Here is a 268703-nt window from a genome sequence, read left to right on the forward strand (position 1 = left end):
TATGAAAAATCTAAATGTATGGGGTAAGAGGGAATGTAGCAGCATGGGTAAAAAAATGGTTCAGAATTAGGATAAATGGGGTTTGCTTGAGTTGGACATGGGCTGGAAGTGATGTACCCCAGGGATCAAAGTCAAACAGGGAAGAAAACAGACATAGGCCAGAAGCAATAGAGAGGTTGGTGAAGATGAAATTTAATGCATTTAAGTGTGAGGTAATACATCTAGGGAGACAAAGCAAGGAATGAGAGTATATTTTAGAGAAGCGTGTACCAAGGGTGTGTTTGAACAGAGAGATCAAAAACACAGGGGGTAAAATTGATCTTCATCGGTGACGCAAAACAAGATCATGGCAGATCAGCAAAGTGAGTGGAATAAAACAGAGAATAGGATTTGTGGTCGCTTCATAGCCTCTTCCCTCCCTCGCTCTGTAAAGTCGTCCAGCTCTACAACCCATTTTCCCAGCATCTAGCCCCCTCCCTTTGCTCCACCAGTCTTCAGCTTCCTCGGCCCTGTTACTCGGATCCACGCTGATTGGTGAAGTTAAAACTAAGACACAGCTGCTTTCTCTGCTGGAGGGAGTTTATTGTCTTGGTTCACAGTCAACACAACTCCAACCCTGCAACAGACACCCTTTCAAAACACAACAAATCAGTAAAATAAACTAGCTAACAAGGTAAACAGCCCCTTAAAGGGGTGCTGTAACAAAAGGATAAAGGTTTAAAGGAATCTTAACAAACTAAATCAAAATGTCATTATGGGGGCCAATGGCTCATTCCAGTCCCCACTGTGCCTGCTAGTCAATGAAGGCTTTAAGTGTACCAGCAGACACCACGTGCTCCCTCTCCACGGACTCCTGGTCGCAAACATAGTCAAGGAAGAGGGGCAGAGAGTCGGGCTGGACGATCCCTTCAGCCACCCACTGCTTAGACCGCCGACCCCCAGTGTCCCAGCTATCCCCATTTATTTTCTATTGAACATATCAAATAAACAGGAAGCAAATTAACAAGTTAACTAATTGTTAAACTATACAAATTAATGAACAAGGGGATCGTCCCTTAAGGGAACACTGCACCTAAAGACAGAATCTCAAACGAACCTTACAAAACTCTAAAGCAAAATGTGGTTGTGGGGGTTAACAATGCAAAGCCAGCCCAAGAATTAACAAACTCATATCAAAATATGTCTCTGGGGAGTAATGATGCACCCCAGCCCCCGCGGTACCCGCTGATCATGGAGGACCCCTGGGTGCCGGTGGACACCATCTGCTCCCTCTCCAGGGACACCTGACCGTGAACATAACTGCGGAAGAGAGGCAGACATTTGGGCTGGAGGACCCCCTCAACCTGTACCTCCAACCCCAGTGTCCCAGCTACCCCCCATTTAAATTCTTTTGCAAAAACCAATTAACAAAAAAGGAGACAAATTAAAAAATTAACAAAAGGTCAAACAAACTAATTAAAGTGGAAAACCCCTTAAAGGGGCACTGTAACGGAACGACAAAATGACAAAAGGAAATTTAATGAATTCAAATCAAAATATGGTTCTGGGGAGTAATGGTGCGCCCCAGCCCCAGCGGTGCCCACTGATCATGGAGCACCTCCAGCCTGTTACCACATGTTCCCTCTCCAGGGACACCTGACTGCAAACATAGTGGCGGAAGAGGGGCAGACGGGCGGGCTGGAGGACTCCCTCAACCAAGCGCTGGCTGGACCTCCAAACCCTAGTGTCCCAGGCATCCCCATTTATTGGTGTACAAATACCCCTCACCTGTTTAACAATGTAAGTGCCACTAAACCATAACAATGTAATTACTAAGGCATTGACAGGCCCCACACTCTGAGATTCCTTCTAAACCTCTTCACTTCTCCATCTCCTCCTTCAAAACAACCTTCTTTTGTAATCCCTTCTTATATCTCTTCTCCGTCTCAGTCCACAACCTGTTTACTCACTTCTCCATGAAATGCCTTGGGGCATTTGTATACAAAAACAAGTTATATAAATGCAGATTGTGTTGTAAGGGCCAAGGATTGGTGTCCTGAAAACATTTCAGTTTTTTTTCTTCATTCATGGAGTGTGGTCTTTGCTGGCTAGGCCTGAATTTATTGCCCATCCCTGGCTGTCTTTGAGAAGGTGGTGGTGAGCTGCCTTCTTGAACCGCTGCAGTCCATGTGGCGTGGGTACACCCACAGTGCTGTTAGGGAGGGATTTGCAGAGTTTTGTCCCAGTGACAGTGAAGGAACAATGATATAGTTCCAAGTCAGGATGGTGAGTGGCTTGGAGACGAACTTGCAACTAGTGGTGTTCCCATGTGTCTGCTGCCCTTGTCCTTCTAGATGGTAGCGCTTGTGGGTTTGGAATGATATGTGCACATATACACACCGTCCCTCTGCTCCTGTACACCCTTAAGAATTGTACCCTTTGTCTTATATTGTCCCTTAATATTCTTCCTACTAAAATGCATTACCTCACACTTGTCCGCATTGAACTTCATCTACCGCTTATCTGCCACTCCACCAACTTGTCAATGTCTTTTTGAAATTCTATACTGTCCTCCTCACAGTTTTCAATGCTTCCAAGTTTCGTATCATTCGCAAATTTTGAAATTGTCCCCTGCAAGATCTAGATCCTTAATATATATCAGGAAAAGTACGGGTCCCAATACCAACCCCTGGGGAACTCCACTACAAACCTTCCTCCAGCCCGAAAAATATCCATTGACCATTACCCTCTGTTTCCTATTACTCAGCCAATTTTGTACCTACGTTGTTAGTGTCCCTTTTATTCCTAAAGATATAACTTTTCTCACAAGTCTCCTGTGTGGCACCATATCAAATTCCTTTTGAAAGTCCATGACACCACATCAATATACAAGCATACGAACAAGGAGCAGGAGTAGTCCATTCAGCCCCTTGAGCCTGCTTCGCCATTTAGTAAGATCATAGCTGATCTGATAGTAACCTCAAATCTGCATCCCACCTACCCCCGATAACCTATCAGCCCCTTGCTTATCAAGAATCTATCCACCTCTGCCTTAAAAACATTCAAAGACTCTGCTTCCACCGCCTTTTCAGGAAGAGAGTTCCAAAGACTCATAACCTCTGAGTGAAAAAAATTTACTTCAAGTCTGTTTTAAAGGGGCGACCCTTTATTTTTAAACAGTGACCCATAGTTCTAGATTCTTCCACAAGAGGAAACGTCCTTTCCACATCTGCTCTGTCAAGACCCCTCAGGATCTTATATGTTTCAATCAAGTCACCTCTTACTCTTTTAAACTCCAGTGGATACAAGGCTAGTCTGTCCAACCCTTCCTCATAAGACAACCCCACCCAATCCTGGTTATTAGTCTGGTAAACCTTCTCTGAACTGCTTCAAATGCACTTACACCCTCCCTTAAATAAGGTGAATAATACTGTACACAGTATTCCAAATGTGGCCTCACGAGCGCTCTGTATAACTGAAGCATAACCTCCCTACTTTTGTATTCAATTCCCCTCACAATAAATGATAACATTCTATTAGCTTTCCTAACTACCTGCTGTGCCTATATACTAGCCTTTTGTCATTCATACTTTACGACACCCAGATCCGTCTGCCAGTCAGAGCTCTGTAATCTCTCACCATGCTCCTCTTTTATTCTTCCTGCCAGAATGGACAATTTCACACCGTTCCACACAATACTTTATTCAAATATTTGCCCGCTCACTTAACCTATCTATATCCCTTTGTAGCCTCAACAGCATTACCCTCATCAATCCTTGCTGTTACCTCTTCAAAAAATTCCAGCAAGTTAGTTAAACATGATTTCCTCTTTAGAAATCCATGCTGGCTCTTCCTAATCAACCCACATTTTTCCATGTGACCACTAATTCCATCCCAAGTAATTGTCTCTAGAAGTTTCCCCACTACTGGAGTGAACAGACTGGCCTTTAATTGCTGGGTTTATCTTTGCAACCTTTTTTGAACAGTATATGCTTTGGTATTAATTTTCAAAAATTTACCTTCCTCAATAACCTTTGATGTGGCACCTCATCAAATGCCTTCTGGAAATACAAGTACAGCACGTTTACAGGTTCCCCTTTATCCACAGGGCATGATACTCCTTCAAAGCACTGCATTAAATTGGTTAAACGTGAGTTCCCTTTCACAAAACCATGCTGACTCTTCCCAGTTACCTTGGGTTTCTCTAAGTGCCCAGCTTTAACCTCCTTAACGATCAATTCTAACACCTTCCCCACGACAGACCTCAAGCTAACTAGCCCATGGTTTCCTGTTTTCTGCCTCCCTCCCTTCTTGAATAAAAGGGTCATATTTGCTACTTTCCAGTCTGATTGAACTTTTCCAGGATCTAGCAAATTTTGGAAAATTAATTCCAACAGATCTACTCCCTCCTTAGCCACCTCTTTTAAGACCCTAGGATGAAGTCCATTAGGATCCATCAGTTTGCTTAGTACCGCTTCCCTGGTGATTGTAATTTTGCCAATTCCCCTTTCCCTACCACATCTTGATTTGCAGCTATTACTGGAATGTTTCTTATATCCTTGTAGATGGTGGACAGGCTTTGGGGAGTCAGGAGGTGAGATATTCACGGCAGGATTCCTAGCCTCTGACCTGCTTTTTGGCCACAGCATTTATATAGCTAGGCCAGTTCAGCTTCTGGTCCATGGTAACCCCCAGGATGTTGATAGTGAGGGATTCAGTGATGGTAATGCCATTCAATGTCAAAGGAAAATTGTTAGATTCTCTCTTGTTGAAGATGGTCATTGCCTGGCACTTGTGTGGTGCGAATGTCAGCCCAAGCCTGGATATTGTCCAGGTCTTGCTGCATTTGGACATAGACTGCTTCACTATCTGAGGAGTCACGAATGGTGCTGAACATCATGCAATCTTCAGTGAATATCCCCAGGTAGATGCCAGTGTTGTAGTTGTACTGGAACAGCTTGGCTGGGGGCGCAGCAAGTTCTGGAGCACAAGTCTTCAGTACTATTGCTGGAGTACTGTCAGGGCCCATAGCCTTTGCAGTATCCAGTGCCTTCAGCCATTTCGTGATATCACGTGAAGTGAATCGAACTGGCTGAAGACTGGCATCTGTGATGCAGGGGATCTCTGGAGGAGGCCAAGATGGATCATCCACTCGGCACTTCTGGCTGAAGATTGTTGCAAATGCTTCAGCCTTATTTTTTGCATTGATGTGCTGGGCTTCTCCATCATTGAGGATGGGAATTTTTGTGGAGCCTCCTCCTCCAATGAGTTGTTTAATTGTCCATCAACATTCATGACTGGGTGTGACAGGACTGCAGAGCTTAGTTCTGATCCATTGGTTGTGGGATCGCTTAGCTCTGTCTATCACTTGCTGCTTATGCTTTTTGGCATGCAAGTAGTCCTGTGTTGTAGCTTCACCAGGGTGACACCTCATTTTTAGGTATGCCTGGCATGCCCTCCTGCACTCTTCACTGAATCAGGGTTGATCCCCTGGCTTGATGGTGATGGTAGAGTCAGGGATGTGCCGGGCCATGAGGTTACAGATTGTGGCTGAGTACAATTCTGATGTTGTTGTTGGACCACATCGCCTCATGGGTCTTGAGTTGCTAGATTTGTTCGAAATCTATCCCATTTAGCACAGTGTTAGTACCACACAACATGATGGAGGGTATCCTCAATGTGAAGGAGGAGCTTCATCTCCACAAGGACTGTACGGTGCTCACTCCTACCAATACTGTCATGGACAGGTACAACTGCAGCAAGCAGATTAGTGAGAAGAATGTTAAGTGTGTTTTTCCCTCTTGTTGGTTCCCTCATCATCTGCCACAAACCCAGTCTAGCAGCTATGTGCTTTAGGACTCAGCCAACTCATTCTGTGCTGGTTCTACTAAACCACTTTTGGTGATGGGCATTGAAGTCCCCCACCCAGAGTACATTCTGTGCCCTTGCCTCCCTCAGTGCTACCTCCAAGTGGTGTTCAATATGGAGGAGCACTGATTCATCAGTTGAGGGAGGGGGTGGTACATGATGATTAGCAGGCGATTTCCCTGCCCTTGTTTGACCTGATACCATGAGCATTCATAGGGCCCAGAGTAAATGTTGAGGACTCCCAGGGCTACTCCCTCCCAACTGTATACCACTGTGCTGCCACCTCTGCTGCGTCTGTCCTGCCGGTGGGACAGGACATACCCAGGGATGGTGATGGTAGAGTCCGTCACATTGTCTGTAAGGTATGATTCCGTGTGTATGACAATGTCAGGCGTGTCTGGTCAGGTTTGACTAGTCTGTGAGACAGCTCTCCCAATTTTGGCACAAGACCCCATATGTTAGTAAGGAGGACTTTGCAGGTCGACAGGGTTGATTTTGCCGGTGCCTAGGTTGATGCCGGGTGGTCCGTCAAGTTCCATTCCTTTTAGTCTTTTTAGCAGTTTGATTACAACTGAGTGGAGGAAATGAATGTCTCACAAAGTACTTGAGGCTCCAACCAATTGAGTGACCAGATGGGCCATTTCAGAGGGCAGTTAAGAGGAAACCACATTGTGTGGATCTGGCAACAAGAATTCACTTTGTGCTGCAGTTAACATTTATTGGTAAGTAGCAGTTTACTGGAACTCTAGCAGGGAGTATGGATTACACACTGGCAGGTGCTTAACTCTTTCAAGCATGCATCTGCATGTTGTATATGTCTGAGATATCTGTTCCAGTCCTGTAACTTTCATAAAGTGAGATAATGACATAAATATCACCACCATCCACTCACAGTTTAACCCATTGTTTCTATTTTGATCCTAACCTGTCCCCTTGGAAGCTAGTTGGTTGGAGCCTCAAGTACTTCGTGAGATATTCATTTCCTCCATACCTGTCTGTACAGGGCACAACATTATACTCCAGTAGAGTATGTTAGAACCATATCTTCTAGGACAATATTTTCTTTTAAAAATTTTGAAGGTCATAAGTTCACCTTTAGACTGGCAGCAAGCATGCCTATTCCAAGGAATCACCTGACCAACATGGTACTTGAAAGGGGGAAGAGCTGTGTGCTTGTTTGCACTGCCATTACTTTAATTGATGGAAAGAAACTGTTTAAAGGCAAAGGCCTAGTGATTTACTGGAAGTCTCCTGACAGAGGAGCTTTATGTTTTGAACTTGTTTTTTTGTGAACTCATTTGGGACTGAATTGGGAAGGGAAAAGGATGCCTATCTCGCACCCTCTTTGCCTTGCCTGAAACCATATGATTGTCAGTATCCAGCCAAGAAACCTCATCTCAGTGGAACTTGTCTGTCTTTGGAAACCCAAGAGGCTGAGATGAGAAGGATTGATCCGACTTTATTTCCTCCATGCCAAAGCACCATTAGTGAGAAACTCTAGGTCTCTACTGGGATTAACGATCTGTCTTCACATGAGGGTGCTCCAGATCGACAGCATCAAACCCCTGTGAACTTTATCCTCTTTTTATAAAGTCTACTCTTCAACTGGCCATTCCTTCAGAGACCCCTATGTGTTTGTCCTTTGTTTGTGTGGGTGCGCTTGTGTGTGTGCGCGTGTGTGTGTGCGCGTGTGTGTGTGCACGCGTGTGTGTGTGCACGCTGGGGAAATTTACAAGGGGTAGATAGTTATCCTCCCAGATTACAATCGTATGTTAACCCAGTCCTGCAACTTGTTTTAAAAAAATAATTTTTGTTTTGCAATAAATCAATTGCTCTGAGTTTATTGAAAGAAGCCTGGTTAAAGTCTCTTTTATTCTGGGTCTAACAGTAGTGAAGATAAATCATTGGCCATTTTGGTGAGTGAATTAAACTTTTAAACTAACGGTGCGACTTGTGGAGTAGTGGGGCTAGGTCAACTGTGCACTCCTCCCATCCCGGTTATAACAATTATTGTCCACATGTCTCACATTCAGCAAGACAGGAACAGACTCTTCCCATGTCCAGGTTGTTTCTGTAAGTAAAGGTACTCTTTCATGTACAGGTTGTCATTCTGATGTTGGTAAGTCTTTAGAATTCTCTACCCTGGGGGCATACTACTGAGTATGTTCAAGACAGAGAGTGATACATTTCTACAAATTAAAGGCATCGCGGGATACGGGGATAGTGTGGGAAAATGGTGTTGAGGTAGAAGATCTGCCATAATCCAATTGAATTGTTTAGCAGCCTCGAGAGGCCAAATGGCCTACTGCTGGTCCTGTTTCCTATGTTCTTATGTCAAGATCTTGGGGATACCATTGACTAGAAACTGAACTAGACCAACCATATAAACAGTTAACATTTCGAGTTCAATATAGCTCTTCTTCAGCTCCAAAGAGGAGTGATATTGGGCTCAAAACATTAACTCTGTTTTTCTCTCCATAGATCACAGAATCACACAGTGCAGAAGAGGCCCTTCGGCCCATCGAGTCTACACCAATATATGAGAAACACCTGACCTGCCTACCTAATCCCATTTACCAGCACTTGGCTCATAATCTTCAATGTTATGATGTGCCAAGTGCTCATCCAGATACTTTTTAAAGGATGTGAGGCAACCCACCTCCACAATGCTGTCAGATGCTGCCAGACCTGCCGGGTTTTCCAGTACTTCCTGTTTCTATTTCGGAGTGTGGGAATTCTGCGATGAGTAACTCAACTCTTGGCACTCCAAAGCCTGTCCACCATCTGCAAGGCACAAGTCAGGAGTGTGATGGAATTCTCTCCACTTGCCTGGGTGACTGCTGCTGCAACAAAACTCAAGAAACTCGACACCACCTAGGACAAAGCAGCCCTCTTGATTGGCACTCCACCTTTAACATAAACTCCCTCCACCACCGATGCACAGTAGCAGCAGTGTGTACCATCCACAAGATGCACTGCAGGAACTCACCAAGTCTCCTTCAACAGCACCTTCCAAACCTTGAAATTTCTATCGCCTAAAAAGACAAGGTCACCAGACGCATGGGAACACCACCACCTACAGGTTCCCCTTGCCATTCCTTCACTGTCGCTGGGTCATAATCACAATTCAGCACCTGCCTCCATGATGATTTTTCTATAAACCAATTATCTATCTATTGAAGTGTGATGACTGTCACTTTAAGACCAGTTCAACTGAGTAGTGGTCATGTGATTTATTCAACCAATGTGTGGCTAGTGCGGGGGAATAAATTCTGGGAAGGAGTTTCCTAGGAAATAAATAGCTGAATGAGGAGCTGGCTGCATATGAGCAGCCACGGAAGCTCTCATGTAAATAAGGTTTGTTTTGTTTGAATAAGAAGCCTCCCAGAGCATGTTTCTACACTAAAGTCATATCCTTTGTTCTGGTCTCCACCTATTGGAGTAAATAGTTTCTCTTTATGTACTCTATCGAATTCCTTCAACATGTTAAACATCTCAATCAAATCAGCCCTCAGTCTTCTAAACTCAAGGGAATACAAGCATGTGGTACATTAATCTCATAATATTACATAAAGCTCTTCATCAAACATTCTTTATCTGTTAACTAAACTGAACGGTACCAGGGATGAGGGACTTCAGTTACATGAAAGTGCAAACGTTGGAGCTGTTCTCCTTGTAGCGGAGAAGGTGAAAAGGCGATTTACTGGCATTGCTGAAAAGAAGCTACATATATCTGTATGCGGGGACCTGACCTCTGCAGGCAAAAGGAATATGTCCAGACATTGCACCTTTTTTGAATAAACACAAGCCTGGGGGCACAATAGTTCCCCCGTGCATTTGCCATGGCAACATCTCGATCAATCAGAGCTGACTTACCAACCAATCAGCACCCTGTTCTCATGCAGGATAAATTGTTGCTCCCTTTGAAATTTGGTATTCTTGCATCTGTCCTGATGAGTGCAAGATGAAAAGCTTTGACAGCATGTCTCTTTTTTTCAGAAATACTCAATTCTGCACTACCAAGCGATTAGATTTACTAGTGTGCAAAGTGAGTGGTTTTGTTAGTGTAAGTAAGAAGAAATTGTTACCAGTGGGAGAAGGGCCAGTAATCAGTGGGATGCAGATTTAAGATAATTGGCACAAACACACAAAAAAGAGGGGAGATGAGGAGAATTTTTTTTGGCTGTCAATGCGGTGAGTGCACATTTTACGTTATGATGTCATTCCCTGCAGCCTTTCTTACACTGTAACCATGGCTACGCTCCCCAAATTCATTTTACTGATGACCTGATTGTGGACTGGTTCCACCCCTCCTCCCCCCCAACACCCCATTTCCCAATGGAAATCATTGATAAATATAAAATATGGCGTCATTATTTAAAACGGTAAGACAGAAACTTTTCAGAGTGCATTTCAATCAAGATTAATCCTCAGATAGTTAGATAGAGAAAAAGAGCAGAGATAGCATCAGGTTATCAAGAGAAGGAGGGAGTGATAAGCAGAGTTGTGGGACTAGATAGATACAGAGAGAGTGGGAGAGAAACAGAGGGTGAGTGAGAGAGAGGTGGCTGCACAAGAAGTGGAAGGTTTAATGTTAACATTTAATGTTCATACAGTGCCAGTCCCGGACTGAGCTCCACAGAAGTAATTTTTAGAGAAAGGTTTTGCTGGTATTGTGAGTCTGACCAATGACGTTGTTGGTTTTCTACGCTTGTGCAGAGAGGTATTGGCAGCCATCTTGCGTTGGCAGGAGGTCCAGTGTTATTTTTTTACATAGTGAGTTGCTATGATCTGGGAATGTGCCGCCTGAAAGGGCAGTGGAGGCAGGTTCAATAATATCTTTCAAAAGGGAATTAGACAAATACTTGAAAAGTCCATCAGAAGTGTGGGGAATGAGCCAGAGGGGAGTGCGATGAATTGGTGGCCCTTGAAAAGAGCTGTCACAGGCACAATGGGCCCAATGTCCTCCTTCGTAATGTATGATTGATATTTACCCAATCAAGGAGATACCCGCCATAATTTGTCTTACCTTAAATATAACTCCCGACTTTATACTCTGATAGTGCAGACTCCACCCTGCTGCCAACTACCTCTCTGGGCCTCAAAGCCACTGCCAAGGTGACACTTGCCAATTAAACCAACATGCTGAAAGGATGTTATAAAACAAACAACCTCACGTGGTAATATTAATGGACAAATAAAAGTCGTCTATATAATTGAAAGAATGTCCACTGGACTGACCTGATTTTATGATTCCATTTTCACTCTAACCCTAATTTACAAGCGTCAGGCACATAGAACCCCTACAGGTCATGGCTTATACTGCAGTGCCAGTCCGTTCATCCTCCACACACATCATACCACATTCTTCTTTGCATGTCAGTGTATCCTGTGCTATCCAGATCATAACAAGCCCAACAAATCTCCCTGACACTCAAAAATAAAGAAGACAACTCATTTTCCACATATGCCTGCAGCAGAATCACCAAATCACCGAATTTTACTGGCTCAGAAGGAAGCCATTCGGCCCATCGTGTCTGCATCAGCTCTCCAAATGAGCATTATGTCCTCGTGCCATCGCCCTGCCTTTTCCCTGTACCTCTGCACATTGTTTCTATTCAAATAATCATCTAATGTCCTCTTGAATGCCTCGGTTGAACCTACCTCCAGACTGTGCATTCCAGACCCGAACCACTCATTGTGTGAAAAAGTTTTTCTCACGTCACATTTGCTTCTGTTGCAAATCACTTTAAATCTGTGCCTTCTCGTTCTTGATCACACACGGCACACATACTGCAGCAGTTCAACAAATGTTGGACATGCCGGGGACAACCGTATCCCGAGAATTTTTTTAATATAAATCTGTGCAATGCTGTTGACCACAAAGCAAAATTTCAAAGTTCAGCAAGATTGTTTTTTCTGTTAAAAGCATCCCCTCTCTTCAATCCATTTCTTTGAGGTTTTTAAGGTACTGTGCAGGGACCTTTCCCCTCTGCTAGATGGCTGCAGTACTGGAGCAGTAACTCACTTAGCAAACTGTGGGAAGGGGTCCACGACTTTAGACCATGCTGTTAACCTCTGGGCTCAGTCGCAGCAATTACACCTTTGAATCCAGCAGAGGGCTGTGGCTCCAATGCTGGCGCAGGGATTGACACTGTAATCTCGGCTGTTCTTTCTGTGCACAGCAATGGATTTACGAACATACAAGTTAGGAGCAGGAGTAGGCCACTTGGCCCCTTGAGCCTGCTCTGTCATTCAATAAGATCATGGCTGACCTGAGTGTAACCTCAACCCCACATTCCTGCCTACCCACCGATAACCTCTCGTCCCCTTGTTAATCAAGAATCTATCTCGCTCTGCCTTAAAAATATTCAAAGACTCTGCTACCACTGCCTTTTGAGCAAGAGAGTTCCAAAGACTCTCAGCCCTCAGATAAAAATTTTTTTTCCCTCATCTCTGTCTTAAATGAGCGACCCCTTATTTTTAAACAGTGACCCCTAGTTCTAGATTCTCCCACAAGAGGAAACATCCTCTCCGCATCCACCCTGTCAAGACCTCTCAGGATCTTAAAAGGTTTCAATTAAGTCACTTCTCATTTTTCTAAACTCCAGTGGATACAAGCCTAACCTGTCCAATCTTTCGTCATTAGACAACCCACCCATTCCTGGTATTAGTCTGGTAAACCTTCTCTGAACTGCTTCCGACTCATTTACATCTTTCCTTAAATAAAGAGACCCAATACTGTACACAGTACTCCAGATGGGGAAATAAAGATCAGCTTTCATCTCTCATGTGAGATGTGAAATCAAGACTCCTTAAAAAGAAGAGAGATTTGCATTTATATAGTGTCTTTTACAACTTGGGCTGTCCCAGACTGCTTTACAGCCAATGAAGTACTTTTTGAATGTGTAGTCACCGATGCAAAGCAGGAAACGTGGCAACATTTTTGTGCACAGCAAGCTCCCACAAGCAGCAATATCATAATGACTGGTTGATGCATCTTGCAATGTTGATGAAGGGATAAATATCAGTCAGAACAGCACGGAAAATTCCCCTTGCTCTTCTTCAGGGGAATTTGTGGGTTCACCTGAGAGGGCAGGCGGGGCACCGGTTTGACGCCTCATCTGAAAGACAGCACCTCCAACGGTGCAGCACTCCCTCAGCGGAGTGTCCGACAAGATGTTAAGTGCTCGAGTCTCTGACGTGGGACTTGAATGCACAACCTCCTGGCCCAGAGGTGAGAACACTATCCACTAAAGCACAGCTGATGCTGAAAGATGAAGAGCTAAGAATGGCATCTTAGCCAACATTCCACCTACACAATCTATACCATTAAAAACAGGGATTAACTGTTCAGTCATTCGCTTGCTGTTGGTGGGATCTTACAGTGTGCAAATCAGCTGTTGCATTCATCTATAAAATACTTGGGACGATGCTTTTAAAAGTATTCTGTTGGCTGTGAAGCACTTAGGTGTCCTGAGGGTGCAAAAGACATTTTATGATATAAATCTCTTCACTCTGGAGCAACTTTACTATCCAATCTGTGAAGTGTATCTGCTGCTGGTGAAGGTGGAAGTTCTAGTCAGCCATGGCTCATTGGGTAGCTCTCTTGTCTCTGAATCAGAAGGTTGTGGGTTTGTGCCCCACTCCCAGACCCGAGACTAAAAATCAAGGCTGCCACTATGGTACTGAGGGAGTGCTGCACTGTTGGAGATTGCTGTCAGCTCTTCCACATGATCATAAAAAATCCCCGCTGTGCAATTTTGACAAAGAATGCTGTGACATTCTTACAAGTGTACTGGCCAATACTTATCGCTCAATTAATATCATAAAAAACACATTTTCTGATCACTGTTACATTGCTGTTTCTGGGATCTTGCTGTGTGCAATTAGATTGCCACATTTCCTGCATTTACAACAGTGACCACACCTCAAAAGTACTTCATTGGCTGCAACACAGTTTGGACGTTCTTTGATCTTGTGAGGTGCTTTGTAAATGCATGTTTTTCTTTTTTTTTTAGATAAATTTAAGCCAACTCTGGTATTTCTTTATATGAGAATCAACAATATTTTAAACAAATGTACTCCCTTCTTTACCTTTTAAAAATTAATAGTCATTTGGCAGCACAAAACTTTAGTATTGCTGAAAAAGAGACTTTTTTTGTTGAAGCTTTTCGTCTTGCACTCATCAGGACAATTTGCAGGAATACTGAATGTGAAGGGAACAATTTAAACTGTATGAGAAGATAGTGCTGATTGGTTGGCGAGCGGACTCTGATTGGTTGCCATGGAGAATGCACTGGTTGACGGTAACTGGCAGTTAACTACCAAACATTATTTGAAATTTAAATCAGGTAGCTGGACTCTGATTGGCCAAGGCATTGCCCTGGAGAATGAACCAGCTGTCACTTATTTTGTTTATTTGAAGCAGGTGCAATGTGTGTACATGTGCTTTCTGTTTGCAGAAAAACATAGTCCTGTGTATTAACATATGTAGCTACGCACACATGAGTGCAGTACAAACAAAATAATGTCGTAATTGTTTCTTGGTTATAAAACATTTTCAGATGTTTAATATCAGTTGTGCACACATTGTGAAATGCTTTGGAGTATTTTTGTGCTGCTGTACATAGATGGGGCTTATTACTGATTGCCTACATAAACTATTTTATTTACTTCACAATTATTCACAAAAATCATGACTGATATTTTAGAGCATTACTGAAGGAGTGCTGCACTGTCAGAGATGCTGTCTTTCAAATGAAATGTTAAACTGAGACCATGTCTGCCCACTCAGCTGGATGCCAAAGACCCCATTATATGAATTTGAAGAAGAGCAGGGGAGTTCTCCCGGTGCAAAAACAAAAGTACTTGGAAAAACACAGCAGGTCTGGCAGCATCTGTGGAGAGGAACACAGTTAAAATGATAATTTTAGATCATGAACTCTCTCCTCCATCCCCACCCCCATTCCAATATCCCCCCCTTTTTGTTCCAATAATTTATATAGATTTTTCTTTTCCCACCTATTTCCATTATTTTTAAATGTATTTCCATCCATTGTTTTATCTTTACCTTTTAGCCTTTTTTGATTCTTTCCCCCCCACCCCACCCCCACTAGAGCTATCTGTACCTTGCTCGTCCTGCTTTCTACCCTTAATTATCACATTCCTTAGCTAATATCACCACCTTCAACACCTCTTTGTCTTTTTGTCTGTGACATCTTTTGGTTATCTCCACTTATCACTGGCCCTCTATCCAGCTCTACTAGTCCCACCCCCCACCTTAAACCAGCTTATATTTCACCTCTTTTCTATTTTTACTTAGTTCTGTTGAAGGGTCATTTGGACTCGAAATGTTAACTGTGTTCCCCTCCGCAGATGCTGCCAGACCTGCTGAGTTTTTCCAGATATTTTTGTTTTTGATTTGGATTTCCAGCAGTTTTTTGCCTTTATCTTAAGCGTTCTCCCGGTGTCCTGGCTAATGTTTACCCCTCAATCAACATCACAAAACAGATTACCTGGTCATTATTATATTGCTGTTTGTGGGAGCTTGCTGTGCACAAATTGCCTGCCGTGTTTCCTACATCACAGCAGTGACTACACTTCAAAAGTACTTCTTTGGCTGTGAAGCACTTTGGGATGTGAAAGGTGCTACATAAATGCAAGTCTTTCCTTCCTTACCTGTTCATTCAGATAATTTTTAGAAAGTCTTCCAGTATTATGAAGTCTCATTTCAGTAATAGTACGTGCATGTTCATTTGCTCCTTGCCTTTAGGTGACTCAGTACATAGATGAATCACAGTCCAAAACAATGTTAGTGCTGCTCATTTACTGGTGAGGCTGCTTGTTGTCTTATTGCTGCATTGTCATGTTAATATTCACTGACTGGTGAAGCTGCATATGCAGTTGGTGCAGCCCTGCAGCAGTATGTTGTTTTACACTCAAAATCAAACTGAACTTGGAGAAATTCAAGATAAACAGAATTTCTGTTTGCCTCATACAAGGTGGATCTCTCGCTCTCTCTCTCTCTCTCTCTCTCTCCCAGTAAGGAGACACCCCGCTCTTTTCAAGTGAAGAAGCTCAGACTGGCACAGAGCCAAGAATCAGGGATTTCCCACAATGTTTATTCATTTACAGGATGTGGACCAGACAAGCATTTATTGCCCCATCCTTAACTGCCCTCCAGAAGGTGGTGGAGAGCTGTTCTGCTGGGCCATTTCAGATTCAACCGCATTGCTGTGGGTCTAGAGCCACATAGAGACAAGACTGTGTAAGGACTGGACAGCAGGTTTCCTTCCTCAAAGCGAACCAGATTGTTTTTTGAAGGCAAATCATTAGTTTAATGGTCACCATTACTGATATGAACTTTTTCATTCCAGATTTACTTAATGAACTAAAATTCTCCGGTGGCTGTGGTGGGGTTTAACCTCATGTCTGCCTGATCATTAGCTCGGCTCTCTAGGTTACCAGTCTCGTAATACAACCATTATACCACAGCACCATGTGTGTAAATCACTAGACAACCGAAGTTGGGTAGCTCACTCAACTTCCTGCAGGTTATCCATATAAGGGTATTGTAGTGTTGGTTACTGTATGGCAATAACATGGTTATTCTGTGGGGGGGGGGCGTGGGGGGGGGTGTGGTGAGTCTCACATGCATTGACAGATATATTGAGTTGACGTTTCGAGTCCTCATGACCCTTCAACAGAACCCAGGTTCTGTTGAAGGGTCACGAGGACTTGAAACGTCAACTCTTTTCTTCTCCGCCGATGCTGCCAAACCTGCTGAGTTTTTCCAGGTAATTCTGTTTTTGTTTTGGATTTCCAGCATCCGCAGTTTTTTGTTTTTATATATATTTATATATCGACAGACATTTTGTTTTATTGATTTAAAAACAAAAATAATGTTTTAAAATACTATTTTGAAGAAAAAGATCACCCAAGAATATTTTAAAACCATTTTGCCTTGAAATTTTTCCTAACGAGTGTAAAATACATTGGAATGTGTTTTACCAGGTGAACTTTTAAAACTCTCTAGTAAAACTTAGTTACAAATCTGGGGCTGACATCCCCAATTCATACCGAGGGAGTGCTGCACTGTCGGAGGTGCAGCTTTCCAGCCGCGATGGGGAGCTCCCCCCCCCACCCCCTCCCCTCAGTGTCTTGGCCACTATTTACTCCTTATAGTCAGCCACAAGGATAAATAATGAATGCCAGTCTTTCTACATTTAAAGCCTCCGTCTCCAGGGGGCGCAGGGAGTCGTGGAAGCAAAGCTGTCACACTAACAATGGGCCGAGCGGCGGCGAGTACGGGCTGGGAAGACTGGGAGGACCTGAGGTATTTGCGGTGTCGCCTCTTGCCCCCGCCCCCGGGGGTCCGGTTCTTTGACGCCTGCCGCCGGAAGCGCGACGGCAGCGGTTGACCTGATTGTGGCGCACTTCCGGTTGTTTTGTTTTGAACCGGATGCGGCCGGAAAGGAGGGGGGGAGGGGGTGGTCGCGCGAGCGACTTCCGCCGGAAGTGGAGGCGCTAAACGGTAACGGACGATGGAGGGCGGCAAACCCGCCGCTTTCGACCGGACGCCGGGAGCGGGTCGCGGCCGAGGCCGGGGATTCGGCGGCGGTGGCGCTGCTGCCCCCGCCCCGCAGGCCCCGGGCCCCGGCGGGAGGACCCAGGGACACGGAGACGGAGCGCAGGAGAACGGGCTGTGCGTGGGCCCGGGGCCTGGGCCTGGCCTTGGCCTGGGGCCGGGAGCCGGGGCCGGCACCGCTAACGGGGCGGCCATCGTGCAGGGCAACGGGGTCCATGTGAAGAGCGGCATCCAGCAGCAGGAACCCCTGAGGCAACCACGGAGCAGCCCGCCCGCCGCCGAGTATTCAGGTAAATGGGTCAGACACACATATATGTATTTTATATATATATACCTATGCAGCCAGGTAATGTATAGAATCTATAGGGAATTCAGAGGCATTAAAAACCCAGGCAGTGTAGAGAACCTATAGATACTCCAGGAGGTTCGGGTACATTTATCCCCATGGAATGTATAGAATCTATAGAGGATGTGGGGGTTTCGGGTACATTGGTATATGGCTAATGTATAGAATCTATATAGGCTGTAAGGGGCAATGGTACATTAAATCCAGGTAATCGAGAGATTGCAAGGGGTTCGGGTACGTTAATATCTGGCTAATGTACAGAATCTATAGCGATTCCACGTGGTTCAGATACATTTACATCCAGAGAATGTATAGCGATTGCGAAGTATTCAGGTACATTGACATTTGGATAATGTGTAGAATCTATTGAGGCTGCAGGGGTTTCGGATACATTAATGTCTAGTTAATGTATGGAATCTATAGAGACTACAGGGGGCTAAGGTACATTGATATCTGGGTAATGTATCAAATCTACCGAGGCTGCAAGTGTTTCAGGTTCATTAATATCCATGGAACTTTCACAGTCTAAGGGGATGAGCGGGGGGCGGGGGGGGGGGGGGGTGTGGGGAGACGGGACAGGTAGAAACAATAAGATTTTGGGGGAATCAAGTACATTAATATCCAGGTGAGGATTAGAATCTATAGGAAGTTCAGGTACATTCAGACCTGGGTAATGTATAAAACAAAAACAGAATTATCTGGAAAAACTCAGCAGCGTCTGGCAGCATCGGCGGAGAAGAAAAGAGTTGACGTTTCCAGACCTGCTGACTTTTTCCAGGTAATTCTGTTTTTGTTTTGGATTTCCAGCATCTGCAGTTTTTTTGTTTTTATCTCTGGGTAATGTATAGTGGTTTCAGGAGCATTAATTTTCCAACTTATCTATGTTCTCCTCAAGTAAGTTGCTACCCTCACTGTTTATTACATGTTTGAGCTTTGTGTTGCCCCAAATTTTGAAATGATGCTCTGTATGCCCAAGTGCAGGTTATTAATATATATTAAAAAGAGCACTGATCCAAATGTCAATTGCGAGGGGGCACACAATTCCAGTCTGAAAAACAGCCCCTTCACCAGTATGCTTTTCTTTCTGTCCCTCAGCTAATTTAATTCCACACTGCTACTGTCTTTTTAATTCAATGCACTTTAATTTTTTCTGACAAGTCTATGATCTTTTTCAAAGGGCTTTTTGAAGTCTTTATGCACATCAACATACTGCCCCTTTCCACCCTTCTATTACTTCATCAAAGAGCTCGATCAAATTCGCCAGACAGCTTACCTTTAATAAGTGCATACTCGCAGTCATATATTAACCCATGTTTTTCCAAGTGACAGTTGTTGTGTCCTACATCATTGTGTCTTGAAGGTTTTCCTACCACTGACATTAAGCTGACTTAAGCTATCCAGGGCATATTGCAAGGTATTCAGCTGAATGATTTAATATCTGCAGGTAATGTATTCAGATAGGCTACTCATTGCAGTGTGTTTGGGTAAATTAATGTGAATATGCACCAATAATAAATACAATAGCACTATATAGGTCAAACACATTGTCAGCTGTCACTGAAATAACATTTCATGAATGAATCGCGAATGTACTCTGTAGTTTATTAATACACAAAGTTTGAAGCAGGTGAATGTCAATTATTTGCTTTCTCTCGAATCTTTTTGCTTCAAATGCTTTTTAAACTTAAAGCTTTTAAAAGTTGTATTCTAGCTTTTTCTTCAATTATGTGAAAAAGCCTTTGAACATAAACAGCTAGACGGTGTATAAACTGTTCTTTAGCATAGCTGACTGACTGGTGCCTTTGGGCAAAAATATTTACTTCAAGCCCCAAACTTTTGGGAGATGCTGAGATAGGTAAAATGGCTGTCGAGGGCATTGATAAGAACAAACAATGATTAAATGGATGAGTACAGTTACTCATTCAAAATAAGTAAATTTTGTTTTGTTTTAATTTTGATAACATATTTATTTTCAACAGTAAATTAGTCAATATGGGGGAAAAAGGCAGGAACAAAAAAAACAGGTTGGCCCTTTGGGAGAATGATGGAGGCTGGGCCTTTTTCATGCACAATTTGTAATGGTGAATTATTGTGACAAATGGGACAAAATGAAGCCAGTTGGCACCGTCAGGAAGTGCATGCCAATGTAAGATTTTTAATGTGGATGTAAAAGTGTACAAGTGACGAATATAACATTTTGCTGTAGGGTCTTCAGTGTAAGAATAATTTTATGTTATGGGGTGATACACATGGGAGAGTGGGGGGCCCAAATTACAAATAGGAAAGAGGGAATTTGCATTTATATAGCACCTGAAGTGACCTCAGGACATCACAAAGTGCTTTACATCCAGTGAAGCATCACTTGAATTTGTACACAGCAAGCCCTCACAAACGGCAGCATTTGGGGAAGAACTCTTCTCAGATATATGGGATCTTTATCAGCCACTTGAGAGGGCAGCATGAGCTTTGGCTTAATGTCTCCTCTGAAAGATAGTGAGAGTGCCAGCCTAGATTTTGTGCTTGGGTCTCTCTATTGGGACTTGAACCCATGGTCTTCTAAATTAAAGGGGAAAGTGGTACCCACTGAGCCATGGCTGAGACCATTAGCTACTATTATGGTGAAGCAATGTTGGAGACTAGGAGATATTTTGGACTGGAGAATGCATCCGTTCAGTCCTATATTTCCGTTATTCACTGCTGTGTCCACATTTACAGTGGGAGCTCACTATGTAAACTTGCCATGTAATGGTAGCTGCCACTGGGCATTCTGCTGCATCTTCAGGGTGTAGTTGCATAGGAACAGTTGTCATTGGCAATTTTCATTGTAAATGTGGAAAGGAATTCAGGATGGAAAAAGTTGACAGGAATTAGGTGGAGACAGAACTCTTCATCTGCACAGTAGGCAGGTGCATCTTACAAAGCTTGGTGTTTATTGTTAAAAATCTTACCTATGTTGTGCACTTCCTGTTATATGTAACATCAATGTCAACATTTGTAGTCAGATTTCCTATGTAAACATTTCCATGTTATTGATGTAAATTTCACGTGGCCATGTGCCAATAATTTATGAAAAAACAAATTTCTCCGAACACCTTTTGGCTAAAGCTTCTGCCTTGTCATTTTTGCACTAACTGAAATTTCTAAAGTTCAAAGTAAGTTTGGAAAATAAAGTAATACATTTTACAATATAAATACATTTGCACATTCAAATGGTCTTTTGTGACCTTTAATGCCTTCATTAAAATGTTCATTTCAAGGCCACAAAGCCTGGATCCAGCTGGTGCTTGCTTCTTCCTCTGTTGGATTGAGCTTGCAAATCTGTCGGAGAATGTGCAGTTTGCAGACGTTCCCAGCCTGTAGTCAGTGCACGCACAGGACTGTAAGGATGGCTGTGAAAGGAACTGGGTGACTGATTTCTCGAAGCTTTATTTCAACAACCTGCAATTATATGGCCTCTTTACATTTTAGGAGGAGTGAACAAAGGCTTGGTCAAAGAGTTGGTTTTTAAGGAAGGTCTTAAAGGAGGAGAGGTGTATGGAGAGGCAGTGTGGTTAAGGGAGAGAATTCCAGAGCTTGGAGCCTACACAGCTGAAGGCGTGGATGCTAATGGGGTGCAGATATGTTCAAGAGTCAATAGTTGGGTGATTTGGAGGGTCTGGGAGTGGTAGATATGGTATGAGTTTTTATTTTCTTTATTCTTTCATGGGCTGTGGGCTTCGCTGGCAAGGCCAGCATTTGTTGCCCATCCCTAATTACCCATGAACTGAGTGGCATGCTAGGTTATTTCAAAGGACAGTTAAGAGTCAGCCACATTGCTGTGGGTTTGGAGTCACATGTAGGCCAGACCATGTAAGGATGGTAGATTTCCTTCCCTAAAGTCTTTTAGTGAACCAGAAGTTTTTTTTTTTGAGAATTAATGTTAGCTCCATGGTGAGCATTATTGAGGCTAGCTTTCAATTCCAGAATTTATTTTAGTAAATTCCACCAACTGCCATTTTGGGATTTGAACCTAAGCCTGGGGGTCTCGATTACTAGCCGAGTGACATTACCACTCTGCCACCATCCCCTGAAGATTAAGATATAAAGATGTTTAATATTAGATTGTGAAATTTAAATTGGAGGGCTAGGAGCAGATGTATGTCAGTGAGGATTTGAGCGATAGGTGGGACATATTGTGGGATAGGGTACAGGCAGAGGAATTTTAAAGTTTACAGAGGGGGTGGATGGCACAAGAACATTGCAGTAGTTGAGTCTAGAAGGTTTCCATGGAAAATACATTGTTTGATAAAGTACCACATAATAGGCTTGTCAGCAAAGTTAAAACCCATAGAATAAAAGGGACAGTGGCAGCAGGGATACAAAGTTGGCTGAGTGACAGGAAACAGAAAGTAATGGTGAATGGTTGTTTTTCGGATTGGAAGAAGGGATCAATATGAGGACTGCAGCTTTTCTTGATCGGTGTTGATGAACTAGATTTAAGAGTGCAGGGCACAATTTCAAAATTTGCAAGTGGCTCAAAACCTGGAAGTATTGTGGACTGAGAGGAGAATAATGATCGACTTCAAGAGAATATCAGCTGGTGGAATGGTTGGGCACGTGGCAGATGAAATTTAATGCAGAGAAATGTGAAATGAAACATTTTGGTAGGAAGAATGTGGAAAGGCAATATAAAACAAAGGACACAGTTCTAAAGGGGATGCAGGAGCAGAGGGACCCAGGGTATATGTGCACAATTATTTGAAGGTGGCAAGGCAGGTCGAGAAAGCGGTTCATAAGGCATAGGGGGTCCCATGCTTTCTAAGTAGTGGCACAGAGTACAAAAGCTAGAAAGTCATGATGAACTTTTACAGAACTGCTTTGGGATCAATTAGTGTATTGGGTCTAATTTTGGGCACCAAACTTCAGAAGGGATGCAGAGTCATCGGAGTGGATGCAGAAAAGATTTACGAGAATGGTTCCAGGGATGAAAAGCTTCAGTTATATGGGGAGATTTGTGAAATTGAGGCTGTTCTCTTCAGGGAGACTGCAGAGAGGTGTTTTAAGATGATCTAGGGCCTGGACAGGGAAAATTGTTCCTGTTGGTGGAAGGGTGAAGAATCAGAGGACACCAATTTTAAAGTTGGCAAAAGAACCAAAGAGAGATGAAGAAAATCTCTTTGTGCAACTAGTGGTTAGGATTGAGAGTTCACCACCTGCCCGCCTGATGGAGGCAGAATCACTTGAGGCTTTCAAAGGGGAATTGGATAATTATCTGAAGAGAAGATTTGCAGGGCTACAGAAGAGTGGGGCTAGCTGAGTAGCTCTTAGAGAGAGCCGGCCCGGACACGATGGCCCAAATGATCTCTTTCTAATCTGTAACGGTTCTATGATTCCACGCTAGGGTGTAGGGTGACGTTGCACCCATGCTCTTTCTGCTCGGGCCATACTTACAGCTCAGGGTCAAATAGCACACCAAGGTTGCTCACAAACTGATTCAACCTTGGCTAGAAGAACAGAGCCAGTTTCATGTTGTGGAATTTGTGGCAGGGACCCAAGATGATGGCTTCATTCTTCCCACTGCTTAACTGAAGGAAACTAGCTCACCCAAGAGTGGAATGTCAGACAAGCAATCCGATTACGCTGAGCCGTGGAGTGCGGAGGTGGTGCACGGTGGAGCTGGATGTTGTATGGATATCTGGAGAGAATGTCAGTTAAGAATAGAATCTAGAGGAAGAGAAGTTTGAGCGATGTTCCTCCGTGGGCTGGGGGTAGATAGGATTGTTGGGGGTGCAACCTGAGGAGCTAATGGTGCAGCATTGGAAAGCATTGTTGGAATATTTTGAGTTTTTTTTGTTTATGAAATCTATGTGACTGATTATGTAAGTTGGCAAGCTGACGAGTAGCGCACTAAAAGAGAGTAAATTTGCAAGCTCTGTGCCCCTGGAACAAATGAATAAGGAGCAGTCTAAAGCACTTCTAAATTGGAAGAGGGCTAACTTCAAAGGGATGAGAGGGATGTAGCCAAGGTAAAATGGAACCAAAGACTGACAGGAAAAGCTAATGAACAATGGGAAGAGATGCTTCAGGGTCAGTACATTCCCACAAGAGGAAAGGGTAGGGAACCAAAGCCAAGGTTCCTTTGATAATGATGGCGATAGAGAATATGATGAAATGGAACAAAAGGAGAGTATGCACTGCACGTCCGTTGAATTCCTCAAGTGACAACTAGGCAAAATACAGTAAGTTGAGAGGGGAAGTAAAGAGAAAAATAAGACTGGCAAGAAGGGAATATGAGAATGGAATGGCAATTAACATAAGTTGTCTTCTGGCATGTAAATAGCAAGCGATGGGTGAGGCCAATTGAGGACAGAGAAAGTGATTTATGCTTAGAGGTGCAGGACAAGGCTAGAATACCTAATGAGCACTTTGTATTGATGTTTACTAAGGAAGAGTTGCTGACAAAATATTTATTGAGGTAATGAATGGGGTGAAAATTGCGAGGCAAGATGTTCTAAAAAGGGCTGCTTATGCTTCTAGAGTAGTTGCCTGGACTGGATGGCTTGCATCCCAGGATGCTAAAGGAAGTGGAAATAGTGGAAGGACTTGGCATACTTTTCCAGACTTCACTAGATATGAGGGAGGTGCCAAAGGATTTGAAAGTGGCAAATGCGACACCCTTTTCCAAGGGTATAAGCCAGGAGAGTCCTAGTAGCTACAGGCCAGTCAGTTTTACATCAGTGGTGAATAAATTTTAGAAGCAATAAACAGGGAAATAATTAACAGGCACCTGGAGAGGTTTGAGTTAAGGAAAGCCAGCAGGAATTTGTGAAAGGTAGATTGTGTTTGATTAACTTAATTTTTGATGAAGTAACAAGGAAAGCTAAAAACAAAAAACTGCGGATGCTGGAAATCCAAAACAAAAACAGAATTACCTGGAAAAACTCAGCAGCTCTGGCAGCATTGGCGGAGAAGAAAAGAGTTGAGGTTTCGAGTCCTCATGACCCTTCAACAGAACAGAGTGATTATTAGGAGAGGGGTGAAATATAAGCTGTTTTAGGGTGGGGGGAGAGAAGTGGGGGTGGCGGCTGTGGTTGTAGGGACAAGCAAGCAGTGATAGGAGCAGATAATCAAAAGATGTCACAGACAGAAGAACAAAGAGGTGTTGAAGGTGGTGATATTATCTAAACGAATGTGCTAATTAAGAATGGATGGCAGGACACTCAAAGTACAGCTCTAGTGGGGGTGGGGTGGAAAGGCTAACAGGACATAAAAGATATAGATTTAAAAATAATGGAAATAGGTGGGAAAAGTAAAATCTATATAAATTATTGGAAAAAACAAAAGGAAGGGGAAAGAAACGGAAAGGGGGTGGGGATGGAGGAGGGAGTTCAAGATCTAAAGTTGTTGAATTCAATATTCAGTCCGGAAGGCTGTAAAGTGCCTACTCGGAAGATGAGGTGCTGTTCCTCCAGTTTGCGTTGGGCTTCGCTGGAACAATGCAGCAAGCCAAGGACAGACATGTGGGCAAGAGAGCAGGGTGGAGTATTAAAATGGCTTGGGTCTTTCTTGCAGACAGACCAAAGGTGTTCTGCAAAGCGGTCGCCCAGTTTACGTTTGGTCTCTCCAATGTAGAGGAGACTGCATTGGGAGCAATGAATGCAGTAGACTAAGTTAGGGGAAATGCAAGTGAAATGCTGCTTCACTTGAAAGGAGTGTTTGGGCCCTTGGACGGTGAGGAGAGAGGAAGTGAAGGGGCAGGTGTTGCATCTTTTGCGTGGGCATGGGGTTGTGCCATAGGAGGGGGTTGAGGAGTAGGGGGTGATGGAGGAGTGGACCAGGGTGTCCTGGAGGGAGCGATCCCTACGGAATGCCGATAGGGGGGGTGAAGGGAAGATGTGTTTGGTGCTGGCATCATGCTGGAGTTGGCAGAAATGACGGAGGATGATCCTTTGAATGCGGAGGCTGGTGGAGTGATAAGTAAGGACAAGGGGGACCCTATCATGTTTCTGGGAGGGAGGAGAAGGCGTGAGGGCGGATGCGCGGGAGATGGGCCGGACACGGTTGAGGGAAAGCTGACTGGGATGTGGTGCATGTTGTCTCTGTAGATTTTAAGAACTATTTAACAACGTAACACATAACAGGCTGGTTAACAAAATTGACACTTATGAAATCGGAGGGTCAGTCTCCTCTTGGACCAAATATTGTCGTGGTAAATGATTGTTATTCAGACTGGAGGATGATAGACAGTGGTGTTCCTTAATAGTCAGTGCTAGGACCATAGATATTTACTTGAATATTGGAATGCAGAGTAAAATACCCAATTTGCCCATGATACCAAACTTGGAGGAATGGCAAACAGTCGGATGACACCAATGAACTACAACAGGACATAGGCTAACAGAATGGGCAGACAATTGGCAGATTGAATTCAATGCGAAGAAGTTGTGAAGTGATGCCCTTCGGCAGAAGGTAAGGGGAGAGGCAACATAAATTTAATAGCACAATTCTAATAGTGTATAGCGACGAGGGACCTGGGGATTCATGTCCATCGATCTTTGAAGGTGGCAGGACATGTTGAGAGAATAGTTAGCAGAAAACATGGGATCTTGTGCTTCATAAATAGGCATTGAGTATAAAAGCAGGGAAGTTCTTCACAAAAGCTCTGTTTAGGCCCAGCTGGAGTATTGTGTCTAGTTTTGGTCGCCACACTTTAGAAAAGATGAGGGTCTCTGAGAGGGCACAGAGGGAATTTACCAGAATGGTTCCAGAGATGAGAGATTCTATATACAAGGTTAAGTTGGAAAAGCTTGGGTTGTTTTTCTTGGGGCGAAGGAGATTGAGGAGAGGTTTGATAGAGGTATACAAAATAATAGCAGCTTTAGATAAAGAAAAGCTGATGTTAGAAGGACTAGGAGCTGAGTGGCCTTGGTAGAAACCAAACTGAGCAGGTGAGCCAGTTATTGCTGTGTAAGTGCTGCTTGATAGCACTGTCAATGACACCTTTCATCACTTGGATGATCAAGAGAGTGCTGATGGGCAATAATTGACCAGATTAGATTTGTCCTGCTTTTTGTGGGCAGGCTATACCTGGGCAGTTTTCTAAATTGTCAGGTGGATGCCAGTGTTGCGGCTGTCCTGGAATAGCTTGGCTAGGGAGCACAATTGTTGGAATTTTGTCAGGGCCCATAGCCTTTGCAGTATCCAGTTTCTTCAGCCATTTCTTCATATCACGTGGAGTGAATTGTATTGGCTGGAGTTTGGCACCCTTGATGCTTGGGACCTCAGAAGGAGGCCAAGATGGATCAACCATTTAGCACTTCTGGCTGAAGATGGCTGCAAATGCTTCAAACTTGTCTTTGCACTGATGTGCTGGGTTCTCCCATCTTTGAGGGTGGGGATATTGGTGGAGGCCCCTCCTCCTGTTGTTTAATTGCCCACCACCATTCGTGACTGATTGTGGCTGGACTGCAGAACTTTGATCTGATCCATTGGTTGTGGGATTGCTTAGCTCTGCCTATCACTTGCTGCTTTTGCTGTTTGGCACGCAAGTAGCCCTGTGTTGTAGCTTTAAGTGCTTCACCAGGTTGACACCTCATTTTTAGGCATGCCCTCCTGCACTTTTCATTGAACCAGGGTTGATTCCTGGCTTGATGGTAATAATAGAATGAGGAATATGCTGGGCCATGATATTGCCAATTGTTATATACAATTATGCTGCAGCTGATGGCCTGTGGTGTCTCATGAATGCCTTGTTTTGAGCTTCTAGGACTGTTCCGAATCTATCCCATTTAGTGCAGTGGTGGTGCAACAACACAATGGAGGGTATGCTCTGTGAAGATAGGACTTTGCCTTCACAAGGGGTGTGTGCTCATCACTTGTACCTATGCTGTCATGAACGGATGCATCTGCAGCATGTAGATTGGTGAGGACAAGACCTCGTCAGTTTTTCCTTCATGTTGGGTCCCTCACCACCTACCACAAGCCCAGTCTGGCAGCTATGCCCTTAAGAACTTGGCCAAGAGTGGTGCTACCGAGCCACCCTTGGTAATGGACATTAAAGTCCCCCCTCCCAGAGTACACTCTGTCACCCTTAGTGCTTCCTCCAAGTGGCGGTCAACACAGAGGAGTACTGATTCATCAGCTGAGGAAGGGAGGTAGGTGGTAATCAGTAGAAGGTTTCCTTGCCTGTTTTTGACCTGATGCCATGAGACTTCATGGGGTCCAAAGTCAATGTTGAGGATTCCCAGGGCATTTCCCTCCTGACTGTTTTCCATTGTGCCACCACTTCAGCTGGCTCTGTCCCACTTGCAGGACATGTTGATGGTGATGTTGGTGACTGGGACATTGGTTTTAAGGTATGATGCTGTGAGTATGACTATGCTCGGCTGTTGCTTGACTAGCCTTTGGGATGTTCTGAAGAAAGGCCCTTGATCAGAAACTTTTTCTCTCTCCACAGATGTTGCTCAACTTGCTGAGTATTTCCAGCACTTTCTGTTTTTAGTGCAATGTTACGGCTTCCTTTTGGGACAACCACTGCAAAGCGCCATAGGGATATGGGTTTTACCTGCTCTGCCACTATTACTCAGTTTCTAGTTTAAGGAGCTGCTGATTTGGAAGCCAGGCATCTTCCTATAGGATGGAGGGAGGATTGACACCAGCTTTAAGTGCATCTCCCTTCATCCCACCTCACCCACCAAAGTAACTGAGAGGAGGGTTGCATTGGCAGAGAAATGAGGACAGGTCACCTTTAGCCTCAGAAGATACATGGTCCAAGATCTTTGAGAGGAATACAAAACAAGGAAAAGTTTCCTCCAGAAGTATGCTTTGTGTTAGAGTGAGGGGATAACTGTTCCAGAGTAAGTGAATTAATCTGAGAAATTACATTCCCTCATGCCAGAGGTTAAAGTTTGACTGTTTCTGATCACATTCGATCAACTTCATTGGGTGGAACTGGGAACTTTGGACTAATTGATAGAGATTGATTGTGATTAGTCAGTAACTCTATTGCGTTCTTCAACTGACTACCAGCATGGTAGAAGGAGAACTGGATGGACTTGATCTATTTCTGTCCAGCAATTCCTATGTTCTTTCCTACACTTGCCTCGGAACATATTGACAATTCCTGTATGCCAGAATCTTTACCCATTGGCTGTGAAGCCTAAGCAAAGGAAAATCAGATGCTTGTACTCACCTTTCACTCTGGAGCTGTCATCTCGTTCAAAATGCTCCATGTGAGGGGTTTAGTTGTACTGTGTGGAGCTTTTCAAGTGTGGTTGAAATGGCTCCTGTATTATTTAACATTTAGTCTTGGAAGCCTGTCTCTCATAGTCCAGGCCCCTCCTTTGCCCCTGGTTGCACTTTTCCCCTCTCATTGCCTATTTTGTCCTGATCAATCTTTTTATTCAGAGTTGGGGAGGGGGGGTGGTTTCGAAGGATCCTTCATTGGCTCTCCTGCCCCCTTTCATGGCCCTGTGTTGCATTTTGTTTTATAATGTTCTTGTGAAGCACCCTTGGGTCATTTTATTATGTTATAGGGGGTTTTAGATACAGGTTATTGTTGGGTAAATCCTGAATCAGAACACCAGGATATGTTAGCGTCAGCCAGTTGAGATATTTGCAGGTGACCAGGAACACTGAAGCTTTCTAGCTGTCCCTTGAGCCTTCATGTGCACAGCCAGTTAGCTCACAGGCTAAAGATCAGACATACGTGAACTGGACCCTGGTGGAGAATCCTCTGTCCGTTGAGTGGAAGTGAGAAATTTTGGTGGAGAATTATTTTTGGGATGCTGGAGGTGGAGGAAGGAAGGAGGAGCGGAAAAAAATCAAGACAGATTTTTCTTTTTGTAATTTTCCAGATAGCAACAGCCGAGGGCAGACGGCTTTGGGATCTCACGACCAGTATCTGCCTCACAGCACAAACACTGCCATGGTTAAACCACAGAGGGTGGAAGTAGTCACCATCCAATCGAAACTATCAGCAAGTGCACCAGAGTTCTACCCACCAGGCTTTGTGCCGTCGGTGAGTATGGAGAGAAGGTATAGTTTAGTAAAATTTCTCCTGCTGAAAGCATTACAAGATTAAATATTGTTCAGTTGCTTCTAACTTTGTTTTATTTGTTGCTCCTGGTTGGTCCTAGGCTGGAGTGTTAAGTTCACTGAGTGACATGTCATGGACAGGCAAGGTCTCTTGACCTGTGGCAAAAATGACTTGGTGATCTTGCCCATCCCTGGCAATATGGTCCCTGATCCAGCCAACAGGCTCTCAGAATCAGCTGAAGGCTAATTCGGCTCATGCTATTAGTACTTACCTTTCTAATTCATCAGGTTGTTTTATTGAAATGTCAAAAGTAATAGTGGGGAATGGTGAAGAATTTGTCCAGACCTTAGATCTCCTGTGATCTGTGTTGAATTGTGTCCAGTCTGATTGCTGTGAAGGTCCATTGTGTATCCTGTATCTAACCCTGTGCTGTACCTGTCCTGGGAGTGTTTGATGGGAACAGTATAGAAGGAGCTTTACTCTGTATCTAACCCTGTGCTGTACCTGTCCTGGGAGTGTTTGATGAGGACAATGTAGAAGGAGCTTTACTCTGTATCTAACCCTGTGCTGTACCTGTCCTGGGAGTGTTTAATGGGGACAGTGTAGAGGGAGCTTTACGCTCTATCTAACCCCGTGCTGTGCCTGTCCTGGGAGTGTTTGATGGGGACAGTGTAGAGGGAGCTTTACTCTGTATCAACCTCCGTGCTGTGCCTGTCCTGGGAGTGTTTGATGGGGACAGTGTAGAGGGAGCTTTACTCTGTATCTAACCCCGTGCTGTACCTGTCCTGGGAGTGTTTGATGGGGATAGTGTAGAGGGAGCTTTACTCTGTATCTAACCCCGTGCTGTACCTGTCCTGGGAGTGTTTGATGGGCACAGTGTAGAGGGAGCTTTACTCTGTATCTAAACCCCTGCTGGACCTTCCCTGGGAATATTTGATGAGATAGTGTTTTTTAATCCTTTCATGGGATGTGGGTGTCGCTGGCAAGAGCAGCATTTGTTGGCCATCCCTAATAGCCCTGAGGGACATTTCAGAGGGCAGTTAAGAGTTGACCGCATTGCTCTTGGCCTCGAGTCAAATGTAGGTCAGATCGAGAAAGCATGGCAGATTTCTCTCCCTTAAGGACATTCGTGAACCAGATGAGTTTTTACAGCAATCAGTAGTTTAATGGTCATTACTGAGACTAGTTTTATATTCCATTTTTAAAAAATTAATTGCATTTAAATTCCACCAGCTGCTACTGTGGGATTTGAACCTATGCCCCCAGAGCATTAGACTAAATTTGGATTGATAGTCCAGTGGTGTAACTTCTTTTGAACCTAAATTCCAATTTTGTTCATTTGAGACTTTAACCATTCAGGCAACAGGAGACAGTTTAGTGAAGTAATTCAGGAAACTTTAATAAGTGATAAGCTAATACTTATCACAGCAGGGCAACGACTTTACAGGCATACTTTTATGGTTCTTGCTTTCCGGTTCAGCTTTGGGCGCAGGTCAACGCTCAGTCTTCTCTCTTTCCCTCTCTCCCTGGCTTCTGATCTTCTGCTTTCAGCTGACAAGCAGTCCTCAGTTTCAAATTCATTGCGCGCTGGTCAGTGAAAGCTGTTGCTTATTAACTCTTGCAAGCCACAACCCACAGCGTGATCAATGATATTGTATTCTGATTGGCCTAAGGGGTGCGTGCTCAGTCTGTTATTGGCCCCAAGGGTGATGGTCGTCAATTGCTATCACTTCTAACTAGAGTTTATTTCTGTGATTTTAATAACTTCTTGCTAAGACATAAGGGTGTTTTATATCTTCCTTTGACCATTTGTTTAGGATAGGGGAGGCATGCCATCATGTCCTCCTGAGCTCATCGTCTCAGACTTTGCTTAATTGCTACAGGTTCCTCAGTAAATCAGAACTCTTATCAATAATGTCTTTGCAGGCCATCTGCTAGGTGATGTTTTTCACTCTGTGGTTGTTGGTAATCGGAATGAGTTACTTTACTTTTTAAACAAAAGGATGATTTGGAAAAGTTGCTTATAACCTTAAACTATGTAGGCCTAATACAAAAGATTGCAAAGTACTAATATTTAAAAGTTATGCAGTATGTTTGTAAAATATAAGCGCATAGCAGTAATCAATTTTTAAAATGTAAGGTAGTAATGTCTCTTTATACATTCAATTAATACATAGTCTTGAATAATAAAGTCTAAAAAGATTATACAGTTACAAAACTAGTCTCACCTTGTTACAAAAGTTAGTTCTTAATACAAAGAATACATTGTGTCCAACATAATTGCTTTTTCTAAAACTCTCAGCATTTAGATAATATGTTCTTTTATTCTTCCTGCCAAAATGGACAATTTCACATTTTCCCACATTATACCCCATTTGCCTGATCTCTGCCCATTCACTTAACCTACCTACATCTTTTTGTAGCCTCTTTATGCCCTCTTCACAGCTTACTTTCCTACCTATCTTCATGTCATCAGCAAATTTGGCAACCATCCCATCATCCAAGTAATTTATATAAATTGTAAACAATTGAGGTCCCAGCACTGATCTCTGTGGCACTCCACTCATTACATATTGCCAACCTGAAATAGACCCCATTTTGCTTACTCTCTGCTTCTTGTTAGCAAGCCAATCTATCCATGCCAATGAGCTTTAATGTGGCACTTTTACAAATGCCTTCTGGAAATCTAAGTACAGTACATTCACTAGTTCCCCTTTATCCACAGCATATGTTACTTCTTCAAAGAACTCCAATAAGTTGGTTAAACACAATTTCCCTTTCACAAAATCATGTTGACTCTACCTGATGACCTTGAGCTTATCCAAGTGCCTTGCTATAATTTCTTTAATAATAGCTCTAACATTTTCCTTATGACAGATGTTAAGCTAACTAGCCTGTGGTTTCCTGTTTTCTGCCTCCCTTTTTGAATAATGGAGTTCCATTTGCTATCTTCCAATCTATTGGGACCTTACCCAAAGCTAGGGAATTTTGGAAAATTAAAACCAATGCATCAACTACCTCACTAGACACTTCTTTTAAGACCCTAGGATGAAGTCCATCAGGACCCAGGCTCTTGTCAGCCCACAGCTCCAACAATTTACTCAGTACCACTTCTCTGGTGACTGTAATTTTCCTGACTTCCTCCCCCACTTCCATTTCCTGGTTTATCGCTGCTTCTCAGATGAATTCTCTGCCGTTCTTTATATTCTGACCAATAATCTGACCTGCCACTCATCTTTGTGCAGTTATATGCTTTTGCTTTAAGTTTGATGCTTTCCTTAACTTCTTTAGTTAACCATGGGTGGTGGGTCCTCCCTTAGAATTTTTCTTTATACTAGGAATATATTTATTTTGAAATAGTCCCTGAAGGTCTGCCACTGCTTCTCTGTTGATCTATCCCCTAGCCTTGTATCCCAGTTCACTTTAGCTAGCTCAGCTTTCATGCCCACATAGTTGCCCTTATTTAAGTTTAAAGTACTAATCTTAGACCCACTCTTCTCCCTTTCAAAATGGATGAAAAGTTCAGTCATGTTGTGGGCATTGTTTCCCTTTACCCTGAGGTCATAATCCTGTCATATTACACAGTACCACAATTACACAATATAACTTGCTCACTGGTTGCTTCCAGAATGTGCTGCTCTCAGAAACTATCTCAAAAGCATTCTATGAACTCCTCATCCAGGCTACTACTGCCAAACTGATTTTTTCAGTTTATATGTAGATTAAAATAACCCATGATTATTGCCGTCCATTTATCTCTCTCACCCAATATTTCTCCTTGTATACTTTGACCTACATTATGATTACTGTTAAGGGGCGTGTAGACCACTTCCACTAGTGACTTCTTTCCCCATCTCCACCCAAACCGATTCTACATTCTGATTTCCTGAACCAAGGTCATCTCTATTGCACCAATTCCATCCTTGATCAACAGTGCTACCCTCCCACCTTTATGTAGCTTCCTATTCTTCTTGAATGTCATATACCTCTCAATATTCAGGACCCAATCCTTGTCATCTTGCAGCAATGTCTCTAATGGCCATCAGATCATATTTATTTACTTCAATGTGCACCATCATTTCATTTACTTTGAGCGCTGTGCGCATTCAGATATAGAGCCTTTAGTTTTGTCTTTTTGTTATCTTTGTAACATCTAGTCATGACCACTGGTGTATTCTTAGGTTTTATCTCTGTTCCTTCCTGCTATTCTATGACCCTCATATCCCATATTGCTGTTATGCTCTCCTGCCTTGAATCTACACCTTAATTTGCTCTATCTACTGAAGCTTGATCTCTCAGCCCCCTTGTTTAGTTTAAAGCCCTCTCTCCTTCCCTAGTTATATGATTTGCAAGAACACTCGTCCAGAAATTATTACCTTTGAAGTTCTGCTTAATTTAGTACCTAGGTCCTCATACTGACTATGCAGAACCTCTTTCCTTGTCCAGCCCATGTCGTTGGTACCTACATGGATCACGATGACTGGATCCTCCCCTTCCCACTGCAAGTTCCTCCAATGATGTGTGAGATTGAGAAATAGGCACTTGGAGCATCATGGTGAGAATTGAAGTTCTGTTTTTGCTTGGTACTGCACCATGCTTCTCTCTGATGCCAGAGACCTTAATTGTTTTTCTAAATTCCGTGTGATAAGTTTCTGGTTTAAAAAAAAGAAAGAATCTTTCTCCCTTTTTCGAGTTCCTTACTTCCTGTTTTGAGATTGATCCCTGTGCTTTGCTTTGCTGCCTCCAACCCTGACTTCCTAAGGCATGCCTGGCTTTGCTGTGGAATGCAGAGACCCAGAGTGCCTTCACCTCCTCTATATTTGCTTTATTTGGAGCTGCAGAGGTTCATTCAACAGCAGACACAGAGCCCACATCTTTTGTGTTTTGCCAGATGATAGTTCCTGTTTATACTTGGGAGAACCTTCATACCCAATTGCTTTCACTGACTGAAAGAAAACAAAGCAGAAGGAATCCCTATATTCGTACGCTTATGACTTCCTCAGAAAGCAGCGTCCCAAGTGTCTCAGCTTATCACCTTTAACTTTCCCCTCTCTCTGCTTTATCTGATATGTGTCTCTGCCCCGGTCTCTCAACAGAAAGCAGTGCCAGACGAGACATTTGTGGAATTTGAAATACCCTCTGACCTCTCACTTGCTGATTATCTCCATGATTTTCTGAGTCTCCTAACCTCTCATCCTGGTAGCTTTGAGCTGGAGATTGTGCAATTCACGGAGATGATGAATGGCTGGGTCAACACTGACGAAGCACTACAAGAAGTGGTGGAAATAATCTACCAGCAGGTGAGATTTACCAATGTGTGTTTGAGTGAGCGATACTTGTTTTTGGGGGGGGGGGGGGGGGGGTGCGTGCGGATAGGGGATGAAGATACACGTATGAAATATTGTGGATGTTATAGTGTGTATGTGTATGTCAATTCACTGTGCACAGGTGACGTTGTGAGACTATATTTGTGCAATTTCTAAAAAGTTTTTGAAGCCATGACTAGCCTCTGGCAAGATGGTTGTGGTCGTTGTTTAGATAAAGTCAGGTTTTCAAGCTGCTCCACTGAGCTATTCGCACCTCTTTATGGTGCGATTACTTTAGTTATGAGATTCTTGGCATTTTTTTAATGTTGATTCAAATGCAAAGTGCTAACAATGTAATCACGTTCAGTGATGAAGTTGCTCCCCCTATTGGTAAGGTTGCTTGCTTTTTGCGGCCAATGTCCTGAGCTGGGTAACAGGACCCAGGAGTGTAACAGTGGGAACTCCCTTGTGATGGGGACAATCTCAGTCTTACTCTGTACTCCTTCAATCTCTCCAAAAGTGTACTAAGTTAATGGTAGGCAAGATATTGGGTTTGATTTGTAAACTGCTTTATTCCACACCCTTCCTGCATTAGTTTATGAAGTAGAATTATAGGACAATAGTGACTCGAAACACAAACAAAAGGTGAGGACCTTTTTGGTGGGTGTACAACCCATCCACTCGATTGTTGAACCTTAGGCATCTCCCTCAACTACTTCCACCCTCTCTGAGTACTAATTGTTGGGAGATGTGAAAAGGTAAAAGCTTTTCAGCAAATAAACTCCTCAACTCCCAAAGGCAGCCGAGTGAGCTCCAGGAGAGCATGCCCAGGCCACGCTCCAAAATTCAATGACATTGAATCCAGTGCTGGACTTGAGCCAGATTGTCTGCCAAGGCTCCACATTTACTCCAATGATAAATAAGAGGCCCAGTCATATCATTAAATGTGATGAGTCCTGAACCGTTCGTGCCTTCCCACTGCAAATTGTGCAACTTACTCCCACTAGGAGCAAAGAACATACTTTCTCCTGTCTGTGACTGCATGCCAAAGTCAATGCTAGATAACTTGTCTGGTTGTATTCCCTTTTGACTTTTCTGTAGCAGTTTTGTATAACTGAGGGCTTAGTAGGCCATTTCATTGGGCAGTTAAGAGCCACACACATTCTTGAATTCTTTATTGGATTTGTAAATCATGTTTATATTTATGAACCCTTGTTTTGGATTCCTCCACAAAAATTTATGTCAAAGTAACAGTGAGGCTAATCATGCAAATGACATGGCCACTTAGTGGTGGGATAGATGCAAGATTAAATGGGGAAATCCAAAGTTTGTTGTTAGGGATGCTCTGCTCTACTGTTAGGTTTATCTCAGTGGTCAGCTAGCCATTCAAATGCATTCTCTGCCGCGCTCTTACCTTTCTGTCCTTGACCTCCTATGCTGTTGTAATGAAGTTCAACAGAAGCTTGAGGAACAGCACTACATGTTTTGTTTAGTCACTACACAGTCTTCTGCACTTCAAGGTCAAGTTTAGCAATTTCAAATCGAAAACTGCTGCTCCAATTCTTTCAGGTTGCAGGTGCTGGTTATGAATCTGCTGTTGTCATTTACACCTCCTCTGGACCCATCTTTTGTTTCTTGTTCCATTATCAGCACTTTTGCCTTGCCCCAACATCCCTTATGTCATATAGTATCTCCTGCCTTCTACCCCTATCACAGACCTTCCCCCCCACTTCTCTCCCCTGCCTTCACCTCATCGTTCCCTACCTCTGTAAGTGTTTAAATCCTTACATCTCTACCTTTTACCAGTCTGATGAAAGGCCACAGACCTGAACATGAACTCTTGTTCCTCCCTCCACAGATGCTGTCTGACCAGTTGAGTATTTTCAGTATTTTCTATTTTTACAGTAAATGTGCTACATTGATCATGATCGCTGTATTTTCCAAGGCTACCTCTTCTGTGAGGACCCTGGTTCAGTCCACTTTGTTTTCTGTCCTTTAGGCGACCACAGTGCCCAACTTCACATACACAGGGGCTCGACTGTGTAACTACCTTTCCCAGAACCTAACTATCAACCCTAGAAACAGCAACTTCCGGCAGCTGCTATTACAAAGGTAGGTGCTGCGTCACGCATTTGCCATGAAGTTAATTTGCTATCTGTATTGTCCAATGTTCTGTTCTCTTTCCCCTTCAGAATGTGTTATATTTGTCATGCAACAAAGCAAGGAACTTAGAAGGAAGTTGTGCAAGACAGCGGGTTAGTGCACAGCTAGAAGATTTGCATTTATACAGTGCCTTTCAGGACCTCAGTACATCTCAGAGTACTTCATACTTGATGAAGTACTTTTACTATGTAGTCACTGTCGTAATGTAGGAAATGTGACAGCCAATTTGCACACAGCAAGCTCCCACAAACAACAATGCGGTAATAACCAGCTTTTTTTTTAAAGAGATGTTGATTGTGGGATAGATATAGTCCAGGGCACTGAGGAGAATTCCTCTACCCCTTACTAAGTACAGTCAGAGGATCTTTTGTGTCTACCTAAAAGGGTAGACAGGACCTCAGTTTCATGATAAATCTGAAAGCTGGTTCCTCCAGCAGTGTAGCACTCCTTAAGCCCTGTATTGGAGTGTCAGTCTAGGTTATGTGCTCAAGTCTCTGGAGTGGAGCTTGAACCCACAGCCTTCTGATTCAGAGGTGAGAGGTGTGTTGCCCACACAGCTGTGGCTGACACCTGTGGGTTTGGCACTGCGGCTCCAGAAAGCAGGCAGCTACACTTGTATATCTGAATGGCACTGCTCTGTCCTTTTCCCCTAGGTGTCAGACGGAATATGTAAAGAGAGACGAAGCGGTGAAAGGTGATGAGAAAACTAGGAAGACGTTCCATTCATTTGTGCTGTTCCTGGGTGAGCTGTATCTCAACCTGGAGGTGAGGACTCAAGTGTTTTAAACTGTCCTTTCCCCGCCCTCCTTTGTTATTTGTTAAATACCTGTGCAAAGCTGACTGGAAAGTAATTCACAGGAAAACAGTCATTGTTCCCATTCATTTCTAATTTAACTTGTAGCAGAAATCAGCAGCCACTTAATAATCTGTGTTGTGACAGCAAATTCAGCCGCTGTGATTTTTTTGGTGAACTGGAGATATTTCTCTGGACCTTTTCTTTTGGAAGTCCAGCGAACCATTGTGATCTTGTCCGGCCCTGCAAGCATCAGTCTGATGTTTAGCTATGTCCACCAGCATGACCTTGGAAGGTTGGACCCAGTCAACTGACTGAGAAGGAACAAGATCACTGGCTAGTGGTCAGTGGAGTCATGAAGAATGACTTTTTATATCCTCAGGCGTTTCAAAGCTATTCACAGCCAGTGAATTACTTTTGAAGTGTAGTCAGTGATATTTTGTAGGAAAATCTGGCAGCCAATTTTTATAGCAAGATCACTCAACGGTATAATTGGTCAGTTAACTTGTTTTCTTGGTGGTGTTGACAGAGAGATGAATGTTGGCTAGGCGAATTCCCCTGCTCTTCAAATAGCGAAGCTACCTGAACAGGTAGACAAGGCCTCAGTTTAATGTCTCTGATTCAATCTTAACTTTCAAAAGGGAATTGAAAATATACTTGAAGGATCAAATTTGCAGGGCTATGGGGAAAGACCAGGGGTGAGTGAGCCCACAGTATCACAGTATGGAAGGAGGCCATTAGGCCCATCGAGTGTGTACTGACTCTCTGAAAGAGCATTCCACCTTGTCCCACTCCCTTTCTTATCCCCATAACCTTGCACTCTCTCTCTCTCTCTCTCCGGGTAGTAATCCAATTCCCTTTTGAATACCTCGATCAAACCTGCCTCCACTTTTGTTTGTTCCAGACTCCAACCACCCTCTCAGTTCTCACTATTTACCCTGCTCATATCCCTCAGGATCTTGAATACCTCTATCAAGACTCCTCTCAGCTGCCTTTTCTCCAAGGAAAAGAGTCCCAACCTCTCCAATCTATCCTCATAGCTACAGTTCTTTATCCCGGGAATCATTCTAGTGAGCCTCCTCTGTACTCTCTCCAATATTATGCCTTCACATCCTTCCTCAAGTATGGCATCCAGGACTGAATGCAGTACTCCAGATGAGGCCTAACTAGTGCTTTACACAAGTTTAATATGACCTCCTTATTCTTGTCCTCAATGCCCCTAAGATACTATATGCTTTAATAACTCTTCTCTCAACATGCCCTGACATCTTCAATGACCTATGAACGTATACACCGAGGTCCCTCTGTTTCTGCACCTCCTTTAGAGCCTCTCCCTTTATTTTATACAGTCTCACTATATCTTTCCTGCCAAAACAAATCAGCTCACTCTTCTCTGCATTGAACTTCATCTGCCACCTGTCTGTCCAATCCACGGGCATGCCTATGTCCTTTTGAAGTTCAGGACTATCCCCAACACAGCTGCCAACATTTCCAATCTTTGTATCATCTGCACATTTTGAAGTCATGCCCTGCACACCGCAGTCTAGGTCATTAATACATATCAGGAAGAGCAAGGGTCCTAACACTGACCCCTGGGGAACTCGACTACAAACCTATCTCCAATCAAAAAAGCAACCATTTATCACTACTTTCTTTTCCTGGGACTCAGCCAACTTCTCATCCAAGTGCCTACTTTCCCTTTTATTCCATGACCTAGAATTGTGCTCGCAAATCTGTTGTGTGGCGCTGTATCAAATGCCTTTTGAAAGCCCATTTACACAAAATCAGCATTTCCTTTATTAACCTTCTCTGTTACCTCCTCAAAAAAGTTAGTTAAACCAATTGGATCGAACCTTCAAAAAGCTGACAGGCCTTGCCAAATGGCTTCCTCCTGTGCTGTATGATTCTTTAAATTTAATGATCTGAAGATGTGAGACTGTCCATTCATTTAGGTTGAGTCATACTGAAACTATGTTAGGACCACCAAATAAAAACAAAGTTCTAAAAAAAAACTCAGCAGGCCTGGAAGCATCTGTGGAGAGAGAAACATAGTTCATGTTTCAAGTCCAAAATGACTCCAAAGCGGTATGGTTCCGAACAAAGCTTAGTCAGACTGCTGACTTTTCCAGCATTTTCTCTCTTTATTTCAGATCTCCAGTATTTCGCTTCTGCATTAGGAGCATATTTGATTGTGGCAGAACCAATTAATTCATTATTTAAAGGGGTTTTTTTGAAGGTCTAATTTTCTTTTTGCTGCGGATTGGCAGGTTAAAGGTCCAAATGGAGCACCGACACGAGCTGAGATTTTGCAGACAGGTCTTTGTGAATTATTGAATTCACTGCTTTCTCAACCCGTGGATGATAACCTCATCTGTGCTGTAAAATTACTGAAGGTATGGTGTCATTCATGCTTTTAAGTTTCCTATTTTGCCTGGCGCATTTCCTGCCTGCTTCATTTACACCATCCTCCTCCTATGTGCTCTATATGGAGAATTTAGGGTTGCCTGTGTCCAGCATTATGTGCATATGTGAACGCCTGTACATGAATAAGCAGTATGGCCAATGCACCCAACTTTTTATGCCTGGAGGTATCATTCTTGTTTTCTCACATGCATGAGCATTGTCATTTTCTCTAATTCTTCTTCCTTTCTTTGTAGCTGACGGGATCAGTGTTAGAAGATGCCTGGAAGGGACAAGGGAAGCCAGACATGAATGAAATAATTCAGCGAATTGAGAATGTTGTTCTAGATTCTAACTGTAGCAGGTAAGTATTTGTCGCCTGGAGCCTGGAGCATTGTTTTAGCAGACTGCTGGACTGTGTAGTTGTAATTGTTCTGAAGATTTCTGCCTTGGTAATTACTGGGCTGAGTTAGATAGGTGAATGCTCCAGGGAAGGTTTCCTCTCTTAGTCACTATTAATTCCCTAAAGAAAAAGTGAAAGCATGCACCAGTAAGTCAGAACAGAAAAATGGGATAACAATGAGAACTTGCCCACACCCCATGGAAGATTGTGTAGCCCAAGCCCCACAGAGTGGGCAAAGCTACGTTTAAAATATTCAGAGTAAATGAAACTCTCAAATTATACAATGTCCCAGTGATTCATCTCCAGTTTTAGGAATCTGTGTGGCTGCAAAATTTTGTATTTAAATGGAATCAAATGCAGTTGTTTCTTAGGATGCCTAAGAGGACTTCTGTCTCCAGGAACCAGTGAAACCCATCACATGCATCTTGGCTACTCATTGCTCTCTGATCTTAATTATTCTCAGGGATGTAAAGCAGATGTTGCTGAAGCTGGTGGAGCTACGGTCAAGTAACTGGGGTCGTGTTCACACAGCAGCAACATATAATGAAGCTACACCTGAAAATGATCCCAACTATTATATGGTAAGATTATATAGATTTTTATATATATATATGCACACATTTGTTTATATAGCAGTTTCATAACCTCAGTCCCAAAGCGCTCTGCAGCCAATAAAGTACTTTTGAAGTTTACTCATTGTTGTAATTTAGGAAATTTAGCATCCAATTTGCGCACAGCAAGCTCCCACAAACACCAGTGCTCTAATGATTAGATAATATTTTAGTGATCTTGGCTAAGTGATTAATATTGACCAACATGGATGGGAGATTTCTTCTGCTCTTTAGAATAATGCCGTGGGACTTTTATATCATGAAGGCGCTGATGGGGTCTCGGTTCAGCATCTCATCTGATGGATGACACCTCTGACAGTACGGCACTCCTTCGGTGCTGTTACTGGAGTGGAATTGAACCCCAGACTTTCGGACTCTGAATCAAGGATGCTTCCCATGGAGTCATGGTTAACACGGTACTTTAAAGCATCCAGAACTATTGCCTCCTGTTCTTGGGATTGAAAACTGTAAGGCAAAGGGAACTTGGTCCATGGGATATAAGTGTCATGGAATCATTTACGGTACAGAAGGAGGCCATTCGGCCCATTGAGTCCAAGCTGGAGCAGGTCAGTCAGTATCATTCTCCCCACTGGATCCCTATTGTCCTGCAAGTTTATTTCCTTCCAGTTCCCATCCAGTTTCCTTTTGAAATCATTGTTTCCGCTTTCACCACCCCCATTGGCAGTGAATTCCAGGTCATTACTGCTCACTGCTTAAAAAATCCTTCCTCACATTTCCCCTGCAACTCTTGCCCAAAACCTTAAATCTGTATCCCCCAATCCTAGTACTATCAGCTAAAGGGAAGAGTTTTTCTATGGGTACCTTATCTAAGTAGGTGTTGACCATAGCTCAGTGGATAGCACTCTCAACTCTGAATCAGAAGATTGTAGGTTAAAACTGCATTGCAGAGACTTGAGCACAAACTAGGCTGACAATCCAGTGCAAGACATGTGAGGGAGTGCTGCACTGCTGGAAGCGCTAGTTTTCAGATGAGTCGTTAAGCAGTTATAATCTTGTACACCTCTATCAAATCTTCCCATATTTTCTTTTGCTCCAAGAAGAACAACTCCAGCCTTTCCAACCTAACCTTGTAACTTAAAAATTGACATCCCTGGAACTATTCTGGTAAATTAATTTCTGCATCCTTTCAAGGAACTTCACATCTTTCCTAAAGTGTAGTGAACGGAACTGGACTCAAGACTCTGCTTGGGGCCAAACCAGAGCTTTATAAAGGTTCAGCAAAACTTCCCTACTTTTGTACTCAATGCCTCTATTTACGAAGCCCAAGATCCCATATGCTTTGCCAACCACTTCCTTAATGTGTCATGTCACTGCATGTGCACCCCCAAGCCTCTCTGTTCCTGCACAGTTTTTAAAATTAAATCATTAATTCTATATTGCCTCTCCCCCATCCCATCTGCATCACCTCACTCCTCTCTATTACGTTCCATTGCAACCCATTCTGCTAGCCTATCTTCCTCTTGTTCCCCCTGCATCTGTTGCTCAAAATTTAAAGTCTGCAAGCCCTTGTACAATCAGCTAATCAGAAGAGTTTTTCCATGTCTATCTCACTGTTTGCCACACCTCCAAGTTTGGTATCATTGGCAAATTTTGAAATGTTACTCTGTATTCCAAGATCCAGATCATTTATATACATATCAAACAAGCAGTGACCTTAGCACTAACCCTTGGGGGTGGGGGGGGGACACCATTGTCTACCATCCTCCTGTCTAAAAAACAAACATTTACCACATTGCTTTTTGTCCTTAAGTCAAGTTTTTTTATCCAATTGCACTCTGGCCCTACTATTCACTAAGTCGCAATTTTGTTAACCAGCCTTTTAAGTTCTTCTTTGTCAAATGCTTTCTTAAAATCCATATAGACAACATCCACCACATTCCCTTCATCAATCTTCTCTGTTATTTCATCAAAAATTCAGTTAGCTTAGTCCAGCACGATCTGCTTTTTAAAAATCCATGCTTGTTCTCCCTCATTAACTCAAATCTCTCCAAGTGCCTGTTAATTTTTTTTCCCCTGATTATGGTTTCCAAAACCTTACCCACCACTGATAAACTAAGTAGCCTATAGTTGCTGGGACTGTCCTTGCACCCTCCTTGTCACATTTGCTACTCCTGAATCTTCTGGAACCTCACCCATTACTAGGGAAACTTAGAAAATTCAGGCAACCCCTTCCATTATCTCCACCCAATTCCCTTAGCAATCTGGGATGCCAGCCATCTGGACAGTGATACCCTCAGCATTGCCAGTTTTTCCAGAACCATCTCCCATACGATTTTCATTCTATCAATTGCCTTCTCTATCTCCATTTCTACTGATATTGTGTCAGATTCCTCTCCCTTAGTAAACACCAATACAAAGAACTCTTTAAGTATTCTCGCCTTGACCTGTGTCTCTAAGTATGGTGGAATTTGAATTTAATATAAGTCTGGAATTTTAAAGTCTAATGATGACCGTGAAACCATTGTCAATTGATGTAAAAACCCATCTGGTTCACTCATGTCCTTTAGGGAAGGAAATCTGCTGTCCTTGCCTGGCCTACATGTGACTCCAGATCCACAGTAATGTGGTTGACTCTTAAATGCCCTCTGAACAAGGGCAGTTAGGGATGGGCAATAAATGCTGGCCTAGCCAGCAATACCTATATCCCATGAACGAATGAAAAAAAAAAATTGCCCCCTCTTTGTCCCTAATAGGACCCACTCCATTTCTTATTCCTTGCTTACTATTTACATGCTGGTAGAAGATTTTTTGGGTCCCTTTTATGTTGACCACCATTCTATTCTTGTATAAATAAAAGCAAAATACTGCAGATGCTGGGAATCTGAAATAAAAACAGAAAATGCTGGAAAAATTCGGCACGTCAGCAACATCTGTGGAGAGAGAAACAGAGTTAACATTTCGAGCCCATATGATTCTTCCAAGTGCTATTCTTGTACTCTCTCTTTGCCAGTCTTATTTTTCTCTCCACCTCCCCTCTCAACCTAATGCATTTAACTTGATTCTTACTTGAGGATCTCATCTGGCATACATCATACACCCTCCTTGATTGTTTCACCATAACCTCTATCTCCCTTGTCATCCAAGGAGCCCTGTTTGTGGCTCCCTTACCTTTTGCCCTTGTTGGAATGTACCTGGGCTGTACCAGGAGCTTCTTCCTAAAGATTACTCAATGTTTCAATACAATTTTTCTTGCCCCTTTCTTGTTCCATTTTAACCCTGGCTGGATACCTTGTCATCGCATTGAAATTAGCCCTCTTCCAATTTAGAAGTTCTAATATAGATTGTTCCTTGCTCTTCTCTATTACTAATCTAAACCATATGATATATTTTTAAAAATTTATTCACAGTATGTGGGCTTCGCTGGCTGGGCCAGCATTTATTGCCTATCCCCATTTGCCCCTGAGAAGGTGGTGGTGAGCTGCCTTCTTGAACCATCCACAGTGCTGCTAGGAAGTGAGTTCCCAGATTTTGACCCAGCGACAGTGAAGGAACGGCGATATATTTCCAAGTCAGGATGATGAGTGACTTGGAGGGAACTTCCAGGTGGTGGTGGTCCCATCTATCTGCTGCGCTTGTCCTTCTAGATGGTAGTGGTGGTGGGTTTGGAAGATGCTGTCTAAGGAGCCTTGGTGAATTCCTGCAGTGCACCTTGTAGATGGTACGGACTGCTGCTACTGTACATCGGTGGTGGAGACAGTGAATGGTCGTGGATGTGGTGCCAATCAAACAGGCTGCTTTGTCCTGGATGGTATCCAGCTTCTTCAGTGTTGTAGGAGCTGGACTCATCCAGGTAAGTGGGGAGTATTCCATCACACTTCTGACTTGTGTCTTGTAGATGGTGGACAGGCTTTGGGAGTCAGGAGGTGAGTTACTCATTGCACGATTCCTAGCCTCTGACCAGCTCTTGTAGCCACAGTATTTATATGGCTAGTCTAGTTCAGTTTCTGGTCAGTGGTAACCCCCAGGATGTTGATAGTGGGGGATTCAGTGATGGTAATGCCATTGAACATCAAGAGGCAATGGTTGGATTCTCTCTTGTTGGAGATGATCATTCCCTGACACTTGTGCGGCGTGAATGTTGCTTGCCACTTGTCAACCCAAGCCTGGATATTGTCCAGGTCTTGCTGCATTTCGACATGGACTGCTTCAATATCTGAGGAATTACGAATGGTGCTGAACATTGTGCAATCATCAGCGAACATCCCCACTTCTGACCTTATGATGGAAGGAAGGTCATTGATGAAGCAGCTGAAAATGGGGGCCTAGGACACTATCCTGAGAAACTCCTGCAGTGATGTCCTGGAGCTGACATGACTGACCTCCAACAACTACAACACCTTTTGTACTAGGTATGACTCCAACCAGCGGAGAGTTTTCCCCCGATTCCTACTGACTCCAGTTTTGCTAGGGCTCCTTGATGCCACACTCGGTCAAATGCTGCCTTGATGTCATGATCACCCTTATCCAAATGTTCTCCCACAGACACTTGGCCCACTTCATTCTCAGCAGTGCCTCCTTTCTAGTTGGATGAGAACATTTTTTTTTTTTGTTCATGGGATGTGGGCATCGCTGCCTCAGCCAGCATTTATAGTCCATCCCTAATTGCCCTTGTTCAGAGGGCATTTAAGAGTTAATCACATGCTGTGGATGTGGAGTCACATGTAGGCCAGACCAGGTAAGGGTGGCAGATTTCCTTCCCTAAAGGACATCAGTGAACCAGATGGGTTTTTGCGACAACCGGTTTTGGTTTTTCATGGTCGTCATCAGACCTTTAATTCCAGATTTTCATTGAATTCAAGTTTCACCATCGATGGGGTTCAAACCTGGGTCTCCAGAGCATTACCCTGGCTCTCTGGAATACTAGCCCAGTGACAATACCACTATGCCTGTTCAAGGAAGTTCAGAAATTCTTCCCCCCTGCTTGCCCTTTATCTAACATTATCCCAGTCAATATTTTGGTAATTAAGTTCCCCAGTATCGTCACTCTGTTGTTCTTGCACCTCTCTGATTTCCCTGCAAATGTGTTCCTCTATCTCTCTCATAAGAGGCCTATGCAATACCTCAATTAGTAGAATCTTACACTTTTTGCTTCCCAACTCTAACCAAATGGATTTTGTCCTTGCCCCATCAAGGACATCCTCTCTTTCCAATACAACAGTGCCTTTCCTAATCAGTACTCCCAGCCAACCTCCCTTTTCCCATCTCTATCTTTTCTGAACACTTTATACCCTTGTATATTAAGTGCCCAGTCCTCATCATTTTTAAGCCACCTTTCCATTATTGCCACAACATCATATGCCCACAGAGCTATTTGTGTTTGTAACTCACCAACATTATTCACCACCTTTGTGTATTTACATACATGAATTGTAATCCTCTCTTTACATTCCTAGGAGTCCTCCTTAGTCCTCTCTTGTCTAATATGGTACTAGTCCAATCTCTAAGACCATCCACCACTCTCACTTGATGCACCTTATTCTTTTCTATTTCTATATACCGGTGCCCATCTCCCTGCCAGTTTAGTTTCACCCTTCGCTAACAACCTAACAATCTCCACACGAGTGCATTGGTCCCAGTTCTGTTGAGGTGCAATGCAGTCCTGTGTTGCTGGCATCATGGATGTTTCGCCAGTGAAATGCAATTGGCCAAAGCTGCAGAGTGAGACTGGAATACTGGAACTTGGTGGGTTACCTTTGCAGGCTAGCAGTGTCTCTGTTGAGGTTTGCTTGGACTTGAAGCTGGCTTCAGGAGACCAGGTATGTAGGTTAGTCTGAGATGTGACATGTTATAAATGGGTTAAAAATTACCCCAGTGGGTAATTGTTTGATGTTCTAAATAACTTTCTTACCTCTCCAAATATTCCACCTGAGCTCACGTCCACTGCTGGTATATAAAAAAAGAGTTAAAGAGTGAGAAAGTGGACAGCCACCTCTAGATCTCTGTATTGGGGCTTCAATCCTTGAACTTTGTCATATTGAAAATGTTGTTATACTTTGCCTCGCATTTGTATACGTCTGTTAAGCTACATTTTGCCTCGCATTTGTATACGTCTGTTAAGCTACATTTTGCTCAGATATTTCATTTCCTTTGGAAAGTGCTCCTTGGATCATGATAGACATCTTCACTGGGCTTGGTGTATCTGCTCATTGAATTAGAAAACTTTGCAGGTGTCTTCAGACATTAATTTTCAGGGGCACAACAGTATTGGGGGATGGAGTAACACAGTTCAATAGAGCACCAACAGGGGGTGCACGAACAACTGTGATAACAAGTTTGTCCACCAAAATATTTTGGTCATAAATAGTGGATAATTGAGGAGGGAAGATTTCCTAACCTGCAAACTTCAAAATAAGAGTTGCAGCGCTATCTTTGTAAACGCAGTGATAGCAAGGTGGTGTTGCTCAATAGGTAAGTACATCACCTTTTCACGGACAGAATGGATACAAGTTTCCCCTCACACACCATCAAGAGGCATCAGTATCAGAGGAGTATCATAGCTCACTTTCTCACCCCCTTAATGCTCTGAGGTCAGTGGGATGGCCAAGTGTCCCCTGTTGGCTGTATCCCACTACTATAAACGTGTCACCTTCGACTGTGTAGCCACCAAGGCCATTGTATGCAGAAGTTTAATTGCAGATATAGCTAACATTTACTGATTGAGGAGTTGCATGAATACATATGGGTGGTGTCATGTATTAATAACCAATCACAATCTCTGTAAAGTACTTGCTCCTGATCTATAGGTAACCAGAACAAAATATCCAATGAAAATGGTACCACTAAATTAACCTGCTAAAATAACAAATGTTGAATTCGTGTGAATCATGTATACTACAGGAGTAATGTGTAACATTTTACTATGTTTTAATTTTCAGAATGAGCCTGTATTTTATTCAGCAGAGGGTATCCCTCTCACTCCAGCAGACCCAGGTTAGTCCTTTAGGGTCAGAATGAGTCTGTTATTTTTCACGTACTGACCCCTTCCCTCCTCTTTAAATGACAAATGAAATGGGCTTGAGGAGGGGTTTCCCTTATTCCTGGGCCAGAACAAACGGCCCCGCAGGGTACCAGATAGCTGTTGCTATGTTTTGTTGGTTCCACAGGACTGTTTGATTTGCACAGAATAGATATGACAGGAGTGGAAATCAATTAAACAAATTGGTGGATAGATTAAGATTGGATCTTTCCTCTCACTGGGGAATCTGAAGCAAGGGGAGATGATACCACTTGTTAAGAGCCAATCTAGAAAAACCTTGTTCCGCAAAGGATTGTGAAGATATATGCAACTGAAGTTAATTGAACCATTTAAAAGGGAGCTTGATAGTTTCTTGGGAAGGAAGGCGACGACATTTGGGGAAAGGCAGGGAATTAGGACTAACATAGGAACAAGAAGAGGCCATTATTTCCCTCGAGCCTGTTCCACCATTCAGTCAGATCTTTACCTTAACTGCCTAGAAGCCATATCCTTTCATATTCTTGTCTAGTAAAAATCTGTGGATCTCAGATTTAAAATTATTAATTGATCTAGCATCTACTCCTTTCTCATCCTTTGTGTGAAGAATCATTTCCTAACTTCTTTGGCTTGGCTCTGATTTTATGGTTATGTCCCCTTGTACAGAACCTCCCCCCCCCCCCCCCCCCCCCCCCCCCTTTTTCTTTTTAATCATCATGATCACCTTGAGCTCCTTGGCGATTATTTTCTGAACCACAGCGAAGTGCCATGATTTTTGCGATGGGTAGGATGAGGAGACAGGCCCAAATCTACTCAGCCGGAATGGGAATCAAACCTCATGCTGTTGGCACTCGTCTGATCTGCGCACTCGTCTATCTGCACACTAGCCATCTAGCTAACTGGCTCCCCCCCATCTGTTTAATCACCGTATCGTTATATAAAGTACTGTTAACAGATTGTGCAGGCTTGATGGGTTAAACAGTCAGCTCCTGTTCCTGGGGAGTTCAATTCCTGTACCGGCTGAGGTCATGCATGAAGGCCCTGCCTTCTCAACCTCGCCCATCACCTGAACTGCGGCGACCCTCAGGTTAAACTCATCACCAGTCATCTCTGTAATGAGAGAGCAACCTATGGTCCTCTGGGACTACGGCAACTTTCATTTCATTCCTGTTCCCGGGTGATTTGATGGAGAAATCCTGACCTTGAGCCCACCTCTTCCATTCTGCTTTTTGCATTGCCTAGGCCTCAAAGCCAGTTTCAGGAATTGAAAGGATACTCAGTGGCTGAAGGATAATTGCCTGGATCAGAAATGGACCCTGGTTGATCTTGGTGGTGTTGTGCTGTTGGCCAATCCCAGCTGTGTCGGTAGTACGGCATGACGGTTGAACCAGGAAGGAGGGTTAGGAATTATCCAGGGTTCTTGATCCTTATGATTGCCTGGTGGCCTGTGGTGCAAGTGCACTTGTGTGGGCATTGCATGATGAGGCTCAGCTGTGATGCAGTACACCTAGGTGAGATGGAAAAGAACTGCCAATCACAAACATGAACCATTCCTTTCAAGGGAGGAAGGTAGAAATTCTCCCAAATCAGTAAAGTGTTCTTCACTTCTTTGTTATTCATTCACGGGATGTGGGCTTCGTTGCCCATTCTAATTGCTGTTGAGAAGATGATGACGAGCCATCGACTTGAATGCAACTGAGTAGGTTCTTTCAATTGACCTCTTCACTATGGGCCTGCAGTTACCATATAAGCCAGACTAGGTAAGGATAGATTTCCTTCCGTAAAGGGTAATAATGAACCAAGTGGGTTTTTACAGCAATCTGATAGCTTCATTAAGGACACTGGCTGTTTGTTATGTTCCAGATTTATTTACTTAATTGGTTTTACATTCCACAGCTGCCATGGTAGATTTTGAACTCGTGCCTCTGGACCATTTAGCCAGTAGTAATATAACCACTGTGCTGCTGCACACCTTGCCCTATCTAACTTCGTTCTCTCTAAATTCGAAGGCTGCTTGGAGGTGTGTGTAAGAGATGGTAGACAGTGGCAGTCACTAAGAGTTGCAAGTTGAGCATTATTTTGTAACACTCCTGAAGAGAGCCAAAAATGTTGCAACGGCTGTGTAAACCTACTGCTCTAAACACCTAACAGACACTAACAGATTATTGCTCTGATTATGAGCAGTGCAAGGAGCTTCTTCATCTCTCCTACTCTATCTCATTCTAACCGTTTACTTGCCTTTCTTTTGTCCTTTTTGTCTGCATCAACTCTAAATGAAAGGGCACAAAGAAGCATATGTAACCTGCTTCCTGCAAAGTTTGTTCGCTGAATGCTAAATGTTTGATTAAACTGCTCTTGAACTTTCCCAACTTGATGCTTTAACAGTCTTTTGGAGTGGTGAAACATGTTACTCTTGAGGGGGGAAATTGGCCAGTGTTGTTTGATTTTGTCAATAAAAATAAAATTCTCATTAAATATGTATCCATGTTTTGTGAACTTTTGATAGTTTCAAGCATTACATTCGACCAATTAATTTTAGTGATGATAAGATGAGTTTTGTATGGTGAATTTTAATGTACGGGTGCGACGAATATAAATTATACAATGTATAAAGTTTGCTGCTGTTCACACGTGTAATATAGAAATTCCTAGACCTTAAAAGGCTAAGGTCCATCTAGTTCACCTCCTGGTAGTCGAGTGATTGATCACAGCAATCAATTTTTATCATTAGTCTACAACAGACCTCGACATGAAGTGAGGAAAACTGCCAATATTGAAGAGCTTTGGCAATCATATGTCTAACTTGTCCAAGCATGCTGCACTTACCACAAATAATGTCTCAAATTACTCATACTGTGCCTTCATGGTGAGAACTTTTCAAATGCATAGTCTGTTAAAATATTCTCATTGTAGTTATTGCAAAACTTTTAAACACATAGTAGAGATCACACAGTTCTGAGTTTCCCATAGGAGTGTGTGCAGCATGCCCCTTTGAAACAGTTTCCCAGTTATGTTTTCTGTTTGGGTTTCAGATTACCTGGAAAAGTACCAGGAGATGATTGATCGAGAAGAGCTGTTTCAAGGTTATTCTGATGAAGATGGAGATGCGTAAGTTGGATTTTTTTTTTCCCCTCTATCTTTGCTCCTCTGAGCTTTCAAGACTGAAATTGGTAGATTTTCCTGAGGTAGGGACATCATGGAATATGGAGCAAAAAGCAGGAAGATTCAGTTGAGGTACAGACCTGCCCATGACATGAATGAGGCCAGAGCAGGCTCGAGGGGCTGAATGATTTTGAACAACTGTCAGATTTCTTCGATGATGGGTGAGCCCAGCACATCAGTGCAAAAGAGAAGGCTGAAATATTGCAACCATGTTCAATCAGTAGTGCCAAGTGGATGACCCACCTTGGCCTCCTCCTGAAGTCCGAGCATCACAGATGCAAGTCTTCAGCCAATTCGATTCACTCCACTTGATGTCAAGAAATGGCTGAAGGCACTGGATACCGCTCAGGCTTTGGGCACAGATAACATAATGTTCAATAGTACGGAAGACTTGTGTTCCAGTACAGCTACAAAACTGGCATCTATTCAGTAATGGGGAAAATTGCTCAACTATGTCCTGTCCACAAAAAGCAGGACAAATCCAACCCAGCCAATTACTGCCCCATCAGTCTCAATAATCAGCAAAGTGATGGAAAATGTTGTTGACAGTGCTATCAAGTGGCACTTAGCAGTAACCTGCTCACGGACATTCAGTTGGGTTTCGCCAGGGCGATTCAGCTCCTGATCTCATTGCAGCCCTGGTCCATATATGGGCAAAAGAGCTGAAATGAAGGGAGGCGAGAATGACTGCCCTTGACATAACGGCAGCATTTGACCTAGTGTGGTATCATGAAGCCCTGGCAAAATTGGGAATTGGGGAGGAAAACTCTCCCTTGGTTAATCATATCTAGCACAAAGGAACATTATTGTGGTGTAGGAGGCCAATCATCTCAGCCCCAGGACATCGCTGCAGGAGTTCCTCAGGGTAGTGTCCTCGGCCCAACCATCTTTAGCTGCTTCATAAATGACCAACCCTCCATCATAAGGTCAGAAGTGGGGATGTTCGCTGATGATTATACAATATTCACCATTCACAACTCCTCAAATACTGAAGCAGTCCATGCCCATATGCAGCATGACCTGGACAATCAGACATGGGCTGATAAGTGGCAAGTAACATGAGTGCAATACAAGTGCGAGGCAATGACCATCTCCAAGAAGAGAAAATCCAACAATCTTCCCTTGACATTCAGTAGTTTTTTCATTCATTCACATAATGTGGTCTTCATTGGCTGGGCCAGCATTTATTGCCCAAGCCTAGTAGTCCATGAAAAGGAGCTGCCTTCTTGAACTTCTGCAGTCCACATGGTATAGGTACACCCACAGTGCTGCTCGGAAGCGAGTTCCAGGATTTTGACCCAGCAATAGTCAAGGAACGGCGATATATTTCCAAGTCAGGATGATGAGTGGCTTGGAGGGGAACTTCCAGGTGATGGTGTTCCCATGTGCCTGCTCCCTTGTCCTTCTAGACAGTAGTAGTAGTGGGTTTGGAAGGTGCTGTCGAAGGAGCCTTGGTGAATTCCTGCAGTGCATCTTGTAGATGGTACACACTACTGCCACGATGCGTCAGTGGTGGAGGGAGTGAATGTTTGTGGATGAGATGTCAATCAAGCGGCTGCTTTGTCCTGGACAGTACCAAGTTTCTTGAGTGCTGTGGGAGCTGCACTCTTCCAGGTAAGTGGGGACTATTCCATCACACTCCTGACTTGTGCCTTATAGATGGTGGACAGGCTTTGGGGAGTCAGGAGGTGAGTTACTCATCGCAGGATTCCTAGCCTCTGACCTGCTCTTGTAGCCACAGTATTTATATGGCTAGTCTGGTTCAGTTTCTGGTCAATGGTAGCCCCCAGCATGTTGATAGTGGAGGATTCAGTGATGGTAATGCCATTGAAAGTCAGGGGCAATGGTTAAACTCTCTCTTGTTGGAGATGGTCATTGCCTGGCACTTGTGTGGCATGAATGTTACTTGCCACTTTTCAGCCCAAGCCTGGATGTTGTCCAGGCCTTGCTGCATTTGGACATGGACTGCTTCTGAGGAGTCGCAAATGATGCTGAACGTTGTGCAATCATCAGCGAACATCTCCACTTCTGACCTTATGATGGAAGGAAGGTCATTGATGAAGCAGCTGAAGATGGTTGGGTCGAGGACACTACTCTGAGGAGCTCTGGCAGTGATGTCCTGGAGTTGAGGTGACTGACCTCCAATTACCACAACCATTTTCCTTTGTGCTAGGTATGACTCCAACCAGTGGAGAGCTTTTCCCCGATTCCCATTAACTGCAGTTTTGCTAGGGCCCCTTGATGCCGCTCTCTGTCAAATGCAACCTTAATGTCAAAGGCAGTCACTCTCAGCCCACCTCGGGAGTTCAGCTCTTTTGTCCTTGTTTGAACCAAGGCTGTAATGAGGTCAGGAGCTGAGTGGCCCTGGTAGAACTGGACGTCAGTGAGCAGGTTATTGCTAAACAAGTGCCGTGGACTGTAGCGGTTCGAGACGGTGGCTCATGACCATCTTCTCGAGAGCAATTAGGGATGGGCAATAAATACTAGCCTAGCCGGTGATACCCCAATCCCATGAGCGAATATAGGAAACAAAGCACCTTCCAAACCTTTGACCTCTACCATCTAGAAGGAAGGACAAGGGCAGCAGATGAATGGGAACACCACCATCTGGAAGTTCTCCTCCAAGCCACTTACCAGCCTGACTTGGAAATATATCGCCGTTCCTTCACTGTCACGGTCAAAATCCTGGAACTCCCTCCCTAACGGCACTGTGGGTGTACCTACACCACATGGACCGCAGTGGTTCAAGAAGGCAGCTCACCACCCGCTTCTAAAGGGCGACTATGGATGCGCAATAAATGCTGGCCCAGCCAGCAATACCCACAACATGAAATAATATTTTAAAATTCCCTATTCATGTGGCACTTCAATTCAAAATATGGCGTAAATTATAATTGCATGAACTCCAAACTCTTGGTGGCGTTAAGCTTCTTAAGTTGGTAGTTACTCTTGGCTTTCTGAAATGAACAGATCGGGTATTTTGACTTAACTCGCTTTTATAATATTTCATTGTCGAGGTCAGAGTACTCAGAGTTCAAAATTGAGGAGAGACTCCAAATTATTTAATTGTACAAAGGATGATCAACTGGAAAAGTGACAAAGGCCAAGGTTCCTTGAGAAAAGACTGGGTGCTTTAATGAGATGAGAGGTTGGCTTTCTGCAAAAATGAGACCAAATGGACCGAAAGGACTTTTCATCCAAATTTTTGTCATGATTGTCAAATTGTATTCAGGATAATGCACTGTTGATAATGCCAAAATTGTGGTTCTGTAATTCATATTTTGAATCCCCAGGTAGTTTCTGGGGACCGTTTAATGAGTAACTCAACAGGTTTAGGGTTCAAAATTTGGCTGTTTGGGGAAATAAAGAATTCTTACTTAATACCTAAATTAAAGAAACAATTTGGAGGGTTTGGGGAAGGAGCATGGAAAATGGGATCAGAGTAGATATCTCTGATATAGAGCTAGCATCAACGCTGACAAGATGGGCTGATTGGTCACCGTCTGTGCTGAACACTCAGATTGATACATGCAACAGATATTTTAACTTCCATCACAAAGTTACATCTAGTACAGAGCTATGTCTGTGACAGTGAAAATGGATAAGCTGCAGTTCCCGTAACATCATTCTCGTTGCCCTTGGTCTGTTGGAGGGATAGAGGGACCTAGAGGCCAGGAGAGTGAAAGAGGAAGGGTGAACCAGTGAAACGAGCAAGAAATCATAGAATCATAAAGCATTGAAGCTCGTCGTTCGGCCCATCACTATGTCAGTGCTTTTAAAGAGCTATCCAGTTAATTCCACTTGCCTGGTCTACAGAATTCTTTGCTTCAAGAATCTATCCAATTCTCTTTTTAAAGTTGCTATCGAATCTGCTTCCACCATCCTTTCAGGCAGTGCATTCCAGATCATAACTTGCTGTGTTTAAAAAGAAAACAAATTTCTCCTCTTGATCTTTTGTCAATTACGGTCTACATCTGAACCAGAGCGGGACTAACATTCTTGTGGGTGGGTTTGCTAATGCTTTTGGGAGGAGTTTAAACTAATTCAGCAGCGGGAAGGGACACAAAGTTAGCAGAATAGGGACACTTCATAATACAGTAAAACAATAAAGTCAGAGGGAGTACAGCTGCATTAAGTTTCAAGGGAGTAAGGCAAGGATGGATGGCCTCTACTTTAATGCCAAGAGTGTTACAGGTAAAACGGATGAGTTAAGGGTGAGGATTGACACGTGGAATTGAGATATAGTAGCCATCACTGAGACGTGGTTGAGAGAGGGGCAGGATTGGCAGCTCAACATTCCGGGATATAGAATCTTCAGGGGAGGGGGTAAAAGAGGAGGAGGCATTGCATTATTAGTTAAGGAATCAGTGACAGCAGTAAGGAGAGATGATATCTTGATGGGGGCATCGAATGAAGCTTTGTGGGTAGAGCTTAAGAATAAAAAAGCGGCAGCCACATTGTTAGGTGTTTATTATAGACCCCCAGATAGTCAGCGGGAAATTGAGGAGCAAATATGTGCACAATTCACGGAGGTGTGTAAAAACAATAACAATAGGGTAATTATATTAGGTGATTTCAACTTTCCCAATATTAATTGGGATAGACATGGTGTTAAGGGCTTGGATGGAGTGGATTTCTTGAAATGTATACAGAACTTTTCAGGTCAATATGTAGAGGGTTCAACAAGGGACAGAGCATTGCTGGACCTAATTCTGGGGAATGAAGCCAGACAGGTGGCTGAGGTGGTGGTGGGGGAGCATTTTCATGATAGCGACCACAACATGGTAAAATTTAAGTTTGTTATGGACAAAGAAATGGACAAGTTGCAAAAAAATGTTTTGGATTGGGGGAGAGCAGATTTTAGTAAAATAAGGCAGGATATGGCCAACGTAGACTGGGAACAGTTACTTGTGGGGAAATCTACAGAGGTACAGTAGGGGCATTCAAAAAAGAAATGGGAAGGGTTACAGGCTCAATATGTTCCCTCTAGGGTGATAGGAAGGAGTAACAAGCCCAGAGAACCATGTGTGACCAGAGATATTTAGGATACCATGAGAAGGAAAAGAGGCTTTTAGCAGGTACAAGGGGAGCAGATCAGTGGGAGCATTAGTGGAGTACAGAAAGTGCAGGGTGGAGCTTAAGAAAGCAATTAGGAGAGCAAAGAGGGGATATGAGAAAACTCTGGCTGGTAAAAGTAGGGAAAATCCCAAGATATTTTATAAGTATATCAATGGGAAGAGGATAACTAGGGAAAGAGTAGGGCCCGTTGGGGACCAAGGGGGCAATCTATGGGTGGAGCCAGAGGACACCGCTAGAGTGTTGAATGAATACTTCACATCCGTCATTACTCAAGAGAATGAGGATGAAGGTAGGGAACTCAGAAAGAGAGAGAGACTGTGAGGTTCTTAAGCAAATTGATACAGGGAGTGACAAGGTATTGGAGGTGTTGGCAGGCTTGAAAGTGGACAGATCTCCAGGTCTGGATGATTTGTGTCCCAGACTCCTGAGGGAGGCAAGGGAGGAGATCGCGGGGGCTCTGACCCAAGTTTTTGATTCCTCTCTGGCAATGGGGGAGGTGCCAGAAGACTGGAGAACAGCTAATGTGGTTCCGCTATTTAAGAAGGGTTGTAGAGATAAGCCAGGGAACTACAGGCCAGTGAGTCTCACGTCAGTGGTAGGGAAACTTGGAGAAAATTCTGAAGGAGAGACAAGGTTTGATCGGGGATAGTCAGCATGGCTTTGTCAGAGGGAGGTCATGCCTAACAAATTTGATTGAATTTTTTGAGGAGGTGACCAGATGTGTAGATGAGGGTAGTGTAGTTGATGTAGTTTTTATGGATTTCAGCAAAGCCTTTGACAAGGTCCCACCTGAGAGACTTCTAAAGAAGGCAAATGTACATGGGATACAGGTTAATTTGATAAGGTGGATTCAAAATTGGCTTAGTTTTAGGAGACAGAGGGTGATGACAGAAGGATGCTTTAGTGACTGGAAGCCAGTGTCCAGTGGCGTACCCACAGGGATCTGTGCTGGGTCCCCTATTATTCATCATTTATATAAACGACATAAATGACTGTGGGGGGTAGGATTAGTAAGTTTGCGGATGACACAAAGTTTGGTCGGGTGGTTAACAGTGAGGTTGTGTCTTGGGCTACAGGAAAATATAGATGGATGGTCAAATGGGCATTTAAGTGGCAGATGGAATTTAACCCTGAAAAGTGTGAGGTGATACACTTTGGAAGGAGTAATTTCACAAGGAAGTATTCAATGAACGGCATGACACTTGGAAGTTCTGAGGAACAAAGGGACCTTGGTGTGTGTGTCCATAGATCTCTGAAGGCGGAGGAGCATGTTAGTGGGGTGGTGAAAACGGCGTATGGGACACTTGCGTTTATCAATCGAAGCATAGATTACAAAAGTAGGGAGAGGTTGGATAGACTTGGGTTGTTTTCATTGGAGCAGAGAAGACTGAGGGGTGACCTGATCGAGGTGTACAAGATTGAGGGGCATGGACAGGTTGCATAGGAAGCAGCTATTCCCCTTAGTTGAAGGGTCAGTCACGAGGGGACATAAGTTCAGGTTGGGGGAGGCAGGAGGTTTCGGGGAGATGTGAGGAAAAACTTTTTTACCCAGAAGGTGGTGACGGTCTGGAATGCGCTGCCTGGGAGGGTGGTGTAGGGCGGGTTGGCATGTCATAACTTTCAAGGCTATGGGCCAAATGCTGGTAAATGGGATTAGGTAGACAGGTCAAATGTTTCTCACGTGTCGGTGCAGGCTCAATGGACCAAAGGGCCTCTTCACTGTGTGATTCTGTGAATTATCTTGAATTTCTGTTCTTTGGTTGCTATCCCTCCTGTCAGTGGAAACAGATTCTCCAAATTTACTCTGATCTTTTGAATATTTCTGCTCTCAAAAGAACAACCCCAGTTTCTCTCGTGTCTCCACACAGCTGAAATTCTTCATCTCTGCTATCATTCTGGTAAATCTTTTCTGCATCCTCTCAAATGCTTTAACATTCTTCATAAAGTGTGATGCCCAGAATTGGGCAATACTCAGCTGAGGCCTAACTGGTGGTTCCACCAGAGATTGAGTATTTTAACAGAACAAAAAGAGTTAAAAAGCCAGGTAGAATGAGTGAGAAGGAAGAACATTAAGAAATAGTTACCTTGTTTAATGTCACAGAAGTGCTTCAGGAAAAAACTTGGAATGAGAGTAAATGAAGGAAATTAATAGAGAAGCACTTTGTCACTGGAACGGTGGGAAACATTAAATGGTGGATGGGCAGTACAGCTTGTTGGTTTGACAGTGTTGTTTGTGCTGATGGATGGAGTGAATTGGTGCTTGAAGCTTCCCCTTTGGCACTGCTCTCTTGCTTCTCTGTGATCGTTTTGGGCAGAGTCCTAGAAGCAACCATAGGTGGTGGATCTAGGAAAAGTACCTGGACCTGGGACAAAAGTTCCCAAAACAACCTTCTACCAAAAATGGAGAAACTGAGGCAGTGAACAAGTAACAAAAAAGTGGAAAGGCTTCGAAAGAGAATGTGTGTTTTAGAGCTATGGCCCATCTTATTCAACTTTGAATCAAGAACTCGCACTTATATAGTGCCTTTAACGTAAAATGTCCAGGGGTGCTTCACAGGGGAATTATGAAACAATAGAAACTAGGAGCAGGAGTAGGCCATTCAGCCCTCTGAGCCTGCTCCGCCATTCATTATGATCATGGCTGATCATCCAACTCGATAGGCTGCTCTCACTTTCTCCCCATACCCTTTAATCCCTTTCTCCCCAAGAGCTATATCTAACTCCTTCTTGAAAACATACAATGTTTTGGTCTCAACTACTTTCTGTTCCACAGAATTCCACAGGCTCACCACTCTCATGGTGAAGAAATTTCTCATCATCTCAGTCCTAAATGCTCTACCCCATATCCTACCCCATATAGCAAGAACATCCTTCTTCAGATAAAGAGACCAAAACTGCACACAATATTCCAGGTGTGGTCTCACCAAGGCCCTGTATAATTGCAGCAAGACATCCCTGCTCCTATACTCTCGAATCCTCTGGCTATGAAGGCCAAAATACCATTACCTGCTGCACCTACATGCTTACCTTCAGCAACTGGTGTACAAGGACACCCAGGTCTTATTGCACATTCCCTTCTCTCAATTTATAGCCATTCAGATAATAATTTGCCTTCCTGTTTTTGCTACCAAAATGGATAACCTCACATTTATCCACATTATACTGCATCTGCCATGCATTTGCCCACTCACTCAGCTTGTCCAAATCACACTGAAGCATCTATGCATCCTCCTCACAGCTCACCCTCCCACCCAGCTTTGTCTCATCTGCAAATTTGGAGATATTACATTTAATTCCCTCATCTAAATCATTAATATATATTGTGAATAGCTGGGGTCCCAGCACCGATCCCTGCGGTGCCCCACTAGTCATTGCCTGCCTTCGGAAAAAGACCCGTTTATTCCTACTCTTTGTTTCCTGTCTGCCAACCAGTTTTCTGTCCATCTCAATACACTACCCCCAATCCCAAGCGCTTTAATTTTACATGCCAATCTCTTATGTGGGACTTTGTCAAAAGCCTTCTGAAAGTCCAAATAAACCACATCCAATGGCTCCTCCTCATTAACTCTACTAGTTACATCCTCGAAAAATTCCAGTAGATTTGTCCAGCATGATTTCCCTTTCATAAATCCACGCTGACTCTGTCTGATTCTGCCACTGTTTTCCAAGTGCTCGGCTGTTAAATCTTTTATAATGGACTCTAGAATTTTCCTCACTACTGACGTTAGGCTGACTGGTCTATAATTCCCTGTTTTCTTTTGACCTCCCTTTTTAAATAGTGGGGTTACATTAGCTACCCTCCAATCTGTAGGAACTGTTTGAGTCTATAGAATCTCGGAAGACGACCACCAATGCATCCACTGTATCTAGGGCCACTTCCTTAAGTACTCTGGGATGTAGATTATCAGGCCCTGAGGACTTATTGGCCTTCAATCCCATCAATTTCTCCAACACCATTTCCCTATTAATATTGATTTCTTTCAGTTCCTCCCTCTCACTAAACCCTGTGTTCCCCAACATTTCTGGTATGTTATTTGTGTCCTCCTTTGTGAAGACAGAACCAAAGTATGTATTTAGTTGGTCAGCCATTTCTTTGTTCCCCATTATAAATTCCCCTGTTTCTGACTGTAAGGGACCTACATTTGTCTTCACCAATCTTTTTCTCTTCACATACCTATAGAAAGTTTTACAGTCAGTTTTTATGTTCCCCACAAGCTTACTCTCGAACTCTATTTTCCCCTTCTTAATTAATCCCTTGGTCCTCCTTTGCTGAATTCTAAACTGCTCCCAATCCTCAGGTCTGTTGTTTACATGACACCAAGGCATATAAGGAGATATTAGGTCAGACGACCAAAGGCTTGGTCAAAGAGGTGGGATTTCAGGAGCTTCTTGAAGGTGGAAAGAGGGGCAGAGTGGTTTGGGGAGGGGATATTCCAGAGCTTAGGAACAAAGCAACTGATGGCACGGCCACCAATGATGAAGCGATTAAGATTGGGGATGCTCAAGAGGCCAGAACTAGAGGAGCGCAGCTATTTCTGAGGGTTGTGGGGCTGGAGGAGATTACAGGGATAGGGAGGGACAAGGAACAAATCCAGCTGACACATCACCACTCCATTGGTTGAAAAAGTCCTGTGTGAAATGAGTTTGGTTGGCCTTGGCCGAATTGCCTCTGGGCATGGATTTGCATTATAACACCGCCCTAAACTAGCAATCCCAATCAGGCCATGATAATTTTTATTTGTTCAAGGGATGTGGGCATTGCTGATCCCTAATTGTCCTCAAAGGTGGTATTGAGCCAGCTTCTTGAACTGCTGCAGTTCATCTGAGGTAGGTACGTCCACAACGCTGTCTAGGAGGTGGTTTCAGGATTTTGGCCCAGCGACAGTGAAGGGATGATGATGTAGTTCCAATTCAGGGTGGTGAGTGACTTGGAGATGGTGATGCATTCTGTACAGTTATGTGACGTTCCCCCATCCTTCTCTCAACAGGTACCTGGATGATTCGGAAAACGAGATGGATCCAGAGATGGAGGAAGCGTTTGAAAAGTTCTGCGCTGAAACAGAGAAAAAGAGGAAATAGTGCAGAGAGGCGAGCAAAAGATTCGTTAGAAATCAAAAAAAGACAAAAAAATTTGCGTTTTGAGTGTTTATTTGAAAAAAAAGAACAAAAAAAACTTTTGAATTTCAAAAGATGTGCAGGTAATTTAAAGACAAACCGAAGAAACATTTTCATTTTTCTTGTGCCATTGAAAGCATTGCAGGAAAAATTCTGTTGGAATCCACCTAAAACTGTTGATGGCGAATGCACCACAAAAATGCCCAAGCAGAATCTGCCGATTAACATATGCTGTACTTTTAATGAGACTCTTTTGTAATATAGTTTGTTATAGTTTTATTTTTATGTAAAAGTTGCAAGTTCAAAACTAAAATAAAACGATTCTTTGTAATGGGCTGCATTGCTTTGTGAAGCACACTAAAGACTTCTACTTGCCTAACCAGTACGTAACTTGAAGAAGAAAAGAGGCTCACAGACCGAGTTATATACATTAACAGGGAGACAGGGAGATACATGCCCCACACAAGCTGATTAGGCTAAAGAGATGTACACGTGTACACAAACCGATAGTTACAGGTCAAGAGAGGAAATGAGAATTACAGCGCACCACAATGATGAGGGTGTGGGGAGGGAGATATGCTTGCATTCACACACAGCAATTGACAAAGGACATGTATACAGATTGGCAGTTTGCCAACAATAAAGTGCACTTTAATCACCCATGCTAAATTTCTAACAAATTAGGAACTAGTAGGTGAATGAATGTGTCATATGCTTAAAGATATTTGTATATTGTAATGTTTTGGTTATCCCTTTCTGTATTACCTGAAGATCCGTCAGTTCCAAAACCTGCTTATTAGTTACCATGGCCTTGCACTGCCAGACACCTGTTGTTTCCATGTCTGTTGTTTCCTATTGCAAAGTGAGCCGTGCTTGACCAGGCAAAAATGGTAGGCAGGCAAAGACCATCAAATCCTTGCCTCACCTCACTTAACCTTAACTAGTCACTTCATCAGAATGTGGTGCTGCCAGTTTTCTTCAGGATGATTTGAGAGGGAGGAGTTGGGGAAGAAGAAAGAGTGAGTAAGACATGTATATATTATATAGAGTAACAGATTTCTAAGGGATGCTTCAGGTGCAGCGAGGGTTCTTTGCCATTTTGGGACTCTTAAGTAGGCTCTTAAATCCAGGTTGGTAGCACAGGAATTTTCAATTGTCCTTCTGCGTCAGTTGTGTCTCTTTCTCTGTTTCTCAGGAATTTGTTTATACAGTATCTGGTTTGTGTATGTGTGTACTTTCTGTTTTAACTGGAGCAAAACCTGGTTGTAAATAAAGAATAAATGTTTTAATTTGTCTCAAATCGGCTCTTTGAGAGCAAAGCGCAAGGCGTCTTTTCTCACAAGGTTTAAAGTCGGTGGCGATGAACTGCTCCACTGACTTGCACGCCCCAATACAAGCTACCCCTGATAGGAGTTTTAAAGTATCCCCACTCCCTCACAGCAAGGAGCATACCCAGCCTCTGAATAGCACCATCCACCAATAACTTGCTGCCTGGGGAAATAGGTAGATTCAGTACACCAGGAGGGCTAGCCTTCAAAGCGTAGTCACTGCTTGTAGTCAGAGTTACTATTATGTTCAAAACCCAGAGCCCAAACAGCATCTGCACTCGGCAGCAGTTCCAAGCAGGGTTGTACCCTCAGCTACGATAAGACCGTCGCCTTCAAGCAGCAGGCCCAGCAACAGAGCAGTGCCTTCGTTTTTCAGTCGTATTTACTTGAATTGTAGATGTTTACACTGTTCCTAATTTGTATATAACAATGCATGAGAGAACCTTGTGGTCTTTTTTTCCTTCCCTACTGCTGGTAAATAAATTTTGATGTGTTTGTAACCGTTGGCTTGTGTTTTCATGTTATGAGATATTTAAAAAATCTACATTTATTGAGCCAAGTGAACCCCAGTGGCTCAGTTGCAGCACTCTGCTCCTGAGCTGGAGGGCTTCGATTTAAGTCCCACTTGGCCACAGATGGAGTATTTACATGGCTTGAAGTAAGTTGTTAATCAGCCTGCAGAATCCCACAAACACTCCACACCATTCTCAAAGGGAGAAGATAGAAAAACAAACAATGGTTCAAGTGGCTGGAAGGAAATGTGGCTCAAATGAATCTGAAATGTTATGTTTGCACATTTGTGATGTCGACCATAGCACTGAACAGTGATTCATGGATGAACTGAAATTTATGAATAGGAGGCCAGTGTGGGAAGCGTTGGAAAAGTCCAGTCTTGAGTATAGAAAAGCGAGGGTGAAGGTTTCAGCAGCAGATAGGCTGACATAGGGATGGGAAGGAGATGGGTGATATGGAAGGCGGAAGCAGTCTTAGTGGTGGAGAGGGCATGGTATCCGAAGCTTAGCTTGGGGCCAAATAGCATGCTGATTCCTTAAGTGCTTGGTGTCAACATGAGATGGTGGCTAGTGAGGGGGGACAGAATGAATGGCAAAGTTTGAGTGTGAAGGGGACAGAAGACAAGGCTTCAACTTTCCCAATGTGTAACTGGAGGAAATTCTGGATCATCAAATTCAAAAGCAAATTTAGGGATAATTGGTTTTCACACAAAAAATGGCCAAACATAAAATGCATTTCAGAAACTCTGAAGTCGTTTAAGAAATAATTAAATTGTTGTTGAAGCTTTTTATCTTGCATTGATCAAGACATTATACCCCATGTTGTTCCCTTCATAATTGGTATCCTTGTGAACTGTCCTTGAGTGCAAGATGAAAAGCTTCAACACCATGTCTTTTTTTCCGCAATACTCACGTTCTGTACTACTAAATGACTAGATAATTAGATGCATCACGGGGATGGGTGTGGTGGTGAGAGACAGAATCTGTTCAGATGGATGAATTAAGATGGGCTAAATGGCTTTTCTTATTTCATAGAAATTGAATCATACAGTACAGGAGGAAGCCATTTGGCTCATCATGTCTATATTGGCTCTTTGAAAGAGCTATGGAATTTGTCCCACTCCCCTACTCTTTCCCCATAGCCCTGAAAAATTATCCCTTTCAAGTATTTCTCCAATTCCCTTTTGAAAATTAGACTTGAATGTGCTTCCATCACCCTTTCAAGGTGCTCTGGTTACACACCCTTTTGCCACCTAACACAAATCTCAGAATGTGTCTCTGTGGTAAATTTATTACCCATCTCTTAACTGCAGGTATCTAATCTCCATATGCGCAAGACCTGGACAACATAGGGCTGAAAAATGGCAAGTAGCATTCACCCTACACAACTGCCAGGCAATGAAAATCTAATCATCTTCCCTTTGACATTCAATGGCATTACATCCCTCACCATCAACATTCCGGGGATTACCATTGACCAGAAACTGAACTTGACCAGCCATATAAATACTGTGGCTATAAGGGCATGTCAGAGGCTGGGAATTCTGTGGAGTGTAACTCACCTCCTGACTCCAACACACTCAAGAAGCTTGGCACCATCAAGGAAAAAGCAACCCGCTTGATTGGCACCTCATCCACCAATTTAAACATTCAGTCTCTCCACCACTGCCACACAATGGCAGCCACATGTACTATTCACACGATACAATGTGGCTACTAATCAAGCCTCCTTCAACAGCACCTTCCAAACCTGCAACATCTATGTTCTAGAAGGAAACGGGCAGCAGATGCATGGGAACACTACTACTTGCAAGTTCACCTCCAAGCACACACCCAGTCCACATCCTGTGAAAGAATAAATTAACAAAAAATTGCCCTTGAGAAGGTATTGAGTTGCCTTCTTGAACTGCTGCAATCTGGTGAATTCACGAGGATCTTGTTAACATCTGAAGGGTGCCAAGCAATAAAATAAGGAGGTAAAAACATGGTAGAAGGGATTGGAAGTGGAATCTCCTTGGCTTAGTATCAAGCCAGTGATATATTACAATGCTCAAATGTCCGCCTTGTGTTTGAGCAACTAGAACCCAATGGAGCACTCAAGATGTGGTCTGAGTAGAGCACTAACAATTTGATCAATGCCTTTTCTGACTGGTATCCTTCTATTTTGGCTGTGTAGTTCATTTTTATTGACATGGTTGATTGCAACTGTACATTGACTATTCTAAAATGCCTATGTCAACTTCAACTTCACCCTTATCTAATTCAACATTATATATAGCATCTAGTTTACATTTTAGAAACTTTTGGATAGGCATATATCTCCAACAAAAATGTTCACCGGCTTCTTAACATTTACTGCCATGAGTAGTATTTTATATCAAGTTTGAAGTTGGACAGGACAGGAAGAATGCAGGTGTTTGTATTCTCTCTTGAGTTTTCATGTTTACTTTCTGCAGAAGAAAATTAATTGCAAACTTCAGAGAAGTCAATTCTTGGGGGAATCTTGCTGTAAATTTCTTTAAAACATTTTAAAAACATCAATTTTACAGCCAACATGTAAGGTCAGGCACTCTCAGTGCTAGATTGGTCTGGTCATAAAAACAAAAGTATAAGAAATAGCATCAAGGGTAGCCATTCTGCCTGTTGAGCCTGCTCCACCATTGAATAAGATCCTGGGTAAAATGAAGTGGCCTTAACTCCACATTCCTGACTGTCCCCCAAAACCCTTGACTCTTTTGTCAATTAAAAATCTGTCTAACACAGCCTTGAATATATTCAATGACACAGCTTCCATTGCTCTTTAAGGAAGAGAATTCCAATGACTAATGACCTTCCAAGAGAAGAAATCCCACCTCTTCTCTGTTTTAAATGGGAGACCCCATATTTTTAAACTGTGTCCCTTAGTTTGAGATTCCCCCACAAGGGGAAACATCCTCTCAGCCTCCATCCTGTCAAGCTCGCTCCAAGAATCATATATGTTTCAATAGATCACCACTCATTCTTCTATACTCCAATGAGTATAGGCCCAACCTGCTCAACCTTTCCTCATAAGACAATCATTTCATCCCAGGAATCAGCCTACTGAACCTTCTCTGAACTGCCTCCAATGCATGTATGTCTCTCCTTAAGTAAGTGACCAAAACTTCACTCTGTACTCTAGGTGTGGTCTGACCAATAACCTGTACAGTTGTAGCAAGACCTCCCTACTTTTATACTCCATCCCCCTTGTAATAAAGGCCAACATTCTGTTTGCCTTCTTCATTACTGCACTCCCTGCAGCACTCCACTACTTACAGTTTGCCAGCCTGAAAATGACACATTTATCCCAACTCTCTGTTTTCTGTTCGTTAACCATGCGAATACATCACTCTCAACATGATATGCTCTTATCTTATTTAGTAACTTTTTATGTGACACCTTATGAAATGCTTTTTGGAAATCCAAATGCATTTGATCTACTGGTTCCCTTTATCATTTGCTATATCCTTGAAAAACTAATAAATTTGTCAAGAAGGACAGGGGGAGAGAGAACGGAGTCAAGATTGGAAGAAATGAGTTCCATGGGGCAGGAACAGGCTGACACGATCGGTCTACCAGGCAGTCCTGTTTGTGGATTTTGGGGAGGAGGTAGAAGTGGGCTTGTCTTGAAGTGGGCCTACCTTGAACAAGTACTGCTCTTCTTTCTGACAGGATTTCAGTTTGTCTCTTTTGCCCTGTTCACCTTCATTGCTTTCCATTTCCCTCCTGGTGTTTGACAAGGTATTTACCAAAACCCGCTTTCACAGTCATATTCCTTCCTCAGTGACTGTCTCCATCTCCGACTTACCCCACATGGATTTCAACTGAAGTTCCATCCCTTATGTGTTGAATCCAACCAGAATTACAGATATCTCTGGGACTCGGACTGCTGTTCTCGCCACATTCTGAGATCCACACTCAGTGCCATGTGCCGCCATATGAACACACTCAACTTCTCCCTCCAGCAGCACCCATCCACCCTATCTCAAAGCAGTCCTTGTCCCCAGTTTAATTTTATTCTTCGTTTCATCCGATGCCTTAACAAGAAACTTTGTCTCTTCTTTTCAGGTGCTAAGGAACACAAGATCCAACAACTTATTGATACCAATACTCACCCAGGACCCTCCACCCCTTCCCGTCCCTCTGCCCCATCCAGTCTTCTAATCCCAGCCCTTGTCATATATTCATCATACCCTCTGACCTTCCCCTCTCTGATGCTGAACGTTCAGTACTGAACAGTGGACTCCGTTTCACATCCTTACGTCCGCACCTCAATGAATTCTGAGGTCGTCACGCTGCTGAAATCTTCTTCCACCACCTTCGTCTCCGTGCTCACTTCTTTGGGCAGGAGTCCTCCACCCATTCAACCGATCCTTTTACCCACCTCCAGTATTCTCCCTCCACCTGGAGCCCTCCCTCTGGCCTCTTATCTGCTCTTGATCTTTTAATTGAGAACTGTTGGCGTGACATTGGTCGTCTCAATATTTCTGCTGCTCTCACCCACTCTAACCCATCTCCTTCTGAACTTGCCGCACTCTGTTCTCTCAGGTCCAACTCTGACTTTGTTATCAAATCTGCTGACAAGGGTGGTGCTGTTGTTGTCTGGCGCACTGACCTCTACCTCGCGGAGGCTGAGCCTCAACTCTCAGACACTTCCTCCTACCTCCCCCTGGACCATGACCCCACAACTGAACATCAAGCCATTGTTTCCAGGACTGTCACTGACCTCATCTCCTCTGGAGATCTTCCTTCCACAGCTTCGAACCTCATAGTATCCCAACCTCGGACAGTCCACTTCTACCTCCTATCCAAAATCCACAAACAGGACTGTCTCAGTAGACCGATTATGTTAGCCTGTTCCTGCCCCACCGATCTCATTTCTTGCTATCTTGACTCCATTCTCTCTCCCTTTATCCAGTTTCTTTCCACCTACATCTGCAATTCCTCTGATGCCCTACATCATATCAACAATTTTCAATTCCCTGGCCCCAACCACCTCCTCTTCACCATGGATGTCCAATCCCTCTACACCTCCATCCCCCACCAGGATGTCTGAGGGCTCTCCACTTCTTCCTCGAACAGAGGCCCGAACAATGGTCATCCACCATCGCTCTCCTCTGAACTGGCTGAATTTCTCCTTAAACTTGTCTCACTTCCTCCAAGTAAAAGGTGTGGCTATGGGTACCCGCATGGGCCCCAGCTATGCCTGTCTCTTTATGGGGTATGTGGAACATTCCTTGTTCCAGTCCTACTCCGGCCCCCTCCCACAACTCTTTCTCCAGTACATCGATGATTACTTCAGTGCTGCTTCATGCTCTCGTCAGGACTTGGAAAAATTTATTAATTTTGCTTTTAATTTCCACCCCTCCATCATTTTCACATGGTCCATCTGTGACATTTCCCTTTCCTTCCTTGACCTCTCTGTCTCAATTTTTGGTGATAGACAGTCCTCCAATATTTACTCTAAGCCTACCGACTCCCACAGCTACCTTGACTATAGCTCCTCTCACCCCGCTTCCTGTAAGGACTCCATCCCATTCTCTCGTTCCTTCGCCTCCTTTGTATCTGCTCCGATGATGCTACTTTCCAAAATGGTGCCTCTGACAGGTCTTCCTTCTTCCTGAACTGAGGTTTTCCATCCACGGTGGTTGACAGGGCCCTCAACCGTGTCCGACCCATCTCCTGCGCATCTGCCCTCACACCTTCCTCTCCCTCCCAGAACCATGATAGGGTCCCCCTTGTCCTCACTTATCACCCCACCAGCCTCGACATTCAAACAATCATCCTCTGCCATCTTCAGCATGATGCCACCACCAAACACATCTGCCCTTCGTCCCCCCCGCCTTCAGTATTCCATAGGGACCGTTCCCTCTGAGATACCCTGGTCCACTTCTCCATCAACCCCAACACCTCATCCCCCTTCCACGGTACCTTCCCATGCAATCTCAGAAGGTGCAACACCTGCCCCTTTACTTCCCCTCTCCTCACCACCCAAGGGCCCAAACATTCCTTTCAAGTGAAGCAGCATTTCACTTGCACTTCCCTCAATTTAAACTACTGCATTCGTTGCTCCCAATGCGGTTTCCTCTACATTGGAGAGACCAAACGCAGACTGCTTTGCGGAACACCTTCGGTCTGTCCGCAAGCATTACACAGACCTCCCTGTCGCTTGCCATTTCAACACTCCACCCTGCTCTCATGCCCACATGTCCGTCCTTGGCCTGCTGCATTGTTCCAGTGAAGCTCAACGCAAACTGGAGGAACAGCACCTCATCTTCTGACTAGACACTTTACAGCCTTCTGGGCTAAACAGTGAGTTTAACAACCTCCGACCACGAACACTTGCCTCCATCCTCATCCCTTTTTTATCCCCTTTTTTCAATATTTATTTTTATCCGCATATTAATTTTCATCTTTATTCATTGCTTTATCCTATTTTCTTTTTTTTCCCACTACCGTTCCCTCCCCCCACCCAACCCACGCAAGAACCATATATCACTTGTTCATGTTCCTTTCAGAGGGCTTACCTTTATCCTGCTATTACCACATTCTGCTTTCTGACCTTAATGCCACCATCAGCACCTCCCTTAGCCCTTACCACTACCATTAACACCCCTTTGTTCTTTTGTTCATGACGTCTTTGTCAATTTCTCTTTTGCCTCCACCAATCGCTGGCCTTCTATCCAGCTTCACCTGCTCCACCCCCTTTAAACAGTATAAATTTCATCACAGTTTTACTTCCCTTTAGCTCTAAAGATGTCATACGGACTTGAAACATTTACTCTGTCTTTCTCTCCACAGATGCTGTTGGACCTGTTTAGCTTTTCCATCATTTTCTGTATTTGTTTCAGATCTCCAGCATCAGCAGTATTTTGCTTTTATTCACTTCTTTTAAGCCCTTAGGATGCAGGCCATCAGGTCCAGGGGATTTGTCAGCCTTTAGTCCTAATAGAATACCTATTATTTTTTTCTCTAGTGATAGTGATGGTTCAAAGTTCCTCCCTCCCTTTAGTCTCTTGATTTTCTCAACATGCACATCGAGGAAAGGGAGTGTGTTAGGCTGCCCCATCTCAAAAGTGAATTTGAGCATGGGATGGAACATGTTAAGGCGTGTAAGGAAATGCTTCCATGTGGCTGCAGATTCAAAAATCGTGCATCTACGTATTGGAAATATGCATGGGGTGGGAGGTGAGGACAAAATGTCTGCTGTTAGATGTGATTCATTGATTAGGCAGTACTTGCTGAACAATCCTGAGTGCGCTAATAGCTACACTAACAACCAATTTCAGATAATAGTTGAGCTCGTAATGTGGCTTATTTACGCTTGCTAGGAATGACATACATTCATACACAGGGACCCATTCTCTGCAAACAAAAGGAATATGCTTAGGCCTTCACCTTTTTTGAATTAAAACAGAAAATGTTAGAGAAACTCAGCAGGTATGCAGGATCAGTGGACAGAGAAACAGAGTTAACGTTTTGAGTCTGTATGACTCTTCTTCACCCAGTTTCCAGGTGAGAGGCAGGGAAACTACCCACTGCACCACAATACCTCCAATGCAGTTGTTGACCTGTTAAAAGTAATTGAATGTAATCCTGTTAACGGAGGGTTGCCAATCTTCCAGGATTTACCCGGTGTCTCCAGGATGTGAAGATCAATCTCCAGGACACTGCTGTGTGCAACCCTGGAGAAAAGTCATCAGGTCATGTAAAAAGATTTTTCTTTGTCATTTACCAGAAAGTATCACACAATTGGGTAGTGAGTCTTTTTGCTTTCCATTAGGACAGTAGGTCACAAGGATGGGCGTATTGGAGACTAAAGGCTGGAGGGCAGAGGCAAATCAAGTGATGAAACCTTCAGGAATACATTTAATCACAACTGGCAACCCAATAACCAGTGGTGTTTACTATAGTGTTAACTCTTAATTTTGGAATAGTTTTACACATGCATATATATATAAACATTTTTTTTTCTTTTTTGAAAAATATACTTTATTCATAAAATATCTGGAAGGAATTCCAAAACATTTCAAAATCACCTTCACAAAAGTACAATCAGATTCAACTTTTACACATGGATCAATACAATCAATGAATATTACAATCATTTCAATATGGTCATTACAGACAGTCATACAATGGTTTTGGAGTTATCAACATACTTCAAGTTGCACTCTGAGGTGCTTCAATACAACTATAATACAATCAGTATTCAATGCAGACATTCATTTTGAGCTGTACAGACCAAGGGGCTCTCAACAGTTTGCAGCCCCTCAGTGCTCTGTGGCAGAAAGGTCTTAGACAGCGACTTTCCCCAATGGGCCTTTGCGGCGGCTGCCCCAAGCTTTAGTGCGTCCCTCAGCACGTAGTCCTGGACCTTGGAATGTGCCAGTCTGCAACACTCGGTTGGGGACAACTCTTTGCGCTGGAAGACCAACAAGTTTCGGGCAGACCAAAGAGCGTCTTTCACTGAGTTGATGATCATCCAGCTGCAGTTGATGTTTGTCTCGGTGTGTGTCCATATATATATATATATATATACATATACATATATACACACATATATACATTTTTGGAACTTTGCAAAAGGTTTTAATTGCAAATAAAAGCCAGTCTGGGCAAAGCCATCACACATTATATCAACATGAATGGATCCGCAGCTCTGGAACCATTCCAGTGAATATGTTCTACATTAATATAAAGGCAAAAAAACTGCAGATGCTGGAAATCCAAAACAAAAACAAAAATACCTGGAAAAACTCAGCAGGTCTGACAGCATCTGCGGAGAGGAACACAGTTAATGTTTTGAGGCTCAAAGACCCTTCAACAGAACTAAGTAAAAATAGAAAAGAGGTGAATTATAAGCTGGTTTAAGGGGGTTGGGACAAGAAGAGCTGGATAGAGGGCCAGTGACAGGTGGAGATATCCAAAAGATGTCACAGATAAAAGGACAAAGAGGTGTTGAAGGTGGTGATATTATCTATGGAATGTGCTAATTAAGGGAAGAAAGCAGGACAAGCAAGGTACAAAAAAACCAAAAAAACTGCGGATGCTGGAAATCCAAAACAAAAACAGAATTACCTGGAAAAACTCAGCAGGTCTGGCAGCATCGGCGGAGAAGGAAAAACGTCAACTCTTTTCTTCTCCGCCGATGCTGCCAGACCTGCTGAGTTTTTCCAGGTAATTCTGTTTTTGTCAAGCAAGGTACAGTTAGATCTACTGGGGGTGGGTAGGGGGGGGGGGGAAAGGAATTAGAAAAGGCTAAAAGGTAGAGATAAAACAATGGATGGAAATACATTTAAAAATAATGGAAATAGGAGGGAAAACAAAAATCTATATAAATTATTGGGAAAAGGGGGATCGGAAAGGGTGTGGGGATGATTTAAAATTGTTGAACTCAATATTCAGTCCGGAAGGCTGTAAAGTGCCTAGTTGGAAGATGAGGTGCTGTTCCTCCAGTTTGCATTGAGCTTCACTGGAACAATGCAGCGGGTCAAGGACAGACATGTGGGCATGAGAGCAGGGTGGTGTGTTGAAATGGCAAGCGACAGGGAGGTCTGGGTCATGCTTGAGGTCAGATTCTCCAAATATTTTCTACACTATGTTTAGTTTTAGATTACAGCTCCAGATAATCAGCTAATTGGACGAGTTTCCTTTCTCCCCTGTTTCACTGAAAGAGGAGTTGGTTTTGCCCCATTTACCAGGGGTGGGATCAGTGGCAGCCCCGCAGGGACTGGCCCACCCCGAGGCCTGAGGAGGGGTAAAAAACTCAACTAGGCCACGACCCAGTCGCCTCGGCAACTGGTAGGCAAGGGCGCCGGAGAGGGAGAGGGAGAGGAGGCGGGGTCAGGGACCGACCAATCGCAGGAGGCGTTAGACAGGGGTGACAGGAATGGCGACCAATGGTGACCGCGCTTCCGGGGAATGGACGGGAAGGGACCGGCGGTGAATTTGATTTCTGTTCGGGAGGCGCCGAGAAACCGAAGAAGCGAAATGGACATAAAATGACGGAGAGACGGTTGGCGCCGCTTCTATACCGTATCCTATATAAACCCGGGATAAACTCAGAGACAGGGTCTGGCTGCTCTGCTCAGTTTTCATGTTCAATAGGAAATGTCCATTTCCTCTGGTTAGAGATTGGGGAATCGTCAGTTTAAATATTGTCCATTTCCTCTGGTTAGAGATTGGGGAATCGTCAGTTTAAATATTGTCCATTTCTCCTGGTTAGAGATTGGGGAATCGTCAGTTTAAATATTGTCCATTTCCTCTGGTTAGAGATTGGGGAATCGTCAGTTTAAATATTGTCCATTTCCTCTGGTTAGAGATTGGGGAATCGTCAGTTTAAATATTGTCCATTTCCTCTGGTTAGAGATTGGGGAATCGTCAGTTTAAATATTGTCCATTTCCTCTGGTTAGAGATTGGGGAATCGTCAGTTTAAATATTGTCCATTTCCTTGGGTTAGATATTGGGGAATCGTCAGTTTAAATATTGTCCATTTCCTTTGGTTAGAGATTGGGGAATCGTCAGTTTAAATATTGTCCATTTCCCCTGGTTAGAGATTGGGGAATCGTCAGTTTAAATATTGTCCATTTCCTTTGGTTAGAGATTGGGGAATCGTCAGTTTAAATATTGTCCATTTCCTCTGGTTAGAGATTGTGGAACCGTCAGTTTAAATATTGTCCATTTCCTCTGGTTAGAGATTGGGGAATCGTCAGTTTAAATATTGTCCATTTCCTCTGGTTAGAGATTGGGGAATCGTCAGTTTAAATATTGTCCATTTCCTTTGGTTAGAGATTGGGGAATCGTCAGTTTAAATATTGTCCATTTCCCCTGGTTAGAGATTGGGGAATCGTCAGTTTAAATATTGTCCATTTCTCCTGGTTAGAGATTGGGGAATCGTCAGTTTAAATATTGTCCATTTCCTCTGGTTAGAGATTGGGGAATCGTCAGTTTAAATATTGTCCATTTCCTCTGGTTAGAGATTGGGGAATCGTCAGTTTAAATATTGTCCATTTCCTTTGGTTAGAGATTGGGGAATCGTCAGTTTAAATATTGTCCATTTCCTCTGGTTAGAGATTGGGGAATCGTCAGTTTAAATATTGTCCATTTCCTTTGGTTAGAGATTGGGGATTCCTCAGTTTAAATATTGTCCATTTCCCCTGGTTAGAGATTGGGAAATCGTCAGTTTAAATATTGTCCATTTCCTCTGGTTAGAGATTGGGGAATCGTCAGTTTAAATATTGTCCATTTCCTCTGGTTAGAGATTGGGGAATCGTCAGTTTAAATATTGTCCATTTCCTCTGGTTAGAGATTGGGGAATCGTCAGTTTAAATATTGTCCATTTCCCCTGGTTAGAGATTGTGGAATCGTCAGTTTAAATATTGTCCATTTCCCCTGGTTAGAGATTGTGGAATCGTCAGTTTAAATATTGTCCATTTCCTCTGGTTAGAGATTGGGAAATCGTCAGTTTAAATATTGTCCATTTCCTCTGGTTAGAGATTGGGGAATCGTCAGTTTAAATATTGTCCATTTCCTCTGGTTAGAGATTGGGGAATCGTCAGTTTAAATATTGTCCATTTCCTTTGGTTAGAGATTGGGGAATCGTCAGTTTAAATATTGTCCATTTCTCCTGGTTAGAGATTGGGGATTCCTCAGTTTAAATATTGTCCATTTCCTTTGGTTAGAGATTGGGGAATCGTCAGTTTAAATATTGTCCATTTCCTCTGGTTAGAGATTGGGGAATCGTCAGTTTAAATATTGTCCATTTCCTTTGGTTAGAGATTGGGGAATCGTCAGTTTAAATATTGTCCATTTCCTCTGGTTAGAGATTGGGGAATCGTCAGTTTAAATATTGTCCATTTCCTTTGGTTAGAGATTGGGGAATCGTCAGTTTGAATATTGTCCATTTCGTCTGGTTAGAGATTGGGGAATCGTCAGTTTAAATATTGTCCATTTCCTTTGGTTAGAGATTGGGGAATCGTCAGTTTAAATATTGTCCATTTCCTCTGGTTAGAGATTGGGGAATCGTCAGTTTAAATATTGTCCATTTCCTTTGGTTAGAGATTGGGGAATCGTCAGTTTAAATATTGTCCATTTCTCCTGGTTAGAGATTGGGGAATCGTCAGTTTAAATATTGTCCATTTCCTTTGGTTAGAGATTGGGGAATCGTCAGTTTAAATATTGTCCATTTCTCCTGGTTAGAGATTGGGGAATCGTCAGTTTAAATATTGTCCATTTCCCCTGGTTAGAGATTGGGGAATCGTCAGTTTAAATATTGTCCATTTCCTCTGGTTAGAGATTGGGGAATCGTCAGTTTAAATATTGTCCATTTCCCCTGGTTAGAGATTGGGGAATCGTCAGTTTAAATATTGTCCATTTCCCCTGGTTAGAGATTGGGGAATCGTCAGTTTAAATATTGGCCATTTCCTTTGGTTAGAGATTGGGGAATCGTCAGTTTAAATATTGTCCATTTCCCCTGGTTAGAGATTGGGGAATCGTTAGTTGAAATATTGTCCATTTCCTCTGGTTAGAGATTGGGGAATCGTCAGTTTAAATATTGTCCATTTCTCCTGGTTATTGATTGGGGAATCGTCAGTTTAAATATTGTCCATTTCCTCTGGTTATTGATTGGGGAATCGTCAGTTTAAATATTGTCCATTTCTCCTGGTTAGAGATTGTGAAATCATCAGTTTAAATATTGTCCATTTCCTCTAGTTAGAGATTGGGGAATCGTCAGTTTAAATATTGTCCATTTCCCCTGGTTAGAGATTGGGGAATCGTCAGTTTAAATATTGTCCATTTCCTTTGGTTAGAGATTGGGGAATCGTCAGTTTAAATATTGTCCATTTCCTTTGGTTAGAGATTGGGGAATCGTCAGTTTAAATATTGTCCATTTCCTTTGGTTAGAGATTGGGGAATCGTCAGTTTAAATATTGTCCATTTCCCCTGGTTAGAGATTGGGGAATCGTCAGTTTAAATATTGTCCATTTCCTTTGGTTAGAGATTGGGGAATCGTCAGTTTAAATATTGTCCATTTCCTTTGGTTAGAGATTGGGGAATCGTCAGTTTAAATATTGTCCATTTCCCCTGGTTAGAGATTGGGGAATCGTCAGTTTAAATATTGTCCATTTCCCCTGGTTAGAGATTGGGGAATCGTCAGTTTAAATATTGTCCATTTCCTCTGGTTAGAGATTGGGGAATCGTCAGTTTAAATATTGTCCATTTCCCCTGGTTAGAGATTGGGGATTCCTCAGTTTAAATATTGTCCATTTCCTCTGGTTAGAGATTGGGGAATCGTCAGTTTAAATATTGTCCATTTCCCCTGGTTAGAGATTGGGGAATCGTCAGTTTAAATATTGTCCATTTCCCCTGGTTAGAGATTGGGGAATCGTCAGTTTAAATATTGTCCATTTCCTTTGGTTAGAGATTGGGGAATCGTCAGTTTAAATATTGTCCATTTCTCCTGGTTAGAGATTGGGGAATCGTCAGTTTAAATATTGTCCATTTCCTCTGGTTAGAGATTGGGGAATCGTCAGTTTAAATATTGTCCATTTCCTCTGGTTAGAGATTGGGGAATCGTCAGTTTAAATATTGTCCATTTCCTCTGGTTAGAGATTGGGGAATCGTCAGTTTAAATATTGTCCATTTCTCCTGGTTATTGATTGGGGAATCGTCAGTTTAAATATTGTCCATTTCTCCTGGTTAGAGATTGTGGAATCATCAGTTTAAATATTGTCCATTTCTCCTGGTTAGAGATTGTGGAATCGTCAGTTTAAATATTGTCCATTTCCTCTGGTTAGAGATTGGGGAATCGTCAGTTTAAATATTGTCCATTTCTCCTGGTTAGAGATTGGGGACTCGTCAGTTTAAATATTGTCCATTTCCTCTGGTTTGAGATTGGGGAATCGTCAGTTTAAATATTGTCCATTTCCTTTGGTTAGAGATTGGGGAATCGTCAGTTTAAATATTGTCCATTTCCTTTGGTTAGAGATTGGGGAATCGTCAGTTTAAATATTGCCCATTTCCTTTGGTTAGAGATTGGGGAATCGTCAGTTTAAATATTGTCCATTTCCTCTGGTTAGAGATTGGGGAATTGTCAGTTTAAATATTGTCCATTTCTCCTGGTTATTGATTGGGGAATCATCAGTTTAAATGTTGTCCATTTCTCCTGGTTATTGATTGGGGAATCGTCAGTTTAAATATTGTCCATTTCTCCTGGTTAGAGATTGGGGAATCGTCAGTTTAAATATTGTCCATTTCTCCTGGTTAGAGATTGGGGAATCGTCAGTTTAAATATTGTCCATTTGCTCTGGTTAGAGATTGGGGAATTGTCAGTTTAAATATTGTCCATTTCTCCTGGTTATTGATTGGGGAATCATCAGTTTAAATATTGTCCATTTCTCCTGGTTAGAGATTGTGGAATCGTCAGTTTAAATATTGTCCATTTCCTCTGGTTAGAGATTGGGGAATCGTCAGTTTAAATATTGTCCATTTCTCCTGGTTAGAGATTGGGGAATCGTCAGTTTAAATATTGTCCATTTCCTCTGGTTATTGATTGGGGAATCGTCAGTTTAAATATTGTCCATTTCTCCTGGTTAGAGATTGTGGAATCATCAGTTTAAATATTGTCCATTTCCTCTGGTTAGAGATTGGGGAATCGTCAGTTTAAATATTGTCCATTTCTCCTGGTTATTGATTGGGGAATCATCAGTTTAAATATTGTCCATTTCTCCTGGTTAGAGATTGTGGAATCGTCAGTTTAAATATTGTCCATTTCCTCTGGTTAGAGATTGGGGAATCGTCAGTTTCAATATTGTCCATTTCTCCTGGTTAGAGATTGGGGAATCGTGAGTTTAAATATTGTCCATTTCCTCTGGTTAGAGATTGTGGAATCGTCAGTTTAAATATTGTCCATTTCCTCTGGTTAGAGATTGGGGAATCGTCAGTTTAAATATTGTCCATTTCTCCTGGTTAGAGATTGTGGAATCGTCAGTTTAAATATTGTCCATTTCCTCTGGTTAGAGATTGGGGAATCGTCAGTTTAAATATTGTCCATTTCCTCTGGTTAGAGATTGGGGAATCGTCAGTTTAAATATTGTCCATTTCTCCTGGTTAGAGATTGTGGAATCGTCAGTTTAAATATTGTCCATTTCCTCTGGTTATTGATTGGGGAATCGTCAGTTTAAATATTGTCCATTTCCCCTGGTTAGAGATTGGGGATTCGTCAGTTTAAATATTGTCCATTTCCTCTGGTTAGAGATTGGGGAATCGTCAGTTTAAATATGGTCTATTTCCCCTGGTTAGAGATTGGGGATTCCTCAGTTTAAATATTGTCCATTTCCCCTGTTTAGAGATTGGGGAATCGTCAGTTTAAATATTGTCCATTTTTCCTGGTTAGAGATTGGGGACTCGTCAGTTTAAATATTGTCCATTTCCTCTGGTTTGAGATTGGGGAATCGTCAGTTTAAATATTGTCCATTTCCTTTGGTTAGAGATTGGGGAATCGTCAGTTTAAATATTGTCCATTTGCTCTGGTTAGAGATTGGGGAATCGTCAGTTTAAATATTGTCCATTTCCTCTGGTTAGAGATTGGGGAATCGTCAGTTTAAATATTGTCCATTTCCTTTCGTTAGAGATTGGGGAATCGTCAGTTTAAATATTATCCATTTCTCCTGGTTAGAGATTGGGGAATCATCAGTTTAAATATTGTCCATTTCCTTTGGTTAGAGATTGGGGAATCGTCAGTTTAAATATTGTCTATTTCCTCTGGTTAGAGATTGTGGAATCGTCAGTTTAAATATTGTCCATTACCTCTGATTAGAGATTGGGGAATCGTCAGTTTAAATATTGTCCATTTGCTCTGGTTAGAGATTGGGAAATTGTCAGTTTAAATATTGTCCATTTCTCCTGGTTATTGATTGGGGAATCATCAGTTTAAATATTGTCCATTTCTCCTGGTTAGAGATTGTGGAATCGTCAGTTTAAATATTGTCCATTTCCTCTGGTTAGAGATTGGGGAATCGTCAGTTTAAATATTGTCCATTTCTCCTGGTTAGAGATTGGGGAATCGTCAGTTTAAATATTGTCCATTTCCTCTGGTTATTGATTGGGGAATCGTCAGTTTAAATATTGTCCATTTCTCCTGGTTAGAGATTGTGGAATCATCAGTTTAAATATTGTCCATTTCCTCTGGTTAGAGATTGGGGAATCGTCAGTTTAAATATTGTCCATTTCTCCTGGTTATTGATTGGGGAATCATCAGTTTAAATATTGTCCATTTCTCCTGGTTAGAGATTGTGGAATCGTCAGTTTAAATATTGTCCATTTCCTCTGGTTAGAGATTGGGGAATCGTCAGTTTAAATATTGTCCATTTCTCCTGGTTAGAGATTGGGGAATCGTGAGTTTAAATATTGTCCATTTCCTCTGGTTAGAGATTGTGGAATCGTCAGTTTAAATATTGTCCATTTCCTCTGGTTAGAGATTGGGGAATCGTCAGTTTAAATATTGTCCATTTCTCCTGGTTAGAGATTGTGGAATCGTCAGTTTAAATATTGTCCATTTCCTCTGGTTAGAGATTGGGGAATCGTCAGTTTAAATATTGTCCATTTCCTCTGGTTAGAGATTGGGGAATCGTCAGTTTAAATATTGTCCATTTCTCCTGGTTAGAGATTGTGGAATCGTCAGTTTAAATATTGTCCATTTCCTCTGGTTATTGATTGGGGAATCGTCAGTTTAAATATTGTCCATTTCCCCTGGTTAGAGATTGGGGATTCGTCAGTTTAAATATTGTCCATTTCCTCTGGTTAGAGATTGGGGAATCGTCAGTTTAAATATGGTCTATTTCCCCTGGTTAGAGATTGGGGATTCCTCAGTTTAAATATTGTCCATTTCCCCTGTTTAGAGATTGGGGAATCGTCAGTTTAAATATTGTCCATTTTTCCTGGTTAGAGATTGGGGACTCGTCAGTTTAAATATTGTCCATTTCCTCTGGTTTGAGATTGGGGAATCGTCAGTTTAAATATTGTCCATTTCCTTTGGTTAGAGATTGGGGAATCGTCAGTTTAAATATTGTCCATTTGCTCTGGTTAGAGATTGGGGAATCGTCAGTTTAAATATTGTCCATTTCCTCTGGTTAGAGATTGGGGAATCGTCAGTTTAAATATTGTCCATTTCCTTTCGTTAGAGATTGGGGAATCGTCAGTTTAAATATTATCCATTTCTCCTGGTTAGAGATTGGGGAATCATCAGTTTAAATATTGTCCATTTCCTTTGGTTAGAGATTGGGGAATCGTCAGTTTAAATATTGTCTATTTCCTCTGGTTAGAGATTGTGGAATCGTCAGTTTAAATATTGTCCATTACCTCTGATTAGAGATTGGGGAATCGTCAGTTTAAATATTGTCCATTTCCTTTGGTTAGAGATTGGGAAATCGTCAGTTTAAATATTGTCCATTTCTCCTGGTTAGAGATTGGGTAATCGTCAGTTTAACTATTGTCCATTTCCTCTGGTTAGAGATTGGGGAACCGTCAGTTTAATTATTGTCCATTTCCTTTGGTTAGAGATTGGGGAATCGTCAGTTTAAATATTGTCCATTTGTTCTGGTTAGAGATTTGTTAATCGTCAGTTTAAATATTGTCCATTTCCTCTGGTTAGAGATTGGGGAATCGTCAGTTTAAATATTGTCCGTTTCCTTTCGTTTGGGATTGGGGAATCGTCAGTTTAAATATTATCCATTTCTCCTGGTTAGAGATTGGGGAATCATCAGTTTAAATATTGTCCATTTCCTTTGGTTAGAGATTGTGGAATTGTCAGTTTAAATATTGTCCATTTCCTTTGGTTAGAGATTGGGAAATCGTCAGTTTAAATATTGTCCATTTCTCCTGGTTAGAGATTGTGGAATCGTCAGTTTAAATATTGTCCATTTCCTTGGGTTAGATATTGGGGAATCGTCAGTTTAAATGTTGTCCATTTCTACTGGTTCGAGATTAGGGAATTGTCAGTTTAAATATTGTCCATTGACTCTGGTTAGAGATTGGGGAACGGTCAGTTTAAATATTGTCCATTTCCCCTGGTCAGAGCATGGGGAATCGTCAGTTTAAATATTGTCCATTTCCTTTGGTTAGAGATTGGGGAATCGTCAGTTTAAATATTGTCCATTTCCTTGGGTTAGGTATTGGGGAATCGTCAGTTTAAATATTGTCGATTTCCCCTGGTTAGAGATTGGGGAATCGTCAGTTTAAATATTGTCCATTTCCTCTGGTTACAGATTGGGGAATCGTCAGTTTAAATATTGTCCATTTTTCCTGGTTAGAGATTGGGGACTCGTCAGTTTAAATATTGTCCATTTCCTCTGGTTTGAGATTGGGGAATCGTCAGTTTAAATATTGACCATTTCCTGTGGTTAGAGATTGGGGAATCGTCAGTTTAAATATTGTCCATTTCCTTTCGTTAGAGATTGGGGAATCGTCAGTTTAAATATTATCCATTTCTCCTGGTTAGAGATTGGGGAATCATCAGTTTAAATATTGTCCATTTCCTTTGGTTAGAGATTGGGGAATCGTCAGTTTAAATATTGTCCATTTCCTTTGGTTAGAGATTGGGGAATCGTCAGTTTAAATATTGTCCATTTCCTCTGGTTAGAGATTGGGGAATCGTCAGTTTAAATATTGTCCATTTCCTTTGGTTAGAGATTGGGAAATCGTCAGTTTAAATATTGTCCATTTCTCCTGGTTAGAGATTGGGTAATCTTCAGTTTAACTATTGTCCATTTCCTCTGGTTAGAGATTGGGGAATCGTCAGTTTAAATATTGTCCATTTCCTTTGGTTAGAGATTGGGGAATCGTCAGTTTAAATATTGTCCATTTGCTCTGGTTAGAGATTGGGAAATCGTCAGTTTAAATATTGTCCATTTCCTCTGGTTAGAGATTGGTGAATCGTCAGTTTAAATATTGTCCATTTCCTTTCGTTTGGGATTGGGGAATCGTCAGTTTAAATATTATCCATTTCTCCTGGTTAGAGATTAGGGAATCATCAGTTTAAATATTGTCCATTTCCTTTGGTTAGAGATTGGGGAATCGTCAGTTTAAATATTGTCCATTTCCTTTGGTTAGAGATTGGGGAATCGTCAGTTTAAATATTGTCCATTTCCTTTGGTTAGAGATTGGGAAATCGTCAGTTTAAATATTGTCCATTTCTCCTGGTTAGAGATTGGGTAATCGTCAGTTTAAATATTGTCCTTTTCTCCTGGTTAGAGATTGGGTAATCGTCAGTTCAAATATTGTCCATTTCTCCTGGTTAGACATTGTGGAATCGTCAGTTTAAATATCGTCCATTTCTCCTGGTTAGATATTGGGGAATCGTCAGTTTAAATGTTGTCCATTTCTAGTGGTTCGAGATTAGGTAATTGTCAGTTTAAATATTGTCCATTGACTCTGGTTAGAGATTGGGGAACGGTCAGTTTAAATATTGTCCATTTCTCCTGGTCAGAGCTTGGGGAATCGGCAGTTTAAATATTGTCCATTTCCTTTGGTTAGAGATTGGGGAATCGTCTGTTTAAATATTCTCCATTTCCTTTGGTTAGAGATTGGGGAATCGTCAGTTTAAATATTGTCCATTTCCTTGGGTTAGATATTGGGGAATCGTCAGTTTAAATATTGTCCATTTCCCCTGGTTAGAGATTGGGGAATCGTCAGTTTAAATATTGTCCATTTCCTCTGGTTAGTGATCGGGGAATCGTCAGTTTAAATATTGTCCATTTCTCCTGTTTAGAAATTGTGCAATCGTCAGTTTAAGTATTGTCCATTTCCTCTGGTTAGAGATTGGGGAATCGTCAGTTTAAATGTTGTCCATTTCTCCTGCTTAGAGATTGGGGATTCGTCCGTTTAAACATTGTCTATTTCCTCTGGTTAGAGATTGGGTAATCGTCAATTTAAATATTGTCCATTTGCTCTGGTTAGAGATTTGGGAATCGTCAGTTTAAATATCGTCCATTTCCCCGGTTAGAGATTGGGGAATCGTCAGTTTAAATGTTGTCCATTTCTCCTGGTTAGAGATTGGGGAATCGTCAGTTTAAATATTGTCCATTTCCTCTGGTTAGAGATTGGGGAACGGTCACTTTAAATATTGTCCATTTCACCTGGTCAGAGCTTGGGGAATCGTCAGTTTAAATATTGTCCATTTCCTTTGGTTAGAGATTGGGGAATCGTCAGTTTAAATATTCTCCATTTCCTTTGGTTAGAGATTGGGGAATCGTCAGTTGAAATATTGTCCATTTCCTTTGGTTAGAGGTTGGGGAATCATCAGTTTAAATATTGTCCGTTTCCTTTGGTTAGAGATTGGGGAATCGTCAGTTTAAACATTGTCTATATCCTCTGGTTAGAGATTGGGGAATTGTCAGTTTAAATATTGTCCATTTCCTCTGGTTAGAGATTGGGGAATCGTCAGTTTAAATATCGTCCATTTCTCCTGGTTAGAGATTGGGGAATCGTCAGTTTAAATGTTGTACATTTCTCCTGGTTTGAGATTGGGGAATCGTCAGTTTAAATATTGTCCATTTCCTCTGGTTAGAGATTGGGGAACGGTCAGTGTAAATATTGTCCATTTCTCCTCGTCAGAGATTGGGTAATCGTCAGTTTAAATATTGTCCATTTCCTTTGGTTAGGGATTGGGGAATCGTCAGTTTAAATATTCTCCATTTCCTTTGGTTAGAGATTGGGGAATCGTCAGTTTAAATATTGTCCATTTCCTTTGGTTAGAGATTGGGGAATCGTCAGTTTAAATATTGTCCATTTCCCCTGGTTAGAGATTGGGGAATCGTTAGTTGAAATATTGTCCATTTCCTCTGGTTGGTGATTGGGGAATTGTCAATTTAAATATTGTCCATTTCTCCTGGTTGGAGATTGCGTAATCGTCAGTTTAAATATTGTCCATTTCTCCTGGTTAGAGATTGGGGAATCGTCAGTTTAAGTATTGTCCATTTCCTCTGGTTAGAGATTGGGGAATCGTCAGTTTAAGTATTGTCCATTTCCTCTGGTTAGAGATTGGGGAATCGTCAGTTTAAGTATTGTCCATTTCCTCTGGTTAGAGATTGGGGAATCGTCAGTTCAAATATTGTCCATTTGCTCTGGTTAGAGATTGGGGAATCGTCCGTTTAAATATTGTCCATTTCTCCTGGTTAGAGATTGGGGATTCGTCAGTTTAAATATTGTCCATTTCCCCTGGTTAGAGATTTGGGATTCGTCAGTTTAAATATTGTCCATTTCCCCTGGTTAGAGATTGGGGAATCGTCAGTTTAAATATTGTCCATTTCCCCTGGTTAGAGATTTAGGAATCGTCAGTTTAAATATGGTCAATTTTCCCTGGTTAGAGATTGGGGATTCGTCAGTTTAAATATTGTCCATTTCCTCTGGTTAGTGATTGGGGAATCGTCAGTTTAAATATTGTCCATTTCTCCTGGTTAGAAATTGCGTAATCGTCAGTTTAAATATTGTCCATTTCTCCTGGTTCGAGATTGGGGAATCGTCAGTTTAAGTATTGTCCATTTCCTCTGGTTAGAGATTGGGGAATCGTCATTTTAAGTATTGTCCATTTCCTCTGGTTAGAGATTTTGGAATCGTCAGTTTAACTATTGTCCATTTCTCCTGGTTAGAGATTGGGGATTCGTCAGTTCAAATATTCTCCTTTTGCTCTGTTTAGAGATTGGGGAATCGTCAGTTTAAATATTGTCCATTTCCTCTGGTTAGAGATTGGGGAATCGTCAGTTTAAATATTGTCCATTTCCTTTGGTTAGAGATTGGGGAATCGTCAGTTTAAATATTGTCCATTTCCTCTGGTTAGAGATTGGGGAATCGTCAGTTTAAATATTGTCCATTTCCTCTGGTTAGAGATTGGTGAATCATCAGTTTAAATATTTTATATATCTCTTGGTTGTAGAGCTATTCTTCTTGAGTTCTCTGCCTAAAGTCAGATCTGACCCTGAGCTCTGCAACATCCTTCAGGTTGGGCAAGGCCGCAGTTCCCGAATCTGCCCCAGCCAGAACAAGGATCTGACTACACCGGCTGTGCAGCCAACTGTTCCCTGCCCCCCCACCCCCACCAATGGAGGCTGAGTTGCTGTGGCAACATACAGTTTTACATACATGTTGTAGCCTGGCGCTTTTGGTAGTGATAGGGGTTGGAACTTTCCATTGCATGACTGACCACGAATGTTTCCTTGCTGTTTTTGCCACCTGCCATTGGTGTGTGTTAGAATGATTTACAAGTTGATACTCCACCTGTTTGGCCGTGCTATGAATGCTTCTTCGTTGGCCATTAAATCCTGGAGTGGGACTTGAATCTGGAGCTTCTGGTTCAGAGGCAGGGACGCTACTCACTGCGTCAAGCAGACCTCCGTTCTGCTCTTATTGCCTGTCCTTGCCATATATTGGAAGGATTTACAGGTTGATACTCTACCTGTTTGGCTGCGCTTTGAACACACCTTCCTTGGCCACCAAACCCAGACAGGGTATTAAGTAGCAGATGAGCTGAAGTAAATGGGTCCAGCTGTCTCTGTTTGATTGATCCCCTGTTGTTACACCACTTACTGTAAACTTAGACATTATTCTGCCTACTGGATTCTCCCAGTCCCAATATTTTAGACTTTGAGAGCCCAATTTTAACATTGTGCAAGTGAATGGATTTTGAGTGGTTTAGAATTCTGCCCTGTTTATGTTCATGCAACACCAATACATTGATTAATTTTTTTTTTCAGTGGAGTGTTTTAGAGTTGGGTACAAAAGAGCTTCTTTCTGAGCAAGACAGTTATTTCTCTGGTAAGGTGTACTGCGAGACAGGGGGTGTTGCGCTATTGGAGGTGCTGTCTTTCAGACAAGAGGTAAAACCAAAGGACCTGTCTGCCCTCTCAGGTGGACGTGAAAGATCCCATGGCAATTATCCAGAGAAGAGCAGGGGAGTTCTTCTCTCTTAATCATAGTCATTAGAATAGGTTACCTGGTCATTACCTCATTGCTGTTTGTGATCTTGCTGTTGGCTGTGTGTATCCTGCAGTAGAACAATGACTACACTTCAAACAGACTCCATTGTCTGTGAAGCACTTTAATATGGCCTGAAGTTGTCAAAGGCGTTATGTAAATGCAAATAATTTAATTTTTCTTTATAAACCATGTTAATAGACCTAATTTACATTATGTTAGATTACTTGTACTGTGGGTTCTGGTTTGTAGATATATACCTGACCTTGTATGTCATTCTTCAACAGACTTCCCTGTTGCTGTGCATTTGCTGGAACTGGCCACCATGGCTTTGGTGAGCCTAATGGTCCTGTATGAGGATGATTCAGTGGAAATGCAATTTACAGATAGCTCCAGTCTCCAGCTCTCCCCATGTGGATCAGAATTCTTGTTCCAGAAGGCCCCTACACCATCCATGCACCCCTTGCAGAGCTCCTGCCGAGTTCGTCAGCGAACACCATTTGTCATCAGCACCTATAAGGTGGGTGAGCCTGGATTGCTTGCACAAGTGCTTTTGAAGTATTTTAATGTGGCAGCCAATTTGCGCACAGTAAGGGCCCACACACAGTGTTAATAACTAAATAATCTGTTTAAGATTTTGGTTGAAGGATTAATATTGGTCAGGACACTGAGGAAAGCTCTTTGCACTTTGTTAAATAGTGCCATGGGATCTTTTATGTCCACCTTAGAGAGCTGATGGGACCTCAGTTTAACATCTCATCTGAGAGATGGCGGCTGTAACAGTACAGCACTCCCTTCAGTACTGCACTTGAGTCATCGTCATCCTTCCATCTATGAAAGATGATGGATACACAGCAAATAAATCCATTTCAGATGGGGGGGGTCTTCACTTGGTGCACCTTTGCTGATGGCTGAAGAGGCCAATGCTTGAGAGGCAGGTTCTGCACAAGTGTTGCACATGGAGCTACCGAGTGTTATTGTGGGTTGTTGTTTTCGGTCTTGGCCACTGTTGCCAAGCTGCTGGAGTGAGCGTCTGGATTTTGTACTCCAGTTTCTGGAGTGTCACTTCAGCCTCCTCAATCAGAGGTGGAAGTGTTACCCACTGAACCACAGCTGCCACCTATTACTCTCCCTTCACACAGTTCCTCTAGAAGTGTATTTAACTGCCTGTAAGTTTATCCACTCCATATCCCTTTTATTTGTGCTTTCACTGGTAGCAGTTCTGCAACGTAATGTTGTTTCCTGTCTTCTACTTTCATCATATTAATGTTAAGAAAGATTGAGATCAACAGCCAGACACATGAAGTGTGATAGTCTAGTGATTTTAGCGTCCAAATAGTACCAGAAGTTGAGTTATAAGTAAAAAATCCAATAGCACTATTTCAAAGATGAGCAGGAGAGTTCTCCCTAGTGTCCTGGGCAGTCTTTATCCCTCAGTCAACATCACAGAAACATTATTTGATCATTATCGCACTGCTGTTTGTGGGAGCTTGCTGTGTACAATCTGATAGTCATGTTTCCCACATTACAAGTAACTACTCTTCAGAAGGTCTTCATTGGCTGTGAAGTGCTTTGGGCCGTCCTCTGATAATGAAAGGCACTATATAAATGCACATCTTTTTTCTGTGCCGTAAATGGTTCTATGATCTGCCCTCCTTATTTCTCCACACTTCACAGTCTTGCATTTTCTTCTTCAGTTGCTCACAGGAGCCTCCCATTTTCAATTTCAAGTTGTCTAACGTCATCATTCTCTATCTCTCTGTTGGTGTCCATCCCTCTAATCTTCCTTCAGTCACCTCATTCAGCTAGTTCTTCTGCTTTAGGATGTGGCCAATCAAACCTTGTTGCCTTTTCTTGATGATATTCACTAACTATCTTTCCTTCTTCATCATCCTGAGAACTTCTTCGTTGTTCTTGTGTTCTCTCCAACTGATCCCTTCATCCTTCTCCAGAACAACGGTTCACAACTTTCGACTCTTTGGATGTCCACTTTTCTCAAGGTCCACATTTCTGCCCCATTATTATGATATGGCAGGCGGTATTTGGCAGGCGTTATTTGCCAGGCTGACCAAACCCACAAGGGAAACTTGTCCATGTAATCCCAATGGCTTTGCGTATTTATTACAAGAAGGCTTGTGTACTGAATTCAGAAGTAATGAGTCCACTAACACCTTTAGAGATTTTGAAATTTAAATGAAAACATTTATGAACAAAAGAAAAGAATAAAACCATATACAAGATTACAGTTACACAGTTACTCGTTATTATAACAATTCCCAAAATTCCTGCTTAACCAGACTCCCAACTACACACCCACTTTAAGGCAACAGTCTAAAATAGATTTTAAATAATAGAGACAATCCAGCAAGGTTACCACCAGCACCCACTTGACAGTGGAATTCCCAAGGCTTTTAACACAACTTTGGTTTCTGGAACAGCAGGCTTCTGCAAAGTGGCTTGAGGCTTTTCCCCAAGTCTGTTTCATATGGTGCACCTTTCAGATCTCACACAGCCACACCTCATACAGCCTTCCATCTTTTAAATATATTTCTCCTTCTTTCATTTGTAAATCCCATTGTTCCCCCATGTCTTTGGAATTTGCTTTTCCCATAGTATAAAAATCTTTTATGTTGTCATGGCCACAACTTTTGAGAAAAATCAACGTAATAACCTTGCCCTATTTATCTTGCCAGTCGTAAAAACCTTATCAGGTCTCTTTGAAAATCCAACAACTTTTCCCCTTATCTAAAAATGCAAATTCCCTTTTACGTAGCTCATCCATTAGCATTTCAAATGCCTTTTTACACCTAACTCTTTTGATAATTTAAACCTTGCAGTCTATCCATTTCTAATTTAGTTAAATCGGCCACACAGATAGAACCATCCACACACATCTACTTTACAATATTCCCCAATAATGTGATGAAAAATATGATAGTTTCATGACAGCTATACAACAAGACAATCCAAACCACAACCTTACTGATTTGTCATAAGATATTAAGAAAATAATTATTAAGACTGTGATTTGAGTAGAGATCATAAGAAAAAGATTTGCAGATTTCTGGGGAAAGAGTGTGGACGAGGGGGATTAATTGGATGGCTCTTTCAGAGCCAGGACAGGCACCATTGACTTAATGGAGACCTTTCTGTGCTGTGATTCTAGTGCAAAAACATAACAAATACATTATCAAATCCCATTTTAATCTCTTGAGTAATTAATTGTAAAAGGTGCACTGAGGTGTCTTGCTGTGAAAGCCCAATATAGTTACTGTGTGAGTGTTTTGTACTGTTTGTATTTCTCCTACAGGAGCAGTTACTGCAAGCTCTGGAGTTCAGGAACCGGTTTGCCTCTCGGCCCTACCTTTCAGCAGATCTGATTGCTGCAGACAAGCTATCGGTGAGTCCTAACTCACAGCAACTCTCAGTGGCAGCTCTATCCTTTCCACTCCCATCCAACTGGCTATATTACTGATGCACAGCTTCTAATGAGCACCTGCCTTTTGACTTTAAAAATGTGTACATCTATATTTGTTAACATGGAAACATAAGAAATAGGAGCAGGAATAGGTCATTCGGCCTTTCGAGCCTGCTCTGCCATTCAATATGATCATGGCTGATCCTCTATCTCAGCACCGTTCCCCCCCTCTCTCCCCATAATGCCTTTTAAGAAATCTATTTCCTTCCTAAATATATTCAGTGACTTGGCCTCCACAGCCTTCTGTGGTAGTGAATTCCACAGGTTCACCACCCTCTGAGTGAAGAAGTTTCTCCTCATCTCAGTCCCAAATGGTTTACCCTGTATCTTCAGACTGTGACCCCTTGTTCTAGACGCCCCAATCAGAAGAAACGTCATCCCTGCATCCAGCCTTCCCACCCCTGTCAGAATTTTATACGTTTTGATGAGGTCCCCTTTCGTTCTTCTAAACACCAGTGAATACAGACCTAGTTGGACCAATCTCTCCTCGTACGACAATCCTGCCACCCCAGGAATCAGTCTGGTGAACCTTCGCTGCACTTCCTGTATGGCGAGTATAACCTTTTTTTGATAAGGAGACCAAAACTGCACACAATACTCCAGGTGTGGTCTCACCAAGACCCTGTACAGCTGCAGTAAGATATCCTTGCTCCTGTACTCAAGTCCCCTCGCAATGAAGGTTTGCCTTCTTAACAGATTGCTGCTGCTGCCTTTTTAACTGCTTGATCTTTTTTCTTATTCCTCCCCACTGCCTCCCTGCCCTGGCCCTCCACTGCAGAAGGAAATGTGAGATCTTTAAGAACATAAGAACTAGCAGCAGTAGGCCCCTCAAGCCTGCTCCACTATTCAATAAGATCATGGTTGAACTCCATTTTCCTGCCTGTTCCCCATAATCCTCCCACTATGGTTCAAGAATTTTGCTAAGGCAATTAAGGGTGACAAAGCAAAGGTGGACCTATGCAGTTAAGATTCAGATCAGCCATGATCTAATTGAATGGTGGCGGACCAGACTTGAGGCTGAATAGCCCCTCTCTAGCCTAGGAGTTAGCTGAAAGAGCTGAACTGAAATGCGTAATGTTAAACCTGCAAAGCCACCCCTTTCACTCTGAAGCAAGCCTGACTCAACTGTCCCTCGGGTTTTCTAGTTGTGTGGCCTTTAGAACCGGTTGGTGAACCCCTGCTAATGCTGCTCATCATCTCATACCACTGATAGGAACACAGCAGTGATTCCTTGCTATTGTTAGCTATAGGGAAGTGGATACCAGCTGTCTCCTCTCTGGTAGAGGCAGAAACTCTAAACTCTTTTAAAAAAATACCTGGATCTGCACCTTAAGTGCTGTAAGCTGCAGGGCTATGGGCCGGGTGCAGGAAGGTGGGATTAGAAAGGGCACCTGGGTGTCCTAGGGCTGGCATGGACAAGATGGGTTGAATGGCCTCCTTCTGTGCTGTAAGGTTTCTATGGTTCCATGAAGTGGGGAGCTTGACAAAGGAATGTGGAGACCATCAAGCCTGCAACTCTTGTGGTATTCCCAACTAAATCATTTATTTCCTTGGTTTCCTGCCAAGAAGTCAGAAGCCCCACTCCAGAGACTTGAACCCAAAACTCCGGGATGTGGCTCCCAGTGCAGTACTGAGGGAGGGCTGCACTGTCAGAGATGCCATATTTCAGATTAGACCTTAAACTGAGGCCCTATCCACCTCTCAGGTGGACGAAAAGAACCCCATTGCCACTATTTTGAAGAAGAGCAGATGAGGTTATCCCCATGTCCTGGCCAATATTTATCCCTCAATTAACGTCACAAAAAATACATGGTCTCTTCGTTATCACGTTGTAGTTTGTGGAAGCTTGTGTGCAAATCGGCTGCCACATTTCCTACAAAATAACAGTGATGGCACTTCATTGGCTGCAATGTGCTTTGGAAGGCCCTGAGGTAAAAGCAATTTTTTTTTTATTTGTTCATGGGATGCAGGCGTCGCTGGCTAGGCCAACATTTATTGCCCATCCCTAATTGCCCTTGTTCAGAGGGCATTTAAGAGTCAACCACATTGCTGTGGGTCTGGAGTCACATGTAGGCCAGACCAGATGAGGACGGCAGATTTTCTTCCCTAAAGGACATTAGTGACCCAGATGGGTTTTTTTGACAATTGGCAATGGTTTTGTGGTCATCATTAGACTTTTAATTCCAGATTTTTATTGAATTCACATTTCGCCATCTTTCGTGGTGGCACTCAAATCCAGGTCCCCGGAGCATTACCCTGCATCTCTGAAATGCTAGTCCAGTGACAATACCATTATTCAGTATGTCTGTTTAAATTTGTGCCTTTTTTCCACTGCCCCTTTAGAACCTGTTCCTTGACATCTCCGAAGTGAAGTGGCCTGGAGCTGACGTGGAAGGCGCAGTGAAGATTGCCGACAGTGGACGGGTGACGGTCTCCTCTCTGGGAGGTTACGCCTTCCTTTACCTGGCTCCGTCTCGATTGGAGTTCACTGTGGAGTTTCTGGCATGCGTCAGCCAGTCTGCTGCCAGCAAGCCGCTCATTAAAGCAGGCAGGGAGAGGAACAGTGGGCCCCAACAACCAGCCCGCCACAGCCTGGGCAAGGTTAAGCCTGTAGGATTCGGCGTAGGCCAAAACAAGTTGGGGAGAAAAGCCCAGAGTTGTTGGAGTGAAGCAAATGGAGCTTTAAATCCCCTAATGATGGAACAAAAGGATGGAGGCTTAAGTGAGATCCGTTGCAAGTACATGTACCAGTATACCTGGGTGGTTCAGCACCACACTGTGTCCTTGTGTCCACCAGAGTGGCATTGTCCTCTGAGACTCGCTCTTCACCATAACCGCAAGAAGAAGAAATCACCGGGACTCGATGGGACAGATAACCATCTGCGGAGTGCTGATGAACCTCTGGCACCAGGAGTTGCTGCAGTGCCAGGAACAGCCACTGCTCTTCCCAAAGTGCTGCCACTGAACTGCCCAGCCCCGCACCTTCACAGGTAAACATTAGGCTATTGTTTATAACATGGTAGAGGCGATATAACTATCACTGGGACTTGTATCACGCCCTGTCTGTAATGGGATGCAGTGTATCACACCCCTGTCTGTAATGGGACGGAGTGTATCACACCCTGTTTGTAATGGGACGCAGTGTATCACACCCTGCCTGTAATGGGATGCAGTGTATCACACCCTGCCTGTAATGTGATGCAGTGTATCACACCCCTGTCTGTAATGGGACACAGTGTATCACACCCTGTCTGTAATGGGATGCAGTGTATCACACCCTTGTCTGTAATGGGACGCAGTGTATCACACCCCTGTCTGTAATGGGATGCAGTGTATCATACCCTTGTCTATAATGGGACGCAGTGTGTCACACTCCTGCTTGTAATGGGACGCAGTGTGTCACACCCCTGCCTGTAATGGGACGCAGTGTAACTTGGACTCCACCATGCCCACTGTAATGGGGTGCAGTGGATCACACCTGGTGTAATAGGGTACAATGCATCACACCCAGTGTAATGAGTAGTGTATCGCACCCATTTTAATGGGGTACAGTATACCACAGGCAGCGTAATGGGACGCAGTTGTTTTTTTTTATCCATTCATGGGATGTGGACTTCACTGGCTGGGCCAGCATTTATTGCCCATCCCTAGTTGCCCTTGAGAAGGTGGTGGTGAGCTGCCTTCTTGAACCGCTGCAGTCCATGTGGTGTAGGTACACCCACACTGCTGTTAGGAAGGGAGTTCCAGGATTTTGACCCAGCGACAGTGAAGGAACGGCCGATATATTTCCAAGTCAGGATGCTGAGTGGCTTGGAGGGGAACTTCCAGGTGGTGGTATTCCCACCTTGTCTTTCTAGGTGATAGTGGTCGTGGGTTTGGAAGGTGCTGTCGAAGGAGCCTTGGTGAATTCCTGCAGTGCATCTTGTAGATGGTACACACACTGCTGCTGCTGTTGTAAATGTGGTGCCAGTCAAATGGGCTGCTTTGACCTGGATGGTGTCAAGTATCTTTAGTGTTGTGGGAGCTGCACTCATCCAGGCAAGTGAAGAGTATTCCATCACACTCCTGACTTGTGCCTTGTAGATGGTGAACAGTTTTTGGGGAATCAGGAGGTGAGTTACCCATCGCAGGATTCCTAGCCTCTGACCTGCTCTTGTAGCCACAGTATTTATGTGGTTAGTCCAGTTCAGTTTCTGGTCAATGGTAACCCCCAGGATGTTGACAGTAGGAGATTCAGTGATGGTAATGCCATTTGAATGTCAAGGGGCGATGGTTAAATTTTCCCTTGTTGGAGATGGTCATTGCCTGGCACTTGTGTGGCGCGAATGTTACTTGTCAGTTTTCAGCTCAAGCCTGGATATTGTCCAGGTCTTGCTACATTTGGACATGGACTGCTTCAGTATCTGAAGAGTCACGAATGGTGCTGAACATTGTGCAATCATCAGCGAACATCCCCACTTCTGACCTTATGATGGAAGGAAGGTCATTTACATAGCAGCTGAAGATTGTTGGGCTTCAGAGTAGTGAGGAACTGAGTGTAGCGCACCCAGTGTAATGGGGTACATTGTATCACAGGGGCAGGTGATGGCATTGTGGTATTGTTGCTGGACTAGAAATCCAGAGACCCAGAGTAATGCTCTGGGGACCTGGGTGCAAATCCCATCACGGCAGACAGTGGAATTTGAATTCAATAAAAATCTGGAATCAAAAGCTGAAAGAACCACTGTTCACGAATGTCCTTAGAAAAGGAATTCTGTCGTCCTTACATGTGACTCCAGTCTCACAGCAATGACTCTTAAATGCCCTCTGAAATGATCTAGCAAGCCACTCAGTTGTATCAAAATCACAAAAAAGGATGGCATCGACCTTGGCACCAGAAACAACAATGGCAAACTCAGCCCTGCTGACCCTGCAAAGTCCTCCTTACTAATATCTGGGGGCTACTGTCAAAATTGGGGGAGCTGTCTCACAGACTAGTCAAGCAACATAGTCACCCTCACAAAATCATATCTTACAGGTAATATCCCAGACACCACCATCACCATCCCTGGGTATATCCTATGCCACCGGCAGAACAGGCGCAGCAGAGCTCAGTAGTGTACAGTTGGGAGGGAGTTGCCCTGGGAGTCCTCAACATTGACTCCATGAAGTCTCATGGCATCAGGTCAAACATGGGCAAGGGAAACCTCCTGCTGATTACCACATAATGCCCTCCCTCAGCTGATGAATTGGTGCTCCTCCATGTTGAACACCACTGAAGGAAGCACTGAGGATGGCAAGTGGGGTCTTCAATGTCCATCACCAAGAGTGGCTCAGTAGCACCACTACTGACCGAGCTGGCCGAATCCTAAAGGACCTAGCTGCTAGTCTGGGTCTGCGGCAGGTGGTGAGGAACCAACAAGAGGGAAAAACTTATTTGACCTCATCCTCATCAACCTGCCTGCCGCAGATGCATCTGTCCATGACAGTATCGGTAGGAGTGACTCATTGTGGAGACAAAAGTCCTTTCTTCACATCTTCACATACCCTCCATCATGTTGTGTGGCACTACCACCATGCTAAATGGGATAGATTTCGAACAGATCTAGCAACTCAAGACTGGGCACCCATGAGGTGCTGTGGGCCATCAGCGACAGCAAAATTGTACTCGAACACAATCTGTAACCTCATTGCCAGGAATATCCCCCACTCTACCATTACCATCAAGCCAGGGGATCAACCCTGGTTCAATGAAGAGTACAGGAGGGCATGCCGGGAACAGCACCAGGCACACCTAAAAATGAGGTGTCAACCTGGTGGGCTATAATACAGGATTATTTGTGTGCCAAACTAGCATAAGCAGCAAGTGATAGACAGAGCTAAGTGATCCCACAACCATCAGATCAGATCTAAGCTCTGCAGTCCTGCCACATCCAGTCGTGATGGTGGTGGACAATTAAACAACTCACTGGAGGAGGAGACTCCACAAATATCCCCATCCTCAGTGATGGAGGAGCCCAGCACATCAGTGCAAAAGATGAGGCTGAAGCATTTGCTACAATCTTCAGCCTGAAGTGTTGAGTGGATGATCCATCTCTGTCTTTTCTGGAAGTCTCCAGCGACACAGATGCCAGTCTTCAGCCAATTCTATTCACTCCATGTGATATCAAGAAATGGCTGAAGGCACTGGATACTGCAAAGGCTATCGGCCCTGACAACATTCCGGCAATAGTACTGAAGGCTTGTGCTCCAGAACTTGCTGCACCCCTAGTCAAGCTGTTCCAGTACAACTACAACACTGGCATCCACCCAGCTATGTGGAAAATTGCCCAGGTATGTCCTGTACACAAAAAGCAGGACAAGTTCAACCAGGCCAATTCCTGTCCTATTAGTCTACTCTTGATCATCAGTAAAGTGATGGAAAGGGTCATCAACAATGCTATCAAGCAGCACTTGCTTAGCAGTAACCTGCTCACTGACACCCAGTTTGTTGTCTGCCAGGGTCACTCAGCCCCTGACCTCATTACAGTCTTGGTTCAAACATGGACAAAAGAGCTGAACTCCCGACGTGAGGTGAGAGTGACTGCCCTTGACCAGGTGTGGCATCAGGGAGCTCCAGCAAAACTGGAGTCAATGGGAATCAGGGGGAAAGCTCTCCGCTGGTTGCAGTCATACCTAGCACAAAGTAAGGTGTTTGTGGTTGTTGGAGGTCAGTCATCTCAACTCCAGGATATCATTGCAGGAATTCCTCAGGTTAGCATCCTGGGCCAAACCATTTTCAGCTGCTTCATCAATGACCTTCCTTCCATCATAAGGTCAGAAGTGGGGATGTTCGCTGATGGTTGCACGATGTTCAGCACCATTCCTAACTCCTCAGATGCTGAAGCAGTCCATGTCCAAATGCAGCAAGACCTGGACAATATTCAGGCTTGGGCTGACAAAGTGGCAAGTAACATTCGTGCCACATAAGTGCCAGGCAATGACCATCTCCAACAAGAGAGAATCTAACCATCACCCTTTGACGTTCAATGGCATTACCATCACTGAATCCCCTACTGTCAACATCTGAAACTGAACGGGATTAGCCATACAAAAACTGTGGCTACAAGAGCAGGTCAGAGGCTAGGAATCCTGCGATGCGTAACTCGCCTCCTGACTCCCCAGAGCCTCTCCACTATCTACAACGCACAAGTCAGGAGTGTGATGGAATACTCTCCACTTGCAGCTCCCACAACACTCAAGAAGCTTGACATAGTCCAGGACAAAGCAGTCTGCTTGATTGGCACCACATCTACAAACTTTCACTCCCTCCACCACCAATGCACAGTAGCAGCAGTGTGTACACCATCTACAAGTTGCACAGCAGGAATTCACCAAGGCTCCTTCGACAACACCTTCCAAACACACGACCACTACCACCTAGAAGGACAAGGGCAGCAGATAGATGGTACCACCAGCTGGAAGTTCCCCTCCTGACTTGGAAATATATCGGCCGTTCCTTCACTGTCGCTGGGTCAAAATCCTGGAACTCCCTTCCTAACAACACTGTGGGTGTATCTGCACCACATGGACTACAGGGATTCAAGAAGGCAGCTCACCACCACCACCTCATGGGCAACTAGGGATGGGCAATAATTGCTGACCCAGCCAATGAAGCCCACATCCCGTGAATTAATAAAAGGTTTGTGTCATATATTGCCCGTATGAGTATACAACTGGACCATAATTCGATTAAAACTTAATTAATTAGGCAAAATATTTTTTGTATATTGGCCTGACCTTTCTCAGCATTTTCCCAGTTTGAATCTTGATGATATAGCATACTGATTGTTCTGATGCAGCTTGTGGATCAGATGGGCCTTGTTCAGATAGGACATATAGTGCTGATTTTTGGAGTTATCCGACACTACTGTGATTTCTGTACCCAGGTGGCGACACAGGGATGTGCTGGGTCAGGGTAAGCTGGATCTGGAGAACTGTCTGTATTCACAGCAGGTGAAAGTAGTCTGGTGCCAAGGTGTGCTGTACAGGTAAGAGGTGCTAGGGATGCACTAACTTTAGCTTATCTTTGTAATCTTTTAAATCTTATTCTTACACCTTTGATTCCTAAGAGTAAACATCTTTTTAAACAGAGCCCCCTGCTTTCTAAATGGTGCAGCCTGTTTGCTGGTGTGGCGAATGCAGAATGTGTGACTGTGCAGGGGAAGAGGGTGTGTTCTTTTGCAGGATGGGGATGAAGTGGCTGTGAGGGGAGGAAATTCTATTTCTTACAAAGGGTTTACATCAGACACATTAATCTGCTAGCTTCTGAATCTACTGCTCACAGGCCTACACTCAGGAATACTAGACATTGTAGCACAGAAAGAACCAAGCAGCTCATCGCCCCCATAGGTACGTACTCCAAATCCTACCTCCCCGTCCTAATTTAAGTTTTGATATTTTTCATTTGCTCATCTGCACACAACAGGAATGTTACATGGAATTTACAGCATAGAAAGAGGCCATTTGGCCCACTGTCCACTGGTGTTTATGCTCTACACTCCTCCCATCCCTTCATCTCCACAGATCTTCTGAATTTTATGATAACCCTATCAATGAGAGCATACATACGAATATAAGAATTAGGAGCAAGCCACATGGCCCCTTGAGCCTGCTCCGCCATACAATAAGACCATGGCTGATCTGATTGCAACCTCCATTCCACATAGCTGCCTGCCCAATAACCTTTCACCCCTTTGTTTATCAAGAATCTATCTAGCTCTGTCTTAAAAATATTCAAAGACTCTGAGCAGGACCCCCTCAGCCTGCTCTACCATTTAGTAAGATCATGGCTGATCTGAGTGTGGCCTTAACTCCGCTTTCTTGCCTGTCCCCCATAACCCTTGGACTCCCTTTTAGATCAAAAATCGCTCTAACTCAACCCGCCTGTCTTGGATAGAGAATTCCAAAGACTAAAGACCTTCTGAGAGAAGAAATTTCTCCTCGTCTCTGTTTTAAATAGGTGACCCCCTGTTTTGAAATTGTGTCCCCTAGTTCCAGATTCCCCTGAAGGGAAACATTCTCTCAGCATCTACCCTGTCAAGCCCCCTCAAGATCTTATGTGCCAATAAAATCACCTCTCATCCTTCCAAACTCAACGAGTATAGGTCCAACCTGTTCAACCCTTCTTCATAAGACAACCCCTTCATCCCAGGAATCAGCCTGGTGAATCATCTTTGACCTGCCTCCAATGCAAGTTTATCCCTCCTTAAGTAAGAAGACCAATACTGCACACACTACTCCAGGTCTCATCAATGCCCTACAGTTGCAGTAAGATATTCCTGCTTTTATATGCTATCCATCCCTCTTGCAACAAAGTCCAACATTCCATATGCCTTCCTAATTACTTGCTGTAACTGGGTGCTAACTATTTGTGATTCATGTACCAGGAGATCCCTCTGTACCACAGCATTCTACTTGCCACTTAAATAATATTCTGCTTTTCTATTCTTCCCACCAAAGTGGACAAGTTCACATTTTCACACATTATAGTCCATGTGCTATTTTTTTTGCCTATTCACCTGTCCTGTCTACAGTTAACTTTGTGTTATCCAGCAATTGGAATACTCTATAACTGGAATTTCTGATACCCCCTCATCCTTGTCCATTCTGATTTTTTTTTAAAAAGCCAGCTAGAAACCCATGAAGCTGCCTGAAGGTAGCAGCAAGTGAAACTGACAGCTTGATTTGTTTTTAAAGCCGGCCTGAAGGTCAGAATTGAACAGTCATGCTCAGAGCTGTTTATCCAAACCAGTGAGTGTTCCTGTTTAGCTTAGCCTTCAGTTGTGGTGGTATGGTGATTTCTTTGGTCCTGGTTTTACCGTGAAAATGCATTGGAGGCGGTTCAAAGGAGGTTTACTAGATTGATACCTGGAATGAGTGGGTTGTCATATGAGGGAATGTTGGACAGATTGGGCTTGTTTCCACTGGAGTTTAGATGAGTGAGGGGTGATTTGATTGAAGTATACAAGATCTCAAATGGCCTTGACAAGGTGGACATCGAAAGGATGTTTTTTCCTCTTGTGGGTGAGCCCGGAACTAGGGGGCACTGTTTTAAAGGGTCGTCCTTTTGGGACAAGGATGAGGAGAAATTTTTTCTTTCAGAAGGTTGTGCGACTTTGGAATTCTCTGCCTCAGAAGGTGGTGGACGCATTGAATATTTTTAAGGCAGAGGTAGGTAGATTCTTGTTAGACAAGGGAATCAAAGGTTATCAGGGTTAGATTGGAATGTGTAAATTGAAACACAGGACGATCAGCCTTGATCTTATTGAATGATGGAGCAGGCTCGAGGGGCTGAATGGCCTACTCCTGTTCCTATTTCTTATGTTCTTATGTGATGCCCTGCTGTGCTGGAGCCCTTGAGCAGCTGGAGCTGCTTCCCCTCTCTCCTCAACCCCTCAAAGTCAGAGCAGCACGGTGTCTTGTGTCTGCAGTAATGTAATTCACCATTAACCAGCATTTTTGATTAACCAGTACCACCCATTCCTGGAGCATGCTGGATAGCAAAGATTTTACTGTACATCCCTCTGCAGACGCTTTGTATCCTCCTCACATTGTGCTTTACTTTTTATCTTTGTATCATTAGCCACCTGGCTACACTATTCTTCATCCAAGTTATTAATATAGATCATAAAAAATTGAGGCCCCAGCACTAATCCCTGTGGCACCCCAATAGTTGCAGATTGCCAACCTGAAAATGACCCATTTATCTAGACTCTCCATTTCCTGTTAGTTAGCTAATCACCTATCCATGCTAATATATCACCCCCAACACCATGAGCTCTTAACTTGTGAAGTAACCTTTTATGTGACTTTATGGAATGCCTTTTGGAAATCAAAATACACATCACCATAAACTTTCGAGTGTGTTTACGTAGCTTTCCCTTGAATGCATTTATGTACTTACATACGCATCAGAGCCCTGAAGCATTTCACTTGCAATAATTGTCTTCAACAAACTTGATTGTGTCCTTTTTTCATTTTAATCTTATCAAAATGTTGCTGCTGAAGCTTCAAGAGAATGACTAACAAGGTTTAATGATGGGCTGCTCCTGTGTTGATTTGAGATTGAGGGAGCGGGATGAATGAACAGAAACGTAGGTTTTCTTACTAGGGAGTTAAACGGACAGACACTCAAGGTCCCAAGTTTGCTGATCTCAGCTAGGCTGCATCCTAGAGTTAAAAGAGATAGCTGCAGAGATAGTGGACGGTCCCACTAGATTGGCAGTTGGCAAATGTTACACCGCCTTTCAAAAAAGTAGGGAAGAGAGAAATTAGTCAACTACAGGCCAGTCAGCCTAACATAAGTTGCTGGGAAAATGCTGGAATCTACTATTAAGGAAATATTAGCAATGCACTTAGAAAAGCATAGTATGATTAGAATTAGTCAGCATGGTTTTGCTAAAGGGAAATCCTGTTTGACAAATTTATGTGTTTTTAGGATGTACCTAGTAAGATAGGTAAAGGGGAACCAGTGGATGTATAATACCTGGATTTCCAAAATGCATTCAATAAGGTGCCGAACAAAAGAATAATAGGTAAAGGCTCATGAAGTTGGGGGTAATATATTAGCATGGATAGAGGTTTGGTTAACAAATAGAAAACAGAGTGGGCATAAACAGGGCTTTTTCATGTTGACAGGCAGTGAATAGTGGAGTGCCCCAAGGATCAGTGCTGGGGCCTCAGCTATTTACAATCTACATTAATGACTTAGATGAAGAGACAGAGAACAATGTATCTAAGTTTGCTGCTGATACTAGACTAGGGGGAAAGGTAAACTGAGGATGACACAGAGAGACTGCAAAGAGATATAGACAGGTGAGGTGAGTGAGCAACAAGATGGCAGATGGAATAAATTATAGGGAAATGTGAAGCTATTCACTTGGTCATAAGAATAAAAAAGCAGAATATTTTTGAAAAGGTGAGAGACTTATAAATATTGATATTCAAAGAGAGTTGGGTGTGCTTGGACAACGAACATAGAAAGTTAGCAGGCAGGTGCAGCAAGTAATTCGGAAGGCAAATAGTATGTTGGCCTTTATTGAAAGCAGATTGGAGTACAGGAATAAAGAAGTCTAGCTACAGTTGTACAGGGTTTTGGCGAGACTGCATCTGGAGTACTGTCTGCAGTTTTGGTCTCCAGATTTAAGAAAGTATTGGATTGGTACAGTGAAGGTTCACAAAATTGGTCCCTGGGATGAGGGGCTTGTCCTATGATAGGGGCCTGAGTAAATTGGATTTATATTCTCTGGAGTTGAGAAAAAGCGGGGCAATCTGATTGAAACCTACAAAATTCTGAAGGGGTTTGATAGGGTAGATGCTGAGAGATTGTTTCCACTGGCTGGGGAATCTAAAACAGTCTCAGGATAAGGGGCTAATTGTTTAGGATAGAAATGATGGGAAATTACTTCACTCAAAGGGTTGTGAATCTTTTGAATTCTCTACCCCAGAGGGTTGGGATAGACAGATTTTTGGCCTCTTGGGGAATTAAAGGATATGGGGAGCAGGAAAATGGAGTTGAAGCCCAAGATCAGCCATGATTGTATTGAATGGCAGAGCAGGTTCGATGGGCTGTGTGGTCTGCTCCTGCTGCTACTTATGTTTTTGTGAGCACAGTGATCAGCCTAAATGTATACAGGGAGAGCAGCTTAACACCATCCAGGACAAAGCAGCCCACTTGATTGGCACCCCATCTACCAGCTTAAACATTCATCTTCTCTACCACTGACTCATAATGGGCTGCAGTGTGTACCATATGCAGGATGTACTGCAGCAACACACCGAGGTTCCTTCAACAGCATCTTCCAAATCCACAACCTCTAGCCCCTAGAAGGACAAGTGCAGCAGATGCATGGGAACACCACCGTGCGCAAGTTCCTCCCAATGTCACACACCATCCTGACTTGGAAATATATTGCCGTTCCTTCACTGTCACTGGGTCAAAATCCTGGAATTCCATCCCTAGCAGCACTGTGGTGTAGGTACACCACAGGTACTGAAGTGGTTCATTGAGGCAGCTCACCACCACCTTCTCAAGGGCATTTAGAAATTGGCAATACGTGATGGCCTAGATCAGTGACACTCAGATCCCATGGACGAATGAAAAAAGTTCATAGATATTTCTATTCCCAAATCCTTTGAAGACAATCCATTGATGTAGATAGTTGTAGTTGTTTACTTTTTCAGTTGGCTTTTTTGGAGCAGGATTCAAGGCCTCAAGCATTGTTCATTTAGGCCATGCCCACCATTTTTTTAAAAAGAGGAAGGATTTAAAAGTGCCCCAATGTTGTTAACATTCAATCGGAGCTCCATGGCAGTCATTGCTGTAGTGGAGCTTGCACCCCAGAATCTTGCCTTGCAACCCCCAGTTTGGAAAGTCCTGCTGTAAAGCTTCTTCCTTCTGCTTTGTACCTGGGTGTTATGAACCCCAGAAATGGAAAAGAAAAGCCTCACCTTTTTAAAGAACAAAGGCTGGATCCTACAGTTCCCGATGGGTCTCAGCCATTTCTGTGCTTGTGCTGGCCCTGGAATGGCTGCATGTGCACAGATCGTTCTTTGTTACGATCTTTGGGTTCTGTGCGTGTGTCGGCTGGAGAATGGTTGCACATGCGCAGTTGATTGGGATTCACGTCTTCAGGCCGGCAGAAGGCCCTGCGCACATGTACAGTGTCATGATCCCAGCTGGAGGAGCCAAATCCCAAGGTGGAACCTAGCTTGATAGATCCTAACTTTTACTTTTTGCTCAGAAATGTGGAGAGTGGCTACTGAGCAGAGTCACAGGAGTCAGCTGATAAACTTCTAACAAAAAAAATAACATTTATTAAAACAGAAAAGATGAACTATATTACATTATTCCTTCACCCACAACTATACCTTTGCAGATATATACAGATTTGTAACGATAACACAAGTTACAAAAGCTATCTTATACTCTAATGTTCACAGTAAGTACACAGCCCATGTAAACCAATAGGCAAACTACCCACCTCCCCAGACACTTGTTACACCATGACCCAACCAGCCTCACTGAACTCTGTCTTCCACATTAAGATTTCCAACCTCCACTTTCCAAGAACTCGCTGTGTAATTTTCTCCCAAACCGATGCTTTCTTCCAGACGCCTTCCACAAAGGTCCACCTCCAGGTCTTCAAACTCTCCTTCTGATGTTCCTCTTCCCTGGGTCACTACATGCATTTACGCTTTCTTCCATGCGCTCTTACCGACTCAGCTGTCAACAGTACACCACTGCTTCATATGCCCATTACAAAGAGTTAAAGACATTCAGCCGTCTCTTTGGACTTTCTGCCCTCTCACAAGTCTATATCACTTTGAATCTGCTTCCTGCAGCTTTTGTCTCTAAGCTTGAAGTTTGGAGCCCTCATCTGCTTCTCACTCTTAACTTCACCTAACAGGACCTTTTCCAGGCCCCTGTCCTTCCTTTGACTCAAAGGTCTTCTTGGGACTTTCTCCTGTGTCTGTCTCACTTCTTGGCTTTGGGACCTTTCGGACCTTTTGGGAAATCTGCTCTCATTCTGCAGTTCCCTCTGCCAGTATCCATTCGCTCTGGAATCCTGGCTTCAACTTCAGTTTGGGACTTGCTATCTGTCCCTTTTCATGTCCTGCCTGTCCTGACACCTTCTTCTAGCTGCACTCAAACTGCTGTTTTTTTCTCTGTGTGTTTGTGTGTCTGGGTGGGTCTCCCTCTCTGGACCCCTATTGCTAGGCAACAACACAGTTTTTCTATCCTTGTGTTTGCTTTAACTTCTCTTCAGGATTCGTGAAACTCATTAGAATTGCAGGTACACAGGCAGAGCTTTAGACCTTCTGTGTCCAGTCAAAAATGAAACTAGATCACAGGTTTCACCTTTTAACCCACAAATAGAAAAAAATATAAATTCAATTAAAGATATAGCTTATTCCTAACACCGAAATACATACATAATTTACTATTTCCTAACAGTAGTTGGTCGTGATTCACGTCTTCAGGCTAGTCGATGGCCCTGCGCATTTGCGCAATTGGTTCTTTTTCAGTTTTTAAATTTAAAGCTAACCCTGCCTCTCTGCAGAAGGGAAAGACCCCAAAAGTGAAACAGCGCGAAAAGGGGGGTCAGATGACTCAGAAGAAAAACGACATCACGCAGAGAGGTACAGAAGAAGCTGGACGAGAGTGGGAGCTGCAGAGGGCAGATTTCCCAGAAGAAAAGAGGGAAGTCCCAGAAACCAGAGAGAGGGACAGAAGAAAGTCCCAGGAAGACAGTTAAGGAGCAGGAATCGGGAATAGGTCCTGTTGCATGACGTTAAAGTAAGGAGCAGAGAAAAAGGCTCCGAATTAAAGAGAGAGAAAGCTGCGTGGAGCAGAATCAAGGCAAAATGGGCTTGCAAGAGGCCAGAAGATCAGAGGAGACAGCCAAAGGTTGGTAACTCCTTACTATGGACCTGTGAAGCAGTGGTGTTCTGTTGGCACGGCTGAGTCTCGGAGACAGTGCGTAGAAGGTGAAGTTTGAATGCATGTGGGCATCCAGGGGGAGAGGAACATCGGAAGGAGCGATCGAAACTCTGGACGTGGATCCTTGTTGAAGATGTCCGAGAGAAAGTGTTGTTTGGGAGAAGATTCCAAGATGAGTTCTTTGATAGTAGAGATTGGAAATCCTTGTGTGAAAGAGTTTCCGTGAGACCAGTTGGCACTCAATGTAGTGAGCGCTTGCGGGGAGTTAATGAGATATCTGCTTTGGGTGGCATCTGTCACTTGATCATGGAGTGTGGAGTGTCCGACCATAGTTCACCTATTGGTTTACGTGGACTTTATACTTACTGTGAACATTAGAGAATAAGGTACATTTTTGTTACTTATGTTATTCTTATGAATCTGTATATATCTGTAATGGTATGGCTGTGGGTGAAGGAGTAGAGTAATATAGTTCAACTTTTCCTTGTTTAATAAATGTTTTATTCTTTTGTTAAAAGTACCTCAGCTGACTCTGTTCACTAGTCACCCTCCACATTTCTAAACAAAAAATAAAAGTTAGGATCTATAAAGCCAGGTTCCATCCTGGGATCTCATTTGTTCAGTAGTAACATCAGTTGGGATCATAACACAAGCTAAACTATTAATTTAAATTGAGAGACAAGACTCCAGCTAATGCTGGAGAGACGAGGAGGGAGACTTCCTGGAATGGGGAGTTGACACCAGGTGGTGTGTAAATCCAGAGTGGTGTCCCATCAGGTGTTAAATACTAGTGTAATACTGAGAGACTTCTGCATTGTTGGAGGAGTCATCTTTTGATGATATGTTAAACTGAGGCCTTGTCTGCTGTCTCAGGTCAATGTAAAAGATCCCATTGCACTATTTTGAAGAGGAACAGGGGAGGTCTCCCTGCTGTCCTGCCCAATATTTATACCTGAACACCACTATGGATTACAAAAGCAAAACACTGCGGACGTTTTAAGTCTGGGATAAAAACACAATGCTGGAAATACTTAGCAGGTCAGGCAGCATCTCTGAGAGAGAGACAGAGTTAACGTTTCAGGTCGAGATGACCTTTTTTCTCTCGCAGATGCTGCTTGACCTGAGTATTAATGTTGATTGTCTGGCCACGTGTGTGAGACCATGCAAAATGACTGTTGAGATTCCACAGCACTTAATAGGCTGTGAAATGCTTTGGATCATGGAGGGTTCTATATGAATAAAAGTCTTTTTTAAAGGATCCCCATGGAGCCCCTAGACACTGCAGTTAGATAGTGCAACAACCACTGTCTAGACATGTAGAGTATAAACTAGTGGGAGAAGACCTTTGTGCTTGCTAGTATTCCCCAACTGGACAGCACAATACAGCTCCCATCCAGTTAGTGTGGCCCAGTTGTTGCAAAGTAAACACTAAACTATCTACTAACTTTTAATACACCTGTATTAGTATGGGTGCATAATGGAAGTTTTCTCCCCCAGTACAAAACTCCTTGCTTTTGTATAGATTTAAAAATCCTATCCTCAACTATAGATGCTGCATCTGAAAGGGCAAGCAATTAGGGGCCAGCTCTGTACCAGCTTTACTTTAATTCAGTCACCAGGTGGTGCACAAGAGCAGCCTGGCACTGCCACAAAGCAGGTCAGGAACGATAGGAGAGGGAATCACAACTGAATCATGTTTGTTGGACTGTCTATTTGTCTCTTTCTCCCTCTCAACCGCGCCACCCCCTGCGCCCCTCCGACCCCCAATATCAGTTTTTTAAAAATCGAGGAATTGTACATTATTTTAAAAGTTCCACAGTTGACAGAGTATTAAGACATAAGAACAAAATAAATAGCAAGAGGAGTAGACCATATGGTCCCTTGAGCCTGCTCCGCCATTCAGTACGATCATGGCTGATCTTCTGCCTCAACGCCACTTTCCCACCTGCTCCCCATATCCCTTGATTCCGCCAGAGATCAAAAATCTGTCTATCACAGCCTTGAGAGAGCATCCACAACCATCTGGGGTAGAGATTTCCAAAGATTCACAACTCTGTGTGAAGAGGCTTTTCCTCATCTCAAGTGTTAAAAAAAAAATCGACCTATATCCCAAACCTGTGTCCTTGTGTTTTAGGTTCCCCAGCCAGGAGAAACAACATCTCAGTGCCTACCTTCAGAATCTTGTATGTTTCAATGAGATCACCTTCCATCCTTCTAAACTCTAGAGAATGCAGTTTTGGTCTCTTTATCAAAGTCAGCGTATACTTGCCATAGAGGGAGTGCAACGGAGGTTCCTCAGACTAATCCTTGGGATGGCGGGATTGTCTTATGAGGAGAGATTGAGGAAACTGGGCCTTTATTCCCAAGTGTTCTGAAAAATGAGAAGCATACAAATGAAGCATACAAAATTCTTACAGGGTGTGACAGGGTAGATGTGTATATGATGTTTCCCTTGGCTGGTGAGTCTAGAACCAGTGGACACAGTCTTAAAATAAGGGGCAGGCCATTTAAGACTGAGATGAAGAGGAAATTCTTCATTCAGAAGGTGGCAAATCTTAGGAATTCTCTACCCCAGAGGGCTGTGGAAGCTCAATCATCGAGTATGTTCAAGACAGAAATTGATAGATTTCTGGATACTAATGGCATCAGGGGATATGGGGATAGTGTGGGAAAGTGGTGTTGAGGTCAGCCATAATGTAATTCAATGGCGGAGCAGGCTCAACGAACTGAATGTCCCACTCCTGCTTCTATGCTCCTATGTTCCTGAAATACAGACCCAATTTATTCTGCCTCTCATCTGGTGAACCACCATTGCACTTCCTCCAAGGCATATCTGTCCTTCCTCACATAAGGAGACCAGAACTGCATACAGTACTCTGGGTGTGATCTCACCAAAGTCTATAAAACTGTAGCAAGACTTCCTGTTCTTGTTTTCCAGTCCTCTTGCAATAAAATCTAACATGCCATTTGCCTTCCTAATTGCCTGCATGCTAACTTTCTGTTCCTTGTACAAGTACATCCACGTCTCCAACATTTAAAAGTTTTATACCTTTAAGAAATATTCTTTTTCTTCTACTCTTATTACCATAAGACATAGGAGCAGAAATTAGGCCATTCGGCCCATCGAGTCTGCTCCACCATTCAATCATGGCTGATAAGTTTCTCAACCCCATTCTCCCGCCTTCTCCCCATAACCTTTGGTCCCCTTACCAATCAAGAACCTATCTATCTCGGTCTTAAATACACTCAATGACCTGGCCTCCACAGCCTTCTGTGGCAATGAATTCCATACATTCACCACTCTCTGGCTAAAGAAGTTTCTCCTCATTTCTGTCCTAAAAGGTCTTCCCTTTACTCTGAGGCTGTGCCCTCGAATCCTGGTCTCTCCTACTAATGGAAACATCTTCCCCACGTCTACTCTATCCAGGCCTTTCAGTATTCTGTAAGTTTCAATCAGATCCCCCCTCATCCTTCTAACCTCCATCGAGTATAGACCCAGAGTCCTCAAATGTTCCTCATATGTTAAGCCTTTCATTCCTGGGATCGTTCTCGTGAACCTCCTCTGGACCCTCTCAGGGGCCAGCACATCCTTCCTGAGATACGGGGCCCAAAATTGCTCTCAATATTCTAAATGTGGTCTGACCAGAGCCTTATAAAGCCTCAGCAGCACATCCCTGCTTTTATATTCTAGTCCGCTCGAAATAAATGCCAACATTGCATTTGCCTTCCTAACTACCAACTTAACCTGCAAGTTAACCTTAAGAGAATCCTGGACTAGGACTCCCAAGTCCCTTTGCACTCCAGATTTCTGAATTCTCTCCCCATTTAGAAAATAGTCTATGCCACTATTCTTCCTACCAAAGTGCATGACCTCACACTTCCCCACGTTGTAATCCATCCGCCACTTCTTTGCCCATTCTCCTAACCTGTCCAAATCCTTCTGCAGCTTCCCCACCTCCTCAATACTACCTGTCCCTCCACCTATCTTTGTATCATCTGCAAACTTAGCCAGGATGACCTCAGTTCCTTCATCTAGATCATTAATGTATAAAGTGAAAAGTTGTGGTCCCAACACTGACCCCTGTGGAACTCCACTAGTCACCGGCCGCCATCCTGAGAAGGACCCCCTTATCCCCACTCTCTGCCTCCTGCCAGACAGCCAATCTTCTATCCATGCTAGTACCTTGCCTCTAACACCATGGGCTCTTATCTTACTGAGCAGCCTCCTGTGCGGCACCTTGTCAAAGGCCTTCTGGAAGTCCAAGTAGATAACATCCATTGGCTCACCTTTGTCTTACCTACTCGTTACCTCCTCAAAGAATTTTAACATTTGTCAGGCATAACCTCCCCTTGATGACTTTGCCCTATTTTACCATGCACTTCCAAGTATTCTGAAATCTTATCCTTAATAATGGACTCTAAAATCTTACCAACGACCGAGGTCAGGCTAATTGGCCTGTAATTTCCCGTCTTTTGCCTCACTCCCTTCTTAAACAAGGGGGTTACATGAGCGATTTTCCAGTCCTCTGGGACCCTCCCTGACTCCAGTGATTCCTGAAAGATCACCACTAACGCCTCCACTATCTCTTCAGCTATCTCCTTCAGAACTCTGGGGTGTAATCCATCTGGTCCAGGTGATTTATCCACCTTCAGACCTTTCAGTTTTCCTAGCACCTTCTCCTTGGTAATGGCCACCATACTCACCTCTGCCCCCCAACGCTCTTGAACTTTGGGGATGTTACTCATGTCTTCCACCGTGAAGACTGACGCAAAGTACCTATTCAGTTCCTCCGCCATTTCTTTGCTCCCCATTGTTACTTCTCCAGCGTCATTTTCCAGCGGCCCAATGTCCACTTTTGCCTCTCTCTTGCCCTTTATATATCTAAAAAAACTCTTGCAATCTTCTTTTATATTACTGGCTAGTTTACCCTCATGTTTAATCTTCTCCCTCCTTATTTCTTTTTTAGTTGTCCTCTGTTGGTCTTTGTAGGCTTCCCAATCCCCTGGTTTCCCACTGCTCTTCGCCACATTGTATGCTTTCTCTTTAGCTTTTATGCTGTCCCTGACTTCCCTTGTCAGCCATGGTTGCCTCGTCCTCCCTTTAGTATGCTTCTTCCTAGAGATGAATTTTTGCTGTGTCTCCCAAATTACTCCCAGAAACTCCTGCCATTGCTGTTCCATTGTCTTTCCTGCTAGGCTCATCTCCCAATCAATTCTGGCCAGCTCCTCCCTCATGCCTCTGTAGTTACCTTTATTCAACTGTAATACCGTTACATCTGATTCCAGCTTTTTCCTCTCAAATTGCAGGGTAAATTCCATCCTATTACGGTCATTTCCTCCTAAGGGTTCCTTCACCTTAAGCTCCTTATCAAATCTGCCTCATTACACATCACTAAATCTAGAATTGCCTGTTCCCTAGTGGCTCCACCACAAGCTGCTCCAAAAAGCCATCTCGTAGACATTCCACGAATTCCTTTTCTTGTGATCCACGACCAACCTGATTTTCCCAGTCTACCTGCATATTGAAATCCCCCATGATCACTGTAACCTTGCCTTTCTTACACACCTTTTCTATCTCCTGGTGTATCTTGTGCCCCACATCCTGACTACTGTTTGGAGGCCTGTACATAACACCCATTATGGTTTTTTTACCTTTGTGGTTCCTCAACTCTACCCACACGGATTCTGCATCATCTGACCCTACATCATTTCTTGCTATCGATTTAATTTCATTTCTTACTAACAAAGCAACACCAGCTCTTCTGCCAACCTGCCTATCTTTTCGATAGGATGTATATCCTTGGATATTTAGCTCCCAGTCCTGATCCCCTTGCAGCCATGTCTCCGTGATGCCCACCACATCATACCTGCCAATTTCAATCTGCGCCACAAGCTTATTTAGCTTATTTCGTGTACTGCGTGCATTCAGATACAACACTTTCAGTCCTGTTTTTCCCATCCCCTTTCTCATTGTTGTCCCTTTATCTGATGTGCTTGAGGTTAGATTCCTAGCCCTTTCCAAACACTCTGTCCTATTTTGTGTTCTGGGGACTTTAATAGCCTCTCCTGGGCTCTCCTTTCTTTTCAGTTTTCTCATAATTTTCTATGAAGTTGAATCCACCCCCCTACATGCTAACCTGCTGCGTTGTTTCCCATTAGGCATACTTCTTGGAGTTTTACCCTTCCCTCCCCCCCCCGACTTTCTAGTTTAAAGTCCTGTTGACCACCCTATTTACCCTTTTCGCTAGAACATTGGTCCCAGATCGGTTCAGATGAGACTGTCCCAACGGTACAGATCCCTCCTGTTCCAATACTGATGCCAGTGCCCCACGAAATGGAACCCCTCTTTCCTGCTCCACTCCTTTAGCCACATGTTTACTTCCCTTATTCTCGCGACCCTATGCCAATGTGCACGTGTCTCGGGTAGTAATCCGGAGATTATAACCCTTGAGGACCTGTTCTTTACCAAAGTGAATAACCTTGCACTTCCCCACATTATACTCCATCTGCCACCTTGTTGCCCATAACATGACTATTTCTGTTGCAGCCTCTTTGTGTTCTCCTCACAGTTTACATTCCCACCTCAATATGTATCATCAGCAAACTTTGATAGATCACTCTTGATTTCTTCAGCTGTGCATCCGTGAATCTTAGAGTGATTATTAGTCGAGCCTGGCCTGTCTATTCCATGGTGCGTTCCAGGTTACTGAGCTGCCACACACCTGTACAACTTAAAGGAAATATTGTCCTTGACTATTGTAGGGTGTGGCCCTGATTAGAGCTGGGGTGAGGAATGTTGATTGAGGAGTGAAAGGTGAGGCCCTGTCAGATGCTGGTGGATCCATCATGTGTGTGCCTTTTGTGAGTGCTTGTCTGTTTGATTTCTTCTTATTTCTTCTTAGGGTAATCACTGAGCCAGTGAACTCTGTGGAAATTTACCCAGGAGATGGCTCTGTTCTCAAACCCTATAGTGCCAGCAGCAACTACTTCACTCACTATCTGATGGAACAGAGTGATGGGCAGGTGATTGTTATAAAGCTTCAGTTATGCTTTAAGTCTGGGTGCCTGGTGGCCCAGTGGTGTAAATGTAAAGTCTGGTTTGGTACCTGAGTTGTACAGGTTAACAAGTCCCTTGGATCTGATTCTCTGACTGAGCTGAGTTAGCTAATTGGGAAACAGCCCAGAGAGCGTAGTCGGGAGGCGCATGCCTGATGGTTAATTGTGCCCTCTGCTGGAAAGTCTGCAGGTATGCATTTTGGGCAAGGAGCTGATGTGTTTCAGCCCCATGCCCCTTCCATCCCCATCTCCTTTTCCCTGATGGCATTTTACATATGAAGAATGATACCAGAGAACGGTGATACCATATCCTAGCATGTAGTGCCATAGCGGGAGGGGGCAAGGCTTTGAAGTAATGGCATCTTGAGATTGGGTAAGAGGCTGAATGCCTGGACAGTACTGAGAAGGTAAAGAATGAGAGGTCAATTTGAGGCACGGCACAGTCTGAGGCCGTGATTTTCCAGTCCTGCCCATGGTGCGAAACGTTGTGGGCGATATGGAAATTCAGGAGTAGCAGCCAAAAGTCCTTTGACTTCACGTGGGTGGTGGGACTGGAAAATCCTGGCCTTAGCCTCAGTTGGCCTGTGTTCCACAGTCCTCTAACAGCACCAGCAGAGTTTGGGTGTTCTAACTGTACTGTAATCACTTTGGCAAAACAATTAAATGTACAACTGAATGCACACTCACCGAACTGCAAGCCCACCTGGTCGCACTCTCGCACACCGGCTTAATTATATGCTGTTGCATGCCAATCTAACTATATACTCACACACACCCACCTCATCCCACGTTCCCACATGCAGTAGAGCCAATCTAAGTCTGACACATAAAGCCTTTCTTCCCCCTTATTCTCCATCTTGGCCCAACGCGCAAACCCTCTGAACTACCTCAATATCCATGCATATATCTGACTGACCACTGGCATTGCTATGACCACAGTCCTTGTTAACTGCTGCACAAACCAAATCCCAGAGGGAAACTTGGCTTACGAGCCATAAGCTTTTCTTTTGTTTTCTGAAAATGAGAAGAAGACATACTAACCTCAGCAGTGAGAAGTCCAGTGTCACTTTTGGGATTTAAAAAACATTAAAAGTAAAAGTTTTATTAACAAGAATTAAAGAAAACTTGAGTACACAAGATTACAGTTGTACAATTAAGTCTTACAAAACATTCCCAAAAAAGACTTTCTACTTGGTCAGACCCACAAGTAAACACCTCCAGGCAACATTTCCTTACGGATGTCAACTATTAAAAAAATCCAGTAATATTACGCAAGTCAAATTGCTGTAGCTTCAATAAAGACATACCACATGACCTGTACCCCCTTCCACTCTGCTGTGGAATCCACTTCAGAATAAAACTGCTTGTTGCAGTCTGAGACTTTTCTGGCTTGACTGGATGGCTGGTTCAAACGGCATCCGCTCTCAGCCCAGAGCTCTGGCTACAGCTCAACAGCTCAAACAGCTCCAGCTATTTCTAGCTAAGCTCTCCACAGTAACTTTAAAATACCATTTTCCCCCTTTCATTTCCAATTCTATTCTTTTCACACCTCTTTGAAACTCAAATCCTTCCAAATATAAAATCTTTTATACCTCTAATTTGTCTTTGCTTTCAGTTCAATAAAATATAATTTCCCCACTACTATTTACCTATGGAACTCCTGCAAGATGCAAACATGTTTCTTGTTACCTCCGACTGCCCTTTGATAGTCAAACAAACTCCCAACTTATCTAAAAATGCAAATGTTAGATCTAACCTGTTTACCTGTACCTCAACCTAAATCTGGTTCCTATTAAACTCTGCCCAGCTTAATTAAATCACATACACAGATATCCAGCCTTCTTTACAGAATAACACAATATTCCCCTAAAATATTTTAAAAATAACATCCATTCTGACAGTATAAAGAAACCGAGATTCACTATGTTTCCTTTGATATGTTTGTTTAAATTTAGAGAGAAGAGCGAATGTACATGGTAAGCAGCCTGCCTCCTGACACACCCAACTCCAAATACTCCATTTGCTCCATGGTCACACAGGCAGTCAGGTACCTTACACCAAATACTTTTGATTTTTGCCAGTATTTTCTGGTTTGGTTGAGTAAATGCTTAGCACTAAATTGTTATTGAGAAATGTAGCTGTTTGTGATTGTAGAGAATTTTTATGTTGGATAGGGAGGTAGGAGGTGCTTCTAGTGATGTCAGAACTTTTTCCACATTGTGTCAATAGGGCTCAGTTGGTAGCACAGAGAGCTTTGAGTCAGGATCTGAGCACATAATCCTGTTGACACTCCCAGTGCAGTACTGAGGGAGTGCTGCACTGTCAGAGATACCATCTTTTGGATGAGATGTTAAACTAAGACCCTGTCTGCCCTCCCAGGTGGATCAGTAAAATTATTCAAAGAATTGAGGAGAGTTATCCTCAGTGGCGTGGACAGTGTTAATCCCTTAACTAATGTCACTAAATCTCATTAATTGAGGATTTTTAAGTCAATCACCTTAACTATATGCTCTCATCTAAACTGTCCCTTTCCCATGGTTTTGATATCTTTTCTATAATAGTATACAAACACTCTGGCTGGGGTTTGTAAAGATTTAGCATTCTGCAGTGAGGACCTGTTCTCCCTGGGCCATGATGGTGCTAATGGCACTGGAATTCATTACTGTGTATGTGGTTGCATTTCATTATTTGCTCTTGGCTATGTGTGTAACCTTCTGAGTTAATGTTTTGCAGGATCCTGCAGTGCTGTAACCAGTTAAAGCTATCTCTGAAACAGCCCAATGTGTGCTGTTGGAAAATGGTGAGAGCCTTTACTGCTTGGCGTGGAGTATGTGCGAACTGCAGCCTGTTGGTCCTGTCTTCAGGTTGTGCCAGAGGTGTCTTTGCTTTAGGGGAGGATGTTTTGGGATAGCTGGACATTCCCAGTAAAACTGAGAATAATAGGCTGCACCTTACCTGTGTTAAATTGAGTGGACCTTCTACTGGAGCCCCCTACTCTAACACCTGTCTCATGGCCCTGAATATTTATGGTCTGCTGTAACTTCTAAGGTGTTAATTGTTAATTTGGCCTTAAAGAGCACTGATCAGTTATTCCGGGTGGAAAATTGAATTGCAACTAGTTGCGAGTTGACGATCAGGTTCACGATCAGTGATTGGCATGTCTATGTAGACAGTGTTTTGCATCTGTAGCAAGCATGTTGATGTTTGATATTTGATATCTGAAGTTCGATGGGCAGACACTGGATGCAAATAATAAGGAAATATTTTCAATGGAAGTCACTTCCCTCCATCTCCATCCTTCTGCAGTTTGATATCCATCAATCACTGTTTGTTGATTTACCTAATCTCCCCACTATTTTATTTTTATTTTCTTTATTCCCCTTCCATTATCTCCCTTCCCTGAGGTACAGTTTTTTAGGAACACGTTGCTTTGTTATCATTGACAGTGTAAAATTATGTAGAATATACAGTACACTAACAACTATTCAGCCCAACCAATCTGTATGGGTGTTTATACTCCTCATAAGTCTCCTTTTATTCCACCTCCCTCATCCCAACCTTTCAGCATATCTCTTTTCTCTATTTACTTGTCTAGTTCCTTTTGAAAATGCCTGAGCAACTTATCTCAACCATTTCCTGGGATAGCAGATAAATTCCTCTTTATTTCCCAATTGGATTTATTAATAGCAATCTCATCTTTATGGCACCTAGTTTTGGATTCTCCCACAAGTGGAAACATTTTCTTCACAACTACCCATTCATATGTTTAAGGCCCCCTATCACTTTTCCAAAGAGAAAAATCCTCTAGTTGTTCAATTTTTCCTGAAAACTGGAATTCCTCAGTTCTGGTAAGATCTTTGTGAATCATTTTTTTTGCCAACCAGGGATGATCTCTCTGGATAGATAAATGAAGATGGGTAGTGTGGCCTTTTGTACTCTTGTTTAAAAAAAAAAATTAAGGCTGTTCATCCAATGAACTTATTAAATATCAATTCTCTACTGATTAGCAATATGCCTGTGGTCTGACTGGGGAGAAAGTAGATTTCAGAAAGGAACAAGGTTTCCTCAGTGTATTGCCTGTGTGATTGTTCTGTTCTCTGTGAAGGAGCTGTCCCAGCCAGGAGTTTTCAGCCAGCTCCCGGTTCTTCTCGATGAGCAGGTGGTCCAGAACGTTGGAAGATTTTCAGCGTTTTCCGATGGGCGGGTCCACATCAGTTTCTGCAACGGCGTGAGACTCGACATGTCCTGGGACTTTGGGTCTCAGGACAGGAGAGAGGAGAGGAGCTCGCTGCAGGTCAGTCCAGTCAGGGTACGCAGCAGAGATGTTGTAGAATTCCTCGGCATGCACGAGAGGTAGGGAGAGAAAAGATTACTGTTGTCATCTAACCTTGTGTGACGCTTGCCATATTATTTGTGAGTATGTATGCAGTATGTTTTGTAAGTGTCGGCATCTGGATTTAAGAATCAAGAAATAGTCAATGGCGAGCAAAGACTATTTGGTCCATTGACCTCACCCTTCCAGCACAACAAATGATACATCCAACGGAGTGACACTCTCCTCTACCATCTGTGAATCCAATACCTTACGTTATCAATCTTTCTAAATATTTTTTGTTTTTTAAATTCATCTCCTCTTACTCTATTGACCTTTAATGGAATAATCAGTTTGCCATTATCTATACTATTTCATACTTCAGGAATCTCAGTGAGTTCACCCCTTTATGCTTGTCTTCAGACTATAGATGCTCTAATTTCCTCTTTTTCACTTGGGCTAATTCCTGTTGCTTCTCTTTCCAATGACTCCATTAAATGGATTCAGACGAGAACTAATTTCTACCAGTTCTGTTCTCCCCCTTCCTATATATCTGCCATCTTATGGTTTTTAACTTGCACCTCATTGGGCAGATATGGACCTCAGTTTAACACCTCATCCCAAAGATGACACCTCTGACAACACAGCTTTATCTCTATACCGTACCACAGTGATAATTTGGATGATATGGTAAATTCTGGTATGAGGCCAGAAGCCACAAATTTTTGTGAAAGCACTTACTCAAATTGCTGCAACTCTCACAACTGAGAAAGGAGGATGTGAGTTAAAGTCCCACTCCCGAGATTCGAGCAAAGAATCCAGACTGACACTTCAGTGCATTTTTGAGGGAATGCTACACTGTCAGAGATGCTGCCTTTCAGTTGAGAAGTTATATTGTCTGCCCTCTCAGGTACAGGTAAAGATCCCACTACACTATTTCGAAGAAGAGCAGGGAATTCTTCTTGGTGACCTGGCCAATATCCTGACCAATATCACTGAAGAAATAGATTACCTGGTCTGTTTTCTTAATTCTTGTTCATGAGAGCTTGCTGCGCAAAATACTTCATTGGCTGTAAAGTACTTTGGAGGAGCATCCTTATGTTGTGAAAGGCAAGTGAAGTGCACTTGATAATCCCTGTGATATCTGTAATGGGTCATCAAATACTTATTCAAAACACTGTATCAAATGTTTAAAAGAACCAGAACTTTAAAGTGATCTGTGTTGAACTGGCCAGTTTCCACTGGGGCACATCTGGCAACTCTGTCCCTAGGTCGGGGAAGGGAAAAATTGTCAGGGTCCTGATGCTACCCAAGGCTTCCCCTCCCCAGTTAGCTGCTGGAGATAGACACCTCTGGGCTTTGGGTGTGGACAAGGGTCCTTCATTGTGGAACAGCTCCTCTCAGCTGGACCTGATCCTATTTGACTTCCTAGAGGAATTGCTGGAGGCTGTCCAGGCATGAGAATATTGCTTGATTTATGTTTTTCACCAATTTAGAGATACTGAGGCAAATTATTAACTCTCCTATTACTAACCTGGTTGAAATCAGTTGGTCCATTAGGTAAGTGCAGAATATTTAACAGTAAAAATGTTAACACTTTGGCAAGTACAGACATATGACGGTTCATTAGGCAATGTAATAATGCCATTTTCCATTATCACACTCCTCCCTTTTTCCCTTTCAGCAGTGGAAACATGTGTTCTGTCCTGTGGCACTCAGTGAAACACAAACAGATGTAATGTCTGGTTGCTGTCAATTACTGTTCCCAGATGGATCCTCCCAGTTGGTACCAATGCATTCCGCTGGAATATATGAGGGGTAAGAGTACGTCAGTACATTCTTTGTATGGCTTTGGGTGTGTTTCTCTTTCTCTCTTGCTCAGATGCTGTCACTCTCTGGCGCTATCGCTTTCTCTGGCACGTGTGGTCTCTTGCATGCTCACTCACTCACTTCTTGTCACAGTCTCTTTTGCTGCTATCCCCTCTTGCACACTCATGCCCTTGTGTGCACGCTTGCTCTACCTTTTACTTGGCATCTTCTCTGCGGTTCTTTGCCAACTATCTGAAATCTATTTCCTGTAGTTACCGAACTTCCTGCCAATGGAAAACAATTCCTCTTTACCTATTCTTTCAAAATGCTTCATGACTTTGAACACCCTATTAAATCTCTCCTTAACCTTCTCTACTGTAAAGAGACAGTTCCAGTGTCTCCACGTAACTGAAGTCATTCATCCCGGGCATCAGTTCAGTTCACTGAACAAGTTAGCAGGCAGTACACTGAGCAGCATGTGGTGCTATGGTGGACTGGATTATGTGGATTCATGGCTTTGACACCTCCACCCCCATACAAAATCCCCAGTCTCAATGATGCTTGTGTAAGGGGGTGCCAGGCATAAGCTCAACACTTTTCTGCGAAGAGATGGATGATCACTTTCCTGTCCCTCACCAATAGCTGTTCCAGAATGTTGGCAGAAGTCTGGAAACCAACCTTTTCTCAAGATCAGGATGCTAAATGGTGCCAGATTCCTTTGCTTCGGGACAGCTTCACGTGCATTCAACAGCAACAACTTGAATATTGCTGAAAAGAGAAACGTGTTGCTGATATTTTTGTCTTGCGCTCATCAGAACAAATGCAAGAATGCCAAATTTCAACTGATCACAGCAATTTATGCTAGAGGAGAAAAGGGTCCTGACTCGTTGACAAGTCGACTCTGGCTGAGAGTTGCCCTGGACAAGGCAACAGGGAACTATAGGCATCCCTACGCTTCCAGTTAATTCAAAAAGTCATAAGACTTGAACATATTCCTTTTGTTTGCAGAGAACAAGTCCCTGCATATAAATGTATGTCACTTTTAGCAAGTATAAATGAGCCACGTTATAAACTCAGATGATTATCTTAAGGGGTTTGGCGAGGGGTGGGGGGGGTAAGAGGGTGAAAGGGCAGAGCATGGTCTGTGATTCCTCCCACTCCGGTGCAGACCAATACCCCACCAGGCTCTGAGCTAGTTCAGCAGCCTGTTGTTCTGGTACACTGTGCAGCTTTATACTCCGTGATCAACCCATATGCCCTTTTAGCGCCACAACTCCTAGCTCCTACAATCTGCACCCAAGCTCTCTGCACTTGGGTAAGTGGGAGGTGTTCCTAAAGGGACAGTGTGTCCACTCTGAATAGAAAACTGTTGGTGTCGCTATTAACACACTCAGGATTGTTCAGCAAGTGCTGCCCAATCGCAGACTCGAAGGGTCACGAGGACTCGAAACGTCAACTCTTTTCTTCTCCGCCGATGCTGCCAGACCTGCTGAGTTTTTCCAGGTAATTCTGTTTTTGTGAAGGAACATACTGTTTGGTTCGATCAGCCAATCGCTATGACATATGGCCTACATACCTGCCATCGCACCGAAATTTAACAACTTGCATTTATCTAGCATCTTCAATGTAGGAAAACGTCCCACAGGTGTTTCACATGAATGTACTTAGAAGAGGGGGATGTTGGAGGAGGTGAACAAAGTGTTGAGTTTTAAAGAGGGTTATAAAGGAGTGTAGAGAGGTGGACAGGTTTAAGGAGCAAATTCTAGGGCTTTGGGCCTCGATGCTCCAATTCCAGCTCCTAAGAAACCTGCAACCATCTCTGGAGTTTCAGTTTTCTGTTCAGAGTGAACACACTGTCCCTTTAGGAACACCTCCCACTTACCCAAGTGCAGAGAGCTTGGGTGCAGATTGTAGGAGCTAGGAGTTGTGGCGCTAAAAGGGCATATGGGTTGATCACGGAGTATAAGGCTGCACAGTGTACCAGAACAACAGGCTGCTGAACTAGCTCAGAGCCTGGTGGGGTATTGGTCTGCACCGGAGTGGGAGGAATCACAGATCATGCTCTGCCCTTTCACCCTCTTACCCCTGCCGCCGCCACCGCGCCCCCCCCCCCCCCCCCCCCCCCCCCCGCCCCTCGCCAAACCCCTACTCCCATTAGTGAGCCTGGTACTCATGGAACCAGCAAGGAGCCAATACCATTAGGAGAGGAGGAACAGAAAAACAATACAGAGCAGATTGGGCTGGGCCTATACCTCTAATGGGGTAAAATAATGGGGGTGAGCATATGGTTTGTTTAATTTGCCTTCTCTCTGGTCTCTTCAGGTATACTACTGCGGCAATGGACTGGTGTCGGTGGGTGAGTGAAGGTGGCTGTGAGAAAACATCAGTGGACCATCCCAAACCACGGGTGAATGCACAGGATGAGAACAGGTGAGAGGTTTGTTCTTTTCTGTGTTTAAATCAGAAGTTTAAATAGCTCTTGTTTAAAGATGTTAATTACTTCCTGGCCACGCAGAAACCTGTCAGAATGCTCAAGTCTCCAAAATGAGCTCCTGACAATCCCATACAGCTGGACTTTCTGTATCCTTGATTCAGATCCATACCCTCTCCCCATGGAGGCACATCCTACCCTCCCAAATCCAGTGCAAAAGCCAACTGGAGCCATTTCTGTGAGCTGCTAATAACTTTGGTGTTTACTGTTCAGTTCACTGATATTCATCCCATCTTCTTCCAGTCCTCATTGTTTACTGTCCTCCTGGTGATGTCTCCATTAGCAAGGGTATTGAACCTTGGGCATTGTGGCTGGATTTGGCAGTTCGAGGAAGCTTTGTTCTGGCTAAGTTCTTCAGAAAGGAGGCTTGTTCCCTCTTTTGACACCTCACCCTCTTATGGGGTTTCTCCCTTTACCTTCTCCCTTCTGATTTATTCACCTGTCTGTTTATTGAAATTTGCCCTACTCCAGATCTCTCCTACTCACTCCTGCACCATAACACAGGCTCTTGTAAACTTCCTACCACTGACCAGGCAATTTCCAAATGCACTCTTGTTTCCTTTAACATCCACACCCCCGCAAGGTTATGGCTGAATCCTCATAGCTCTATCAGAGGTGGATAGATTCTTGGTAAGCAAGAGGAGGTGATAGATTATTGGTGGTAGATGAAATGCAGATTTCAGGTTACTGTCAGATCAGCCATGATCTTATTAAATGGCATAGCAGGTTTGAGGGGCTGAATGGCCTACTCCTGCTCCTTGTTTGGATGTTAATTTCAGCTCTCTGACCCTGGGGAAAAATACTAAACCTTCCTCTGCAACACCTCCACCTCAGCACCTGGATCCAGATCCTCCAGCCCTCAACCTTTCATTGTCTCCATCAACCTACTTGAACATGCCCACGCTCATGAAGACCATCGCTTGACTAGAACTTCCTTCCCTTGGTACAACGCCTAACTTTGATCTCTTCTAACCCCAAATCCCAGAGCCACTGGCTCGAGTGCACATGTTCACTTTTGTCTTTCAGGGAAGGGATCCCGCCACTCCCTACCCTATACATCACCCCAATCCCACACTAAACTCAGTACTGTCTTTAAAAAAGCACTCCGCTGACTCCTGGACACGGAAACAAATTTATTAAAGTAATTTATTCACCTCCTTTAGAAAAGTCCTTTCTGATTCTCTCCTCACCTTCTGAAGCTTTTGACCCTCACTGGGGTGTGTCCATGGGCAGCCATTAAGTACAGCATCTGTTCTGCATTGAGTGAGCTTGGATGTCCAACAGGCTATCACACCTGAGCCCATCTTTTCCTCAGCTGATGCTTGTGAGTGCAGGTTGGGAATGGCATAGTGGTAATGTCACTGGCCTAGTAATCTCGAGGCCCCGGCCCTGGGGACATCATGGCAGCTGATGGAATTTAAATTCAATTAATAAAATCTGGAATCCAAGCTATCATTGATTGTTGTGAAAACCCACTAATGACCTTTAGGGAAGGAAATCTGCCATCCTTACCTGGTCTGGCCTATGTGTGACTCCAGATCCACAGCAATGTGGTTGATTCTTAACTTACTAGGCCACTCAGTTTAAGGACAATTAAGGATGGACAACAAATGCTGGCCTTGTGTTACGACCGGGATGGGAGGATTGCGCCAATTATCAAGCCCCACTACTCCACAGACCGTGCCATTAATTTAAATATTCAGTTTTCTCACCGAAATGGCCAATTGCGCACTGATACCTCCAGTACCCAGAAGAAAAGAGACTCTGACCAGGCTTCTTTCAAAAACTCAGAATGATTAATTTATTTTAAACAAAACTTCTTTTAAGAAGTTGCAAGTACTGGTTAACACACAACTGTAATAGGAAAATATAACTACCTATCTCTTCCTCAAGAATTCCCCCAGCACACACATAGACACACACACAGACGGGCTTTGGAGGATGGGAGTTACAAAATAAATCAATGCTGTCGACCTGGAGTTCTCTCATGTGCGGATAGGCTGCTGGTCCCTGATGCCTGGAAATTCTCACCAGCTTTGCAGGTCCAAATGCAGATTGGTTACACCCAGATGAGGGTTTTCTGGCCTCAGATTGATAGCCGCACACGATTTCAGGGAAGGCAGAGCCTTCCTTTCTCAGCTTGTTCTCCAACAAGACTGTCTTTGAATAAAGCAGGTTTACAACTTAAGTTTTTTCCCTCTCTCCCTTGCCTTTTTTGTCTCCCAGCTCAACACAAACAAAACAACTCCTCAAGTACCATATGGATCAGGTGATTTCTTGGAAGAGGCATGCTTGTAGACAGTTCCAAGGTGAATTTATCACGACCTTAAAAAAAAAACCCAGGTTAGCATCCACCTGTCCAGATGCTTTCATTTTGTAAAAGAAAACTTCAGTCTTGAGAGATATGATTCTAACACTTGCCAGCTCATGAAAGAATAAATTTTTTAAAAACTAGATAACAGACAGGAATGTGAACTGTAGTTGATCCCATCCCTATCCCAAAGAGACTGAAGCCAATAGTAGCATTAAGGGGAGGCAATGGTGTAGTGCACTGTTATTGGACTGGTAACCCAGAGACCCAATGTAATGCTTTGGAGACCTGGGATCAAATCCCACCACGGCAGATGATGGAATCTGAATTCAATAAAAATCTCGAATTAAAAGTCTAATGATGATCATGAAACTACTGTTGATTTTTATAAAAACACATCTGGTTCATTAATGTCCTTTAGGGAAGGAAATCTTCTATCCTTACCTGGTCTGGCCTACATGTGACTCCAGACCCACAGCAATGTGGTTGACTCTTAACTGCCCTCTGAACAAGATCAATTAGGGATGGGCAATAAATGCTGGCCTAGCCAATGACACTCACATCCCATGAATGAAAAAAAAAGCATTCCATCAGCTAACTTGTTACACACCAGGATCTTCATAATCTATGTGGCTCATAGTATTTACATTAGAAACAGGTCTAGTAAGTCAAGGGCGGTGCTTATGCTCCACATAAGCTTCCTCCCACATGCACCACAATCTGTACCTACCCTCTGAGAAGTGCCTCAATTATCTAAGATACATTATTAGGTACATCTAATGCCGTACAACTAGTCAGCCTACCTCAATACAGGCCTTTTGATAGCCTTCCAAACCTCCCACTGCAGAGGTGGCAAATGAGATTCATGTTCAGAATGCAAGGGCTCCTTACAGCTTTGAGGAGACAATGATCTCAGCTCATCCCAGGTTGCATTAATATTCAGTGTACGTCCTACAAAAACCTTTCTTGGGTGAAATGCTTCACAAGCTTCTCTGTCTTTTCCAGGTCTGTAATTGCAGAACTTCAAAAAATCCAAAGGTTTAACTGTATCCTTTTGACATGTCATTCTAACGCACTATTGGTGATGTCTGGATCAGAAAGAGTACGTTTTAATTTAGCTTATGGGGAAACCTGTCTCCCTTGTTTGCTTCTTCTTCATTACAACAGTGACTACAATTCAAAAGTATTTCATTCGATGTAAAGAGCTTTGAGATGTCCTTTGAGGTTATGAAGGCTGCTGCATAAATACAAGTTTATTCTTCTCTATCTTTCTTCATGTCTCCAACTCTAATTACTTTGGCCTTCCTCTTACTGTCTTTCTGCTTGTTTTTTGATATCTCTCTCTCACCATGACCCTAATAACGGAAGGATTTGAAGAGAATCTGGAGAGTGTTGGTATGTCGGGTCCGGGCAGGGAGGGATTGATGTGAGGAACATGGACTAAGGTTGGAAAGTTGGGCCTGGGATAGAGTGTTAGTGGTGTTGGGGGCCCCTGTGCTGGAAGTACCTGGTCTGTCACTGGGAGGGACCTGAATGGAGCTGGAACAGAGTGAGACGGGTGAGGGGTGCTGGTGGAGTTCAGCCTCAGACCAGGTAGTTGCTTCCAGGACAGAAACAAAAAATGCTGGAAAAACTCAGCAGGTCTGACAGCGTCTGTGGAGAGAAAGACAGAGTTAACGTTTCGAGTCCGTGTAAATCTTCTTCAGAGCTGAAGACAAGTAAAAATGTGATGAAATTTATACTGTTTAAGGGGGGTGAAGCTGGATAGAAGGGCAGCGATAGGTGGGGGCAAAGGAGAGATTTGCAAAGATGTCATAAACAAAAGATCAAAGGGGCATTAACGGTCTGGGTCATGCTTGCGGACAGACCGAAAGTGTTCCGCAAAGCGGTGACCCAGTCTGCGTTTGGTCTCTCCAATGTAGAGGAAACTGCATTGGGAGCAGCGAATGAAGTAGACCAAATTGAGGGAAGCGCAAGTGAAACATTGGTTCTCCTAAAAGGAGTGTTTGGGCCTTTGGACAGTGAGGAGGGAGGAGGTAAAGGGGCAGTTGTTGCACCTTATGTGATTGCATCGAAGGTGCCGTGGGAGGGGGTTGAGGTGTTGGGGGTGATGGAGGAGTGGACCAGGGTGTCCTGCAGGGAACGGTCCCGACGGAATGCTGACAAAGGGGGTGAGGGAAAGATATGTTTGGTGGTGGCATCATGCTGGAGTTGGCAGAAATAGCAGAGGATGATCCTTTGAATGCGGAGGCTGGTGGGGTGATAAGTGAGGACAAGGGGGACCCTATCATGTTTCTGGGAGGGAGGAGAAGGCGTGAGGGCGGATGCGCGGGAGATGGGCCGGACACGGTTGATGGCCCTGTCAACCACTGTAGGTGGAAAACCTCAGTTAAGGAAGGAGGACATGTCAGAGGAACTGTTTTTGAAAGTGGCGTCATCAGAACAGAAGCGACGGAGGCGAAGGAACTGAGAGAATTTGACGGAGTCCTTTCAGCAAGTAGGATGTGAGGAGCTGTAGTCATGTTACTGAGAAAGTTGGTAGGCTTGTAATGAGTATTGGTGGACAGTCTATTGACAGAAATGGAGACAGAGAGGTCAAGGAAGGGAAGGGAAGTGTCAGAGATGGACCATGTGAAGGTGATGGATGGGTGGAGATTGGAAGCAAAATTGATAAATTTTTCTGGTAACGACGAGAGCATGAAGCAGCACAGAAAGAATCATCGATGTATCAGAGAAAGAGTTGTGGGAGGGGGCCTGAGTAGGACTGGAACAAGGACTGTTCCACATACCCCATAAAGAAACAGGCATAACTGGGGACCATGCGGGTACCCATAGCCACACCTTTTATTTGGAGGAAGTGAGACAATTTTAAGGAAATTTTTCAGTGTGAGAACAAGTTCAGCCAGATGGAGGAGAGTAGTGGTGGATGGGGATTGTTCTGGCCCCTGTTCGAGGAAGAAGCAGAGAGCCCTCAGACCATCCTGGTGGGGGATGGAGGTGTCGAGGATGTCCATGATGAAGAGGAGGCGTTTCGGGTCAGAGAAATGGAAATTGTTGATATGATGTAGGGCATCAGAGGAATTGCGGATGTAGGTGGGGAGAGACTGGACAAAGGGAGAGAGAATGGAGTCAAGATAAGAAATGAGTTCCCTGGGCAGGAACAGGCTGACACAATTGGTCTACCGGGGCAGTCCTGTTTGTGGATTTTGGGAAGGAGGTAGAAGCAGGCTGTCTAGTGTTGGGAGACTATGAGGTTCGAAGATCTCCAGAGGAGATGAGGTCAATGACAGTCCTGGAAACAATGGCTTGATGTTCAGTGGTGGGATCATGGTCCAGGGGAAGGTAGGAGGAAGTGTCTGCGAGTTGACGCTCAGCCTCTGCGAGGTAGAGGTCAGTGCGCCAGACAACAACAGCACCACGCTTGTCAGCAGGTTTGATAACAAAGTCAGAGTTGGGCCTGAGAGAACAGAGTGCGGCAAATTCAGAAGGAGATGGGTTAGAGTGGGTGAGAGGAGCAGAGAAATTGAGACGGCCAATGTCATGCGGACAGTTCTCAATGAAAAGATCAAGAGCAGGCAAGAGGCCAGAGAGAGGGGCCCAGGTGGAGCGAGAATACTGCAGGCAGGAGAAAGGATCCGTAGAACGGGGAGAGGACTCCTGCCCAAAGAAGTGAGCACGGAGACGAAGGTGGTGGAAGAAGAGTTCAGCATCATGCCGGGTGTGGAATTCATTGAGATGAGGGTATAGGGGGATGAAACTGAGACCTCAGCTAAGTACTGAACGTTCAGCATCAGAGAGGGGAAGGTGAGGGGGTATGGTGAATACACGACAAGGGCATGGGATTAGAAGACGTCATGGGGTCAGAGGGACAGGAGGGCATGGAGGGTCCTGGATGGGCATTGGTATCAATGAGTTGTTGGAGTTACCAGCATTCTCCCTCCACCTGGACCCCTCCCTCTGGACTCTTACTTGCTCTTGATTTTTTTAATTGAGAACTTTTGGCGTAACATTGGCCATCTCAATTTCTCTGCTCCTCTCACCTACTCTAACCCGTCTCCTTCTAAACTTACCGCAGTCCGTTCTCTCAGGTCCAACTCTGACTTTATCAAACCTGACAAGGGTGGTGCTGTTGTTGTCTGGTGTACTGACCTCTACCTCACAGAGGCTGAGCGTCAACTCGCAGACACTTTTTCCTATCTCCCCCTGGACCATGACCCCACTACCAAACATCAAACCATTGTTTCCAGATCTCTGATCACTGATCTCATCTGGAGATCTTCCCTCCACAGCTTCGAACCTCATACGCTATCAACCCCGGACAGCCCGCTTCTACCTCCTCCCCAAAATCCACAAACAGGACTGTCCCAGTAGACTGATTGTGTCAGCCTGTTCCTGCCCCACGGAACTCATTTCTTCCTATCTTGACTCCATTCCCTCTCCCCTTGTCAAGTCTCTTCCCACCTACATCTGTGATTCCTTTGATGCTCTACATCATATCAACAATTTCCAAATCCCTGGCCCCAACCGCCGCCTCTTCACCATGGATGTCCAATCACCTCCATCCCCCATCAGGATAGTCTGAGGGCTCTCTGCTTCTTCCTTGAACAGAGGCCCGAACAATCCGCCATTCTCCACCATCTGGCTGAACTTGTTCTCTCACTGAAAAAATTCTCCTTAAACTTGTCTCACTTCCTCCAAATAAAAGGTGTGGCTATGGGTACCCGCATGTGCCCCAGTTATGCCGGTGTCTTTATGGGATATGTGGAACATTCCTTGTTCCAGTCCTACTCAGGCCCCCTCCCACAACTCATTTTTCGGTACATTGATGACTGTTTCTGTGCTGCTTCATGCCCTCGTCGTACCTGGAAAAATTTATCAATTTTGCTTCCAATTTCCAACCCTCCATCACCATCACATGGCCCATCTCTGACACTTCCCTTTCTTGACCTCTCTGTCTCCATTTCTACCAATATTCATTACAAGCCCACCGACTCCCACAGCTACCTCGACTACAGCTCCTCACACCCCGTTTCCTGTAAGGTCTCCATCCCATTCTCTCAGTTCCTTCGCCTCTGTCGCATCTGTTCTGATGATGCCACTTTCCAAAACAGTGCTTCTGACATGTCTTCCTTCTATCTTAACCAAGGTTTCCCAGCCACGGTGGTTGACAGGGTCCTCAACTGTGTCTGACCCATCTCCCACGCCTCTGTCCTTACACCTTCCTCTCCCTCCCAGAACCATGATAGGGTCCCCCTTATCCTCACTTATCACCCCACCAGCCTCTGCATTCAAAGGATCATCCTCTGCCATTTCCGCCAACTCCAGCATGATGCCACCAGCAAACACATCTTCCCTTCACCCCCACTGTCGGCATTCCATAGGGACCGTTCCCTCCGGGAAACTCTGGTCCACTCATCCATCACCCCCAACACTCAATCCCCTCCCAAGGCACCTTCCCATGCAACCGCAGAGGGTGCAACACCTGCCCCTTTACTTCCCCTCTCCTCACTGTTCAAGGGCCCAACCATTCCTTTCAGGTGAAGCAGCATTTCACTTGCTCTTCCCTCAATTTAGTCTACTGCATTCGTTGCTCCCAAAGCGGTCTCTACATTGGAGAGACCAAACGCAAACTGGGTGACCGCTTTGCGGAACACCTTCGGTCGCTGACCTTCTATGTAGCTTCATCTGCTCCGCCTCCCTTAAACAGTATAAATTTCATCATATTTTTACTTCTCTTTAGCTCTAAAGAAGAGTCATACGGACTTGAAACATTAACTCTGATTTTCTCTCCACAGATGCTGTCAGACCTGCTGAGTTTTTCCAGCATTTTTTGTTTTTGTTTCAGATTTGCAGTATCCTCAGTATTTTGCCTTTATCTTAGTTGGTTATGTGCTTTGGAAGGAGTACAGGCTGAGGCTGTAAAGGAGGAAGGGGAACCAGGGCATGAAGAGAAACTGTGTACAGGATCCAGGTTGATCTATGATAATAACATAGTAGACACATGGTTAGCAAGGAAAAGTTCTATATGACTATCATCAACCAATAGGAGATTAAACAGTCAGAAACCAATCAAATGTTACAAATCAATGACCACATACATCAACTTTTGAAACAGTTTATATATGTACTACGAAGCTTGAGAAAATCCTCTACCCTGGTACAGATTGGGTAGATTGTTGGTCAGTGTCTGTTAGAGCACCATAGGTCCATGAATGGCCCACTTCCACAATCCCTGGCATCGCACTTCAGAAAGGATATATTACTCCGGAGAGGACGCATTGGAGCTTCACCAGGATATACTGAGGCTCAAGGGATTGAATTACAAAGGTAGGTTGCATAGACTAAGCTTGTATTTTTTCCAGTATATAAATTAAGGATCCAGTCGAAGCTTTTAAGCCGATCAAAGAATATGGAACTCTCTGCTCTGGTTGAGTTCGGGGTCAGTTCAGTATTTCAAGACTGAGATTGATAGATTTTTTTTGTTAGTTAAGGATATTAAGGGATATGGAACCAAGGCGTCAAAATAATAGATCATCCGTGATAGGGAGGAGTAGGCTTGATAGACTGAAAGGCATTCTCCTGTTCTCGTGTTGCAGTTTCTCATTGTCACTTGACAGTAGAATCTATAACTTGCATGTTGGCAAACTGATTAATTCACGTGACTGTGTTTACAGGAAAGGTCCAAGCGAGGAGCACAGTGCACATCACAGAGCAGGAAACAGTGATGGCCCCTTAGCATAGATTGATTCTGCATCTGCAATGTGTGTGATCCCAGATTCGGTAGGATTAGCGAGAGCGGTGAGGATCTCTGAGGTGGGCCTGTGAACCGACCTTCCTCTTTGTTCATTTCTGAAAGGTGTTGGAATGGGGAAAATGTGTTTAAATAAATAGATTTAAAAAAAAGAAATGCCCTAAAACTGTTTGTTTGGCCGCAGGACAGTCTCTGTTGTTTCAAAAATGGTCACCTGCTGTAACTGTACTCAGCAGCCTTGAATGATTTTTATTTTAGTGTCTGTCTGGTTTAGTCTTTCATCATTACTAAAGCTTCTCTGCCCTGGTATCCTCTTCCTGAATCTCTTCTGCACCCTCTCTGTGACCTTGACATTCTTTCTGAGGTAAGGAACTCAAACCTGAGCGCAAAAATCTAGCTTGGCGACTAACCAGCAATTGGTAAAGTTGCCAACTCTGCTTGGGAGTATTCCTGGAGATTGCATCAGCCGACCTCTCATATTCCAAAGTTCCTGCTCCCATACTCCTGCCACTGCACACCTGAAAGGTCGATCCTCAGATCGGCCCACCTTCCCACAGGCAATTGGGAAGCCAACAGACTCTGTTAGCCAACTGAATTCTTCTTGACATTCAGCCAAACAGCCATTTCCCCACATAACCCTCATCCTCAATATTTTTATAACTAATAAACAGCATGAAAAAAATTTAAAAAAAAAAGAAACACTATGGTATTGCTCACAGGAGTGTCCTGGAGTTGAATTTTCAATTTCTGGAAACTCCAGGATAATCCTGGAGGGTTGGCAACCCTAATTATTCTTGTGGGTTTAACGTTACCCCTTTGCTTATATAGTCTATGTACCTTGTTGTGACCAGGTAAGGACATGTGCAAGGACTCCCCTTTTTCCCCCACCCCTCAGTTGATTGCACAGGGTTTTTTGAAATTTATAAGAATGAATGTGCCAATTCAGCGTATGTATTTAATTATTTAAGTGCTGATTCCAAAAACTCAGTCTAACAGGCTTTCTTGTGTATAAACAAGTAAGGGATTAGTCTTTATTGTGCTATAAATGCACCCTGGTAAAAATATTAAAATACTAAATAGGTAAACACACATCCTGACTGTCACAACACATGTGCACACATATGTAAAGGTACAAGTGTACAGAGCAGAGGAGGTTAACTTCTGGCTAAATTAAGATTCAAAGATAAAAGGCACTGATATAAAGAGTTCACTGATTGAATCCTTTGTTGTTGTTCGTGGCAGAGGCAGTTCCTAAAGTGATAGAGCTTGTTTTTATTCTCTGAAATGCTGCTTTGGAATTTCTTTTGTCTGCTGTCCATATTCTGATGTAAGCAGGCAGCGTTCACTTTAGTTGAAAGAGAGAGAGAAAGGCAAACACCTTTTTGTCGCCTTCAAATGCTCCTTCTCTGGACTACATCAAAACCAGCAGAGTTTTATAATAAAAGACTTTCAAGCCCTCTGATGACTGGCCATTGATACTCGATGGAAAACAATCAGTAGTCTATTCATGTTAACAAAGGAGCATCCACCTCCCATGATCAAAACGATTTACATACAATAGAAGCAGATAAGGGTCCTTACCACTTCCCTTGTGCACAATCAGTTTTGTTAGTTCTCCTTTGTTACCTGGTTTCCTGGAGACAGAAAGTGAGGCCTTATTGTCATTGCTGTTTTGGGGTAAGCCCTGACAAGGGCAGGTGCAACTTTCCACAAGGATATGGTCTAGGCATGTTCATTGTAATCCACTTTTACAATCTTCCAGAAGCTTGACCAGCTTGCAGTCCCAAATATCAGATGACCTGTGGCAGCCACATTCAGTCAGTGCCTTTGTTTTAACAGTTGAAACTGCCTTTTTAAATAAGTTCTATTTATGAGTCCAGCAGAAGAAATTATAATTTAATATTTGACATCAACACACACCCGTAACAAAACCCAGGATCTCTCACTTTTCTTTTTCTGATAAATTGGTCAACTTGCGTTTTCTTTAATGTAAGTGCCTTCAGTTCTCCTAGAGAACTCCAACCATCTGAAGTACGGTCCCCCATCGCACACCAATCCTGACCTTCACCAACCTGCAGAAAGCCCCAACCTCTGCCATGGAGCGGGGGGCCAGAGTGTAGAGATGGCACTAAGACAGACAGGCCAAACTATCCAAGACATCGAGCTGCTGCTGGAGGCGAACAAGACGAGTGTAAATAAAATGAGAGGGGCAAAGCGTTCAGGGGTCGTGGGAGAGCAAAGGTGTGCAGCTGCAAATCTACCAATGGTGCAGCAAGGACTGCGTCTCTGAGACTGTGATTGAGGCCTATTGTTGCTTCACAGTGGAAAACACTCAAAAGTGTCATGTACTTTAGGATTGTGAATTTGGCATCAATGTTGAGTTCCTACTGACTTGACTCCAGGTCCTTGCAACTCCCTTATTTTATTCTGCACTTGACTCCAGGTCCTTGCAACTCCCTTATTTTATTCTGCACTTGACTCCAGGTCCTTGCAACTCCCTTATTTTATTCTGCACTTATAGAAACACTGTCAGGCCTCAAGGCTGTGCGCCTCAGAAGCTCTATCACCAGGTGAGTTAGCAGGGAGTGATTTTAATGAGACCTTTCACCTCATGGCAGGTCCATGGCTCAGTGGATAGCAGTCCTGCCCCTTAAGTCAAAAGGTCGTGGGTTCAAGTCCCATTCCAGAGACTCGAGTACAGAATCCAGTCTGAAACGCACTGAGGGAACACTGTTGTTGATTCGCTGTCTTTTAGGTAAGAGAGGCACCCCTCTTCCCTCTCAGATGGGTGTAAAGAAAAGAACTGGAAAGTTCTTCTTGGTGTCCTGATCAATGTTTTAACATATTTCAATAAAAAAAATTATGTGGTCATTAGCACATTGCTGTTTGTGGGAGTTTACTGTGCACAAACTGAATGTTGTGTTTCCTACATTACAGCAGTGACTATAACTCAAAAATGGATCATTTGACTGTAAGATACTTTAGGACGGAATGAGGTTGTGACTAGACACACTGTATAGATGCTAGTAATGCTAGCAGTCTATGTGTTATGCATATAATAGTGTTTCTGAGATTATTGGGGATAATACACAGCTCCTGACATTTCCCTCTGTCCACAGACCACAAAAGTGTTTAGAGGTGTGTTAAAAACTAGGTGATACATCGTTCAAGGTGGGGTGGCTGGTGGTGGATGAGGATGAATCACAGAATCTGACCTACAGAATTCTAGCCCCGTGTCTGAGCCACAGTCCCAAATTGAATCGGCAAATTGCATCGAGTGTGTAAAATAAAACATGCTTCCTAATTGTAATGCCCCTGAGAAACATACAAAAGGGCTTCAGACAATTTACTTTTGAAGGACAGTTATTTTTATGCAGATAAACACCAACAGCTGTTTTATCCAAGCAAGATCCCACAAACAGTAATGTGATGAATTACTTGATAATCTATCTTGTTTCGTGTTGTTGGCTGAGGGAGGAATGTTGGCCCTAGGATTCTGTGAGAATATCCCTATCCTTTACTTAGTGCTTGAAGATCTAACGTCTAAGTGAAACAGGCGGATGGGGCTGTTGTTTCACCTCTCATTGGAGGAATAGCGAGCAACACCTGTGCTATATTGAGCAGTGAATGTATGTAGTATACTATTCCATCTGATTCAGTCCATCTATCTGATTCAGCTAATAATATCCAAATGAAGTACAATTTCAGACCATATCGCTATACATCTATTAATGCAATACATGGAGAAACCAAAAACAATATTTGGGGAATGCACTTTTGTGTACCAGCCTTGAAATGGGTATCGTGGATTCTCACACTCACTGCAGTGGGTGTCAAGGAGCACCATGTAGTGAAGCACCGGCTACAAACCGAGCTAATATGGCCCACTTTTGTTTCAAAGCAATTGGTGGGAAGCTGTAAACCCCAGCTGGTTGAGGGGGAAGAAGGCTGAAGTAAGCTGCCAGCAACATAATCTAAGAAATAGGAGCAGGAGAAAGCAATCCATTGTTCAATTCCTTCCTCCCCCCTCCGGCCGATCCTCATGTCTCCTGATTTTCTTAAGAATCCAATGGCTTCATCCAACCATAGAGCTTTCCAGATGTTGGAAGGGAAATGGGTCTTTTTCCCAAGGGACAGCCCTGAGGAATTGCAGGTTTCAAAGGAAGCCTTTAAATAGGTGACCTGGAAAGATTGCCTATGTAACAACATAATCTGCACTTCAAAATAACTCACAATATGTGAAAGTTTTCTGAAATAGAATTGGTCACTATAGAAATGCAAGTCATTCTGTCAATCACTCATCCCAATCTAAGAATATGTGGAGTTCAGACTATTGTGACACATGAATTGAGCTAACGAAATTTTGTTTTTTAAATCACTATTGTCATCTTAGGCATGCAATTGATTAATGTTCTAATGAGATTTTTTGCAGTTATTTGTAACTTTGTGGCATTCATTAAAATGTACAAATTGTTTATTTTAAATCCCCTTTATGGATTGGTGAGATGCAGAATTCTACTGGAATCCCTGTTTTGTGTTCAGGTGCATACATACCCACTATCTGAGATATTGGGGAAAGGCTTTGAGTGCTTACTGGGGAGAGGGACTGTTGTTGAATGGTTTCTGAGGTAAATGCCTTTTCACTGCGATGATCAGGCTCACTGCTATTTGCACATTGCAGCACAGAAACGCTGGTGTTTATGCTCCATTCTCTACTTCAGCTCACCTTATCAACATATCCTGTTGCTTTCTCTCTTGTGTACTTATCTAGCTTCCTCTGAAATGCATCCATGCTATTTGGCTCAACCACTCTCAAGTGGTAGTGAGTTCCATTTTCTAGTGACTAGAATCACTAAGTTGATTTTGTGGTTGGAACCTTTTTGTACAGTTTGCAATGCAGTAGACACAAAACATAATTTTACATTTGGGAGATACCAAAATTAGTCACTAATAAATCTTATAGGGAATTAAGGAGAAACTTCTTTACTACAACAATAACCTGCATTAATTTGGCACCTTTAACATAATGAATGTCCACTGTCTCTAAATTGTCAGACTACTTGTTTGACATCTAGTACTCCTCCTATATGAGGGGAGGGGTGTTGATATCAGAGATGAGCAGTAAGTGGTGTATGTTGGGGTGTGGTTTCAGAGACTTATTGGTGTGTGGGTAGCAGGTCTGTGACAGGAGTTTGTGGTGGGTGTGCATGTGGAGGTGGGTTTCAGGGACTGATATTGTGCAGTGTGGGACATTGTGAAGCTAATCCTCTTATCAAATGGGCTGAAATTGCAAGCCCCCTCTTCGTTCTCTCTGAAGCAAAGAGCTTAAAGAAACTGGCTACTCCTTGCCCTGGAATTGAGCGGTAAAGTTCATAATTTTTCTACAGTTTTTTTATTCTTTCATGGGATGTAAGTATCGCTGGCAAGGCCAGCATTTATTGCCCATCTCTGATGAACCTTGAAGATGGTAAGCTGTCGTCTTGACCCACTGCAGTCCATGTGGTGTAGGTACAAAATTCCAGGATTTTGACCCAATGACAGTGGAGGAACGAAGACATGGCTCCAAGTCAGGACGGTGTGTAGCTTGCAGAGGAACTTGCAGGTGGTGGCGTTCCCATGCATCTGCTGCCCTTGCCTTTCTAGGTGGTAGAGATCACAGGGTTGGAAGGGGCTGTTGAACGTACATTAGTGAATTGCTGCAGTCTATCTTGCATATCATGCACACTGCTGCCACTGTGTATCGGTATTGGAGGGAGTGAATATTTAAGTTGGTGTATGGGTTGCTAATCAAGCTTACTGCTTTGTCTTAGATGTCGCATCCAGGCAACTGGAGAGTATTCCATCACACTCATGACTTGTGCCTTGTAGATGGCTGACTCGCCTCAGAATTCTCAGCCTCCGATCTGCTCTTGTAGCCACAGTATTTATATGGCTGGTCCAGTTCTGATTGATGGTCCCCCCAGGATGTTTATTGGTGGGGATGTGTGGGAATTCATAAGAATACAAGAAAAAGGAGTGGGAGTGGACCATATGGCCCATTGAGTCTGCTCCACCATTCAATACAATCGTATCTGATCTTGAGTTTCAACACCACTTTCCCACTCGCTCTCCATATCCCTTGATTCTCTGAAGGGTCTATCCCAGCCTTAAATGTATTCAAATGGAGGATTCATAATCCTCTGGGGTAGAGAATTTCAAAAACTACCAACCCTCTGAATGAAGTAACTCATCTCAGTTTTAAATGATCGGGCTGTTATCCTGAGACTGTGCCTGTGTGTTTTAGATTCCCTGACTAGGGGAAACAATCAGCGCCTACTCTATTGAGCCCTTCAGAATCTTGTGTGTTTCAATGAGATCACCTTTCATTCTTCTAAACTCCATTCTTCTATCCTCCTCCCGCCCCTAATTTAACTGGACTAGAAAGCTCAGGTAGGAAGAAGGTGCTTCATACATTGTGAGTATAAACAAACAACTGATGCAAATGAATGAGGTGATACCATTTTAGGATGAAAGATTTGCCTCTAATGATCTTTCCATGGTTTATCTGCTTGGGATGCCACCAGGATTGGGATTAACTGCTCATGCTTGTCAGCCTGATTTAACTAGTCAAAAGTTTGTGTCACACTGCAGAAACCTGAACCTGTCAATTCGGCTGACATTCCAGTGTAGTACTGAGGGGTGCTGCTGTTGGAGGTGCTGTCTTTTGGATGAGATGTTAAACTGTCTGCCCTCTCAGGTGAAGGTAAAAGATCCTAAAGTGCCATTCCAAAGAAGAGCAGGGGTATTGGTACCAACGACATAGGTAAACTAAGGGATGAGGACCTGCAAGCTCAGTACAGGGAGTTAGGAGATAAATTAAAATGCAGGACCTCAAATGTAGTAATCTCAGGATTACTCCCAGTTCCACGTGCTACCGAGAGCAGGAATAAGAGAATAGACCAAATGAACACGTGGCTGGAGAGATGGTGTAGCCGGGAGAGATTCAGATTCTTGAGGCACTGGGACCGGTTCTGGGGAAGGTGGGAACTGTACAAACTGGATGGACTGCATCCAGGCAGAGCTGGGACCAGTGTCCTTGCAGGGGCTTTTGCTAGTTCTGTTGGGGAGTATTTAAACTAGTGTGGCAGGGGGATGGGATCCCAGGAGTAGGATCAGATAGGTCAGATTCAGATCAGAAAAATGGAGGTAGAACATTAGCTAGGGATGTTGTGATAGACATGGAGTTACAGGAGAAGCAAAGTTTACAAAGTGTCCAGCAAGGGAAGTTGATGGGGTTAAACTGTTTATACTTCAATGCAAGGAGTATTACATACAAGGTAGATGAGATAAGGGCACAGGTAGACACATAGCAGCAGGATGTCATTGCTATAACGGAGACCTGGCTAAAGGAGGGACAAAACTGGCAGCTAAATACCCTTGGTTATAGAGTCATCAGACACATTAGAGTAGGAGATAAAAATGGAGGGGCGGGGGGGATAGCACTAATGGTTAAGGAATCGATTCCAGTTGTGAGAAGGGATGATATGCTAAGTGGGTCAACAAATGAGTCTTTATGGATTGAGCTTAGAAATAAAAAAGGGGCAGTCACACTTCTGGGAGTATACTACAGACCTCCAAATAGTGAAAGGGAGATAGAAGAACAAATATGTAGGCAAAGTTCTGCTTGTAAGAACAAAAGGGCAATAATAGTAGACTTCAACTATCCTAATATCAACTGGAATTCAAACAATATAAGGGGCACTGAAGAAGAAAAATTCATGCAGTGTGTCCAGGAAAATTTTTTCAACCAATTAGTGACAAACCCAACGAGAGGAGATGCAATTCTAGACCTAGTCTTGGGGAACGAAGAAGGGCAAGTGGGTGAAGTGACAGTTGGTGACCATATCGGGGACAGTGATCCCAATTCAGTCAGATTTAGCATTACCATGGAAAAGGACAGAGATAAGGCAGGAGTAAAAGTCTTGAACTGGGGGAAGGCAAATTTTGCAGAAATGAGAAGGGACTTGGCTGAGGTGGACTGGACAGCACTGCTGGAGGATAAAACAGTGGAAAACCACTGGGAAGCACTAAAAAGCGAGATCCTAATTGTACAAAGTAGACATGTCCCCTACAAAAATAAGAGTGGTACTGCCACTATTTGGGGGGTCTGTAGTATACTCCCAGTAGTGTGAGTGCCCCTTTTTTATTTCTAAGCTCAATCCATAAAGAAAAATAAGAGTGGTACTGCCAAATCTAGACCCCCCTGGTTGTCTAGAGGAATACAGGGGAAGATCAAACAGAAAGTGTACGATAGGCACAAAGAACTAAGCACTACAGATAGCCTAGACGAATATAGGAAATGCAGGGATGAATTAAAAAAGGAAATAAGGAAATCAAAGAGAGGTCATGAAAAAAGATTAGCAAGTAAAATTAAAGATAACCCAAAGATGTTTTACCAATACATTAATGCTAAAAGGTTAGTTAAGGAAAAAGTGGGACCTATCAGACGTATCAATTAGGATCTTGCTTTTTAGTGCTTCCCACTGGTTTTCCACTGTTTTATCCTCCAGCAGTGCTGTCCAGTCCACCTCAGCCAAGTCCCTTCTCCTTTCTGCAAAATTTGCCTTCCCCCAGTTCAAGACTTTTACTCCTGCCTTCTCTCTGTCCTTTTCCATGGTAATGCTAAATCTAACTGAATTGGGATCACTGTCCTTGATATGGTCACCAACTGTCACTTCACCCACTTGCCCTTCTTCGTTCCCCAAGACTAGGTCTAGAATTGCATCTCCTCTCGTTGGGTTTGTCACTAAGATGGAAACTTGTGTGTAGATGCAGAGGCTGTGGGAAGGGTTTTGAATGAATATTTTGTCTCCATGTTTACAAAGGAAAGGGAGGATGTAGATATAGTAGTCCAGGAGGAACACTGCGAGATATTGGATGGGATAGTCATAAAGAGAGAGGAAGTACTCGAAGGGTTGATAAGTCGCCAGGGCCAGATGGATTGTTTCCGAGGCTACTGAAGGAAGTCAGGGAGGAGATAGCAGATCCTCTGAGGATGATTTTCCAATCTTCACTAGATACTTGGGAGGTACCGGAGGACTGGAGAAATGCAAATGTAGTTCCATTGTTTAAAAAGGGATCAAAGGAAATGCCAAACAATTATAGGCCAGTTAGTCTTACATCAGTGGTGAGCAAATTAGTAGATTCAATCCTGAGAGATAGGATCAACTGTCATGTGGAAAGGCATGGACTAGTCAGGGATGGTCAGCATGGATTTGTTAAAGGAAGGTCTTGCCTCACAAATTTGAATTCTTTGAGGAAGTGACAAGAAGGGTTGATGAAGGTAGTGCAGTTGATGTTGTGTACATGGATTTTAGCAAAGCATTTGACAAGGTCCCACATGGCAGATTGGTCAGGAAAGTAAAAGCCCATGTGATTCAGGGTAATGTGGCAAACTGGATAAAGGGTTGGCTTTGTAACAGGAAACAAAGGGTAATGGTTGATGGATGCCCTTGCGAATGGAAAGTTGTCTCAAGTGGCGTTGGGACCCTTGCTGTTTGTGTTATATATTAACGATTTGAAGAACGTGGGGGGCAAGATTGGGAAATTTGCAGATGACACAAAAATTGGCCGAGTAGTGGATATTGTGGAGAATAGCCATAATCTCCAAAACGATATAGATGGGTTGGTGGAGTGGGCGGTAAAGTGGCAGATGGATTTTAACAGAGAAGTGTGAGGTCATACATTTAGGGAGGTCAAACAGTTACAGGGATTACAAATAAATGGGAATATACTAAGAGGGGTAGATGAAGTGAGAGATCTTGGCTTACAAGTACACAGGTCCCTGAAGGAAGCAGTTCAAGTAGACAAGGTTGTAAAGAAGGCATATGGCATGCTCTCCTTCACTGGCAGAGGTATAGAAAATAAAAGAAAGGATATAATGTTGGAATTGTATAAAACACTGGTGGGACCATAACTGGAGTATTGTGTGCAGTTCTGGTCACCACATTACAGGAAGGACGTAATAGCTCTGGAGAGAGTGCAGAGGAGGTTTACAAGAATGTTGCCAGGGTTAGAAAAGTGTAGCTACGAGAAGAGATTGGATAGGTTGGGGTTATTTTCCTTGGAACAAAGAAAGCTGAGAGGTGACTTGATTGAGGTGTACAAAATTATGAGGGGAATAGAGTGGACAGGATAGAATTGTTTCCCTTGATGGAGAATTCTAGAACCAAGGGATGTAGATTCAAGATAAGTGGCAGAGGGTGTAGAGGGGACATGAGGAAGAACTTTTTTACACAGAGGGTAGTGGGTGTCTGGAATTCGCTGCCCAAGTTGGTGGTAGAGGCAGAAACTTTAAACTCTTTTAAAAAGTACTTGGCCCTGCACCTTAAGTGCTGTAAGCTGCAGGGCTATGGGCCGGGTGCAGGAAGGTGGGATTAGAGAGAGCACCTGGGTGTCCTCGGTCTGGCATGGACAAAATGGACTGAATGGCCTCCTTCTGTGCTGTAACTTTTCTATGGTTCTGTGGGAGTTCTCCCAATGTCTTGGGCCAACATTTATCCATCAACCAACATTACTAAAGAAGATTATCTAGTCTTTATCACGTTGCAGTGTGTGCACTGCTGTGTGTAAAATGGGTGCCTCGTTTCCTATATTGCATCACTTCAAGAAGCACGTTATTGATTTTAAAGTGTTTTTAGATATCCTGGCATCAGGAAAAGTGCTGTAGAAATCCAAGGTAGAAATCCATTCTTTTTTTGACATTTTCTATGGAATCCTGCCACAACCCAGGGTCGGATGGAGTCAAGGAAAGAGCTGTAAGAAGCTGAATGGGGCAGCACTACCAGTCTCGGAGCTTCCTGTCAGATTGGAAGTTTTTCCTCTTCCTACTGGGACCATAGCACTTAATAGTGCTTAAATGGTCATGGGGCATACTTTCATCGCGTGCACTAGGTACTTCCTCTGCACCTCCACTAACTTTGAAATGCAGGATGCCTGGGGCCTAACAAGTGGCCCTTGCATTTTACGTTCGACTGATGCAAATGAATGTGGTAACACAACCTTAAAATTAGAGCTAGGCAGCTCAGCAGTGAAATGAAAAGCGACTTTTAGATGCACAGGCATCAATATGGACTCTATTTTTAAAAATTAGCATGGAATATGGACCCTGTACCTTGACGAGATGGACTCCAGAGGGGTCTGGCAACTTTTTTTATGGTTTCTTTGCAGACAGGAACTAATTTCATGCCTGGCCGTGTCTCTAGAAAGACATTAAAATGTAAATGGCCTTCCCAGGTGTTGATGAACGCCCTCTCCATTTCAATTGAAGAGACTTAAAGTAACAATGACTGTTAGACTTGATGGATCCATGAAGATGGAATTTCAGATGAAGACATTCAAGAGGCTGCTCATGGTTGGAAGGTGGATGAGATATCGTTCATTCTCCATTGTGTGTCAATTACATCTGCCATCAATTCATTGTGTGTACAATGGCATACATCAAAACTATGTCACCTGACTGAAACTGGCTGGAGATAGCCAAAATACTATTAATCCACAAGGGCAGCCCAGTAGGTCAGTGTGGAATACAGAGACCAGAGGGAATCCATCTCTCGCACTGCGCATGATTGGACCCTGCCTCAAAAAGAAAGTCATCTCAGGCAAAGAAGCGGGGCTAATTTGTTTTACCTGTAGGATTAAAAATTGTTACCGGAGTTCGGCCATAATTTCGACTGACAAATGTCAGTAACTTCCAATCTTCATTGTCTTCAGGGAATCAAAAAAGAATCCTTCAGTCCTGAACTGTTTCAGCCAGCATCTTGAGGACTGTTTGAAGAAGTAACCTGTTTCCTTTACCCTTTAAGTAATTTAAGTGCATGTTACATTACTTTTCTATTGTGTGTATCTAGTATGTGTGAGGAGTCAGTGTTGCAATTACATTTTGGGTATTGTGAGAAATAAATGTTTATCTTTTCTTTCGACTTAAACTTAAGGGAAGTTTGTTTCGAGACTGTTCTTTAAAGTCACAGCACTTGGGTTAAAACACTCCTCAAAAATATATCTCGTTGCAGTCAGCTGTGAGGTGAGATGGGGGGGAAAATGATACCTCTCTCTTCCTTTTCATAACACAGGGTAGTGGAAATATGGAATTCTGTCCTCCAAACTGCTGTGGCTTGCTGGGGATCAAGTGGAGCTTTCAAATTGATAGATTTCTGTTAGTTAAGGGTTCTAAGGGATTTGGATTGACAGTGGGTAAATGGAGTTGAGGTATGGATCAGACATCATCTCACTGATGACCCATTTCAGTTTCTGTGTTTCGACATTGATAATATGAAGCTTTCCATCAATGAGTTACATAGAGATGTATTAGATTGGAAGGTGCTGACATAAAAGGAGCAGAAAACCACACCAGTGGAAGAAAAAGGGACTGAGGGATATACCAAGTAAGACTTAGAGGGAAACAAACAGAAGGGATTAAAGGATATAGTGAGGAATAACTAAGTGGTTTGGCAAGAGGGGACAGGAACATAATGAGAAATGACTGAAGCGTATAGCACAGAAGAACAGTGATTCTTATTATTCACGGGGTGTGGGCTTCGCTGGCTAGGGCAGCATATATTGCCCAAGCCTAATTGTCCTGAGAAGGTGGTGGTGAGCTGCCTTTTTGAACCGCTGCAGTCCCTGTGGTGTAGGCACACCCACAGTGCTGTTAAGGAGGGAGAACATAGGTTGAAACAGGGATGAGGTCTTGCATCAAGAATTCAGGGAGTTAGGCAGTAGACTAAAAAGCAAGACCTCTCAGGTTGTAATCTCTGGATTACTCCCAGTGCCATGTGCTAACGAGCTCAGAAATAGGAGAATAGGGCAGATGAATATGTGGCTTAAGAGTTGGTGCAGGAGGGAGGGTTTTAGATTCCTGGATCACTGGGACCGTTTCTGGGGTCTGTACAAGCGGGACGGTCTACATCTGAACCAGAGCAGGACTAACATCCTTGCGGGCAGGTTTGCTAGTGCTGTTGGAAGGAGTTTAAATTAATTCGGCAGGGGAAGGGGACACAGAATATTAGCAGAATAGGGACACATCATAGTAAAATAATCAAGTGAGAGGGAGTACAGCTGCAATAAGCTTCAAGGGAATAAGGCAAGGCTCAACTTTAATGCCAGGAGTATTACAGGTAAAACGGATGAGTTAAGAGTGAGGATTGACACGTGGAATTGTGATATAGTAGCCGTCACTGAGACATGGTTGAGGGAGGGGCAGGATTGGCAGCTCAACATTCCAGGATATAGAATCTTCAGGCGAGACAGGGGAGGGGGTAAAAGAGAAGGAGGCATTGCATTATTACTTAAGGAGTCAGTTACTGCAGTAAGGAGAGATGATATCTTGGAGGGGGCATCGAATGAAGCTTTGTGGGTAGAATTTAGGAATAAAAGAGGGGCAGCCACATTGTTAGATGTTTATTATAGACCCCCAGATAGTGGGAAATTGAGGAGCAAATATGTGCACGATTTGTGGAGGTGTGTAAAAACAATAACATTAATTGGAATAGACATTGTGTTAAGGGCTTGGATGGAGTGGATTTCTTGAAATGTGTACGGGAGAACTTTTTAGGCCAATATGTAGAGGGTCCAACAAGGGACGGCACAGTGTTGGACCTAATTCTGGGGAATGAAGCCGGACAGGTGGCTGAGGTGGTGGTGGGGGAGCATTTTATTGATAGCGACCACAACATGATACAGTTTAAGCTTGTTATGGACAAAGAAATAGACAAGTTGCAAAAAAATGTTTTGGATTGGGGAAGAGCGGAATTTAGTAAAATAAAGCAGGATCTGGCCAAGGTAGACTGGTAACAGATACTTGTGGGGAAATCTACAGAAGAGCAGTGGGGGGCGTTCAAAAAGGAAATGGGGAGGGTACAGGCTCAACATGTTCCCTCTAGGGTGATAGGAAGGAGTAACAAGCCCAGAGAACCATGGATGACCAGAGATATTTAGGTACGATGAGAAGGAAAAGAGAGGCTTTTAGCAGGTACAAGGGAAGCAAATCAACGGAGGCATTAGTGGAGTACAGAAAGTGCAGGGTGGAGCTTAAGAAAGCAATTAGGAGAGCAAAGAGGGTATATGAGAAAGCTCTGGCTGGCAAAAGTAAGGAAAATCCCAAGATATTCCATCAGTATATCAATGGGAAGAGGATAACCAGGGAAAGAGTAGGGCCCATAAAGGGGCAATCTATGGGTGGAGCCAGAGGACATCACTAAAGTGTTGGATGAATACTTCACATCTGTCTTCACCCAAGGGAATGAGGTTGAAGGTATTGAACTCGGGGAGAGAGAGACTGTGAGATTCTTAGGCAAATTGATATAGGGAGTGACAAGGTATTGGAGGTGTTGGCAGGCTTAAAAGTGGACAGATCTCCAGGTCCGGATGATTTGTGTCCCAGACTGCTGAGGGAGACAAGGGAGGAGATCGCTGGGGCTCTGATCCAAATTTTGAATTCCTCTCTGGCCACGGGGGAGGTGCCAGAGGACTGGAGGTTCCGATATTTAAGAAGGGTTGTAGAGATAAGCCAGGGAACTACAGGGCAGTGGTCTTATGTCAGTGGTAGGGAAACTATTGGAGAAAATTCTGAAGGAGAGAATCTATCTCCACTTGGAGAGGCAAGGTTTGATCAGGGATAGTCAGCATGGCTTTGTCAGAGGGAGGTCATGCCTAACAAATGTGATTGAATTTTTTGAGGAGGTGACCAGATGTGTAGATGAGGGTAGTGCAGTTGATGTAGTTTATATGGATTTCAGCAAAGGCTTTGACAAGGTCCCACATGGGAGACTTATAAAGAAGGCAAATGTACATGGGATACAGGGTAATTTGATAAGGTGGATCCAAAATTGGCTTAGTTGTAGGAGGCAGAGGGTGATGACAGAAGGATGCTTTAGTGACTGGAAGCCAGTGTCCAGTGGCGTTCCACAGGGATCTGTGCTGGGTCCCCTATTATTCATTATTTATATAAACAACATAGATGACTATGTGGGGGGTAGGATTGGTAAGTTTGCGGATGACACAAAGATTGGCTGGGTGGTTAACAGTTAAGTTGAGTGCCTTGGGCTACAGGAAGATATAGATGGGATGGTCAAATGGGCAGATGAGTGGCAGATGGAATTTAACCCTGAAAAGTGTGAGGTGATACACTTTGGAAGGAGTAATTTGACAAGGAAGTATTCAATGAAAGGCATGAAACTTCGAAGATCTGAGGATCAAAGGGACCTTGGCGCATGTGTCCATAGATCTCTGAAGTGGAGGGGCATGTTAGTGGGGTGGTGAAAAAGGCGTTTGGGACACTTGCCTTTATCAATCAAGGCATAGATTACAAAAGTAGGGAGGTCATGTTGGAGATGTATAGAACCTTGGTGAGGCCACAGCTGGAGTACTGTGTGCAGTTCTGGCTGCCACATTATAGGAAGGATGTGATTGCACTGGACAGGGTGCAGAGGAGATTCACCAGGATGTTGCCTGGGATGAAACATTTAAGTTATGAAGTGAGGTTGGATAGACTTAGGTTGTTTTTGTTGGAGCAGAGAGGACTGAGGGGCGACCTGATCGAGGTGTACAAGATTATGAGGGGCATGGACAGGGTGGATAGGGAGCAGCTGTTCCCTTTATTTGAAGGGTCAGTCACAAGGGGGCATAAGTTCAAGGTGAGGGGCAGGAGGTTTAGGAGGGATGTGAGGAAAAACTTTTTTACCCAGAGGGTGGTGACGGTCTGGAATGCACTGCCTGGGAGGGTGGTGGAGGAGGGTTGCCTCACATCCTTTAAAAAGTACCTGGATGAGCACTTGGCACGTCATAACATTCAAGGCTATGGGTCAAGTGCTGGTAAATTGGATTAGTTAGGTAGGTCAGGTGTTTCCCACATGTTGGTGCAGACTCGATGGACCGAAGGGCCTCTTCTGCACTGTGATTCTGTGATTCTGAGAGTGCCAGGATTTTGACCCAGCGACAATGAAGGAACGGCGATATATTTCCAATGCAGGGTGGTGAGTGGCTTGGAAGGGAACATCCAGATGGTGATGTTCCCATCTATCTACTACCCTTGTCCTTCTAGATGGTAGTGGTTGTGGGTTTGGAAGGTGCTGTTGAAGGAGCCTTGGGCCTTGGTGAATTCCTGCAGTGCATCTTGTAGATGGTACACACTGCTGCCACTGTGTGTCGGTGGTGGAGGGAGTGAATGTTTGTGGATGGGGTGCCAATCAAGCGGGGCTGCTTTGTCCTGGATGGTTTCAAGCTACTTGAGTGTTGTGGGAGCTGCAGTCACCCAGGCAAGTGGAGAGTATTCCATCATACTCCTGATTTGTACCTTGTGGATGGTGGACAGAGTTTGCGAGTCAGGACGTGAATTACTTACTTCAGGGTTCCTAGCCTCTGACCTGCCCTTGTAGCAATAGTATTTATATGGCAGGTTCAGTTTTGATCCTGGTCAATGGTAACCCCCAGGATGTTGATAGTGGGGGTTCAGTGATGGTAATGCCTTTGAACATCAAGGGGTGATGGATGGATTGCCTCTAGTTGAAGATGGTCATTGCCTGGCACTTGTGTGTTGCGAATGTTACTTGCCACTTGACAGCCCAAGCCTGGATATTGTCTGGGTCTTGCTGCATTTGGACATTGATTGCTTCAGTGTCTGAGGAGCCACGAATGGTGCTGAACATTGTGCAATCATCAGCGAACATCCCCGCTTCTGACCTTGTGATGGAAGGAAGGTCATTGATGAAGTAGCTGAAGATGGTTGGGCTGAGGACACTACCCTGAGGAACTCCTGCAGTGATGTCCTGGAACTGAGATGATCGACCTCCAACAACCACAACCATCTTCCTTTATGCTAGGTATGACTTCAACCACTGGAGAGTTTTCCCCCTGATTCCCATTGACTGCAGTTTTGCTAGGGCTCCTTGATGCCACACTCTGTTGAATGTTGTGAAGAACAACTGAAGGATACATTCAGGAGGGACAATGATATGACTAGCAGGTGGAACAGTAATATAGAGATAAAGAATTGAGGCATATACAAAGAGATAGAGGGACTGGAGATATGGAGAGTGGTGGGGTTGAAATCAATAATGAAGAGAAAGTGCTTGTTGGTCTTTCTTTCTAATTATTGTCTAGAAGATGGGTGTTTCAGTTCTAATTTGGGATATGAGAATACTGTCTGCGATTAACAGTTTATTTTTCTTCTACTGATGAACTGTGTTGGCCTGGCTTCTTTATGCTGGCTCTATCCTCTACATTTTGGCTCTGTTCGCTACATTCTGGCTTTGTTCTCTACATTCTGGCTTTGTTGTCTGGCTCTATGCACTGCTTTCCCTGGCACAATTTTTTTCTGTCTTGGGCGTGTCCCTTGGCTTGTTTTACAGTACATTTCCCTACCAGAACTGTGAAACAAATGGATTGGCTTATTTAGCAACACACAGCCAATCCTGCATAGCTGAAACTGCGCACTTTGTTTTTAATGTAACTCTTGTCATCTTTGTCTGGTGGTTTATTTTTTCCAAAGAAAGGGTTGAGGAAAAAGATAGTTTTATGGTGAGTTTTTAGAAGTGCACTGTCTTCAGGCTAGATTTTACTTAAAAAAAGAGGTAACATGGATGCTCATGATGTTACTGTCTCTTGAATTGTAATTAATAAACAATTTGTTAGCTCGTTTAAGTGATTGAAATATACTTCTCCTTGTATTGGTAAGTCTTATCATTCCCGTTTCTGGCTATAACCAGCAAAAGATTAAAAAAGATATGTTCAAAACAGATTTTTAAAAAAAAATTCTTTAATGGGGTGTGGGAATCACTGGCAAGGCCAGCGTTTATCACCCATCCCTAATTGCCTCTGAACTGAGAGTCTTGCTGGGCTATTTCGAAGAACAGTTAAGAGTCATACGAACATACAACTTAGGAACAGGAGTAGGCCATTTGGCCCCTCAAGCCTGTTCCGCCATTCAATAAGATCATGGCTGACTTGATTTTAACCTCAACTACACAGTCCCACCTACACCTGATAATCTTTCACCCCCTTACTTATCAAGAAGCTATCTTGCTTCCACTGCCTTTTCAGGAAGAGAGTTCCAAAGGCTCACCACCCTCTGAGAGAAAAAAAAATTCTCTTGATCTCTGTTTTAAATGGGTCACCTCTTATTTTTAATCCGTGACCCCTGGTACTGGATTCTCCCACACCCACAAGAGGAAATATCCTTTCCATATCCACCCTGTCAAGATGTCAGGATCTTTCAATCAATTCGCTTTTACTCTTCTAAACTCCAGCAGAGACAAGCCTAGCCTGTCTAACCTTTCCTCATAAGACGACTCAGCCATTCCAGGTATTAGTCCGGTAAACCTTCTCTGAACTGCTTCCAACACATTTACATCCTTCCTTAAATAAGGAGACCAATACTGTAAGCAGTATTCCAGATCTGGTCTCAACAATGCTGTGTATATCTGTATCATAACCTCTCTACTTATGTATTCAATTCCCCTCACAATAAACAATAATATTATAAAAACAAAAAGATAAAAACAAAAAACTGCGGATGCTGGAGTTCTGCTGAAGGGTCATGAGGACTCGAAACGTCAACTCTTTTCTTCTCTGCCGATGCTGCCAGACCTGCTGAGTTTTCCCAGTAACGTTATATACATTAACTTTCCTAACGACTTAGGATTCATTTTGCGATTCGTGCACTAGGACACCGAGATCCTGCTACACCTCAGAGCTCTGCAATCTCTCACCATTTAGATAATATGCTTTCTTTTTTTATTCACCTTGCCAAAATGGACAGTTTCACACTTTTCCCACATTATACACCATTTGCCAGATCTTTGCCCACTTAGTTAACCTTGTAGCCTCCTTGTGTCCCCTTCACAACTTACTTTCCTACCTATCTTTGTGTCATCGGCAAATTTAGCCACCATACCTTCTGTCCCTTCATCCAAGTCATTTATATAAATTGTAAAAATCTGAGGCCCCAGCACTGATCCCACCACTCGCCACACCCTGCTGGCTAGAAAATGACCCACTTATGCCTATTCCCTGTTTCCTGTTAGCTAGCTAATCTTCTATCCATTCCAATATGTTACCCCCTACAGTGTGAGCTTTTATTTTCTGCAATAATCAAATGCCTTCTGGAAATCTAAGTACAGTACATCCTCCTTTATCCACAGCACATGATACTCCTTCAAAGAACTCCAATAAATTGGTTAAATTTAATTTCACTCTCATAAAACCATGTTGACCTTGCCTGACAGCCTTGAATTTTTCTAAGTTCCCTGCTATAACATCTTTAATAATAGCTTCTAACATTTTCCCTATGAAAGATGTTAAGCTAGCAGGCCTGTTGTTTCCTGCTTTCTGTCTCCCTCCCTTTTTGGATAAAGGGGTTACGTTTGCTATTTTCCATTCGAATGGAACCTTCTCTGGATCTAAGGCATTTTGGAAAATTGAAACAACTGATCAACCATCTCACTAGCCACTTCTTTCACGACCTAAGGATGAAGTCCATCGGGACCCGGGGATTTGTCAGTCCTCAGCTCCAACAATTTGCTCAATACCACTTCCCTGGTGATTGTAATTTTCTTGAGTACTTCCTTTCCTTTTATTTCCTGAATTACAGCTATTTCGGAGATGCTACCTGTCACCTCTGTAGTGAAGACTGATGCAAAATACCTGTTCAATTCATCTGTCATCTCCTTACTTTCCATTATTAATTCCCAGACTCACTCTCTATAGGACCAACTTTGTTAACTCTTTTCTTATTAACTACCTAGAGAAACACTTACTATATGTTTTTATATTTCTCGCTAGCTTTCTTTTGTACTCTAACTTATTAACCTTTTAGTCATTCTTTGCTGTATTTTATATTCTGTCCGTTCTTCTGACCTGCCACCTATCTTTAAGTAATCATATACTTTTTTTTAAAGATTGCTACTATCTTGAACTTTTTTTACTTAACTACGGATGGTGGGTCCTCCCCTTGGAATGTTTATTTCTCATTAGAATGTATCTATTCTGTGTGTTCTGAAATATCCCTTTAAATGTCTGCCACTGTATCTGTATTAACCTAACCCTTAACCTAACTTGCCAGTTCACTTTAGCTAGCTCTGCTTTCTTGCCGTCGTATTTGTCCTTATTTAAGTTTAAAATACTAATCTTAGAACCACTGTTCTCCCCCTCAAATTGAATGTAAAATTCAATCATATAATGATCACTGTAGGGGCATCTTCACCATGAGGTCATTAATTAATCCGAGCTCGTTGCTGAAACCAGGGGCAGAATTTTCCCGTCATTGTCTGGGGGGCAGGCCCTGCATGTCTGTGCGTAAAACGATGCATGGTGACGTGAGGCGAGCGTCACCACGCGCCATTGCGATATTTCACTGAGTGGGGGCGCGATGATATTCAACGTGCGCCCGCCATTAATTAAGGGGCCACTTAAGGCCCCTGAGTGTTCAATCGACGCCGATTTTTCGGCGCCCATGCAGATTGCGGAGATTCCGGGTCGGCACATGGGTGTAACAGGCAGACGGGTAGGACACATTTGTAATAACCTCATCCACGGGTGGGATAAGAGGGCTCACTGGGGTTGTGAATGTGCAAATCAATTATTTATTTTTGAAAGTTTTACAAACTTGCCTGTGTGATCTGCAGTTGTTCAAAACACATCCCAACTGCTTTTTCTGGACTCACAACCTTCAGGTCAGCACTCTGCAGTGAGGAATCTTTTCCGGCCTTGCAGGTTTCAGGAAGCCTTCCCTTAGCCTGGGAATGGGAGCTGAACTCTCAGCTGGAGGCAGCTCCTCTGAGGAGGGAGGGAGGGCTAGATGGGGGAGGAGGCCAGGAGTGCACATTCAGCCTCCAGGGGAGCCACCTTTGGGAGGACAGGCGCAGGCACAAGGGACACAGGGCCAAGAGGTAGTCCAAGGTGGAAGGGGCTGCAGAAGATGCCACTATCCTACTGCCAGGGTTTACAGGCGGTGAAGCAGCTACCTCAATATGTCTGAGGTGCAGTGCCGAAGGAGGCTCCGACTGTCAAGGGAGATAGTCAACTATATCTGTCAGATGATTGGGCCGGAGATCTCTGCTGTGTGGGTGGACACCCCATGCCAGTGGCTCTGAAGGTCACAGCTGCCCTCCACTTCTATGCCTCTGTCTCCCTCTATGGCTCAGTGGCTGATCTTTGCGGTGTCTCCCATTCAGCTGTGTATGCTTGTGTGAAGCAGGTTACAGATGCTCTGTTCAGACGGGCATTGATCTTCATCCACTTCCGTTGGGACCAGGCAAGCCAGACACAGTGAACCAGAGGCTTCACGGCCATTGCTGGCTACCCCCGTGTCCAGGGTGCTATAGACTGTACAGATGTGGCCATCAAGGTGCCAGCAGGTGAGCCCGGTGCCTTCATCAACAGGAAGGGATTTCACTCCATGAACGTGCAGATAGTGTGTGATCACAGGATGCTGATTCTACAAGTCTGTGCAAGGTACCCAGGCAGCTCCCACTACACCTACATCCTCAGACACTCCCAGGTGCCGGGGCTCTTCAGTGCTCCAGCCCGGCTGGATGGATGGCTGCTGGGTGACAAGGGCTATCCCCTCAGAAGGTGGCTCATGACCCCTCTCCACCATCCAAGAACAGAGGCTGAGCAGCGGTACAATAGGAGTCACGTCTCCACAAGGGCTGTGGTGGAGAGAGCCATTAATCTTCTGAAGATGCGCTTCCGATGCCTGGAACACTCAGGGGGCACACTCCCCAGTATCCCCCAGATCGTGTCTTGGTGATAGTGGTTGCATGCTGCGCTCTCCACAATCTTGTGCTGGAAAGGGGGGGAACGCAGTGGACGATGAAGATGTAGACGCAGTGGCTGCGGCTGCACACGATGAGTCCAGCAGTGAGTCCGAGGATGAGCACACACAGGGAAATGCTGAGGGGGTGGACGCTGACCTGGGCATACTCCAGGGAGGCAGGGACGCTGGGGGGGGCTTTAATCCAACGAACCTTCAGCTAGCACACCACAGATGGACCACCAGGACAAGCCTGGGCTGTCGGCTCGATACTCGACACCTAAGTGCTATATCTGCCAGGATAGGAACAGTAACTAAGGGCCTTGTTAATAAAGCTGAATGTCCAACAAAGCACTCATTACAGTTTTGGAAACCATACACATGCAGAAGGAAAGAGGCAGCCTCAGCCATGGTGACACATCTGAAGTTAGTGTGTCAAGCAAAGTAACTTATTCCAAAAAAAAGACAAAAGCAAAATACTGCGGATGCTGGAAATCTGAAACAAAAACAAAAATTGCTGGAAAAACTCAGCAGGTCTGACAGCATCTGTGGAGAGGAAGACAGAGTTAACGTTTCAGGTCTGTGCAACTCTTCAACAGAAAAAAAAAAGACAATAGTGTTACAAATCAAATAAATCATCAGGGCCTCATCTCGGGACAATACAAAAGCATCAGCGAGAAAGCCGTGGTGTGCCTAAGGTGCCTTAAGCTTTCATTTCTGGGTGCTATGTTTTGGAATGGTATCTGATCCAGCCTGCTCGCTCTGCTGTCCTGTTGGCCTCGATGACCTTGGTGGACGTCCTCTGGCCAGTGGAGCCTGTGCTGGCCCCGCCTGGGAGGGAGCAACCAGTTCCACAGCTGGCATCTCCCCAGTCGTCGCAGCCTCATCGGATGCAGCGGTCACTGGCAGAGGGGTGGAGGAGATGCCGCCCTCATCCGGAGTGCCCTGAGAGGAGCCCACAGAGACGACAGGCAGCTCGTGTGCCAACGTGAGGTCACTCTGGACCTCCCTGCTCATCGTTGATGGATGGGCACCGAGCTGGGAAACTTGATGCCCACATCATCTCCTACACTGGCACTGACCATCTGAGGTCAATGCCGATGTGAGGTACTTGCTGCTCAGGGTGCATCCCCAGGCAGCCCTGATGGGTCTCCTGGAGGAGTCTCTCCACGAGAGTCGCCACTCTCTCCATGGAGGATGCATGGTGCTCGGACATGTGGCTCATTGCTTTGGCGATAGTCCATGTAGATTCCTCCATCACAGTGACCAAGCGAAGCACAGCCTCATGTATCTCCCCCAGATGCTCCCGCACACCTGGCCGCATTTCCTGCGCTTGCTGAGTCACGGATGACTCCAGAGGCACATCGTCAGGCACCAACTGAGCATGTGCCTGGTCTCCTGCAGTCTTCTGACTGCTGGTGCCATGGGCACTCTCTGTCTCTGCCAGCTCCTCCAGCAACTCCTCACCGCCGTGCCCTGGGACACTAGCCATTGTTCGAATTCCCACTGAGGTGCTAGTATCTGCCTGGCAGAGATGGTGTGACGCTGGCGAGACTTCAGGCCAATCAGGTGTGAGAGGGAGCCTCTGCTGCACCTCCTCCCGACCCTGCTCCGATGATGCTGAAAGGAAGAACAAGGACATTGGATCAGTTAACGTGGAGACAATGTCAAAGGGCATCTCTGTCCCCTGGATCATTATGCGCTCATCCTCCCCTAACCAATGGTCAAGCCATGTTGCAAAATTAAATCACTGAACATTCAGCAGTGCCGTGGCTGTTGGGAGGACAATGCTGACCTCACTGTTGGGCATTAATACCTGGCCGTGGCATCCCAGCCTCACCGACACCAGTGAACCTGGGTGCATGGCACCTGTCCAGATCAGGGTCTCCTGCTCGAACTGGCTAAGAATGGTGATCTGCGCCTGCCCACCACCAGTCCTCACACGCTCTGCCATGTTATGAACATTCTTCTCCTGAAAATGAGAGACGAGCATTGATTGGTGCAAATTGCACATGGACTCACTTCACGCACGGCCCACCCCAACCAAAGTGGGACCCATCAGAGCTCCAGAGCCTCCTCACCCCGCTGCTGCCGAACACTCCTGTTCCCCACCCCTCAGCCCCCAACTTGGTCACACGCTGCCTACATCACATTAGGCACCACACGGTATATCCTTCCATAGCAAGGAGGCACAAGCACGTGGAGCTCAGAGGGCAGCAGATGGTTCATTGCCATGCCGCCCTGAAGCTCCCCTCCCACCATCTCACCACCCTGACTAGGACATGTCCGGGAGTTCTAACACAGTGCCTAGGTGTAGCTCCTGCAGGTTACCCCCACACCAGCCATGTGGGACTCAGTGTAACACATGCTGCGGGGGCAAAACACATCTCCCCACCACCCTGTCAGGGTGACCTCAGCATGGGCTGTATCTGCTGGCTCACCCAGCAAAGGCCACATGCCGTCAATGATTCAATGCAGTCACTACACTCAGACTTGGGGGGTGGGGGGGGGGGGGGGGGGGGGGGGGTGGGGTTGGTAAACCGACCTACTGGGTTGTGCCCAATGCCAATGTGGTACTTACCTTGCCAGAGCACAACAAATCTTTGAAGCGCTTGCGACACTGGATCCAGGTGAACAAAAGGACAAGAGGGTGTTAATGGCAGTGGTAAAGGCTAAAGGAGGTGCTGATGGTGGCTTTAAGGTCAGAAAGCAGAATGTGATAATAGCAGGACAAGGGTAAGCACTCTGGAAAGAGCAACATGACAGGTGGTCCTAGTGGGGGTGGGGTGGGGGGAGGGGAAAAGTGGAAAAAAAGATAGAAAATAGGATAAAAGGTGGGGATAAAACAATGAATAAAAATGAAAATAAATAAAAATAAGTGGATAAAAATTAAAAATTGAAAATGAATATTGAAAGGGGGGATAAAAAGGGGGTGAGGATAAATGAGAGAGTTCATGATCTGAAGTTGTTGAACTCAATATTCAGTCTGGAAGGCTGTAAAGTGCCTAGTCGGAAGATGAGGTGCTGCTCCTCCAGTTTGTGTTGAGCTTCACTGGAACAATGCAGCAAGCCAAGGACAGACATGTGGGCGTGAGAGCAGGGTGGTGTGTTGAAATGGCAAGCGACAGGGAGGTCTGGGTAATGCTTGTGGACAGACCGAAGGTGTTCTGCAAAGCGGTCACCCAGTCTGCGTTTGGCCTCTCCAATGTAGAGGAGACCGCATTGGGAACAGCGAATGCAGTAGACTAAATTGAGGGAAGTGCAAGTGAAATGCTGCTTCACTTGAAAGGAGCGTTTGTGCCCTTGGATGCTAAGAAGGAGGAGGTAAAGGGTCAAGTGTTGCACCTTTTGCGGTTGATTGGGAAGGTGCCATGGGAGGGGGGTGAGGTGTTGGAGGTGATGGAGGAGTGAACCAGGGTGTCCCGGAGGGAATTATCCCTGCGGAATGCCGCCAGGTGGTGTGAAGGGAAGATGTATTTGGTGGTGGCATCATGCTGGATTTGGCGGAAATGGAGGAGGATGATCCTTTGAATGCGGAGGCTGGTGGGGTGAAAAGTGAGGACAACGGGGACACTATCATGTTTCAGGGAGGGAGAGGAAGATGTGAGGGCAGAGGTGTGGGAGATGGGCCGGACACGATTGAGGGCCCTGTCAACCACCATGGGTGGAAAGCCTCGGTTAAGGAAGAAGGAAGACATGTCAGAGGAACTGTTTTTGAAAGTGGCATCATCAGAACAGATGCGATGGAGACGAAGGAACTGAGAGAATGGGATGGAGTCCTTACAGGAAGCGGGGTGTGAGGAGCTGTTGTCGAGGTGGCTGTGGGAGTCGGTGGGCTTGTAATGGATATTGGTGGACAGTCTATCACAGAATCACAGTGCAGAAGAGGCCCTTCAGCCCATCGAGTCTGCACCGACACATGAGAAACACCTGACCTACCTACCTAATCCCATTTACCAGCGCTTGGCCCATAGCCTTGAATGTTATGACAACACCAGAAATGGAGACAGAGAGGCCAAGGAAGGGAAGGGAAGTGTCAGAGATGGACCATCTGAAGGTGATGGAGGGGTGGAAATTGGAAGCAAAATTTATAAATTTTTCCAGGTCCAGACAAGAGCATGAAGCGACACAGAAACAGTCATCGATGTACCGAAAAACGGGTTGTGGGAGGGTGTCTGAGTAGGACTGGAATAAGGAATGTTCCACATACCCTATCAAGCGATAGCATCTTGGAACTCCCTCCCTAACAGCACTGTGGGTGTACCTACAGTGGCTGCAGTGGCTCAAGAAGGCAGCTCACCACCACCTTCTCGAGTGCAATTAGGGATGGCCAATAAATTCTAGCTTTGTCAATGACACTTATATCCTATTGTCAGGAAGAGATATAAATGTATATAATGCTATTGGAAATTATTTTTTAAAAATAGCGGTTTAATCTGTGTGTGTGTTAATTGGATTAAAGCCAGCTAGTCTGGGTGTTTTGATGTATAGTAGTTTTGAGATGTGAACAGTAAGGTAGAGGGTATAATTACGTTTTGTTGAATAGAGCATTCAAGAGTGGGAGTGAAATCTTGCAACTAACTAGGAGACACCAAGCAATATTTATATTACTAATAAAATTGGTACTATGAAAGGGGTTCAAAGGGCCTGATGATACAATGAGAATTTACATTCAAAGGGGAAAGCTGGGTATAACAGAAAGGAGTTTGTGTGTGCACAGGTCAAAGGTATGTAAGATCTAAGCCTGTAAGCCTACAACTGCCTGCAAAAGAACCAAATTGAAAGGAACCTCATTTTGAATTCATAAGGTGAAAACGCTTTGCCTGGTGTCTGTTTAAGTCTATTGGTTATTGTTGTCTTAGTGGAGATTAAGTTGGGAATTTGTTATAAGGTATGATAGTAGTAATTTGTAGCCATGTAGCCACGTATGTGTTTAATTTGTTGTAAATTAATAAATGTTTCATTTAGTTTGATATAAAAATCTCTCGAGAACTGGTGGTCTTATTCCTGAATTTAGAGCTGCAACTCAAAACATACCAGTCGAGAAAATAGTTTATGACAGTTGTTTAAAGTTTCCCTCTGGGATTTTAAGTAACTCAGTCTTTATAAACTGCTGTGTCATGACACTATGAATGAATATAAAAAATTGCATAGCTCTTTCGAAGAGCTGACACAGGCACAATGGGCTGAATAGCCTCCTGTGCTGTAAGATTTTCTTATTTTTGTGAGGATAAATAGTGAAAGGTCATTTCCAACAAGGCAGCATGACTCAGAATTAACATTGGAAGAGCAATGAGAAAAAAATCTCACGCAAACATTCCTTAGACTGTGGAATGCTTTACCCCAAGTAGCCAACGAGGCAAAAACTATCACATCATTTAAAAAGGAACTAGCTCATTATCTGAATAGGAACAACACGAAAGGGCATATGGAAGGGTCAGGAAACTGTGAGTAGATAGCTCCAGTTAAGGAAATAACGTTAACGTGGACACACTGGTTCTGTTCTGTGATGTAATTTCTATCCAAAGGGTAGGACTCTGACAATGTGTCATTCCCTCATTATGTTACGCCGGAGCATCAGCTGAGGTTATGTACTGACATCCTGGACTCAAATGCACAAGCTTCTGCTCTTGAGGCAAGAATGCTGCTAAAACCTGAGCCAAGCGGACGTCGTTCAGTGTGAGAATTAAATATTAACCTTGAATCCGTGGTAGCACTCGTGCCCTCTCACTCAAAAGGTTAGGGGTTCAAGTCCCATTCTAGAGATTTGAGCATGTTAATCCAGGCTGACACTTCAGTGTAGTACCATGGGGACTCTCTTGCTACACTGTCAGAGCTGCATCTTTTGGATAAGATGTTAAATGAGGCCTCTTTTGCCCTCTCAGATAGATGTAACAGATTCCACAGCACCGTTGAAAGAACAGAGGTATTCTCCCTGGTGTCCCCGACAAATGTTGATCCCTCCACCAACATCATATGGTAAATGTATCATTGTGGGACCTTGCTGTAAAAAAGCTCCCGTGTTCCCATAGACACTGTGCTTCAAAAGCTATAAAGTGCTTTGGGATACTGTGAGGTCATGAAAGGTGAGATGTAAATACAAGTTCCCTTTTCTCAAAGTCTCGTGAGAAACAAAGAAGTTCAGAAGAGTCATCAGGAGGAATAATTTCCTTTGTACGCACACAGAGAAATGAGAGGCTTTTCGTTTGGCAGGTATTTCAGAAAGGACATGGTTACAATTTCAATAGCAATACAAGAGAGGGCAAGTAGCCCATATTCATTATCTGAACCCTGGGTTTGGCGAGAAGCCCAGTCTAGAATCTTCCAGAAACATCTGGTATATATAATCTGCAGCCGTGAGAGGAGGATTTTTTTCATGTGAAATGGGTGGTTTGTTTTCCTTTAATAGCAGTCAATTCCTACTGAGGTTAAAAATAGTGCAGAAGGATGTGAAACTTCACTGAGTCTGAGATCTGGGAATCTAGTGATTAATATTTCTGACTCAGTACGTTAAAGATTGTGAATATCATGCTGCATTGTTAATTAGAGTTGTAAATTAAAAAGAAATTCACTACGGTGATAAATTTCATCTAGACAGTGTGTCCTCTTAAATTCCTTTGAATGCTGTTTTAACTGCAGATATTAACGAGTTAATAATAAACAGGTTGATGCTTGTGTTAAAATAGTGTACCAAGGAAATTTAACATGAAAGAAGAGTACAGAATTAGGAGCAGGAGTAGGTCATTCGGCCCTTGACCCTGCACTACTGTTTGATTTTATCATGGCTGATTTGATTGTGACCGCAACTCCACTTCCCTGTCTGCCCCCCAAAGCCTTAACTACTTCACCAGTGAATCTTGTACACACACTTATAATGTCCCAAATAGTCATTTGATGGTGCAGAACTTGAGTATTGCTGAAAAGGAGACATTTGTCACAGCTTTTCGTCTCGCAACTCATCAGGACAATTTGCAAGAATACAATGTAAAGGAAAACAACAGATTTATCCTGTATGAGAGTCCTGATTGGTTGGCAAGTGAACTCTGATTGGTAGAGGCATTGCCATGGTGAATGCACCAGTTGCTGGTGACTGACAGTTAACAGTTTGAAATTTAAACCAGGCAGCTTGAGTCTGATTGGTCAAGGCATTGTCCGGGGAATGAATCAGTGAATGGCTGTCACTTATTTTGTTTTGTTTAGCTGAAACAGGTGCAATGTGTGTACATGTTCTTTCTGTCTGCAAAGAACAGGTCCCTGTGTGTGAATATATGTGGCTTCCAGTCACTGGTCAGTATCCACATTGGGATTCTTACAGTTCCCCGTGCCATAATATTGGCCTTATCGGCAACCATGTAATTAGAGCCGAGCTATTTGCTCACCATGCAAATTTGATGCTGAAATAAGGCACCTCAAAGGCATCCTACAGGATAATGGCTACCCTGATCAGATCATTTCACGCTGTATATCTCACAAACTCATGGACAGGCCTAAGGCCGTCACATTCGACCCTAAAAAGTGCCCGGTCTACCTCAGATTACCCTGGATGGGCAAAGTATCTCAAAAATTTGAGCAACAAGTGAAGCTGGCTGTTTCACGCTGCTACTAAGCAGTAGCAACACGAGTGGTATTGGCCACTAACGGATGCTGCCGTCAAGCCAAATGAGTAATGTGGTATATGAGTTTCAATGTCAGTGTGATGCTAGGTGTGTAGGCCGTACATCCCAAAGACTGGTGGATCGTATCAAACAGCATGTCCCAGCTGCTGTTCGCAATGGGCAAGGTACAGGTCGTACCCGACCAGTCCGTGCTTGCAATACTCAAAACAAGTTAGAGACTATTTACCTTGGAGAACAGAAGGCTGAGAGGAGATTTGATAGAGCTATTCAAAATCATAAGGGGGCTGGACAGAGGGAGAAATTGTTTCCATTTTCTGAAAGGATCGAGAATAAGAGGACACAGATTTAAAGCAATTGGCAAAAGATCAAAGCGATGTGAGAGAAAACTTTTTCACGCAGCGAGTAGTTAAGGTCTGGAATGTGCTGCCTGAGAGTGTGGTGGAGACAGGTTCACTGAAGCATCCAAAAGGGATTTGGACAGTTATTTGAAAAGGAAGAATTTGCAGAGTTACGGGGAGAAGGCGGGAGATGGCACTAATAAATTGCTCATTTAGGACAGCACAGACATGATGGACCGAATGGCCTCCTTCTGTGCTGCCACTATTTGTGATATAAATGCAACAAGTAAGATAATACATAGTTATAGGCAATCATTAAAATAAAAATAAACTATAAAATAATCAAAGGATTTCACAATTGAAGTGATGCATTTTGGGAGGACTAACGCGGGCAAGGGAATATACAATGAATGGTAGGACCCTGGGAAGTACAGAGGATCAGAGTGACCTTGGTGTACATGTCCATAGACCCCTGAAGGCAGCAGCACAGGTAGATAAGGTAGTTAAGAAGGCATATGGGATACTTACCTTTATTATTCGAGGCATAGAATATAAGAGCAGGGAGGTTATGTTGGAGCTGTAAAAACGCTGGTTAGGCCACAGCTGGAGTACTGTGTGCAGTTCTAGTCGCCACATTATAGGAGGGATGCAATTTCACTGGAGAGGGTGCAGAGGAGATTCACCAGGAGGTTGCTTGGGCTGGAGCATTTCAGCTATGAAGAGAGACCGGATAGGCTAGGGTTGTTTTCCTTAGAGCAGAGAAGGCTGAGGGGACCTGATAAAGGTATGCAAAATTATGAGGGGCATAGATAAGGTAAATAGGAAGAAACTTTTCCCCTTAGCGGAGGTGTCAATAACCAGGGGGCATAGATTTAAGGTGAGGGGCAGGAGGTTTAGAGGGGATTTGAGAAAAACTTCTTTCACCCAGAGGGTGGCTGGAATCTGGAACACACTGCCTGAGGGGGTGGTAGAGGCAGGAACCCTCCCAACATTTAAGAAGTATTTAGCTGAACACTGGAAAAGCCATAGCATACACAGCTATGGGTCAAATGCTGGAAAATGGGATTAGCACGATGGCTGGCACGGACACGATGGGCTGAAGGGCCTGTTTCTGTGTTGTATAACTCTGGCTCTATGACGATGACAATTATGAACATTTCAATATGTTGCAAAGTGCAGGTCTCCTTAACTTACAGAACAAAATTGAAAGGTCTAGTGCACTCTATATTTTGTATTAAAGTTCATAGATCATATGTTGTCAGGTTGAGTTCATTAAATTCTCAAACATTAAGTTTTATAAATTAGGGGAATGGGCTGTCTCATAGTCTAAGGTGCACTCATGGGGACTCTGGAACTGAAGCCCAGCAAGTGTCTTCTCAGTGAGTGGACCATCCCACCCTGTCCCAGTGTTACTGCATTGTCTACGCTGCAGTGGGTGGGAATTGAAACATATCAGGGGAGGTGCTTTTAGGTTCTCATGCAGTTAGCATTCATGTCTCTGAGTCAGAAGTTGGTGAAATTGAGTTTTTAAAGAAAATGCATTCACGGGATGTGGGTTTCGCCGGCTGGGGCCAGCATTTATTGCCCATCCCTAATGGCCTTTGAGAAGGTGGTGGTGAGCTGCCTTCTTGAACCGTTGCAGTCCCTGTGGTATTGGTACGCCCACAGTGCTGTTAGGGAGGGAGTTTTTGAAATTGAGTCACACTCCAAAGACTTATAATTTAGGCTGACAGCTCAGCATACTGGGTGCTGAACTGTAAAAGATGCTGCCTTTCATAAAATCGAGTTGGAGTCTGTCCTCTTGTATGCCTGTAAAAATCCCATGGTACTGAGGAAGAGCAGGGAAGTTGGTTGGCCTCACGTTTGGGTCAATATTTATCCCAGGGCAACATCTAACATAGATTGGAAAAACACTGGTCTAAAATTGAGTGCTGAAGGAAGGTCATATGGAAGTTGAAACGTTAACTCTGTTTTTCCCTCTCCACCAATGCTGCCAGACCTGTTGAGTTTTTCCAGCACTTTTTGTTTCAGATCTCCAGCATTTGGCTTTCATTTTACTAAAATAGATTATCTGGTCATTAGCACCTCGCTGTTTGGGGAGCTTGCTGTGTGCAAAACAAAAACAGAATTGCCTGGAAAAACTCAGCAGATCTGGCAGCATCGGCGGAGAAGAAAAGAGTTGACGTTTCGTGTCCTCATGACCCTTCGACAGAACACCAGTTCTGTCGAATTCTGTTTTTGTTTTGGATTTCCAGCATCCGCAGTTTTTTGTTCTTATTGCTGTGTGCAAATTGGCTGTGGTGTTTCCTAGAATACAACAATGGAGACAAAGGACTGCGTTAGTTGTAAAAGGCTTCGGGACATCCCGGGGTTGTGATATGAATATAAGGCTTTTCTCTCTCTCTCTCTCTTCTCCCTTCCTCTTTCTCAGTTATGCTTTAGATTAGTCGAACACTTGACCGCCTCTGGGGGACAGTTTGTGCAGGAATGCCACGATGTGTGTGTGAAGACAAACCCCGCAGTTCGTTTAAAGTGCAATTGGTGACATACACCTCCTTGTTCTGATTGTAGCTGTAAGGAAAATGAAAAGGACCTGTCTGATTTTTTTAAAAAACAAGTAGAAATGGAAAGCAAAAGTAGCGTTTTTTTAAACCCCCTCCCCCTCCCCTCCTCTCCTCAAAATCTAATTTTAAGGACACGAGTAAAGGAAGCAACCAAACACAGATGATCCCCATGTAGTCCTGACTTGACTTGCAGTAGCAGGCGGCCGGTTATCGCCTTGAGGGGGAAGAGATACTGCAGCTGTTTTGTACACGTGGGCTGCTTCTGTGAGAATCTCTCGATTCCTGCTGCCTTTCGCTCGCTTTGTTGCGGTGTGTGTTGTTTGTTTTTTTTTTTGCAGGTCATCTCTTGGTCTCTGTCACACCTGAACACCGGCTGTTTTGGTTTTTATTAGCTTCCAATATCCGCACAAAGTTTAAACAGGACGCAGGCGGCACTGAAACGTCGGGTTGCCATCAAAACTTGCCCAGAGGTTGGGAGCCTTGGTTTGCAAATTTGGAATGAACCAGGAAGCTCGCTGAGTTCTCCCTCCCTCTCTCTCTCTCTCTCCCTCCCTCCCTCCCTCCCTCGTATCTGGGGTGTGGGCAGGGATTTGGAGTGTGGGCAGGGATTTCTTTTACACTGGGCTCTGCTCGGGGTTGATCAGTCAGTCAGTCAGTCTGTGAGCTTGGGATGGGGGGAGGAGGAGAGAGAAGGAGCGCCCGCCAAGTTTGCCTTCTGCTGCTGTCCCTGCTGGTAGCCGGGTCGGGGGGCTCCCCCGACCTCCCCGGGGCTGGGAAGGATGGACCTCCGGCAGACCGGGCCGGTTCCCCGGCTCTGCCAGCCCCCAGGGGAGGAGGGGGACGCAGCCAGAAGCCGCCCCTGGCCGCCCCCAAAGCGGAGCTGGGTCCGCTGGCCAGTTCCTTTGGCAAGTTTCGGCTGCTGGTTCTCGCTGCTCCGGACCCCTCGGACAACTCCTACCGGCTGATGGAGCGGCAGCTGGACGTGAAGAGCCGGGAGTTGAGGTGCCAGCTGGCGCTCAGGGACCTCCTGCTCCTGGTCTTGTTCCAAGGGGCCGGGGGCAAGCTGGTCACCATCTCCCAGGAAGGCAAGGTGACCGAGCAGAAGCTGGAAGCCGAGGCGGTGGCTCCCATCATGCGGCACCTGTCCCTCAAGGAGGGCCGGTTCAACATGGTGCTGCTCAGGAAGTCCATGCAGCTGTACGAGCGCTTCCCCTACGCGGTGCGAATGGAGGCTGTCCTGGAGACCGTGGACCAAATGCCCCTCAGGAAGATAGAGAGCGTGACCAGGAGAGGGCAGCAGCTCAGGTGCAAAGGTTCTGGGGCCAGGAGATGGGGCCCAGGGCAGCTCCACACCAACAACAGAGGAATGGTCAACAGGGGAATGGTCAACAGGGGAATGGCCAACAGGACACTGGTCAACAGGGTAATGGCCAACAGGACACTGGTCAACAGGGGAATGGCCAACAGGGGAATGGTCAACAGGGGAATGGCCAACAGGACACTGGTCAACAGGGTAATGGCCAACAGGACACTGGTCAACAGGGGAATGGCCAACAGGGGAATGGTCAACAGGACACTGGTCAACAGGGGAATGGTCAACAGGGGAATGGTCAACAGGGGAATGGTCAACAGGACACTGGCTAACAGGGTTATGGTCAACAGGGCAATGGTCAACAGCAGGCTGAGATCAGCCTCCCCCAATTCTCAGAAGCCAATCAGTCCTCAGAGTGTTGGGTCCCTGAAAAGAACAGCATCATTGCATCCAGGCAGCAGTCGGCGGACATTGGGCAAACAGAAAGGTTCAGCCTTAACCCCAAACTCAGTTGGCAAGAGAACAGCTGAGAGCCTTAGGAGTGCGGCTAAACCCAGGGAGTCCCCCACGATCCCAGTGCGATCAGGGCAGGGGTCGGTGGAGACCCTGATGTTTCAGATCAAAGAGAAAGTGCAGCAGATGTTAATGGCCAAACACAGGAACCCTGTCCAGCCCAGGCCAGCTCTCATCACCCAGAGTGGGAACCAAGTGTCTCGGACAGGACCTCATACCTACCACGTACCCCAGGTCCAATCTAAGGACTCAGCCTCAGCAACCTCAACCATGGCTCCACTTAACCAGCCCACTGCTGGAACTGACCAAGATTTCCAACTGACCAAGACTACTGTCCTGAAATGGGACCAGCCCCAATTCTCTACAGACCAAAAGCTGGACGAGGGGAACCCTGAGAGACCAGGAATCTTTGAATCTAATCCAAACACAGCCCAATCCCAGGACAGATTTCCTTTTTTCCAAACTCTGGAGAACTTCTCCACTGCTCCCACAGTGTTAGCACATCAGAATGCCGAGTCAGGACATTGGGTCTATGGGTCACCCAACACACAAGCCACTTTTCCTGGGCTCTCAAACCCCTCTGGCCGGATGTCTCAAGTCACACACCCACACAAGGACCCTCTCATCAAGATCACCCTACCCAAATCCCCCAGGGCCCCTGTCACTGCGCAACCCACTGAAATCTGGACTCGTGACAAGGTAGGGGGAGCAGTAACCCGGGCTGGGACTAACCTATCTCCAGAAACAGAGCAAAGAGCAGGGGGTACGACGCAGGACAGTCCAACATCTGTTCGACCCAGGGGGAGGAAAGCAGAGAGCAGGCATGGAGGGAACTCGGACAAATCAGTCAGGAACAAAGGCCGGAAAAACAGGAGAAACCGGAAGAACAAGAAAAATGGCTCCAGAAACTCGAAGCAGATCGATAACCAGGAGCTGATGGGGTTTTTAAATCATTTTCGGAACAAGCGGAGATTACTGGTGAGTCATGTTAAAAACAGACGGGCAGGGTGGAAGGGGAGGGCCGTGCTACCCAAGATAAGCCATGTCTGATGGAGCTTTGATGCGTATTTGGTCCAGTTGATTGCAGGGCTTCCAGCCTGTGTCCAGCGCAGGACCATTTCTATGGAGTAAGCGATGTATTTGCCTTTTGAAAAATCATTGCTGGTTTATTTTGTGATGCGTTCAGGGTGAGTGGTGCCAATTGAATCACCCTTCATACCCCCCCTTCCCCCATCAACCCTTCAGCCTTTTAAAAACACAATGGAACAGGAGTAGGCCATTTGGCCCCTCAAGCCTGCTCCATCATTCAATAAGATCAAGGCTGATCATCCACCTCAGTTTCCCTTCCTGCACTATCCCCCAAATCCTTTAGTTTCCTTAGAGTACTAAAATCTACCAATCTTAGCCTTGAATATACTCAATAACTGAGCATCCACAACTCTCTGGGGTGGGGAATTCCAAATATTCACAGCCCTCTGAGTGAAGAAACTTCTCCTCAGTCCAAAATAGCCAACTCCTTAACCTGAGACTGTGACCCCCTAGTTCTGGGTTCTCCAACCTGAAGGAAAAAACCTCTCAGCATCTACCCTCAAAATCTTGTATGTTTCAATGAAATCACCTCTCATTTTTCTAAACTCTGAAGAATACAGGCCCATTCTACCCAATCTCTCCTCATAGGGCTGCTTTCTCATCCCAGCAGTCAATTTACTGAACTTTCTTTGCAATGCCACCATTGGAAGCACTGCGAACTGTGAGGAGGATAGTGTAGAACTTCAAAAGGACATAGACAAAGTTAGTGGAATAGGCAGACAAATGGCAAATGAAGTTCAAAGCAGAGGAATGTGAAGTGATTCAGTTTGGTAGGAAGCACATGGAGAGACAATATAAAATAAAAGGTACAATTCTAAAGAGGCTGCAGGACCTGGGTGTATACGTGCATAAATAATTACCAGAACTCTGAGGTGCAGAGGGATCTGGGTGTCCTGGTACATGAATCAGGAAAAGTTAGTAGTCAGGTACAGCAAGTGATTAGGACGGCAAATGGAATGTTGTAATTTATTGCGAGGGGAATGGAATATAAAAGTAGGGATGTTTTACTACAGTTGCACAGGGCCTTGGTGAGACCACTTCTAGAGTACAGCTTTGGTCTCCTTATTTAAGAAAGGATATAAATGTGTTAGAAGCAGTTCAGAGAAAGTTCACTCAACTGATTCCTGGGATGGTGAGGTTATCCTATGAGGAATGGTTGGACTTACTGGGCCTGTATCCGTTGGAGTTTAGAAGAACGAAAGGTGATCTTATTGAAACATGTAAGATCCTGAGGGGACTTGGCAGGGTGGATGTTTCCCTGTGGGAGAGAGACTAGAACTAGAAGACACAATTTAAAAATAAGGTGGAGATGAGAAGAAATTTTCTCTCTAAGAGTTGAGAATCTTTGGAACTCTCTTCCCCGAAGAGCGGTGGAGGCAGGGTCAATGAATATTTTTAAGGCAGAGGTCAATAGATTCTTGACTAACAAGGGAGTCAAAGGTTATCCGGAGGTGGAATGTGGAGTTGAGGCCACAATCAGATCAGCCATGACCTTATTGAATGACAGAGCAGGCTTGAGGGGCCAAATGGACTCCTGCTCCTGATTCTTATGTTCGCATGTCAGATTGGAGGAGTTAGGACTGTTTTCCTTGAAGAGAAGGTTGAGAGGAGATATTCAAAATCATTGGTGGAAGGATTGAGAATGTGAGGGCACAGATTTAAAGTAATTGGCAAAAGAAGCAATGAGGAAAAAGTTTTTCATGCAGTGAGTGGTTTGGATGTGGAATGCACTGCCTGAGAGTGCTTGTTTAATTCTTTTATGGAATGTGAGCATCACTGGCAAGGCCAGCATTCATTGCCCATCCCTAATTGCCCTTGAACTGAGTGGCTTGCTGGGCTATTTGAGGGCAGTTAAGAGTCAACCACGTTACTGAGGGTCTGGAGTCACATGTAGGCCAGATCAGGTAAGGACTAAAGGGCATTAGTGAACCAGATGGGTTTTTACAACAATTGATGATAGTTTCATAGTCACCATTACCAAGACTAGCTTTATATTTCAGCTTTATTAACCGAATTTAAATTCCACCAGCTACCATGGTAGGCTTTGAACCTATGTCCCCTGATCATTAGCTGGGTCTCTGGATTACAAGTCCAATGATGTTACCACTCCACCACCATCTCCTGCGTCCTCAGGTTCAACTGAGGCTTTCCAAAAGGGAATTGGATTATTCCCTGAAAAAGGAGAATGTACAGGGCTACAGGGAGAAGGCAGGGGAATGGCACTAGGAAGGAGCATAACCAATCTGAAAACAGTCAGTGTCTTTTAAAACTTGTTAGATTTCTCCTGAAAAGTCAAAGTATCTATCTATCCAATCCTCTAATCCAGTCCTCTGTATATCAAAGTATACCTGGTATCAGTAAAATGTGACTATGAAACAGTCAGATTGTGTTGTAAAAACCCAACCAGTTTACTGATGTCTTTTCGGGAAGGGAATCTTAGTCTGCCCTATATGTGATTCCAGTCCCACACTGGTCATGGTTTATTTCAAACTTCCCTCTGAAATGAGTTAGCAATACATTACAACGATGCAACAAATTGGACTGCAGTCCTTCTCAAAGGCAAATGGGGAAGGGCTATAAAATGGCACTTGTCGGTGACACTCAGATCGCAATGATGAACAATAATATTTAAAGTGTTTAATGAGTAATTAATGCATGGTTTCTTTTGTGAATTAGGCTGTGAGATCCTAAATGTTGAGCTGAATGCCTTGTCAGGCTATTGGCTCAGCCGCTATGTGTTTCTGTGATGCATCTTGTCGTGTTTTGACAGCTGCTCACTGCGCCCAGCAAAGACAGCAAGCTTTACATACACCAGAGGGACGAGTACCTGGAGCATGTGTGCCAATTAGCTGTCAGGAGAATCAGCATGATTGCTATCCTGGGCTCGCAGTCTAACAGTACTCTGACGGTGGAACATTATCAGAATGGTGAGTGTCAGCTCACAACACGCATGTCTTGTTACTCCTCGCTCCACATCTGCCCCCTACCCCATTCCTCCCCTTCTATCCCAGTCCTTCCATCCCTATTCCCCCCTTTATCTGCCCCATCATTCCAACCTCCCACCTCAATTATTCCTCTTTGTTCTGCACCCACAGCCCTTCTTATTCCGCCACCCCATTCCCCCACTCTCTGCTATCCTCTGCATGACGCTTGACACTAAGTTGAGATAGATGATTCACTGGCTGGGTACGACACAAATGGCACAGTTTTTGAAAATTAAGAACAGGAGGAGGCCATTCAGCCCCCTGAGTTTATTCTTTCATTAATTTAGCTAACAGCTGATTTGTATTTTAGCTCCATCTATCCACCATGGTCCCTTAATCCTTAATACCCTTTACCCAACAAAAATCTATCATATGAACAAGGAGTAGGCCATTCGGCCCTTCGAGTCTGCTCCGCCATTTAACACGATCATGGCTGATCTGTTAGTAATCTTAAACCTGCATTTTACCTACCTCCGATAGTCTATCACCCCCTTGTTGGTTTGTTCATTTTCAATTGAGCCCCAGCCTCAACAGCTTTGTTGGGGGAGGGAGTTCCAGATTTCAATTACCCTTTGTGTGAAGAAATGCTTCCTGATATCAATGTCCTAGCTCGAAGTTTAAGGTTGTGGTAAGTTGGCATAATGTCCTATTGTCTCTGGCATCTGAATTCACCATTAGTGCAAAGACGAGATGGAAGTTGTTACATTTTTACAAGTGAAACCTCCGACAATGAAGCACTCCCCGTGACTGCACTGGAAAATCAGCCTAGATTATGTGCTTCAGTTGTAAAGTGAACCTTGAACTCACAAACCTTCCAGGTGAGAGTGCTATCCAAGTCAAACTGACAAGTAATCATTGAGTAGTAGTTGGCAGTTAGTCAGAGGCTGGGCTTATCACACAGTCAATCTTGCTGCCTTTTGGCATCTCCAAACAAATTAATCCAACAGTGAGAGAGGTGGAACTTAGAAACATGGGAGGGATTTCTTCACTTGATTTGTATTTGCTTGAGTGCAGTAGATTGAGGGGCGATCTGAGCGAGGTGTTTAAAATGTTAAAAGCATTTAGTAGAGTAGATACAGAAAAACCAGTTCCCCCATTGAGCAATCCAGAACAATATGATGTACTGTTAGAGTTAGAGCTCAGCCATTCAGAAGTGAAATCAGGAAGCCCATCTTCACACAAAGGGCAGTGGAAATCCCTCCCAAAAAGCCGGTAGGTGCTGGGAGTCAGTTGGAGCTTTCAAGATTGTGATAGACACTTGTTGTGTACGGGTGTTGAGGAACATGGAATGAAGGTGGGTAGCTGGAGTTATAGAATGCTTACAGCACAGTGTGAGGCCATATGGCCTGTTGTACAACTCACATAGTCCTATCCCCCTGCCAATTCCCTGCTGCAGCCTTGCTCTCTGGTGATGACCATATACGGCCATGACCTGAATGGTGAATGGTGGAGTAGGCTGAAGGGGCTGAATGGTCTCCTCCTGTTCCTAATGTTCTTATCAGACGACAAACCTACTCTTGTTCGGTGTCCATGGTTTAAGTGAGCATCCCCAAGCAATGGGGGAAGGATTCAAGGTGTGGTTGGGCTTGGGGAAAGTTAAATGTAGAGGAGAAAATTAAAACTTCAAATAAAAGAGGAAGATGTGGCTTTCGGAGGCATTACACACTTCACTCTTCCTCAATATAAATTTTCACTTCCATTTTTTAGAAGATGAAGTAGCACTCGAAAATCCAGTGCTCAATTCTGTCAGTGTTGATCTGATTGTACAGCTACGGAGAGACTTTGGGATGACGTTTGATGAATTCTTTATGGTTCTGGTTGATTATGATATGAAAGTTAAGGTGAGAGCTGACATTTTCTATTTTAATATCAATCTGAAACAATTTCTTTCTGTTCAGCATGGAAAAAGGAAATTTGCATTTATACAGGATCTTAGGATTCAGGCTTGTCTTGAAGAAGCATTTTACACAATGTTACCTTTAACTGAACTGGACTAGCCATATAAATACTGTGGCTACATGAGCAGGTCAGAGGCTAGGAATCCTGCGACGAGTAACTCACCTCCTGACTCCCCAAAGCCTGTCCACCATCTACAAGGCACAAGTCAGGAGTGTGATGGAATACTCTCCACTTGCCTGGATGAGTGCAGCTCCCACAACATTCAAGAAGCTCAACATCATCCTTTTTTTCCATTTGCTCACAGGATGTGGGTGTCACTGGCTGGGCCAGCATTTATTACCCATCCCTAATTACCCTTGAGAAGGTGGTGGTGAGCTGCTTTCTTGAACCGCTGCAGTCCAGGTGGTGTAGGTACACCCACAGTGCTGTTAGGGAGGGAGTTCCAGGATTTTGACCCAGCGACAGCGAAGGAACGGCGATATATTTCCAAGTCAGGATGGTGAGTGGCTTGGAGGGGAACTTCCAGGAGGTGGTGTTCACATCTCTCTGCTGCCCTTGTCCTTCTAGATGGTAGAGTCATGGATTTGGAAGGATCCTTGGTAAGTTGCTGCAGTGCATCTTGTAGGTGTACACATTGCTGCCACTGTGCGTCGGTGGCGGGGGGAGTGAATGTTTAAGGTGGTGGATGGGGTGCTGATCAAGCGGGGCTGCTTTGTCCTGGATGGTGTCAAGCTTCTTGAGTGTTGTGGGAGCTGCACTCATCCAGGCAAGTGGAGAGTATTCCATCACACTCCTGACTTGTGCCTTGTAGATGGTGGACAGGCTGTGGGGAGTCAGGAGGTGAGTTACTTACCGCAGAATTCCCAACCTCTGGCCTGCTCTTGTAGTCATAGTATTTATATTTATCCATGACAAAGCAGCCCGCTTGATTGGCACCCCATCCACCACCTTCAACATTAACTCCCTCCACTACCGACGCACAGTGGCAGCAGTGAGTACCATCTACAAGGTGCACTGCAGGAACTCACCAAGCGTCCGTCAACAGCACCTTCCAAACCTGCGACCTCCACCACCGAGAAGGATAAAGGCAGCAGGTGCATGGGCACACCACCCAGCAAATTCCATTCCAAGGCACTCAGCATCTGACTTGGAAATATATTGTTGTCCTTTCACTGTTGTTGGTTCAAAATCCTGCACAGGGCAGAATCCCCCAAACAGCAACAAGAATCGAATGAACAGTTAATGTGTCTTTGATTAAGTGAGGAATGTTGGCCAGGACACCGTAAAAAAAAACTTGGGTTTACATAGTGTCTTTCTTGACCACCAGATGTCTCAAAGCGTTTTGCAGCAAATGATTTTTGAAATCTCATTCTTATGGTAATGCAGGAAATCGCAGCAGCCAGTTTGCACACAGCAAACTCCCACAAACAGCAGTATGGTAATGACCAGATAATCTCTTTTAGTGAGGCTGACAGCAGGATAACTATTGGCCAGGACACCGGGGAAAACTCTCCAGCTCTTCCTTAGAGAGCAGACTGGGCCTTAGTTTACCATCTTATCCATCAATACTGCACTGGAGTGTCTGCCTACATTAACTCGGAATGAGAATACTCCCCACTGAGACACAGCTGGCAAAAGAAACTATTTCTCTAGTGGCGAATCTAGAACAAGGGGACATAATGTTAAAATTCGAGCTAGACCGTTCAGGAGCAAAGTCAGGAGGTACTGTTTGACGTGCAGGGAAGTGGAAATTTGGTATCCTCCTCCTCCCAAAAGATTGTTGATGGGAAACAACTAGAACTTTCAAAACCGAGCTAAATATTTGTTCGATAAGGGTATTGAGGGGTATGCAGCAAAGGCTCCAGTGGAGTGGAGGTGTAGATCAGCTATGATATAATTATTGATGGAGTATGTATGAGGGGCTGAATGGCCTCCTCCTGTTCTCAGCGTTTGAAACAGCTGGGTACTGCTGAGTTTGTTGTTCGAACTGGTATAGTAACGTTTTGTATATCGCACAGGCTACTGATGCAGCGTTCATGTACTAACTGCTCTCCTTTTATATTTCTGTGTTTCTCCCCTGCACCCCCCCACCCCCCAGCAATATTTTGATGTCCCTATCCCTGTTAAGGTTCTGGTGGATTATATGGACACACTTCCCTCTAGGAGGCTAGAGGTACAGGAAGAAAAGGAAAATGGTGTCACCTGTTTCAAACGCAGACAGTTCGACATCAACAAATTTCTTTCCAGGTATGTGTGAGGCGTCTTGGTCTGTGTTTCCTTCAGTAAGGATATTAGATGCACGTAGTCAACACAACCTTTCCTTTACTGCAGGAGTATCTCCTCCAAAGCACCACCCACCCCCAACATTTACACCTGTTAATCTGTTATGGTTAGGAGGGGGACATTAATTTCTCCTCTCACCACAGAGAGGTACTTTTGATTTGCTTCCCCTTTTATAAGTAGTGGCGAATTTGCCAACCTGTCGGTTTGGTGTGATCCAATTTTCTATTAGTAAACCCACAGCAGATAGGATGAACTCAAAGGGTTAATTTATTTGAACACACTCAGATGCAGGAAGGTCATAACGTTGCTCCCTTCGCAGTCATACAGGAAAAGAGGGACAGAGAAAAGAGAGATTTACAGGGCATAACCCACAGGGAAAAGAAATTGTGTTTCACATGGGTTCCTGAGTCCAGAATCACAGTGTAATGAGGTATTCCTTCACAGAGGTTAGCAGGCTAAAAACCAGTGCTGTATAATTCACTTTTCCAGTGGTGTTGATGTCACATGATGAGATGGACATGCAGAGATGAATCAGTCTTGTAGCTGAGGGTACAGAATTCCCAGTGGTAGCAGTGTAGCTGGGGGCCAGATGTCCAAACCTGGGCAAAAGCCCCTTTTCTGTGAGGCTGCTTATAGGATGGTAACCTCAGACTGAACTTGCAGTTTCACAAGGCAATATAACTGGTTTCACAAACTGGAGGTCCATGTCACATGACTCCCACCTCTCCACATTGTCTTTGACAAGGGATGGGTATCCCTCATCTGGGTTCCCAAGATGGTTAAATGTTCCAGCCATTAAGAATTGAAAGGAAAGTGGTGGGGTCCTTTGTCCTAGCAGACGAGTACACTCCAGTTGGCCAGCCTGGATTATGAGATGCAGATGAACTTTGTGTAGCTCTCTGAAATTGGTCTCTACAGCCCACAGTGGGGTTGTTAGTATCTCTGAGATTACGAGGTGCAAGTTTCTGTGATATTGCCAGATAGCTCCTTTTATTGGGGAGTCACAGGTAGACATAGCTTTAGCCATTTTAGTCCAGTTTTAGAATTTAGAAATAGCCATGAAGATATCTATGTCTATTTTATGAAAAATACAGGGTGAAGTCTTAGACCCCCCTCACAGATCTCTATGTCCTTCACTGACATGAACGCATAAGAAAACATTAAATAAAGTCTACTAGGCCCATTAAGTCCACTCTTCCCATAACCCATATACAATTAACCCTATCACTGACTCCACCCACCCATTTAATCCCCTCCCACAGCCAAATTCTTATCTTCTTTCATGGGATGTAGGCATCACTGGCAAGGGATTTGTTGCAGTTAAGAGTCAACCACATTGCTGTGCACTGGAGCCACATGTTGGTCCAGACCAGGTAAGGATGGCAGATTTCCTTCCCTAAGGGGGCATTTACTAATTAGTAAACCAGATGGGCTTTTGCAACAATTAATGATAGTTGTCATGGGACTAGCTTGCAATTCCAGATTAATTGAATTTAAAATTCCACCAGCTGCAGTGGGATTTGAACCCATGTCCCCAGAGCGTTAGCTTAAGCCATTACATTATAAGTCCAGTGACATTACCACTATGCCACCTTCTGAGTCTGGAGTTCCAACTAGGCCATGACTGGGTAAGATGGCAGATTTCCTTTGTGAACCAGATGGGTTTGTTTACAGCCATCAATGATAGTTTCATGGTCACCATTACTGAGAGCAGCTTTTTAATATTCCAGATTTTTATTAATTGCATTTAAACCATGTCTCCAGAGCGTTAGCCTAGGTCTCTGGATTACAAGAACAGTGACATTACTGCTACAACACGATCCTCCCCCTGTATGCTATGAATAATGAAATCTAATGCTTTATGTTCCCTGAATGGAATACCCAACCCAGGAATGCAAAAGAGATGAATTAATATACATAGTTCACATTGAAGCCTTAATGTGTTAAGGATGTGTTTCCACTGAAACTTAATCCCATTGTTACATATTGTCAGGATCAGTAACTTATCTCAGCATATACCCTCCGATGGTCTGGATGTTGATGACTGAGTGTTGCTGCGATGCCCACTGGAGTTCATTGTTCAATACTCCAAATACATAATGATCCCTTGGGTGAGGTACCAGAGATCATCCATCAACTATACATTAGCAAGGACCCACCACTCTCAGGAGAGAAGAGAAAGTAAACCCAGATATTAAACACATATCATCGTTTCACTGTATGTATTGAAATTGAATGCATTGTTTTGAGAGTTTTGTCCCTGACCAGGTCACAGCCTCTGTGAATCCCACATGTAAACTCTGACTGTTGTATAGCATGATCCAGACTGAAAACTAGGTTTAGCAGTTCTAGTAATACAGGGTTTTGTACGAATCTGGAACATAACCAGATTCTCAGTAAAATAATATAATTTCCACCTAGGGAATACAGATAGTTTTGGCAGATACTGGTAATTGGGTTGAGTGGGTTATAAACATGTAATATACAGGATTACATTGGCTGTGTGTATCCATTCAGCTGAACCAGTTCATGCTGGTGCTCATCTGCACTCGAGCCTCCTCCCATCTTTCCTCATCTAAATCCACTGTCATAACTCTATAGTCCCTTCTCCCTCAGGTGCTCATCTAACTTCCACTTGAAATAATCAATGATTCACTTCAACCTCTCCCTGTGATAGCGAGTTCCACTTTCTCACTGCTCTCTGGGTAAAGAAGGTTCTTTTGAATTCCCTATGGGATTTCTTGGTGACATCTTATATTGATGGCCTCTAGTTATGCTCTTCCCCACAAGAGGAAACATCCTCTCCGCCTCCACCCTGTCAAGATCACTCAGGATCTTATATGTTTCAATCAAGTTGCTTCTTACTCTTCTAAACTCCAGCGGATACAAGCCTATTCTGTCCAACCTTTCCTCATAAGACAACCCATCCATTCCAGGTATTAGCCTGGTAAACATCTGAACTGTTTCTAACACATTTACATCCTTCCTTAGATAAGGAGACCAATACTGTACACAGTACTCCAAATGTGGTCTCATTAGTGCCCTGTGCAACTGAAGCATAACCTGCCTACTTTTGTATTCAATTCTGCTCGCAATAAATGATAACATTCTATTAGCTTTCCTAATTATTTGCTGTACTTGCATACTAGCCTTTTGTGATTCATGCACTAGGACACCCGGATTCTTCTGCACCTCAGAGCTGTGCAATCTCTCACCATTTAGATAATAAGCTTCTCTTTTAGTCTTCCTGCCAAAATGGACAATTTCACATTTTCCCACATTATACTCCCAACTACCAGAACTTTGCCCACTCACTTATACTTATCTGTATCTGTTTGTAGCCCCCTTATGCCCTCTTCACAACTTACTTTCCAACCTATCATTGTGTCATCAGCAAATTTGGCAACCATCCCTTCATCCAAGTCACTTATATAAATTGTAAACAATTGAGGTCCCAGCACTGATCTCTGTGGCACACCACACATTACATCTTGCCAACCTGAAAAAGACCCATTCATGCCTACTCTCTGCTTCCTGTTAGCCAGCCAATATTCTGTCTATGTCAATATGTTACCCCCTATACCATGAGCTTTTATTTTGCACAATAGCCTTTGATGTGGCACTTTATTAAATGCCTTCTGGAAATCTAAGTACAGTACATCCACTGGTTCCCCTTTATCCACAGCACATGTTACTCCCTCAAAGAACTCCAATAAGTTGGTTAAACATGGTTTCCCTTTCACAAAACCATGTTGACTCTGCCTGATGACCTTGAGCTTTTCCAAGATCCCTGTTATAACTTCTTTAATAATTGCTCTAACATTTTCCCGATAACACTTGTTAAGCTAACTGGCCTGTAGTTTCCCACTTTCTGTCTCCCTCCCTTTTTGAATAATGGAGTTCCATTTGCTATCTTCCAATGTAATGGGACCTTCCCCCAAATCTAGGGAGCTTTGGAAAATTAAAACCATCAACTATCTCACTAGACACTCCTTTTGTGACCCTAGGATGAAGTCCATCAGGACCCAGGCTCTTGTCAGCCCAACACCCCAACAATTTACTCAGTACCACTGACAGTAATGTTCCAGACTTCCTTCCCCACTTCCAAGTCCTGGTTTATAGCTGCTTCTAGAATGTTACTTGAATCCTCTATAGTGAAGTGGGGGAGGAGGCGGCATAATCACTAGACTAGTATTCCAGAGCCCCAGGGTAATTCTCAGGGGAATTTGGGTTCAAATCCCACCATGGTAGATGATGAAATTTGAATCCAATAAAAATCTGGAATTAAAAGCCTGATGATGACATGAAACCATTGCCAATTGTTGCAAAGATCCATCTGGTTCCCTAATGTCCTTTAGTGAAGGAAATCTGCCATCTTCGTCTGGTCTACATGTGACTCCAGACCACAGCAATGTGGTTGACTCTTAAATGCCCTATGAACAAGGGCAATTAGGGATGGGCAATAAATGCTGGCCTAGCCAGCAACACTCACATCTTATAAAAGAATAAAAAAAAACGGATGCAAAATACCTGTTCAATTCATCTGCCATCTCCTTGTGTTTCCATTATCAATTCTCCAGACTCACTTTCCATTGGACCAACACTCACTTTGTTAACTCATTCCTTTTTAAAATATTTATAGAAACTCTTACTGTCTGCTTTTATATTTCTGGATAGGTTTCTCTTATGCTCTAATTTTTCCCTCCTTATTAGTCTTTTAGTCATTCCTTGCTGTTCCTTATATTCTGTGCATTCTTCTGGCCTTCCACCTATCTTAGTACAATTATATGCTTTTTCTTTAACCCTACTATCTTTAACCTTTCTAGTTAACCATGGATGGTGTTTCCATCCTTGGAATTTTTCTTACTAGTTGGAATGTATCTATTCTGTGCATTCTGAAATATCCCCTTATATATTTGCCATTGCATCTCTATTGACCTACCCCTCAACCTAATTTGCCAATTAACTTTAGCCAGCTCTGCTTTCATGCCTTCATAATTGCTCTTATTTAAGTTTAAAAACATAGTCTCAGACCAACTCCTCTCTCCCTCAAACTGAATGTAAAATTCAGTCATACTATAATCGCTGCTACCTCGGGCTGCTATCACTATGAGATCATTAATTACTCTGATCACATTGCACAATACCAGGTCTAGTACAGTCTGCTCTCTGGTTGGCTCCAGAACATACTGTTCTAAGAAACTATCCTGAAAACATTCAATATACTCCTCATCTAGGTTATCTTTGCCCATCTGACTTTTCCAGTCTATATGTAAATTAAAATCTCCCATGATTGTCATTGTGCCTTTCTAACAACTCCAACTATTTCTTCCTTTATGCTCAACCCTACCACGTGGTTACTGTTAGGGGGGCCTGTACACAACTCCCACAAGTGACTTCTTGCCTTTACCATTTCTCATCTCTACCCGAACTGTTTCCACATCCAGGTTTCCTGAATTTAGGTCATCCCTCTCTATTGTGCCAATACCATCATGAATGAACAAGGCTACCCTTCCACCTTTTCCTTGCTTCCTGTCCTTCCTAAATATCCTGTACCCTTTAATATTCAGGTCCCAATCCATGTCCTCCTGCAGCCATGTCTCTGTATTGGCTATCAAATCATAATTATTTATTTCTATGTGCGCTCTCAGTTCATCTGTTTCAAATGCTTCGTGCATTCAAATACAGAGCTTTTAGTTTTATCCGTTCATTTTTTTTATAACCTCTAGTTTCATCTGTTGATATACTGTTAGATTTGCACTCTCTATCCCTTCCTGTTTTTCATTTCCCACAATCATACCTTTTTCTTACATCTTGTCTCTGCTTTTTGATCTACCACATCTTCCTAAATTTGATCCCTTGCCCCACTATTTAGTTTAAAACCTTCTCTACTTCCCTAGTTATGCAGTTCGCAAGAAAACCGGTGCCAGCACGTTTCGGGTGTAACCGTTCCAATGGTACAGATCCCACTTTCCCCAGAACTAGTGCCAGTGCCTCACGAACCAGAACCCACTTCTCCCACACCCAGTCTCTGAGCCACACATTCATTTCTCTAATCTGATCTGTCCTATGCCAGTTTGCACGTAGCTCAGGTAATAATCCAGAGATTATGACCTTTGAGGTTCTGTTTCTTAATTTGGTGCCTAGCTCCTCATACTGACTATGCAAACCTCCTTCTTTGTCCTACCTCTGACGTTGGTGCCTGCTTGGACTACGGCGACTGGTTCCTCCCTCTCCCACTGCAATTTCCTCTCCAGCCCCAAGCAGACATGAACCCTGGCACCGGGCTGTACTCTCGCTCCTTGCTGCAGAGAATAGTGTCAATGCCTCTGATATACTATCCCCTATTACCATTACATTCCTCCCCCAACAGGCTTCCTGTACCACGGTGCCATGGCCAATTAATTCATCCACCCTGCAGCCCCCACTCTCAACCAAACAAGTTGATAAAACCTCAAACCTATTAGACAATTGCAGCGGCTCACACTCCTGCCCTCTGAGTCCCCTTTTCCTGCCTCACTTGCAGTCACACTCTTCTGTCCAGAACCAAATCAGAGGACCTTGTCCTAAGAGGTGTGACTGCCTTCTGGTACAAATAATCCAGGTAACTTTCCCCCTCCTTAATTTTTTAAAAATATTCATTCTTGGGGTGTGGGCATGGCTGACTAGACCAGCATTTATTGCCCATTCTTAATTGCCCTTGTTGAGAGAGCATTTTGAGAGTCAACCACAATACTGTAGGTCTGGAGTCACATGTAGGTCAGATCAAGATAAGGACAGCAGATTTCCTTCCCTAAAGGACGTTAATGAACCAGATGGGTTTTTACAACAATCAGGAATGGTTTCATGGTCATCATTAGACTTTTAATTCCAGATTTTCATTGAATTCAAATTTTAACATCTGCCATGGTGGGATTTGTGCCTGGGTCCCCAGTGCATTACCCTGGGTCCCTGGAACACCAGTCCAGTGATAATACCACTACACCACCACCTCCCCCTACTGTAATGTCTGTAGTTCAACTTCCTGTTCATAAACTCTGAGCTGAAGCTGCTCAAACTTCAAACACTTACTGCAGATGTGTGTGCCCTGGATCAAACTGACATTCAGGAGCTCTCACATGCTGCAGCTGTGACACATCACCTGTCCTGACATCCTTAGTGTGTTCTAATTAACTATTTAACTAGTTTATTCAGTTATATATTTTACTTTGGCTTTTATATATTGTATTAACCTTACCACCCAGTTGCTAGACTATTTTGAACCTTCAGAATAGAATAAATCTTAGTCACTCACCAGATACTCACCAAATAACTAGCTTCTTCTCCTGGAGCAGAGAATGACCAGTTTCTGAAGGCTGAGAAAGTTAGAAAGCAGGAAGCAAAAGAGCACTTCTTCCCTTCCTTCCCTAGCTCCCTTAATTACCCAACTCCCAGCACTCTATTCTAAGTCACACTTCTTGCAGTAAGCCTTACCTACAACACCTCTTTCCCCCTATGAATCAAATTCCCACTTGAACCAAATACACTCCACTAATTTAGGCCCTATTCAGGCAAAGGGCTTTCAGGTCATTGACAGTTAACTGTCACTAACTAGGCTACTTAACTTACTCGAGGCCTGTTAATTCTGGGTTGTTAGTTCTAGGTCAGAATCTGACTCCTACTCCAAAATTGATCCCTGGAGAGGGAGCACGCAGTGTCCACTGGCACCGTCGAGGCCTTCCATGCTTGGTGGGCACTGTGGGGACTGGGGTCCTTTATCGACCCCTTTAATCACATTTTGATTTGATGTTGGTGAGTTTCCTTTGCATTTTGTCTTCTGTTTTTGTAGTTTCCCTTTAAGGGACTGCTTTTACTTTGTCCCTGATTTTGTTAATTTAGTTTAATTGTTTTGACTGAAAAGAGTTACTCCAAAATTGAACTTGAAAAAGATTTACCCGTTGAATTTCCACTTGAACCAAATTCCCAAATATACTCACTCGGTCTCTGTCTCACTCAGGCCGAACCTGCACTCATTAATCGTGCACCTCTTACTGATATGGTTGGAATAGTTGAGCCTGAAGGTGACGAGTACATGGATGAGGGTTTCAGCAACAGATGGGCTGAAGGAGAGTTAAGCTGGGTGATGTAATGGAGGTGGAAATCAGAGATCTTTGTGATGGAAAGGAAATTGGATCTGAAACTCAGCTGGACAAGATGCTTAGTTTGCAAAAGGTCTCATTTAGATAAGATAGTGGTGTTGAAGGGAGACAAGCCACAGTGTTTGTGGTGTGGCCAGGACAGGGAGGGTAAGGGCATAGGTGTCAAAGATGATAATTCTGGCTTTCGCAATACTTAGCTGGAGGAAATTTTATTTTTTCAGCATTGTATGTCAGGTGTAGAGGGATTACAGAGGAGGGTGTTATGACCCAGCAGTTTGGTAAAGCTGAGTTATTTAACAATCCCAGAGGGAAACTTTAATCAATTGTCATAACCCTATATTTTTAAGTGGTATGTTTGAGATACGACTCTAAATTCAGCAATCAGACCACCAGTCCTTGAGAGGTTTTATATTAAACTAAATGAAACATTTTGTTAATTTACACAAGTTAAATATATACACATGGCTACAAATTACTATTATCATAACTTTTAACAAATTCCCAAACTAATCTCCATTAAAGCAACCGTAACCCGTAGACTTAACCAGGCATCAGACAAAGCAACTTCACTGTATGAATTCAAAATGAAGTTCCTTTCACTTTGTTTCCTGTGGAGACAGTTGTAGGCTTACAGCTACTTTGATCTTACATTGCTTCTGCCATGCACACACAAAACTGCTGAAGTTATACCTAGCACAGCTCATTGCATGTGAATTCTCATTGTATTGCCAGCCTCTTTGAACTCCACTTCTTCTAACAATAAAACCCCTTTCATTGTACCAATTTTATTAGTAATATAAACATATTGCTTGGTCTCTGCTAGGTAGGTGCCAGATTTCACCCCACTTCTTGAATGCTCTATTCAAAAAATGCAAATACACTTTAACTCTCTTACATCTCAAAACTAGTACACTTCAAAACACCCAGACTGGCTGGCTTTAATCTAATTAAGACACACCCACAGACTAAACCTCTATTTTAAAAGGAAAATATTTTCCAATAATATTATATACATTAATAGCCTCATGACAGAGGGGCAATGCAATGAAACTTTAAACACAAGCTTGATATTTTATATTTGAGAGGATGGGGACTAGTGGCCTGTCAGATATCACAGAGGCAGCGGTGGAGAGGGTGGAGCTGGGTGTTATAGGGGAAAGGATGGCATAGTGGTGATGTCACTGGACAAGCCAGAAGCCCAGGCTGATGCTCTGGGGACAAAGGTTCAAATCCCATCAAAGTAGCTGGTGGAATTTAAATCCAATTAATAAATCTGGAATTAAAAGCTACTCTCAATAATGGTCACCGTGAAACCATCATTGATTGTTGTAAAAACCCATCTGGTTCACTAATGCTCTTTAGGGAGGGAAATCTACTGTCCTTACCTGGTCTGGCTTACATGTGACTCCAGACACACAGTAATGTGGTTGACTCTTAACTGCCCTCTGAAATGGCCCAGCAAGCCACTCAGTTCAAGGGCAATTGGGGATGAGCAACAAATGCTGGTCTTGCCAGCGACACCCACAGTCCATGAAAGAATAAAGGAAAAAAAATCAAATCTGCAGACATGTCTGTGGATGTTGCTGGGGCATGGTGTAGATGTGGAAGAGCAGGAGAATAAGGGTGAATCCCGAAGTGACAATGTGGAAGTGGGAAGAGAAGCCATTGCTAGAAACGTTGTGGTCATAAACAGATAGGTGAGTGTGACACTGAAGAAGGGCAGCAGGGAAGATGTTTCGGAGGAGGAAGATAAAGTGATCAACTATCAATGGCTGGCGTATGGTTAAGGAAGACAATCAGGAATAGTGCCCCAGGATTACAGTCACAAAGGTTGATGACTTTAGTTTGAGCTGTTCTAGTTCTGTGGGAGAGGTGGAAAGCTAACCGAAACCTCAAACTGAGAAAGTGTACTGAACGGGAATTACAAGCGGAAATATTTTAGCAGTTTGGGAATTGCAAGAAAGAAGAAAATCTATTGATGGGAGGATGTGAAATTCATATTGTTATTCTAAGGTTAATGTGGAAACGAAGATTGTTGATAATTTCATCTCCTTCTGAAGAAGAATGGGTGTTTCAACAGCAGCTCACATCATTACATGGCCAGGCCTGCAATCTGGGTAAGTTATTTCAACCTCACCTCCTTCTTTCACTTCTTTGCCTAGTGGTGGCCAAAGCACCCATTTCTTCCAGTGTTTTACACCAACAGATCATGTACCAACTGGTGGAGTGCTGGGGAGATTTCAACACTCCACTGCCAGTAAATTGCAAGCTCCCTGCAATATATCAATCCAGCATTCAGAGGCAGCAAGCTTGGTCTCCTCTTGCTGAAGCATTTCAACATGTACCATACTAAATACAGTGAACTCAAAGTACTGTGGTGGAAAACGTAATCCGTTTTACACAGAAAAAGATCCAGAAAAATTGTTGGCACAAATGTATGCTTAGTTTTACTGGTGGTAGTTGAGGGTGATTTTTGGCCAGGACACAGGAAAGAGTCCATCTTCTTCAAAAACCATGCTGGGAGCTTCAACAGTCACCAGAACTGGCAGGTAGGACTGGGTAAATGGGAGTAAGTTACAGTTCAGACATAATCTAAATGAATATGGAACAAGTTTAGCTGCCTGAATGGCCTCCTCTCGTTCCTATGTAATCTCAGTTAACAGTTCATCTGAAAGACAGCAACTCCAACAATGCAACACTTTCCAACAATGCAACACTTGCTTGGTACTGGACAGGGCTGGCAGCCAAATTTGTTTTTTTAATGATTCTTGGGATGTGGGCTTCTCTGGCAAGGCCAGCGTTTATTCCCCATCCCTAGTTGCCCCGAGAACAGGTGGGTTTAATAGGCCAGTTCAGATCAACTACTTTGATGTGGAACCGGAGCCGCATATTGGTCAGACCGGCTAAGGATGTCAGTGAGCCAGTGTGGATTTTTAAATGAAACAATAGCTTTATGGTCATTGTTGACATTGTTTACTGATTTTGGTTTTTTTTTTTATAAACTGAACTTAGAATCTTAAACTGCCTGGCGGGATCTGAACTCAAGCCTTTTGGATTGTGTCCAGTAACATAACCACGACATAACCTTATCCTAATTGATGCTCAAATCATGGCGTGCAGCTTAAATCCACAACCTGCCCGGTGGACACCACACAGACTGGGGTGTTTTATCGACCCCCTTAACTACTTTTTGATTTAATGTTTGTAAGTTTCCTTTAAAATTTGTCTTTGGTTTTGCAGTTCCCTAATTTTGGGGCTGTGTTTGTTTTGTCCCTGATTTTGATAATTTAGTTTATTTGGTTGACTCCAAAAGAGTTAAACCCACAACCCTTGACTCAAGGTGAGGGTGCTACAAACTAAGCTACGCTGTCACCCTACTACAAACCACACTGATGCTTCAAGAATATTTGATAGTGTGTTACAGTTCACTCAGGTAATCTGAGTTGCTGTGGCAGTTGGTAGTCTGGAGCTATGGATAGTGATGGTAGAAGCTTTTCATCATACGGCTGACCAGAAATCTCTCTCACTCTTACTGTCTGCCATTAGTTTGTGTTGGAAGGATTTGCAAGTTGATACTCAACCTGTTTGACTATGTTTTGAATGTTCCTTCCTTGGCCATCAAGCACTGGGGTAGGACTGGAACCTGAAGCATCTAGCTCAGAGGCAGGGATGCTGCATCATAACACCTCCACTCAAAGACATTTATGGCAGTGTTAAATCAAAAATGCAAATGCCCTGTACTGTGTGTTTTTTTTAATAGAAGAAGCAAACTTTTTTTGTATTCTGTATTTGATCAGGAATTCGCCATTTTACACTGCTGAAGTTGATAGGTTCAGGGGAAGACACTTCAGGATCTCTGGAATTGTTTCCATTAAATGGTAAGAGCATTTGTTGGATCATGTATTAATTCATACACTAAGTTCTGCGTGACAGTTACACAGGGTTACATGTTCAGTTTAACAACTCAACCAGAAAGCAGTACCTCCAACAATGTAGCACTGCTTCAGTGCTGCGCATAAGTGCAAGTCCAGGTCATGAGGTCATGTGCTGAAGTGGGGTTTGAACCTACAGTCTTGTAACCTTGAAGCATGTGCGTTGCCGACCACACGTGGCTAATGAGACTTAGTGCAAGTGAAACTCAGATTTGTTTGCTGAAATGTTTGCTTTAATTTACTGAACATAGGGAGGTCCGAGGTAGAGAATGAGGAGCTTTCCTCAATGGCAGTGAGAGGCCTTCGCGAACACTTCCAGATCAGCGATGAGCACTTTATGATGCTGCTAATCGGTAAGGACGGCACCATCAAGTCCTGGTACCTGTCTCCCATGTGGTCGCTGGCGACCATTTATGAACTGGTCGACTCCATGCAGCTCAGGCAGGAGGAGATGAAGCTTCAAAAGACACTGGGAATCTACTGTCACGACGATGCACCTTCCCCTCATTATCGTGGATATCCTGAGCATGCATAGCAGCACAACAGTGGGAAATAATTCTTACATGAGACTTTGATTGCATTTTCAAAGCACCAGTGTTATGAACTTTATGTAATTAGTTATATAGTCAATTTATATCAGCAAACATGCAATGGACAGTTTACAATCAATGTTATTACTGCACTTGTTAGGATGGTAGTGTCTGTGCTGTGGTAACCAATACAGTGTCTCCCCTAATGAGCTAAGTTGCCTTTTTGATGCTAAATATTTTTCTTTCACCAGCCTTTAAAGACACAAGTCATGAAACCTGCTCCCATATTTGCAGAGATGCCTGCATCTCTTTTGCAGCACCCTTACCTTGAGTCAAAAGGTTGTGGGTTTAAGCTACACACCATGATTTGAGCATCAGTTAGGATGAGGTTATGTTACTGGACACAATCCAAAAGGCGTGAGTTCAGATCCCGCCAGTTAGGAACTCCCTAACAGCACTGTGGATGTACCTATACCACGTGGACTGCAGTAGTTTAAGAAGGCAGCTCACCACCACCTTCTCAAAGGCAACTAGGGATGGGCAATAAATGCTGGCCCAGCCAGCGAAGCCCACATCCCGTGAATGAATAAAAATCATCCCTGCCACACTAGACAAGGCACAGTAAAAGCTGGACATGCTTGTAAGTGATTACCTCTTACCTCTACTTCCAACATCTTTCTTCTTTCTGTACTTTATCAATGCTAACAATGATTATTGCTCTTCCAAACTTTCCTCTCAGCTCCAAATATCCAATCCGATATAGTCTTCCTCCTGCCTTTATTCTCCCTGTATTGAAAGCAAGATTTCCTAGGTCTTCAAAACTAGAACTCCTTTACAGAGGAACAGAAGCAGGCCATTGAATCCCTCAAGTCTGAGTGTCCAGACGGCTATGTTACCTGCCCGGTGCTTGGGTTCGGGACATCTGCCCGGAGCTGGACAGGAACTTGCAGTGGGAGGGGGAGGACCCAGTCGTTGTGGTCCATGTTGCTACCAACGACATAGGCAGGACAAAGAAGAAGGTCCTGCATAGTCAGTATGAGGAGCTTAGCACCAGATTAAGAAGCAGAACCTCAAAGGTCATAATCTCTGAATTATTACCTGAGCCACATGCAAATTGGCACAGGACAAATCAGATTAGAGAAATTAATGCACGGCTCAAAGACTGGGTGTGGGAGAAGTGGGTTCTGGTTTGTGGGGCACTGGCACCAGTATTGGGGAAAGTTGGATCTGTACCGTTGGGATGGTCTACACCGAAACCATGCTGGGACTGGTGTTCTTGCGAGCCGTATAACGAGGGAAGTAGAGGGGGTTTTAAACTAAGCAGTGGGGGCAAGGGTACAAATTTGGGAAGATGTGGTAAATCAAAGAGTAGAAACAAAGCAAAAGAGAAAGGTACTATTACAGAAATGAAAAACAGACCATGACAGGAATGAATAGAGAGTACAGATCTAACAGTAAATCAACAGATGAGACAAGAGGTTATAAAAGGATAAAACTAAAGGCTCTGTATCTGAATGCACAAAGCATTCGGAACAAAACAGATGAACTGAGAGCGTACCTAGAAATAAATAATTATGATTTGATAGCCTTTACAGAGATATGGCTGCAGGAGGACATGGATTGGGACCTGAATATCGAAGGGTTTAGGACATTTAGGAAGGACAAGAAGCGAGGAAAAGGTGAAGGATTGGCTCTGTTAGTTAATGATGGTATTAGCACAATAGAGAGGGATGACCTAAGTTCAGGAAACCTGGATGTGGAAATGGTTTGGCTAGAGAGGAAAAATGGTAAAGGCAAAAAATTACTTGTGGGAGTTGTGTACAGGCCCCCTAACAGTAACCACGTGGTAGGATGGAGCATAAAGGAAAAAATAATGGAACTTGTCGGAAAGGGATGTTGATAATCATGGAAGATTTTAATTTACATATAGTCTGGATAAGTCAGATGGGCAAAGCTAGCCTAGTTGGGGAGTTCATAGAAGGTTTCCAGAATAGTTTCTTAGAACAGCATGTTCTGGAGCCAACCAGACAGCAGGCTATACTAGACCAGGTATTGTGCAACAACATGGGATTAGTTAATGATCTCATAGTGAAGGCGCCCCTAGGTAGCAGCAACCATAATATGATTGAATTTTACATTTAGTTTGAGGGAGAGAAGAATGGGTCTGAGACTATGTTTTTAAACTTAAATAAGAGCAATTATAAGGGCATGAAAGGCTAAGATGAACTTCCAAATTAGGTTAAGGGATAGGTCAATAGAGATGCAGTGGCAAACATAGACTCATAGATGGCTACTGCACAGGAGGCCATTTGGCCCATCATGTCTGCACCAGTCAACAAAGATCTGACTACACTAATCCCATTTTCCAGCGTTTGGCCCATAGCCCTGGAGGCTATGGCAATGCAAGTGAATATCTAAGGGGATTTAAGGGGATCCCCTTAAATCCCCTACATTTAAGGGGATATTTCAGAAGACACAGAATAGATACATTCCAACAAGTGAGAAAAAGTCTAAGGGATGGACACACCATCCGAGGTTAAAAAGAAAGGTCAAAGATAGTATCAAACTTAAAGAAAAATTATATACTTTTGCAGAGATAGGTGGAAAACCTGAAGATTGGACAGAATATAAGGAACAGCAAAGGATGACTAAAAGATTAATAAGAAGGAAAAAATTAAGAGTATGTGAGAAAGCTAGCCAGAAATATAAAAACAGATAAAGAGTTTCTATAAATATTTTAAAAAAGAAACTAGATAACAAAGTGAGCATTGGTCCAAGAGAAAGTGAATCTAGAGAACTGATGATGGAAAACAAGGAAATAGCAGGTGAATTGAACAGGTATTTTGCATCATGGCTGATCTGATAGTAACCTCAAATCTGCATCCTGTCTACCCCCAATAACCTATCACCCCCTTTCTTACCAAGAATCTAAGCACCTCTGCCTTAAAAATATTCAAAGACTCTGCTTCCACTGCCTTTTCAGGAAGCGAGTTCCAAAGACTCTCAACTCTCTTAAGAGAAAAAAATTTACCTCATCTCCACGTTAAATGGGCGACCCCATTATTTTTAAACATGAAGTGATTCAGGATATTTGAGATGGGATCCCTACTCGAGACTTGGGCACAAAATCTCGACTGACAGTGCAGTGTTGTACTGGGAGAGGGCAACATTGTTGGGAGGTTTGTCTTTCGGGGAAGAGGTTAAAACATAGCCCGGTTTGTCCTCTCCAATAAACATTAAAGATCTCACTGCATTATTGAAAGAGGTGTGGGGAGTTCTTCCCACCATCCTGCCCAACATTTGTTCTTCAATCAACATCTCTAGTTTGGTTCCTGGAATGAGATAGCTATCTTGTGATGAGATGCTGAGTAAATTGAGCCGATATTCTCTGGAGTCAGTTTTTGTTCGCTTAGAAACTGGAATGATTCATTTCCTTTCAATGTTTCTCTTTTCTGTTTCCATTTTCAGTTAGGTCATGCATTGCTGAAGTCTCTCAATCTCTGTTTTATAGTGCTATCTCTTCTGTCCTGACCTTGCAGCTTGCTTACATTTACCCCCACTTTCTATAACTTTAATTCTTCAAACTATATATTCTAAAATGCATGAACCACGAACTAGATATTCGCACAAGAAGCTTGAGGATAGATGCTGCCTGGGGAATCTAGAACACAAGCGCACAGCCTCCAGATACGGGGCCAATCATTTAGTACAGAGATGAAGAGAAATTGCTTCACTTAGAGGGTTGTGAATATTTGGAACTCCCTATCCCATAGGGTTGTGGATGCTCCACCATGGACTATGTAAGGCTGAGATAGGCAGGTTTTTGATCTCCAGAGAATCAAGGGTTATAGGGAGCAAGGAGGAAAGTGGAGGTGAGGCAGATCTTCAGCTGCCTCATCAATGACCTTCCTTACATCATAAGGTCAAAAGTGGGGATGTTCGCTGATGATTGCACAATGTTCAGTACCATTCCTAACTCCTCAGATACTGGAGCAGTCCATGTCCAAATGTAACAAGACCTGGACAATATCAAGACTTGGGCTGACTAGTGGCAAGTAACATTCGCGCCACATAAGTGCCAGGCAATGACCATCTCCGACAAGGGAGAATCCAACCATCGCCCCTTGATGTTCAATGGCATTACCATCACTGAATTCCCCACTATCAACATCCTGGGGGTTACCATTGACCAGAAACTGAACTGGACTATCCATATAAATACTGGGGCTACAAGAACAGGTCAGAGGCTGGGAATCCTGCAGTATGTAACTCACCTCCTGACTCCCCAAAGCCTGTCCATCATCTACAAGGCACAAGTCAGGAGTGTGATGGGATACTCCCCACTTGCCTGGATGAGTGCAGCTCCCACAACACCCAAGAAACTTGACACTGTCCAGGACAAGGCAGCCCACCTGATTGGCATCCAATTCACAAACATTCACTTCCACCATCACCGATGCACAGCAGCAGCAATGTGTACCATCTACAAGATGCACAGCAGGAATTCACCAAGGCTCCTTCGACAGTATCTTTCGGTGGGTCGTGAGTCTGTAAGGTGCTGTCAAAGCAACCTTGGTGAGTTACTGCAGTGTATCTTGTAGATGGTACACACTACTCCCACTGTGCATGGTGAAGGGAGTGAGTGTTTGTGGATGGGATGCCAAAGAAACGGGCTGCTTTATCCTGGATGGTGTCGAGCTTCTTGAGTGTTATTAGAGCTGTACTCACCCAGGCAAATGGAGAGAATTCTGTCACACTCCTGACTTGTGCCTTGTAGTCTTTGGGGAGTCAGGAGGTGAGTTAGTTACCACAGAATTCCCAGTCTCTGACCTGTTCTTGTAGCCACAGTATTTATACGGCTGGTCCAGTTAAATTTCTGGTCAATGGTAACCTGTAGAATGTTGATGTTGGGAGATTCAGCACTGGCAATGCCATTGAATGTCAAGGGGAGATGGTTAGACTCTCGTTAGATATGGTCATTGCCTGACACTTGTGTGGCACGGTTGTTACTTGTCTCTTATCAGCTCAAACCTGAATGTTGCTCAGGTCTTGCTGCATGCGGGCACGGACTACTTTAGTATCTGAAGAGTTGTGAATGGCCCTGGACACTGTGCAATTATCAGCAAACATCCTGTCTTCTGCCCTATGGTGGAGGGAAGGTCTTTGATGAAGCTGCTGAAGATGCTTGGGCTTATGACACTACATGTTTTCTATACTGGATTATCTGCTCATTATCACATTGCTGTTTCAGGGAGCCTACTATGTACACATTGGCTGCCATGTCTCCTAAATTACAACAGTGATTACCCTTCAAAAGTACTTCATTGGCTGTAAAGTGCTTTGGGATATTCTGAGGTTGAGAAAGGCTCTATAGAAATGCAAGTTATTTCTTGTAAGATGAGTCTATAATTGTGAATTTTATTTCCCAATATATTCAAATATGTTGGAACAAAGACAAAAAAACAAATACATGGCAAGGATGGTCATGACTCAATGATTCTTCAATTCAAGGGTTGTCAATAGCAATAGTGCTTCCAACATGAGGAAAAATGTTTCTTACTCTGATGAGTTTAAGAATCTTTTCTCTTATTTCCTTTGTAGCTAGAATGTAAGTAATTGGACCCAATGATGGGCTTAAGGTCACATACACAATAGCGGAAACAACACGAATTATGGGGGGGTTGTACCCAACATAGAATAATGCAAAATAAAGGGCCGGGGAGGGGAAAAAGAAACTAAGAACCAGCCCATGACCTACACAGGTGTATAAAAGCCTTCTCTGTTCTGGGGAGAGAATTTTTGATGATTTATATATTTTGATGTAAAACCAGAGAAGAGTGACAAAACTTGAAAAGGCTATTAATGCATTTAAAACTACATTGAAAAATTTGACAGAGATTGCATCTGTGCAAATCAGACTCGTGACCGACATTATCTCACAAAAGGAATTGTAAACTTCATTTGAGCAGCAAAAGGGAAAGACAGAAGTTAAAATTACTGGAGGCAAGAAACAAGCCATGCCTAGTACCCAGGTAAGACCAGTCAGTTTGACAAACTATTTCTTGTGAGGGACAAATAATGTCGGGGGCTGCATATTGCAACTGAACGGTCATAAGCCATCACAGTGAGTAGCAACATCTTTGCTGCTGACATACTGTGGAAGAAATACATTTGAATAAAGCAGTTGTTCCACAGGATAATTGTCATGTCCAATATAAGCCTCACCAACATTTCAGGAATGACTGAACTTGTCAACACCACATCCATTGCTGCCAGGTTGGCGACAAGAAAGTACATGGGTGCATGCAAGTGTTTGTCTGTCGCAACCATGTACACAACAGAAACGTTCCCAAGAACTACTAATATATATGCAATCAGAAACAGGGACCAAAGGCGTGACTCTAAATCTTGATGTTCTGGAAATCCAGCTAGAATGAATCCTGTGACTGGGTGCCGTCTTTGATCTGACTCGGCCTTTAACTGGTTTTGCCCTATTGAATCAACAATTATGAATCAGAAGGGGGCACAAAAACCTCTTTGCATTTATTAGAAACTAGCAGAGAACCATAAAACATTTGTGGTAAAATTAGTATCTATATTGCAACAGTACTTCTTTAAATAGTTATTCGTTTACCAAAGACTTTAACAGAATCAAAACTTTTCACTCTGGAAAAAGCTAAATAAAAACAGACCCAGGAATACAAATACAGATTCTGTCAAGATTCCAGTCTTGTGACATTCTTATGGTCATAGAATATAAAAGTCTGACTGGGAAACATGGAGCTGAATTTTACAGGGGTTTGTGGGTGGGTGGGGGGCAGTTGCGGAAGAAATGTCAGAAGCCTGCTGCTGACCCACATTAAATAAGGTCATTCCACAGTCGTAACACCCTGCCAGCGGCATGAACGAGGTGAGAGAGGAACCTCTGCCCCTCAGTGTGAGGAAGTCCTGACCTCTAGCAGTCCCAGCAGCACTGGAGGTCAATAGTGGGCCTTTCCGGGACTGCAGGCAGTCCCACAGATGAAGATAAATAATCAATGCTGAGGTATTCTTTTAATTCAGCGCTCAGCTTTTCTAAAACTTTTTTCATGCAAACCTAGTGAATCTACATTTTCAGCACAAGGAATAGCTTTTGAATAAGTTGTTTCAGATAATTGTCCCCCACCATTTTGCAACAGGTAAGCAATTCCATCATCTCATCCAAGCCCCCTGTCCCATGCCGCCACTCCCATCCCATCTTCCCATGCCATCACTGAGACATATAAGGAGATATTAGGGCAGATGGCCAAAAGCTTGGTCAAAGGTTTCAAGCCTTAAAGGAGTGAGAGGCAAGGAGATAGAGAGGATTAGGGAGACAAAGCCAGCTCCTGAGGCCCAGGTAGGTAAAGGCACAGCTGCCAATGGTGAGAGTAATGAAAATCAGAGACGCAAGAGGCCAGAGTCAGAGGAGAGAATTGTGGGGCTGGAAGAGATTTCAGAGATGGGGGTCGGATTTGAACACAAAGATGGGAATTTTAACTTGAGGTGAAGCCAGAAGAAGAACCAATGTAGATCGGCAGCAATGTTTAAGGTAGGCTTCTCAATGACTTGGTGTTAGGCAAGGACCTCATCTTAGGATCCAGCACAATATAATCTGGTTTATTAACAGCTTACTCTAAAGTCCTGTTATAACAGTTGCAGTATTTTATTTACAATCACGACTGATAGAATTTTATGAAAAAAGTTGCTACTTAGATCCATTTCTGTAACATAGCAGCAGAAAGTAGCCTTTGAGCTTTCGAAAATATTCTTGAAATTGAGGTAGCCAGGTGGACAGTATCAATGTTTGTATTACAGTGTGTACAGATACAATAGGTGAAATTGAAAACCATTGGCAGAGAGAACTACAGCATCCAAAAACTTGAATGAGATAGACACGCAGGACATCTATCTTTATGCATACATTTCCTGTGCATATTCATGTTCCTGCCCCAGCCTGGGTGAGTATGCCATGGTTATCATTACACCCCAGGTGAGTGCAGAGAGACAACTGTTTGCAGCCCCACTGACATGCAACCTCTGGTCTCCCTTCGAAACTCACAGGAGAATTTGAGTGCTTGGCATCTTCTACAAGCTGCTAACTAAAATGAAAGCACACAAAAGCGTATTGGTAAATCTACCCTTCGAAGCTGCTTAAATGCTCTTTACCACTTTACCCTTTGCTTTCACATGTATTGGTGAAAAAAAGAAACTTGCTGGCGAATCTTTTTGTTTTGCACTCATCAGGACAATTCACAAGAATGCCAAATGGTAAAGGGAACAACAATTTATACTGCATGAGATGAGAGTGCTGATTGGTTAGCAAGTGGGTGCTGATTGGTTGGCAAGTGGACTCTTATTGGTAGAACTGTTGACATGGAGAATGCACCAGTAATTGACAACTGACAGTTTACTGCCAAGCTTTGTTTAAATTCAAACCAGGAAAGTTGACACTGACTGGTCTAGGCACTGCCCCTGAGGAATCATGTTTTTAGCTGAAAAATGCGTGTACATGCCCCTTCTGTCTGCAAAGGACAGGGCCCTGTATGTGAATATAAGTAGCTTCTAGCATGTGTAATTTATGAGGCCAACTGGTGATCTTAAATTGGTTGTCAGTGTAATTCTGAGGACACTCAGATTTGTTTAGCAAATGTTGTCCGATCGCAGAATCACATCTAATGTTGGATACTATAGGCAGAATTCTTCCCTGCCCCGGTTGGCAGTTTCAATGGCAGGCAGGGGGTGGGTGGGTGGGGGGGGGGTGGCGGGGGGAGAATTTGATGGGAGGTCCAAAACTCAGCTTCACACTGGCATGATGGTCCAGACCCGGGGCGAGTCACTGGATGATGGTCCAGACCCGGGGCGAGTCACTGGATGATGGTCCAGACCCGGGGTGAGTCACTGGATGATGGTCCAGACCCGGGGTGAGTCACTGGATGATGGTCCAGACCCAGGTCGAGTCACTGGCTGATGGTCCAATTCCCACCAGAGGCTGGCATGAAACCAATTTGTGTCCCACTAATCGAATGCAGAGGAAGGCCTGACCAGAATTGCGTCCCCCCCCACCATGCCAATCAAATAATACACTAGTGGGAAAACACGTCCGGACCAATGTGGTATGTAAAAGTCAGGACTTACCTTAAGAAGACCTTGGGCAGTTCGTGGAGATCAGAAGATGGAAGCTTCCAGCGACTGGACCCTGGAGCACAATGCAGTGCTGTGTGGGTGAGGCTTCAAACACCTGGGTCTTCTCCATGAAGCAGCATCCAGAAGGTGAGAGATCTCAGCGCAGCAACTTCGACAAGGGTCCAGACCTTCATCCAGCGACTTTGTCATGGGACAGGACCATCATCCAGGGACTTCATCCCGGGTCAGGGCATTCATCCAGGGACTTCGCCAGGGACCGGACCATCATCCAGGGATTCGCCCCAGGTCCGAACTTTCATCCAGTGACTCGCCCCGGGTCTGGACCATCATCCAGTGACTCGCCCCGGGTCTGGACTTTCATCCAGTGACTCGCCCTGGGTCTGGACTTTCATCCAGTGACTCGCACCGGGTCTGGACTTTCATCCAGTGACTCGCCCTGGGTCTGGACCTTCATCCAGTGACTCGCCCCGGGTCTGGACCTTCATCCAGTGACTCGCCCCGGGTCTGGACTTTCATCCAGTGACTCGCCCCGGGTCTGGACTTTCATCCAGTGACTCGCCCCGGGTCTGGACCATCATCCAGTGACTCGCCCCGGGTCTGGACCTTCATCCAGTGACTCGCCCCGGGTCTGGACTTTCATCCAGTGACTCGCCCTGGGTCTGGACTTTCATCCAGTGACTCGCCCCGGGTCTGGACTTTCATCCAGTGACTCGCCCTGGGTCTGGACTTTCATCCAGTGACTTGCCCCGGGTCTGGACTTTCATCCAGTGACTCGCCACGGGTCTGGACTTTCATCCAGTGACTCACCCCAGGTCTGGACTTTCATCTAGTGACTCGCCCTGGGTCTGGACCTTCATCCAGTGACTTGCCCTGGGTCTGGACTTTCATCCTCTGACTCGCCCTGGGTCTGGACTTTCATCCAGTGACTCGCCCTGGGTCTGGACCTTCATCTAGTGACTTGCCCTGGGTCTGGACCTTCATCCAGTGACTCGCCCTGGGTCTGGACTTTCATCCAGTGACTTGCCCCGGGTCTGGACATTCATCCAGGGACACCACCAAAGGATCAGTTTGTTCAGCTGCAGGTGCAAAGCAGCAGAAGGTACTGCTGTACAGCGAGGGTCCGTTTTGGGAGGCGATGGGGGTGGGGGTTGTTGAAAGAAGGGTGGGAGAGGAATGAGGAAGTGGGCAGGACTTCAGGCCTCGAGGAGCATGGGTATGGGCAGTTGGGGGTGCTGGGGAAAGAGGGTATCAGAGGGGTCTTTCAAGGTGTCAGATAGAGCAGAGCCAGGGGAGTGGGGGAGAGGTGCGGGAAGGATCTTGGTGGTTTGCAGCCAGGGAGGTGGTCTTCAGCAATTGTTAAGATGCATGGAGTGGGAGGGGTCTTGAATTCTGAAGGGCCATGGGGGTGTTGAAGTGTGAAGGGGTTCACTGGAAGAGGTCAGTGGAGTTGATGCTGGACTCTTGGGGTGAAAACTGAGGGTAGGAGGGAATGCTGTGGGTTACAAGGGGCAGAAGGAGTCGGTAGGGCGGGAGGGAGATGCTGCACGGGGGTTGGGTCATTGGGAGTGGGCGGATGCAGGTCATCTCAACTGGAGAACAGAAAGGGAACCCCAGCATGTAGAATTTCCAATGCTAGGGCCTGTTTGAAGGATAAAGGCTCACTGTGCATGGGAGAGTACTTGCAAATAGCTCACAAGGGCCCTGGCACATTCCTTTGCCTCCCTATAGATGCCTCATTCCAGGGAATGGGGTGTCCACAGGAAGGAAGCGGGGTCGGGGGGGGAGGTGGTGATGGTGAACGCTAAGTGAAGCACTACAGCTGAAACAGGACAGGAGACATTATTAAAGTAGAAGTGATTACATTTGCAAAAGTTTTCTGATGGTAACATTCAATTGTTCATCTGTGTGACCAGCTGTACATTTAACATTTAATAGGCCAGAATTTACGTCCCATGGGCGGGGACCTGCCTGACCCAAACGGGCGTGAAATCACGTGAGATAACGTTGGGCGAGTGTCCTGACATCATCGTGCACCCACGCAATATTTCGCTTGGTGGGAACGCGCAAAAGTCAGAAGAGCGCCTGCCGACAATTATGCCCATTAATGGCTCAATTGTCAGTGAATCTTCATGGCCCATCCAATCTTACTGGCCAATCGGCCAGGTGGGCTTTACTTTTTGATGAAACCTCATCCAAGGGTGGGATTAAATCTCTGTTAGGCTTTAAAATGAAAAGAAATATCTGGGGACTGTTTTTTTTTAATGAGGTATGTTTTCAGGTGCTTGATTGTGCTGCATGGACATTTTCTGCAGCATTTTTGAACTTTATTTTCTTATTTGGAGGTCTGCAGCTCCCTGAGGCAGCTCTGTGCCTTCAGGGAGCTCACTGGAAGCTCTCACCAGCACCCATGGTGACATTGGTGCCTGCCCTCTTCCTGCCCACAATGGCAGTGCTGAGCCTTTCTCCGGGCGTGTTTCACACTAGCTGGCCAGCCAATGTAAGATCGCGGTTGGGGGCCGATCGCAGGTGGAAGCGCATTTTGCATCTGCTTCTAGGCCTGCCCATTGCGCGTGCCCGACAAGCGCAAAATTCAGGCCTTCATTTCCTTTTCCTCCTACTTCTCACTGCGCCCCTGACATCTGCAGCAGGGTTGGAGGCTGCCTGCTCACCAGTTGGCCCTGTTGCCTTGGTTGACCTTGGCAGCTGTCCTCTGGAGAGCTGAGGCTTGGCCCAGTTTACTTTGCTTGCCCTGCTGTGGACCAGCTGCTCCCTCTGCGGTGACAGAGGATGAGGCTGAAGGGGTCACAGGCAGAGGGGATTCAGAAGGGTCAGGCAACCTCTGAGATTCCTGAGTGAAGGTCCCGGGGGGGAGGGGGGGTGTCCAGCTGCTGCTGCTCCTCCCTTTGGGTGCCCGTAGGCCCCGGCCTGACTCCTTGAGGGGAAGGGAACCTTGGTGCCTCACCCACCTCTTGCATTGCCACCGCAGAAGCTCCCTCCTGGTTACTGTGGTGGAGTACAGGTCTGCAGGAGACCCATCTGCCATCCTCCCCATGTCAACCCTGCTGCGTGCACAGGTTGGCACCATTTCATCAGCCAGCAGGCAGACAGCCTCCTCTGACTCACGTGTCACCCTGCTGAGGGCCTCCAACATCTCTGCCTGATGTTCCTCCGCCTACTGCTGACTCTCCACCATGAGCTGGAAGGCCGATTCCAGAGGCCCGTCATTGGACTTGGACCTCACAGTTTTCTCTTCCCCAGCACCCCTCTGAGTGCTGGTGAGCTCGGCTGACCTCCTGCTGTGGACACATGTCTGTGCGGTGACCACCGGATTGTGAGACCCTTCCTACTCTTGAGCTAATACTGTGTCTCTGGGCTGGTGGAGGGTGCAGGTGTCTGCTGTGACAGCTTTACAGCTGCACGTGTCTCTTGAGTTATCGCCTCGATCCTCTCCAGGCCTGGGCTTGCACTGAAACTGGACAGGTCTTCTTCTGACTCGGGCCTTGCCCACTTCCTGGTCGTACCTGTAAGTGAGAGAGGAGAGACCGAGTGACAGCATGAGTTGCCTGCAATAAGGAGGCCCCCTTGGACCTGAGATTTCTGTTACATGCATGGATCCTTACTGGTTGGAGGCCCAAATCCAGTCTCCCCCATCCTCAATGGCTTGGTCCCACTCCAACCCTGCCAGCTGGGCTGTCCTCTCCTTGAACTCAGTCACAAAGTGTGGCCGACCCCCTCCCATCTTCTCCCTCTCTTACCAGTTATGGCTTAACTTGTCTGGCTCAAAGATAACAGAGAAGATGGGGTTGAAAGGAATTGTATTTAGGCATCCATTTTTACATAGCAATTTCACATTTCTTTCTATTCTTCCAGTCTTAGAGATAACTCACTGGATTGTGTGGCATTTCCTTACTCCGCTGCATGTTGTCCAGAAGGGTTCTGGACCAGCACCCTCCAGACCGGTGAGCCCATACAAATAAGGATAAGGGCTTAGAGAGGCATAAGCTTTGCAGAACTTCCTGGCGCACTCTGCGATGGAGCCCCTTCCACCACCACCCACTTCCAGACAGCTTGTGAACTCTCTGTATGGAAGGGGGAAGGAGGCACAAGCGGTCACTACATCTGCAGGGCGGATGGACTGCCCTGGGGCCATGAAGCATCACCTTGATGTAGCCATGAGGCCCATGTCCCTGACATTCATTCATTCTGGTACCTGTGGTCAGCTGAGACTTACTTACCCTGGCAGAGCATATGAGGTCATTCATTCTCTTCCAGCATTGGATGGCTGACCTACACTGGACACCCTGGGCATTTACTGTGATGGCAACCTGCGCCCATGCAGGGTTGGTCTTCCTGCTTGGCCTCCTCCTCCCATTAGCTGGGTACAAGACATCCCTCCTGGCCTCTACCTGGTCGAGGGGGATGCCCAGGGATGAGTCACTGAGCTTAGGAGCAGGAAGTTCCTGTCTCCTTCCTGCCATCTTTATGCGCCTTGTCGGTAAGTTCATGTTGGGCACCTTTTAAATATGACGCCCGGAAATGAGGGTGGGTGGTGCACCATCCAGCCCGTCCCACTGTGCGATTTTTTGGGAAACCCCTGGCTACACAATTAATGAGGCCGGGGAAGATATTGTGGGAATTCCCATCGGCTTCCACGGTGAGAAACAACCCTGTCCCCAACTCTGAATTGGGACTCAGTCCCAGATGGAAGAATTCCGCTCTATGTTTTGAGTTTTGCAAGCACTGACTGGGGTTGTGTACGGTTAGTACCTTGACTGTTGCGAACAGCTGGGACATGCTGTTTGATACGATCTGGTACGGCCTATATACCTAGCATTATACTGGCACTGAAATTCATATACCACATTACTCATTTGTGTGATAGGCAGAACGTCTTTTTTGGCTTGATGGCAGCTTCCTGTTAGTGGCCAATACCACTCATGTTGCATAACATAGTAACAAAGTGACTCAGCTAGCTTCACCTGTTGCTCAAGTTTTTGAGACACCTTATTAATCTGAAGTAGGCTGGGTACTTTTCAAGACTGAATGTGGCAGCCTTAGGCTTTTTCATGAGTTTACACGATATACAGCTAGTAATCACAGAATCACAGAGTGCAGAAGAGGCCCTTCAGCCCATCGAGTCTGCACCAACACGTGAGAAACACCTGACCTACCTACCTAATCCCATCAGTACTGATCTGATTAGGGTAAGATCATTGCTCACTGTATATCACGCAAACTCATGAATGGGCCTAAGGCGGTCAGTTTCGGTCTTGAAGAGTGCCCAGTCTACCTTAGTTTACTCTGGAAGGGTAAGTTATCTCAAAATTTTGAGCAACAGAGCATGAAGCAGCTAGCTTCACACTGTTACCATGCAGTAGCAATGCAGGTGGTATTGGCCATTAACAGGGTGCTGCTGTCAAGCCAAAAAGATGTTCTGTCTATCACACAAATTAATGTGGCGTATGAATTTCAGTGCTGTTATGATGCCAGTTATGTAGGCTGTATATCCCAAAGACTGGTGGATCGTATCAAACAGCACATTCTGACTTGTGCAAAACTCAAAACATAGCGTCCAACATTAGACATGATTCCGGGATTGGACAAGATTTGCTAAACAATCCCAAGTGTTCTAAGAATTACACTGACAACTACTTTAAGATTCTTAGTCAGGCTCGCAGTGGCTCACTTACATGTGCTAGAAGCTACATATATTCACGCACAGGGGCCTGTCCTTTGCAGACAGAGGGATCATGTACACACATTGCGCCTTTTCAACTAAACAAAGTGGGTGACAGCCATTCCCTGGTTCACTCCCCAGGGCAATGCCTTGATCAGAGTCAACCTGCCTGGTTTGAATCTAAACAAAGCTTGCAGTTAATTGTCAGTTGACAGTTACTGATACAATTTCCATGGCAACACCTCTGTCAATCAGAGTCCACTTGCCAACCAATCAGTTTCCCCTTCTCATACAGTAAAAATTGTTGTTCCCTCATAATTTGGTATTCTTGCGAATTGTCCTGATGCGTGCAAGATGAAAAGCTTCAACAGCTTGTCTCTTTTTTAAGCAATACTCAAGTTCTGTATTACCAAACGAGCTTTCACATGTTGTATACTATTACTGTTAGCCACTTCTGAGTTTTTGTCTGTGGCAAAGCACCAAACGTGTATCCAAAATGATCATAATTGATTCCCTGGTGCACGGTTTAATTCAGTTTCATAGTCCCAAGCAGAAAGCAAGCCACATTTCCCAGGTTGGATAGAGGTAAATCATCTTAACTACCTGAGATCGTAATCACCTGAGGTTTGCTTGGTGTCCTAAAGAGCAGCAGTGGTACACGGTAGCTTTTAAATCCTGCCTTCTGATCCAATATATTACATTATCATCCAAGGAGCTTGATTAAAGTTAAACACCAATCTGCAGAGACAGAAAGTTAATTTTGTAAATGTGACTGGGCACAGAACAGGCTCCTGAAAAACACAAACCATTTTGAAATAATGCAAGGTGTAATTATGCACATTACCACTGGAAACGAGATGTTATACCATTCACTGCTTTGTTGCCAACCACTCAAAGAACTTATATCTATACAATGTAAGGATCTCCAAATTTGCTTTACTACCAATTATACTACAATAACTACAATTCAGTGATGATATGTAGGAAATACATAATGTAATGTAAGAAACTGACACCATCCAGGACAAAGCAGCCGCTTGATTAGCGCCCTGTCCATCACCTTAAACGTTCATTCCCTCCATCACCGATGCACAGTAACAGCAGTGTGTATCATCTACAAGATGCACTGCAGGAGCTCACCAAGTTTCCTTTGACAGCAACTTCCAACCCAAGCCCTCTACCACCTAATAGGACAAGGGCGGCAGATACATGGGAAAACCACCACCTGGAAGTTCCCCTCCAAGTCATGCACCATCCTGACTTGGAAATATATCGCCGTTCCTTCACTGTCGTCGGGTCAAAATCCCGGAACTCCCTTCCTAACAGCACTGTGGGTGTACCTACACCACAGGGACTGCAGCGGTTCAAGAAGGCAGCTCACCACCATCTTCTCAAGGGCAATTAGGGATGGGCAATAAATGCTGGGCCTAGCCAGTGATGCCCACATCCCGTGAATGAATAAAAAAAACCAGCAGCCAATTTGGACATAGCCAGCTCCCATAAACAGCGATGTCATAAAAATCAGATGCTCTGTTTTAGGTGTTGGTTATACAACAAATCTTGGCAGAATTAGCTGAGGAGCTGCGTGGCCTACGCATGTTCTTATGTCCTGATGAACAATACATAGAAAAAATGCTTAAGAAACTAGATTAGATGCTGCAATGGACGAAGGAGGTGGTTAGGGATTAATGAAAGAATGCAAATAAAATTCACTTCCTGATCTATTTACCTTATGATAGCGGAAAGCCAAATTACATTTGTGCATTAAATGGTGTGATATTTGTATTATTAATGTGCACGTTACTGAATTTGAGCAATGCCACAGGATTTGGGAGCAGGAGTAGGCCATTCGGCCCTTCGATCCTGCTCCACCATTCAATATGATCATGGCTGATCTGGTTGTGGGCTCAACTCCACTTTCTTACCTGCCCCCCTTCCTAACAAAAATCTATCTAACTCAACCCTGAATAAATTCAATAATCCGGCCTTCATTGTTTTCTGGGGGAGAGAATTCCACAAATGAACATCCCCCAGAGAAAATATTTCTCCTTACCCCCTTCTTAAGAAGGGGACCTCTTATTCTTAAACTGTGTCCCCTAGTTCCTGTCTCTCCAACAAGAGGAGCCATCCTCCCAGTATCCATGCCATCAATTCCCCTCAGGATCTTATATGTTTCAATATGATCACCCTCTCATTCTTCTAAACTCCAGTGGGTGTAGGCCCAACCTGTTCAAACTTTCTTCATAAGACAAGCCCTTCAGGAAATCTCCTGGTACCTGTTAATACCTATCCCATTCCAGTATACTTTTTCCCTATGACTCCTTACCTTAGTCAAACAACAGGATGAAGAAGAGGTAGGGGAGGTCTATCAGTGAGTTATATAGTTTGATATAAGGATCCATCAGCAGGAAAGATCCAAGGAAGACAATTGAAGTCAGACAGCCCGATGTGCATTTGTATAGCACCTTTCACGACCACAGCACGTCCCAAAGTGCTTCACAGCCAATGAAGTCAGGTAAAGTTTTGCTACCACGATACTGAAAGAGGGAGTATCCATCAGCAAGAAAGATCTGCAGTGAGCAATTAAAAATTTAATGCTTCAACCTCTGGCTTTTGCAAACAAGTGGCAATTATTAAGGAAGTAAGCAAAATCCCATTGCAGTGACAGGCCAAGTGTAGGAAGCTACACGACCCTTTCAACACTCAAGAAGCTTGACACAATTCAGGACAAAGCAGCCTATTTAATTGGCACCTCATCTACCTATTATTAGCTATAGTCCATGAGGGACTGTAGGCATCTCTCTCTTTTGACTGCAATTTCTCCCTCCATCCAGTTTCTGATGTTTTCCACCCACCCAGTCCTCTCACCTGGCCTGTTCTTTCCTGATGTCTCACCTTCTATTATCATCAACACCAGATTCTCACCCCACCTTTTCCGTTGTCGGACATTCTCAATTTCCACTTCACTTCAACTGCAAACTCATGAGATCTTGGGACTCCAATATTCATGTGGACAAAACCATTGGTTCTTCACTCTGTCCAGCTGATTCTAAGGGCCCTTCACCAGACCACATTTCAAAAGCTGTAATCCTCTTCTCACCAGCTTTATTTAATCCAGTCTTGTACGCATACAGTGCAATGCTCCACACCAGGGATTGCTTTTCCAAGTGCAGGCCGAAGTTGGATGCTTTCCATACTCCATTCAGCTGACAAGTTGGAGGGTGGGCAATTCCTAGTCTTCTCTTCATTTCAGTGCTGCAATCCCCATTTGTGACCACTTTCTATCCCGGAAATTGAAACCGGTTTACATCTGCAATGGTTGTGAACTGAAGCATCACACTGTTCTTTTCAAAGCCACAGGAGACAAATTCATGGTCATAAGAAATAGGGGCAGGAGTAGGCCATTCGGCCCATCGAGCCTGCTCCACCAGTCAATACGATCATGGCTGATCTGATTGTGGCCTTAGCTCCACTATCCTGCCTGTCCTCCATAACCCTTGACTCCTTTGTTGATCGCAAATCTGTCTAACTCAGCCTTGAATATATTCAATAACCCAGCCTCCACTGCTCCCAAGGGGAGAGAATTCCAAAGACTAATGATCCTCTGAGAGAAGAAATTCCTCCTTGTCTCTGTCTTAAATGGAGAACCCTTTATTCTGAATATGTGGCCCCTCAGTCCTCCCCCACGAGAGGAAACATTTTCTCAGTTTCCAGCCTGTCAAGCCCCCCTCAGAATCTTGCATATTTCAATAGATCACCTGTCATTCTTCTAAACTCCAATGAGTAGGGGTCCAATGTGCTCAACTTATCCTCATAAGACCATCCCTTCATTCCAGCAAATAGCCTAGTGAGCCTTCTCTGAACTGCTTCCCATGTAAGTACATCCCTCACGTAAGGAGATCAAAGCCGTACACAGTACTCTAGGTGCGGTCTCACAATACCCGGGACAGCAGTAGCATACTACTACTTTATACTACTACCTTTACAGTCCACTTTTATATAGCTACTTATAGTACTTTTATACACCATCCCCTTACAATAAAGGCCATTTGCCTTCCTAATTACTTGCTGATTCATGTGCAGGGACACCCAGATCCCTTTCAACCACAGCATTCTGCAGCCTCTCTTCTTTTAAATAATATTATGCTTTTCTATTCTTCTTGCCAAACTGGACAACCTCGTGTTTTCCCACATAATACTCCATCTGGCAACTTTTTTTTTAATATCCTTATTTACATCCTTTGTCAGACTTTGTACCCTCCTTGCTCTCCTCTCCACCTTTGTACCAGCAAATTTGGCTACAATGCAGTTGGTCCCTTCACCCAAGTCATTGATATAGATTGTAAATAGATGAGACTCCACTAGTTACAGTTTGCCAACATGAAAATGACGCATTTTTACTGACTGTCAGCCAATTAGATATCCATGCACTCACACATTTATTGCCCATCCCTAATTACCCCTTGTTCAGAGATCATTTAAGAGTCAGCCACACGCAGGTGAGACCAGGATGGCAGGTTGTGACAATGGTTTCATGGTCATCATCAGACTTTTAATTCCAGATTTTTATTGAATTCAAATTCCACCATCTGCTGTGGTGGGATTCAAAGCCAGTTCCCCAGAGCATTACCCTGGGTCTCTGGAAAACTAGTCCAGTGACAATACCACTAAGCCACCACCTCCCCTCTCCACCTTTCATATGGCACCTTATTAAATGCCTTTTGGAAATCTAAATACACTACATCTACTGGTTCCCCCTTATCCACTCTGCTTGTTACATCCTCAAAGAACTCTAATAAATTAGTCAAACATGATTTCCCTTTCACAGACCATATTGACTCTGATTGTATTATTTTCTAAATGTCCTGCTACTACCTCCTTTATAACGCATTCCAGCAATTTCCCAATGACGGTTGTTAGGCTAACTGACCTATACTTCCTACTTTCTGTCTCCCTCCTTTCTTGAAGAATGATGTTACATTAGCCATTTTCCAATTCGCTGGAACTTTTCTAGAATCTAGGGAATTCTGGAAGATTACAACCAATGCATCCACTATCTCTGCAGCTTCTTCCTTTAATACCTTAGGGTGCAGGCCATCAGGTCCCATCTAACCCGGATAACCTTTGATTCTCTTACCTAACAAGAATCTATCTACCTCTGCCTTAAAAATATTCATTGACCTCGCCTCCACCACCTTCTGAGACAGAGAGTTCCAAAGTCACACAACCTTCTGAGAGAGAAAAATTCTCCTCATCTCTGTCCTAAATGGGTGACCCCTAACTTTAAAATAGTGCCCCCGAGTTCTGGACTCACCCACAAAAGGAAACATCCTTTTGACGTGCACCTTGTCAAGGCCGTTCAGAGTCTTCAATCAAATCACCCCTCACTCTTCTAAACTCCAGTGGAAACAAGTGCAACCTTTCCTCATAAGACAGCCCACTCATTCCAGGTATCAATCTAGTAAACCTCCTTTGAACTGCCTCCAGTGCATTTACATCTTTCCTTAAATAAGGAGACCAAAATTACACACAATATTCGAGGTGCAGCCTCACCAATGCCCTGTATAACTGAAGCATAACATCCTTACTTTTATGTTCAATTCCTCTCGTAATAAAGGATAACATTCCATTAGCCTTCTTACTTGCTGTACCTGCATATTAACTTTTTGTGACTCATGTACTAGAACACCTAGATCCCTCTGTATCTCAGAATTATGCAACTGTTCTCCATTTAATTAATACTCTGCTTTTTTTGTTCTTCCTGCCAAGGTGAACAACTTCACATTTTCCCACATTAAACTCCATTTGCTAGATTTTTGCCCACTCACTCCACCTATCTATATCCATCTACAATCTCCTCATGTCCTCTTCACAACATGCTTTCCTACCCAGCTTTATGTCATCTGCAAATTTAGCTACCATCTCTTCACTCCCCTTATCTAAGTCATTGGTGTAAATTGTAAAAAGTTGAGGTCCCAGCACAGGCCCCTTTGGGATTCCACTCGTCACACCCTGCCAATCAGAAAAAGACCCATTTATGCATACTCTCTGTTTTCTGCCAGCCAGCCAGTCTTCTATCCATGCTAATATGTTACCCCCTGCACCATGTGCTAATGTTTTCCGTAATCATCTTTGATGTGGCATCATATCAAATGCCTTCTGGAAATCCAAGTACAGTACGTCTACAGGCTCCTCTTTATCCACCGTGCATGTTATTCCTTCAAAAAAACTTCAATAAATTGGTTAAACATGATTTTCCTTTCACAAAACGATGCTAACTCTTCCCGATTGCCTTGAGAACTTCTAAGTGCCCAGGTATAACATCGTTAATGATCGATTCTAATAACTTCCCCATGGCAGACGGCAAGCTAACTGGGCTATAGTTTCCTGTTTTCTGCATCCCTCCCTTCTTGAATAAAGGGGTTATATTTGCTAGCGTCCAATCTGATGGAAGCTTTCCTGGACCTAGCGAATTTTGGAAAATTAACACCAATGCATCTACTACCTCATTAGCCACCTCTTTTAAGACCCTAGGATGTAGTCCATCGGGACCCGGAGACTTGCCAGCCCACAGCTCCGTCAGTTTGCTCAGTACTGCTTCCCTAGTGATTTCAATTTCACCAAATTCCTTTCTCCCATTCACGTCCTGATTTGCAGCTATTACTGGAATGATTTTTGTATCCTCTTATAGTGAACCCAGCAGCAAACTATTTGTTCATTTCTACTGCCATTTCCATATTTTGTACTATGAACTCTCCACTGTCATTCCCTAGAGGACCAACACTCACTCTACTTACTATGTTCCTTTTTAAGTACCTCTTGCTACCAGTTTTTGCATTTCGAGCTAGCTTCCTCTCATACTGTAATTTCTTTCTCCTAATTAATCTTTTAGCCATCCTCTGCCGTTCTTTATATTCTGTCCAATCACCTGTCCTGCTACTCATCTTTGCGGAGTTGTGTGCTTTTTCTTTAAGTTTGATGCTTTCCTTAACTTCTTTAGTTAACCACGGATGTTCACTGATGCCCTTTAGGGAAGGAAATCTGCCGTCTTCCCCTGGTCTGGCCTCCATGTGACTCCAGACCCACAGCAGTGTGGTTGACTCTTTAAAAAAAAGTGCTCTGAATAAGGAAAGGGCAATAAATGCTGCCCTAGCCAGCGATGCCCACATCCCATGAATGAATAAAACAAAGTCCCCACTCTTCCCAATGCTCCCTCTCCCTCAATGTACCTTCCCCGGTTCCCTCTCTCCCCCCCAGTGCCCCTCTCTCCCCAATGCCCCCATCTCCCCCAGTGCCCCCTTTGGTCCCCAGCTATTCACCATATCTATCAATGATTTGGATGAGGGAACCAAAAGTAATATTTCCAAGTTTGCTGATGACATGAAACTAGGTGGCAGTGTGAGTGGTGAGGAGGACGTTAAGAGGCTTCAAGGCGATTTAGACAAGTTGAGTGATCAAATACTTGGCAGATGCAGTATAACATGGATAAGTGTGAAGTTTTTTTTTTATTCGTTCATGGAACATGGGCTTCATTGGGCCAGCATTTATTGCCCATCCCTACTTGCCCTTGAGAAGGTGGTGGTGAGCTGCCTTCCTGAACCGCTGCAGTCCACGTGGTGTAGGTACACCCACAGTGCTGTTAGGGAGGGAGTTCCAGGATTTTGACCCGATGACAGTGAAGGAACGGCGATATATTTCCAAGTCAGGATGGTGAATGACTTGGAGGGGAACTTCCAGCTAGTGGTATTCCCATGTATCTGCTGCCCATGTCCTTCTCGATGGTCATGGTCGTGGGGTTGGGAGGTGCTGTCGAAGAAGCCTTGGTGAATTGTTGCAGTACATCTTGTAGATGGTACACACTGCTGCTACTGTGCATCAGTGGTGGACTGGGTGAATGTTTGTGGATGTGGTGCCAATCATGCGGGTTGCATTGTCCTGGATGGTGTCAAGCTTCTTGAGTGTTGTGGGAGCTGCAGGAAGTTATCCACTTTGGTCAGAAAAACAGAATGGCAGAGTATTATTTAAATGGTGATAGATTGGGAAATACTGATGTACAAAGGGACCTGGGTGTCCTTGTACACTGATCACTGAAAGCAAGCATACAGGTGCAGCAAGCAGCTAAGAAGGCAAATGGTATGTTGGCCTTCATTGCAAGGGGACAGGAGCAAGGTCATGTCTTACTGCAGCGGTACAGGGCCTTGATGAGACCACACCTGGAGTAGTGTGTGCAGTTTTGGTCTCCTTACCATAGAGGGAGTGCAGCAAAAGTCCACCAGATGGCAGGATTGTCGTATGAGGAGAGATTGGGTCAACGAGAACTGTATTCACAGAGAATGAGAGGGATCTCATTGAAACATATAAAATTCTGACAGGGTTGGACAGACTGGATGCAGGGAGGATGTTTCCTCTGGCTGGAGAGTCTAGAACAAGGGGTCACAGTCTCAGTATACGGGGTAGACCATTTAGGACTGAGATGAGGAGAAACTTGGAGAGAGAAGCAGAGTTAACATTTCGAAACAAAAACAGAATTACCTGGAAAAACTCAGCAGGTCTGGCAGCATCGGCGGCGAAGAAAAGAGTTGACGTTTTGAGTCCTCATGACCCTTCGACAGAACTCCTTATCCTTCTTTTATTGTATGAGAGCAAAAGTGTTGCGAAGCTCCTTTCCTGCATTTCGTGTGTGTATAAAATAAACCAACCCTCTTATTTTACCTTATCTCGAGTTTGCTGTGGAGTTATTAATAGAGGATTGGGTCACTCCAAAATGAAGGGTTGGAGAAAACATGCCACCACTTCTAAAGGGGGAAGATCAGAAACACCTTTCTGTTTATGGACGGGTAGTGAGAGGAAAAATCAGGGTTTGTTAAATTAAACCCCCTCCTACCCGTAACACATGAGATAGGAGACAAGGGCTTATTCCATCAAAAACACATTTCTTATGGAAACCGACAAAAGTGTTAGCGAGCGCTGGACCTAGAGGCAATCATATGGACTACGTCATCTATTTAGACACACATGGTATCATTAAAATTAAACTCAACTGCGTACATTGCCAAGTTCATAAATTCAATGAATACAGATTCAGAAAATGGCGGTGTGCCACAGATGCGGTACAAATGTGGATGCTTTTCTTCAGCAACATGTTCATAAATAAACTCACAACTTCAAACATGTGCATAGATAAGGTGTTGCTATCGATATGTATGTTGCACATAGTCTGGGTTCAAGTCCAGAATTTGATGACCAAAAAAAGTGCATTTGTAATGCAGCCAAACAGGCTGAGTGTCAACAGACTGTAAAAGCCTCCCAAGGTATGTAAAAAGGAAGCATTTGGCTAAGAAACTGAACTGGATTAGCCATATAAATAATGTGGCTACAAGAGCAGGTCAGAGGCTGGGAATCCTGTGGCGAGTAACTCACCTCCTGACTCCCCAAAGCCTGTCCACCATCTACAAGGCACAAGTCAGGAGTGTGATAGAATACTCTCCACTTGCCTGGATGAGTGCAGCTCCCACAACATTCAAGAAGCTCAACACCATCCAGGACAAAGCAGCCCACTTGATTGGCCACCACATTCACAATTGTTTACCCACTCCACCACTGATGTACAGTAGCAGCAGTGTGTACCATCTACAAAATGCACTGCAGCAATTCACCAAGGCTCCTTAGACAGCACCTTCCAAACCCATGACCACCACCATCTAGAAGGACAAGGGCAGCAGAGAGACGGCAACACCACCGTCTGGAAGTTCCCCTCCAAGTCACTCACCATCCTGACTTAGAAATATATCACCGTTCCTTCACTGTCGCTGGGTCAAAATCCTGGAACTCCCTTCCTAACAGCACTGTGGGTGTACCTACACCACATGGACTGCAGTGGTTCAAGAAGGCAGCTCACCACCACCTTCTCAAGGGCAACTAGGGATGGGCAATAATCTCTGGCCCAGCCAGCGAAGCCCACATCCGCGAATGAATAAGAATAAAAGACAAATGTGGGTCCGTTACAGGTAGAGTCAGGAGAATTCATAATGAGGAATAGAGATTTGGCAGGGAAGCTAAATGGTTACTTTGAAGATACAGGAAATCTCCCAGATTTAGAAATCAAAGGGACAAGGGAGATTGAGGAGTTGAAGGAAATTAGCATAAGTAGGAAGGTTGCATTAGAGGAATTAATGGGACTGAAAGCTGATAAGTCCCAGGGACCTGATATTCAGAGTGTTGAAAGAGGTTATTGTAGAGATAATGGATGCACTGGTGGTCATTTTCTGAAATCCCATAGATTCTGGAATTGTTCCTGAAGATTGGAAGGTAGCGAATGTCACCCCACTATTTAAGAAGGGAGGGAGAGAGAAAACAGGGAACTACAGGCCTGATACCCTTACATCAGTAGTAGGGAAAATGCTAGAATCTATTATAAAGGATGTGAATAAATGGATACTTGGATAATCATGATCTGATTGGACATGGTCAGCATGGATTTACAAATGGGAATTCATGTTTGATGAGCTTGTTGGAGTTTTTTGAGGATGTTACTAACAAAATTGATAAAGGAGAGTCGATGGACGTAGTACACTTGGATTTTCAGAAGGATTTTTATAAAGTCGCCCACAGGAAGTTGATCAGCAAAATAAAAGCACATGGGATAGGAGGCATTATACTGGCATGGATTAAGGATCGGTTAACAGGCAGATAACAGAGAGTAGGAATATATGATAAAAACAAAAAACTGCGGATGCTGGAAATCCAAAACAAAAACAGAAATACCTGGAAAAACTCAACAGGTCTGGCAGCATTGGCGGAGAAGAAAAGAGTTGATGTTTCGAGTCCTCATGACCCTTCAACAGAACTGAGTGAATATTAGGAGAGGGGTGAAATATAAACTGGTTTAAGGTGGGGGGGGGGGGTGTTCGGTTGGGGGAGAGAAGTGGAGGGGGGTGGTGTGGTTGTAGGGACAAGCAAGCAGTGATAGGAGCAGATCATCAAAAGATGTCACAGACAAAAGAACAAAAGAACACAGAGGTGTTGAAGATGGTGATATTATCTAAACGAACATGCTAATTAAGAATGGATGGTAGGGCACTCGAGGTAAAGCTCTAGTGGGGGTGGGGTGGAAAGACTAGCAGGGCATAAAAGATTTAAAAATAATGGAAATAGGTGGGAAAAGAAAAATCTATATAAATTATTGGAAAAAACAAAAGGATGGGGGAAGAAACGGAAAAGGGGTGGGGATGGAAGAGGGCGTTCAAGATCTAAAGTTGTTGAATTCAATATTCAGTCTGGAAGGCTGTAAAGTGCCTAGTCGGAAGATGAGGTGCTGTTCCTCCAGTTTGTGTTGGGCTTCACTGGAACAATCCAGCAAGCCAAGGACAGACATGTGGGCAAGAGAGCAGGGTGGAGTGTTAAAATGGCAAGCGACAGGGAGGTTTGGGTCATTCTTGCGAACAGACCACAGGTGTTCTGCAAAGCAGTCACCCAGTTTACATTTGGTCTCTCCAATGTAGAGGAGATTGCATTGGGAACAACGAGTGCAGTAGACTAAGTTGGGGGAAATGCAAGTGAAATGCTGCTTCACTTGAAAGGAGTGTTTGGGCCCTTGGGCGGTGAGGAGAGAGGAAGTGAAGGGGCAGGTGTTGCATCTTTTGCGTGGGCATGGCGAGGTGCCATAGGTGGGGGTTGAGGAGTAGGGGGGTGATGGAGGAGTGGACCAGGGTGTCCCGGAGGGAACGATCCCTATGGAATGCTGCTGGGGGGGGTGAAGGGAAGATGTGTTTGGTGGTGGCATCATGCTGGAGTTGGTGGAAATGGTGGAGGATGATCCTTTGAATGCGGAGGCTGGTGGGGTGATAAGTGAGGACAAGGGGGACCCTATCATGTTTCTGGGAGGGAGGAGAAGGTGTGAGGGCGGATGCGCAGGAGATGGGCCGGACACAGTTGAGGGCCCTGTCAACAACCATGGGTGGAAAACCTCGGTTAAGGAAGAAGGAAGACATGTCAGAGGAATTGTTTTTGAAGGTAGCATCATCAGAACAGATGCGACGGAGGCGAAGGAACTGAGAGAATGGGATGGAGTCCTTAAAGGAAGCAGGGTGTGAGGAGCTGTAGTCGAGGTAGCTGTGGGAGTTGGTAGGCTTGTAATGGATATTGGTGGACAGTCTATCACCAGAAATTGAGACAGAGAGGTCAAGGAAGGGAAGGGAAGTGTCAGAGATGGACCACGTGAAAATGATGGCGGGGTGGAGATTGGAAGCAAAATTAATAAATTTTTCCAAGTCCCGACGAGAGCATGAAGCAGCACCAAAGTAATCATTGATATACCGGAGAAAGAATTGTGGGAGGGGGCCGGAGTATATGGGTCATTCTCATGTTGACAGACTGTGACTAGTGAGGTACCACAAAGATCAGTACTTGGGCCCCAGCTGTTCACAATATATATCAATGATTTGGATGTGGGGACCAAATGCAATATTTCCAAGTTCGTGGTTGATACAAAGCTAGGCAGGAATGTGTATTGTGAGGAAGATGTAAAGCGGCTACAGGAGGATTTGGACAGACTTAGTGAGTGGGCAAGAACATAGCAGATGGAATATAATGTGGGAAAATGTGAGGTTATCCACTTTGGTAAGAGGAACAGATGTGCAGAGTATTTCCTAAATGGTAAGAGATTAGAAAGTGTAGATGTACAAAGGGACCTGGGAGACCTTGTCCATATGTCACTGAAAGCTAACATGCAGGTAATGTTAACCGTCACAAGAGGATGTAAACACAGGAATATTGAAGCCTTGGTTAATCAAACAGTGGCATTGGTGAACCAAATGGATTTTTACAACAATCATTCCTTTTAATTCCAAATTATTAAATTCTGCTGTGGTGGGATTTGCACCCCAGTGTATTAGGCTGGGTTACTGGATTCACAAGCTTAGTGACAATACCACCATACCATCACCTCCTCCTAATTGGGAAACTGGGTCTGTATTCTCTAGGGTTTTGAAGAATGAAAGGTGATCTCATTGAAACCTACAATATACTTAAAGGACTAGACAGAGTAGATGCAGGTAAGATGCTTCCCCTGGTTGGGGAGTCTAGAACCAGGGGACACAATTTCAAAATAAGGGGGAAGCCACTTAGGGCCGAGATGAGGAAAAATTTCTTTTCTCAGAGGGTTGTGAACCTTTGGAATTCTCTACCCCAGAGGGCAGTGGAAGATCAGTCATTGAATAAGTTTAAGGTAGAAATTGATAGATTTTTGATTATCGATAACATAAAGGGTTATGGGGATGGTGTGGGTAAAAGGCATTGAAGTGTTCAATCAGCCATGATCATATGGAATGGCGGAGCAGGCTTGAAGGGCTGAATTCTCCTGTTCCTATGTTCCTTCTGACATATGCCAATGACAGGTGGTAAGAGCAGGAGAGATTCCTGGTCAGCTCTTTCTGTGCTGTAACCATTCTACAATTCAATAGAATTGGAGTGTCTTCCATCAGTATTCAGAACTACAACCTGCGTGTAAGTACAGCAACTTGGACTTCTTGGGTGGTTGGGGTGGGGGCAGTGGATCAGATCGGTGCCAACAGCACAGGGTTCAATCACTGTTTGGGCTGGGGTTGAATTCAGGACCTACCCTGCCTGTGGTGGAGAATGTAGTGCTGTAAGTTGGTCCTGCCCTCAGGGACAGAACTGAAGGAGCCGCCATTTCCAATGTTGCTGATCTCTATATCAACAGCAAGCTCGGATAGCAGTAGTGACCTGGACAGAGTAGATGGGGAGAAAGTGTTCCCATTGGTGAAAGGATCTCATACCAGAGGACATTGATTTAAGGTGATTGGCAAATGAAGCAGCAACAATGAGGAAACTTTGTTACACAGTGAGTGGTTGGGACCTGGAGTTAATTACAGAATCACAGAATTCTTACAGTGCAGAAGGAGGCCATTTGGCCCACCTAGTGCTACTCTCCCGCCTTCACCCGTAACCCTGCACATTCTTCCTCTTCAGCTAACAGTCTGATTCCCTTTTGAATGCCTCAACTGACCTGCCTCCACCACACTCTCAGGCAGGGCACTCTAGACATTAGCCACTCGCTGTTTGAAAAAGATTTTCCTCATGTCACTTTTGCTTCTTTTGTTAATCACTGTAACTCTGTGCCCTCTCATTCTCCATCCTTTCACAAATAGGAACAGTTCCTCCCTATCTACTCTGTCCAGACCCCTCATGACTTTGAATATCTGTATCAAATCTCCTTTCAACCTTCTCATCCAAGGAAAACAGTCCCAACTTCTCCAATCGATCTTCATAATTAAAGTTCCTCACCCCTGAACCCATTCTTGTGGAATGCACTGCCGTGTTTCTATATTAAAGGCGGCTGGAAACAGATGGGCACCTAGCAAGAAGTGAAATGGAGCCTCTCATATCTCTGGCGTTACTCTTGACACTAACATAAGTTCCTAACCGCTAACTCCTGACGAACTGACCAAGGCCCTTGAGTCCTTCGAGAAGAGTAAAACTTTCGGAAGCGAAGGCTTGCCGGTGGAGTTGTATTCGGCTCTGTGGGATTGGGTGGGCCCAGACCTGCTAGAAGTGTATGAGAGTATGCTCCTGGCCGGCAGCATGTCAGAATCCATGAGGAAAGGCATCATCACCCTCATCTACAAGCACAAGGGGGAAAGGGAGGAAATTAGAAATTGGTGACCCATTTCACTGTTGAATGTGGACTATAAGATTCTGTCCAAGGTCATCGGCAATTGGGTCAAGTCCGCTCTGGAACTGGTGATCCACCCTGACCAGATCTGCGCTGTGCCTGGCAGGAAGATCTCTGACAGCTTCGTGCTGTTCAGGGATACAATTGCCTATGTGCAAGGCAGGGCTGTGGACACCTGCCTCATCAGCCTTGATCAGGAGAAGGCCTTTGACAGAATATCGCACACCTACATGGTGGATGTGCTCTCCTAAATGGGGTTTGGGGAGGGAATTCACAATCGGATTCAACTGCTCTACATTAACATCAGTAGCGCAGTCTCAATCAATGGGTGGGAAACAGATAGCTTTCCTATTAAATCTGGAGTCAGGCAGGTCTGCCCTCTCTCCCCTGTTCTGTTTGTGTGTTGCATAGAACCCTTTGCTGAGTCCATCAGGAAGGATCTGGGCATAAGAGGAGTGATGATCCCAGGCAGTGGAGGCACTCAGATCAAAGCCTCCCTGTACATGGACGATGTCTCCATCTTCTGCTTGGATCCGCTGTCGGTGCGCAGACTGATCCACATCTGCGACCAGTTCGAACTGGCCTCGGGAGCCAAGGTAAATCGTGGGAAGAGCGAGGCCATGTTCTTCGGGAACTGGGCTGACCGATCCTTTGTCCCCTTCACTGTCAGGGCTGACGGCCTGAAGGTGCTGGGGATATGGTTCAGAGGGACCAGGGCATGCGTTAGAAACTGGAAGGAGCAAGTGTCTATGGTGCAAAGAAAACTGGGCATGTGGGAGCGACGCTCCCTCTTCACTGTGGGTAAGAACCTGGTCATCAGGTGTGAGGCACTCTCGCTGTTGCTGTAAGTGGCGCAGGTCTGGCCCATTCCACACTCCTGCGCGGTGGCGATCACCCGAGCCATCTTCCGCTTTATCTGGAGGTCGAAAATGGATCGTGTCCACAGTACAACATGATGTATGTTGATAACTCCAATACCATTGTCTGATTGTCTGTAATGACCATATTGAAATGATTGTAATATTCATTGATTGTATTGATGCACCTCGGGATCCATGTGTAAAAGCTGAATCTGATTGTACTTTTGTGATGGTGATTTTGAAATGTTTTGGAATGGTTTTCCAGATATTTTATGAATAGAGTATATATATTTTTTAAAAAAGTTCCTACCAGCCCATTAACACTAGTGAAAATCACATCTCCTGGAGCTCAGACTTGTAACCAACTATAAAAAAAAGCAAGTTCTTATTGTTAAAAATTAACTAGCATTAGCCTCTCGGGGCGTTTTACGGCCGTAACATCAACAGCAACCTGCATTTATATAGTGCCTTTGACGTAGTCAAACTTCCCAAAGAGCTTAAAAACAAAAAAACTGCGGATGCTGGAAATCCAAAACAAAAACAGAATTACCTGGAAAAACTCAGCAGGTCTGGCAGCATCGGCGGAGAAGAAAAGACAGAACTTGTTCTGTCGAAGGGTCATGAGGTTCGTCAACTCTTTTCTTCTCCGCCGATGCTGCCAGACCTGCTGAGTTTTTCCAGGTAATTCTGTTTTTGTTTTCCCAAAGAGCTTTATTGGAGTTTTACCAAGCAAACTTTGACACCAGTTCAGAAATACAGTATAAGAAAGCAAAGCATACAATAATGTAGCGCCTATCAAGATCTCAGGATCTCCCAAGATGTTTCACAGCCCACGAAGGACTTCTGAAGTGTTGTTGCTGTTGTAATGTCGGAAACCGTGCACCTTGTCCTGGTCACCTTGATGTTTCGAGGTTCTCCCTCTGTGTGTGTGTGTGTGTGTGTGAGAGAGAGAGAGAGAGGGGTAACTGAGAGGTTCGCCCTAGGAATCTGCCAAGTTTTGTATGGAGGTGAGGCAACCAGGTACTGAATCCAAAAATAGTCTTAAGGGGGTTGTGCTCGTTGGAGTGAAATCCCGTGTCTCCCACAGTCTTTTCTCTTGGTCTCTTGCCCCCGCTTTAAAATCAATGTCTTGAAACATTCCAGGAGGCGGTGCAACCCTTCCAGCCTGGCAGTGATCAGGGGTTTTTAGAGAGATAACCGAAATGACTTTGGGTTGAGGTGGAGCAATTTGTTCCAGTCCCAGCGCCAGACGCTACACGGAGGGGGATTCCCTCCGCTGATTGTTGCACTGTTGCGAAGCTGGGGCGGGAGGGGGGAATTCCCCCTACGAATTGACGTCATCACGTAACCATGTAACATTCTAGGTTACAAGCTCTTTAGGAATGAACCATCGTCAGGGCCCGGATAGCTCAGTCGGTAGAGCATCAGACTTTTAATCTGAGGGTCCAGGGTTCAAGTCCCTGTTCGGGCGCTTCATGTTTTGTTTTTTTGCATCTCCACCTTAATTTGGTCCGCTGAAATTCAATAAAATGTTTCTCAGTTTGTAGGTTTAGGATAATTTGCAGAAAATGCAGGAGGGGAAAACGAGGAGAACTGTTATCCTTCAGAGTTTAGCTGGAAGGTGGAAGCAGCTTTAATATTAACTAATATTAACTCTTAGCATGAACTCTTGATTAAATAGATACGTACCTGAATTGCAAAAATGGCAGGGTTATAGGGAAAAGAGCAGAGGCAGGAAGTGGGACTGTTTGGATAGCTGTTTTAAAGATCCAGCACAGGCTACGTGGCTGAATGGCCACCTTCTGTGCTTTAACATCATGAAGTTAAGAGTTATTTAGCACAGAAACGGGCCCTTCAGCCCATTGTGTCCATGCCAGCCATCGAGCACCTATCTACTCTAATCCCATTTTCCAGCACTTGGCCTGTAGCCCTGTATGCTATGGCGTTTCATGTGTTCATCTAAATATTTCTTAAATTTTGTGAGGGTTCCTGCCTCTACCACCCCCTCAGGCAGTGTGTTCCAGATTCCAACCACCCTCTGGGTGAAAAAGTTTTCCTCAAATCCCCTCTAAACCTCCTGCCCCTTACCTTAAATTTATGCCCCCTGGTTATTGACACCTCCGCTAAGGGGAAAAGCTCCTTCCTATCCACCCCATCTATGCCCTCATAATTGTGTACACCTCTATCAGGTTCCACCCCCACCCCTCAGCCTTCTCCGCTCTAAGGAAAACAACCCCAGCCTATCCTGTCTCTCTTCGTAGGTGAAACTCTCCAGCCCAGGCAACATCCTGGTGAATCTCCTCTGCACCCGCTCCAGTGCAATCACATCCTTCCTGTAATGTGGCGAACAGAACTGCACACAGTACTCCAGCTGTGGTCTAAACTAGTGTTTTATACAGCTCCAACATAACCTCCCTACTCTTATATTCTATGCCCCGGCTAATAAAGGCAAGTATCCCATCTGCCTTCTTAACTACCTTATCTACCTGTGCTGCTACATTCAGGGATCTATGGACACGTACACCAAGGTCCCTCTAATCCTTCGTACTTCTTAGATATATAGGCACATTATGTTTTTATATTCCTCCATAGGATATGGGCATTGCTGGCTGGGCCAGCATTTACTGCCCATCCTTAATTGCCTTGCGAAAGTGGTGGTGAGCTGCCTTCTTGAACCGCTGCAGTCCATGTGGTGTAGGTACACCCTCAGTGCTGTAAGGGAGGTAGTTCCAGGACTTTGACCCAGTGACAGTGAAGGAATGGTGATACATTTCCAAGTCTGGATGGTGTGTAGCTTGGAGGGGAACTTCCAGGTGATGGTGTCAGCTGCCCCTGTCCTTCTGGGTGGTTGAGGATGTGGATTTGGAAGGTGCTGTTTAAGAATTCTTTAACTGTTCAGAAGATGAGAACACTGATTTAAAGTGAATGGAAAAAGAAACAATAGTGACATGAGGAAAGATTTTTTTTATACAGAAAGAATTTGGGACCTGGAACGCACTGCCTGAGAGTGTGATAGGGGCAGATTCAATCATGGCTTCGCAAAGGGTATCGGGTAATTATCTGAAGAGAAATAAATTTCAGGGCCAAGGAGAAAAGTGCTCTGCAACATCTGGTGGTTATGGAAAGTGCTACATATAATACAAAACACAAATCCACTTCTTTCTAATGGTAAACTCCAAAATATTAATGGTGGAGGATTCATCAGTGTCAACGATGTTGAATGTCATAGAAACATAGAAACTAGGAGCAGGAGGAGGCCATTCAGCCCTTCAAGCCTGCTCCACCATTCATTATGATCATGACTGATCATCCAACTCAATAGCCTGCTCCTGCTTTCTCCCCATGTCCTTTAATGCCTTTTGCCCCAAGAGCTATATCTAACTCCTTCTCGAAAACATTCAATGTTTTGGCCTCAACTGTTTCCTGCGGTAGTGAATTCCACAGGATCACCACTCTCTGGGTGAAGAAAATTCTCCTTATCTCAGTCCTAAATGGTCTACCCCGTATCCTCAGATTGTGACCCCTGGTTCTGGACTCCCTCACCATTGGGAACATCCTTCCTGCATCTACCCTGTCTAGTCCTGTTAGAATTTTATAGGTTTCTATGAGATTCCCCCTCATTCTTCTGGACTCCAGTGAATATAATCCTAACCGACTCAATCTCTCCTCATATATCAGTCCCGCCATCCCAGGAATCAGTCTGGTAAACCTTCGCTGCACTCCCTCTATAGCAAGAACATCCTTCCTTAGATAAGGAGACCAAAACTGCACACAATATTCCAAGTGTGATCTCACCAAGGCCCTGTATAATTGCAGCAAGACATCCCTGCTCCTGGACTTGAATCCTCTCACTCTGAAGGCCAACATACCATTTGCCTTCTTTACTGCCTGCTGCACCTGCATGCTTGCCTTCAGTGACTGGTGTACAAGGACACCCAGGTCTTATTGCACATTCCCCTCTCTCAATTTATAGCCATTCAGATAATAATCTGCCTTTCTGTTTTTGCTACCAAAATGGATAACCTCACATTTAACCACATTACCCTGCATCTGCCATGCATTTGGCCACTCACTCAGCTTGTCCAAATCACACTGAAGCATCTCTGCATCCTCCTCACAGCTCAACCTCCCACCCAGATTTGTGTCATCTGCAAATTTGGAGATATTACATTTAGTTCCCTCATCTAAATCATTAATTGTGATATTATATAATTATATTGTGAATAGCTGGGGTCCCAGCACCAATCCCTGGGGTACCCCACTGGTTATTGCCTGCTATTTGGAAAAAGACTGGTTTATTCTTACTATTTGTTTCCTATCTGCCAACCAGTTTTCTATCCATCTCAATACACTACCCCCAATCCCATAATTTTAGTTTTACATGCTAATCTCTTATGTGGGATTTTGTCGAAAGCCTTCTGAAAGTCCAAATAAACCACATCCACTGGCTCCCCCTCATCAACTCTACTAGTTACATTCTCGAAAAATTCATGTAGATTTGTCAAGCATGATTTCCCTTTCGTAAATCCATGCTGATTCTGTCAAAGGTTCTCTCCTACTGCTGATAGTCAATCCCTGGAACTCCTATGTCATGAACATTACTTGCCACCTACCTGAGTATCGTTTAGGTCTTGCATGGATTGTTTCATTATCTGAGGAGTTGCGAATGGTATTGAACATTTGTGAAATCATCAGCAAACATCTGCACTTCTGACCTTAGGGTGGAAGGAATGTCATTGATGAAGTAGCTGAAGATGGCTGGACCCCAGGGTTGACTCCAGACCCCATGAGGCCTCATGGCATCAGGTCAAACATGGACAAGGAAACCTCCTGTTGATTACCACGTCCCACCCTCCCTCAGCTGATGAGTCAGTGCACTTCCATATTGAACACAACTTGGAGGAAGCACTGAGGGTGGCAAAGGCGCAGAATGTACACTGGGTGGAGGACTTCAATGTCCATCACCAAGAGTGGCTCGGTAGCACCACTACTGACCGAGCTGGCTGAGTCCTAAAGGGCATAGCTGCTAGACTGGGTCTGTGTCGGGTGGTGAGGGAACAATAAGGGGGAAAAACAGACTTGACCTTATCCTCACCAACCTGCCTGCCACACATACATCTGTCCATGGCAGTATTGGTAGGAGTGATCACGGAGGAGTGTTGTGGAGGCGGAGTCCCACCTTCACATTGAGGACACCCTCCATCGTGTTGTGTGGCACTACCGCCGTGCTAAATGGGATAGATTTTGAACAGATTTAGCAACTCAAGACTGGGCATCCATGAGGTGCTGTGAGCCATCAGCAGCAGCAGAATTGTACTCAAACACAATCTGTAACCTCATGGCCCGGCATATCCCCCACTCTACCATTACCATCAAACCAGGGGATCAGTCCTGGTTCAATGAAGAGTACAGGAGGGCATGCCAGGAGCAGCACCAGGCATACCTAAAATGAGGTGTCAACCTGGTGTAGCTATAACACAGGACTACTTGTGTGCCAAACAGCATAAGCAGCAAGTGATAGACAGAGCTAAGCGATCCCACAACCAACGGATCAGATCTAAGCTCTGCAGTCCTGCCACATCCAGGTGTGAACGGTGTTGGACAATTAAACAACTCACTGGAGGAGGAGGCTCCACATATATCCCCATCCTCAATGATGGAGGAGACCAGCACATCAGTGCAAAAGATAAGGCTGCAGCATTTGCAACAATGTTCAGCCAGAAGTGCTGAGTGAATGATTCATCTTGGCCTCCTCCGGAGGTCCCCAGCATCACAGATGCCAGTCTTCAGTCAATTCGGTTCACTCCATGTGATGTCAAGAAACGGCTGAAGGCACTGGATACTGCAAAGGCTATGGGACCTGACAATATTCCGGCAATAGTACTGAAGACTTGTGCTCCTGACCTTTCCATGCCCCTTGCCAAGCTGTTCCAGTACAGCTACAACACTGGCATCTACCTGGCTATGTGGAAAATTGTCCAGGTATGTCCTGTACACAAAAAGCAGGACAAATCCAACCCGGCCTATTCCCACCCCATCAGACTACTCTCGATCATCAATAAAGTAATGGAAGAGGTCACCAGCAGTGCTATCAAGCAGCACTTGCTTAGCAATAACCTGCACACTGATGCCCAGTTTAGGTTCTGTCAGGGCCACTCAGCTCCTGACCTCATTACAGCCTTGGTTCAAACATGGACAAAAGAGCTGAACTCCTGAGGTGAGGTGAGAGTGACTGCCCTTGACATCAAGGCGGCATTTGACAGAGTGTGGCATCAAGGAGCCCTAACAAAACTGGAGTCAATGGGAATCTCCCCTAGCTGGAGCCATACCTAGCACAAAGGAAGATGGTTGTGGTTGTTGGAGGTCAATCATCTCAGCTCCAGGACATCACTGCAGGAGTTCCTCAGGGTAGTGTCCTCGGCCCAACCATCTTCAGCTGCTTCATCAATGACCTTCCTTCCATCATAAGGTGAGAAGTAGGGATGTTCACTGATGGTTGCACAATGTTCAGCACCATTCGTAACTCCTCACATACTGAAGCAGTCCATGTTCAAATGCAGCAAGACCTGGACAATATCCAGGCTTGGGCTGACAAGTGGCAAGTAACATTCACACCACACAAGTGTCAGGCAATGACCATCTCCAACAGGAGACATTCCAACCATCACCCTTGATGTTTAATGGCATTACCATCACTGAATACCCCACCATCAACATCCTGGGCATTACCATTGACCAGAAACTGAACTGAACTAGCCATATAAATACTGTGGCTACATGAGCAGGTCAGAGGCTAGGAATCGTGCAACGAGTAACTCACCTCCTGACTCCCCAAAGCCTGTCCACCATCTACAAGGCACAAGTCAGGAGTGTGATGGAATACTCCCCACTTGCCTGGATGAGTGCAGGTCCCACAACACTCAAGAAGCTTGACACCGTCCAGGACCAAGCAACCCGCTTTATTGGCACCACATCCACAAACATTCACTCCCTCCACATGCACAGTAGCAGCAGTGTGTAACATTTATAAGATGCTTTGCATGAATTGACCAAGCCTCCTTCAATAGCATCTTCCAAACCCACGACCACTACCATCAAGAAGGACAAGGGCAGCAGATAGATGGGAACACAACCACCTGGAAGTTCCCCTCCAAGCCACTCACCATCCTGACTTGGAAATATATCGCTGTTCCTTCACCGTCACTGGGTCAAAATCCTGGAACTCCCTCCCTAACAGCACTGTGGGTGTACCTACACCACATAGACTGCAGCGGTTCAAGAAGGCAGCTCACCACCACCTTCTCAAGGGCAACTAGGGATGGGCAATAAATGCTGGCCCAGCCAGTGAGGCTCACATCCCTTGAATGAATAAAAAAAGATTATCTGGTTAATATCACATTGCTGTTTTGGTTGTGAAAACTGGCTGCCACGTTTCCTGCATTCCAACAGTGACTACATTTCAGAAGCACGTCATTGGCTAGGAAGTGCCTTTGGAAGTGCTGAGGTTATGAAAGGCGCTATATAAATGTAAGTCCTTTCTTTCTCTCCTCCTCCAGCAGTAGCACTTCCTCCCTGTAATTCACACCCAATTTTGGGCCTGTGATTTTAATCAGTTAATGACCGCCATATATTGTTCATTCTCTGTTGAGTTCCAGTTAAATTGTAGAGTCAGTGAAACATTTTATTTCCGCCCTCTCCCGGCTAGTGAAATTTTTTGGGACCTCCCCCTCCTCACAGTCACGAGGACCAGCACTCAGAGCGAGAGTAGACACTGAATAAAGTGGGTGTGTGTTACACAGTCCTGCAGCAACCTCTGCTGGGTATTAGCTTAATTGCTTTAAATACGTCTCCAGTACCCTATGCTCAACCTTAACTGTTGATGCTGCAGGGTTTGTATGTATGTAACTGAATGTATGTGTTACTATGTGACTGTGGCCTGAATTTTTCCCGTGTTGGGTGGGCTCAGAGGGAGCGAAAGGGGGTGGTCCCAGGCATGGAGCGGCCTCAGGGAGATTGAAGCGCTTTTGAAAACAAGAAGTAAAACCAATAAAAATTGAATGAAGTGCGTGACATGAGATGGGGCATGTTTTTATTTTTCAGGAAAACTTTTTACTTAATTCATAAAAGCTTCGGGAAACCTCATTGCGCTTGTGGATGAGGTTTCCTAAAGAACATTAAGGCCGTTTGGCATTTCCGCCTGCCCGCCCACCGTAAGACCATAAGACAAAGGAGCAGAAATTAGGCCATTCGGCCCATCGAGTCTGCTCCGCCATTCAATCATGGCTGATAAGTTTCTCAACCCCATTCTCCCGCCTTCTCCCCATAACCTTTGATCCCCTTACCAATCAAGAACCTATCTATCTCGGTCTTAAATACACTCAATGACCTGGCCTCCACAGCCTTCTGTGGCAATGAATTCCATAGATTCACCACTCTCTGGCTAAAGAAGTTTCTCCTCATCTCTGTTCTAAAAGGTCTTCCCTTTACTCTGAGGCTGTGCCCTCGGGCCCTTGTCTCTCCTACTAATGGAAACATCTTCCCCACGTCCACTCTATCCAGGCCTTTCAGTATTCTGTAAGTTTCAATCAGATCCCCCCTCATCCTTCTAAACTCCATCAAGTATAGACCCAGAGTCCTCAAACGTTCCTCATATGTTAAGCCTTTCATTCCTGGGATCGTTCTCAAGAACCTCCTCTGGACCCTCTCCAGGGCCAGAACATCCTTCCTAAGATAAGGGGCCAGGCAGCGTATACTTGACATCAATTATTTTGTTAATGGCCTTAATAGGTCTCTTAATTATTGGCCACTGCACAGCTGACTCCAGCAGCACCCACCGAGTGAAACATCGCGAGGCAGCGCGATGACATCATTGAGCATCATTTAACGCTCAGGTGTGTCGGGCCCACCCCTGCAGGTCGACTGAAAATCCTGGCCACATGTGTTACTGTTTGTAAATTGGGTGCCTGTGTTACCATTTCAATGTGTGTTACATCACGTAGCAATTTAAAAAATTCATTCACGGAATGTGGGCTTCGCTGGCTGGGCCAGCATTTATTGCCCATCCCTAATTGTCCTTGAGAAGGTGGTGGTGAGCTGCCTTCTTGAGCCGCTGCAGTCCATGTGGTGTAGGTACACCCACAGTGCTGTTAGGAAGGGAGTTTCAGGATTTTGACCCAGCGACTGTGAACAAAGGGCAATATATTTCCAAGTCCGTATGGTGAGTGACTTTCAGGGGTACTTGCAGATGATGGTTTTCCCATGCATCTGATGCCCTTGTCCTTCTAGATGTTAGGAAAGCTAATAGAATGTTATTGTTTATTGCGATGGGAACTGAATACAAAAGTAGGGAGGTTATGCTTCAGTTGTACAGGGTGCTGATGAGACCACATTTGGAGTATTGTGTACAGTATTGGTCTCCTTATTTAAGGAAGGATGTAAATGCATTTTAAGCAGTTCAGAGAAGATTTACCAGACAAATACCAGGAATGGGTGGGTTGTCTTGTTAAGAAAGGATCGACAGGTTAGACTTGTATCCGCTAGAGTTTAGAAGAGTAAGAGGCGACTTAATTGAAACAGAAAACAGATCCTGAGAGGTCTTGGACAGGGTGGATGTGGAAAGGATGTTTCCTCTTGCGGGATAATCTAGAATTAGGAGGTCACTGTTTAAAATTAAGAAGATCATCCATTTAGGATAGAGGTGAGGATAGATTTCTTCTGTCAGAGGGTCGTGAACCTTTGGAAATCTTCGTCAAAAGGCGGTGGAAGCAGAGCCATTGAATATTTTCTGGCAGGGTTAGATAGATTCGTGATGAGCAAGGGGTGAAGGGTTATCAGGAGTAGGCAGAAATATGGAGCTGAGCTTATGATCCGCACAGCCACGATGTAATTGAAAGGTGGAACAGGTTCAAGGGGCCGAGTGGCTGACTCCTGTTCCTAATTCCTATGTTTGTATGTTTGTATAGATTTGGAAGGTGCTGTCGAAGGAGCCTTGGTGAATTCCTGCAGTGCATCTTGTGGATGGCACACACACTGCTGCTCCTGTGCATCAGTGGTAGAGGGATCGAATGTTTTTAGAAGGGGGGCCAATCAAGCGGGATGCTTTGTCCTGGTTGAAGGTGAGACTTCCACTCCAAGCCAGAGAGAACTGCCGGCCTATCGGACAGCTGTAGTCCCAGCAGCCCCGCGTTTGACTGGTGGTCACTGCTGGAACTGCAGCCAGGCCACAAAGAATAGAAGGCCCATGAGTGCAAATGACTTACACTTCCTGAAGGTGCTAAAACTCACTGGGACACAGTTCCAGAAGATGCTGCCACACGTTGAGAGACAGCCCCTGAAGGTGCCGACTCTCACTGTTGGTTAGTTCCTGAAGGTGCTGATTCTCACTGGGGGAGAGTTCCTGAAGGTGCTGACTCTCACTGTGGGACAGTTCCTGAAGGTGGTGACCCTCACTGGGAGACAGTTCCTGAAGGTGCTGATCCTCCCTTGGGGATAGTTCCTGATGGTGCAGACTCCCACTGGGGGCTAGTTCCTGAATCTGTTGACTCTCACTGTTGGTCAGTTCCTGAAGGGGCTGAATCTCACTGTTGGTCAGATCCTGAAGGTGCTGACTCTCACTGGGGGACAGATCCTGAAGGTGCTGACTCTGACCGGGGGACAGTTCCTGAAGGTGCTGACTCTCACTGGGAGAAAGTTCCTGAAGGTGTTGAATCTCACTGGAGGACAGTTCCTGAAGGTGATGACTCTCACTGGGGGACAGATCCTGAAGGTGCTGACTCTCACTGGGGAACAGTTCCCGATGGTGCTATATCTTAACATTAGGTAGTTACTGAGTTTGTTCACTCTCACTACGGTAAAGTTCCTGAAGGTGCTGACTCTCACAGGGGGACAGTTCCTGAAGGTGGTGACATTCACTGGGGGACAGTTCCTGATACTGCAGACCCTCCCTCGGGACAGTTCCTGACGATGCAGACTCCCACTGGGGGATAGTTCTTGAATCTGCTGACTCTCACCGTTGGTCAGTTCCTGAAGGCGCTGACTCTCACTGGGGGAGAGTACCTGAAGGCGCTGACTCTCACTGGGGCATGTTTCTGACTGTGGTGACCCTCACTGGGAGCCAATTCCTGAAGGTGCTGATCCTCACTGGTGGGCAGTTCCTGAAGGTGCTGACTCTCACTGGGGGACAGTTCCTGAAGGTGCTGACTCTCACTGGGGGACAGTTCCTGAAGGTGCTGACTCTCACTGGGAGACAGTTCCTGAAGGTGTTGATTCTCACTGGGGGACAGTTCCAGACAGTGCTGAATCTCAGCGATAGGCAGTTACTGAGTTTGTTCACTCTCACTACGATACAGTTCCTTAAGGTGCTGACCCTCACTGGGGGACAGTTTCTGAAGGTGCTGACTCTCACTTGGGGCATTTCCTGATGGTGCTGACTGTGATTCGGGGACAGTGCCTGAAGGTGCTCTCTCTCACTGGGGAACAGTTCCCGACGGTGCTGTATCTTAACGATAGGCAGTTACTGAGTTTGTTCACTCTCACTACGGCACAGTTGCTGAAGGTGCTGTCTCTCACTGGGGGACAATTCCTGAAGGTGGTGACCCTCACTGGGAGACAGTTCCTGAAGGTGCTGAGTCTCACTGAGGGGACAGTTCCTGAAGTTGCTAACTCCCACTTGGGGACTGTTCCTGAAGTTGCTGAATCTCACTGGGGGACTGCTCCTGAAGGTATTGACTCTCACTGGAGGACAGTTCCTGAAGGTGCTGACTCTCTCTGGGAGACAGTTCCTGAAGGTGCTGACTCCCACTGGGAGACAGTTCCTGAAGGTGCTGACTCTCACTGGGGGACAGCTCCTGAAGGTGCTGACTGTCACTTGGGGACAGTTCCTGAAGGTGCTGACTCTCACTGGGGGACAGTTACTGAATGTGCTGACTCTCACTGGGGGACAGTTCCTGAAGGTGCTGACTCTCACTGTGGGCCAGTTACTGAAGGTGCTGAGTCTCACTGGGGGACTGCCCCTGTAGGTGCTGTCTCTCACTGGGAGACAGCCCCTGAAGGTATTGACTCTCACTGGAAGCGGGCTCCTAAAGGTGCTGATTCTAACTGGGGGACAGTTCCCGAAGGTGATGACTCTCACGGGGGGACAGTTCCAGAAGGAGCTGATTCTCACTGCAGGAAATTTCCTGAAGGTGCTGAATCTCACTGGGGGACAGTTACTGAATGTGCTGACTCTCACTGTGGGCCATTACTGAAGGTGCTGACTCTCATAGGGGGCAGTTCCTGAAGGTGCTGACTGTCACTGGGGGAAAGTTCCTGAAGGTGCTGACTCTAACTCGTGGACAGTACCTGAAGGTGCTGATTCTCACTGGGAAACAGTTACTGACGGTGCCGATTCTCACTGGGGAACAGTTCCTGATGTTGCTGACATCTCACTGGGGGCAGATCCTGAAGGTTCTGACTCTCACTGGGGGTCAGTTCCTGATGGTGCTGACTCTCACTGGGGGCAGTTCCTGATGGTGCTGACTCTCACTGGGGAACAGTTCCTGAAGGTGCTGACTCTCACTGGGGAACAGTACCCGATGGTGCTGTATCTTAACGAGAGACAGTTACTGAGTTTGTTCACTCTCACGACGGTACAGTTGCTGAAGGTGCTGACTCTCACTGGGGGGCAGTTACTGAAGGTGCTGACTCTCACTGGGGGACAGTTCCTGAAGTCGCTGACTCTCACTGGGGGACAGTTCCTGAAGGCGCTGACTCTCACTGGGGCATGTTCCTGACTGTGCTGATTCTCACTGGGAGCCAATTCCTGAAAGTTTAGACCCTCACTTGTGGGCATTTGCTGATGGTGCTGACTCGCATTGGTGGACAGTTCCAGACGTTACTGACTCTCACCGGGGGACAGTTCCTGAATTGCTGACTCTAACTAGAGGACAGTTCCTGAAGTGCTGACTCTCCCTGGGGGACAGTTCCTGAAGGTGCTGACTCTCACTGGGGTACAGTTCCTGGAGGTGTTGACTCACACTGGGGTACAGTTCCCAATGGTGCTGAATCTCAATGATAGGCCGTTACTGAGTTTGTTCACTCTCACTATGGTACAGTTCCTGAAGGTGCTGACCCTTCCTTGGGGACGGTTCCTGACGGTGCCGACACCCACTGGGGGATAGTTCCTGAATCTGCTGAATCACACTGTTGGTCAGTTCCTGAAGGTGCTGACTCCCACTGGGGGATAGTTCCTGAAGTTGCTGACTCTCACTGGGAGATAGTTGCAGAAGATGCTGACTCTCACTGGGGGACAGTTTTTAAAGGTGCCGACACTCACTGGGGGACAGTTACTGACGGTGTCAACTCTCACTGGGGGACGGTTCCTGAATCTGCTGACTCTCACTGTTGGTCAGTTCCTGAAGGTGCTGACTCTCACTAGGGGACAGCTCCTGAAGGTGCTGACAATCACTTGGGGACAGTTTCTGAAGGTGCTGACTCTCACTGGGGGACAGTTCCTGAAGGTGCTCTCTCTCACTGGGGAACAGTTCTGATGGTGCTGTATCTTAACGAGAGGCAGTTACTGAGTTTGTTCACTCTCACTGCGGTACAGTTGCTGAAGGTGCTGTCTCTCACTGGGGGACAATTCCTGAAGGTGGTGACCCTCACTGGGAGACAGTTCCTGAAGGTGCTGACCCTCCCTTGGGACAGTTCCTGACGGTGCAGAGTCCCACAAGGGGATAGTTCCTGAATCTGCTGAATCACACTGTTGGTCAGTTCCTGAAGGTGCTGACTCTCACTGGGGAAGAGTTCCTGAAGGTGCTGACTCTCACTGGGGAAGAGTTCCTGAAGGTGCTGACTCTCACTGGGGGACAGTTCCTGAAGGTGCTGACTCTCACTGGGGGACAGTTCCTGAAGGTGCTGACTCTCACTGTGGGCCAGTTACTGAAGGTGCTGTCTCTCATTGGGGGACAGTTCCTGAAGGAGCTGACTCTCACTGGGAGAAAGTTCCTAAAGGTGCAGATTCTCACTGGGGGACAGTTCCTGACGGTGCCGACTCTCTCTGGGAGACAGTTCCTGAAGGTGCTGACTTCCACTGGGAGACAGTTCCTGAAGGTGCTGTCTCTCACTGGGGGACAGTTACTGAAGGTGCTGACTCTCACTGTGGGCCAGTTACTGAAGGTGCTGACTCTCATTGCGGGACAGCCCCTGAAGGTATTGACTCTCACTGGAAGCGGGCTCCTAAAGGTGCTGATTCTAACTGGGGGACAGTTCCCGAAGGTGATGACTCTCACGGGGGGACAGTTCCTGAAGGAGCTGATTCTCACTGCAGGAAATTTCCTGAAGGTGCTGACTCTCACTGGGGGACAGTTACTGAATGTGCTGACTCTCACTGTGGGCCAGTTACTCAAGGTGCTGACTTTCATAGGGGGCAGTTCCTGAAGGTGCTGACTGTCACTGGGGGAAAGTTCCTGAACGTGCTGACTCTAACTCGTGGACAGTACCTGAAGGTGCTGATTCTCACTGGGAAACAGTTACTGATGTTGCTGACATCTCACAGGGGGCTGATCCTGAAGGTGCTGACAATCACTTGGGGACAGTTCCTGAAGGTGCTGACCCTTCCTTGGGGACAGTCCCTGACGGTGCAGACTCTCACTGGGGGAGTGTTCCTGAAGGCGCTGACTCTCACTGGGAGCCATTTCCTGAAGGTGCTGACTCACACTGGGGGACAGTTACTGAAGGTGCTGACTCTCACTGGGGGACAGTTCCTGAAGGTGCTGAGTCTCACTGGGAGACTGCTCCTGAAGGTGCTGAATCTCACTGGGAGACAGCCCCTGAAGGTATTGACTCTCACTAGGAGACAGTTCCTAAAGGTGTTGATTCTAACTGGGAGACAGTTCCCGAAGGTGATGACTCTCACTGGGGGACAGTTCTTGAAGGTGCTGACTCTCTCTGGGGGCAGTTCCTGAAGGTGCTGATTCTAACTGGGGGACAGTTCCCGAAGGAGATGACTCTCACTGGGGGACAGTTCCTGAAGGTGCTGATTCTCACTGGGAAACAGTTACTGACGGTGCTGACTCTCACTGGGGAACAGTTCTTGAAGGTGCTGACTCTCACTGGGGGCCAGTTCCTGAAGGTGCTGACTCTCACTGGGGGACAGTTGCTGATGGTGCTGACTCTCACTGGGGGCAGTTCCTGATTATGCCGACTCTCACTGGGGAACAGTTTCTGAAGGTCCTGACTCTCACTGGGGGCAGTTCCTGATGGTGTTGACTCTGACTCGGGGGCAGTGCCTGAAGGTGCTGACTCTCACCGGGGGACAGTTCCTGAAGGTGCTGACTCTCACTGGGGAACAGTTCCCGATGGTGCTGACTTTCACTGTGAGACAGTTCCTGAAGGTGCTGACTCTCACCGGGGGACAGTTCCTGAAGGTGCTGACTCTCACTGGGGAACAGTTCCCGATGGTGCTGTATCTTAACGAGAGGCAGTTACTGAGTTTGTTCACTCTCACTACGGTACAGTTGCTGAAGGTGCTGTCTCTCACTGGGGGACAGTTCCTGAAGGTGGTGACCCTCACTGGGAGGCAGTTCCTGAAGGTGCTGACCCTCCCTTGGGACAGTTCCTGATGGTGCAGAGTCCCACAGGGGGATAGTTCCTGAATCTGCTGACTCTCACTGTTGGTCAGTTCCTGAAGGTGCTGACTCACACTGGGGGAGAGTTCCTGAAGGTGCTGACTCTCACTGGGGGACAGTTCCTGAAGGTGCTGACTCTCACTTGGGGACAGTTCCTGAAGGTGATTACTCTCACTCGGGGACAGTTACTGAAGGTGGTGACACTCACTGGGGGACAGTTACTGAAGGTGCTGAGTCTCACTGGGGTGCAGTTCCCAATGGTGCTGAATCTCAATGTTAGGCCGTTACTGAGTTTGTTCACTCTCACTATGGTACAGTTCCTGAAGGTGCTGACCCTTCTTTGGGGACAGTTCCTGACGGTGCAGACTCCCACTGGGGGATAGTTCCTGAATCTGCTGAATCACACTGTTGGTCAGTTCCTGAAGGTGCTGACTCTCACTGGGGAAGTGTTCCTGAAGTTGCTGACTCACACTGGGGGACAGTTTCTGAAGGTGCTGACTCTCACTGGGAGATAGTTCCTAAAGGTGCTGATTCTAACTGGGAGACAGTTCCCGAAGGTGATGACTTTCACGAGGAGACAGTTCTTGAAGATGCTGACTCTCACAGGGGGACAGTTACTGATGGTGCTGACTCTCACTGGGGGACAGTTCCTGAAGTTGCTGACTCCCACTGGGGAACAGTTCCTGAAGGTGCTGAGTCTCACTGGGGGACTGCTCCTGAAGGTGCTGACTCTCACTGGGAGACAGCCCCTGAAGGTATTGACTCTCACTGGGAGACAGTTCCTAAAGTTGCTGATTCTAACTGGGAGACAGTTCCTGTAGGTGCTGATTCTAACTGGGGGACAGTTCCCGAAAGAGATGACTCTCACTGAGGGACAGTTCCTGAAGGTGCTGACTCTCACTGGGGGACAGTGACTGATGGTGCTGACTCTCACTGGGGGCCAGTTCCTGAAGGTGCTGACTTTCACTGGGGGCAGTTCCTGATGGTGCCGACTCTCACTGGGGAACAGTTTCTGAAGGTGCTGACTCTCACTGGGGGACAGTTCCTGAAGGTGCTGACTCTCACTGGGGAACAGTTCCCGATGGTGCTGTAACTTAACGAGAGGCAGTTACTGAGTTTGTTCACTCTCACTACGGTACAGTTGCTGAAGGTGCTGTCTCTCACTGGGGGACAATTCCTGAAGGTGCTGACTCTCCCTTGGGACAGTTCCTGATGGTGCAGAGTCCCACAGGGGGATAGTTCCTGAATCTGCTGACTCTCACTGTTGGTCAGTTCCTGAATGTGCTGACTCTCACTGGGGGGCAGTTCCTGAAGGCGCTGACTCTCACTGGGGGACAGTTCCTGAAGGCGCTGACTCTCACTGGGGGACAGTTCCTGAAGGTGATTACTCTCACTCGGGGACAGTTACTGAAGCTGCTGATTCTCACTGGGGTGCAGTTCCCGATGGTGCTGAATCTCAATGATAGGCAGTTACTGAGTTTGTTCACTCTCACTACGGTACAGTTCCTGAAGGTGCTGACCCTCACTGGGAGAAAGTTCCTGAAGGTGCTGACCCTTCCTTGGGGACAGTTCCTGAAGAAGCTGAATCTCACTGGGGGACAGTTCCTGAAAGTTTTGACCCTCACTTGTGGGCAGTTGCTGATGGTGCTGACTCGCATTGGTGGACAGTTCCAGACGTTGCTGACTCTGACCGGGGGAAAGGTCCTGAAGTTGCTAATGCTCACTGGGGGACATTTCCTGAAGGTGCTGACTCTCAAGGCGGGACAGTTCCTGAAGGTGCTGACTCTAACTGGAGTACAGTTCCTGAAGGTGCTGACTCTCACTCGGGGACAGCTCCTGCAGGTGCTGACTCTCCCTGGGAGACAGTTACTGAAGGTGCTGACTCTCACTGGGGTGCAGTTCCTGGAGTTGTTGACTCTCACTGGGGTGCAGTTCCCGATGTTGCTGAGTCTCAATGATAGGCAGTTAGAGTTTGATCACTCTCACTATGGTACAGTTCCTGAAGGTGCTGACTCTCACTGGGAGATAGTTGCAGAAGATGCTGACTCTCACTAGGGGACAGTTTTTGAAGGTGCTGACAATCACTGGGGGAGAGTTACTGAAGGTGCTGACTCTCAATGGGGGACAGTTCCTGAAGCTGCTGACTCCCGCTGGGGGACAGCTCCTGAAGGTGCTGACCCTCCCTGGGGGATTGCTCCTGAAGGTGCTGACTCTCACTGGGAGACAGCCCCTGAAGGTATTGACTATCACTGGGAGACAGTTCCTAAAGGTGCTGGTTCTAACTGGGAGACAGTTCCTGAAGGTGATGACTCTCACGAGGGGACTGTTCTTGAAGGTGCTGATTCTCACTGGGAGAAAATTACTGACGGTGCCGACTCTCACTGGGGAACAGTTCCTGAAGGTGCTGTCTCTCTCTGGGGGCAGTTCTTGAAGGTGCTGATTCTAACTGGGGGACAGTTCCCGAAGGAGATGACTCTCACTGGGGGACAGTTCCTGAAGGTGCTGATTCTACTGGGAGAAAGTTACTGACGGTGCTGACTCTCACTGGGGAACAGTTCCTGTAGGTGCTGAATCTCTCTGGGGGCAGTTCCTGAAGGTGCTGATTCTAACTGGGTGACAGTTCCCGAAGGAGTTGACTCTCACTGGGGGACAGTTCCTGAAGGTGCTGATTCTCACTGGGAAACAGTTACTGATGGTGCCGACTCTCACTGGGGAACAGTTGCTGAAGGTGCTGACTCTCACTGGGGGACAGTTCCTGAAGGTGCTGACTCTCACTGGGGGACAGTTCCTGAAGGTGCTGACTCTCAGTGCTGGTAAGTTCCTGAAGGTGCTGACTCTCACTGGGTACAATTCCTGAATGTGCTGACTCTCACTGGTAGCCAGTTCCTGAATGTGCTGATCTCTCTGAAGGACAGTTCCTGAAGGTGCTGACTCTCACTGTTGGACAATTCCTTACGGTACTGACTCTCACTGGGGGATAGTTCCTGAAGGCGCTGACTCTCACTGGGGACCGTTCCGGATAGTGCTAACTTTCACTGGGTCACAGTTCCTGAAGGTGCTGATACTCACAATTGGACAGCTCCTGAAAGTGCTGACTCGCACAGGACGAGAGTTCCTGAAAGTGCCGACTCCCAGTGGGGGACAGTTCCTGATGGTGCCGACTCCCAGTGGGGGACAGTTCCTGAAGGTGCCGACTCCCAGTGGGGGACAGTTCCTGAAGGTGCCGACTCCCAATGGAGGACAGTTCCTGAAGGTGCCGACTCCCAGTGGGGGACAGTTCCTGAAGGTGCAGACTCTCACTTGGGCCAGATCCTGAAGGTGATCACTTTCACGGGGAGACAGTTCTTGTAGGTGCTGATTCTCACTGGTAGACCGATCCTGATGGTGCTGACTCTCACTGGAGGACAATTCCTGAAGGTGCTGACTCTCTCTCTGATACAGTTCCTAAAGGTGCTGACTCTCACTGGAGGACCGTTTCTGCAGGTGATGACTTATACTGGGAGACAATTCCAGAAGCTGCTGACTCTCACTGTTGGACAGTTCCTGAAGGTGCTGACTCTCACTGGGGGACAGTTCCTGAAGGTGCTGACTCTCACTGGGAGACAGTTCCTGAAGCTGCTGACTCTCACTGGGAGACAGTTCCTGAAGGTGCTGATTCTCACAGGGAAACAGTTACTGACGGTGCCGACTCTCACTAGGGCACAGTTCCTGAAGGTGCTGAGTCTCACTGGGGGACAGTTCATGAAGGTGCTGACTCTCACTGGGTACAGTTCCCGACGGTGCTGTATCTTAACGATATGCAGTTACTCAGTTTGTTCACTCTCACTACGGTACAGTTCCAGAAGCTGCTGACTCTCACTGGGGTACAGTTCCTAAAGGTGCTGACCCTCACTGGGGGACAGTTCCTGAAGGTGCTGACTCTCACTGGGGGGCAGTAACTGATGGTGCAGACTCTAACTGGGGGACAGTTCCTGAAGGTGCTGACTCTCACAGGGAGACAGCCCCTGAAGGTATTGACTCTCACTGGGAGACAGATCCTAAAGGTGCTGATTCTAACTGGGGGACAGTTCCCGAAGGTGGTGAATCTCACGCGAGGACAGTTCCTGAAGGAGCTGATTCTCACTGCGGGTCTGTTCTTGAAGGTGCTGATTCTCACTGGGAGACAGTTACTGACGGTGCCGACACTCACTGGGGAATAGTTCCTGAAGGTGCTGACTCTCACTGGGGGCAGTTCCTGAAGGTGCTGACTCTCACTGGGGGACAGTTCCTGAAGGTGCTGACTCTCACTTTGTGACAGTTCCTGAAGGTGCTGATTCTATCTGGGGGACAGATCCTGAAGGTGCTGATTCTCACTGGGAAACAGTTAATGACGGTGCCGACTCTCACTGGGGGACAGTTACTGATGGTGCTGACTCTCACTGGGGGACAGTTCCTGAAGGTGCTGACTCTCATTGCTGGACAGTTTCTGAAGGTGCTGACTCTCACTAGGACAGTTCCTGAGGGTGCTGACTCTCACTGTTGGACAGTTCCTGAATGTGCTGACTCTCACTAGGGGACAGTTCCTGAAGGTGCTGAATCTCACTGGGTAACAGTCCCTGAAGGTGCTGACTCTTAATGTGCAACATTTCCTGAATGTGATTACTCTCACTGGGGAACAGTTCCAGAAGGCGCTGACTCTCACTGGGGACCGTTCCGGATAGTGCTAACTATCAATGGGTCACAGTTCCTGAAGGTGCTGAATCTCACTGGGGGACAGTCCCTTAACGTGCTGATTCTTACTGCGCAACATTTCCTGAATGTGATTACTCTCAGTGGAGGACAGTTCCTGAAGGTGCAGATCTCTCTGGAGGACATTTCCTCAAGGTGCTCTCTCTCACTGCTGGACAGTTCCTGAAGGTGCTGACTCTCACTGGAGGACAGTTCCTGAAGATTCTGTCTCTCTCTGCGATTGAGTTCCTGAATGTGCTTACTCTCAGTGGAGGACAGTTTCTACAGGTGATGACTTTCTTTGGGAGACAATTCCAGAAGCTGCTGAATCTCACTGGGAGAGAGTTCCTGAAAGTGCTGACTCTCACTGTTGGACAGTTCCTGAAGGTGTTGAATCTCACTCGGGGACAGTCCCTTAATGCGCTGATTCTTACTGTGCAACATTTCCTGAATGTGCTTACTCTCAATGGGGAACAGTTCCTGAAGGTGCTGACTCTCACAAGGGGACAGTTACTGAAGGTGCTGACTCTCATTAGGGGACAGTTCCTGAGGGTGCTAACACTAACTGGGGTACAGGTCCTGACGTGCTGACTCTCACTGTTGGACAGTTCCTGGATGTGCTGCCTCTCACTAGGGGACAGTTCCTGAAGGTGCTGAATCTCACTGGGGGACAGTCCCTTAATGTGCTGATTCTTACTGTGCAACATTTCCTGAATGTGATTACACTCACTGGGGAACAGTTCCTCAAGTTAATGACTCTCACTGGGACACAGTGCCTGAAGGTGCTGACTCTCAGTGGGTACAGTTCCTGAAGGTGCTGACTTTCATTGCGAGACAGTGCGTGAGTGTGCTGACTCTCACTGCTAGCCAGTTCCTGAATGTGCTGACTCTCAATGGTGGACAGTTCCCGAAGGTGCACTCTCACTTGGGCCAGTTCCTGAAGGTGATCACTGTCCCTGGTAGACAGTTCCTGATGGTGCTGACTGTCACCTGGAGGACAGATCCTGAAGGTGCTGACTCTCTCTGCGATACAGTTCCTTAAGGTGCTGAATCTCAGTGGGGGACATTTCCTGAAGGTGGTGACTCTCATTTGTAGACAGTTCCTGAAGGTGTTGATTCTTACTTTGGGACAGTTCCTGATGGTGCTGACTTGTCACTGGAGGACAGATCCTGAAGATGCTGACTCTCCCTGCGATACAGTTCCTTAAGGTGCTGAATCTCAGTGGGGGACATTTCCTGAAGGTGGTGACTCTCATTTGTAGACAGTTCCTGAAGGTGCTGATTCTCACTTTGGGACAGTTCCTGAATGTGCTGACTCTCACTGGTAGCCAGTTCCTGAATGTGCTGTCTCTCACTGGCGGACAGTTCCTGAAGCTGCTGATCTCTCTGAAGGACAGTTCCTCAAGGTGCTGACTCTCACTGTTGGACAGTTCCTGAAGGTGCTGACTCTCACTGGGGTATAGTTCCTGAAGGCATTGACTCTCACTGGGGACAGTTCCGGAGAGTGCTAACTTTCACTGGGTCACAGTTCCTGAAGGTGCTGACTCTCACTGGGTACAGTTCTTGAAGGTGCTGACTTTCACTGTGAGACAGTTCCTGAAGGCGCTGATCTCTCTGAAGGACAGTTCCTGAATGTGTGACTCTCACTGGGGAGAGTTCCGTAAAGTGTTAACTTTCATTGGGTCACAGTTCCTGAAGATGCTGACACTCACAAGTGGACAGTTCCTGAATGTGCTGACTCTCACTTGACGACAGTTCCTAAAAGTGCCGAATCTCAGTGGGGGACAGTTCCTGAAGGTGCAGACTCTCACTTGGGCCAGATCCTGAAGGTGTTCACTTTCACTGGGAGACAGTTCTTGTAGGTGCTGACTCTCACTGGTAGACAGTTCCTGATGGTGCTGACTCTCACTGGAGGACAGTTCCTGAAGGTGCTGAATCTCAGTGGCGGACAGTTCCTTAAGGTGCTGAATCTCACTGCGGCCATTTCCTGAAGGTGGTGACTCTCATTTGTAGACAGTTCCTGAAGGTGCTAACTCTCACTGTTGGACAGTTGCTGAAGGTGCTGACACTCACTAGGGGACAGTTCTTGAAGGTGCTGAATCTCACTGTGGGACAGTTCGTGAATGTGCTGACTCTTACTGGGGGACATTTCTTGAAGGCGCTGACTCTCACTGGGGGACAATTCCTGAAGGTGCTGAGTCTCACTTGGGGACAGTCACTGAAGGAGCTGACTCTCACTGGGGCCAATTCCAGAAGGTGATGACTCTCGCTTGGAGACAGATCCTGAAGGCGCTGACACTCACTGTGGGACAGTTCCTGAAGTTGCTGACTCTCACTGTTGGACAGTTGCTGAAGGTGCTGACTCTCACTAGGGGACAGTTCCTGAAGGTGCTGAAATCACTTGGGGACAGTCCCTGAAGGTGCTGATTCTCACTGTTGGACAGTTCCTTAAGGCATTGACTCTCACTGGTGGATAGTTCCTGAAGGTTCTGACTCTCACTTGGGACAGCTCCTGAAAGTTTTAACTTTCACTGGGTCACAGTTCCTGAAGGTGCTGACACTCACATGTGGACAGCTCCTGAATGTGCTGACTGTCACTGGACGACAGTTCCTGCAAGTGCTGACTGTCAGTGGAGGACAGTTCCTGAAGGTACCGATTCTCAATGGTGGACAGTTCCTGAAGGTGCAGACTCTCCCTTGGAGACAGTTCCTGAAGGTGCTGAATCTCAGTGGGGGACAGTTGCTGAAGGTGCTGACTCTCACTGGGGCCATTTCCTGAAGGTGGTGACTCTCATTTGTAGTCAGTTCCTGAAGGTACTGACTCTCACTGTGGGACAGTTCCTGAAGGTGCTGACTCTCACTGGGGACAGTTCCAGAAAGAGCTAACTTTCACTGGGTCACAGTTCCTGAATGTGCTGACATTCACAATTGGACAGCTCCTGAATATGCTGACTCTCACTGGACGACAGTTCCTGAAAGTGCCGACTCTCAGTTGGGGACAGTTCCTGAAGGTGCCGACTCTCAATGGTGGACAGTTCCTGAAGGTGCAGATTCTCACTTGGGCCAGATCCTGAAGGTTATCACTTTCACTGGGCGACAGTTCATGTAGGTGCTGACTCTCACTGGTAGACCGATCCTGATGGTGCTGACTCTCTCTACGATACAGTTCCTGATGGTGCTGACTCTCACTGGGGGACAGTTCCTGAAGGTGCTGACTTTCTCTACGATTCAGTTCCTGATGGTGCTGACTCTCACTGGGGGACAGTGCCTGAAGGCGCTGAATCTCACTGGGGGAAAGTCGCTGAAGTTGCTGACCCTCACTGGGGCCATTTCCTGAGGGTGGTGACTCTCACTCGTAGACAGTTCCTGAAGGTGCTGACTCTCACTGGGGACAGTTCAGAAAAGTGCTGACTTTCATTGGGTCACAGTTCCTGAAGGTGCTGACACTCACAAGTGGACAGTTCCTGAATGTGCTGACTCTCACTTGACGACAGTTCCTAAAAGTGCCGACTCTCAGTGGGGGACAGTTCCTGAAGGTGCCGACAGTCAATGGTGGACAGTTCCTGAAGGTGCAGACTCTCACTTGGGCCAGATCCTGAAGGTGTTCACTTTCACTGGGAGACAGTTCTTGTAGGTGTTGACTCTCACTGGTAGACAGTTCCTGATGGTGCTGACTCTCACTGGAGGACAGTTCCTGAAGGTGCTGAATCTCAGTGGCGGACAGTTCCTTAAGGTGCTGAATCTCACTGGGGCCATTTCCTGAAGGTGGTAACTCTCATTTGTAGACAGTTCCTGAAGGTGCTGACTCTCATTGTGGGAATGTCCTGAAGGTGCTAACTCTCAGTGTTGGACAGTTGCTGAAGGTGCTGACTCTCACTGTGGGACAGTTCCTGAAGGTGCTGAATCTCACTGTGGGACAGTTCGTGAATGTGCTGACTCTTACTGGGGGACATTTCTTGAAGGCGCTGACTCTCACTGGGGGACAGTTGCTGAAGGTGCTGAGTCTCACTTGGGGACAGTCGCTGAAGGAGCTGACTCTCACTGGGGCCATTTCCAGAAGGTGATGACTCTCACTTGGAGACAGATCCTGAAGGCGCTGACTCTCACTGTGGGATAGTTCCTGAAGTTGCTGACTCTCACTGTTGGACAGTTGCTGAAGGTGCTGACTCTCACTAGGGGACAGTTCCTGAAGGTGCTGAAATCACTTGGGGACCGTCCCTGAAGTGCTGATTCTCACTGTTGGACAGTTCCTTAAGGTATTGACTCTCACTGGGGGATAGTTCCTGAAGGTTCTGACTTTCACTTGGGACAGTTCCTGAAAGTTTTAACTTTCACTGGGTCACAGTTCCTGAAGGTGCTGACACTCACATGTGGACAGCTCCTGAATGTGCTGACTCTCACTGGACGACAGTTCCTGAAAGTGCTGACTGTCAGTGGAGGACATTTCCTGAAGGTACCGTTTCTGGAGGAGATGACCTTCACTGGGAGACAATTCCAGAAGCTGCTGACTCTAACTTGGAGACATTTCCTGAAGGTGCTGACTCTCGATTTGGGGCATTTCCTGAAGTTGCTGACTCTCACTGGGGGACAGTTCCTGAAGGTGCTGACTCTCAAGGAGAGACAGTTCCTCTGGGTGCTGACTCTCACTGGGTGACTGTTACTGAATGTGATGTCTCACTGGGGGAAAGTTATTGAAGGCACTGACTCCCACTGGGGGACAGTTCCTGAAGGTGCTGACACTCACTTTTAGACAGTTCCTGAAGATGCTAATTGTGACTGTGGGTCAGTTCCAGAAATTGCTGACTCTCACTGGGGGACAGTTGCTGAAGTAGCTGAATCTCACTGGGGGATGGTCCCTGAAGGTGCTGACTCTTACTGTGCAACATTTCCTGGATGTGATTACTCTCACTGTGAGACAGTTCCTGAGTGTGCTGACTCTCACTGGTAGACGGTTCCTGATTGTGCTGACTCTCACTGGAGGACAGTTCCTGAAGCTGCTGATCTCTCTGAAGGACAGTTCCTCAAGGTGCTGACTCTCTCTGTTGGGCAGTTCCTGAAGGTGCTGACTCTCACTGGGGGATAATTCCTGAAGGCGTTGGCTCTCACTGGGGACAGTTCCTGAAAGTGCTAACATTCACTGGGTCACAGTTCCTGAAGGTGCTGACTCTCACTGGGTACAGTCCCTGAAGGTGCTGACTTTCACTGCGAGACAGTTCCTGAAGGTTCTGACTCTCACTGGGTACAGTTCCTGAAGATGTTAACTCTCACTGTGGGACAGTTCCTGAAGGTGCTGAATGTCACTGGGGGACAGTCCGTGAATGTGCTGACTCTTTCTGGGTGACATTTCTTGAAGGCGCTGACTCTCACTGGGGGACAGTACCTGAAGGTGCTGACACTCACTGGGGGACAGTTGCTGAAGGTGTTGACTCTCACTTGGAGACAGTTCTTGAAGGCGCTGATTCTCACTATGGGACAGTTCCTGAAGGTGCTGACTCTCTCTGTTGGACAGTTGCTGACTCTCAATAGGGGACAGTCCCTGAAGGTGCTGAATCTCACTGGTGGACAGTCCCTGAAGGTGCAGACTCTTACTGGGGAACATTCCTTTAAGCTGCTGACTCACACTGGGGGACCGTTCCTGATGGTGCTGACTCTCACTGCGGGCAGTTCCTGAAGATGCAGACTCTCGCTTTCGGCTAGTTCCTGAAGTTGCTGAATCTCACTGGGGGTCATTTCTTGTAGGTGCTGACCCTCACTGTGGGACAGTTCCTGAGGGTGCTGACAATTGCTGGGGAACAGTTCCTGAAGGTGCTGACTTTCACTGCGAGACAGTTCCTGAATGTGCTGACTCTCACTGGTAGTGTGTTCCTGAATGTGCTGCCTCTCACTGGAGGACAGTTCCTGAATCTGCTGATATCTCTGAAGGACAGTTCCTCAAGGTGCTGACTCTCACTGTTGGGCAGTTCCTGAATGTGCTAACTTTCACTGGGTCACAGTTCCTGAAGTTGCTGACTCTCACTGGGTACAGTTCTTGAAGGTGCTGACACTCACTGCAAGACAGTTCCTGAAGGTGCTGATCTCTCTGAAGGACAGTTCCTGAAGGCGCTAACTCTCACTGGGGACAGTGCCGGAAAGTGCTAAATTTCACTGGGTCTCAGTTCCTGAAGGTGCTGACACTCACAATTGGACAGCACCTGAAAATGCTGACTCTCACTGGACGACAGTTCCTGAAAGTACCGACTCTCAGTGGGGGACTGTTCCTGAAGGTGCTGACTCTCACTGGGGCCATTTCCTGAAGGTGGTGACTCTCACTGGGGGACAGTCCGTGAATATGCTGAGTCTCACTGGGGCCATTTCCTGAATGTGTTGAATCTCACTTGGAGACAGTTCCTGAAGGTGCTGACTCTTACTGGGGGACATTTCTTGAAGGCGCTGACTCTCACTGTGGGACAGTTCCTGAAGGTGCTGACTCTCACTGGGGGAAGTTCCTGAAGACGCTGACTCTCACTGGGGGACAGTTCCTGAAGGTGCTGACTCTCACTCGAGCACATTTCCTGAAGGTGTTGACTCTCTCTGTGATACGGTTCCTGAAGGTGCTGACTCTCACTGGGGGATAGTTCCTGAAGGCGTTGGCTCTCACTGGGGACAGTTCCTGAAAGTGCTAACTTTCACTGGGTCACAGTTCCTGAAGGTGCTGACTCTCACTGGGTACAGTTCCTGAAGGTGCTGACTTTCACTGCGAGACAGTTCCTGAAGGTGCTGACTCTCACTGGGTACAGTTCCTGAAGATGTTAACTCTCACTGTGGGACAGTTCCTGAAGGTGCTGAATGTCACTGGGGGACAGTCCGTGAATGTGCTGACTCTTTCTGGGGGACATTTCTTGAAGGCGCTGACTCTCACTGGGGGACAGTTCCTGAAGGTGCTGACTCTCACTGTGGGACAGTTGCTGAAGGTGTTGACTCTCACTTGGAGACAGTTCTTGAAGGCGCTGACTCTCACTGTGGGACAGTTCCTGAAGGTGCTCACTCTCTCTGTTGGACAGTTGCTGAAGGTGCTGACTCTCAATAGGGGACAGTTCCTGAAGGTGCTGAATCTCACTGGTGGACAGTCCCTGAAGGTGCGGACTCTTACTGGGGAACATTCCTTTAAGCTGCTGACTCACACTGGGGGACCGTTCCTGATGGTGCTGACTCTCACTGCGGGCAGTTCCTGAAGATGCAGACTCTCGCTTTCGGATAGTTCCTGAAGTTGCTGAATCTCACTGGGGGTCATTTCTTGTAGGTGCTGGCTCTCACTGTGGGACAGTTCCTGAAGGTGCTGACTCTCACTAGGGGACAGTTCCTGACGGTGCTGAAATCACTTGGGGACAGTCCCTGAAGGTGCTGATTCTCACTGTTGGACAGTTCCTTAAAGTATTGACTCTCACTGGGGGATAGTTCCTGAAGGTTCTGACTTTCACTTGGGACAGTTCCTGAAAGTTTTAACTTTCACTGGGTCACAGTTCCTGAAGGTGCTGACACTCACAAGTGGACAGCTCCTGAATGTGCTGATTCTCACTGGACGACAGTTCCTGAAAGTGCTGACTGTCAGTGGAGGACATTTCCTGAAGGTACCGTTTCTGGAGGAGATGACCTTCACTGGGAGACAATTCCAGAAGCTGCTGACTCTAACTTGGAGACATTTCCTGAAGGTGCTGACTCTCGATTTGGGGCATTTCCTGAAGTTGCTGACTCTCACTGGGGGACAGTTCCTGAAGGTGCTGACTCTCACTGTGAGACAGTTCCTCTGGGTGCTGACTCTCACTGGGTGACTGTTACTGAATGTGATGTCTCACTGGGGGACAGTTATTGAAGGCGCTGACTCCCACTGGGGGACAGTTCCTGAAGGTGCTGACACTGACTTTTAGACAGTTCCTGAAGATGCTAATTGTGACTGTGGGTCAGTTCCCAAAATTGCTGACTCTCACTGGGGGACAGTTGCTGAAGTAGCTGAATCTCACTGGGGGACGGTCCCTGAAGGTGCTGACTCTTACTGTGCAACATTTCCTGGATGTGATTACTCTCACTGTGAGACAGTTCCTGAAGCTGCTGATCTCTCTGAAGGACAGTTCCTCAAGGTGCTGACTCTCTCTGTTGGGCAGTCCCTGAAGGTGCTGACTCTCACTGGGGGATAGTTCCTGAAGGCGTTGGCTCTCACTGGGGACAGTTCCTGAAAGTGCTAACTTTCACTGGGTCACAGTTCCTGAAGGTGCTGACTCTCACTGGGTACATTTCCTGAAGGTGCTGACTTTCACTGCGAGACAGTTCCTGAAGGTGCTGACTCTCACTGGGTACAGTTCCTGAAGATGTTAACTCTCACTGTGGGACAGTTCCTGAAGGTGCTGAATGTCACTGGGGGACAGTCCATGAATGTGCTGACTCTTTCTGGGGGACATTTCTTGAAGGCGCTGACTCTCACTGTGGGACAGTTCCTGAAGGTGCTGACTCTCTCTGTTGGACAGTTGCTGACTCTCAATAGGGGACAGTTCCTGAAGGTGCTGAATCTCACTGGTGGACAGTCCCTGAAGGTGCGGACTCTTACTGGGGAACGTTCCTTTAAGCTGCTGACTCACACTGGGGGTCCGTTCCTGATGGTGCTGACTCACACTGCAGCCAGTTCCTGAAGATGCAGACTCTCGCTTTCGGCTAGTTCCTGAAGTTGCTGAATCTCACTGGGGGTCATTTCTTGTAGGTGCTGACCCTCACTGTGGGACAGTTCCTGAGGGTGCTGACAATCGCTGGGGGACAGTTCCTAAAGGTGCTGACTTTCACTGTGAGACAGTTCCTGAATGTGCTGACTCTCACTGGTAGCCAGTTCCTGAATGTGCTGCCTCTCACTGGAGGACAGTCCCTGAAGCTGCTGATATCTCTGAAGGACAGTTCCTCAAGGTGCTGACTCTCACTGTTGGGCAGTTCCTGAATGTGCTAACTTTCACTGGGTCACAGTTCCTGAAGTTGCTGACTCTCAGTGGGTACAGTTCTTGAAGGTGCTGACTCTCACTGCAAGACAGTTCCTGAAGGTGCTGATCTCTCTGAAGGACAGTTCTTGAAGGCGCTAACTCTCACTGGGGACAGTTCCGGAAAGTGCTAAATTTCACTGGGTCTCAGTTCCTGAAGGTGCTGACACTCACAATTGGGCAGCTCCTGAAAATGCTGACTCTCACTGGACGACAGTTCCTGAAAGTACCGACTCTCAGTGGGGGACTGTTCCTGAAGGTGCTGACTCTCACTGGGGCCATTTGCTGAAGGTGGTGACTCACACTGGGGGACAGTCCGTGAATATGCTGAGTCTCACTGGGGCCATTTCCTGAATGTGTTGACTCTCACTTGGAGACAGTTCCTGAAGGTGCTGACTCTTACTGGGGGACATTTCTTGAAGGCACTGACTCTCACTGTGGGACAGTTCCTGAAGGTGCTGAGTCTCACTGGGGGAGGTTCCTGAAGACGCTGACTCTCACTGGGGGACAGTTCCTGAAGGTGCTGACTCTCACTCGAGCACATTTCCTGAAGGTGTTGACTTTCTCTGTGATACGGTTCCTGAAGGTGCTGACTCTCACTGGGGGACAGTTGCTGAAGGTGTTGACTCTCACTTGGAGACAGTTCTTGAAGGCGCTGATTCTCACTGTGGGACAGTTCCTGAAGGTGCTGACTCTCTCTGTTGGACAGTTGCTGACTCTCAATAGGGGACGTTCCCTGAAAGTGCTGAATCTCACTGGTGGACAGTCCCTGAAGGTGCAGACTCTTACTGGGGAACATTCCTTTAAGCTGCTGACTCACACTGGGGGACCGTTCCTGATGGTGCTGACTCTCACTGCAGCCAGTTCCTGAAGATGCAGACTCTCACTTTCGGCTAGTTCCTGAAGTTGCTGAATCTCACAGGGGGTCATTTCTTGTAGGTGTTGACCCTCACTGTGGGACAGTTCCTGAGGGTGCTGACAATTGCTGGGGAACAGTTCCTGAAGGTGCTGACTTTCACTGCGAGACAGTTCCTGAATGTGCTGACTCTCACTGGTAGTGTGTTCCTGAATGTGCTGCCTCTCACTGGAGGACATTCCTGAAGCTGCTGATATCTCTGAAGGACAGTTCCTCAAGGTGCTGACTCTCACTGTTGGGCAGTTCCTGAATGTGCTAACTTTCACTGGGTCACAGTTCCTGAAGTTGCTGACTCTCACTGGGTACAGTTCTTGAAGGTGCTGACTCTCACTGCAAGACAGTTCCTGAAGGTGATGATCTCTCTGAAGGACAGTTCCTGAAGGCGCTAACTCTCACTGGGGACAGTTCCGGAAAGTGCTAAATTTCACTGGGTCTCAGTTCCTGAAGGTGCTGACACTCACAATTGGACAGCTCCTGAAAATGCTGACTCTCACTGGACGACAGTTCCTGAAAGTACCGACTCTCAGTGGGGGACTGTTCCTGAAGGTGCTGACTCTCACTGGGGCCATTTGCTGAGGGTGGTGACTCTCACTGGGGGACAGTCCGTGAATATGCTGAGTCTCACTGGGGCCATTTCCTGAATGTGTTGACTCTCACTTGGAGACAGTTCCTGAAGGTGCTGACTCTTACTGGGGGACATTTCTTGAAGGCGCTGACTCTCACTGTGGGACAGTTCCTGAAGGTGCTGAGTCTCACTGGGGGACAGTTCCTGAAGGTGCTGACTCTCACTCGAGCACATTTCCTGAAGGTGTTGACTCTCTCAGTGATACGGTTCCTGTAGGTGCTGACACTCACTGGGGGATAGTTCCTGAAGGCGTTGGCTCTCACTGGGGACAGTTCCTGAAAGTGCTAACTTTCACTGGGTCACAGTTCCTGAAGGTGCTGACTCTCACTGGGTACAGTTCCTGAAGGTGCTGACTTTCACTGCGAGACAGTTCCTGAAGGTGCTGACTCTCACTGGGTACAGTTCCTGAAGATGTTAACTCTCACTGTGGGACAGTTCCTGAAGGTGCTGAATGTCACTGGGGGACAGTCCGTGAATGTGCTGACTCTTTCTGGGGGACATTTCTTGAAGGCACTTAATCTTACTGGGGGACAGTTCCTGAAGGTGCTGACTCTCACTGTGGGACAGTTGCTGAAGGTGTTGACTCTCACTTGGAGACAGTTCTTGAAGGCGCTGACTCTCACTGTGGGACAGTTCCTGAAGGTGCTGACTCTCTCTGTTGGACAGTTGCTGAAGGTGCTGACTCTCAATAGGGGACAGTTCCTGAAGGTGCTGGATCTCACTGGTGGACAGTCCCTGAAGGTGCGGACTCTTACTGGGGAACATTCCTTTAAGCTGCTGACTCACACTGGGGGACCGTTCCTGATGGTGCTGACTCTCACTGCAGGCAGTTCCTGAAGATGCAGACTCTCGCTTTCGGCTAGTTCCTGAAGTTGCTGAATCTCACTGGGGGTCATTTCTTGTAGGTGCTGACCCTCACTGTGGGACAGTTCCTGAGGGTCCTGACAATCGCTGGGGGACAATTCCTGAAGGTGCTGACTTTCACTGTGAGACAGTTCCTGAATGTGCTGACTCTCACTGGTAGCCAGTTCCTGAATGTGCTGCCTCTCACTGGAGGACAGTCCCTGAAGCTGCTGATATCTCTGAAGGACAGTTCCTCAAGGTGCTGACTCTCACTGTTGGGCAGTTCCTGAATGTGCTAACTTTCACTGGGTCACAGTTCCTGAAGTTGCTGACTCTCAGTGGGTACAGTTCTTGAAGGTGCTGACTCTCACTGCAAGACAGTTCCTGAAGGTGCTGATCTCTCTGACGGACAGTTCCTGAAGGCGCTAACTCTCACTGGGGACAGTTCCGGAAAGTGCTAAATTTCACTGGGTCTCAGTTCCTGAAGGTGCTGACACTCACTATTGGACAGCTCCTGAAAATGCTGACTCTCACTGGACGACAGTTCCTGAAAGTACCGACTCTCAGTGGGGGACTGTTCCTGAAGGTGCTGACTCTCACTGGGGCCATTTCCTGAAGGTGGTGACTCTCACTGGGGGACAGTCCGTGAATGTGCTGAGTCTCACTGGGGCCATTTCCTGAATGTGTTGACTCTCACTTGGAGACAGTTCGTGAAGGTGCTGACTCTTACTGGGGGACATTTCTTGAAGGCGCTGACTCTCACTGTGGGACAGTTCCTGAAGGTGCTGACTCTCACTGGGGGACAGTTCCTGAAGACGCTGACTCTCACTGGGGGACAGTTCCTGAAGGTGCGGACTCTCACTCGAGCACATTTCCTGAAGGTGTTGACTCTCTCTGTGATACGGTTCCTGAAGGTGCTCACTCGCACTGGGGGATAGTTCCTGAAGGCGTTGGCTCTCACTGGGGACAGTTCCTGAAAGTGCTAACTTTCACTGGGTCACAGTTCCTAAGGTGCTGACTCTCACTGGGTACAGTTCCTGAAGGTGCTGTCTTTCATTGCGAGACAGTTCCTGAAGGTGCTGACTCTCACTGGGTACAGTTCCTGAAGATGTTAACTCTCTCTGTGGGACAGTTCCTGAAGGTGCTGAATGTCACTGGGGGACAGTCCGTGAATGTGCTGACTCTTTCTGGGGGACATTTCTTGAAGGCACTGACTCTCACTGTGGGACAGTTGCTGAAGGTGCTGACTCTCACTTGGAGACAGTTCTTGAAGGCGCTGACTCTCACTGTGGGACAGTTCCTGAAGGTGCTCACTCTCTCTGTTGGACAGTTGCTGAACGTGTTGACTCTCACTTGGAGACAGTTCTTGAAGGCGCTGACTCTCACTGGGGGACAGTTCCTGACGGTGCTGACTCTCTCTGTTGGACAGTTGCTGACTCTCAATAAGGGACAGTTCCTGAAGGTGCTGAATCTCACTGGTGGACAGTCCCTGAAGGTGCGGACTCTTACTGGGGAACATTCCTTTAAGCTGCTGACTCACACTGGGGGACCGTTCCTGATGGTGCTGACTCTCACTGCAGCCAGTTCCTGAAGATGCAGACTCTTGCTTTCGGCTAGTTCCTGAAGTTGCTGAATCTCACTGGGGGTCATTTCTTGTAGGTGCTGACCCTCACTGTGGGACAGTTCCTGAGGGTGCTGACAATCGCTGGGGGACAGTTCCTGAAGGTGCTGACTTTCACTGTGAGACAGTTCCTGAATGTGCTGACTCTCACTGGTAGCCAGTTCCTGAATGTGCTGCCTCTCACTGGAGGACAGTCCCTGAAGCTGCTGATATCTCTGAAGGACAGTTCCTCAAGTTGCTGACTCTAACTGTTGGGCAGTTCCTGAATGTGCTAACTTTCACTGGGTCACAGTTCCTGAAGGTGCTGACTCTCAGTGGGTACAGTTCTTGAAGGTGCTGACTCTCACTGCAAGACAGTTCCTGAAGGTGCTGATCTCTCTGACGGACAGTTCCTGAAGGTGCTAGCTCTCACTTTGGACAGTTCCGGAAAGTGCTAAATTTCACTGGGTCTCAGTTTCTGGACCGTTTCTGGAGGAGATGACCTTCACTGGGAGACAATTCCAGAAGCTGCTGACTCTCACTGGGAGACAGTTCCTGAAGGTGCTGACTCTCGATTTGGGGCATTTCCTGAAGTTGCTGACTCTCACTGGGGGACAGTTCCTGAAGGAGCTGACTCTCACTGTGAGACAGTTCCTGAAGGTGCTGACTCTCACTGGGTACAGTCCCTGAAGGTGCTGACTTTCACTGCGGGACAGTCCCTGAAGGTGCTGACTCTCACTGGGTACAGTTCCCGAAGATGTTAACTCTCACTGTGGGACAGTTCCTGAAGGTGCTGAATGTCACTGGGGGACAGTCCGTGAATGTGCTGACTCTTTCTGGGTGACATTTCTTGAAGGCGCTGACTCTCACTGGGGGACAGTACCTGAAGGTGCTGACTCTCACTGGGGGACAGTACCTGAAGGTGCTGACTCTCACTGTGGGACAGTTGCTGAAGGTGTTGACTCTCACTTGGAGACAGTTCTTGAAGGCACTGACTCTCACTGTGGGACAGTTCCTGACGGTGCTGACTCTCACTTGGGCCATTTCCTGAAGGTGATTACTCTCACTTGGAGACAGTTCTTGAAGGCGCTGACTCTCACTGTGGGACAGTTTCTGAAGGTGCTGACTCTCTCTGTTGGACAGTTGCTGACTCTCAATAGGGGACAGTTCCTGAAAGTGCTGAATCTCACTGGTGGACAGTCCCTGAAGGTGCGGACTCTTACTGGGGAACATTCCTTTAAGCTGCTGACTCACACTGGGGGACTGTTCCTGATGGTGCTGACTCTCACTGCAGCCAGTTCCTGAAGATGCAGACTCTTGCTTTCGGCTAGTTCCTGAAGTTGCTGAATCTCACTGGGGGTCATTTCTTGTAGGTGCTGACCCTCACTGTGGGACAGTTCCTGAGGGTGCTGACAATCGCTGGGGGACAGTTCCTGAAGGTGCTGACTTACACTGCGAGACAGTTCCTGAATGTGCTGATTCTCACTGGTAGCCAGTTCCTGAATGTGCTGCCTCTCACTGGAGGACAGTCCCTGAAGCTGCTGATATCTCTGAAGGACAGTTCCTCAAGTTGCTGACTCTAACTGTTGGGCAGTTCCTGAATGTGCTAACTTTCACTGGGTCACAGTTCCTGAAGGTGCTGACTCTCAGTGGGTACAGTTCTTGAAGGTGCTGACTCTCACTGCAAGACAGTTCCTGAAGGTGCTGATCTCTCTGACGGACAGTTCCTGAAGGCGCTAGCTCTCACTTTGGACAGTTCCGGAAAGTGCTAAATTTCACTGGGTCTCAGTTCCTGAAGGTGCTGACACTCACAATTGGACAGCTCCTGAAAATGCTGACTCTCACTGGACGACAGTTCCTGAAAGTACCGTCTCTTAGTGGGGGACTGTTCCTGAAGGTGCTGACTCTCACTGGGGCCATTTGCTGAAGGTGGTGACTCTCACTGGGGGACAGTCCATGAATATGCTGAGTCTCACTGGGGCCATTTCCTGAATGTTTTGACTCTCACTTGGAGACAGTTCGTGAAGGTGCTGACTCTTACTGGGGGACATTTCTTGAAGGCGCTGACTCTCACTGTGGGACAGTTTCTGAAGGTGCTGACTCTCACTGGGGGACAGTTCCTGAAGGTGCTCACTCTCTCTGTTGGACAGTTGCTGAAGGTGCTGACTCTCAATAGTTGACAGTTCCTGAAGGTGCTGAATCTCACTGGTGGACAGTCCCTGAAGGTGCGGACTCTTACTGGGGAACATTCTTTTAAGCTGCTGACTCACACTGGGGGACCGTTCCTGATGGTGCTGACTCTCACTGCGGGCAGTTCCTGAAGATGCAGACTCTCGCTTTCGGATAGTCCCTGAAGTTGCAGAATCTCACTGGGGGTCATTTCTTGTAGGTGCTGACTCTCACTGTGGGACAGTTCCTGAAGGTGCTGACTCTCACTAGGGGGCAGTTCCTGAAGATGCTGAATCTCACTGGGGGGTCAGTTCCTGTATGTGCTGAATCTCACTGTGGGACAGTTCCTGAGGGTGCTTACACTCGCTGGGGAACAATTCCTGAAGGTGCTGAATCTCACTGGGAGACATTTCCTGAATGTGTTTACTCTCACTGGGGAACAGTTCCTGAAGTTATTGACTCTTACTGGGACACAGCTCCTGAAGTTACTGACTCTCACTGGGGCCAGTTCCTGAATGTGCTGACTCTCACTGGGAGAAAGTTCCTGAATGTGCTGACTCTCACTGGCGGACAGTCCCTGAAGGTGCTGACTCTCACTGCGATACATTTCCTGAAGTTGATTGCTGAGGTGCTGATTCTCACAGGGGCTGGCTACTGAAGTTGTTGACATTCACTTGGAGACAGTTCCTGAAAGTGCTGGCTCTCACTGGGGGACTGTTTCTGTTGGTGCTGACTCTCAATGCACCTTTTCAATTGTTCACGCTGCAGTGATGATGTTTGTCACTTCTTGAACTAGGAGGTTATTGGTTCGTGTCCCACACCAGTGAATTGACGATATAATTCAGACTCTCAGACTGTTGTAGTACTGAGAGAGTGCTGTACTGTCGGAGGTGCTGTCTTTTAGATGAATCTTTGAAGGAAACCCTATTTGCCCTCTCAGGTAGATGTGAAAGATTCCACAAAGTTAGTTTGCAGACGAACAAGGGAATTATTTCTAGTGTCGTGGTCTAATTTATCACTCAACATAGTTAAAAACATAAAAGCAAAAAAACTGCGGATGCTGGAAATCCAAAACAAAAACAGAAACAGACCTTTTTTCAGGTAATTCTGTTTTTGTTATAGTTAAAAACATATTGCTGGGTTACTAATAGCTTGCAGTTTGTGGGAGCTTACTCTTCACCAAATGGCTCTGCGATTTCTACATGACAACAATGCTGACATGTCATAAAAGATCTTCAATAGCTGCTAGTGCTTTTGGATATATAAAAAGAAAGAGAGAGGCCAAAGTGAACATTGGCCCCTTAGGGAGCGAGTCTGGGTAAAATAATAGGGAACCAAGAAATGGCAGAGGAGTAGAATCAATACTTTGCATCAGTCTTCACGGTGGAAGACACTAATACCATTCCGAGAATACTAAATAATTAAAGGGCAAAAGGTGGGGTGGAAATAAATACAATAACCATCACGGGAGAAAAAGCATGAGGGAAAGTAATGAGCTAAAGGCCAATAAGTCCCCTGGACCTGATGGGTTGCATCCTAAGATATTAAAGGAAGTAGCTACAGAGATAGTGGATGCACTGGTAGTAATCTTCCAAGAATCCTTAGATTCTGGAGAAGTCCCAGAGGATTGGAAAACTGCCAATGTAACACCCTTATTCAAAAGGGGAGGGAGACAAAAAACGGGTAACTATAGGCCAGTTAGCTTAACACCTGTCACTGGGAAAATGTTAGAGGCTATTATAAAGTGTGTAATAGCAGAGCATTTAAAAATGCATAATATCATCAAGCAGAGTCAGCATGGCTTCACGAATAGGAGAACATGTCTGACAAATTCATTAGAATTCTTTGAGGAGGTAATAAGCAGGATAGATAAAGGGGAACCAGTAGATGTAATACATTTAGATTTCCAAAAGGCATTCGATAAGGTGCCGCACTTAAGACTACTTCATAGGATAACAGGCCATTGTGTTTGGGGTGCAGTTTATTAGCATGGACAGGGGATTGGCCAACTAATAGAAGACAGAGGGAAGAATCTTCTGGCTGGCATGCTGGTGGCGGAGTCTACACGTCAGCGCTTAAAATGTCGCGCACGTCCAGACGTCAGTGCGCGGCATTGCGATATTTCGGTCGGCGGGAGCTCCATGCAGCGGGACGCATACCCACCATTAGTTAAAAGCCTCGTTAAGGCCCTTAACTTGCCAATCGTCGACGATTTTGAGGGGCCCTTGCGAACTTCGGCTCGGCACACAGGCCCAACAAACAGGCGGGTAGGTGAGCTTTTTACAAACCTCAGCCAGTGGCGGGATGAGGTTTGATAGTTGTTTTAAAAACCTTTAATAAAGTTTTTGTGTATTTCATTAACATGTCCCGTCTCATGTGACGTTTTCACATGAGGGGGACGCGTTGATGAATTTTTGATCGTTCTATTTTATATATTTGCCAGCCTTTCAACCATCTCCCTGTGGTAGCACTTTGCCTCAGGGAGATGTGAGCACGTGCACATGTGCTAAAAGAGCGCACTCTGACAGTTTGGGAATCCCCCCCAACCCCCGCACAGGAAGTACATTGCGCTCCCCATTGGGAGGGCCTTAATTGGCCCGCCCACTTAAAATGGCGGCGGGGCCCGCTTCGGCGGTGGTGATTGGCTGCCCTCCCGTCAAGGGCAAAATTCTGCCCAGAGAGTTGGGATAAGAGGGGTATTTTCTGCAAGGCAACCTGTAACTAGTGGAGTGCCACAGGGATCAGTGCTGGGGCCACAATTATTTACAATATATATTCATGACTTAGATGAGGGAAGTGAATGTACAGTCACCAAGTTTGTGGATGACACAAAAATAGGTGGGAAGGCAAGTGGTGAGGGTGACACAAAGAGCCTACAGAGGGACATAGACAGGTTAAGTGAGTGGGCAAAAACTTGGCAGGTGGAATATAATGTGGGAAAATGTGAGGTTATGCACTTTGGCAGGAAGAATAGAGGAGCTGAATATTATTTAAATGGAGAAAGACTGCAGAAAGCTGCAGCACAGAGGGATTTGGGGGTCCTCGTGACTGAATCACAAAAAGCTAACATACAAGTTCAGCAGGTAATAGGGAAGGCAAGTGGAATGTTGACCTTTATTTCAAAGGGAATGGAGTATAAAAACAGGGAAGTCTTGCTGAAACTATACAAGGCGCTAGCTAGACTACACCTAGAATACTGTGAACAGTTTTGGTCCCCTTATCTAAGGAAAGATATACTGGAATTGGAGGCAGTCCAGAGAAGGTTCACTAGGTTGATCCCGGGTATGGAGGGATTTTCTTATGAGGAGGGGTTGAATAGGTTGGGCCTGTACTCACTGGAGTTTAGAAGAATGAGAGGCGACCTTATTGAAACCTATAAGATTCTTAGGGGACTTGACAGGGTAGATGCTGAGAGGTTGTTTCCCCTTGTGGGAGAGTCTAGGACCAGAGGGCATAATCTCAGAGTAAGGGGTAACTTCTTCTCTCAGAGGGTAGTGAATCTGTGGAATTCTTTACCGCAGAGGGCTAGAGAGGCTGGGTCATTAAGTATGTTCAAGGCTGAGATAGACAGATTTTTAATCAGTAAGAGAATCAAGCGTTATGGGGAAAAGACAGGAAAGTGGAGTTGAGGATTATCAGATCAACAATGATCTGAATGAATGGTGGAGCAGACTCGATGGGCAGAATGGCCTACTTCTGCTTCTGCTCCTACCTCTAATGGTCTCATGGAAAGGTTCTATGTACACGGGGAGAAGGCGGGGGGAGTGGCAAAAGGTGAATCGCTCCCTTGAGGAGCCAGCACAGCCATGACGGGCCGAATGGCCTCCTCTGTGCGGCGACCATTCTGTGATTTTTAAAATTCTGAGATCTATAAATGCAAGTCTTTCTTTTTCCTTCTGCAGCCGAGCCTCAAAGTGCTTAGCTTTCAGCTGAACGGGGCCAAAGCAGCTGTCATGTGTTATTGTTGGGAATTTAGCTGCTAGTGAGTATGAAACAATTTTCAGGAACATTTCAGCTATTGTGAAACGTTTTTTTTGACTGGGGGAATGCCTGAAACTCCAGTCAGTGTGTTTCCCACACATTTGCTTATAGTTAAGGCAGCTGTGGGACAACTGGTCAAGGCTGTGGATTTCAGGTAACTCACCCAAGTGCTGAAACCCCCCCACCCCCACAACCCCTCCCCACCCCCACCCAACTAAATCCCCGGTTCCTGAAACTTATCTCTAAGTTTCATTCTGTGAGGGTGTTTAAGGTGACTAAGTTCAGTGACCCCTGCGCTCCCAGAGAAGATGTCATGTTCAAAGAGGGATCAGGTCAGAGCAACATTGTCTGGGACTCGAACTCAAGTTCTGTCGAAGGGTCATGAGGACTCGAAACGTCAACTCTTTTCTTCTCCGCCGATGCTGCCAGACCTGCTGAGTTTTTCCAGGTAATTCTGTTTTTGTTTTGTCTGTTATACTGCCTGGAAACTCGGGGCAGAATTTTACAGCCCCATGCTGGCTGGTTAGCGGGTCTGGGTGCCCAGAAAGTTCCCTAATTAGCCTTCCCACTGCCCTCGCACCTCAAAATGTCCACAATTTTAGGTGGGACGGGGGACGCCGTGGGGTGACAGGCCCAGAATTTCGCACCCCCCCTCCTCCCCCCCCCATTGAGGCCCTTTAGTATTTTTTAATATATTCTTTCATGGGATCTGCACTTGTTGCCCATCCCTAATTGCCCAGGGATTAAGCGGCTCGCTAGACCATTTCAGAGGGGGCAGTTAAGAGCCAAACCCGCGTTGCTGTGGGTCTGGAGTCACGTGTAGGCCAGACTGAGTAAGGTTGGCGGATTTCCTTCCCTGAAGGTCATTAGTGACCCAGATGGGGTTTTTGTGACAATCCACAATGGTCACCACTACTGAGACGAAGGGCAGAATCGTCCGGTCCCACTGGCAGCGGGCGCCATGGTGGGTGTGAGTGGACATCATGGCGTGGAGTCCTGAGACCAGTTTGCCATCGTCCACTACCACCCCCGCCCCCGCCCCACCATCGATGGGTGGGGCTGCGTTTCCCTCCGCCACACGTCGGGAACCTCATTCCAATACTTTCGCATCTCATCATAAGCCCAGCTCACCGGAATCGCCCCTCCCTCCGCGCCCCCCCCCCCACCCCCCACTTTAAATCTACCCATCCAACGTCGGCGTAACTTCAGAACTTGGGCCTCACAGCTGCCTTCCAAAGGTTGTGCTCCTGATGAGCTGATCTACCAGGGGAACTCAGAGGCTGAGTGCGCACAACCTTCCACAGTGTTTATGAGCAATGCCTGTGGGGAGAGGCCCCACGCATTCGGAAAGCGACACAGGCAAGTCGCTTTCCCCCGGCTGGATTTCAGCGCGGTGCTGGGGGTAAGGGCTCCCGTGTGGGGGTGAGGCCGGGGAGGGGGAAGGCAGCACAGACTGAGGGAAGTACACAAGCACCTGCCGGGACGCGGGGTGGGTGGAGGGGGGTTGGCGGGGGGTGGGGTGGGGGGTAGGTGGTGAGGGAAGCGGCCACACGTTTGGAAAACCTAGTTAAAAGTGAGCATTCTCCCTCAGCAGCAGCTCCATTGACAGGCCTGGAGTCAGAGCCTCTGAAGCTTTTCTGTCCACTCGAGCAACGTAAAAACACGAAAGAGCCACCAAACACTCTGGAACTTTCACCCCCTCGGGCTCAGACTGCAAATTAACGTGTGTTTTAGGGAGCAGCAGAGCAATTGGCCGACTGGACGCGTTGTAGAATCCCCCTGGTGAAAGCTGGTCATGGAGCAGTCCCTGGCGGACACGCTCAGAGCTCCTTGCAATGTCTTTATTAATGTTTGGACCAGTGCCCATCATGGTCCAAGCTAACAGGGCAGCCTTGCAGTGTGGGTTAGGGGAATGTCTGGGCCTGAGCTGAGGGCACAGCCTGCAGTCCAATGGGCAAAGCTGCTGCCAATCGGTCAGGTGGAGTGGGGCGGAGGTGGGCGGGGTTTCAGACAGCCAATGAGCACACGGCACACTGGCCATCCAAGTGGTGACCAGCACTCTCTGGGATGCATGAAGGGGCCTTGAGACTTGACCAAGAGAGGTCCTTAGGACGCCTATTCTAACCCACGTTAACTCTCTCTTTGATCCTGCAGGAGGAGGACATCAGGATCATGGAGCTTGGTGATTTATCAGGATGCCTCATGGTTTACAGGGAGCAGAGAAGAAGAGAGTGATGGAGGCTCCTGACTCAGCAAAGGGAGGAGCACCTCCCTCAAGGTGAAGGGGTGACAGGGCCTGCTGTACACGCAGCTGAAGATCCACAGTGAGCCCTCACTCATAGTCTCCTCGCTAGGCCCAGAGTCTACAGACTGTGCCTGTCATTCCTGCAGATGACTGAGAACCAGTGTCTCTGAAGACAGCGCATGTCTAGGGAACTGGTTAGTCACATCTGCCACCTGCTGCAGGATTTGGCACCACGGGGACATGGAGGGCATCCACTGCCAGTGGCTGTGAGAGTGACTGCGGTGCTCAGTTTTTACGCCAGTGGCTCCTTCCAGGTCTCCACAGGTGACCTCTGTGGGATTTCACAAACCTCCACCATGGGAGGTCACAGACGCCATCTTAGTGAAGGCACAGGCCTTTGTGCATTTCAAGTGTGATCAGGAAAGCCAGGAAGTAAGAGCTCTGGGATTTACGCAGATCTCAGGTTTTCCACAGGTGCAGGGTATCACATGGCGCTTAGATCTCCAGGTCAACAAGCAGTCAGCTCCGTCTACTGCAAGGGCTTCCACTCGTTCAATGTTGGTGAGCGACCACCACAAACACATCCTACAGGTCTGCGCACAATTCCCATGAAGTGTCACGGCTCCTACATCCTTAGCAAGTCTCGGATCCCCTCCGGGGTCCACAGAGGCTGCAGGGCTGGCTCCTCAGGGATAAGGGCTATGCAAAGAGGATGTGGCTGATGATGCCTGTGTGGTGGCCTCAGACTGCAGCAGAACGACGGTGTAATGAGGCTAAAGCCACGACCCGGACTTTGGTGGAGCAAATGATAGGCATTTTGAAAATGAGGTTCCGGTTTCTCGACAGGTCCGGTGGAGCCTGCAATACAGTCCACCGAGGGTATCACGCATCGTCGTCGCTCGCTGCGCGCTACACAACCTGGCGCTGCAATGGGGGAGGAGCTGGCTGAGGAGGAGATGGGAGAGCTGCATATCTCCTCCGATGAGGAGGATGTCGAAGAGGATTATGGTGATGAGGTTCTCGAAGGTGAGGATCCCGGCCATGAGGACACCGCACTGGCCAGACACAGCAGGCGCGCTCGGGAAGCACTTATAGCCGCAAGATTCGTGGAGGATGATGATGACAACATTCAGTGAGGACACTCCATAGATCTTCACACAGCCTCTGTGAACGTCTGACCCCTGTCTGTCCGAGGGCAGCTCGCTTGTGCTCTGTGATCAGGGTCATATCATAGACACGCAGCCGTGAGACTCTAAACGCTCTTGATCCTTTGTCAGCCTTCAGCACCTGAGCCCTTCAGGAGCACAGCATCACTGGTCACAGATGCTGATGAGATGGGGGCCAGCCCCACCTTAAAGGTGCTGAGAGCACACAGAGAGAATGAGGGATTCTGTGGGGCCTGCCCACTACATTCTGGCAGCAATGACCAGCACCGTCGAGGTGCAGGCATCAGTAATGTGTCCAGGGAGTGTGAGGCTGGACCATCACTGTGGTCTGAAGGCTGCACAGACACAGGGAAGAGGCCCTGAACTGAGACATCTGCTTCTATCTTGTGTAGGAAGGTTTCACATCTGAGTGATAGGAACACTGCTCATCAGAAGAAGGAGCCACAGGCAGGGTGATATTTTTGGGAGTTTATTGACAATAGTGAACAGTATGTGCAAGTGATGAACACCCGTACCTAGGCTGTGCAACTACACCTTCTTAACCTCCCTAACCCTGCTGCTAGGTGCTCCCCGGACATCCACAGCAGAGGTGGAGGCAGCCCGCTGACTGCTATGCCCTCTCTGTGGCGACCTTAGCGGGCATCCACTGGAGGGCCGAGACGTGGAGGTCCCCGGCCTGCTTTGGGTGTCCTGCTGTGGGGCAGGTGCACCCTCCTCGGCCTGTGGAGTGGAGATGTTGGCGGGGTCACAGGAAGAGGGGGATTTGTATTGGCCGGAGATTCCCGGAGTCACCTGGGGTGGACGGCCCGGGGTGTTGAGCTGCTGATCCTCCTCCCTATGGGTGCCCGTGGGCCCCTGGCTGACTCTGTGAGGGGAAGGGGAAGCTGGAATGAGATTGAGCTGCCCAGAACCCCTCTCGCATACACACTGTTGGAGACCAGCTATGGCGTCAGTGACTGATTCCAGACCGCGCAGCAGTGCAGGAGTGATGTCCTGGACCAAGGTCTCCATGGCAGCCGCCATCCTACCAGTGTTGACCTTGGTGCGTTGGCAATGCCAGCGCTTTCACCTCAGCCTGAAGGCGGATGGACTCCTCCATTGTGCCTTGCAGTCTGAGGAGTGCAGCGGACGTCCCTTCCTGATAGTCCCGCAATTGTCGCTGCAGCTTCAACAACAGATTGAGGACCGAGTCCAGAGGCTCATCATCTGACTCGGACTCAGCAGGATCCTTTTCCTCCAGCAGTCCCCCAGCGATCTTGGATGTCCCTGTCTCTTCCTGCTGTGGAACAGATGGTGTGCTGTGCTCACCAGATTGTGATCCCCAGGCTGTTCTACATCTAGGTCCCACCGAGGTGTACGCCTCTGGGCTGGTGGGGGGCGTGGGTGAGCACCGTGATAGGTCAGGGTCCTCCTCCAAGGTGCTCTCGGTGCTGGAGTAGGGGTCACAGCTGCCTAAAAGCGACGTGTCAGGTCTGCCTAAGAGAGAAAGTGGAGATTATTAGTGCTTGGCAGCCATGTTGAATACAGGACAGTGCACTCGCTGTAGCATTGAGAGAGGGATGATGTGGTGCAGGATCCTCACGTGGATGCTTAGAGCCGATCTCACCGTCACCACAGGAACGGACCACGTCCTCTCCGGCCAGATCTAATGCACTATTCTCGAACGGAGTGAGGACCTTGATGTCTAGCACTCCACCCCCCACCCCCCCTGGTTTGGGACCTCTCCCGGTGATTGCGCATAATCTTGTCCTGCATAAAGACAGATGGAGAGAGTGTGAGCAAGGTGCATGCCCGGCTAAACAAGAAGGTTGCCAGGCCTGTGTGTGTGTGTGTGTGTGCTGAGTGGAGCCATGGATGGGCTGAGGAGGCAACCTCCAGAGGAGATGAGGCCAGATGGAGATGTGAGGGTGTGTGTGTGAGAGAGTGAGTGGTGATGTCCTTTGAGCTGGCAGTGAGTGAGATGCCAGCGAATGTGTGATGGGCTTGTGAGTGGGTGAGTTGAGAGTGACGAGATGCTGGCACGGATGTGACCATTCATCTGTTTTCTGCACTGGATGGGCCGACCCCTTGGGTGCAGCACTGGCACTGACCGCCTCTACCACTGCTTCCCAAGCTGGAATGGTGAGACTGATGGGCCTCCTGCCACCAGAGCTGGGTAGAGGACTTTGCAAAGGGCGTCCATGGTGTCCAGAAGGTGTCCTAGGGTCACTGAATCGGTGGGGGGTGGGGGGGTTGGCTGCACTCTTCCTGGCTTTAGGGGCCATGTCTTCACCAGAGCAGCCCTGTGACTGCATGATGTATGAAGCGGGAAGGGGATGATATGGCGTGAAAACCCCCCCATTGCAGCCGGCCGGTTAAATGTCTTTTCTCACGCCCACTCCTGCACTTGGTAAAAATCTGGGACAATTGCTCCTTAAGCTTTTAATTCCAGATTTTACTCACGGAATTTAAATTCCGTCGGCTGCCATGGTGGGATTTGAACCTGTGTCCCCCTAGCCCATTACCCAGCTAATTATTGACCGCCTGAGGCTGCTGGAAGGAGTTCAGGTGTGGGAGGGGGGAGGGGGGTGGGGAGTTGGGTGGGGGGGTGGGGGGCGGGGTTGTGGAGGGTGAACCCAAGCAGGCTCGGATACTCAGGGGTAGGGTGGGAGGGGATGGAAGTGGGGGGGGGATGCCTCCTCAAGGACCCCTTTTGACCCGCACCCCGCACCCTCACCCAAAGGGGCTACATTCCCTCCTGACTCATTGGGCAGTGGGACGGGAAACCCCACCCTTCGAGAAATCCTGCCCCTCACTGCTTGGTTTAAAGCCCTCGCTGATGTTAGTGATGAAGGAGATTAGGGAAATTTCCACTGGAGCGGTGGAATCTTGACACAAACACTTTGGGATAAACAGTGACACATTATGCAATCGCTCAAGGAGAGAAGAGTTCACTCCTCCCTCGGTTATAAATGTCCTCTTTTACCTTTAGGTTCTCTTTCCTGACGCCTCGAACACCGGGAATAATCTGCTTCTATCTACACTGTCCCACTCTTACCAAATTTTACACACATTAACCATATTTATGTTGCTTTTACATTAAAAAGCTCAACTTTTCAAGGCTTCCTTTCCATTTATATCTTCCCAAACTGGGCAGTGTCCCGGTGAAGCCTGCACTAGATTCTCTCCAAAGCCTCAATGTCCTGCCTACAGTGCAGAGCTCAATGCAGCAGACGGTTAGGGACATATGAATTAGGAGCAGGAGTAGGCCACTCGGCCCCTTCGAGCCTGCTCCCCCGTTCAGTAAGATCATGGCATAGAAACAGGTTTTCAGAGGCTAGATTGAGAGAGTATAAAAACTGGCTTTCTTACAGTGCTGACTTTGTCTGCACCGGAGTGCTGCTTTGGGTTGCAGTAGAGTGCTTAAGTTGGAGTTTGGTGCCTGAGGGAACTTAAGGATTAATTTCTATCTAAAGTCCAGTCTTTCTTTAATTTAGCAATTAAAAGTTGCTGTTTGGGTTGGAAGAAAGTGAGGTTTTGGGCCAGGTTTCAAATAGGGTTTCTACAGGCTCTGCTTGCAGCTACAACTAGTTTAGTGGATAACTGGCTTAAACAGGGTGTCAGAGGCTAGATTCAGAGGGTATAAAAACTGGCCAGCTTACAATGAGAGGAGGAGAAATTTCTTCACCCAGAGAGTGGTGAGCCAGTGGAATTCGCTACCACAGAAAGCAGTTGAGACCAAAACATTGTATGTTTTCAAGAAGGAGTTAGATATAGCTCTTGGGGTGAAAGGGATCAAAGGGTATGGAAGAAAGCGGGAGCAGGCTATTGAGTTGGATGATCAGCCATGGTCATAATGAATGGCAGAGCAGGCTCGAAGGGCCGAATGGCCTAATCCTGCTCCTAGTTTCTATGATGCTATGTTTCTATAAACATAGAAAATAGGAGCAGGAGTAGGCCATTCGGCCCTTCCGGCCTGCTTCACCATTCATTATGACCATGGCTGACGGTTCACTAACTGAGCTCTTCTCAAAGTGACTCTGAGCTTCTGGCCCCCCTGTCCTTTTAATTCTCCGCCCCACTCCTGCTCTGACCTTCCCGTTCTCAGTCTCCTGCTCTGTCCCGAAGAAGCCCAATGTAAGCCCAATGTAAGCTCAAGAGGCAGCAGCTCATCCTACGATTAGGCAATTCTCAGTCATACAGGTCTCAGCACTGAGTCCTACGATTTCAGATCCTAACCTCTACCCCTTTTAATCAGGCAGCACCGATCCTGCTGTTGCCATTCACACCTTCTCTATCCTCATCTCCACTTGCCCCATTACCATTTCCTTTCACCTTGTACCTCATACCATCATCCGTTTTGTCATTTAATCTCTCCTGCCTTCCCTCCTATTACAGCCTTTTCCTTTTGTCCTTCCCTCTCTCTTGCTTTTTTCTGCCTCTGCATTTGTTTGAAACCTGTTACGCCTCTAACCTTTCTGATCCTGATGAAAGGTCATCGGCCTGAAATATTTACTGTTTCCCTCTCTGCAGATGCCGCCTGAGATGCTGAGTAATTTAATCAGATTCCCGCATCCTCTTTTTTAAGGGTTTCCCAGTTCTCTGTCACTGTAACAATCAAAGAACAATGATTAAAAATAAGGCACAAAACTCTTAAAACAACAACATTTCCTCCCAAAGCCAACATCAGTCTTAGGGATTGTAATCGATTCTGTGTTTCTGCATAGTGAGGTGTACCTCGATGGGTTTATTCCACATTGTGAGATATAATGCTGATTATTATGGTAGATGTAAAAGATTCCAGGGCACTATTTTGAAAAAGGGCAGGGGGAGCTCTCCCCAGTGTCCTGGCCAATATTTATCCCTCAATCAACATTACAAGGAACTAATTTTCTGGTGATCATCACTGTGGGAGCTTGCTGAGCACAGATTGGTTGTTTCATTTCCCGCATTTCAACAGTGACTACACTCCAAAAAGTACCTCATTGGCTGTGGTGAGGTTGTGAAGGTTGCTATAGATAGGCAAGTCTTTCTTTCTTCTAAAGGGATTGATGCAACAGCAGGTTGCAGTAAAGTCAATACTAATTGGCAGCACTGAAAGTGGGCTAACATCCCCACGCTGTACACTGTGTGACATGGGGGCAAAGCGCTGACTGTCTGTCTACGTCCAACCTCTTCGCTCCAATGAGTGTCTCCCCCTCCTGTCCTGGAGGCTGTAGTATAAGGGGTAAATTCTAACTGTGTGATACGCTAATGAGACACGGTACTCACCATCACAGGAAGTGATGCAATGCCACATGACCTTGCTCTCTCTTGTTGAACCTCGTTGCCAGATGAAGCCCCTGTAAGCTGTTTCTTAATAAAGTTAGTGTTTCCTTACCTCAGTAGACTCTGGGAGTATTCTGTGTTAGCACAAAAGGTCAAGAATATTATAGAGCCCCCCCGCGCCCCCCCCCCTACTAGTCCAAGATTGGACTGCTGGAGGTTCTCTGGTAGCTCACCCAAGTAGACATTCTGCAGAAGAAGGGTCATCCCTCTGTGAAGGATGTTAAAGCGATAAAAGACCAAATTCCACCCTTGATTGGTACATTGGAGCTGGAACCAGCACCCCCTTCCCCACCCCACACCTCCCTTGGACCATGTGATACATTTCGTTAAAAGCAGCGACCATCTAGAACTTCAATGGAAAGATCAGGAAACCTTTGGAGAATTCATCATGCAGGCAATGAGGTCTTTTGGTAATGGTGGCGAGGTCAGGAAATGAGGCAGGGGTTTGCAGAGACAGAAGTAAGGATATTTTTGGTGAATGGCTGAGACCAGATGTGGAGATGGAAAGTTGGCTCAGGGTTGGTTTGACCTGGGCAGACTGGTCAATGGAGCCAGAATCGGAGGCCGAGATTGCCTCCCAATTGCAGGCCGGGTGACTTTAGTTTTCCCACAGTCAAGCTACATTTAATTCTTGGCATGGGGATAATATTTATCACCCAATCCACTTAAGGTAGGAGCTGTGGTGATGTGATTGGTTCCTGTCACCCAAAAACTTTAGTGACCCTCTTAAGTTTTTGTAGCAATGGCCAGCTTTTGTAGTCACTGTATGTGGCCCTGGCCACAAGTGACCAGCTTTGCCATATTCAGTTTTCCAACAAATCCCAGGATGGGATTTGAGTTCACAATTTCTGGATTGTGGCAAAGTATAGACTGTATTTAACCAGCCAACACTTGCAAAGCCCAAAACAAAATGTCTACTGTTCATCGTGATTCATTGATTGGACAGCACTTGCTGAACAATTCTGAAAGCGCTAATAGCTACACTAACAACCAATTGAAAACAATGAGTTGAGCTTGTAATGCATACATACATTCAAACACAGAGGCCTGTTCTCTGCAAGCGAGAGGAATATGTTCAAGCCTTGTGCCTTTTTTGAACTACTCGGGAAATTAGGGAGCTTTTAGTCGCCTGTTGCTTTCTCCATGACAATGTGTCGGCCAATCAGAGTCATCTTGCCAACCAATCAGCACCCTTTACTCCTGTAGTATAAATTGTTGTGATTATTTGAAATTTGGCATTCTTGTGTTTGTCCTGATGAGTGCAAGATGAAAAGCACTTGGAACATGGAACATTGAAACCAGGAGCAGGAGTAGTCATTCAGCCCTTCGAGCCTACTCCGGCATTCAATATGATCATGGCTGATCCTCTATCTCAATGCCATACTCCTGCTCCCTCCCCAGACCCCTTAACGCTTTTAGAGTCTAGAATTCAATCTATTGCCTTCTTAAATATATTCAGTGATTTGGCCTCCACAGCTCTCTGGGTAGAGAATTCCACAGATTCACCACCCACTGAGTGAAGAAGTTTCTCCTTATCTCAGTCCTAAATGGTCTAACCCATATCCTGAGACTGTGACCCCTTGTTCTAGCCGCGCCCCCCCCCCCCCCAGCCAGAGGAAATATCACCCCTGCATCCAGTCTGGGGATCATTGATTGGCCGACACATTACCATGGAGAAAGCAACAGGGGACTAAAAACTCCCTAAGTTCCCGAATAGTTCAAAAAAGGCACAAGGCTTGAACATATTCCTTTCGTTTGCAGAGAACAGGCCTCTGTGTTTGAATGTATGTATGTATGTATGTATGCATTATGAGCTCAACTAATTGTCTTACAGTCTAGCCCTGTCAGAATTTTATATGTTTCCATAAGACCGTAAGACATGGGAGCAGAAGTAGGCCATTCAGCCCAATGAGTCTGCTCCGCCATTCAATCAGATCATAGCTGATCTGATAATCCTCAACTCCACTTTCCTGCCTTTTCCCCATAACCCTTGATTCCCTTACTGATTAAAACTCTGCCCATCTCAGCCTTGAATATACTGAATGACCCAGCTTCTACAGCCCTCTGTGGTAAAGAATTCCACAGATTCACTAGCCTCTGAGAGAAGAAATTCCTCCTCATCTCTGTCTTAAATGGGTGACTCCTTACTCTGAGATTATGTCCTCTAGTCCTAGACTCTCCCACAAGGGGAAACAACCTCTCAGCATCTACCCTGTCAAGCCCCCTAAGAATCTTATATGTTTCAATAAGGTCGCCTCTCATTCTTCTAAACTCCAATGAGTACAGGCCCAACCTACTCAACCTCTCCTCGTAAGAAAATCCCTCCATACCCGGGATCAACCTAGTGATCCTTCTCTGGACTGCCTCCAATGCCAGAATATCTTTCCTCAGATAAGGGAACCAAAACTGTTCACAGTATTCTAAATGTGATCTAACTAATGCTTTGAATAGTTTTAGCAAGACTTCCCTGTTTTTATACTCCATTCCCTTTGACATAAAGGCCAACATTCCATTTGCCTTCCCTATTACCTGCTGAACTTGTATAGTAGCTTTTTGTTGGTTCATGCACGAGGACCCCCGAATCCCTCTGTGCTGCAGCTTTCTGCAGTCTTTCTCCATTTAAATAATATTCAGCTCCTCTATTCTTCCTGCCAAAGTGCATAACCTCACATTTTCCCACATTATATTCCACCTGCCAAGTTTTTGCCCACTCACTTAACCTGTCTATGTCCCTCTGTAGACCCTTTGTGTCACCCTCACCACTTGTCTTCCCACCTATTTTTGTGTCATCTGCAAACTTGGTGACAGTACATTCATTTCCCTCATCTAAGTCATTAATAAGTAATTGTGGCCCCAGCTCTGATCACTGTGGCACTCCACTAGTTACAGGTTGCCATCCTGAAAATGCCCTCCTTATCCCAACTCTCTGTCTTCCATTAGTTAGCCAATCCTCTATCCATGCTAATATACTACACCCAACACCATGGACTCCATGTACCCCTCTCATTTTTCTGAACTCCAGCCACTACAAGCCTTGTCAACCCAATCTCTGCTCACACGATAATCCTGCCATCCCCAGAATCAGCCTGGTGAACCTTCACTGCACTCTCTCTGACAAGTATATCCTTTCTTAGGTGAGAAGACCAAAACTGCACACAGTATTCCAGGTGTGGTCTCACCAAGACCCTGTACAGCTGCAGTAAGACATCCTTGCTCCTGTACTCAAGTCCTCTCACAATGAAGGCCAGCACACCATTTTCCTTCTTAACTGCTTGCTGTACCTGCATGATTGCTTTCAGTGATTGGTGTACAAGGACACCCAGGTCCCTATGTACATCAACATTTCCCAATCTATCACCATTTAAATAATACTCTGCCATTCTGTTTTTCCTTCCAAAGTGGATAACTTATCCACATTATACTGTGCCTGCCATGTATTTGTCCACTCACTCAACCTGTCTAAATCACCTTGAAGCCTCCTCACCACTCACATTCCCAGCAAGTTTTGTGTCATCAGCAAACTTGGAAATATTACATTTGGTTCCCTCTTCTAAATCTATATCTATATATTGTGAATAGCTAGGGCCCCCGCAGTACCCCACCATTCATTGCCTGTCTCTCTGTTTCAGCAAGAATTTCTAGATTGTAAGTCTGGTGCCATAACCAGTGGTTACAGAATCCACAAAAGAGCATTTCAACTGCTAGAAGCTTTGACATTGGAAATACGGCAATTGCATTTGGGTCAATATCATTGACCAAGAAGTAGAATTCATGAGATCATGGCTGATATGTGATCAGACTCCTTATACCCACTTTTACCCATTATCCCTTAATATCTTTGGCCAACAAAAATCTATCAACCTCAGTTTTAACATTAACAATTAATCTAATATCAGTTGCCATTTGCAAATAGAGCAAACTTCTACCAATCTTTGTTTCCTAATTTCAGCCATGAAAGCTCTGGTTTTCAGTTTAAAGCAATGCCCCCAGTTCTAGATTTCCCAACCAGTGGAAATAGTTTCTCTCTATCTACCCTATCCGTTTCCCTTAATAGCTTGAAAACTTCAATCAAATCACCCCTTAACCTCCTAAATTCCAGGGATATCATGCTAGTTTGTGTAACCTTTCCTCATAACCCCTGGAGTCCAGATAACATTCTGACAAATCTGTTCCCTCCAACACCAGTATATCCTTCCTAAGGTGTGGTGCCCAGAGCTACTCACAGCACTCCAGCGTTCCACTGTGATCCAGAACTTTACTTCCAAAAGGCATTTGAGGCATTCAATACAGTGCCGCACAACAGACTTGTGAGCATAGTTACAGCTCATGGAATAAAAGGGGCAGTAGCAACATGGATATGAAATTGGCTGAGTGGCTAATGGATGTTTGACGGGCTGGAGGAAGGTTTGCAATGGAGTGGCCCAGGATTCAGTGTTGGGCCCTTTGCTTTTCCTGATATATATTAATTGTGGCGTACAGGGCACAATTTTAAAGTTTGCAGTTGGTACAAAATTTGGAAGCATTGTGAACTGTGAGGAGGACATTGTAGAACTTCAAAAGGACATTTGCCTGCAATTCTGGAATCCGCATTATAGGAAGGATGTGATTGCACTGGAGAGAGTGCAGAGGAGATTTACCAGGATGTTGCCTGGGCTGGAGAGTTTTAGTTATGTGGAGAGATTGGATAGACTGGGGTTATTTTCCCTGGAGCAGAGGAGATTGAGGGGGGACATAATTGAGGTGTATAAAATTATGAGGGGCATAGGTAGGGTAGACAGGAAGGAACTTTTCCCCTTGGTGGAGGGATCAATAACCAGGGAGCATAGATTTAAGGTAAGGGGCAGGAGGTTTAGAGGGGATGTGAG

At 45.2% G+C, this 268703-nt stretch overlaps 4 protein-coding genes and 1 non-coding gene across 7 annotated transcripts; 4 read left to right on the top strand and 1 right to left on the bottom strand.

Moving 5' to 3' along the window:
- The first annotated feature begins 17350 nt into the window (after nt 1-17350).
- On the top strand, nt 17351-63632 carry paip1 (poly(A) binding protein interacting protein 1). Its single transcript, XM_041186278.1, has 11 exons — nt 17351-17727; nt 29618-29781; nt 34896-35099; nt 37105-37217; nt 37922-38033; nt 40329-40454; nt 40719-40825; nt 41328-41445; nt 48372-48426; nt 51481-51556; nt 61678-63632. The coding sequence occupies exons 1-11, from the start codon at nt 17394-17396 to the stop codon at nt 61766-61768; spliced, it is 1500 nt and encodes a 499-aa protein (XP_041042212.1). The 5' UTR covers nt 17351-17393; the 3' UTR covers nt 61769-63632.
- Nucleotides 63633-73591: 9959 nt separating this feature from the next.
- Nucleotides 73592-141084, top strand: c4h5orf34 (chromosome 4 C5orf34 homolog). Of its 2 annotated transcripts, none has more exons than XM_041185567.1 (13): nt 73592-73680; nt 86919-87151; nt 89942-90031; nt 92453-93099; nt 98017-98118; nt 112475-112595; nt 114584-114675; nt 115362-115428; nt 116734-116922; nt 118625-118758; nt 121072-121179; nt 124557-124597; nt 140982-141084. In XM_041185567.1, exons 2-13 carry the CDS (start codon nt 86957-86959, stop codon nt 141008-141010), a joined length of 1815 nt encoding a protein of 604 aa, XP_041041501.1. In that variant the 5' UTR covers nt 73592-73680; nt 86919-86956; the 3' UTR covers nt 141011-141084. The 2 variants fall into 2 exon arrangements, with proteins under 2 accessions (XP_041041501.1, XP_041041500.1); XM_041185566.1 differs by lacking the exon at nt 140982-141084 and adding an exon at nt 132306-134786.
- Nucleotides 141085-163230: 22146 nt separating this feature from the next.
- Nucleotides 163231-185496, top strand: LOC121277498 (coiled-coil domain-containing protein 80-like). 2 transcript variants are annotated; one of them, XM_041187054.1, is made up of 8 exons: nt 163231-163991; nt 164082-165410; nt 168292-168448; nt 170213-170346; nt 172503-172651; nt 182839-182942; nt 184623-184703; nt 185009-185496. In XM_041187054.1, exons 1-8 carry the CDS (start codon nt 163278-163280, stop codon nt 185290-185292), a joined length of 2952 nt encoding a protein of 983 aa, XP_041042988.1. In that variant the 5' UTR covers nt 163231-163277; the 3' UTR covers nt 185293-185496. The 2 variants fall into 2 exon arrangements, with proteins under 2 accessions (XP_041042988.1, XP_041042986.1); XM_041187052.1 differs by having other exon boundaries at nt 163231-165410.
- A 5297-nt stretch (nt 185497-190793) lies between these two features.
- LOC121276833 (olfactory receptor 4Q2-like) lies at nt 190794-198930 on the bottom strand. Its single transcript, XM_041185376.1, is given in 4 exon segments — nt 190794-191338; nt 191341-191778; nt 197872-197973; nt 198744-198930. Coding segments are annotated over 4 exon segments (1272 nt in total).
- An 18149-nt stretch (nt 198931-217079) lies between these two features.
- trnak-uuu lies at nt 217080-217152 on the top strand. Its single transcript has one exon. It is a non-coding gene; the product is annotated as a tRNA-Lys (tRNA).
- Nucleotides 217153-268703: the final 51551 nt, after the last annotated feature.

The sequence above is a fragment of the Carcharodon carcharias genome, chromosome 4 (assembly GCF_017639515.1).
Source record: "Carcharodon carcharias isolate sCarCar2 chromosome 4, sCarCar2.pri, whole genome shotgun sequence".
Lineage (NCBI taxonomy): Eukaryota > Metazoa > Chordata > Chondrichthyes > Lamniformes > Lamnidae > Carcharodon > Carcharodon carcharias.

What these genes read in the sequence shown, in the direction of transcription:
- paip1 (XM_041186278.1), top strand. Translation starts at nt 17,394, where the DNA reads ATGGAGGGCGGCAAACCCGCCGCTTTCGACCGGACGCCGGGAGCGGGT. An exon ending in GCCCGCCGCCGAGTATTCAG is followed by an intron (nt 17,728 to 29,617) that starts GTAAATGGGTCA and finishes GTAATTTTCCAG; the next exon opens with ATAGCAACAGCCGAGGGCAG. An exon ending in GTGCTGTAAAATTACTGAAG is followed by an intron (nt 40,455 to 40,718) that starts GTATGGTGTCAT and finishes CTTTCTTTGTAG; the next exon opens with CTGACGGGATCAGTGTTAGA.
- c4h5orf34 (XM_041185566.1), top strand. Translation starts at nt 86,957, where the DNA reads ATGGCTTTGGTGAGCCTAATGGTCCTGTATGAGGATGATTCAGTGGAA. An exon ending in TTGCTGCAGACAAGCTATCG is followed by an intron (nt 90,032 to 92,452) that starts GTGAGTCCTAAC and finishes CTGCCCCTTTAG; the next exon opens with AACCTGTTCCTTGACATCTC. An exon ending in ATGTGTGCTGTTGGAAAATG is followed by an intron (nt 115,429 to 116,733) that starts GTGAGAGCCTTT and finishes TTCTCTGTGAAG; the next exon opens with GAGCTGTCCCAGCCAGGAGT.
- LOC121277498 (XM_041187052.1), top strand. Translation starts at nt 163,278, where the DNA reads ATGGGGGGAGGAGGAGAGAGAAGGAGCGCCCGCCAAGTTTGCCTTCTG. An exon ending in ATTATGATATGAAAGTTAAG is followed by an intron (nt 170,347 to 172,502) that starts GTGAGAGCTGAC and finishes CCCACCCCCCAG; the next exon opens with CAATATTTTGATGTCCCTAT. An exon ending in TGGCCAGGCCTGCAATCTGG is followed by an intron (nt 182,943 to 184,622) that starts GTAAGTTATTTC and finishes GTATTTGATCAG; the next exon opens with GAATTCGCCATTTTACACTG.